Raw genomic sequence first — 206,684 nt, 5'->3', positions numbered from 1 at the left:
TCAATGGGGCTTACTCCCAGGTAAGTGTGGATAGGATTGCAGCCACAGTCAGTGCAGCAGCCCCAGGGCTCACCAGGCAGCTAAAAAAAAGGATCACCGTTCAGTGTTCATGTACCCAATTTGCCGTTATACCTGAAGAGGCTAGAAGTGGGATCTTGGAAGATATGCATAAAGACAAGGAATGTCAAGCTTATGGACTGCCGCAGAACCTCTTCACGTGGCCCATGGGGTTTCAGGGTCATCACCACTGCCCCCTCCAAACACAACCAGAGTTATGCTGTGGTAGCCTCAGGGTGGTTTCTGAGGGCCGGAGAGGCCGTGCACTGCCTCCCCAGCCCTCAAAATGGCTAAAGCCTCAGAAAGCTTAAAACATCACTTCTGCTTCCTGGAAAAGGGAAGCAGAATATCATTCTGAGGGCCAGGAAGGTGGCATATGACCTCCCTGGCCCTCAGAACACCCTTTGGATGCAACCAGAGCTCAGCTCCTGTCATGTTTGGAGGGGGTTGCCCTCAGCCTACTGGCCCTCAGCAGATGCCATAAATCCAATGTGGCCCTTGGAATAAAATGAGCTTGATGCTCCTAATGTAGATGATGAGGGTGCTCCCTTTGAAGGCGAAGGAAATGAATTTAACCAATACCCAGTGTATTCACAAATAGTTCAGTTCAAAACTATGAAGATGCCTCTACATTCCCATTACCAAATTTGTATTTCAGTGTTGAAGTTACACATTCTGCTACAGACAGCGGAGTGTGTCACTCAACTGTCAGCAGTCAGGATGGAACCACACATTATGTATCATTCTGTGATCTGTGGGTAGCGGTGGATTTTTAATTTAGACAATATGGTGAGGCAGCAACACTGGGAAGGGGGAAGGACCTGCTAAACCTTTTCCCCATGTGTCCTTTCTTCCTGCTGAGAACCCCCCCCCCCCACACACACACACTGATTTTTACACATGCTGGTGAAAAGGTGCAGGTATGCTTATCATTTTCTCAGCATGGGGAAAAGGAACAAGGTGTTAAACAAACCAAGATCCCGCAACAGCAGTGGCACGACCCAGAAATAAAGTTCAAGTTGATGGTGGCAAATTCGTAGTGGTGAATTGACAAACGCTTAATTTTGAATTTTGGAATGTGGGGTGATAATTTGGGTTTAGAGGTGCTGCCAATGTTCTTCATGACCTCGTTGCATCTGTACTGAGTTCAGGAAAAAAAAATGGGGAGGGGGTGTTCAGTACTGATGCATTTGCTGATAGTGAAAGCCCTTCAAAACTCCCCCTGGACAAGGCAGTCTTTGACTGTTTTTCCCGAAAATCCAGATGGTTGATTATAGCCCCAATCTGCTTTACCATGTTTTGATGGCAGGGAACTTGGCCAACTTCAACAAAAAGGTGACACAGTTTACTTTCTCCATGAGCAAGGCCAGTATAGGTCACAAAGGCTTCCAGTATATTATTCACTCAAGAGTGTGGATTGGATCAGTGCCTGCCCCTTGCACCAGGATGGCTAGCGTCGACTGTCGTGCTCTTGGCTTCGCAATTGGATTGACCCACTGCTCTGCACATACTAACAGCTTACTAGTGGGGAAACACTAGCATAGAAGTGGAGTCAGAAATGATTTGGGGGGGGGGGAACGGACAAAAATGCCTAATCACTTTTGCATCACATCATTAAGTCATCCTAGCTGGCATGGCAAGGTGTTCCATTCCCCCCACCCTCTAAGGAAATCTGTATGCCCTCTCTCTCCCCCCCCAAACCTATTTTACTAAAGATACCCTGAGCAATTGCACCGGTCCTACCATATTTGCGTTTCCACCCCAAGCTTTGAAAGGGTCGCAAAAAAATAGAACTTTACTGTGTATGTCTATATGAGCAATAAAACTCCTGAAAGTCTGTGACTGCCCAACAAACTTGGAAGGATCCTGCATGCTGTTTCAGCTAGTTTTGGAGCTTTGGAGGTCAGGGTGGCCAAGGAGACGACGCCCTAGTGGCGGACACCCAGTCATGTGGGCACAATCCACGCTGCAGTCTCTTCGCACTGTGTCAGTACGTTCATCTTCCTTTCATTCTCTTCTTCCTCTTCCTCCCTCTCCCCCTCCTCCTGATGCCTCCAGCCAGCTCACTGTAAAATGTGTCCAATTTGAGATGTTTCTATCAAAGGGTCCCAATTTTCCTTTAGCCCCTATTATTCCCAAAGAGGTATGGGTGTTCCTGCTGCTTCTCTACAAGCAAGACAAGAAACTGACCCAATTATCATAGCGGAAAAAAAACCCACAGGAACATTGCCCTTTCCTGATCCCTTGGGTTCTCCTCAACTACTGACAGTAGCTCGATTTCATACCAAATTGTTTGCAAACCTCTGACATGTGCCTGGTAATCTTAGAATGTCACCTCCCCCCCACCCTCCCTGCCTGAGACTAGCCAGCTTTGAGGCTTTGCTGGTTTGAAACTAAGGTGTATTTGAGCTTTGGTCTTCCTTAAAGGTTCAAGGGTACTCTAGGGAAATTAAAAACAAAACAAAACAAACTTTTTCTACTGAAAAAAAATTACAGCTATATAGATGTGTGCGTACAGATGTGTATATATAATGCTAGTATATACACACAACACACACACATATAAATATATATATATATATATATATATATATATAGACACATTATTCTAGTTTTAATATATATGCCAATATTGACCTTCCTGAAGGGGCCATAGGCAACTAAAATTAGTTGTGATTGATTATGTTCAATGGGAAGCAATGGAACAAGTTCAGCATGACTAACTTAGAGGAATGGGGCATAGGGGCTGAGCTGGGGGACTGGTGCCAGTTTGTTGGGGGCACTGGGACATTGCTGGGCAGGTGGGTCCACCATGGTGCCTCCCGCCCCCTGATGCTGCATTGGGTGCTATTGATGCCAATCACTGGTCAGGTGACCCTGTGATGGGGAACAAGGGCCCTCAGCTGGTGACCAACCCAACAGCACGCCTGGGGAAGACTCCATTTTAAGTCCCAGCTCAGCCATGAAGCTCAGTGGGTGACCCTAAGCCAGACCCTCTAATCTACCTCACAGGGCTGTTGTGAGGCTAAAATAAGTGGCGGGGAGAGAAACCTTGTCTGCCTTCCAGAGTTCCTTGGAGGCAGGAACGGGGCTAGAACATTTAATCCAGAAACAAAATAAGTTCCATTGTTTACAAGTGAAAAACAATCACAGCTAACGTTAGGTGATGCTGCTGTGTATATATACACCCTGCTTTCCAAAATGCGTAGAGGGTTTATCGTGTCCCATCTCAAGCCAGCAAAAGAGGGGGGGGGAAAAGCTGCTTTTTGCCTTGCAGGCAAGATACTTGGTGTATTTGCTCCCCCTGGTAATCAACTAGTAAACAGAACAAATGTATCTTTTGTGGGGAAGAGTTTGGATGCATGGAGGTTTGTGGAAGGCTGGTACAACACAAAGAGAGGCCCCCAAGGGGATCACAATTAGCACGTTCAGAAGCAAATGTTCAGACACACCAGAGCCCCTCTTTTGCCCTTCCAGTTTGTCCCTTTCTGGTTGCATCTCCTGAAACCAAGAAAAGTTTGTGTTTGAATTCTTTGGCTTGGGTGCCCGGGGGACAAGGCTTAAGTTCTAAATTGCTCTGCAGCAAGTACCAAATCACTAACTGCAGCCCCACTAGGCTTGACCCAGTAGCTGAAACATTTGGGAGGGTATTTTTTTTGGGGGGGGGGTGAGAAGAACTGTAGGGGTTGGGGTTTGAAATATTTAAAAAAAACAGACATAATAAACCAATTCTTAGAAAATATGTCATCCTCTGGTTTTGTATCTGCTTTATCAGCCAGGAGTTCTCAGTCAGGGCTGCTCTAGCCGCATCCTTCTCTTGTGCTTCGCACTTCCTCTTTTGCTCCATGATCCCTGAATGAAGAATAGTAGTGGAGACAGGGTGGGAAGACAGAGGTGGGGAAACTGCCCCTGCCCATCCACCACCTTAGGCAATTGTTTAGTGGGTTTTAAGAATGGGTGGGAGAGCTTACAGTGGAAGCTCAATGAGACAAGCTCTCTCTCTTTCTGCTAACTAGAAGATACCAGTGTGGTTTATTTGGGTGTGGGTGTAGTGAATGTGATCATTTTCCAAAATTTATATTCTACTTTTAAATTAGGCCAAATCTCCAAAGGGGCATGCACTGTAATGAAAATACATTAAAAATACAAGGGGGCAGGGGAAGAAAGCTAATCAAGATGCTAAAAAAGCATAACACAGTAACTAATAAAACCAGCAGTCGTAAATGGTGTATTTCATCCCACTTTGGATCTGGCTGCCTACATAAAGTGGATCAAGGGCGTATGTGTGTGAAGAACTAAACTGCCCTTATGTTGTGTTAAAGCAGTGGATCTCAAAACTTTCTAACACCAGGACTCACTTTTTAGAATGACAATCTGTCCAGGATCCCCCAGAAGTTATGTCATTAACCTGGAAGTGAGGCCATGGCGGGAAGTGACATCATCAAACAGAAGTGCTTTCCTCAGTGACCACTGAACCATTGGACTATCAAGGCTAATGCTTTTCAGCTAGTGGTTCTTAGCAGCATGGTAAGTAGTATGCACCCTTGTCGATTACTCCCCATGTGTGTGGAGCATGGCTGTTGCCCTTCACGGACCACGTGGCACTGCTGTGCCTAGCCTAAGTGGAGTTGCCTAGAGCAGTGGTCAGGTACAACAGCCCAGGTACAACAACCCTTCAAAAGGCACAGGTTGGAGACAGAAGATGCATTGCTGAAGATAGACCAGGAGGCAGCAGTTACTGGAGGTTTTGCCAACCCTAGTGGCTCTCCAGGGCTTCAGGCAGGCAACTTTCCCACTCCAAACTGGAGGTACCAGGGACTGGGACCTTCTGCATGCAAAACAGGTGGTCTTCTACCAAGCTACAGCCCCTACCCAAGGAAGCATGACCTGATGCACTGCAGAATCTGCCGTGACTGAGGGCAGTGCACACCATGCATCTGGAGAACAGTCCATGTTTGAAGGCTTACAGGCGTACAGAATCTTGCACCGTTTCCATGATGACCAGCTCCCTATGCAAAAGAATACAACACTTGCATACCCTCCAACAACTGCCGCCTTGTAGAGGAATCTCCCGGCACACATACAGTCCACGCAGAGAACCCATCATGACAGATGGAGCACCAGGCTCACTGGCATCTCACAGACTGGCATTGTGCCACTGAAGTTGTACCAGACCACAGGAAGCTCCTGAAAGAAATAGCCACCTGCTTTCTCTAGAGCAGGGTGACCAGACGTCCTCTTTTTCCAGGACATGCCCTCTTTTTTAGCCTCATGTCCTGGAAAAACTTAAATGTCCTCCTTTTCCTATAAGCAGGCCCCTGTAGGCAGTGCACAGCCTTCGTGTAATTAATGTATTAAATTATATGTAATACCATTTTTAATTTAATAGTAAGTAACCTAGTGCTTTAAATTAACCACATGAAATCAATATAAGAACGTGTTTAGCTTTTATTTTTTCATGTCCTGTGTTTTTCTTGGATGCCCTACATTTTGGAGTGCCTTGTCCTCTTTTACAGTTGACATCTGGTCACCCTTTTCTAGAGATGCTGACTTCATGGTGGGGCTAGAGGTACTGCAGCCCCTCTGTGGACAGAGCCAAAGCAGTAGTGCTTTAAGAGCTTTCAGTGCAGAAAAACTTTGCTTCTTGGGTGACCTCTAGTGTTCTCATGTGGAGTGCATTGACCTCATCATCATCAGCTCCAGATCTTGTCACACAGCAGATAGGGGCTGTGGTTACCAAATAAGAGCTCAGAAAGCAAACTTACAGCCTGCTCCTTGGTATGTTTACACAGATATAAGTCCCACTGAGCTCAGTGGAGTTTATTTCCTTGTTAAGTATGCCTAGGACTGCACATTTATTGGTGCATTTCACATAAAAAATATAAACACATAGCTCTGCAATCAATCAGGTTGCTACTGTATTATCCCAAAATGAGTCGTAATTTGTCAAGGAGACATGGTAAATCAAAGCAAAATCAAAAGTACTATTTGAACATAATTATACTCTCTCTTGTTATCTGGTGTGCTCCCTGGGGCATTTGGTGGGCCGCTATGAGATACAGGAAGCTGGACTAGATGGGCCTATGGCCTGATCCAGTGGGGCTGTTCTTATGTTCTTAAACAAAGGCAGATCATCCATTAACCATTTTCAGTGAAGCTATTTGTAGGGTGGCCTCAATGTCACTTCTTAACGGATCCATACATGACTTGGAATTTGGACTGAAGAGATCTGGGTTCAATTTCCCACTCAGCCATGAAACCCACTGGGTGAAGCTGAGTCAGTTGCTACTTCTCTGCCTTACCTACCTTGTAGGGTTGCTGCGAGGATAATATGGGGTAAAGCTCATATACTGTATGGGGAGAACTTTCAGCTCTGTGTAAGCTTGAATAGGTATCCTCACTTATTCTCTTGCACCAGATTTGAACTTCAGATGACTTCTATAAAAAAAAAAAGCTCTAGATATTTTGCACCCTTATTGTACGATTTATCTTGAATGTGTCTTGGTTTCTTAGCAAGATTTCCAATATTTTTGAAATCTTTATTTCAATATAAAGGCACATCAACTCCTAATAATGTAAGGACGGTTCACCCCGTTTTTATAAATGGAATGAATATCATCCCTTTTAAGGCATTCCACTCTGAAAGGAAGATTTTCTTGTATGCTTGATTCTCCAGAGCTTCTAATTTCATCCATTGTTCCTTTGAGTTTTATTTACTGTTTTGGTTTTGCCATCCATACATGGTCTTAAAGTAGTGGTTTTCAAGCTGTGGGTCTGGGACCCACCAGTGGGTCATGACCCAACTTTTGGTGGTTTGCGAAACTAACATGGCAGATTAGACAATGTGCATAAAGGTCCCTCCTCTTCCCCTTCAGTGCCATTCCAGGCAATGGGTGCAAAACAGAGGCAAAAGGGGGGAAGGATTCCCTGCAACAGTGCTGTGAAGCTCCCTGCAAAACTTAGTGCCTTGCACCCCCCTTTAGCTACGCCACCAACTTCCTAGATTTGAAAAGGAAGAGGGGAGAGTGGTGGGTTAGGGGATCTCTGGAATCTTAGCCCATCATTCCCCCTTCTTCCTCCACACTTCCTCTCTCTCACAGAAACCTCCTCAATAGGAAGTGGGAATCTCCCTTCCCCTCCCGTTTTGTTGTTGTTGCTGTGGCTGCTGCTCCTGGGAGATCCCAGAGGGCCAGGGGAGGCTTGTGAGCCTTCCTCCTTGCCAGCTCCATGGAAACAGCAAGAGGGAAGTCACTGTAGCCCTGCTGGCATTTGGTGATGCTGGATCAAGCTGGGGAATCCCTGAGAAAAGAACTGCCTGCCTTCTCCTGGGCATCCTCTCTCTCCTCTCATCCTGCTCCTTACGTTGGGTGGGAAAAAGAGGATGCCCTGTAAATCACCAGCCTAGAGAAGATTCTTTGGTTTGCAGGAAACCCCCTGGACACAGTGTAAGGAAATGCCCCCCACACACACTTTTGAACCAGATTGCAGAGGGATGCTTGTTGCATGCAGACCAGATTTCTGCTGGGGAAACACATGCAATGCGATCCCTAAGGATGAAAGGAAGAAGCATCTGTGCACCCCCCCTTTGCCATTCTGGTACCTGATCAGAGGGTGACCAAATGTCATAAGCGCAAAAGAGGACAAGGCTCCCCAAAATGTAGGACATTACAAAATAAAAGCTAAAAACACTCATATATGGATTTCATGTGATTAATTTAAACATTATTTATTATTAAATTTAAAACTATATTACATATAAATTATTACATATAACTTAATTACAAAACAGCTATGCACTGCATGCAGGGGCCCTCTCACAGGGAAAAGGAGGGCGCTTAAGTTCTTTTGCAGGACACAAGGCTAAAAAGAGGACATGTCCTAGAAATAGAGGACGGCTGGTCACCCTGCCTGTTGATGGACAAATCGACAGGCTTAAAATGATGGATTTTGAGGCTTCCGCCTCCTTGTTCTCCGTTCCCACCACAAGGTGGCGCTGTCTTTCCAAGCAAGAAGGCTTCCCAAGAGCCCAGAGGCAGTTTCCAGACTGGGGAAAAAGAACCCCACTGAAATGACTTGCAAAGGGGAGTCCTGCAAGGTGCATTCACAACATGGTCCCGATGAGGGTCTGGGATGTGGCTGCAATGTGGAGATCCAAGATCTCGCCACCCCCTGCGTCGCTCCCTCCACCCCCACCCACTTTCAGGCATCACTGGCTATTATCTTTAATAGCAATTGAGATTATTCCTCTCTAAGTACAAGTAAAATGGGGTCCTAGGAAGACTTAAAATACCAGTTGCCATGACAACGGAGCCAGAGAAGATAGGAAGGCCTCATTGGTGGCTTAATGGCTGGGAGAGAGGGGCTAATTAAGCAGTACTCTGACAGCAAAATTAGCAGGTGAGAGGACTCCCTGTCCCAATGCCTCTCCATCTTCATTGTGGGCCTGTCATCTGCCTGCCTCCCACATTAACCCACCTGCTGCTGCAGAAGGAGAGGGCAGCACAGGCTGTACCGCTGCAGGTAGGGGAGGGGGTGTTTCACAGGATCCCCAGTTCAAGCTTTGCTTAGAGATCCTATGTCCACTTTCAGCTAATTAGCTCCCCCAGCTTAACCACAGCTAGGTCTAAGCAAACTTCAGAAACTACCACTGTACCCCAGCACCAGCAGGAAGGAGACACTAGTAGGTGGCTGGCTTGCCTGTAAGTCTGCAAGGTCCCTCCTTCAAACAGCATCCTTTCAAGTACAGCAGTGCCACCTCAGCTCTCCAACACTCCGCAGTCTCTGTTAGATTAGCCCATTAGTTTGTGGTTCATCCTCCAGTCCATCAGCCAGGGTGCCAGTTGTTTATTTGCCATGAATTAGTGTGCCAGAAAGTCAGTTAGCCAGCGAGTCTCCTCTCTTTCCTCCACTCCCACTCCAACCCACAAAACTCCCTGCATCAGGTGCTCCTTATATCCCTGAAGACCTCATTGTCTCTAGTGGCAGCAGCTGAGCAGCACACCCTCTACTAAAAGCCCAGGTCTTAACCCTGTGTTCCCCCGGCTCACTAGAGTAAAGGGCCACTGCTGACACCACATCCTATCTCTTTGCCATATCTCCCATGATTGCAATACAGGGGGACATTTCTATAAAATGCTGCTCCATGATTGCATGCAGGAATCCCTCCCTTCTTTTGGTAACACATGTAATAGCATAAGGCACATTGGTAATAAAGGGGTCTAGCCCAGTAGTTCCCAAACCTTTTAGGATCAGGACCCACTTTTCTAAACAGTAGGACCCACCTAGGTTTACCAGACTTTAAAAAACAGATCTAGAAAGAAATATTTTATTTATAAGGAATATTAGCCAGAAAAAGTCCCTCAGGCAGGAGGTCTGGTCTAGAGGGTAGAGCCTCCGTCTGCCTGAAGATAACATCCACAAGGTCGCCAGTTCGAGGCCACCGGCACCGTGCAACCTTGGAGCAGCTGACAAGCTGAAGCCGAGCTATTCCATCTGCTCTGAGCGTGAGAGGATGGAGGCCAGAATGTGAAGCCAGATCGGAACGAAACACCTTGAATGTAGTGGTTCTTGAAAGAAAGAACCTTCTTTCAAATTGTAAAAATCCCTATTTAATAAGGGATTTAAATAAAAGCCTGCCTATGTAAATCACCTTGAATAAAGTCTTGAATAAAGACCAAGAAAGGCGGTATATAAATACCTGTTATTATTATTATTATCATCATCTGCCTATATTTACACATGCTTGCAATTTGTAGGAGCTGTGTTCTTTGCAGGGTCATTAGCAGCTACAGTATCTGATTTTTGAAAGCTTGAGGCAATTAGTTATTTGATCTTTCCATCTCCCTTTGGCAACCCATCAAAAATCTGGTTGTGGCTCACCAGTGGCTCCCAACACACAGTTTAGGAACCACTGGTCTAACCCATGCCGACCCCTGCTCTGCTAAGCTTTGACAGAAATAAGTGCCAAAGCCGTGAGCAACTGCCAACTGGTTAGCCATTTGGCAGTGCCAAATGTCAGGTTGATTGCCAGCTGGCCAGGTACTAAGGGGCAAATGAGGTATGGTTCAAATGTGCCCCTTAGTGAACTAGCATACTGGGGAGGGCAACACTGCGCAGCAGTAGGGAAGCTTTAGGACTTGGCTTCCGCAGAGGTCAGGTCCCAATCTCTCTCACACACAGAACCCACACAGTATTTTAATTACATGTGGAAACACTTTGTATAGAGGGGTAAAAAGCACCATGAGTGAGAAATTGAAGAGCTAGAAGACTTTGTCTCACCACAATTCCGATCCTGATCAAATTCCTGTGCTCTGTTTTCTGAAAGTCAGTGGAAGATTTTATTCCCAACTCAATTGCTCAATGGTTCTCAAACTGTGCGCTGTGGCAAACTCACAGGGGCCCCCAGCAGCCTCTTCTTTCTGGCTTTCCTGGGTGCCACCATCTTGGATCATGCAAGACCTTGCACAATCCAAGGAAGCACCCAGGAGAACCAGGAAGAAGAGGCTGCCGTGACAGAAAGGTGCCATGACCATTGCAACTTTGGGAACTGCTGCCCTTGCCTTTCTAAGAGGTAGTTGGGCTCTTGACATTCTCAAGGGCTCTGTCCATTGTACTTTCACAGCTGCCTGCATGTTTTACTTAACACAAAGTGCAATGGTTTTTACAATGCTTCCCCGCCCCCTCTCACTTCAGCAGGTCAAAGAGATTTCTGGATTATTCCCATCTCCTCCTCCTCCTCCCTGGTCAGGGGTTCCTTGGTGCCATCGCCGGAAAGCTCAACTCTCCCACCATTTAGACCAGGGGTCTCCAACACCCAGCCCTCTGGATTTGATTTTATCTGGCCCTTGCGGTTCCCCAGCCTCTCGGGGCTAAAAATAGCTCCAAAGAAGCAGTTCTGGAATACACTGCATTCAGACACTAGAGGTGCTGAATGTAATGCAATGTAAAGGAAATTATTCCATCGCATTACATTCGGTACGTCTAGTGGCTGAATGGTATACACTGATGCTGGGAGACCTGAAATATAAAGTTAATGTCTTTGAAACTAATATGGAGCAGTAACCAAGACAAAAGAAGTTTGATTTGTGTTATAGATTGATTTCCCCCCCACAAAATTCATTCCCCCTTCTTCCTATGCAAGTCAATTTTGCCCTCTGCTCCCCTTTCCTTCCATCCCTACCCACTTATTGTATTCAATTAAACTTTCAGCACATCAGTTCTCCATACATTTATTTATCTATTTAACTATCTTCCAGCCCTCAACATCGTGTCAGATATACGAGGTGGCTTTTGTGCCGAAAAGTTTGGAGCCTCCTGATTTAGGCCAAACGCAGGAGCAAGCTCAGGCCTCAGTATTCTTCCTTGTCTACCTACTTTGCCAAAATGATTTGGTTAAGAGGAAGAAGAGGCTGCTCCTCTGATGACCAATAGGAAAGCTTACTGCCAAGGCTGAATCAGCAAATGTGCACCAGTGGATGGGAGAAGGCATGGGCAGTGCAGTAGATACAGGTGGTAGAATGATTTACTTATGGCTGACACTAAACAAAAGCCACAAAGCACAAAAGAGAGCAGAGACACCTCTGTGATGAATGGCTGAGAAAGCCATTCTGAACCCCCCATTCCACTAATTGCAATGCCTCTTCTACAGTAAAAAAAACCCATTAATGACGACAGATACATCATTCTCAGGATCAAATTCTCACCTCATGTTATTGGGACAAAAGACCAAACTTTAAAAATAAAACAAAAATCATCATCTTGAGCAAAGAACATTTTAAAAATCAAGGCAAAATAGACCCCTGACAAAACCATCACCCACTGATCTGCGTGCATTTCTCATACGGGCTGATTTCAAACAAGTTGCTTTTCTCCATAGTACAAGTTGACCAAATTATTTTAAACCATGGCACACTGAATGGACCTCTGTCATTTTAACAGGACCAGACAGGAACCAGGAGGGCAACTTGGCTGGGGCCATTGGTCCATGGTGGTCCATTAGCAGGAGCAGCTCACAATTGTTCTCCCTGAGGCTTGTTGTAGGGCCAGTATAAAAAAAAAACAGCCCATCTGAGAGCAGAATGTTGGACTCAAGAAATCATGTTTGAAAAAGTGTTAAATCCAGTGTCACTCAACAGGGAGAGCAAAACTTTTCTTTGACCTGCCTGCCTGGGAAGAGGAGCTACCCATCCTCGGAAGACTGAACCCACCATGGAAATAAACATTCCTCAGCCAGTTGGCAGGGAGTTGTACTTCTGCGCATACACCTGTCATAAAAACACACACAAGAGAAAGACTTAAGTGTTGCAGACTTTTCACTGGTTCATAGTACATTGGCCAGCTTGTGAATTGGGGTCCCCTGGGCCAAGCAGATTCTGCTAGTGTTAAATCTGGAAGCCTGGAAATCTTCAATGGCTTCCAGTTTCTGGCTGCAGCTCAAAGAGCTTCAGTACTTTTCAGACTCCAAGTTAAAACTTCCATTCTCCAGAACAGTTGATGGGTAATTGTCTTATGTTGCCCTTTGCAGTAGCTATATTTGGAAATGACATTTTATTCATTTGTTTCATTTCTGAGAGCCACCCAAAGTGCTTGGTAACAGACAGGCTGGATATAAATCTTGTGAACAAACAAAATGAACAAATACTTCCCACTCATCAGATTTAAGTCTCTCTGAGGGTTTTCCTCTAAATAACCATGTTCAAAGTCACGTTCTATCAAAGCTTGTTTGAACACACACAGCGAATTATTGGCTAACCACCATGGGAATTCACTTACCTTCATTTTCTGTTTGGGAGATCAAGGAGTTCCCCAAACCTCCTTTTAAAAAATTAGTCATGGTTCACTCATAAATGAATCATTTTAATGCAGTTTTTCCATTTATAATACCTTCAGTGTCTCAGTATTCAAGTCGTGTAATGTAGTCCCCGAGTTGAAAATTAGGACGTTCCTGGTTCAAATCCCATCTCTACCATGAATTCACTAGGTGTCCTTGGATAAGCCACTCTCTCCTCCCCCCGCCTCAGTTCTCCAGCTGCAATATGAGGACAGTATTTATTTATCTTACAAGTTATTGTAAGGATTCCATTAAAATAACACGTCAAGTACTTTATAAACTCAAAAAGCACTGATTGCTCAAAATCCTCAGCCAGGAATACTGCTCAAATGAGAGTGCCAAGCACTTAAAAAAAACTCTAGACAAAGCAGAAGTTGTTAGATTAAAAAAGTGTATTGGCTATCCAATACCAAATAATAAACATGACAGTATTAAAAATTTAGAGTATACAGCAAATACAGAAAAAAATGTACAGAAAGGTAGAAGTTTACAGCAGTCCTCAGAACTCTCCTATATCAGAACTGTAAAACAATATACAGAAGTTTTTTCCCCCCCCTCCCCATCTCCATATTCAATGGAGGAGGCTGCCATTTAGCAGCTTAGCTATGACACTACAAGATACACAATGCTCCAAATTTAAAATCACAAGGTATGTAAAAAACAGTGTTAAAATGTGAAAAAGTGCAATACATATTGTACACTGACTTGAATGTTTCCTTTTTGAGTAACCTTAAAAAACCAACTTTGAACAGTTGTCTTATTATTAAAAATATCCCCCACCCCCATCCCAGATTCATGGCAATATTGACATTCATGGTGTGTTCTACGCAAGTAGCAATATATTCACAAAAACCCATCAGTGGGGAATACTGAATACACATGATGACATTTCTTTGGGTATAGAGAAGAGAGAAATGTACACATCTTAGGAGTGGAATGCGTGTACCACCTGAATTCAGTGGACGCAATCAAGGATCCTACACATATAAGAATTTCCTGTTGTTGAGAACAAAAGTACTGTATGTACAATGGAAAACAAGCATGTGGGTCATATTCTGTCACAAGAATGGAAAGTCCCCTCTTTGATTACAGATACCCACCCTGGTTGCATGGAGCTTTGAACCACCCACTCCTCATAGCCCAAATCTAGAGATGCGGACTGGAAGTTGCACACAGAAAGCAAGACTTTAAACACATTAAAAACTGCCTTCCCTAGAAGCTGTTTCTGATTTATAGAAAGTCTGGCAATTCATACCCTAATTTGCATACAAAAAATATGCACAAGGCCTCCAGTTCACGTACTCAGAACAGAAAACCAAATCCAGGCAAATGTCTGATTTGTATTCTTAGCACTGAATTTTAGAGAACATCTATTTTCCAGGTGGGCCAATTCACTTATATTATGAACTTTCCACTGATAGCCCCAACCATGTACATGATTAATTGGCTAGCATGAAAGATAAACCTGAAAGGACTTTACATCACAGACTGATATGCTTTGTGAAATTGCTGGGGCATCAGGTTTGCTGCTGTTGGAAGACAGAACATTGAGTTACATGGAGTAGTTTTTATTTTCATGGAATGTTTCTATAATATAAAATTGCAAAAAATAGAGATAGTTTTAAAAATAGATGGCTTGTTGGTTGGATTCAGCATGGCAAACATGTTACAGTGACTAACCAGGATAAAATTAACTTCTTCTCCATTATTTTGTCATTAGAACCCAGTACCGTCAGTTTCAATAGTGAGAGAACTTAAAAAGTATCCTTAATTTTCATAAATTGGTTCAAAGAGTTCTTCAAGGCGTATGTGCCAGCAGTTCATACAGGACTGGACTGGAACTGTGCCTGAAGGTAAACTGCTGGGAGATACAGGGGTTTGCAAGGGGGAAAACATCAGGAAGTAGAAGCATTAGAGCACCCCTCCCTCCCACCTGCCACTTCTCCCTTGAATATCATTTCCCGCAAAGCTGATTTGCAGTGGAGAAGCACTGGACGGATGGAGCCTGGGGACTCAAGTTGGCCAGTAGTGTATAGTTATAGTTACATACTTAAATCATATCTGAAGTTACAGGATCCTGATGCAGTCTGTCTCAGATCAGAGTCTTATAGGTTCCAAGACTTATAGGCTCTTTTGGTCTTTTACCTAGCACTGAGTCTGATATATATGGCAGAAGTGACCAAACTTGCTTAACATAAGAGCCACATACAATGCACTTCAGATGTTTGACAGCTGCAAGACATGGACAGTATTTGAGTCAGGAATTTTTTAATCCCCGACTTAAATATACCATTAAAATTAGTATTTAAATTCTTAAACACTCACTATGAACTTTAAACTTGCATTTTAATTCAGTGGACACTAAGTTTATACCCGGCACATTATTTTATTTGAGAAATTTATATCCTGCCTTTCCCAAGCCAAAGCAAATGCCCAAGGCAGCTTACATAGCAGAGCACAAATTAGTTTTTACATTAATTGTTCTACGGGCAGCTCGTAGAACCCTTCTCTTCCAGATTATAAAGCTTGAAAAAAATTTTGTTTACCTTTTGTATTAATTGTGATGCAAAAAGGAGCTTATCAAACCTATTTCCGCAAGCTACACATATGACAAAGTTATATGCACGTGGCTTGTGAACCATGGTTTGGACACCCCTGCTATGTAGAAAACATTTGCTACAGAAAACTACTATTAATGTGTGACTTTTACCCACTCTCCAACTAATTAAGTTTACATCTGAATTTTCAAGAAAAGTGGAGCATTTACAGAGCTTTTCTATCATTACACAACTGGTCAAACAAAATGTGGTTAAACATGTCTTTCTCTTTTTTTAATAGCAGCAGTGGAGGCCCTCATCTGGGACTCCAGTGCAAACTAAGATCAATCAACCCATTTTTGTCCAGCCCACAGGTGTACACATCTGGTCCCTGTTGTGCATATGCAACGTTGGGCAGAAATGGCTTAACATCCCCTGTATCACAGTCCTCACAAAATCGATCCCCATGAAGCTATTTCCCCCTGGGAGCGATGCTGCTATGATGCTTATAGCAGCTTCATTTCCAGGGCATTTTTGTTGGAACCACAGTTTAAGGGGAAAGAGTTAACCCCCCTCCACCTACATTGTAGCTCTGATATGGACCAAGGACCCCCTGAGTCAAACGTGTGTGTGTGCATTTGTTCTGACATTCTGATTGTGGTTTGATGCTGAAAATGCTGCTGAAAATCTTGTTTAGTTCACTTTGTACAGCAAAGGAGATTAGGTTTCTCTTATGAAAAATGCATTGTTATGATGTTTGGGTTCATCAGTGTTGTGATAAACAGCTTGAACAGAGGAGGCTCAGAGTTTTACATTTGGGGTACAGCATCTATTATCTATAACTTACTTCTGTAATAAAACTCAAGATGCAGTGTAAATGCTAAGAGGTATAGGTCTTTGAAATGAAACACAGAAAAAAGAAAATTCTGCTGCTAAAATGAACTAAAGTAGTATGAGGGGAGGGCATTTTTCAATTAAACATCCCCTGAAACTTAGTAACCAGAGCCGCTGCATAATTAATTAACTAGCAAAGCAGACTATTGGAAGAGATGCTTTCATCCAGTTCTTTAAATTTAGTCACTTTTCCCCATCTTTTTAGCACATGAGCAATGCAATCTGTCTCCTGGTATGTGTGCAAATTTGGTTATCCCACATGTAAGTCAGTGGCCGTTCCCATGATTGTGGTGGTACTTTTCCTGGCCACTCTGATCAAGGCAATTGATTTGGTTTATACATGATTACATACTGGGGGATGGTTAGGACTACTGGACGCATATGAATAAAGCTGGACTGGACTTTTTCCCAGGAAATAAACTTCCTATCACTCTGTGGATTCCTGCCCAATTGCTACCCCAGACCCCATACTGAAACTGACAAAAAAGCAACACGTTTCTCAGTGGTGCATTTCAATTCAAAAAGACCATTAATCTCACAGTGATGAGAGAGACTCTACTTAGGCTTTTAATAATTATAATATAAAAATAAAAAAGCTTACAAATAGCAATGCAGCATCCCCCAAGGCCATGGATTAACTGCTGGAAAGTGATATCTTTATACACACACTAAAAAAAAAACAACCAAAACCAAAAAACCTGAACAACCCACACTGGCAATGGATTCCCATACACAATAGAACAAGCAACTGAACAACCCTCTAGGCTGTGGGAAACAACACAAATTCCTTTTTCTTCAGATTACACTTTTTTTGTTTTAATAAAAAAGATACAATAAAATAAAAACACACAAATAAAATTGTACATAAATGTGAATGTCCAACACTGAAAAAGCAGAGAAGGTCACAGCACCGAGACAAAACCTGACTCAAATTAGTGCTAAGTTCACTTCTTTGTCCGGATACTGGATCTCATCAGCCTGATGAATCTCCCCCACTCCTTTCTTGTGTGATGTCAGCAGGAAGTGGAATCCAGATTTCCAAGAGGTTCATTTCAGGACAACAAACAGAGAAGTCATTGGTTAACCAGCACTGATACTGTAGCTGGCTGCCGTGTTCCTCTTGTGCTGTCCCATAGTCTTTGCATGTTTCCTTGTGCTCCAAGGTTCATTCCCAAGACCCGCAAAATGGGATTTGGAGTCGTGTCTTGGAAGGTGGTCATGCTGTTGTGATGGCATTAAGGTCCTTCATTAGTCCTTCCAGGTGGGCCATCTCTTTGGTCAGCTCATCCGGTTCATAGTTCTGCAGGAGATTTAACAGCGTTACTGGACAAAATGAGCAGCATTGTTGAAGCAGGGAGTAGGAATAACCATGGTCAATGGTTCTGAGATGGGGCACAAGAGCAAAGCTACATTTATAATGTATTGTGTTCCTACATAAATTGAAATGTTCACCATTCCATTTTTTATTTTGCAAAAGCAATGCACAGAGAAAGTGATGGGCAGGGTTAGCACCAGAATCTGATATGGCAATCCCAGACAAGCCGTAAGTGATGAATTAATGAGACAATGTGAACAGAGGAAAACACAAGGAAAAGGGGAAGAGGAAAAAAAAACACCATCAACTGAGAATGTATGCCTGCCACAGTACATATCCTAAGAACTGGTACCTTGTGCAGCTTTAAGAGCTGTGCAAAAAACTTCCTCATGATCCAGTGGGCAATTGCTAATCTGAATAGTTTAGTTGTACTCAGAATTCCTCTTACCCTATAATAGACTTCTAAATACTGAAACCTACCCTGGCCTTAGAAAAAAAACAACACTCACATAAGGGTTTAGAAACTACAAACAACCGACTTGCCTACTTGTTACCAATTCTCCATGAGATAAATACATTTCTTTAGCTGATCCAGAAGAAAGCTAGGTTCTTCTCAGCTCCAATAGCAGCAATGATGTGGTCTAACAAGATCCTGCACAAATGCATTCCTGTCACCATTAATATTTTATCCTGCTCAAGAGATCAGAAGATCAGTTTTCCAAATCTGACAAGCAGCTTGGGACCTGGTTACCACCAACAAACTGGTTGCTGTTAAAAAAAACTCTTAGATTTATCCACCACCCTGTGGATACTACATTAAGACTTATATGAGGGGTTGAGCTACATGGATTTTATATACAGTACACTATTCCTTGCTGTAAATAACTTTACAGCAAGAAGAAGAATCACAGGAGCATACGAGGCTGGATTATAGCAAAGCAGATCATTGGTCCATCTACCCTAATATGCCTCATGCTGACTTTCTAGGTTGGCAGGCAGCAATATCTTTCTCAGTCACACTACTTCAGATTCTTCTAATGACAGATGCTTGGGACTGAATGGGAGCCATTTACATGCAAAGCATGCAGCCTAAGAATGAGCTATGTCCTCTCCCCAAGCATACCTTGTGAAGCAGTAACAGCTACCAAAGAAATTAATGCTGTTCAGGATTTGACAATGCTATTATAGAGGCCTGCTTGCAGTGTAGCATCTTACACAGGCCTTGCTTGATAACATGCTATAACTGACTTGTCTTTTAGGAAAATTAGAAATCTTTAAAGTAGCTCACCGAAACAGCAACCCCATCCCAAACATCCTGCCTACGATGGATAGAAAACCAACGAACCTAACATGGGTTTGGCTCAATTTACTCCAGCAGACAAAGCGCCATTCTTAATTTTACTCTCATTCATAATCAAGATTTCAGACCTGATGCAAGTCAGGCTACCTTCCAGCAGGACACTTACACTTTCTGAGTCTTCAAGCATCCTTGTGGTTTCCTGCACTTCAGGGGCACTTGGGACCACGACTGGCATAGGAGGCCGAGTTCTCCCTAGGGTGCCGATTGATGCCGTCTTCACTGAATGAACTGGATGGCTAGAAGCTTAAGCAGTTATGGCCATTGTTAGTCTCCTGAACAAACTAGCTATGTAGCTGAGTTTAGCCAAGTTGTTCAGCACATGCTCAATTAGTTTCCATCTTGCTGTAATTAGGGGTAAACCGGGTTCCTATAAGATTTCAGTCTTAACCCATATAGTCAAATTTGCCCTCAAATTTGTCTGAAGCCGTCTGAATTCCTTCATGACAAAATGCTGCCATCGTGGATTTTACAGTACATGTTTTGTACAAGCTGTACAAAACATAAACAATCAAATTCAAGATGTCACCACTAATCAACTGCCACTTCAGATTCCTTAGAATGTCCATCAAAAATAGCTTACAGAACATGCAACATATTACCCAATATGATAATGCCCACAGGAAGGACAATTTGGTGAGGTTTCACTGCATACTAGCAGTAACCAAAGCATGGTGTTTTTATTCATTTATTTAAGATATTTTTAATAAATATAAGTACAAAGACTTGGTGGACAAGCCAAGAGTTCTGCTGTGGCTGGAGCTCGTTGCTGCTACAAGCTCCACCTGCCACTCTGTGGTTTTCAGCTGTGGCGCTCAGTGCTAAGGCAGGCTCCACCCTCTGATGCACCCAATGAACAGACTTGGCAGTGTCTCCAGCAAAAAGGAGCCAGTTGCTGTGACAACTAGCCAGACAACTCTATTCTGTGAAAGCGGAAGTAATCAGGGTAGACTCCAAAACACAAAAAACACCTTCCAATAGGGCCTGCGCCCTGAATAACCAGAGGAGTGTTGGAGGAGATTAAAAGGAAAAAATTTTCTGAAGTAAAACGGTTGTGGACGAAGAGCTCCGTAACGGATGACCTCCACTACATCAAGGTAGGGCCAAACTGGGGAAACAGTCAACCCTCACACAGGGGGGACCAATGATTTCAACTGACCCTAGCTGGCATGAGAAGGCTTTCCTAATTGGTAATGAATGTCTCTTTCTCTATCAGGGAAATACTTGTATTCCACTTTTGCAACCTGTACAGGCAGCACAAGGCTGCTCACATCAGAAAAGCAATAATAAAACATATCTTTAAAAAATGAGTACTTACAACTCAAATAAAACAGCAGAATGCCATAAATAGCAGCCCAACAGTTTGCTACCTACAGGGTCAGCTGAGCAAATAAATCAATCCACCATGGTTTGGCTTTTGAAAGTACAAGAGGGCAGATCCCTGTCCTGCAGAGGCATACAATCTGAAACATGGCATGGGATTGGCAAGAGGAAGATGAGACACACAAAGAGGGGAAGAATTTGTGTGTTCATTTCAATTATACTGGTAGCAGAGGCAAAAACAAATATGGGGGGGGAACTGAGTATTTTGTGCCATTTGGAGGATCTTGTTTCACATGAAACATTTCTTGGCAGGTCACTCCAGTTTTTGTGCCTCTTCTCTTCCTTCCTTTCCCTCCCTATCTATAAGGAAAAAGTCCAGAAAAATCAAAGACATTACACTTTTTTTGAGGAGAGCAAAATGGTTGAATGCTACAGTTAACCAAGGCAACAGAAAGGAGGTTCACTACTGTCTCTTGTTTGACTTGTTGTTCTCTACAGACCCATGACTCACTAGCATTAATTCCCTGTTACTCACCTTGCTGGGATAATAAAGGTGTGCTTGGCAAGGCAGGATCGTAAGCTGCTCCTGTAGGTGGAACTGCTGGCACTGCAAAGCTCTTCAGAGGATGAGAGGGGCGAACATGGGCAGTAGGGAGATTTTGGCCTGTCTCCTCCTCCTGTGTACTGGGCAGATAAGATCCTGTGGCACTTTCTGGTTCCTGGTGGTCAGTACAACACGTCTGAGATGAGGAAGCTGGCATGGTATCTGTGCTAGGTGTATTCCGAACAGATTCTGGAGTGGGAAGGAAAAAGAAAGTTCAATTTTATTTCAGTGGAACAGTCCCACTACACATCTGAGTGCCAGAGAATCCTTTTGCCAGGTATCTTTAGCTGAATTAGGTATTCATCCCTGCAGCAAGTAATAAACTGTCTAAAAAAATCCAAGAACTGAGAGAATAAAAAGCTTGCCTGAAGGCACATCATCTAATGGATCTTTACATAAGCCCTAGGCTGCTAGTAGGTTCTTCCTCTTCATTGTTTAGATGGTATTCTTTAAAGAGGGCTGACTGCATTTTGCAGCATGGCTCTCACACAAATACACACTGACACCAACAGAATGGATTTAATGGGCTATCTTTTACACCTTAAAAATTGTTTTCACTCACTCGCTCCCTCTCTTTTTTCAATCATTCATCTATTTTTAGCTATAGTCACGCTTTCTTAATTGGACAGCTCATAAGTAATTTTATCCTCTCTATGTTCAATAAAGACACTTAAATCCTGTCTGTTTCCTATTACTGATGTATTTGAAGAGGGGAATATGGCAGGTACTCCAACATCAAAGTTTATTTTGGCTCAGCCCTGCAAAACGAAGCCATCAGTAGTCTAATTAAACAAGGGACTATCCTCACCTCAAAGCCACTATACAATGGTATGTGTTCACAGCCTTAATAAAGAGATAGTGAACAAAGCAAATCTAAATTTTAACTTAGACTGAATTATCATCAAAACTGCAGATTAAATAAAATTCCAGGAACACAAAGTGACAGTCACTAAAACATCTGGGACAATCTAATTTTGTTCAAGAATTACAAACAATGTACATGGGAATCTCACTACTTTGCTACCTCAGCCTTGCACACAGATGGATTTCACTGCTACAGCAGCCATTTCTTCGACTTATACTCTGTACATAATCATTTTACTAGCGTGAAAATCTTAGAGTATCTTACACACACCTTAAATAATATGCTTGAAAACTTGCCCACTGGCAATTGAGTGCTGTGGTGCAAGCCCCAGTTAACACTGGCACCTTATTTACAATTCAAAGCAATCACCATACTACAGAGCAGGGCCCAGAAATTATTTTGCTGCAAGAAATTTAACAGTCTGTGCAATTTTACAGCATATTCTCTGGTTATTTCCCAAGACGCTAAGAACAGTCAGCAGTGCATTCACATATGATGGTGCCTCAAGACTTTAAGGGTTGGTTAAACCCCTTGAGAAGCAGCTATCAAGATTTCACACACATGCTTCAGGAACACTATGCCTTTGCTTTTAAACAGAAAATGCCTACTTGTGTACTATCCTGCTGTTTAAACACAACCTATCAGTACTGCAAATGTTCAAACTGTGCTTGATTAAGTGCCAACTGCAGATTACATAGGGAGAGCAGACAGGTCTCTTCAGTGTGTATGAATTATAAAACATCCTGTTAAAAACGTACATCACCATCCTTCCTTTTGTAATCCAGACATAGCTTCTGATTAACTGGGCCAATTCCAAATATGAAAGGAGCATCATTCATTCATTCTTAAATCTGTCCCACGGAATTATGCAGGAGTTACTGATTTCTTTGTTCCCTGCTGAGTTTTTCACCAACACTGAACAGCAAAGCTATTCCCAGAGCTTGGACAGTTGATGCCGTTACACATTTAACCATGATTTAAACAGAACAGTGACACAATTTTTAAGCAAACAAATATGTTCAGAACAATTGCTACAAAAGAAACAGGAAAGAACAAATCACAAGGCAGACAGCCCAATCCTATGTATGTGAACCCAGAAATAAGTCTACTGAATTAAGTGGAATTTATTTTCAAGTAACCAGAAACCCAAACAAGTCACTGGACATCTCCCATTAGATTCTAGGTACACCACCCTCTCCCCATGCAAATGGGATTTGAGTACACCCTGGAAGTTCTAATCTTCAGATGTCTTTTACGAATGGCTTCCTTCCAAACAACTGTGCCCCAGGTCATCCTTCTCACCTGTGGAATTAGCCCTGTCTGAATGGGACACGGATGTGCCAACTGGCCATGGGTTTGCCTGATGGTGGAGATAGTTGCAGGTTGGAGAAGCGAGGCTGCCGGAGTGGAAATGATGGTGGGGGTTATCAAGGGAATGGATGGGATGAGCACTAATCACAGCTGCGAATGAACATAAAGACAGAAAAATGCTTAACACAGACCAACCGGCATGCATGCAGAAATGCTCCCCCAACCCATTTCACCAACAAAGCACATTAAAAACCATAACACTGTCCTCAGCATACAGAAACAAAAAGGTCCATTTTGCCATGACATTTGTAGGGGTATAAAGACTAGGATTCAAGAACTTGGGTCTTTTCTCCCATGTGGAAACACACTCAGTGCTACATCTGCCTTCTCTGTGATCTCTTGAAGAGGCATTATTATTCCATATAGTTCCCAGGTTCTATGTTGAAATAAGCAAGTGGGATGTGAATCTGTGATTCAATTTATACAAACTAGCACAGAAGAAAACTGAACTTCCTAATAAAAGGGACAATTCTGGCATATTTGTGTTCAACTCCACAAACTTATCTGATTGTAATCCTGAATCGGAAATAGGCTAAACCAAGTATCTGCTAGTCCTAAACTTACAGTTTACAATCCAGTATTTTGGGAAACCACGAAGTTGATGACTGTGCATCAATGCGACGATACACTAATCTATAACGCTAAGTAATCAAAGCCCCCCCCCAACTTAACAATAGATGGAAAAATTCAGACAAATGATGGGGAGAAGCAGCAAAATAGTTCAAAAAAATAGAGAGCAGATAGAATATGAAAGATGCTCAGTGCAGACATAATTATTCCTGTTGGTTCATGCTAACCATGGTTTTTTGCCTTAGCTTTGGTCATGATCCCAATGTATAGTGAAATCATAGTTTAGGTTTCGTGAGCTCAGCTCTCTACAGAGAGACTCCAGAAAAAGATGCTTGTCACCTGGCAAGCAGAGAAATTATTGGTTGTGTACAGATCCAACACTTGGGGCCTAATCCTAACTAGGCTCGCAGAGGAGTTTACAACAGCAGAACACTGTTTTGCTGTCATAAAATGGCTGCTCGTGGTGCACACAATGTGTTGATGGTGGCCATTTTTGTGATTGCCCTCACAAGAGGCACTGATACTGCAGCCTTGCTGCCAGAGCCTGCTATCCCCACTGGAGCTGCTAAGACAGTGGTGATGGCGAATGGGGTATGAAGGAGAGGAATGGGGGAGTGTTGGGGGGGGGTTGAATGGTGGGTGGAACAGGGCGGATATCATTAGCAGAGACTTGTACTGATAACCTTGTCTGGTTTTTCTCCCCTACACACTTTGGTCCTGAGTCAGCAAAGTATCTGGCACAGACCCAAGGTGACCTAAGACAAATGGAAGCTTACCGCTAGGTAAGGGAACAAAAGTCAGTTTTCCTGGAGAAGACCTCCATGACTGACCCCCCCCCTTGTGGCACGGCTGCATCGGGGGGGGGGGAGGCTATTTAGCCAGGATTGGGCTGCCCATTATAGGTTTATTAGAAAATCCACTTTAAACTATGTTTTAAATATTCTAACTTGGAGTCCATTTTGAACCACAGTTAGGTAATGCTTAACCACAATTAAATGTTATGTCTGCATAAGACCTAAACAGAAGAATGTCAGTACAGGAGGAAGTGAGTACAAATGCAAATAAAAACCAAACATACATTAGACACCACTTCTGTAAAAGGCAAGTGAAAACTGCATTTTATTCCAACACCACACTACGGAAAGCTTAAGGAGAAAGCATTGGTAAATGTCTTTTCTGTTAAATCATGACAGATTTTTCATGCATGATTATTAGCATGATTACAGTTTGCTAATTCTATCTATGAGATTATTCCCTGCATAGCTATCTTACACTCCAGGGCTTTCAGTTTTTTTGCATTGAATTTTCTTCCTATACATGTTTCTACATAATGGTAGTGCAAAAAGAATATGAACTGACTGTAAACTACAAAAATTTAAGTAAATTTATCCAGTTTCTTTTTCAAAGGCATTGCCATCTGAATGGGGAATACCAATAGGAAACACTTCTCTTCCTCTTCACCAAAAAGTCAATGCCTAACTCACATGGGCTCCATAGCAGGAGCATCACATGGTCTCCCCCACAGAATGTTTCCCAGCTATTACCAGACTCAGGCTATTCCTCAGGCTCAGATTTCTCAAAGAGTTGCCATTCTAGCCACAACATAGTGCTGAAAATATATTCAGCGGCCATCAATACTGTAACCCCACCCCTTCGCATAACAGTGGTGACTCCAAGCTCCACTACTATTACACATTTCCCAGCATGAGCAATCTGGCTCTTTAAAAATGACATCGATGATGACGATAATAGCAATAATAAATCCACTGGACCTTGGAAAAGTGGCTGGGGGATTAAATGCCCTTCCTCTCCAGGAAACCGCTTCTTCCCATGGCAATGAAAATATGGCAGACATTTGAAAATGCACATTGGGAAGAGAGAAGCAGTTTCAACCTTAAGACTGCATGGAACTGGAATACTATAGATGCTGTTCTATACCGAAAAGGAAAATGCTCTCTCTTGCCACTAGTTTGTGCTTTCCCTACCAGTGGATCTCAAACTTTTAACACTTAGTGTGTCCCGACCCACAGTTTGAGAAACACTGCCCTAAACCATTTTTAAAGGCACCATCATGAGAATTGTGGCAACTCAACCAAAATCTTACTCAAAAACTACCCATTCTCCAGAATCTGATCTTCAAACAGATAGCTGGCTTACTGATGAACATTCAGTCTATAAAAAGAAAGCAGTAGAAAACACAAGGTACATAGTAGTTTGACAAAAGTACTCTTATCAGTTTACCATCAGGATGCTACTTTGGCATGAAAATACTGCAAGATTCAATTTTGGTAGTCCAAGTATTTGTAATCTTGATACACTTTCCGGAATAAGGAGACACGTTAATTTCTGAATTTCCCGGGTAATAAGATCATCTCAGGAAGAAACAGCACTAAATGCTTGCTTCACCACACTACTCCAATGCAATATGGGATGGATTAGAAGTTTCTGACTCACAATGGCTTGGCAGGAAATAATCAAATGACTAGACTTACGTTGGGGAGGTTGAGAATCAAATGGCATCATCATTTTGGGTCTCATGCCCCTTCTTCCTGCAAGTGTGGACATGCTATCCTCCGACTCGTGTCCTAAAGAAAGGATAATGACCGATCACTTATCAGTGATAAGATACTGTAAGACTTCATGTCATCCCCAACGAAGAGGAAGATTTAACAATTATTAAACTATGACAAATAACGGTCATTAAATGCTTATTCTAATCCTCAAGAATTTATAGTTTCAGAACACGTTAGCATTCATCTTACTACATTTCATTCAAAGAGGTTAGTGGCAATGTTTGTTACCTTAGTCATGCGCTCTCTAAAGTGAAATAGAAGTCATATGATGCAAATAATGCTATTTGCAAGCAATATTACATGCATACTAATGCCAATATATTCTATCTCAGGGGTGCAAGCTGTCTCAGTTCCTGCAAGCTGGATGTGGCCCCCAGAAGCTCTTTATCTGGGCCTGTTATAATTAGGCTCTCCCAGGCACTTCTCAGCTGCTGATCTGCGAAATGTTGTGATTAGATTTGCATATTTTCTCTTCTGTCATTTGCAATTGATGGTCCTACTTGAGAAAAAAGTGCTTATTCCTAGCCACTATCTATGTAATGACAACACTTCTGGCCCTCAGCTGGTGCCAAAAATGTTATTCAGGTTTGAAACAAGTTTGATGAAACGGGTTTAAAACTCCTGTTCTATCTTCTAACTTAATTACATGCAAATTATCATCAAAATAAGACTGATGCAGCAGTGCCAAATCATTACCACTGCATGCTGAAGATTATAGTATATATAATCCCCTGCCTTGTGGCTACATCCAGTTATGGAAAAGGCTTCAGAAGTCAACCTCGAGGCAAAATCCGGAGCTGGAGTCCCTGAGGCAGTTCATGGCTGAACACAGTCATGTTCTGGCAACTCCTGTGGCACCGCTGGAACCAACCGTATTGGCCTCTGCCTTTCCATTGGACCATTTCAGTGACACGGAGAGGGGGGATTTGCTGCATGGGAAACAGTCTATCCTCCATATCTGCTTTACCCAGGCTTCGCGCACTGGAGAGGACACTCTGTTCCAGAACCATCATTAAGAGTACGATACCATAGTCTTCCGAGACTGAAGGATGCCAACATAGTATATATATTAAGACTAAAATGTAGCTTACAGAAGAACAGTTCTCATACAGCTGAGATAACTCGTAAAAGCCTCCTGATATAAGCTGAAATCAGCATAAACTCACCTCTGTATGAGTTCCGTCTTTGATGAATATTGCTGTCCATAGAGTTGTCCACTGGTGTGATATCTTGGGAATTACGAGGGATTGGGGTGTCTGTCATGATTGGATTGGGATCTGGAGACTTATCAATGGGCTTCAGCTCCAACCTCTCATGATGAATCCAAAGGTCAGGTGGTTTGACATCCTTGGAGTTCCCTTTGTATTTATGGGACCCATTCACAGACTTACAGGCAGCTCGCTTCCTTTGAAAGCAATAAATATATCCAGGGGAAAAAATTCAAGTATTCATAAATAGAAAGCTACGCTCTATTTTTACTTCAAGTCATTTATCCAATTATGCTGCAGCTGTCTATAACAGGGGTGTCCAAACTTCTTGGCAGGAGGGCCACATCATCTCTCTGTGTCAGGGGCCGGGGGAAAAATAATTAATTTAAAATTTGAATAAATTTGCATACATGAATTTATTAGAGTTGGAACTTACACAAATGAATGAAGGTCTTGCAGTAGCTCAAGGTCAATAAAAAGCCTTACACAAAGCAAGGCTAGCCTTCCTTCACTACCACTGCTGCATCACAGATGTTAAACAGCAAGTAGTGGAGGGGGCCCTTGTTCCACAGATCAGGTGAGAGGTCAAACAGTTGTCCTCATGCTGAGAGCAGTTGCATCGGGTCAGTATGGGCTTCAGCAAGTCTCTGGAGGGCCAGAGGCTCATTGGAGACTGGGGGCTCCCCTAGGGCCTGATTGGAAGCCCCCGACAAACCAACACTACACAATTGGTATATTGTATTATGGTGTTATCAAGAATGCAAGAATGCAAAGATATTTATTTATTTATTTGGGAGATTTTTATCTCATCTCTTGACCCCCAAAAGGCCCCCACAACAGCTCAGGTGAGTTAAAAAGCATAAATATTAAAAAAAAGAAAAAAGAAAAAGATGATTTGTCTCCCCCTAGGGGCACTACTTACATTGGAGAAAATATGGAAAATGATTCACAAGTTTCACTCAAAGGAACTGCAAGTTCTCTGGAGAAGAAGAATCTCAAGAGAAAAGGAGGTTAGTTCCACATAGGCCTCCAGCACTTGCAATATCCAGAGAGGGTAGCAACAGCTCAGGTTCTCTGAAGGGCAAAGAGAACCACTGGACTCCATATGTAACAGGGGAGAGAGAGAGAGAGAGAGAGAGAGAGAGAGAGAGAGAGAGAGATCTACAACCAAGGGGCAGAAAAAAATTTACTTTTGTTCTTCTAACATCAGGAGAAGGCAGTGGGGTGACGTGGGGGGAAAAAAAGATCAGGCCTAGGATAGTAACCTGACCCAGAGAGAAGCCTTCTTCTCAAGCTTCTTCCAACAAGTTTGTTTCCTCAGCTATGCTACTGAACTTCATTCAAAAATACAGTATGCAGGGTGGGTTTGTTGTTGGTGTCTTACTTTTTCTGGTGAGAGCTGGTGCGGCGAGTACAGAAGACAGCAACGATCACCACCACCACAATGGTGAACACTCCTACAGACACAATTATTACCAGAAGCATATTGTATTCCAGAGGGGAAGGGCTTCCATGAGGACTGTTGCTGCCTGAAGTGGAAAATAAACATTTATTATACATAAGGAGTCTTGAATCCTTGTTGACTTTTATTTCAGTCTGAATCCAGAAGTACCAATGGTTTCAAAACCCCAAAATTTAAACAGTTGCACAAGTCTAACCTTGCTGTTTCACTCACATTTAAGAGACTTATGTTCAAGCTTATTCTGCAGTCTATTATATTGGTAATTATTTTATCCAAAATATTTCTTGGAAAACATTTCCCCTGAAATAATGTGGGCCTTAATCTGAAGGGACTGAATAGGGTTTCACTTTATCCAGCTCCTTGCAAACAGAGGCTTGTAACAGATAGGCCCAGACAGCTATGTTTATTGATACTCATCAACTATTCATAGCTCATTTAATCAACATTTGTTAAATGAAACCCATGTCTAAACTTCATCCAATTTATCAGATATTAATTACAGCTTCAAAAGAACACTGGATCACTGCTCAGAGACGATATCACATTGGATTTTCTATTCTTTTCACTAAATTAGGAATTAAAAAGAATTACTGCTAAAGAACTGAGCACAACATTTGGGGGGAAGGCTCTCTAAATACAGCTGGAACAATTATGTAAGCTGAATAAAAAATACAAGGTAAATATTTTATGCAAATTTTGTGCACAACTTGTTCACAAAGTTGGGGGCAGGGCAGAATTTCCAGGCTCGCCCCAGAGCAGCATAGGGGCCACTGACCAATGCACATGGATTCAGGGATTACAGAATAAACTACAATTTTTCTTCACCAAAGACGACATCTGTAACTCAGAGCAGCTGTCTGAAACCAACCTGGTTTCAGCTGCTAACAGAGACCTTAGCAAGTTAGGCTAATAGCACCTGGATGGACAGATCCTCTTGCTTGTGATGGAACCCTGGGAATTATTTGTATAGGACAAAATTCATACTGTGTTATAATGGTAGCCTACACTGTTACATATTTTAATGGACTCTCTGTTTTTCAATTTAAGTCCTCCCTATCTGGCTCTAACGATGCTCTTACCTGGGGGGGGGGAGAGTGTAACTATGGATTGCTTTCAACACTGAGGTACTGAAAAACATTTTCACCTCAGCAGAAATACATTTTAAGAGATACTACTTACCACTCATTGGTGTTTTATAATCTGATGCTCCATCTGTTGGCCGGTTTCCTTTTCCTGCAGACCCTGATGCTGGAAAACACAACATTATATCATTGTATCAATGCTGTATTAAATTATTTGTATTTCATGCCCTACCCACATTTTCAGAACCTGTTGTGTAATATTTAACTTTTATTTGTAGATGAACGCACATTGTAGCCACACACACACACCAAGCATTTGTAGAAGTTTTCTAAAAGTGCTTACCCAGTTACATCAGAGTCACTATTAATAACAGCAGTGGAACAAAGGTCCATTCACATAGTACAGTATGACAAGTACAGAATAATCTATGCCTTCTGGGCATAGGGTGCAGTATAGTGCAGACATTAGAGATCCAGTTGTTCCATGATTCCATAAATCTCACCCTGTTTCTGAAGGTATAGTGGTGCATGGTATCTTTGAGGCTCAGAAAGCCACCTGGAGCAGAGTTTTGGATGACTTCCGGTTTTACTGGAAGTTGTTAGAAAACTGCTCCAGGTGCCATTCTGAGCCCTGGAGAGGCTGTGTGCACTGGCGCACAGCCTCTGAGGTTCAGAAACCTTCCAGCTGCAACTTGGGGGTCTGCAGGGGAACGATTGGGAGGGGGGTCCCTCCTGATCATGCCCCTTCAAGCTGGGGCAAATTTGCAGATAAAGAGGTCTCACCTGAAAATCTTTTAAATAATCTTTTAAATAATAAAATAAAAACAAATTATATTTATAGGCTTATGTTCGTATATGTTTCAGAGTGCGACACCATAGTCTTTCGAGGCTGAAGGTTGCCAACAACATGTTCCTATAAGTTTACAACATGTTCCAAGTTTACAACAACATGTCTCACTGCTAATAATAATGCTCTCTTATATCTTGTTTAGGAAGAGAAGAAATACACCACAGAAGGCCAAGAAATAGATTAGATTTAGATATTCAACAAACAAAATTATCAGAAAATAGCCCAATCTGAGTATATAAATGTATTATTTTAGAAAATATAGAAATGCAAATAAGTGTGTTTTGAAGAAAATAAGACTCTTTCACAGGAAAAAAGAAGGCTTAATATGCATATTTTATCCATACTGAGAAAAAATAGCTTATTTTTCAGGGGGAAAAAATTACATGTACCCAGCTTATGTTAACAAAAAAGCAACAAATAATCCTAAGGGAGAAATAATCTCTTTGCTACTTGTTTCAAAGCTTTGGATAGATCTTCCAATGTCTGGATTTACGTACTTCCTGGCATAAAAAACTAAGTAACTAAACATAGCTCCAGAAAATCCTGGAAGTTCAGTGCCTTGGAACATGAAAGCACCATCAATTCTGCTAAACGCTATTACTCATCTCCTTTAACCTCTGCTTTGACATCAGTATACACTATCTACACACAAAACAGTGTTACTAGTACATTTTCCCAAGCACCGGGAATGTAAAGTCTCTACTACTACTGGAGTAGAAGCTGCCATGGTTTCTCCATCTTCTGGCAATTACTTCTGTAAACATTATAGTCCAGAATGGGATACCCACCACACAACATGCATGCTTTCATTATGCATCACTTGGGAATGAGCATGCATGAGGATGCAACAGTACAATGAAGTAATTTAATTGTCATGTGATTCAGACAGAGGCATACAATAGAAAAGTGAAAAAAGAATGCACTCTTTAGGAATGGTATTAAAAGATGGCACCCTTTTGGCTTCAGTGGTTGCTTACAATGAGACTCTGCTTACTTCCTCTCCCTCCAAAGTCAACCCCTTCTCATCTCATTGATGTAGAGTCAGATAGAAATTATCCTTTTGCCTCACTGTCACTCACTTCCATCACTGCTATCACAGAATTCAAGTGGAGCTATATAATGGCCTTCCTTGAGCTCAATGCTACCTGTGGATCACCAGTTACTGATGCTGAGAACAATGTGACAATATTTAATAGGCTTTCCCTGAATTCTTCTGGTGCCTTTTCTCTATCAGTGTATGCAGCGAATCAAGATTTCCATCTTTCTATGAACCACCTGTACATTTCTGTGATATTTACCACTGCTTTGCTTACCAAGAAACATATGAACACATGGCAAACTTTGTTTCTACCACCCAAGAAAAACAAAGAAAAGGGTCAACTGCAACTCTTCAACAGTAGACAATAATCCTATGACTGGCTGCCAATCTGTTTCTCTTTTAAGCACATCCCACCCAATTTGTTCTTCAGAGAGATCCATATCTGATCCCAAATGAAATGGGTAACCCCTTGACTGAACTCTCGTTGACCCCAATTTAGGCTTCTGTACAAACCTTGATTGATTTACAAGTGCTGTTGATTTACAACTGCTGACTCTTAACAATTAGACTTCATTTTATTAACCCAAGTGTACCCTATTGTAACTTAGTACAGTATTAAAAATTGTGTTTTTCATTTAATCAACTAGCATTTTAGTTATTTAATCTACCAATTACATTGATTAATGCTTGAAACCTTAGAAAATGGATCTAAAGCTACAGATGTGAAAAACTGTGATATAAGGGAGCAGTACTAAGAGGTTATTCTACAATGCAGGCACACCCGTCCACAACTGGGTACCATATTCTAAGATCAGTGGTTCCCACACATTTAGCACCGGGACCCACTTTTTAGAATAAGAATCTGTCAGGACCCACCAAAAGTGATGTCATGACCAGAAGAGACATTAAGCAGGAAAATTTTTCACAATCCTAGGCTGCAATACTTCCCACACTTACCCAGGAGTAAGTCCCATTTACTACCATTGTTAAAAGAATATACATAGTAGCTTGTTAAAAGTACAGGTTTGTAACATTTCCCCAAATGCAGTCATATACCATGGTAACATCAAGTCTAATATTTAAGATAAAATACTGAAATGAATGGGGACCCACCTGAAATTGGCTCACCACCCACAGTCTTGAGAAACACTATCTTAAATAGACTTGCCAACAGATAGCTACACCTTGTCTTAGCAAAACCCAAACAGTACTAAATATTTTTAACTATATCCTCTACATTTTCCTTTTCTTGGCCATCACTTTATGTACAAATTTAGTTACTGGGGCAAATAATTACTTCAGGATGAGTCAAGTTGCTCTCTGATGCACAGATATGCCTAGTCTATTTTTGTGACCACTGCTCTTTTTCAGTGGTATGCTATGCCTAAACACATTACAGAAATTGATCCAACACTTGCAAGACACATGCAGATGTATCAAATACACAGAAGTTGCACTGCGTATTTCACTAGCGGAATGAGCCCAGCTTTTTCCCATGTTTAGAATGACTGCCATTGGCATTCTAATCAGAAAACTGAACACTTATTCAGGCACTGGTCTTGCCTCTCCCCCATTTCTGATGGATGATATTCATAATCTTATCTTTCAAGAAGCACATTCATTCAATTAAATGTATGTTCCTTGGCACCTTATAACTCCCCACCCCCACAACTTTTAAAATTGAAGAAAATACTATGGTGTGGAGGGGGGGAAGTGTCCTAATAGAAAGTCAACTATCAATACACACAGCTTTTGCTACAAACTGGAAGAACAGGATTCCCCTGAAATCAATCCTAAGAATAAATGTCGCGAGTCTGCTTCCATAATAGGCAAACTGCTCAAATTTTATACAGCTGGACACATACACTTTGAGCATGCAAGTTGTATACATGGCATCAAGTACAGACTCTTCATTTTACACTGCCTAACAAAAGAAAAACACTTCTCAAAATGTAAAATTCAGTATGTGCTCTTTTTTTGGCATTTGTGCTATTCTTTAACAAATGCAGTTAGAAAAACGAAACAGCAATAGTTCTTGCAAGAAAGAGAATGATGCAGAAAGCATGTCCATTCATTTACCTTGATCATTAGACATTTTATCTGAAGATTCAGCTATCGGATAAGCACAGGGGAAGAAACAAACAAAAGAAAGATCACCACATCTGAAGGAGTGACAAAAATTTCACTGGCATAGAAGTAGTAATCTCTTAAAATGGGAAATTAAACTACTACTCCAGAATTAACCATCTACCTGGCATTGTTGTTTTCTACTTTTTAACTTCTGCTCATGTCTTTCAGGAAGAGATGTGCATAATTCCATGTAATAAAAGCATGGACTATTTACTTACTCATATTAAGAATATTGTGAATGCTCAGGTATGCAGTTGGGTAACACATCTTCCATTTATTAGGGAGGCCTCTATGATCATTCACAGATTCACTTGCACAAAACCTGAGAAACAGGCAACTGAAAATGTACAGTAACCTCTATATCTAAGTACTCACTCATCCTAAGACACCAATCATGCCAACATCAACCTGAGCATTCATATTCTTAGGCTAATGGAATATCCTTGTTCAGGAGCAAAGCACACAAGTATGGAAAAAGTAAACTAAATCACACACAGACCTTATTCAGAGAAATGGCCTAAGAAACTGTTGGGTAGCTAGTTTAACAAATACAGTTTAGAATGCTACCTGTTCCCATCACCTATGGCATAAGGTGGACTATAGGTCCTTCACATGTAAGATAGTCATATACATACAGAAAGACCATGTTCTCACAGTAAAATTCCATTCTTTTTCCACATTAACAGACTAAATTTAGTGTTATCAGGGTCAGCATCAGGGGTTGGAACCCTTGAGCAGTTGCTCAAGTCTCACCATGATCCCCAAGATGCCCTGTAAAGGCAGAATGACTCTTGCTGCTGAATCATACCACTGTCACTTGCTCCAAGCTGTTCCATCCATAAATGAGAATTCATCTCCAGAGGCCTTGTATCATTGCAGGAATTTCTGGGAGCAAGTTCACATTCAGAAATGGGCTAGCTGAGAGGAGGAGAGGAAATGGCCATGTCACTGTTATCACCTTTCCTCCACCTTATGCAAATGAGATCCTCCCCACAGGAGGCTGACCACCATAATCATCACAGAAGATCTTGGGGTGAAAAACTCATAGCCCACATATGAGGAAGGCCCATGTACAGCTCTTACCAAGAATGGCCTCAAACAGAGCCAGACAGATTTTACCTCAAACTGCTTTTTGCACATATTTCATCAGAAAATGCAACAGAGCAGATTCAATGACAAGACCAACCTACCTTTAGGTGTTCTGAACTGTACTGCCTCTGACATGGGGCCCATGCCTTTGGAGTTGCGGGCCTGAATTTTGAAATAATATGCTGTGTCAAGAGTTAATTCTTGAATCTGGTGAGTCAGTCTATTTCCTACTACTGGTTCAATGACCCAATCATGTATTTCAGCACTGACATCTGTGCTATAGTAAATGATGTACCCTGCACAGACAAATAGAATACAGTTAGTGAATTAAGACAAAGCTTCCAAGAGATCTAAGGGCGCAATCCTAACCCCTTATGTCAGTGCTTTCCAGCACTGACATAAGGGAAATGTGGCTTTGAGGTAAGGGAACAACCTTCCCTTACTTTGAGGAGGCCTCTGTGAGTGACACCCAACTGCAGGATGCAGCACATGTCCCATTGGCACCACTATGCCAGTACTGGAAAGCAATGGCATAAGGGGTTAGGATTGTGCCCTAAATTACTTAAGAACATTATACCCTGCCATTCCATTACAAACAAGCTCATGTTAGCTTACAATAAAAATTTATCAGTACAATAAAACAGAAATCAGTTTAAAGTCAGAAACTAAAACACAAAATAGAAACAAAAAATATCAGGCAAAGCTTGCCCCAACAAAAATGTCTTTACATGGCAGTGAAACACTACCAAAGAAAGGACAGGACAAGCTTCTCAAGACAGACAGTTACACACTCTAGGCACTCCTAGTGAGTAATCTCTTTTCTTTGTCCTAACCAACCACATCTCAGTCAGTAGTGAAACCAGAAGTGCCTCCTCAAGGGATTGCAGACAGTGGGCATGATCCTAAGGGAAGAGCTAATTCTAACCATTTAGGGCTTTAACAAGTAACCTGGAAGATCCAGATTCAAATCCCCATTCAGCCATGAAGCTTCCTGGGTGACCTTGGGTCAGTCACTTTCTCCCAGCCTCACCTACCTCACAGGGTTATTGTGAGGAAAAGGAGGGGAGCAGCTGTGTACACTGCCCTGAGCTCTTTGGAGAAAGGGCCGTATAAAAGTGTGAAACAAATAAATAAGTACCTTTACTTGTGTTCTGAAATGAATTCATAGCCAGTGCAGCTGATACAGAAGTAATGCACTTCATAAAACTAGCACCAGTTAACCTGGCTGCAGCATTTTGAATCAATTAAAGTTTCTAAATGCTTATCAAAAGACAGCATGCTGAAATAATCCAGTCACAATGTAATTAAGGCATGTGCGACCATAGCCAGATTTGCTTTCTCCAGGAACAGGCAGAGCCAAACCACCAGCTGAAATTGGACAAAAGAACTCCAGGGCACCAATACCACTTGAGACTCAAAGAGTTACAGCAGGTGCAGGAGTACCCCCAGACTGCAAACTGAGTTTTCAAGGATAGTGCTATTCAAAATAGGCTGAAATCTTATCCAGAACCAGTCATCTTACTGTTTAGGAGAATCTTGTCTGAACAGAGCTTCAGACTGTTGCCCATATTCAACCTATTACCAATTCCAGACATGCACACTCTTGGCTTGAGATGGAAAGAGGAGCGGTGTGTTATCAGCAACCTCATGGCAGCAGACTCACTTAATTGAAGCACATTAAGCACAAAAGCCTATGAATAGATCCATACAGCACTTGAACACAACTAAACAAATTCCTATTTATTTATAAGACTCCTTCCAATTCTTAGCCCATGAAGATACAGAAGAAATTGCTTAGTTCATTACAACTATGAAAGGAAATTAGAACCATTTCCTAATTAGCATCTGCTAGGGTGTTGCTGCACATAGAATATATTCCCCAAATGTTTAAGGCAGGGATGTCAAACTCATTTCATACAGAAGGCCAAAGTTAGCATTCAGGGCTCCAGCTGAGGGCCAGATGTGATGTCATTAAGCAGAAAGTGACATCATTAAGCAGCTAATGGCCAGAAATCAGACCCTGTTCTCATATAGAAACTCATTAACTGCAAATGACAGAAGAGAAAATCACAAATCTTGTTAATAGTTCAAGATTTGGGAAAGCCCAATTTTCATGTGGGCTGCCATTTCAGCTGTAACACCTCAGCAGCTGAGAGCCTGAGGGCCAGATAAGTTTCGGAGGGCTGCATCCGGCCCCCAGGCCTTATGTTTGACACCCCGGTTTAAGGGATAATCCAAATGAAATGAAGCCATTAACTTCAATGAAACATGGATTGTTCCACTGATTTGTATTTATTTATAAGGTGTGTCTCTTATTTTCTTTATGCACTAATAGTATTTTAAGAGCATGAAAAAGATTTCATTTTTTGCAAACTGTTACAACAGATTCCACCAGAGGGCAGACCTTTCATATAGTTACGTACACCTTCAATATTATCCCATTTCCAAGCTTGGACACTGAGAACGTGGACTAAGGACAGAAACTTAAGGATCTGACAGGGGATCTGAAAGGTCCATAATGATAATGACTGCTCTAAGGATAATAATGCCTGTGTGGACAGGTGTTAAATCACTTACGAACTACCAAAAGTGCATGCACATTTCCCTGCAGTTGCTGGAAAGTATTCTAGCCTTCCAGAGAACAGTATATTGATGCATGCAAATATAACCAAAATAATTTTCACCTGTAATTTTGCCATTGGCTTCAGATGGCGGCTGCCAGTTGACTATGATGGTTCGAGGCTTTCCTTCTTTGCTCACGACTGTCACATCTTTTGGGGGAGAAGTTGGAACTACAAGAAGAATAGTTAGAGTATGCATTCATTAAATAACAGCATTCTAACAAGTGTGCTACTGATGGCTACAAAAATGAAAGCCTAAGTATAACTATCAGCTTACAATAATGTTTCTTTTTAATTGAAGTAGCAATTGCAATATTAGAGATGTTAAGATATCCTTTCCACAGCAGAACTAGCAACTGCCCTATAAGCAGGAGGAGGAGAGGGCAAAGAGACAAAGTTTCACCACTGCTGACCTGGGACTGGGGCCTCTCCTCCTCTCAAAGAAGCCAGAAGAAACACCAACTGTCCTGCAAGTAGAAGCTACCATGAAGGCAACTTCCCCACTACCATCACTTTTGACTATGTTAACGATTTGCTATAGATCTTATGAAAGCTGCTCTGGGAATCTTATCAGTTGTACAATGGGATACAAAGGCTTAAAATCAAATTGAAGGTTTTTAATATTTCTGAGCCATTTGTAACAATAAATATTAAAAACCATGCCTGAAACACTAGTATACTAAGGGCAAACACACCGCAGAAGCAATCAATAGGTTACACCAGCAGTTCGCCAACTTACCAGGCTGCAATGTCCTCAGAATCAGGAAGTGGATGATGACACAAAATGGGCCACATGGTGAGGTCACTGCCATTCACTTCCTGGTTTCAAGGCCTAATGCAAGCCTCTAAACAACAGGGTCAGGGAAGGTGGGCAGCACATGGTTTTTTCATGCTACAGCTTTGCCTGCTGCTGCCTGGAGGCTTGCACCATGCTCTCACTGCTGGGCAGCAGACAGACTGCAACATTCCGGCAAGTGCCTTGTGACAACCCCAGGGCGTTGCAAAGCACAGATTGGGAAAAACTGGCTTCCATTGTTTAAATACCAGGAAAGTACATTTGGAGGTGTTTTTGTTCACATGTCTTTAGACTAACACTGCTGAATCTGTAAAATATTGACATTATCAGAAGAGAGACTATTTACAACACAATCCTATGCATATCTACTGAGAAGTAAATCCCATATTCAGTGGCCCTTACTCCCTAGGATGTTGCTGAGAACTGCAGCCTAAATATTATCATTCCAGTTCTGCTTTCTGAAAGCAGATTCTCCTACAGCAGTGGTTCCCAAACTATTCTTGCAAAAAACCTACCACCCTATAAAATGTGTCCTAAGGGGCAAACCATGGCCAATGGCCCAGTAGGTCAAGGGAGTTGCCAGTCAAAAAAGTTTGGGAACCACTGCTCTTGGGTTTTTACTGTTATAAACTTCAAAGGTGACAAATTGGTTTCTGTGCAAATGGTTACTTTAAAAAATACACATACATGTGCACCACTCAACACACATTCTTGAGTCAAATGCCCTCCGCACCATAAGCCCTCCAACATGTTCTCCAAAAGAGAAAACGCCACAGAACTCTAGATCCGAGGATGAAATACAAACTCACAGTCGGCTGGAATTCATAATAATGTCAATGAAACGTAGTGAATTGATGTCTCTAGAGTGTCAGTATCCTTGGAAGCCCCTCCAGGAAACACTGAACCAAATTCTGAGTAAACCACCTCTTTTATAGACAATTATAACCTAGCACAAATAGCTCCTTCAGCATTTAGAGTTTTGCATTGTCATGCAATGCTATTCTGCTCCTCTTTCAGGAATGGAGATGTCAGTATTATACTGCACAGTCATAAAAAGTCATATGTGCATGCTTAATTCTTTACCAAACTCAGAACTTCAACTGTCTGGGAAATGCTGCACCAGGTAAAACTGGTTGCATACAAGCCCATTTTACCAAAATATCAGGTTTCTTCCTGGACAACACCTAGACCCAAAAAACAAGAGTGATGGTTCTTAAAAGGGTATGCATAAATATTAGTGTCTTTCTGTGATCCCCAAATCTGTGGACTTCAGAAACTCATATTAAAATGAAAAAGCTTGTATTTTTGATGACTTCCAAGATGAAATCAGAGCTTTTCTCATCTTTTACTTGTTCAATAATTAAAATCAGCCACCCATTAATTATTAATAATCAAGTTATTCTCAGCAGCTACTACTGAGAAATAATTTGAACACAAAAATATTTTGGTATTTAATAATTCTCTCTTCTACATACTTGCATATATTACCCCTTCTTTTCTTTCCCACACCATGAAAAAGACGAATGAGTAATCACTAATCATAGTGTCAACTCTTAAAGAATTGACTTGACAATACCTAATTCAAAGGTAGTTCCATGTGCTGTCATACTCCAAGTACTTGATCTTCGGCCTTTAGTCACCATCACAGAAAACTCATACAAGGTGTTGGGTTTTAGGCCAGTCACCAGAAAGCTTAAGGTGGTAGTATTTGCAGTCTAGGAGAAATCAAAACATCAGAAAAGGAAGTTATGAATTTCAAACACCATGACTATGGTAACAGTAAAGAGTGTTAACTTACTATATGGCTATTAATTATCTCTTAAAGTTTCTTTGGGAAATTCACCCCTGTAAACTCAAGCGTTGATGCATTGGCACTCTTTTTCTTTTTCTTTTTTACATAAAACACCATATATTTAGTACTATCAATTAAAAATTCAAATAAAATAAGACCTAGGTCTAAGGTATGCTTGTTATTCAGCAAGCCTTCTGGTTATCTGTTGATTTTCTCTAACGTACTGCATTCCATTGTAATTTAATAATAGAAACATAACAAAAAACATTAAAAATCCCTTAAAAAACTGGCAGAATTTTCAGGGCTAAATGGCGTTAGCAAACCCATGAATTCATGTGGTATTAGAGGGCAACTTAGGGGAGAATCAGCAGGAGGGTGGCAGACATGCACAACTATTCTTGCATTCACTAATTCTCTCCTACAAGTATGCCGCCCAGACATTTTTCTCTAGCAGCACTTGCTTCTGATTTCAGGGTGTCTGAGCGGAAAAGGCCCTTCAGCAAGGGGCATTTCTTTGGGAAGGCTCAAGCACCTGCTCCCACCAATAATTATCTTCTTCAAATTCCCAACACACTCCCTAAGCTTCCCTTACAAAGTCAGCCCTCAAAACATGAGAAATAGCTTATTCACAACCAGCATCTGTGGAACTTCCAAAATTCTGTATGGCTTATAAGAACATAATTAATCCAATGAGTTCACTGTAATTTGAGATCAAACATTTCAGTTCATGAAATGCATGCATTATACAAATGAACTACTGAGTACATAATACAAACATTTTTCATATCTACTTCTAATCTTACAGGTGAATAAAGCAGTTGACCATCTCAGTATGCGGAAGACGTGCTAACGTGTAAACAGAAACAGTCAACTTTTCAAATGTTTGACATTTTCCTCTTAAAAATAACAGGAAATAAAAATAAAAATACTGTTTACAGAACCACCATAATGAAAAACAGTGGGTCAAGTACAACTAAACAAAAAAGGACAAAATATTTTAAAATCAATAAGAATGACTGCTTGGGACAAATTATTTCAACATGATATTGGCACATCTTACTTTAAAATAAAGCACCATTCATATCTAGCAAACTATATTTAGAAGAACAGTCAAAAATGTACTTGCTAATCCAAATCAAAACCCAAGGTAAGTCTCTGAACATGCATTTCTATGGTTTCTATCAAAATAAAAGGAAAGACAACAACAACTACTGAACATGGACAAAAAAAATAATTTTATTTATTAAATGTATAGAGCATTTTCCTACCTAGGTGCCCAAAGCAACATAGCAAAACTATAAAACAATCCAAATCAAAACCCAACACAATAAAAACAGACTACAAAATCAAGCCAGGCAGCAGCATAAGCCTAAAACAACCCTAGCAATACCCAATTACTGTATTAAAAGGCAAGTGCCTGACTGAACAAAAATGTTCAGGCAGGCGGCAAACAGTTGTTAATGAGGGGTTTGTGGGTGTTCTGGAACTTACTGAAATGGATGATAGTGGCCCAAACTGATGTTTGTAAGAAACATCAGATGTTGATGGCAGCCAGCCGAAGATGGGTATAGGTATCCCTGCCCAAAGCTGCCTCTTGGTCACCCAAGAGCAAAGCCAGGTCCAAGAGAACTGTCAGCCTTCAAACCTGGTCGTTTAAAGGGAGTAAAACTGTTCAGAACCGGTAGTTCATCTAACTCTGGACTTGGTTTTCTATGGACCAAATGCAACTGTCTTGGATTTAATTTCAATTTGCTTACCCACATCCAGTGCATGAGGGTCCTCAGAGAACAGGTTCAGAACCTCCACAGTTGAAAATGAGAGATACAGCTGGGTGTTTGTTATCTGCATACTGATGCAGCCCAAATCTCTCAGCAATTTCATATAGAGACAGAATAATATGGGAGAAAGAACAGAACCCTGTGGGATCTCACAAGTTAATAGCCAGTCTTCCAAAACAGAGCCATCCAACCCCAAACCAACCAGGTGGTCCAGAAATAAATATGGTTGAATGTAGTGAAAGCTGGTGAAGCCCAACAGAACCAACAAGGATGCATGCAATCCCAAAAATCAGGTTAGAAGACAAACTAAAATGGAGTCAGATGATTTTAGAAATGATCTTCAGAGTAACATATTTAAAAAAAGATGTTCACTACAGTAGAGAAGGGCCGAACTGGGGAAGCAGTCAGCCCTAGCTCGGAGGGGATCAACTGAAAGCGAGAGGGCTTTCCCAATCTGTAATGAACGCCCCTTCATCTACCAGGGAACAACTGTTATGATCAGAAGTAGTAAGATTCTTCTTGCACTTAAAATTGTGATCCAGTTCAGTACTTCCAGTATAATAAAGCATTTCTATTTATAAACTTTGTCAGAATTTTGCCAAACAATGACAAAATATTTGCAATACAACCAATCACAAACAGTACATACAACTTCTTTCAAGAAAATCAGTATCCGTCATACACATGTCTGATAACATGCTCTCTATAACTCAACATGACCAGGGAGGGGAAAAAAAACTTGTTCCACTCTCTTTCTCATACTTGACCACAAGTGGAAACCAACCATGAGAACTCAATTAGAGAACATATCCAGAAAAATTGAGTAAATGTTTTCTGTATTGCCTTTCCTATGGTACACAACTTGTTCTTTAGAAGACAATCTTGATTGTCCTAAAGCTCTGAATTACCAAATGCGCTACTGTCAGTAAAGAGTTATTTTCAAAACTGCTGCATCATTTATTTTGCCACTAGAGATACTCTAGCAATACAAAGCAGATTTGTAAGTGTCCAAATTACTGGGGTGTAACTCAGAAAAAAGACTAAAGGAAAAGAATCTTTGAACACAAGCCCAAATTAATTCTCCCAATAACATCCTTATAAAAAGATTCCTGTGAAGTGAGCCAAAGTTGTCTGTTGGCTGCCAAACCTCCAGCATATCCAAACATCCTGCAAGCAAAATGCCCTAAACAAAACAAAAAAAGGAGGGTCAGGAGACAGATGACTGCAAAACAGTCTTGTTGAAGGAGCCTGATTCAAAAAAATCAAAACATGCTAGGGCAACTGACTGAAGGGTTGATTTCCACTATAGCTGTGTAGTTTCACTCTAAACCCCAGTTTCACTCAACCTTCAGTTATGTAATCCATGTCAGACTTGAGACATTCTAATCTGGTGCTTTTAACCAGCAGCATTAGGACCACTAAGTGGTATAGCACACTATGGCAAGTGGTACTTGGACCCACTGCCATGGTGATCACATGCCTGGCCTGGCCCCACTGAAAGGGGAAATGATTGGGCTGGTGGCGCAACAGTAGGTGAGATGTGGCTGTGTAGTTGATGACCCTTCAAAAGAGACTACTGGGGAAGGAGGATGAAGAGCAAAGCCCGAATTTTGGGGAAGGGTATCCACTCTTGTGGAACTCCAGAGCCACTCTCTGTTGGCATTGGTGGCAGTCACAAAAGTGGTAGCTGCAAAAAATCACACTTGCAAAAACAAGAAGTTGAAGAGTTCTGTTCTAAAATACTAATTTCAGAATATTATAGCTAATACTTTCAGAAGAGTTTTCTACCATTAAGGCAGAAAAGCCAGAGTCAGTTCTTCTCTGTTTCATCATAAAATATCAAATCAGTATTTGATATTTTCAGCCACACTAGACGCTGTTCCAGAACCACCATTCAGAGCGCGATACCATAGTCTTTTGAGACTGAAGGTTGCCAACAGAACAGATCAAATCAGTAAAATGCCAGAGATGATCCAACACATATCCTCTCAAGGTGAATCATGCAGCAGTGAGGGGATTTTAAATTTTTCCCCAGGGTATGCTGAAGTACGGTAGCTTCACACAAAACCAGTGATAAGAGCAGCTATATAACAAAATATGATAACTAGAAACAGTGATTGGTCTCACTTTTTGTGATCAGTTTTCTTGGCTGTCATATGCTTATGACATATGACAGCCAAAAAGTGAGACCAAAAAGTGAGACCAATCACTGTATCCAGAAAATTGTGCCAAATGTGTTGTGCCATTCATCTTTTGTTACCTTGTACTTTGTGTTTGCAGGAATGTTGGTTTTCCAGCGGACAGTGTAGTAACGGGCATCCGAGACCTTCTGATTCTTTGGCAGAGAGTTGTCTGCCCACGTGATTCGTATGGTGTCATGGCTCAGTATGGAAGCCTGAACTCCCACAGGTGGCATCATGGGAGAGGGATCTGGCACTGGAGTGTACGGAGCATTAACAACAAATAAATCAACTTCAGAAATGTCTAGGGAATTGATGGGTAAAAAGTAGGGTATTACAATAAAAAAGAAAGAAGGTGGCATTATAAGTGAACAAAAACAAAAGGGGAAAATGCAGGGTAATACGATGAAATGAAAGGTGAGAAATGGAGAAAAAGAGAGAAAAGCCAGAGTTAATAGGCAACACAAGACCAGCAAAAAAGTTTTCAGTGATTTAGATCCCTTTTTAACACACATGCCAAACATGGAGACTATAACATTTGAGGGCACTGTTGCAAAAGTAACAAGCATTAAAAAAAAAACTTCACACACGTTTGAAATGGTTTACTAATTAAGTTCTTCATAATCAGCTGCTCTAAAACATTAATTTATCCTATCTCCAAAATGATACTGAAAAAACAAAGTAGAATTAGCATCAGGCACAGGGAGGTAATCCTTCATGTAACATTATGAGAGAAGTCTTCATGCGTCAAACTCACAGTAATTCAGAAAACATCAGCGTAAGAACACCTTGAATCTAAGAGGCAGATTCAGTAACAAGAGACCTAAGCAAAGTCTTCTAGTGAATTTTCTCAAGACATATGGATCAATAATGAGGCATAAATTAACCACAAGGTAACAGGATCAGAGGTTACTGGACTATTGTGCTTAAAAGCTTGAGCTGGCGTGTTTATTACCATCATTATCATAATGTAAATTGCCACCTGTAATTGCTACATTTCAAAAATGTATGCCCCACTTTATCTTCAGTGAACTTAATTATAACAAATAGATAAAACATTATGTAACAAAAAAAACACCCCAAAGACACAAATCAGCAAAACAGAATGATCAAACAGAAAAGTCCAGTAGAATAAAAAAAAAAAGTGAACAATAAAAAGATGAATAACCCCTAGACAGCAACAGGAAAAACCACAGTAAATACAAGTATCAGTTAATTCCAAAAGGCTTTTTTTAAAACTATGGTTTTGCTCAATGCCTGAAGGCATTCAGTGGCTGACTAACTTTAAGCAGGCAGGAATCCTTGCAGAGAGCACTCCATAAGATTGGTACCACTACTGAGAAGGCTCTGCTCCTAGTAGAAACTAGCCACACTTCAGTCAGCAGAAGCAGACAGAACAGGATCTCATATATTTAATGATGTTTCTGAGGAGGTACCTATGGGAAGGACAGTAGCGAACCTGGGGCGGGGGGGGGCAAATGCCTCAGGTACTGCGCTCAACACGCCCCAATCACTGCCTCCTCTGCCCTCCCATCTGAGCCATTCCATAGGCAGTCGAGGCTCTGCTTCACAGCGGGCAAGAAGCCTTCTGAGGTTTCCCCCGCTGTTTTCAGCAACACTTCTGGTTTTGTCGGGAAACCAGAAGTATTGTTTAAAATGGAGTAAGAAGCTTCAGAAGTCTTCGCCACCGTGTGTCACATGAGGCTCTCTGAGCCATGGCAAATTTCCTGGGGAGGAAAGGATGGCGACATGCTGGAAGGGGGGGCATTACGTCACAGAGCTGCCCCCGGGACGCAATGAAGGTGGGTCCATTATTGGGGAAGGACACAGTCTGTGGTACCAAATGGAGACCTTTATATTTTTCTGGACCTTTTAAACATCGAACAGCACTACACCTTTTGCAGGCTATTGTTTTGCTTTTTTAATATCTACAGGATTTTATCGCTTACTTGGATTACTTATTGTAAGACACTCAAAGGGTGGTAATAGTGAAGATTAGAATATAAAATTTCAAATGAGCAATATGTGTCGATTCCTTAGTATACTGTAGACTAGGAAGTTCTATATGAAAACTAGGTCACGCTCTATAAGTAGAAACACATGCTCCTAATCTGTACTATGGCCAACATGGACTACAGGAGCAGCTGGAAATTCAAAAACTTTCTAAATGCTTTGCCTAAAATATGGTTTAACAAGTTATACTTGGAAAGAGACAACCTGTAAGTCTTAGTCTAATATAGCAGTTTTAAGTGCAAGATTCATGCCTGATCAGCGATAATACAAAAGCTTTGTCTTTTACCTGTGTAGGCCCTGGTTACTGCACTCTCATAGAGAGGGATTCCTTCACCAACATTGTTATATGCTTTCAAAGTTATGACATAATGAGAGCTGGGATCTACAGAAAAATACAATTCAAATTGAAAATAATCATTATAAATTGAAAGCTATTTCCTCTATAAAGCCTATTTTACATTTAGTAATGTTTGATAACAGAAAAAATGAACCAAATAGAAAAAAAATGAAAGGGCTTTGATTTTGCTTCGCCCCCCTCCACCCATTTTTCAGGATATATCAAAAGTTATAACAGCTCTCTAGCTAAAGCAAAATCTACACTCAGAGAAATTATTTTATCTGAGCAAGGTTGTTATACCATTATACATAAAATAGTCCCACATTAATTTGGGCATATTGACTCAGTTTCCAGAACTAACAAAGGTCAAATATTTCCTATAAAATATATTTTGCTTTCATACTCTGTTTTTTGATACCTTAGCACAGCCATTTTCAACCGCTGTGCCAAGACACATAGGTATGCCGTGAATGGTCCTCAGGTGTGCCGCAGAAATTTGGGAAAGGATCATTTATTAGTAGGGCCACTAGGGGGTGTGAGAACCCCACTGGCAGCAGGTGTGCCTTGTCAATGCTCAAAAACTGATGTTGTGCCTTGATTATTTTAGTGCCTTGTCAGTATGCTGTGAGATGAAAAAGGTTGAAAATCACTGCCTTAGCAGCTTGACGAAGATAGGCATCTTTAGGATAGGGTATACCATAAATCAAAAGAAAGAAGGAATATTTAAGTATAGGTCAGAGAAAGGAAATGCTCTTAACTCAATAGGTTTTATACTGTTACTTACAAAATGTCAAAGTAAAAACATAGCCATCAACATAACTGCTATTTCTTACCCAAGTTCTCAATAGTGTAATATCGTTGCTTGTAATCCACTTTGATGGTCTGTGCGTGGGGGCTGCCAACACCGTACCCTATCGCATAGCCTCTGACAACAACATTCTGGTTTTCAGGTGGAGTCCAGCTCACAACAATGCTTGTCACAAGTGGACGGACATGTAAGGAACTTGGAACTTCTGGAACACGTGATTCTATGAAGAAATATCAAATCAACAATTTTCTTCATTTGTAATGAGACAGCAAACAGTTCCTATGCTTCAACATCAAGCCTAATATTTATGACTTTCCTGTCAAGAAAAAATGTTGCTGATATCCTGTTATAGCTAAAGACACTGCTAGCTACTGCTGTGCTGAATTTTCAAGGAAAGCAGTGGGCGCTGGAAGTTCTGAAAAACACATTTCCATGCAGTTTCATACTTATTAACATACTGGGCTGCCAACAACAGAAACACTATTTTTAGGGCTTCTTTTTCATGGATGTTCCCAGTCAATCAGTGCACCTGACATCACAGATTGAGGCTACCTGAAAAAAAATTACTAATGGCAAATAAAGGCCCCATCCAGCACTTTCTCTGAGGAATGCATTTCTGTTGCAGAGCAACTGGGTTAATGTTCTGAGTTGACAGCTGTTTTGTTGCTCAAAAGTAGTTCACAGTAAGCTTATCACCGGATCCTGCATTTGGATGTATCATATATCTGCGCTGCATTACTTTAAATGGAATATGCATCCTCACCCATATTTTGTCACACTGAGCTAAGTAGAAATGGTTTAGGGCAGGGGTGTCCAAAGTTTTTGGCAGGAGGGCCACATCATCTCTCTGACACCGTGTTGAGGGCCGAATTAATTTACATTTCAAATTTGAATAAATTTACATAAATGAATATATTAAAGTTGAACTTATATGAATGAATGAAGGTCTTGCAGTAGTTCAAGGCCTATAAAAGGCCTTGCACAAAGCAAGGCTGCCCTTTCCTTTCCTGCTGCTACTGCATCACAGACATGAAACAACAAGCAGTGGAGGGAGCCCTCATCCCACAGCTCACTCGAGAGGCCAAACAGTTGCCCTCACGCTGAGAGCAGTTGCATCGGGCCAGTGTGGGCTCCAACAAATCTCTGGAGGGCCAGAGGCTCATTGGAGGCTAGGGGCTCCCTGAGGGCCACATAGAGAGGCCTTGAGGGCCGCAAGTGGCCCCCGGGCCGGGGTTTGGGCACCCCTGGTTTAGGGTGAGGAAACATCAGCCTGGTTGCCTCAGTAATGGAGTACGAAAAAAATTACTCCAAAAGGTAGGTACTTTTGCCAGGTGTAAAATGATTCAACTAACAGATTCCTCACCATTTTGGCCCAGCACTACCACTAGCAGGACATCATCATGTCCCCACAAGATGAAGGAAGAGAATGGGGATAGTGCTGCTTCAGTACTCCTTGCCACATTGACTCCCTAAATCTGCTTTTTAAAAGATTGCATCCAAAGAATTGAATGGTTAGTTCTGCACATCCATGGGAGAATTGGAGTTGTGTTTCTTGATCAGCAGCCTCCCCCCCCCCCACCTGATGCATGGCAAACCCCTTCTCACTTTGAGAAAAAACTCAAAAGCAGTGATTTGTTTTAAATTATTTGATATGAGGGTCTTCCTCAAAAAGAAAGAAAAAGATATTCCTGGGTCTGCCCAAGGACCTCTTTGGATCTTGTCCATTAAATGGACAGTAAAGTTCTCTGTCTCACTCTCTCATAGCACACTTTAATCCTACCATCAAGGTCACTTTCAAATGTTTCTGCTGACATCCAATCAGTAGGTAGCCCTGTACCATTAACTGTTAGGGCAGCCACTCTGAAGCTGTACTCTGTACCTCGTTCCAAACCTGGAAAAAAAATGCATAATATTAAAACAATTCCTAGTGATTGGAATGTCAGTGCTTCTAATTAGAACAGTAACAATTCCACCAGTTTACTACCTTGTTAATACGTATAAAACTAAATGAGTGCTAAATGGACCTCACATACAGTTAGCATTTCTGCAATAGCTTATTGCAAGTACAACACACATTCAGCTTATTAAGTGCTGTATGTTTTAGTCCTTAACTTCTCAGGTGGCTACCTGAGCATAACCAGAGGCTACGAAGAGCAAGCAATTCTTGTGCTCACTTCAATTCAATTGCCACATATTATTCTCTGTGAAGCTGTGACAGGATACTGACATTATTATCTTCCCTGTGGATAATGGCAAAAAAGCATGCAAGTTGTTTATAGAGTACAGAAAGACTTTACTCTTCAGATTTACTCATCTTTAAACTGCACAACAGGAACTCCTTACATTTTCTGTAAACAAGAGCGTCTATCCAAAAAGAAGGAAATCAACACCAAATTCCTAATTGTTAAGTTGAAAAAATGTTACATCTTCATGTATTTGAAAACTGAAAATAAGAAAAGCTGTATGGTGTGACGGCTGGGGCCGTGGAAGCATCAGGATGATGAGACAGAGACTTACCTGAAAGGGGCATGGTCAGGGTCCCAGGAAAGGGGAGATGCATGGGGTTGAGGAGGAAGACAGAGGCAGAGACAAAGGCAAAGACTGATAGCGGAATACTGAAAGAAGAGAGAATAGCAAAGAAGGGAGAGACCAGGAGCAAGAAACTGAGAGGAGAGGGAGAAAGCTGACAGGGGGGCGGGGGGGGGGGGAGAATGAGAGCCAGGGTGGTGTAGTGGTTTGGGAGGTGGACTTTGACCTGGACAAACCAGGTTCAAATCCCCCCTCAGCCACAAAGTTTCCTGGGTGACCTTGGGCCAGTCACTTTCTCTCAGTCTCACAGGGTTGTTGTGAGGACAGGAAGGAGGGGAGCAGCTGTGTACACTGCCCTGGGCTCTTTGGAGGAAGGGTGGTATAAAAATGTGAAAGAAAAAAAAATGATAACAGGAAGATGAGAGCAAGGAGACAGCAAGGGGGTCCAAGACCCAAGAGATTGGACTGAGAGGGAAAATGTTGGAGGGAGTCAGACAACAGGAGGAGAAAGGAGGGACAGAAAAGCAGAGGAAGCCTTACATGATGGGGAGAGAGGAAGCAGGAGGCAAGGAGGAGAGACAACAAAGACCATTAGCAGAGGGGTGGTTGGGTAGGTTGCATAGGTAAAGCCTAGGTAAGGAGAAGGGCAAGAGATGGAGGGTGACATTAGGGAGTGGACCCTGCTGAAGAGGTGCTGAGGAAGGCAGCCATTCCTCTAATCTAGTGGTTCCCAAATTTTTTCAGCTGGCAGCTCCCTTGACCTACTGGACAACTGGTCATGGCTCCCCATTAAGGCCACAATCCTACACATTATACAGGGTGGCAGTTGTTTTTTTGGGTGAGGATTCTGCAGTTCCCCTGGCTGGTGTGTGGCAAATGGTAACATCTTGATCTTCCATTAAAAAACTAAAAGGTATTAACTATCAAGGACCGTTTTCAAGTTTCAATCAAAAGTTAAGGCTAAACACTTAAATCCATGCAATTTTGCATAAGCTTCTCTATCAAATACCAAATGGCTCTGTCAAATATTGTGTGGCTTCACAAAAGCCTCCAGAGGCGAAGTGAGCACGGATCACCTTACCTTCAGAAGCTTCACATAACGTCAAGCCTTGCTTAGCAACAGGGGTGCCAGTCCACATCCCTGTCACTAAGCAATGCACAACTATATATAAGATACACCAACTGTTCCTCTCCTTACCAATTTGAAGCAGGAGCATAATCACCACAAACACAATTCCCAATGCCATGTTTTCCACTGATATGCAGAAAAACTAGGAGAGCATTTGCAGAGAGAAGCAGGCAAAGGTGATTATCCTTCCCCTTCACCTGCCACTTGCCCTCAGCAAGCCTCAGCAGGCTGGCTTCTCTTCTCCCAGCTAGTCTTGAGACAGGTGATGGACAAGTTGGGAAAAGAGTCCAGGAAATGGGTTGCAGAAGAAAGAGGGGCAGGGTAGGAAAATAAATGCCCTCACTTCCACCTACCACTTAACTCCTGCAAATGCCTCCCCCCTTCCCTTCCCCCTATTATTGTTGAGGATAATAATTGCATGCCATTCACCATTTGCACAAAATACCGGAAAAAGGTTGCATCATAATGTGCAGTTGCATGCCAACAGTTGCAACAATTGCCCAGCTTCTGGTAGCTTGACCCCTTGTTCTGTCAACCATGCTGCCTGAGCTTACTATAGAAAGTATATATTAAACTGGCTTGCCTAAGGTAAGGAACTTTGAACCTGCAATCAGTTTCTTTCACTTTTGGAGTCAGGCTGTCATCCACTCACCTTCAATAAGCTGGGAAAGCTGCGTCCCAACAATGGTCTCAGTCACATCACTTTTGCGAGTCAATTTTCGATAGCGAATCTTATAGCCAGTGATTTGCCCATTGTGTGTCCCGGCGGGAGGAGGCTGCCAATGCACCATAATGCTCTGTGGAATAAATCGCATTCTTCACTTTATGCTAAATCTCTGCTATATTAAGTCAACGAAAATATAAATACAGGACCTGTGTATAAAAACTTACATGATTCTATGGCCTAAAATGTTACTACAGACTGTCCCCATATCCGTAGGAGTTCCATTTTGGGGGGCCCTCCACAGATAGAAACAACGGATATGGGGGAACCCTATATAAATAGCAGCCCCCACACCCTTTAGTTTTTGTTTAGCAGTGCTGGAGTTTCTTCCTTAAACAGAGCAACATTCTTGCTGAACTAAAAGGCAAAATGTAGGCAATAAGCCTGCATGCTATAGGTAAGAGACTAACTGACTGTTAACAGGAAGCACTTTTTGTCAACATTCAGTCAGTCTCCTTGTAGTGTGCTAGTTGGTTGCCTGCTCTTCAGTTCAGCAAGTATGTCATTTTAAAGAAGAAATACCAGCACTTCCAGTGCTACCAAACAAAAACCAATGTACTGGAATGGTGGGAAGCAGATCTACGGGTAACTAAATCCGTGCATACCAGATTCACGAATACCTGTCTGCATACCCGTGGCCTGTTTGTATCAGAAAACAGTGTTATTTTAGAATGACAGGCCAGCATAGTGGAACATTATTTTTATACCTATACATCATATATTTATCTACACAATAGAAAATTTGCAAGCAACAGTATATGTCAGATCTGAGTTTTATTTTTCTTTTCTAACCTGCCCCCCCCCCAAAATTCCCCTGTGAAATTAGCACTGCTCAACTCCACTATTCCCAAAGTAAAGATCAGCTTAACCAGGTGTATGCTGGCTAGAATGTATGACAACAGCTAACACCTGGTCTAGTTTTGTTCATGAAAACGGACATTGTGTCTAAAATAGCAAACATGCAGGCAAGTGACAAAACGAGCTGATTCAAAAATAGAAAATGCCTTACTCTTCACAAGCCCAACATATGAGCTAAGAAGATCAGGCAGCTCAGAAGGAAAAAATAGGATGCATATGGGAAATCAGAGCACGAACTTGTTAAAAATATAATACAATGTTGAACTGTCGGTGGATCTGACAAAAAATAAGTTACCTTTGAGTTTTGTACTTCCAGAGATAGATTCTGGGGTGCAGCACTGGGAACTAGAAACATTAAAGGAAACTTATTCACAACTAATTCAAGAGAATTATTTTGCAATACTAAATGTACAAATAAGAGTTTCATTTATAGTTACCAGTTATCACCTCTCAATGTCTTAAACAATATTTTAAAAAGGCTCTTGGTCACAGTATACTGTATGGATTTTATAACACAATCCAAACTTTAAAAAAAATTCTGCCTAAATTTTGCTCTGGGCAAACTTCCAGCTACTGTCAATGCAGATCTGCAAGAGAATTACCTTCCCTTAGAGTCGGTTACCTGCTGTCTCTACGCATGAGTCCATCCTGGTCATATAGTTAGTTGCTTTTGGGTTTTGTGACTGCAGTCCATATTTAATGTTTTTAAACTGCACTGTTATTATTGCACTTTATATTTCATTCTTATTTTCCTGGGTTTTTTCCTCCCCTATATTGAACACTGCCTTGAACGCAGAGGGAAAGGTGAGATATAATTAATTGAAATAAATATAGACCTAAGGGAAAATAGGTCCAGAAAATAGACTGAAGGCATATAGTTTGATTTTATGGATAAAGTTAATTGAAGTGTAGATCAAAAGTAAAAAACCTCAGAAAATTGGCACTGATAAAATAGATGTATATTAGTGTTGCCCAAATTTCTGACAGCTGCCAGAAATACTAATGCAAGTTGTAGGCATGATTCTCTTACACATGAACAGATTTACTGTTTACATTTATGTACCTCAGCATGAATTGTTCTAGGTTCCTATAAACCCAATTGTGTCTGCAACAAGTGAACAATCCAGTTACACCCAATACAAAGACAAGGCAGAGTTACTCAGCTGCAGCAGGGGCTATTTGGAAGGTAGCAAGTCCAAACGCAACCTCCTTTGCAAATGGATACTTTGGAATCACTGTTATTAAACTTTCCATTGCATACTTAGCAGTTCTCTTATAGCTTCCAAGTGTGAACAACACACAAAGATTGTGCTATTTTGTTGGAATTTTGCCTTTTATTTAATGCTCTATCAATAGAAGACTACAAATGAACACAACAATTTGGTGTAATTTGGAAGCAACAGACGCCAGGGAAACATTGTGTGAATATGCTACAAACATGTAACACACAAAAGGAATCCCATACAAATACGCTATTACCCTGCAAACGCATGAACCACAATGAAATCTGTGTGCATTATTTACTTTAAGAATTTCTATCCCACTCACAGCCAAAGCTTTCAAAGCTCACAATAAAATCAGTCATAAAAAGCATAATAACCCTGCTAACTACACGAAAAGGCACTTTTTCTAGTGCTGCCCCTCTTAGATTTAGAAAGAAGAGTAACTGTCCCTCTTTTCCCCAGAACAGTGTCTTTTCTAGTGGCTATTTGCTGGTGTTCTTTTGCATCTTTTTAGATTGTAAGCCCTTTTGGGACATAAAGTCATTTAATTTTGCCTATAAGATGCGCTGTGAACTTTTGTTGAAAAGTTAATATACAGTTGGACCTCACTGTTACTGAGGGGGTCCATTCTTGAATCCCCTGCAGATACCAAAACCCGCAGATAACCTAGTAATAACAATAACAACTTTATTTATACCCCACCCTTCTCCCCAAATGGACCCAGGGGGGCCTACAACAGGTTAAAAACAGATTAAAACATAGTATTAAAAAACAGATAAAAACATTAACATATTAACAAATATCATAAAAACAGTAATCAGATAAAAAATCAGGTAAAAGGAGCATAGAACAGCAGATCATAGGAATCAGGCCTGTAAAAAATACTAAGAGATGTAGAAAAGATGTTAAAAAAGATGTTTAAAAGGCCATGAACTCAGAAGGCTTGTTTAAACAGAAGGGTGTTCAGGCCCTGCTGAAAAGTCTCAAGAGAGGGAGCCATTCTTAAGTCAAGGGGAAGGGAGTTCCATAACGTTGGTGCCACTACTGAGAAGGCCCTATTTCTTGCCGCCGACCCACATACCTCCCTAGGCGGCAGCACTTGTAAAAAGGCCTTCTCTGATGACCTAAGAGGACGAGCTGGATTGTACGGAAGTAGGCGGTCCCTAAGATACCCTGGCCCAAAGCAGTAAAGGGCTTTAAAGGTCAAAACCAGCACCTTGAATTGGGCCCGGAAACGAATGGGCAGCCAATGTAGCCCCCGGAGAAGTGGGCTGACAGAGTCAAACTGCCTACCTCCAGTAACGACACAGGCCGCCGCATTCTGCACTAATTGCAGTTTCCAAACCATCTTCAGGGGCAGCCCCACATAAAGCGCGTTACAATAATCTAACCTCGATGTCACCGTGGCATGGATCACCATGGCCAGGTCTGCACGATCCAAGTATGGCCGCAGCTGGTGCACCAGCTGAAGCTGAGCGAAGGCCCCCCTAGCCACAGCCGCCACCTGGGAATCCAGGAGCAGCTGCGAGTCCAGGTGGACCCCCAAGCTGCGGACCTGCTCCTTCAGAGGGAGTGCAACCCAATTCAGGGCAAGCCGATAGTTCAGCACCTGCATCGAGGATTTCCGAACCAGGAGAGCCTCTGTCTTATCTGGATTTAATTTCAGCTTGTTAGCCCCCATCCAGATCCTCACTGCTTCCAGACAGCGCTCCAGGCCCTCAACCACCACCCTGGAGTCTGGAGGAAAGGAGAGATAGAGCTGGGTGTCATCAGCATATTGATGACACCCCACTCCAAACCCCCGGATGACCTCTCCCAGCGGTTTGATGTAGATGTTAAATAGCACGGGGGACAGAATTGAGCCCTGCGGCACCCCGCACCTCAAAGGCCAGGGTGTGGAGCAGGCATCCCCCAGCACCACCATCTGGGACCGACCCTCCAAGTAGGAGCGGTACTACCACAAATCCCTCACCTGACCACCTGAAGAGACCGGCAGAACCTCCTGGCCACGTCCAGAGGTGTTCCGAGGCCCGCAGAGGCTTGGAACCGTCTCCCCAGGCCTCAGAAAGCCTCCCTGATGCAACCAGAATGTGCTTCCGATCATGTCTAGGTAGTCAAGTGAGAATAACAATAGCCTGTCTGAAAGACACCTTGACAAACCAAGTGGTTTGGTGGTTTCAGGGAATAGGGCTTCTTCAGTAGTTTCAAGCAACACAAACCACAAGACTTTTCCTAGGGGAAGCCCACCAAACTCTCTTTATTGACCTCTGGAATAAAGAGAGTTTGTTGGGCTTCCCCTAGGAAAAGTCTTGTGGATTGTGTTGCTTGAAACTACGGAAGAAGCCCTATTCCCTGAAACCACCCACCTTGCTTCAGAAGATGGAATGCATCAAATACGGCTGCATGGCATGACTTACGCACATACAGAGAGAAGCCAGCTTTTATACATTACTAAAATGCGACCTTGCTATTTTTACACATTATTAGTATGTCATGGACTCTTCGCTCACAACAGGAGAGGAAACTGAACACTTTCCACATGCGCTGCCTCCAATGCATCCTCGGCATCACCTGGCAGGACAAAGTTCCAAACAACACAGTCCTGGAACGAGCTGGAATCCCTAGCATGTATGCACTGCTGAAACAGAGACGCCTGCGTTGGCTCAGTCATGTTGTGAGAATGGATGATGGCCGGATCCCAAAGGATCTCCTCTATGGAGAACTCGTGCAAGGAAAGTGCCCTACAGGTAGACCACAGCTGTGATACAAGGACATCTGCAAGAGGGATCTGAAGGCCTTAGGAGTGGACCTCAACAAGTGGGAAACCCTGGCCTCTGAGCGGTCCGCTTGGAGGCAGGCTGTGCAGCATGGCCTTTCCCAGTTTGAAGAGACACTTGGCCAACAGACTGAGGCAAAGAGGCAAAGAAGGAAGGCCCATAGCCAGGGAGACAGACCAAGGACAGACTGCACTTGCTCCCGGTGTGGAAGGGACTGTCACTCCCGAATCGGCCTTTTCAGCCACACTAGACGCTGTTCAAGAACCACCTTTCAGAGCGCGATACCATAGTCTTTCGAGACTGAAGGTTGCCAACATGGAGTATGTCATACTTCCATGGAGAATCCCAGAAGAGATTCATTCAACTTAGCCAAACTGACATTTAGGGAAGATTTGTACATTATGAAGCCACTCTCATATGCACAAACAAAGCACAATTACTGAACCACCTTTCCTTTAACTCAAAACAGTCTGTTCACCAAAATGAGGTGGCAAACAAAATATATTCATCAACAGTGCTTAGGCAACACAAATAATGACAACTAGAGTCTTTACTGATCATTTCAATAACGAGTTGAATGTGTTATAACACTATCCTTGGCAGTAGCTTTTACATCACACTTCCACTCATTCTCTTTTCCACAGCAAAATTAATATACTTTTCTATTCATAATCTAATAGTGGTAGATTCTCTTAAAAAGCGTAATGCCATTCTTTAGATACATGTTGATTTGGATCTAGCAGGTGTGATCAAGAGCAAACATCTATTTTAAACTGATGGTGCCTGAGGGCTGCCTGCAAGTCACTATATTTTTAGTATGCAAGTTACAACCTTTGCAAAACAAAACAAGGAGGGTGAGCAGTCATGATGCTTTAATTTACCATTAGGTAAAAATAATTCATCTAAACAATTCCAAATAAATGATGGGTTACAGAAATAAGCTACAGTGTTACAGATATAGCGTTTTCCCCTCCCCCCTTTTAATCTATAAGGAAGCACTGCATTTAACAGAAGCTATAGCTATTATACTATGCATGGAAAGGAAAGCACATCTTTTATAAACTGAGCCACACATAGAAGCTGGAGAAGCCATATTCAACCTGAGTGACACAGTAGTGTTATAAGGTTCTATGTTGAGAGTGATTACAGCATGCCACAAGCTAAAGACTGTCCTTAGCTGGCAAAACAACTTCATGGAGACTATTCTAGTCAATGTAAATTAAAGGCACCCCCTAAGTGCTCTAATTTAAACAGAAATAGATTTGACCCCAAGTTATTTATCTTTGGGCACAATCCTAACCAGGTCTACTCAGAAGTACTATTTTGTTCAATGGGGCTTACTCTCTGGAAAGCGTGGTTAGGATTGCAGCCTTTGTCTCTCTGGCCTGCAATGCATACTGAAATGAAATCTATATATTTTGGGGAGGGGGAGAATGGCTGCACAGGAGGAAAGCAAGTTTAGAGAAACTTGTTCATCAAGTTTTGATCTATACAAATTTCCCAACATTCTCGTCCAGCTTATATGAACCACCATCTGTTTCTGAAATGCTTTTAAAACCAACATGCACGGCATTTACAGAGTAACAAATCAGAAAGACTGATCCCAGTCAGATGCAAGGAGTTCACATCGGAATTTTGAGCAAGGTGAAGAGGGAGACAAGTAAACAGAAAACCAATTAGTAGGCTCCCCAAACCAGAATTAAGAACATTTTTCCTAGTGACCAAGTAGTCTAAATAATTAAAAAGGGATAATAGTTATTTCCCAGTGTTTCAATGTTACATACTTATTTCATATGCACAAACAAAGTTTACCAATTAAAATTCCATTTAAATGGATAACATCCTTTGTCCAGCACAATTTCAGTACTCACCATCTGACAGAGTTCGAACAACAACATCTTGCGTAGAAACTCCCGGACCATGTTTATTGAAGGCTACTACTCGGAAACTATACTCTGTATATTTTTTCAAACCATTTATTGTATAAGAAAGACCTCCAACATCAATGTCCTGTATTGAAAAGGTTAGAAGATTTAAGTATAATTTACAAATGCTACTGTGGAGATTCTTCATTTCTGCAGGGAAACAGTATCATCCCCAGCCAGGGATATACTCTGGTACTGAAGGATAAAGTAACAGATACCCTGGAATATTAAATCCAGCTAGAGATGTTGCCCCACCCAAAAGAAGTAGTGAGATGAGATGGAATCTGGACTAAGCCAGGGATCCTCCTCACTTAGTCTCCCCTCAGCAATAATGATCCCTATGTTTGTCTACTGCATCATATATTCTAATATCCATTTCTCCCAATCTTCTTTCATATCCTTTTACTAATGCAGTGCCATTTTCTCCTCCTCCTTGGAGTAATCCAAGCCAAACAGGAAACACACAGTAAATATGTGATGGCAGTATGACACAACATAGGCAATCAGATCATACTTCTATCACCAAAGTCATATGAACCTAATGTTAGACCAAACATATCTAAACAAGTAAGGTAGGTGGCCCTATCAAGAAGGTAAATGGAGCCTGTTCATAGCACTGTTTCTTTTGAAATGACCTATGAAAAATCATGGGGGAGGGGTTTTCAAGACGTTTATAAAATCAACAGATAGCTGTTAAGGAAAATTAGTACAGGGTGACCCAAAAAAAAAACAGAACCCACAAATCTTTGAATAAAACTGTTAAATTTAATTTTTCTTCTTTTTTCTTTCAGGGTATACAAGTCGACTTTGTGCATGAAATATTGGAACAATAATCTTCCCCAATATGTCTTGGTCAACCAAGGAAATGACATTTTGCGTGGAGGCCTATTTCGCCAACAAATCATACACTGTAGTGCAAGTCAATTTTCGGAGAAAGTTTCAGTGTCGTCATGCTCCATCAAAAAGAAGAATTTTTGACTGGGTTCAGAAGTTCAGAGAGTATGGGACTGTGCAAAATCTTAATTCTAAAGGTCTGAGGGACACTTATTCTGGTCGGAGGGTGAGTGCTAGAACAGAAAGGAACATTGATGCTGTACGGGACTCAGTGGGGCGGAGCCCAAGGAAATCACTTCGACGACGCAGTCAAGAGCTGGGAATCTCTCAAGAGTCTTTGGGGCGTGTTCTAAAATCAGATCTTCATTTGTATCCTTACCAGATCCAAATAAAGCAAAAACTTATGGAGGCAGACATGGAAAAATGCGTAACCATGTGTGAATGGTTTTGTGACACAATCAAAGACAATCCAGACTTCTTGGATCATGTTTGGTTCTCTGACGAAGTGCACTTTCTGCTGTCAGGACATGTTAATAGCAAAAACAATGTTTACTGGGGTACAGCCGCACCGGAGGATGTGTTACAGAGGCCGTTATACTCAACAAAGTGCACAGCATGGGTAGCAATTTCTAAAAATGGCATTATCAGTCCATATTGGTACAAAGACTAAAATGAGAGACCTCAAATGGTGAATACAGAGCGCTATGTGGCAGTGCTGAGGAAGTTTTGGGCATCACTGGGACGACGCAGAGGGATAGATCGAGATGAACAGTGGTTCCAGCAAGACGGGGCCACCCCACACACATCAAATGACTCCCTAGCCTGGCTGAGAGAGCAATTTCAGGAGAGACTGATCAGCAGGAAGTGTGATGTTGAGTGGGCACCGCACTCACCAGACTTGAACCCCCCAGATTTTTATCTGTTGGGGTATCTCAAAGAAAATGTGTACCAGAACAACCCTCAAATGATTGGTGAACTGAAAGCAGCAATCACAGCAAAAATCAGGCAAATCCCCAAAGAGGAATGTGTTTGAGTAGTTGACAATTTTGCACGACGTATGCAAGTTTGTCTCCAACGCCACAGAGCCCATTTGGAGCATATTTTGGAAAGAACATAACTTTTATGCAAAGCGACCAAGATAACAGAAACTTTGGGGAATAATCATATACAGATTGAAGTTTGAGTCCAGTAAGTTTCTTGAAATTTACTGGACCTTTGTAGGATTTAATAAAATTTTTATGGGTTCTGTTTTTTGGGGGTCACGCATAAAGAGGCCAACGTGCCTGTTTATGGCCAGATGATAAAACACTACATTGTCCTAATGTGATAGCATTCTATATCACCCAGTTAAACAACTGCAGTATACAGATACAGAAAGGCAACTATAAAAAACTAGCAATTTTACTGTTTCATGCCAATAAAGGTCTTTGATTCGATTTGATTTACTATGTGTATGCTGCAGTCCTAGAGTTCAACTGCCATTATATGATCTTAAGAAGAACTCACACATCATACCTGCTCACTGTCTGTCCCCTTCTCCATATAGTATAGCTTGTAGTTCTGAATTTCACCATTGCCGGATAAGGGTGTTGCCCAACTGACAGTGATAGATGTGGGAGAGTTAGCATATGCTCGAATGTTGGGTGCTGGGCCAGGAAGCTGAACTGAAAAATATGCAAAAAGTATTATAAATTTACCCAGTAGAATCTATTAGTCTTGAAACTGGTAACCTGAGGCAAAGAGCTCTAAATCCATTCCACTAATATTTGAAGCAGAAATTTTGAAAAAACTATATGGATATAGACTGCTATATATTGCTGAATTGCTCTGAGGGACACATCCGGGAACTAATTTGGTGGTAAAGACAGAACTCTGCCTGTCTCTGAATTCACCTACAGATGAACCATGCTAATCCATTATCTCCCTGTGCCTGAAATGCTGTCCACTACTGACAAATTTTGCCAGTACCATTATATATAAAGAAGAGAGCGCAGGGAAAATAAACCATTACTTAAGAAAACAAAAACCATAAATAAGCCTAGCATCAGAAGCAAGAAGTGTGAATAAAAGAGAGTAAACTCAGCATGTATTGAGTCAAACTACTGGTTCACCTAGTTCAATATTGTGTACACTACCCGGCAGCAACTTTCCAGGGTTTCAGACAAGAATTTTTCTTGGTCCTATCTGGAGATGTCAAGATGAATGAACCTGGAGCTTTCAACATACAAAGCAAGTCCTTTATCACTGAGCTACAGTCCCTCCCTATTATCTGAATTATCAGACCCTAATAATTAAAAATGTTCTCTGAGGATCCATGTTAAAGATATGCTGGTGTTTAAACAGGAACAGTCAGAAGTTTCACTTGTGCCGCTTTCTTACAAAATTCAAGCTCCTTGGGTTGCTTTGGGCCCCATGTTCTATGATACTGTGTGCTACAATAATTTTCCTTCTTAAAGGAAACACATGACTGTCTCAGGCATAATGTACTTCCTGCTCTATTGTAGGTATAAAAACCAGAAGCAGTTTAATGTTACCATATAGCTATTTACATCCAAAAAAAAAAAAAAAATACAAAATTGCATTCCTGAGCATACTGTGCCACAAACTCAACTAGGGAACAATTTAATCAAAATTCTTTGGGCCCAACTCAAAGACCTAGGGCCCAATCCTATCCAACTTTCCAGCGCTGATGTGGGCAATGCAATGAGGCATGAACTTCATCCTGTGGTGGGGAGGCAGTCTTGAAGGCCTCCTCAAGGTAAGAGACAGTTTGTTCCCTTATCTCAGGACTACACTGCAGTTTCATTGGTGGTGGAAAGTTGAACAGAATTGAGTCCTTAGTCCTGTGCTTAGATCTCTTTCAACCAAATTCAGTGAGTATTAAGTAGTACTGAACTCAGGCTAATCATCCCTAAATTAATGAAATATAGAATAAGTTTATTAACATAAGGAAGACGCGAAAGATTCAGGTTTAAGTGGCTCAGATGAGGCCAGAATTATCACCTAATTGGCAAGTCAATTAGAATACAGTTAGCAGAATACCCTTTGAGAAGACAAAGTTTCGTCATCTGCCATAATTCAAAATTCAGAGAGAGAACAAAGAGAACAGCAACTTTAAATGCTTACCCTCAGGTTGAGTTGCCACTTTCAATGGTATTGAACTCTCTCCAGGTCCATGTTTGTTCTGAGCTACAACTCTGAAAACATATACTGTCTCAGGCATCAGGTTTTGAATTGTCACTTGCATTTCTGCCGGATGACTTGTGTTTTCAACACGTTCCCTTTTAGAATTAGAAATGGACACATGAGAGAAAGCTAGTCAAAACAGGAAAAAGAAACTCTAAAATTTACTACTTGCCTAAACAGTAAACCAGGACAAAACACAATAATATTGGTATGCAACAATATGCCAAGCAATAATGATGGCAAACACCCTTGCTTTGAACTAAAATCTTTGCAAGATCCCACAAAAAAAAACCAGCATTTCTCAGACTTCTGATAGATGGAGCACAGTTAAAAAAAAACACCAAAAACTGGAAGCACACTTCAAACTTTGGTAACACACTTGTACACACTAATTTTAACATACAGTGAAGGCTCAGCATTAGTAGGGGTTTGGTTGCCTCCAGAAGGTGTTCTGAGGCCTCTGGGAGAAACCAGAAATGATGTTTTAGGCCTTATAAAAGGCCTCCGGTTTCTCCCAGAAGGGAGAAAACCCTGGGGCCTCAAAAGGCCTTATATAAGCCTAGAACACCACTTTTGGTTTTCCCCCCAAAACTGGAAGTGATCTTCTAAAGCTTCCCAGAGGCCTTAGAAGGCCTTATGCTCCAGTTGCCTCTGGAGGGTCCACACTGGGCCAGCCCTGTGGGTTTGGGACCTGCGATAGTCAAATCCACAGGTCCCTAATCCGCAGCTAAATTTATTTGAAAAATTTATATCCTGCTTTTCCCATGCCAAAGCAAATGCCTAAGATGGCTTTCAAAGCTCCATAATAAGTGTACAATGTATCACAAGTATTTTAAAATAATCAAAACAAAGCATTAAAACATTAATTTTAACATTGAACAATAAATCATAAGAAATGTAATAAACAAAGCAAAAAACTAACGCACATCACCGAGTCATTTGGGAAAAACAAAATAATCCAGGGAAGCAGTCATACCACAGCACTGTTGTAGAGCTGCAAAAGGCAAACTTTCACCCATCAACAAAACGCCAGATGAAAAGCCAGACAAAAAAGCCTGGGATAAAGAGGCCTGACTGTACGTTCATCTTGTCCACACATTCAAAATCTGTTTTTTCAAAATAAAGCAGGTGAAAAAATCCTGTTGATTTCAATGGGATTTACTTCCAAGTAAATGTGCCAATGACTGTAGCCTTAAGAGATGACCACTGACAAAAATGGGAATAATTTGCTCTATTTCTTTTTCATTTATGTTTTCCATTCCTTTATTCATTCCTAAGTCACAATCCTATTATAGATGTGTACATCTATCTCTAAATCCTTTGTTAAAGTTTAATAGTTACATTTAACTATACTTTCAATCTGTGCATTTTAAACAATCAAATGTCAATAAATGCACAAAATTTTCAAATTTGAGGTGAAGCACTACGATCTCCTTTCTTTCATCACTACAGCCAAGGCAGCTGATATCTAGAAGAACTCATGTCCCTATTCACCCCAGCATAGTATCCTTCTCAGTGGCTGTTGTTGGTAGCACACGTGTATGTGTTCTGAGCCTATGTTGGTTCCAAGGTCAGAAGATTTTAGCTCCCTCCCCTTAGGTCAGGGCTTTTCAAACTGGGGCGTCGTGACGCCCCAGCCTATGGGCCTTGGCCACTTTCACCTTAAGGGGTGGGGGCAGCCTGGAAGCAGGAGGAGGCAGCGGCGATCCCCAGGGGGCTGCAAGGGTTTGGGTACACTTACCCGAGCTTCCTGCAGCCTCCCAGGGGTGCGGGGAGCCCTGCACAACCTTCTGCAGTGCTCCCCACAGCTTTGAAAGTGAAAGCGAAGCGATCATACCACGCCTCCACTAAAGCAGATATGGCTCTCCCATATCTTAAAAATATGATCAAGGTTTACATATTTTCTCTTCTCGTCATTTCCAGATAAGGAGTTCTTAAGTGAGAAAAAAATGCTTATTTCTGGTCATGATATGTTTAATGATATCATTTCTGGCCCTCAGCAGGCATCAGGAATGCTCTTTGTCCCCCTGTATGAAATGAGTTCAACACCCCTGTCCTAGATGGCTCAGATGCCTTAATTACAGATATAGCTAGTATCTAGGATATTTCCTCATTTGTAGATAGGGCTCACTGAAGAGAGGGTAGAGTTTTGAATAGTCCCTGCAGAACTATTATGTGGCCCCTTGGCAAAAGGCCGTTGCATATTACTTTTTACCTAAGTCACTTGCTATACTACAAGCACATGGGCAACAACAAAGAGGGGAAAATGCTTCATTTCATCCACCAAACAGAAGTTTAAAATCAACCAACCAGCTATAAACCTGTGAAGTCTAACAGAAATAAGCAAGTCTTTCCTGTCAGGCAGAAGCTGTTGTGAAATATGTCACAGAATACTCCATTGCTATCTTTGGAGGCAGTCAGAGGAAATTTAATAAGAAAGCAGCTGTCCTGTTCCTCAGCATATGCACACTGCATGACAAAATTTTAGCAGAAAGAAGTTGGCAGGAAGTTCCTTTCTATGGCCTGCATATTATATTTTAAAATGTTTATCCTGCAGATCAGCCAACAAGGCTCTCACATGGTGGGTGAACACATGACACAAACATGCCACAATTAAAAATCACAAATGTGTAGAGGCAGTCTAAAATGGTAAAAACGAAACACTGCTATAACAAAAAGTTGGATTTATAAAACGATAAAAAGCAATATCCTGCTCAATTAATGAAATAATGCCTCTGGTTATGCCTGCTGACAGTAACAGGCATAAAACCATATATACCACCTATATGATAGTGATTACACTTGATAAAAATGCTTTAAAATTGATTAAAATATTAATTTGGAATAAAAACATAACACAGCTTTAAGCTTTCAAAAGCATGATAAGAACTTTGAACAAAAGTTCAGAACGAAAGATAAGAACTTTGTTCTTATCTACAAGGGTTCACAAATGACATAAAAAAATCTTTTTTCTTTTTTTTTTTAAATAAATGTTGGCTTGGTTTACTACCAACAGACCTCTCTTCCTTCTCTGGCATGTGCAGAGGACTCTGGAGAGTGGTAGGCTCTTCACTAATTTGCATTTGGATATGGAAATTGTAAGAAACAAGAACCACATGCAGTTCCTCTATTGGGAGCAACAAATATGTAGGAAACAGTTTCCTATGAAAGGAGGGAATAAATCACATTAGATGACACTGTTAAATCTTTTGGTGTGCTAGCTTGCTGCATCTTCTTTTTCTCTGGACCTTATAGCTAAATCTATAGTGTAATCAGCTTCTTGGCTGTTCAATCTGCCCCATGTACACATATAATGGGGGATTGAGAATCCGATTGCCTGCACTGGTGAGGAATAGCCACAGGGGCTCCTTGTTTTGAGAAGAAATCAGCTGAGCAGGGTAGCAGTGAATAAAAATAAATGTGAACAGAGAGCTTGCACTTCAAACAGTGGAAGCTTCATCTGAGGAAAGCCCTCGAATCACATTACAGTCTTCAAGCATAACTCCTTCTCTGAAAGCGAAAAGGGGCTTCACTTCTGAGCTTCCCCAGAAATAGTTCAATAGCAGCTGTGAATTGAGGATAAGAGAAAAAGCAACATCATAAAAACTGCCTTCAGGTCAATTAAGCAGCAGTTTTAGAACCTCCCTCTCCTTCACGTCTTTCTATAGAAAGGGATAGTTCCTCACCTCCTTCAGAAGTTCCAAAGAACACATCCACCTTCAGCCAGCAGACTTGTTCTGGATTTAGTTACTCTCGCCCCCAACCCAAAGTTCGGGTTCAAAGCCTGTAAGTGCAGCTAGTTCCTACATTTTAACTGGAGTTCTAGATGGCATGCTTTTCAGCATCTTAGGCTGCTATGCCAGCTACTGCATCTCCTGAACAAGGACTGTGACCATGGTTACCCACGCTCTGGTGGGTAACCTATTTACACTACTATTTACACTACTGCAATGCTTTATAAGTGGGATTAATTTCAGTTAGCAATATTTTTTGGCTGAAGTAAGCCATCTGCACTCTCTCAAGGTACTCACCCAATGCAAGCACTGGACACTACAAATTAACACTGGAGATTCCTTCCCCAATCGTTTCCTGGCATAGTTAAGTACTTGTTTGTTCTAGTATTGTGATAAAAAATGAAAATAGGGTATGCTAGTCCTTTGTGCTGAAGTACACACAGACAAATTATAGGACACTGTTCACAAGAACAGTTGCCTGTCTCTGAATCTATAAATCCAGGACAAAACTTCTGTTGCAGTTTAAAAACTCTCATCCAACCCATTAGAGCAGCGGTTTTCAAACTCTCAGGGAGAGTTTGAGCCCCTCTAAGTTCTTGAGGGGGTGGGGGAGGAAGGCAGCGGTGTGATCCCCAGGATCGTGCCGGTCAGGGGGGCTGCAGGGGCTTGGGTCCACTTACCCGATCCTCCTGCAGCCTCCCAGGGGTGCAGGGAGCCCTGTGCAACCTTCTGCAGGGCTCCCTGTAGCTTCGGAAGTGAAAGTACAGCGATTGCACTCCCGCTTTAGCGGAGGCAGGGCGTGATTGCTCCACTTTTGCTTTCAAAGCTGCGGGGAGCCCTGCAGGTCATGCTGGGCTCCCCACAACCCCAGGAGGCTACAGGTAAGTGGACCTAAGCCCCTGCAGCCCCCCTGAGTTGTACAATCCTGGGGATCGTGCGGCTGCCTCCTCCCTGCCTCCAGGCTGCCGCTGCCACTGCCAGTTAAGGGTAAACAGGTCAGGGCCCACAGGCTGGGGTGTCATGACGCCTGAGTTTGAAAAGCCCTGCATTAGAGCCTCCAAAAGCCCATTCAGGGGTCCCTACCACTTTTTCCAGCTTCAATGAAAAGGACAAATACAGCTGAGTTCCATCAATGTGCTGATGGTACCTCACTCCAAATCTCTGGAAGACCTCATTCAGCAGCTGTATGCAGACATTAAAAAGCATGGGAGTCCAAAGAGATGTCTACTGAAACCACATCACATAAATGCTATGGCACAGAGCAAGAGTACCCCAGCATTATCTTCTAGAACCAGTCCTCTAGGAAAAAAACCACCAAAACACGGTGTCACCAATTCCCTTGCCAGGGAGCTCTTCGAGAAGAATACCATGATCAATGAAATGAGCAGCTGAGAGGTACAGGAAAATTAGCAGTGTGGTACTCGCCCTCTCTTTCTCCCAGTATAGGTCATCCATCAGGGCAGTAAAAGCAGTTTCAGTGCCAAATGCAGCTCTAAAGCCAGACTAAAAAGTATGTAGATAAATAATGCCAACAGAACATCTTATATTTCCTGGTCATGACCTAATTAAGTACATTGCCCAGGCAGAGGATATTAATAGTCTGACCAGTTATGTGGTTCCCACAAGGGCATCACAAACAGGAGTAGACTCACAAACGTCCTTCTTCAAGGTGGCCAGGACTGCTCCTTCTCTCAATGAGGCATTCATTACTCTATTAGGTCCAGGCAATCATTCCCCTTCTGTCAGATGTTATTAACCAACAGTGGCAAACAGGAGGTATACCATGCACTTCAACCTATTACCACCCTCAGCCCTATGGGATGGGGGCAGGTCAGAAATACAATGCATAACTGGCCAGAAACGGCCTTATACATTTTGAAATTTGAAATTTAAAAAAAGGATTAAGTATACCTGTTCACACCTTCCTTGGTGTAGAATACTGAATAGGTAAGATTGTCTCCATGGGGATCAGAAGCAGGTGTCCTCCATGTCAGCTTGATGAATCGGGTAGAGACAAGGGAAGCAACAACATCTCGAGGAGCAGAAGGCAACGGTCCAGTTGTAGCTGGTGCTAGATGGTCAGTAGTGGCACTGGTCAGTGAAGTGGGAGGTAATGTTGGGATGGCAACATCTTGTCATGTGCAAACATTGGGGAATATGAAGGGCAAACACCACGACGATTTAAAGAGAAAACAGGAAAAACCAAAAAAGAAATAAACAAAACCACGATGGGAAACAAAACAAAATGACACACAAAAAAGGCCATTAAACTGAAGGTTGGCATGCAGGCAAAAGGTAACTATTGAAAACTAATGGGAAATATCAAGGGAGACATCACTATAGGGCAAGCAGTCAAAATTCTCCATTATAATGGAAGTGGGAAGGAAAGGGAAGGGTGAACATCGAGTGTCATCTCAAATAATGCATCATCACATAATGGAAACATCAGTGTCTGACATTTAAAACTCTGTTATGCAATACTTAAGTTTTAGAAAACCATCTGTTCAATTTGCCATCAAACAATGCATTTAAACAAGACTTTCCATTTCAGCTTGTAAAACTGAAGCGTATCATTGTACTAGCCTCAATAAGAATAAAACACCCATAGATTAAGCTAGTTTTACCAATTCTGCTGTGTATAGATCTATAGCTTCATCTCTTACAATTTGGTCCCTGTTGGAACTGGACATGGTTTATAGTCAGTATACATAGTATTTGAAATAGAAATGCAGTACCCACACCAAAGAACTCTAATCCTTCATTCCAGTTAGGTATTTTCTAAACGAATCATTATTCTTCATGATTAAACAATTCCCTACCTATTATATTTCAAAAATGCTGTATATCATCATTACTGCTGCAATTCTGGAATGCTTCATTTCACAAGTTATTTGGAAGAGACACTATATAAACAGGCACAACTGTGAATATAATGTATTCCTTCTTGTTTTAACTCATTTGCTGTAAGCCACATTAGCATTACAAAGAGTGAAAAGGACATGTTTTAAATAAGTAAATAAATGTTATTTTATGGGCATCAATTCAAACAATCTTCTAAGTCAGCACAAGTCCCTTGCGCTGGTTCCCAAGTGTTGCAAACATGCTATAAAACATGTTTGCAGCTACTCGGAAGCCAGCTAGGCCAGCACACGGATATGCGCTGGCCTAGCAGCACCAGACCTACACCCAGAGAAGATAAATTTATGCTGGCCTTGGCTTCCTCAGGTTCTCAAACTCATGTGTAAAGTTTGTACCATTATAAGTCTTTGAAGGGGCAAGGGAATGGTGGAGATACAATCCCAAGGATTGGGCCACCACCAGGGACAGAGGAGCTTTTTAAAAAAAAAACAAAAAAAAAACAAACTTATCCTCTGTCTGCCTCCACAGGGCTCCCTACACTCCCATGAGGCCACTGCAGGCAGGGATACGTTTGAAAAAAGCCCCTGCAAGTCTGGCTGCAACATGATCCTGCATGTGTCACTGCCTTTCCCCCTTCCCTACCCCTTAAAGTGCAACCAACCAGTTTGAAAACCACTGCATTAAAAAGTCACTTCTAGTTTGCCAAAGAAACCAGGAGTCACACTTTTTTTGTCTCTGGGCTTCAGAAAGCCCTCCAGGGGTGAATGGAGTGCAGCTCCAGTCACCTTCAGATGGTTTAAAGGCACTGAAACTGTGGATTTGATTATCCACAGTTTTCGGTATGCACAGGGGAACAGATCTCTCCAGGATAGCGAGGTATCACCTGTATTGTCTTTCTTGCTCTGTTTAGGACTACATAGTACACACTACCCTTTGATAAACTCCAGGGAATGGATAGAAACTTAAAAAATCCAATGAAAAACCAATTGATTCAATTTTCGATTTAATTTGGCAATACCACTTAGAAGAGCATCAAGGGTATCAAGAGTATCAAGAGCATGGCTTTTAACCATACGCTATTGGCTTCAGTTACATTATAACGTGAAACCAGGCAGTCTCCTATCCAGAATGTTATCCAAGTCTGGTTCTTCTAAATTTTAGTTAATGCTGAGTTTTTTGTCATTTATTTTAATGTGATACTGCTTCAGTTTTTATACTGTTTTAATCTTAATTAAAACACTGTTAGCCACTTACTCATCTCTTCTAGTAGGTAAAAGCAGGAAATGAATGAATGAATGAAATTTCAGCACCTCAAGAAGGTTTTGAAAACTGAGCACACTGAAACTTCACAGCATACTAAGACAAGTCCTAGCTTGGCCCATAGGGTTTCCATGAAGCTCCAGAGCCACCAATAAAGGTGGATAGAGATGTTTGAAAACAGCATTATTTATTTACTTCTAAGACCACTGTGTTCAGTAAGACCAAGAGCCCAATCCGATGCATGTATACTCAGAAGTAAATCCCATTATAGTCAATGGGGCTTTTTCCCAGGTGTGGATAGGACTGCAGCCTTAGGCTGCAAGTCCCCACTGATTTTAAAAGATCTTTATTTCACACCAACAGATTTTTCTGAGACATGTTCAGGGAGCAGCCAGTCAGTGATAACTACTAAACTATGTCCTTGATCAGGGCTACTCTTCCACAGGAAGGAATAACACTTTCGAAGACAGATTCACATTCCCCTTTCATTCACTTCATTTTAAGTGGCAATCTGGTTAAAGCACATTCATTTCAGGGCTGGAATTCTTCTTTTGGGGGTCTAAGCCCACTCCCTTATTATATAAGAGAGAGGGGATAAGCCCCCCACCCAGCTGCTTTGTTCCATTTAGAAACAAAACAGGAATGGCCAGAATCCAGTTGCTTGTGAAGATCTGCTTGCCAGGAAGAATTCCATTCTGCTATGTGACTTGGTAGACTGAGGCCTTCCCTAGTGACACAGCAAACCTGATAGGCATGTTAGAGCACTTATCAGAGAATAATTTTCAGGGTGCTCTTTCCGTATCTGGAGTGCAAACACACAACATGGAAATCTACCAGGGCAGCCAAGTGGAATAAAATAAGGGAAAAAGAACAGGATCTCTGGTCCTGACACAGTTTTCATTAGGGCATTTCATTAACCCCTGCTAATTGGGTAAGAGGCACTTTTTCAAGTGGGTGCTCCTCTTTTTAGCAGGGGGAGAGTAACTGGCCCACCTCACCCCAGCAGTGTCTTTTCTAGTGGCTGTCTGCTGGCGTTCTTTTTGCATCTTTTTAGATTGTGAGCCCTTTTGGGACAGGGAGCCATTAGTTATTTGATTTTTCTCTGTAAACCGCTTTGTGAACTTTTAGTTGAAAAGCGGTATATAAATACTGTTAATAATAATAATTTATTGGACTGTTGTGAGGAATGCTGCAACAATTAGACACAGCAGCACTGTAACTAGGGTGGGGTACTAGTATTGCTTACTGCAGGCACATATACCATTACAATGTAACATTTTCATAATATTTTTCCTCAGCATTTCCTTTTGTATTGGTTTTCAAATCTACACAGAACTTCACAATGTTTCATTATTAATATACTCAAGAATATTTTTCATTATATTAAAGCAAAACAATTATTGCCTTTAATTAGTTGCCCTGGGAGTTGAATCCAATATTCAATAAATAATATCCTTAGTTCTTTAAAATTGCATATTTTGTCTCCCTTCATTAACCCTAATGAAAAACTCATTAACGTAACCATTAGAGTTAACTCCCATAATTTAATCATCCATTCTGAAACAGAGAACGAATCGTATTTTGTTTCCAACAGCAGACTAATACAGTACTACTCTAGCTGCTACCACTATATTACATATTAATTCCTTCCTCTTAGAAATGGTTTCTTTCTAACATGCTGACAGAAGTATTCTACAGCCTAAAGTATGCTTTCATTTAAATATATTTTATTGCCTGTGTTATTTTCCAATATGCTGACACCTTAGTATAACCTCACAAAGTGTAAAGTATCTTTTTTCTATAAAACTAATTTACATCATGTTTCCTTTCTATATCTATTCATTTCTATATATTTTATTTGAGAACATGTATCACTTTGGAGCATTTTCATTATTACTTCATATATCATTATTTGGAGCATAATCTGTCTTTAACACTGTACAGGAAGGCTCCCATGTTCGCAGATCAGGTCCACAGGGCCTCTCACATGTGCCCCCTCCAGAAGTGGGGGAGCAAAGCTCCCCTTGCCTCTGGAGGGTCCTCTGAGCCCAGTAGAGGCCGTGGATGTCCATCTGTGGCCTCTGCTGGGCTCAGACTGAGCCCTAGAGTTTAAAAAGTCACTTCCAGTTTCTCAGTGAAACCAGAAAAGATGTTTTTAAAGCCTTAAAGGTATTAGGAAGCCCAGGAAAGCCCTGGAGGGGGACAGAACCCCCACAGATACAGAAGCATGCAACAACAATCAACATGTTGCATCAACATATCAACAATTCCAACATGTTGAAACTTCATTTATAACATTGTTTTCCAATTTTGTAAACATCTCTCTCTACATATGATTTAACTCCAATAGAATTTATATACACTGACATTATTAGCATGGGTCTTCTCATAATCAAGTTTTCAAATATTAAGTTCTGAGAGATAAAATTCTTCTATATGGCGTTTAATTAACACACCTTTTGATCTGAATATACTCAAACTATAATCTTACCCATTTTACTTATGCCACTACTACACCACTTTCAACAAAATCTATCATATATTTGATTTCTCCCCATCTCAAATATTTATAATCCTCTTTCTGGATTAAAATTGCACTGAGTCTGGGGATTTACCTAGACAATGTGTTTTGATATTTATCCCATACCCTTCCTCCCCCCAAAATGATTAAACAGGACAGCTAAACTAGAAAATAATTGTTGGTCTTAACTTTGAGTTGCTCTGTGCTGAATAAGAAGAAAGGTGTGAGGATTGACAGGAGGCACTGACTAAAAGCCAGGCAATTAAGACTTTGGAACAATTTGAGAGAATATAGGTGCTGCTGCGCTGACCACTTCAACTGTACCCTTCAATCTCTTTTCCAAATTGGGAGAAATGATGTACGTCCTATTTCTGTGTGCTCTCTCTTAGAAAGCAGAGGAACGAACACACACACACACACACACACACACACACACACACAAAATATGCCAGTAGGAGCATACTGAATTAATCTGAAGGCTTCAAACAAGCTAGATTAAAGGCACTGCTATACATAACAAATGCCAATGGAAATACCAGTATTATCCCACACCAATATTTTCCACAGCAGTTATAATACATAACACTGTCTTAAAGCTATGGTCAAAGATAAAAGTGAATCGTTCACTGGACTCGTTCACGTTTTACAGATGCGTTCAAGTTTGGTACTGACTATGCTGCTGAAACAGCCATTGTGGCTCTGAATTCTTCTTTCTCTTCTTATTCATCTTACTATTCTGATTTTTGAACTACAGTTTGAAAATAGAAATACAGTAAGTCTTTAAAAAAATCTACACATTTAGACTGCCTTTCTATTTAAACTTCATGACTGTGTGCTTGTTTAGCTCTTCCTAAATTCACTAGAATAATTTTTTACAATTTTGGCAAGGAGAATGTTTTTAATTTTTCCAATGAAAGCTTTTAAAGGAAGTCATAAAAGTGTGATAAACACATTCCTCCCATACTTGTGACATGTTTTGATTAAAAAGGAAGTCATTAATTTTTTTCCTGTCATGTCCAATAATCCCAAAGGTGTGTCACCAGTACATCAGAGATTGGGTATTCAGAAAGGAAAGAAACATTTCCCATCATGCCAACCAAAAGTGATGCCACATTTAGATAAAATACCAGTGTTAACATAAAAGCAATATAGCAGCAGACTGTGTTTTTGCACACAACAAATAAAGGAAAATCAAATACTTATCTGCTTCCCTCAGAGACTACAAACCTAAGGATAGGAACTAACTAAAACAAATTTGATCGGAAATTACAAATTACAAACAGAAACAGTATTTCATTACAATAATTTCTAAGAGGTGGCCACAGCTGAGTGTTTCTGCCTTTTTCTTCACAGAGGAAGAAAGAGGTTTCCATTACTCAGATCCCCCCCCCCCCGAACAAGTAGGAAGGGGAGCAGAGCATGAACTGAAGCAATTCTGTCTGCAGTAGGAAAGAAGGGGCAGCAAAAAGATAGGGGAAGAAAAGCCCCATACCCCACATCTCACTTCCCTGAAACATTTATTATGGGACCCAGTTTTAAATGTCAACAGGATAAATGTTATTAAGGATTGCTTTTGCCAAGAAAAAGTTAAGAGATGCACTCCATCTAGTCAATGAATAAATTGCTATTTGGGGGGAAAGAAAGTTGCTGAAAGAAAGCAATGGAAATTAACTTGACTTGAACATTTTTATAACTGAAGTCATTGAGTCATAGTGACTAAAGTCATTATTCACTGCATTATTGGAAGCTGCCTTATACTGAATCAGGCCATTGGCCCTTCTAAGTCAGTATTGTCAGCACAGACTGGCAGCAGCTCTCAAGGGCTTCAGGCAGATATCTTTCTACCGTGAGACGCCAGGGAACTCGGGAACTTGTTCATGCAAAGCAGATGTTCTACCACCATCAATCCAACATGATCAATACCACTGATCAAGATACATTCTTAAATACAGTCATGCGCCACTTAGAGAAAGGGATGCAGACCAGCACCCCCATCACCAAGCAAGCTTGATTTTATGCAAAGCGTCTGAAAATGAAGCGAGCTGTGCTCCCCTCGCCTCTGGAGGCTTTTCTCTTAACATCTGCGCACTGTCTCTACAAAGCTCAAATGCCTGTTTCAGATGAAAACATGTGACTTCTACCATATATTCCGGCCTGCTCTCTTTCTGCATCAGAGGGGGCCCTGTTGGTTGTGCCGTCATCAAGAGAGGTTAGGGGGGTGGCGGCCAGAAATAGGGCCTTCTCAGTGGTGGGGCCTGTACTGTGGAATTCCCTCCCCTTTGAGAACAGCTCCTGCGTTGTTAACCTTCCGGCGACGCCTGAAGACGTTTTTATTCCAGCAAGCTTTTGATGTTTGATGGTTGCTTTTAATCTGTCTTAATCTGTTTTTACTGCTGATTTTATTGCTGTGGGTTGTTTTTTACCTTTTTATTACTGTTTTAAAGTAATTTATGACTTTTTGATGTTGTTTGCTGCCTTGGGTGCCCAAGGTGGATTACAAATAAAATAAATAAACTTCTGGTTCCCTGGGAAACCGGAAGTCACATGCTTTTAATCAAAACAGACAATCTGAGCCTCTGCGAGGCACAGAAAAGTCTCCAGAGGCGAGGGGTGCGTGGCTCCCCTTGGCTTCAGAGGTGGGAGGGTGAACAGGGACCAGTGGCGGCTGTTGCATATGCAAGCTGTTGCTGGTCAAAAAAGTCACTAAGCGACGCTCACCTGTACTGCAGAAGTGCAACTTTTTGCCTAAAACCAATCACATTTACAAGCTGAATAAAGTTATTCTGGATCCACAAACAGAATGCTTCAAACTGATAAAAACTGATAAAAAAGGATTTGGATACATTTTACAAAATGAAGGAATTTAATGTATTCAAAAAAGCACCCTGGTTTATGAAAACAATAGTGATAACACTGTTTAAAAAAAATCAAGCACTAAATTTGAAATACTTATTCTCCACATATTGACAATATATGGTCTTGGTTGCTTACCATGATCTAGTATTATCAGCTGTGCTCCAGCCTGCACATTTCCCACATCATTTTCTGCAATACACTGATAAAATCCTTCATCCGATTTCACTAGCCCCAAAACCTGAAGGTTATGTTCCTTCTACGAGAGAAGACAAATGGTATCAGCTTCTATTCACCAAAATTAGGATGACAAAACTACATGAGTCTTAAAGATTGAAAAAATGTAAAAGGTAACATTATCTTCAAGTCTCATGACAAACAAAACCATGTTTACATTTCAGAAGTATTTTGTTTCTCAGCCCTCAAATGATTTGGTACCAAGATTCACACAAACTATTGCTAGAAAAAAAAGTCAAAACCTGGAAACTGACTGGGCATTGATATGATTACCATGTGTAACTAATAATGGTTTTAATTAATATGCATACTAGGATATCATGCACTATCAAAGTTTCAGCTTAATTTATTTACTGATAAACGGACTACAGCAGGGATGACCAAACTTGCTTAATGTAAGAGCCACATATGATGAACTCTCAGATGTTTGAGAGTCGCAAAAGAGATGTTTGAATTTATTTAAAAAGTTTTAATGCTTCTTACTTACCATGAACATTGAACATGTTTTGAGTGGATTCTCAATTTATTTCCAGTAAATTATGAAGCTTGAACATCTTTTATTTACCTTTTATATTAACAGTAATGCAAAAAGGAACTCAGCCAACATGGTATTTCCATGAGCTGCACATTATATGTCAAAGAGCTGCATGTGGCTTGCGAACCTTGGCTTGGCCACCCCTAGACTATAGCAAAACTAGTGTGTTATACTGGCATATCATTAAAATGTTATTTAGTTCTGAGCAGCAAAGATTCAAGAAACAGTCTCCATAATGTCTATTTGAAATATTAATTTTTACTGTAGATCAACCAACTAGAAAAGGCCACTGGCTCCTTACAACAGTTCAGAAAGAACTGTTTACCAATCAGAAAGAGTTTACCAATCTTTTCCACCACTTCCTACAACAGCAACTATTTAAAATCAGCCTTAGAATTTAAGGGAATTACCTTTGTGCACTGCTCTGGCACTAAACCCAAGGGCTAATCACCTCTGGACCAATGTCATATCCCAGCTTCTCAAACCAGTTTTCTCTCCTTGTTATTAGCCAGCTCAGCTGAGTCCTTTACCTAGCCAGACCATTATCCATTTTTCCTGCACTGGCTGACCTTCACTGTAAACTAGGACAAGCCACACCCTGATGCCAGAAGATCTGGGCAAGATATAGAAACCATATGGTCACCTAGATCAGGGGGGTCCAAACTTTTGGCAGGAGGACCACATCACCTCTCTGACACTGTGTCAGTGTCCAGGAGAAAAAGAATTAATTTACATTTCAAATTTGAAAAAAATTACATATTTTACATATATGAATATTTTAGAGATGAAACCTATAGGAATGAATGAAGGTCTTGCAATAGCTCAAGGCCTATAAAAGACCTTGCACAAAGCAAGGCCATCCTTTCCTTTACTGCCACTGTTGCATCCCAGATGTGAAACAGCAAGCAGTGGAGGGAGCCCTCATCCCACAGCTCATGCAAGTGGTTGAACAGTTCACCCTCACGCTGAGAGCCATTGCACCGGGCCAGCATGGGCTCCAGCAAATTTCCAGAGGACCAGAGGCTTATTGGAGACTGAGGGCTCCTTGGGGGCCGGATTGGGAGTCCCCAAGGGCTGTAAATGGCCCCCAGGCTGGGATTTGGGCAACTCTGACCTAGATGGATCTGTGGATAACACATGTGGTGTCTTACTGGTATCAAGTCATAATATATGAACTATTATGCTGACTAGCAAAAATGTTTATTTACTTTCTATCTCATGGAGAATACTGAACTTCCTACTTGTGGGGGTGAGGGAGGCAGTAGAACAGTGCACTGTCAAAGGAGGAGATAGGACTGGTGGAACTCTACTGGATCCAGAGTCCCGTATTGGGCCTCACAGCCCGACACAAGGTGCCCTTATTCTGTGCTGGCTAAATAGCCGATGCAGAGTCAAGTTGCCCCATTGCAGGGCTGCTTCCCTTACTCAGGTGAAGGGGACAAATGTCCCTTTCTCCTGAGGAGCTGCTGCTGGCTGCCCAGTGCACACAGGATGCCACATCAGCCTTGCATGCCAGGATTGGGCTGCAATCCTATACACACTTTCCTTGAATAAGCCCCAATGAATTCAATGTAAGTTACTTCTGAGTAGCCATGCATAGGTTTGGGCTGTTATCTAGAGAGAGAAATCTAAGTACATTCAAGTTTAAGCTGTCTTTCTGCCACTTCCTCCTGAATGTCTACTCACTGTAACAAAACTAACCCAACACACACTTAATTTGTTATTTTCCCTTCACAACTGTCTTACCCCACTTCCACCCCATTAGTCTCTTAACATCCATTTTAATGTTTGGTGATCTGAAGTGTTCTTTTTTCTCCCCTTCATTGTTCCTCAGCTCCAAGCTGGGTCAAATACAATCATCTTCATCTCCAGAATCTCTACAATATCCACACTCTTCTCTCTGCCTTGCTACAATTCTTAATTAAACTGAGAAACTACCAACCTTTCCTTCTGACTCCCCTATTTTTCATCTCTAATCTGTTATTAATTCTGTCCATCTTAGTCTGCCTGCCATTCCAACTGCATCCCCTTTCCACTTGTCTGTTTTCACTGGCTCTGAAATTTTACACATAAGTTTCCCATTTTTAGGCATAGGGATGATCAATATAAAGGTACAGAAGAGTGAAGAAATATAAGGGTTAAGGAAAAAGAAAGCCATCCTGCACACTATGTTGACTAAATAGGAGCCCTACAAAAATAGTAGCAATGGGACTCATCCAGAAGAATTTCTCAGAAGATTGTGCCCTTAACCTTTACAATTTCTTCACTCTACTGCATGTTCATATCTATTATCTTTTGTCCCGCTCCATCCCTTATAACCAGCTTGTTATACCCCTTCTGTTACTATTTTCATACATTCATATGTAATGCCAAACTCTACTATTAAAATTCTGTCCTCACACAACCAGTGCCAATACTGACAGCACTTTTTCTTTTAACTTTTTTGGAAAGTGGGGGAAGGATAAGTCCAAACTTATTTTTTTCTCTCATGCTCTTTCACAACGATTTCTTCTCCTTTAGGCTCAGTGCCTTGCTTACCTCTCCCCTCTCCCCCTCTTTCAATCTAGATTGCAGCCCTGAAGGCAAAGACTTTATATATTAAAAGTAACTTTTGAATAGGATGTACTCTATTCAGTGTTTGACAAATGTATTAACTACTAGGGGGGATTTCTGGCTACAGACATCTGGAAAAAGAGAAGTTGCATTTTTCAATTACATTAGTCTGTAATTATAAATACCCACTTCCAATTCTTAGCTGCTTTATACTTTTCATTTAGAAGACACATGTTCTAGAAAAATTTGTGCAATATTATTTAGAATATTCTCATTTCACTTTTCAACAATATTCACAAAGTCGTAGTTTACACAAGCCATTAGATGCATAATACCACTACTGAATTTATGCTTAAAATGGTTCATTAATTTTTCTAAACCTTAGAACAGTAGAAATGCAATATTCAACTGTTATCAGATCTACTGTGTACAGATACCATATACTGCAGTGATTTTTCCAGAGTCATTCAAAGGCAAGGAAGGCTTCTCAAAATAATTTCAAAATACTTTTACTAGAAAAAGTTTCAGTAATCTGACATTAGGCTGCAGCCTACATCAGCTTGGCCAGGCCATCAATATATGATAACATACACTCAGCTGGAGACTTTAAGATCAACATTATTACACTGCATCAGGACACTCTGATCAACAAAAAAAGGAGTGGGAAGGAGTACAAAGCCCTCTTGTCTATCAAGATTCAATCTATTGCTTCTGGGTAATTATCAAATAAAAAACAGTTTAAAAATAGTATTTCCCTGGATTAAAACAGATTTGTGCATCTATATAAACATTTGGCACTGTACAGATTTAGCTACAAGAAAATAAGGCCACAAATTTCATACTTACTACAATTTTAAAGTAGTCACTGGGGATCACAACATCTCCATTCTTCACCCACTTCACCGTAGGAGTTGGCTTTCCAGTCACATCACATTCAAACACAATATCCATGGATTCATGAGCATAGATATTAGATGGATGCTTCAAAAACTCTGGAGGAGCTTAAAATACAAGAAGATATTTCATTTTTGTGTGGAGTATGCTGCATAACCATTACATAAAACAAAAATGGAAAAGGGATGAGTACTCTTAAGATATACTGTGTGAGAGACTTTCAATAAGGCTAAATGAACAGATTTGAACAATTCTTGCTGTTCAAGAATATTTATTCTTTATTCAAGAATACACACTACAGTTTCAATAGGGATGTCAACTTTATTAAAGTATTTTAATTGATAATCTGCCTTTTAATAGATTAAATTTAATAGATTAAGTTAAAATGTATGCATTATTGCAATCTTAGAGATTTAGAACAAAGAAACATCTCCATGTGAACCTCAAAAACAACTAGACTTTCTGCAAATAACTTCTCCAAGCTTAAGGGCAGCACTGAATGCTCTCCTTCAGCACTGGTACCCACAGTTTGAGCAACGGTGAAATTATAGATTTTCCAGATGCTCCCATGACATATATCAGTCTGTCCAAGGTTTAGACTGAAATCAAAATCTGTGGAGCCACAACACAAAAGACGATCTGAGATTGTGGAAGCTTTTACTTACAGCACCAGAGGTGCTTTCAGCACCAGAAGACAACATCTTGACATTTTAATGCCTATTCTCAGAGAGGCTTGTGGTCTCATGGCCTAATCATGGCCCAATCTCATGGCCCATGGTACACTCATTTTATGAATTTCAAAGGATGTCAACGTAAGTTAACTATATGAGCCCCATGCAGGGGGGAAAAAGACACACCCAAGTAATATCAGAACTTCCATCTTGCCAACACAGCACCTCTGAAAGCATCCATACTATACTCTATACTAATCAACCAAAACTAACTTATTGATGAATAAACAAAGGCAAATTAAGATTAAAATTAAAATTAAGACTAAAAATTTAAAAAATTGAGAACTTTTTTCTGAAATTCTGGAGAGAGAGTGTTCGAGACAGCAAGTTGAAAGAACTAAACAGGAAGTTTATGCCCCTTCATGAATGAGAAAAGCATGCATATAGGTCTTGAGGGAAGGAACAAGAAATTTTTCAAGATCTGGAAGCTTCCAAATTGCTTCTAGAACATGTCCTATACCAACTAAACTAAAGCTTTAGTTAATGAATCACCCAATTAAAGTTTGCAGTTCTAGTTTTATATTGCAGTAAGTATTTAAAATTACAAAATTGTATTTTACAAACTCAAGTAAATTTCTTAAATACTAAAAGGTATACAGCAAAGGGGCCTAAATTAAAGGAGCCTCAAGTACTATTTTAAATATATATGGATCTCCAGTAAGCAATCAACTGTACTTAGACTGAAACATCTGTTGAAATGGAGAAAAACATGAAGGATTGAGTTCAACTCTCAAAGCATTCCAACAGGAAGAAAAATTCCCATACATGAGTTTCAATTATATGCATGGTAGGAAAGACCAACAGTCACAGAAAAATAGAGGGATAAATAATATCAAGCATTGGAATGCCTGCAAACAATAAAGATGACCCAACAATAAACAGGTCGGCCTGTATATCTGCAGGGGTTCCTTTCTCAGAACCTTTGTAGTTACCAAAATCCATGAAGTTTAAAACTGCAGATTTGGACCACCTAGATCAGGGGTGTTAAATTTCTTTCATACCAAGAGCCAAATGGCATTCATGATGCCTGCTGAGGGCCAGAAGTGATGATGTTAGGCAGGATGTCATTAAAAACCTCATTAAAAAACCACTTTTTCTCACTTAGGAATTCATTAACTACAAATGACAGAAGAGAAAACACGCTAATCTTTATCATATTTCAAGATATGGGAGAGCCCAATTTTTGTGGGGGGCTGCCCTTTTAGTAGTAACACCTCACCAATGCTCAGCAGCTGAGAGCTGGACGAAAAGCTTCCGCAGGCCGCATCCGGGCCCCGGGCCTTATGTTTGACACCCCTGACCTGGATACTCTGAATACAAGCGGAATGTTTGAAGCCCTTCTGAGGCTCAGAGAGGCCTCTCACAGCTTCAGCAGGACTCAGAATGCCACCTGGAGAGTTTTAAAGTGAACTTCCGGTTTTCTGTGAAAACCGGAAGCTCACCTCAAAGCCTCCCAGACGGCCTCAGAGGCTGCGCAAGGCCTCTGTAGGCCTCCATAAGCCTCCCAGACGCTACCAGAACAAGTTTCTGGTCACGTCTGGAAGGTCTTTAGTAGGATCCAGCTGCAGGATTGGAACCCGCAAATGATGAAATTTGCACGGTCTGAATCCACTGATTTGGAGGGCCCATCACATTTTCTATGGTTAAATTAGGAGATCCAAATACAAATCAACTATTTCAAATTAACCTTACATAATTAAATGTACAAGCATGCTTCCCAGGAAGCCTCAGAATGCCTTATAAGGCAATAAAAATGTTACTTCCAATTTTACAGTAAAACCAGAACTTTTTTTCTTAGTCATTCTGAGGCCCGCAGAGGCAGATGTGTGCAATCTGAGGGGCTCAGAATATCCTTTGGAGGTGAGGCGTAGGGGGCCACTGATTCAATTCAGAATTAACAAACTACAGATAAAGGGCCCTCCTGTATAAATCCACATTTATGCCTAAGATTCTTAACAGTCTTACTTTAGTTGGAGTTTTTATGTCTTATAGTCAAAGGAGGAATGTTTTGTTTTTGCCTAATATGAAGTCTGGGGTGGTAGAAGCCATGATTACAAGTGTTGAGAATGGAAAACATTCAATTCATTGAACATTTTCTCTCCATTAAAGAATTTTGAAATGCTTTCAAAAATTAGTTTTGCAGCTTAACTACTTCAGAATTCCAATCAATTAACATGAGTGCAGATATTTATAGTAGGCAAGTTAAACTGATAATCAGAGAGCAGGTGAGACAATTATATAAAATAAGATTAAAGGAAAATTACTTGTTTCCACCTCAGACGATTCTATCTCAAAGTATCCTTAGAAGTTTACCTTCTTTTCACCTTTTCTAGTCAATGTTATCATACAGAGAACAATTATAAATATAACTGAACATTGCTTTGCGATGTTCCAACCAGAGACAGGCCGCATATGCAATGGCCCATCGCCAGTCACTGTTCTCCCCCACCCAAGGCTCCAAATCTGAGTAGTGCTGTTCTCCCCTTGCCTCCGGGGGCTTTTCTGAGCCCCACAGAGGCAGCACACTCAGAATGGACTTTTCAGCTGAAAAATTGCAACTTCTGGTTTCTGGAGGGAAACTGCAAGTGACTTTTTTTGCCTTATAAGGCATTTGGAGGCCTGGGGAAGCCCTTCCCTGGCCTCCGAATGCCTTATAAGATGAAAAAAAGAGTTTCCCTCCAGAAGCCAGAAGTTGTGATTTTTCAGCCAAAAAGTCCATTTTGAGCCTCACAGAGGCAGCATGCAGATATGAGCTGCCTCTGTGGGGCTCAGAAAAGCCCCTGGAGGTGAGTGGAGAACAGCTCTCCTCAGCTTTGGAGGTGTCCATTAGCGTCAGGTGCCACTTGATGGGGGTGTCAGAACTCATTCCCATTGTTAAGGAATGTACACCTGTATACAGTTGTGTTCACTGTGACAAGAGAAGCTATATATTTTAATTTTAATGTTTTACCATGCGGAGCACAGAAGCAATAAAAAACCTTGGAAAAGAAAGAAGGAGAAGAGAAAGCTATAGAAGTATTTGAAAATGTTATTTATTTTACTCATAAGTAAGCCCACTGTGTTCAGTAAGACTTGGGTTGTAATCCTATCTTACTCATCAGAAACAAACACCTCTAGCTATCTTACATTTTCCAACAATCCCTATAAGACCACTGACCTGCATACATTGTTGAATAAAGGCATGTAAAAGCTGCAGGTTATCCTGGGAAGGGGAGGGGGAGAGATTATATTTAAGAATGGTCTAAATGACTTTTTTGCCAAATATCAGTTATGATTTCTATGCTATTTTCAGCCAGTGTCATTACACAACCAACAGCAGTGTCCTTAACTCTTGCAGAACTAAGCAAGCAGAAAAGGAATGTTGTTGCCATTAAGTACCCTGTTCTAAAAATAATTCTGCATGAGTGGCAGGCTACAATTTTTATGAAGCAGCAGCTGTTATGAAACCTCGTTAATATATAAAGTTTCAGTTTTTAAGACATCCTAGCTAAAATGTAAGAAAAGCTAGCTACTACAATTCCCTAACAGTATCAGTGTCTGCACTGCAGATATTTTAGACCATATCAATGGCTAATTTATCTGCATTCTTGTCCCTTAGGATTTCTCAAGATCCCCCTACAAAAGAAACCATTTTGCAAAATGGTAAGAACCACTGATAACTTGGTTTTAAGTTTCATGGTATTTGTAAAATTAAATACAGTTTTCTAAATCAGTTCTTTAAAAACCCTCCCTTAAAGTCAGCTAACTAGAAGCAAAGAGAAATGAATAATGCAAATTAAAAATTTAAATTCTCCAAGAGAAAAGATTAAATTATTGCAGTACTGCCCCTCATGGTACTTTATACTTATTGAGTTAAAACCCACAAAGAAAGGAACAGCTATTTTGCATTCATTTCCAAATCTGAATGACCATTACCATGCCTCTCAGTATTACATCACCCACGGTATGCTTGAAATTATTTCCATTTCTTTATTTTGAAGATTTATACTCTGTTTTGATCAAACAATCTCTAAAGTCATTTGCAACAGATTGCAATAATGAAAAATGCAACCTAGCAGACTTTGCTGCTAGATAGAGAAAATTTAAAGTACCCTCTGTTCACTTTAGTCCCAGGGCAAGTAGTAACTGACATACAGTTCTTTCTTGCAGATAGGAGAGAAAGGCAAACTCACTGTAGCTACTTGTTCTCTGGTCAAGGTCTGGGGCCAGGCTAGTAAGCCAGCTTGCTTACAATATGGGGGTTCAATATGAGAGTAATTCATTAAAAAGTAACATAAGAAGAGCCCTGTGGGATCAGACAAAGGGCCCATCTACTCCAGCTTCCTCTATCTCACAGTGGCTCACCAGATGCTTCAGAGAGCACACAAATAAGAAACCTATACCCTATTGCATCTCCCTTGCATGTGGTATTTGGGATACCTCTAAAACCCAGAGGATGAATATAGTCATCATGGCTTGTAACATATGATGGACTTTTCCTCCATAAATCCTTGTTTATTTAGAAGATTTTTATATAAGCCACCTTTCCCCAGGCTAAAAGCCTGGTGCTTAGGCTTTCTCTAACAGTGGTGGTCAATTGGGAAAGACCTCTGTCTGAAACCCTGAAAAGTCACTGCTGATCAGTATAAAAGAAGTATATAAGCAAACCAATTATATCACTTGTTAGAAGTTTCACATATGTGAGGACTTTCTCCAATGAATCCATGACACCAACATTCAGAAAACACCATTTTTGTTCTGTTCTGAGATAATTTAATATGTCATGTCTAATGGAATACAGGTGAGACAAATTCGCAGATAAAAAATGCGTGGATAAATAGGCTGCACCTGTACTCTTTAATAACAGGAATTGGCGATTACATCAAACAGTAACAAGAACTCAGTTTGAAACCGACAGGCCAGGAAACACAAAAACAATGTAGCTTATGTCATAGAATTTATAGGAATCTATGGAGAGTCAAATGACACTTTTATAACCTTGTCAGCCTTTGTTTGTCTCTATGTTACTTCCTGAGTTAAACTGATAAAGAGGATACTGCCTTTTGATAATCTATGTAAGGGAAGTCTGACCACTCCTTTCACTGACTAAATGAGATCAAACTATTCTCCCGCTTGCCGCCCAATAATTTTCAGTATGACTAACATGAAAGAGAAGAATTATGCAACTACCATCTTTCTTTTTACAGAGGTTGCATTATAACCTTAGACACTATGCCACAATAAACCAGACCATGAAAGCAAAGGTGTTTAAGAATTATGCAAAAATGTTCACCTCAGCACTGACCCAGAGCAACCTGATTAATTTCCATTTCTATACTATCCTTTAAAACAACAAACAAGCAGTGTATAGACTTAAAAGGTAATTGGTTATTTTGGGGAGGGAGTTAATTGATCTTGTTTATAGTCACAGGAGGGGGGAGAGAATGAAACTTCAAACTGTACACTTCTTGTACAGTTTGAACTGATATAGAAAAAACTGATAAATAGGAATGTTTGCCAGTCAACTTGTTCATATACAACTTATCTGAATGGACTGATGAATAAGAAAATAAGGCCAGGAAAAATAATTTGCTTCTGAGTGGCACATCAGAGTGGATTGGAGTTGATCAAACACCTTCACAAAATTGTGGGCTGTACCTTCATTAGATTTTAAGTGAAGAAAATCCTTTGAGAGGAAGTCTTTCGCAAAAAAAGTTTGTGAAGAAACGTCTTTTGGTTCAAGACTTATTAATATTCAAATATGTGATTAAGGGCCCAATCCTATCCAGCTTTCCAGGACTGAAGCAGCCATGCCAATGAGGCAGGCGCTGCATCTTGCAGTGGGGGGTGAGGGGGGTCACAGAGGTTTCAAAGTAAGGGAATGTTTGTTCCTTACCCTGGGGCTGCATCAGCACTGAAAAGTTGAATGGGACTGGGCCCTTGAAAATGCTCATATAACTATGACCAAAGTACCCTCTGTGCTGGGATAAAACTTCACCAAAGCAAAACCAGTCTCAATTATCTCATTTCCCACAAACCCTTTAGAAAAACACAATCTTTAAAGCTTCTCATTTCTGCTCTCCAGCAAGAATCAGCTAGAACAAGGTAGTTTTCCTTTTAAATTAGGATTCTGAAAACCTCTGCTAAGTAGGGACAAATGAATTCTAGTTTGAAGAAGTCTAGAATCCACATGCATATGCTCAGTATAGCATCAAGGGCTTTCTTGAGGAGCCACCTGAACAACTGTATCTGCATGTCAGAATGAAAAACTTATTTTAAAAGGGGAGAGTGCATAATGCAGGGCTGTCCCATTCTAGGAATTCAGTGCTCTGGATTTATCATCAAGATCAAGAATCTTAAAAAAACATTTTTACATACCTTGTATAATAAGATCTGCTTGAGCTTCAGCTGTTTCATTCCCATTATCTGCAATACAGGTATATGTTCCAGCATCATCTTCTGTGATATCATTGATCTTCAGAGTTCCTCCAGCCAGTATCATCATTTTTTGAGTACTACACAAAACAGCACAGACTGGTGAATTGCTTTAAAAGAAATAAAGTGTGCTGTATTCTGATAAAATATCACAAGAACACAGACATTCATGACATTCCTGAGCAGCCTGAACACTCAATTATTCATTTAAGCCCATCTTGACCAACCCATTTTTTCAATTGAAAAAATTTTGGCAACCTAAAATAGTCAACCCATTGCTGTGTACTCATCTCTTGTGCATCTGCTAAATAAGATATATTATTAATATTAATATTAATATTAATCTTTATTTATACCCCGTCCTTCTCCCCAAAGGGACCCAGGGCAGCTTACAACATGTTAAGAACAGATATGCCTTCAATGCCACCCACAAGATCACCCCGGTCAGCTCAGGCAGGGAGACTGTTGGGCAGCAGTCTGTTGAGTTATTTGTCTCAACACACTCCCCTTTATACAGTTTAAATCAAAATGTTAAAAATCAGACATAGCTAACCAATCAAAGTTATATGGGCCAACTTTTAAAAGCATTTTTATAATAATCACACAAGATATACATAAGAAAAAAAGAACAGTGAGCAAAACTATTAGTGAAAAACAAGTAGCAGAACAAAGCTGCAGGGGGGATTTATCAATGACACTACACATGGGGTCTCTTTATCCGCGGATTTGCCTCACCACCGATGCCAAACTCCCGGATTGCCCCACTGAAAACGCAACCAAAACTTTGTTCCAGTCACATCTGGGAAGTTTTCTGAGCCTCAGAGAGACTGCACGCAACCTTTCTGAGGCTCAGAAAAGTTCCTGTTGCTTTCAGAGCTCCAGTGGGTCCAGAAAACCATGGATTTCATTATCAGAACAGAATCCCCATGGACAAGGAGGCACCACCTGACTAAGAAAATGGGGAGATTTGTACTTACCGTGAATCCCCCTTCTCAGTGGTCTCCATGTCCATCTTAGTCCTAACAAGTGGGTAGCTCCTCCCTCTCAGGTAGGCAGGCCAGATTCTTTTGTTCCTCCTGAGGGGAGGGGCTGCCTGGACTCCCCAGACTGGCCTAGCCTTTCGGCCAAGCAGGACAGTGTCAGTTCAGCTCTGCTAAACTCCCCATTGGAGAACTCAGGGAAAGACCTTTTCTTATTTTTTCCCCCTTCCCCCCCTCTCCCAGTTTCAGCAGACTATCTTGCCTGCTGTTTCCTGCCTCATTGTTCCTACAGCAGGCTACTGCCTGCACAGAGGCTCCCACATGGCTGCCTGCTTTAGAGCAGAGCAGCCACATCTAGATTTAAATTTGGCGCCCTTCCACAAAAAGACGCAAAGAAAATATTTCACATACTTGATCCAACCAAACCAAAAGACCAATGCAGGGATCTACAACACAACCAATGGACTGAAGATCAACTTTCAGTCAATTTACTGGTAAGCCTTTTGCAGTACTGAATAAGATGATGTATAACTGCAGGAGGACATAAATATCCCCAAGTATTTATTCTAGCATCATTCTCTATTTAGTTCTTCTATTCAAGGTGGGATGCAGAACTGCATTCAAATCACTTCCTAAGAAGAGCTCCCAATACTAAACTCACATAAAAATTTGAGATTGCTGTTTATTTGGTTTTAGATGCCGTTTATATTGGTTTAGATCCAAGCTCCAACTGTGAGAGATCGAGCAAGACTCTGAATGGAGGAAAGTTCAGAATGCCAATTCCCACTCCTGCAAAGTCTGGCCCTGTTTTAACTTGGGTCCACACCCTTTCAAGCAGAATCAGATTCAAATAAGATTTGCACCTATTTCTATGCTACCCTGTCCTCCCTACCAGTCTCCTTGCCTCCTCAAGCAAACCAGTCTCATTTTGAGAAAGAAAGCAGTGAAGGGGGTAACAGGTAAAAGACTCATTTTAACACCGCAGATGCCCCACAATACCTCTTAACTGCAAACGGCATATGGAGTGCAATTTACCGCAGGGGAGTATGGGGGTGGTCATTTTCTCTATATTCTTAGCAGCAAATGGCACTTCATTAATTATTTGCAGCTAGGGAGAGGCCTCTCATGTTCCAAATGAGGCCCTCGGCTGTTTATTACACCTTCCCCCTTCCACATTATTACACCTTCCCCCTTCCCCAAGGAAAAGCTTCAGGAAGGGGATGTGTGGGAGGAAACCTGCAAGGAAGAGAGTTCAATCAACTGGGTTTTTCCAGTCTGTCAAACACTCAGAAAACAACTTGAGTTTTCAGGTCACATTGGGGGAAACTCTTGCATTATTACTAACTGAGCAGAAGATGCATTCAATCATTAAGGGTGTTCAGTGCCAGTTTCTTCTACAGCTGTTCTTGAGGTCACATATCTTGGCCCACATATCACTGCCCTAAGCAGGAGTGCTTTTACCTGTGCCCAACTTTTGAAACCTTGCTGGTAGGCCCCTCTCCCATCTAGTTCGTTTGCAGAGTTAGGGGATAAAGTAAAGGGCCACCAGCATAGCTGCCACATCCATCTTGCATTCTCCACAGAAACCGCTTCCTGTAACTGCCTCCTCCAAGAAAAAGCAGGCACAGGAATCAATGTAGCCTGTTAGGATAATGGAAAGGAACAATAGTAAGAGCAAATATAATACCAAAGCAAAACCCACCTTTCTGTAACAAGCTCTTCTTCATTTCTTGTCCATCTGATAACAGGGATAGGAATACCTGTAGCCACACATGGCAAAACAGCACTTTGACCAGTAGCTTTGGTAAGTGTGGAAGGCTGTTTCAGAAACATTAGTTTTGAGGGAACTTCAGATTCTGCCAAAAACATGGTGAAAAAAGCCTACAGTTATTAATGTACAAAAAAACTGGAGTTGATGCTAACAAACTAAACTAGTAATTATGAATGCAATGCACTATAAACCTATTCTCTTCTACATATGCAAATTGACATGTATATTAAACAATTTATTCAATTAGTGATTTATTAGACAAAGCATTTGAATGGGTACAAGTACTGGCCTCAGACTATGCTGCTATGGAGCCCAACACTGCAGCGATCTCTTGTAGAAAACATTACAAGAAAATTTTACTATTCAAGGGTCCTATTCAAGGGTGAGTTGACATCAAAGCCTTGAAGAAGTACTCCTAGCAAACTACAAGGCAGTACATCACTTAAAACTCAGCCAAGGCAACTTGCTGAGTCTCTTCTCTGAGACATAGTTACATAATCCTACTAGTAATTTGCAAGAGAACTAGGAGAGAAAACCTGGAGATACATGTCTGTACCTGGAAGAACTTTAATCTCTGCTTCATCACTGTATTTGGGAGAACCTCCAATTTCAATAACACAACAGTATGTTCCACCATCCTCATCTGTAGCATTGCTAATAATCAGAGCTCCACTTGGTAATTTGAATACACGGTCATCCAGGAAGAGAGGCTGATGATCTAGTTCCCACCTTACAAAAGGTGCTAGATCAGCGTTGACTTCACAGTTAAGAATAATACTGTTTCCTCTATAGACTGAAGCCAACTCTGGCTGACTGGTGAATCTTGGAAGACCTGAAAAGTAAGATAAAATATTGGATTATGGGTTTATATCTCTCATTTCTTCTTTGTTGATACCTACATTGCTTGCAATATTTCATGCCTGTCTGCAACGTACCCACTTATTGCCAAACATCCTTCCATTATGCATAGTTGGCTAACTTCTTAATTTACTCATCCAAACGTCATTAATGTGTTCCACTGTGATGTACAGCTGGCCTGCTTCCTAGCTCAGCTATGAAAAAACCCTAAACCACCTTTGATTCCATTTCAAGATGTACTTCCCATAGTAAGTGTACTAGAAACATTATACTGGATTTAACTTGTACATTTAACTTAATGGCAATTAACTGGAGCTATATATTTAGAATAGAGAAGGGAAAGGATAAACAAGCACTTCAGTAGGAAGAGTAGAAACAGAATTAGAGGTTGGAAGCCGAGAAGTTCCTTGTGCTGGAGGGAAAATACTGTCACATAAATTTGTAAGCATATTCCTTTCCCCCCTTCAACAATTATGTTCAAAAGTAACCCATAAATCCATCCAGATGGCTCCAACTGTGAAGACCTGGTGTGCTACTTCAGTGCTTCATTTCTATAATTGAGATACATACAGCACTTAACTAGTCTAGCAGTCTAAGCTAGTTTGCTACTAATGAATCTACTGATTTACTGGGATCAGCATAGGAATAGCACTGTCTATAAAATCTGCATTGCTAGAATCCTGTGACCACTGCAGTATCATCCCAGGGAGGAAAGATGTATTTTTCTGGATAGGGTTTACACAATTGACCCCCTGGTCAGGCTGCTACTCTACCTTATGCTACTCTATGTTATACTTCACATAATGCACAGTAGCTAATTTAGCAGGATTATAAACAATTATTGTAGACTAAATGGGCACAAATAACTTAAACATCAATACTGAAAAAACCTGCCAAAACTTCCTATTGGAAATAGAGGCCTAGCTGTAAAGAATGTAATAAATTTCCAAGTTTGATTTTGTTTGCTGAAACATTAGTGAAATCCCTGGTCTTCAAAGAATTCCCTAATATTCAAAGAAGTTTGTGGGTTCACAAAGGTTATCTTCCTTATGCCCATCCTAGCACGTTTCCAGGGATGGGCAGAGGCAGATGTGCTACAAGCACTTTTGTCAGTAGAGGGAGAAACTCTCGTCAACATCTCTTGCTTTGTCGACACAGTCATAAGTATGTGGGAAATGAGACTGGAAGCTTAGCCATGAGATCAGCTAATGGGGGCATTACTGACTATTGGATTTTGTGTGTGTGTGCCATGCATTTATGGATTATGGAGCCATCCTCTGATCTTATATAAATTTTGAATTTTGTTTACATATTGTTTTGATGTACATGTATATGCCAATAAAGGTTACATCATCATCATCACAAAGGTTATCTATATGCAGAAAACTCATCAAGCACAGCAAGGAAAGGCCTCAAGGGAACAGCAAAAGGGAACTTTTCTCCCTCCTCACAAACTCCCCACTAACTGCGATGTCAAATCACTGCTATAAGGTTCCTGTGCCAGGCACTCCTGAATCATTAACCGGAGTATCCCCAGACTCCAGAAGGATACAACGCTACACTTTGCTGCAGGTACCACTTATTTTTCTATTCCTATTTCTAGAATCTCTTATCAACTATTGTTTTATCCCACTACTTTTAACAATATACTGTATGCTGATGACATAAGATAAAAGTCACATCTATGCCAAGATTCTATTTTCTCCCACTTCCAAGATCCAGAATACAAGGGAATGGATGTACAGGACACCTAGCATCCTTTTAAAAAGTCATGTTGTGTGAAATGTTTTGTGAATTATTGACATCCACACCACCCCTATAATTTCTGGCTTGCCTTGCACAGCACAACAGTTTTCAATACCATCAACTATGGTATCTTTCTGGATTATCCTGTCAAGATGGAACTTGGAGGCAAGATGGAACTTTGAAGTGGCTCTGGCTCTTCCTAGATGGTAAGTATCAAAAGGTGGCACAAGGGAACTCCTGCTTAATAAAACTTTGACTTGTGGTGTCCTGCAAAGTTCTGTTTTGTTCCTTGTGTCATTCAATGGCTACATAAGCTACCAGAAGTTATTCAGGAGCTTGGATCTGGGTTTCATCAATATGCAGACGACACCATGCTTGATATCATTGCTACTCCATGCTAGGGAACCCAATTACTGACACTTTTTTTTAACAGTGTCAGTAAAAGCCCTGCAGCAGCCACTTGCCCACTCAAAATTCAAAGGCTGTCAACTGCAACTAGATAAGTAGTTAAAAACAAGCCTTGGTTTAGGATGGAGTCAGAAGTCCCATTCCATTCTGTTTTGAACAGCAGTACTGCATTAGTAGTAGTAGTAACTTTATTGTCATTGTGCTACAGCACAACGAAATTTATGCACCTTTGAGATACAAGTATAAATATATACAACAATTCCAACAATCACACTCTACACACTCACCCACATTCTATACAACATGTATCATAATATAACAGTATAACAGACCATAATGCCCAGGAGCATGGTAACAATTATATCGCCTTATTCAACATAATTATGGCTGTGGGATAAAAACTGTTCAGGAATCGTGTGATGCGTGCTCTAATAGTTCTGTATTGTCTACCCAAAGGCAACAGTTCAAAGAACTTATGAGCCGGTTGGAAGGGGTCTCTCAGAATACTATGTGACTTCTGCAGACAGCGAGATGCATAGATGTCCTCCAAAGCTGGTAGATGAAGGTTGATGATGTGCTGCGCGATCTTAATAATTCTCTGCAGAGCGTTTTTGTCCCCTGCAGGGCAATTTCCGTACCACACCAAGAAATCATAGGTTAGGACACTCTCAATGGTGCAACAATAGTAAGACACAAGCAGCTGCTGTGACAAATTTAACCTCCCAAGCTTCCTCAGAAAATATAACCGCTTTTGTGCCTTTTTTATCAACATGCTGATGTTAATAGTCCATGAGAGGTCCTCGTGATGTAAATACCTAGGAATCTGAAACTAGCAACCCTCTCTACCTCCTCACCATTTATGTATAATGGTGTGTGTACATCCCTCTTTTTCCAGAAGTCAATTATAAGTTCTTTGGTTTTTCTGATGTTAAGTGAGAGATTATTTTCTTTGCACCATAATAACAACTCCTGTACCTCCTTCCTATTAGTACCCCTTTCCTCACATGTAACTGTGCATAAGAATTTGCACATGATAGATTACTGGTGTTGATCAAAGGGAGAATGAACACAGACGAGGTTCAAACAGACAAATTCAAAAAGCTGCATGAAACACTGCACTATGCACATGGATTGTTGCTCTATATCCCCCCACACACAGAGATTAAAAGGGAAACATTGTGTGTTGCACCTTCAAACAAAAGGAAAATGAAGAATGAATTTAATTATACAAACTTCATGTGAACTGAACTTTCCAGTTTCCTATACCATAATCCTGTTTCAGTTATTCCATGGTGGTGGATTAGGGAGGGAAGGTAAGGAAACAAGGTCGTATTCCAGAGCAAGATCATGGCTTTTAGCAGTCATTTCCTATACATAGCCTTCAATCAAACCACCAGCATAGTTTGACTGTGGAAAAACAAAATACAAGTATCTAGACCGAAACTGAACCTGCATTTTCAACAAAATAGTTCAAATGCCATATTTATGGATATTCAACCCATGTTTAAGGTGTCAAACACTGTTCCATTTACCTACCTAGAGAGTGTACACTTTGTTTAGTAATTGTTAGTGCCATCAACAATTATTGCATATTTCCATTTGAAAACATGCATTTGCCTTCAAATATAGTACCATACATCTGATGAAATGAACTATAGTCCACAAAGGCTTATGCCAAAATTAACTGGTATCACAAGATTCCCTACCATTTTTGCTGCAACAGACCAACATGGCTACCTCTCTGGAACCTCAAAGGTAAGCATTCCATATTAGGAAAGATTGCTTCTCCTAAATTTGTTCCTTTGATCTGTGATCAGTCTATATCCAGTTGCACAATTTTTAAACAGAGATTCCATTTAACTGAGATACCATTCTTGTTCAAACATCCATCATTGTAATCTCTATTGCTCCTAGTTAAATGGTGGTAATGATTGTTAGCTGTGGGCACATTCAGGCAAAAAGGACAATTTAACACTCGACCTGGGCATAAGGAATACCCAGCAATATTTAAATGCCAAATACACAATTACCAAGAGTGACAACTCCACACTTAGGGAAAGTCAATGAAGATTCCACTGATTTAAGTACTAAAGAATTAGATGTATACAAGATTAGCCAATAATCTACAAAAGCATATTGTTGTATCACATGAGAGCTTTCGAATTCTACAAGTTTGAAAAAAACAAGTATTGTTAACTGGTCCAGCCTTTTGGCTAAACAATTGAGCTATGCATCTGGAAGTCCTCAGTTTAAAACTCCAATTCTGTGTTAGGCAATCCCTATTCTCTCAACCTCAGTTCCAAACATCTCCATCTAAGTTAGGGTGCTAATACAGATAGAAAGGATTCAGTGGTAGAGCACCTGCTTTGCATGCAAAAGATACCAGGTTCAATCCTTGGCATCTCCTGATATAGCTAGTAAATCTTGGACAACTACTGCCAGTCAGTGTAAACCAGTGCTTCTCAGGTGGTACCTGAGGTGGTTTCCAGTGGTAAGCACGGGACCCCCAAATCCCCACCGCCAGGCAGCAAGACCAGCAATGCAATGTGACAAGGAGCAATAGCAGTGCACTTTTCACTCGCTCAAAAAAGCCCTCCTGTTCACCCTGAGACTTTTACAAGAGTTGGTTGCATTGTTCCATTCCAATCCAGAAGTAACTGGTGAACGCATAATTGTTGGTTACTTCTGGTAATAATTCCAATATGTGCATCATGCGAAGTGGTGCAGCGGGGGACAAACATTAAGAACCACTGACATAAACAAAACCTAGATGAATTATTGGTCTGGCTCAGTAGAAGGTACCTTCACAGTCACTTCCTTTACTGACTGTTTACAAAAGTTGTAAATGGGAAGTTCTTTATGTACATGGTTTTGAAAACTAAATGAGAAAGCAGCTAATAAAGGTGTGCTGAAGACTATAAAGCACTATATTAATGTTAAATTTATATAACATTTATACAGTGTTAGGATGGCATCAAAGTGCCAATTAGAGATGTTCCACCTACACCAAGCAGACCATTCACTGATTCCGACATCTCTCACCTGCAGCCAGCAAAAGCACATAAAAAACCAAAAGATAATTAGTTTCACCTACTCCCCAGTAGCAAAAGAACTGTATTAACTTGCCACAATTTCTATACATTATGAAGCAATTAGGTTTTGTTTTTCAACTGACATTTTGCATTTTTAGTAGTGTAACTTGCACAGTCCATAGACTTTGCAGCTAAGCATTTGCATTTATACTTCTGGAATTCTATCCAAAATATGTGGGCATGCAAGCAACCACTTTCTCTAGACAACGTAAGCAAGGTCTATAGTTTTCAATTTGCTATGAATTGGACAGAACTCTTGGATTACTCCTCTTCCACACAAGCAATTCTCAGTGTAGCCATAATCGTTCATGCCAGAGGCAGCCACAGGTTCGACCAGCACATCCACTGCAATGAAGTCAATTTGAAAGTGTACAAAAGCCTGCTGCACCAGTTAGAAGAATGGAGCTCCAAACAGCAGACTCCCAATGCTGAAGCTTTGATCAAAGCTCCATGACACTTTTCCTCCTCGCAATAATGGTAACAGGAAGGATAAGAACCAAAATATCACCATATGATCGTGTTAAATGCTTATCAACTTCCTGAGCAATGGAAGTACAAGGACATTGCCACTGGTTTTAGTTTCCTTTAAGTGAGAGAGCACTGGAGATCTATGGTGTCTATATAACATGGGTCAATTTACAAATATACTAATAGAAATTTTGGGAAACATACAGACCCCCAAAAGCAGGCAAGTGAATCGCCTTCCATATGGCAATACCATAGACTTATACAGCCCTCCCCCAGCTATTTCCAAACCGGACACCTCCAGTTAAAAACTCCTAGTTCTATCTGTCCTATTCTTAATTCAAATTGCAACTCTTTCTAGCTATGTCTCTGTCCTTCCCCCAAACTCTCAAGGGTGTCATATTCCCAAGGCTGGAAAGGGATTTCAAAACATTAAGGACCATTAAAGTCTCTTTGTTACATCCCTGATCGCCTATCAAGTTCATCAGGCAAAACTATAGGATAGGACCCAATCACGTTAATTGGAACAGCCAAACTCATAACACCCGAGATTTTAAAAAATCATGTACTCATTTCTTCTGTTATTATTCTTCCTTAGCACAACCCAATTTAATGCAGATGATGCTTCAATTTAAAAAGCTGCAAACATCACTGGAATGTGGTAGCAACTACCAAAATGAATTCATTACCCTGAATGTTTTATTAAGCAAAAAAAACATTCTAAGAGAGGCTAGCTAACAGTTCATTAGGGAAATGAAGAAAACAGCTGCATAAACCTTTTTTCCCCTCATAAAACCGCTTCAGTTTTTCATTTTTCAAGTCATTTTTATTGTTGTGACATTATAAACTTTCTTAACACACATTCTGTATACAGTGGTGCCTCGCATAACGAAATTAATCCGTTCCGCGAATCCTTTCGTTATGCGAAATTTTCGTTGCGCGAATCACGTTTTCCCATAGGAATGCATTGAAACCTAATTAATGCGTTCCTATGGGCAAAAAAGGTCAAAATGAAGTCAAATTTGGTTTACAAAGTGTTTATTATGTGCTCTTTAAAGTCATACATACTGCACAGAGGATTTCTAAAATTTGAAGCATACACAAAATTTTTAATTTTTAAAAAATTCGTTATGCGAAGCACGGACCTAAAAAATTTTTCATTATGCGAAGCAAGGCCAGAAATTTTTGTTATGCGAGTTACCAAACTCAATCAAAAAACTCTTTCGTTATGCAAGTTTTTCGCTGCGCGGGGCATTCGTTATGCGAGGCACCACTGTACTATGAAACTGACAGACAAGCAGGGATCCATAAAAAATGGAGAGGGAGCAAGGGAAATCAAATAATGGAACCCAACTTTGAATCTCCCTATATATTGCTCTCCCCCCCCCACTCTAACTTCAATGAAGGAAGGGGGCTCGTTATTGTGCCCCCTTTAATCCTTTAAATTCCCTTTAATCCTTTAAAGGATTAAAGGAAGTTTGTGTAAACATAGTTTTTGCTACTCTTTTAAAGGCAGGCACTGAAGGTCAGGTGCACATGTCTGCAGAGAGGACATTCCATAACTTGAGTGCCACAGCTAAGAAGGCTCTGTTCTTCATATGCATCCATACCTTAAATGGTGCAAGGGAACAAGAAAAAGATCCTTCATAGGGCAGTAAGGATCACAGACAGGTTTGTATAGCAGAAGGCAGTTCTTGATACACCATAGTTCCAGGTCTGTTAGGGCTTTAAAGGTTAAAACCAGTACTCTGAATTGAACTCAGAAACAAATTAGTAGTCAACGCTAAAAAAGGATTTACATTATCTGCTCCAATGGTCCCAGATAAAACCCTGGTGGCCAAGATCTGAACTAGCTGAACTTTCTAGACTATCTTCAAATGAAGTGCATTACTGTAGCCCAGCCTGGAAGTAAGGAGAATATGAATGACTGTGGTCAGGTCCAATTTATCCAAGAAAGGAAAGAGTTGATATAATTGGCAACATTTCTAAGAAGCACTACTTGCTGTTACCACCTGCATATGCAGAGGAGGGATCCAAGAAAACCCACAAGCTTTTGGAGGAAGAATAGCCCGTCTAGAATAGTTTGTCCCAAGTTATCAGGACTCAACCAACAGTACTTCTGTTCTGTTAGATAGGACTCCATGAAAAGTTATTGCATATCTTTAAGAACTGTAAAGCTAACCTTAGGACACTGGTTCTTAAACTTTTAGCACCAGGACCACTTTTTAAAATGAGAAACAGTCACCGGAAGTGACGTCATGACCAGAAGTGACATCATCAAGCAGGAAAAAATTTTGCAATCTTAGGCTGCAATCCTACTCACACTTACCCAGGAGTCTCATTTACTATCATTGTTAAAAGCATATACATAGTAGCCTGATAAAAGTACATGTTTGTAACATTTCCCCAAATGCAGTCACATCCCATGGTAGCATCAAGTCTAATATATTAAAAATAAAATATTGAAATGAATGGGGACCCACCTGAAATTGGCTCGCAACCTACTTAGTGGGTCCTTATCCACAGTTTGAAAAACGCTGCCTTAGGGAATTCAATTTTGATTCTTGGATAAGATTCATCTATTTCAGTTAGTTGTCATGAAATAGAATGAACTGTCTTGCATAATTAAGTCTGATTATAAGCAAAAAAGGAGATGAAAGCCTTGGTAGACCTACATTGGCTCTCCAGGTTTTCAGATGTCCAAGTTGGCGCTTTCTCATAGGCACAGTCTAACTACTGCAGAGTTTTTGCACTGGCATGATAGTGCTGGGCTGCCAGAAGCTGGCTGTTTCAACCTACATATGTTCCAACTTGCAGATAAACTCCAAAACAGAACTAGTATTTATGCTGTGACTTGGTGCATAGCATGTTAAACTCAACCTGTACTTCAGTTGCTTGACATAAGGCATCTGTAAAGGAAAATCCTTTTGATACTATGCTTTTCTATCATGCAAAATGATTATTTCACTAAGAGTGAAATCCTATGCATGCCCACTTAGAAGTAAGTACCACTATGTCCAATGGAGCTTATTCACAGGGAAGTATGCATAGGATTTGCAGCTTAAGGCTGGCATGGTTGGACTAGGGAACTGACATTCTTAATAGGAAACTCGGCTATTTTTGTCTAAGACCAGCTTTGAATGTAGGCCACCTGAAAGCTACTTTGGAATCTGTACTGAAAGTGGGGGTAGGGGGCTAGAAGGACTGAACATGACACAAGTTTAAGTTGTATACCTGATGAGGTATATAAGCCTTCTGTGCAAAGAGCCTTCTGTGCAAAAAGGGTCTCTGACGGAAAAGATTTACTAAATGTAAAATATGTCAGCATTTTGTGCGTTGGACACATTTCCACATGTTTCAAACATGGTTTCAATCATGAACCTAACGGAAGGTATGTGAAAGAGAAAGAAAGGTATTTGACAGGTCTCATTTAACTAAGCTCCATTAAAACTGTATCAGAATTTCATTTGAAGTATCAGGACATAAATTGTAAACATAATGGCACAATTTCAATGATGTACTTTCTGAGATAATTCATAGGTTATGAAAAAGGAAAGTGGCCATTAACATAGAAATCAAGTGGCTTACCAAGGTTCACATCATCAACATCATCATCCCACTTTTCAACAAAAGTGGTTCACAAAAGTTCATATAGCAAAATAAATTAATAAATGGCTCCCTGTCCCCCAAAGCATTCACAGTATAAAAAGAGATGTAGCAGAGACACTAGCAACAGCCACTGGAAACGATACCATGCTGGGGGGAAGTGACAGATGCTCTCCCCCTGCTAAATATACAAGACAGGTGTCTCTGTCCATGTATATACACTATATGCCCTCCAAAAAACCACGATGGTGCAGTGATTCTGGAGTTGGACTTAGACCTAGAAGACCTAGGTTCAACTAGAAGATCAACCTAACTTACCATAGAATTGTTGTGAGAGCAAAAGGAGGAAAGAAACTATGTACACCACCCTAAGCTTCTTGGAGAAAGAGAGGTATAAAAAGATGAAAATGAATGAATAAGTCTTATTTGAGCACAAACAGCCATTCACTGCAATGATTAGAAAATATCACATTAGTACATATATTATGAATATCTATATACTGCTTTTCAACTAAAATGTTCATAATGCATACAAAAAGGATGTATGTTATGTATATATATATATATATATACACACACACACACACACACACACACACACAGAATGTAAACCTGTTACAGGTTCTTGGTTCTAAATATGGGAATCTGGCCACCTCAAAGCCAAACTAGACAATATTGAAACCAAACCATAATAATCTTTGTGGCCTCCTCTAGCATAAAATCATGGCTCCTCAAAATATTAGCGTGGATTTCATTTGTCTTCTCACTGTAAACTCAGAACCAAGAGGATTTAAGGCTGGACTTCACAATACAACTCTCAAAATGATCACAGGTTTGGTAGCCTCCAAAATAAAAACATTCAGAACCTTTCTTTGAACTTAAGGAGAGTTGGTTAAAGATGCAAAAATTCTACCAATAAGACAGACCTAAGTTCAAGTAATAAAGGCATGCCCTCCAGCAGCTATATTTTATTGGAATGCATCTGCTTTACAGGCATGTCCCTGAGTATCCTCAGGGGGTTTCATTCTGGAACCCTGCCAAGGATATCTGAAACATGGGTGCACCCGCGGCCTCTGTGGGGCTCAGAATGGCCATTTAGGTCAAAAGTGACATTTTCCTGCTGAAACAGCCATTCTGAGCCAGGCAGATGATGCACGCAGCCCCTGCAGGGCTCAGAAGAGGTTCTAGAGGCAAAGGGAGCACTGCTCCCCTCATCTCCAGAGGGCATGGGGGGCCTCACATCTGTGGTTAAGTGAAACCACAGATGGGGGGCCTGTATATCATCTACTATATAATTGGCAATTATTTTCTATTCTGAGCATAGAATGGAGTGACATAACTCTGATGAGATAAGCATACATTGTTTGGAATCAAGCATGCTAAAAAAATCTAAATGTATACAAGTATTATAAAAACAACATATGGCAAGCATGGCCAAGCCATTTGTGAGACTTGAAGAAGTCAACTCAGGCAGCGTATTAGAGGCTCTGTCTGCCTACTTGTCGCTACTGATTCTCCTTTTACTCCCTTGATAGGAAAAGGAAGTGGGGAATACTCAACTAAAAATAGGAAGGGGGGAGGAACAGGCGACAGCACATCATTAGGAAGGGGGACAACGACAGTATTTGCCTCAAACATTAAGAGGTCTTGGGCCAGCTCTCAGGGGAAGCATTATCTTAAGAGGCATTACCCCTTTCCCACACACAGGATGGAATACCTTTCCTAAAATTACAGTTGTAATGATACATGGATCTAAAAACAAGGAAGTATGCTTTTTGCTTTAAGTACAGGGTGCCCAAACCCCGTCCCTGGGGCCACTTGCAGCCCTTGAGGACTCCCAATGCAGCCCTCAGGGAGCCCCCAGTCTCCAATGAGCCTCTGGATACTTGCTGGAGCCCACACTAGCCCAACGCAACTGCTCTCAGCGTGAGGGCGACTGTTTGACCTCTTGCATGAGCTATGGGATGAGGGCTCCCTCCACCGTTTGCTGTTTCACATCTGTGATTCAGTAGCAGCAGCAAAGGAAAGGCCAGCCTTGCTTTGTGCAAGGCCTTTTATAGGCCTTGAGCTATTGCAAGACCTTCATTCATTCATATAAGTTCATCTTTAATATATACATTTATTTAAATGTATGAAAATTTATTCAATTTTTAAATGTAAATTAATTTTTTTCCCCCGGCCCCTGACACAGTGTCAGAGAGATCATGTGGCCCTCCTGCCAAAAACTTTGGACACCCCTACTTTAAGTTATATGGAAGGTGATGCATACGTAAACAATTTATCAACCATCCAATGTGATCAATCCACTAAAATGTATTTAAATGGGTGACAGCCTTATTTTGTACACAGGTATCTAATTCAAATTATATCAGCCCAAATGTCTGAGATGGAAAAGTGCAAGAATTTCAAGTAAGTTAAAAGTACTCACCCGCTACTGTGAGCTTAGCCGTTCTGCTTACAATGGTCCCAAGGCTTTCCACAGTTGCAACACATTGATAATGCCCTTCATCAGGCTTATTGTGTTTGGAATGCACCACACTGTTTATTAATAAAGATCCATCTGGCAGCAGCTGGCGTCGGTCATCTGACACCAAGTTCAAGAAAGTCCCATCCTTTTTCCATTCAATTTTTGGAGATGACTCAGAAAAAGCTGAACAATTCAGTATAACAGAAGCAGCTCTAACTGACAGAGTGTCCACTGGCTCCACAGTAAAATAAAATGGAGTGAAGGTCCTAACTGTGAGTCCTGCAAAGAACAAGAGAATAAAGACTTACTTTAGGGCTTCACAAGTTTTCTGAAAATGACTTTTAAAACACTTAAATGTTGTTGGTTTTACTCTTAAACTGCTCAAAAAATCTGCCTTTAGCAGGAAATATCTGAATCACAGATATGTAGTAAATTAACACAAAAAGTTTACATCAGTAGTCCAAGCTGTGAAGTTAAAATTCAAAGAGCTATTTTAAGTAAATGCAAGAGTTTGCATTCACCCAGTTAAATCTTTCACTTTCTTTGAACAGATTGCCCCAAGAAGGCTAAGACATTAATTTAAAAAACAAAACTTCCACATAGTTACACTAATTGTCTCTTAGGAAATGAAATCTAGTTTAAAATAAAATCTGAATTTAGATCAAAACAAGTCTGTGTTTCTAATCTGTCAAACTGAATTTGTAGCTGTCTATCAGTCTTTTCCATCCAGTGTAACAGAAGCCTTGGGGAAATCTAGATTCTGAGATCTATTACACAAGCCAACCCCCCCACCCACCCAAAAAAACCTTTTCTTAGTTGACAAGGATGTTTGAACGAATTTAGGATATTTGGGGGGGCACTGAATCAAAAAATGGCATCAATTTTGTCTGATCGGGTCTAGTTTGGAGGGGTATGGCATAACTACCTTGTATGTTGAACCCAGCAGCTTCCTCATAAGGAAGCCAATCAGCGAATAAGGTGGCTATGACATAACCCCAAAACTTGAACCAATGGGGCAAAACCAATGACATTTTTTGGATTTAGCATCCCAAATAAATCCATGAATAGGTCTAACTTTATGCAAAAAAAAAAAAAAGGGTGTAGGCCTGTATTATAAATATGACACAATAGATCATGCACTGTGTAGTGGTTATCTACACGGGCGCTGGGCTTAGCCTTGGTAACATGGCAACCGGCAGGCAAACCTGCTGGTTCCCCCCCACTCAGGCACACCAGAGTGGGCCAGTTGCTGAGTCTTCGCCTAGAGCCTGTAAACAGAGGATGTTATGAAGAAGTGCATATCTAGGAATGTGTATTGCGGTCAAGCCAGAGCCAGCAGGTTTCTTAGCAGTGCAGATTTCAGCAACCTTCAGTAATTTTCCTTAGTGTCATCATGTGTTTTGAGAATGAATAAAAGTCTGAGGAAGCTAGCCGGGAGGACGGACTTCTCTCTCAATCTCATACTGTCCTACTTCTGGCTTAGCTCTCACTGCATCAACCCTCTGAATGCCTGCTGTGTCTCTCATTGCTTTTATTCCTTGCTACTTGAGTTCTAACTTTCAAACCCTCAGAGTGCTTCTGCTTTTAGCACTCTTCCTCAGGCACCAAGGTTCTAAACCCTGGGTGCTTCCCAAGCAGCATTGCGTTGCAACATCTGACGCCCTGGCACAGGGACTTCTAGCCCTGGAACAGGGATCCTCGCTTTTTTTATATCAAGCAGCCAGACTGTCCTCTTTGCTTTCCATTCGCTGCTACATCTGGCACAGCGAGCAGAGACTCTCTGCAACAATCAGGTACAGTAGACAAGCGGTCTTGTTTTTTTTTATACCAAGCGGCTTGCCCTCTGGCTACCTCCCATTCATTGCTTTGACTTTCTGCTGTTCTAGCCTCACTTCTAAACCCTGGGTGCTTCCCAAGTAGCATTGCGTTGCAACACACTGTATGTATTATCATGCTAACTTATGACTATTTATCATTACCAAATTTTGTGGACATTTAGTTCCCATTTTAGGTAGAAATATTATTTTGCCCAGTAACTACCCATGTATCTGGAAAGTTTACCGAACATAACTTTTAAGTTGGCAATTTACTATCTTTGCAAGATAATACTAAGTTAAAAAAAGTCTTGTTTCACAATTTGCCCCATTGTCTTCAAGAAGATATAATTTTGCAATGCAAGAGTAATATGATCAAAAGGTTTGGATAAAACTCCTAGACTGTATCAAGCAGTATTTCAGGGTTGTCAAACTTGTTTCATACAGCGAGTTCAATAGCATTCATAGAGCCTGCTGGAGGGCTGGAAGTGATGTCAATAAGCAGGAACCAATGTAATTAAGCAGGTGATGACCAGAAATAAGCACTTTTTCTCACTTAGGAACTCATTATCTGCAAACGACAGAAGAGAAAATATGCAAACCTTGATCATACTTCAAGATATGGGAAAGTCCAATTACACAGCCTACAAAACTGAGGGTCAGAAAAGTTTTTCCCAAACTTTACGGTGGTTTGATATGAATTTGGGGTGCTGATTCCAAAAATGGCATCCATTTTCTGTATCATGTCTAGTTTTAGAGATACAGTATAGCCTCATTAGTGACTGGTTCAAGCAGCTTCCTCATGAGGAATGCTAACTTTGGCCCTATGTTTGAAATGGGTTTGATACCCCTGTAGTAGACACTCTGCTGTTTAGCATGATATTCAAAGAGCACCAAGTTGTTTACAGTTCAGTTAATCATAGTTAAAAATTCAATACGATATGAAAATCTCTCTGGGAAAGAAACCAACAACCGAATTTTCACAAACTGGACCACACTGCAATTACTATATTTTATACATTAATACTATAATGTTATAATTATAATGTATGATAATAATATAATGTTGTGGATATGTTCCTGGAAAACAGAGTGTTTTGAGAAACAGCACTACAGGAGATGATAGTGAAGCTGTTCTAGCCTAGATGTGTTCACAGTACTGAACTCACCACTGTCAGAGCATGCTGTGTAATTCACCACTGCTGCTGTCACTCCTACATAGCAGTGGTAGCAGATGAGAAGAATTATTCCCAGGAGGATAAGCCAGATTGTGACTCATCTTTGGAAACTGCAGGCTTCTTGTTAAAGAAGGCATCTAGGATAAATTGTCCTTCCTGCTAGTTTCTCTTGAAGCATTTCATGGTCACAAGCTGTTTGCCCCACACTACTGAAAATGCACCCCCCCCCCCACTGATGCAGCTGTAGCTGAAAGACACCGCACAGACAACTGCTCTTTCCTGCACTGATGTTTTGATTTGTTGTTTTTTTTAGAATGCTGTGAAAATTACATCCAGGATAAGGAATGCTATAATGAAACACTGCTATAGGAAGTATGTATATCTTGTGTTGTTCCAAGGCTGGAAAAATCTTAGAAATTTGGCATCTAGGGATTTACAAATGTTTACACGGCTCCCTTAAGACCTAATACTTAAAGCCTGTTGCTGTTTCCTCAAACATCAAATCTGGCACAGAACACTAACCAGAACTCTGATCTATCTAAGTGCTTCAGCAAACTCCAGTGCTTCAGCAAAATATTTATTCTGCCTCTGTAAGTAAGAGTGCCCTCTTTCTTCTCTTCAAAGAAACAGCAACTTTTGCAAACTAGGACTTGCCATCTTCAGCAAGTACTGCATGTGCCTTAGTGAATGGGATTTAATTGTATTGCACTAGCTGTGCTTACAGACCTCATTTTTTTGGTCTTATGCTACTACTTGATGCTGTCTGTTACCCAGTGAAGTCTGTAAGAAACAGGTGTTGCAAATGGAACTTTGGTAGTCTGGTGAGAACAACTGCATTGGTGAGAAACTCTCACTGCGATTCAATTATATTCAGTGATCAACAGATATATGATGATCTCACATGCACATGACCCCCATATGTTTATAAAATATGCTACTCATTTTAAAGTTGTGGCTTTTGCAATGTTTAAGTGACTGATTGTACTGTTTCTATTCTGTGAGCTTCTCTGAAATAGTAAAGGGCAGAAAAGCAGGATAAAAGTGAGCACACTCCTGTAACACATTTCATCTTGCAGTTCTATAAACAAATTAGTTCTTTAGTATGTTGTTCTGGATGTAAATGTTTCTTTGGTTAGGGATGGCAGTGACGCTTTATGCCAGGGGTGCCCAAACCCCAACCCGCGAGCCACTTGCAGCTCACTGCAGGTCCCCATTCGGCCCACAGGGGTCCCCCATCTCCAATGGGCACTTGGCCCTCACCCCAGCCCACACTGGCCCACCGCGCAAGCTCCGCACCTTGCTTTCCCTCGCCCAGCCCAGCCTGCAGCACGTCTCCGAGGGAGGAAGGGTTGGTTGACTGGCCGGCTAGGAAGGCAGGCAGGTAGCAGCAGCACATGCCGCCCTAGCTAACAAGGAAGGGCAGTTAGGTGGACAGGCAGGCAGGCAGGCAGGCAGGCAGGCATGCAGCTGGGTGAGCAGGCAGGCAGCCAAGTGGGCGGCCAGGCAGGAGCACATACTGCCCAAGCAAATGAGAAAGGGTGAGGGGGCAGGCGAGCAGGCGGGTGTATGTGTGTGAAAGTGTGGAAGATCGCTCCCCCCCTTATTAGCATGAATGAGATCATAAACTGGCATGAAGATCTCCCCCCCTTATTAGGGTGAATGGAATCATAAACTGGCATGAAGATCTCCCCCCCCCCCCCCGCTTATTAGGGTGAATGGAATCATAAACTGGATTGAATTCATTCGTTCATTTTCCGTCTCTAATGTATTCATTTATGTAAATTTATTCAAATTTGAAGTGTAAATTAATTCCTTTTTTCCGGCCCCCAACAGTGTCAGAGAGATGTTGTGGTCCTCCTGCCAAAAACTTTGAGCACCCCTGCTTTATGCCAATAAAGGTTCCATACAATACAATAAGTTATTTAGGTCAAATTTTAAAAGTTTCCTTTAACACTATTAGCACTCAGATTCAGAATGTTAACTCTGTAATACACTGAACACAGACATTTGACAAACCCCACCAATATGCAGAAAGAATATGCATGCAAGACAACTTAATCCTCAATGAAAGAAACAAAACTTGTACCAGCTGAATGAGAAGGAAGTACTGATGCTTTTCAATCTGGCTATAGACTGAAAAACAGAAGCATGTTGATTTGTAAGAAACTCTTAACGAGCACAGAACTTGAAAGTTGAAGATTTTTTTCCCTGAGTGTTTTGTGTTTTTTTTAAATAACTGTCTGTGGGTAGATGCCCTTTTATAATACTGGTGAAGAAAATGACATTGATTGAGTAGTAATTGCCTAGGATACCAGGATAAACATGTAACCTCTCCCCTTTCTCCTTAACAAGAGAAATCAAGGTTTTCAATACAGCACTCTGTATGGGTGGCTGAGGCGCATGTTCTTTAATTCTTTAATTAGTGCCAAGAAACTAAACACAGGTTGTCAATTTCTAGGCAAGATAGAGTTTGCTTAGTTCTAGGTTTGACCTACTACACTTTTTATCTTGTAAAGTGAAAAAAGCTGTATTCTTGGAATTTAGTTAGCAGGTATCTACACAACTAGATTATTTTTCTTTGGGAAACTGATTATGCATATTCACTATAATTGCACTGTGACACACACCCATCTTACCAAGACAGCTAATGCTTCACTAGCAAAACCTTATGGGCAACCCAATCTTGAGCTGCCTGGCATGCAGGGCTGTAGTGGCACCAAAAATGGCTGCTGCTGCATCCAGCACACTCCAGGCAGCCGCCGCCGCCGCCTCCTCCTCCTCGGGAGAAGGGGACTTTTATCCCCTTCCCCTGGGTAAACTGAGTAGCCCCACAATGGGTATACCCGATCCTATGCCAACCCGAAGGTCAGCGTAGAATCAAGAGCCTCCGCATCGGGTGGTCAATCCAACGTGGAGGCTCTGGATCCAGTGGAGCAAAGCTCCACCAGTCCCAAACCCCTCCCGCCCTGCTCTCTCCACCCAGAATGTCTCCTCCCTGCCTTCCCTCCACCTTCCCCCACACCCCCTCCTACCTCTCTGTTGTTTGGCAGTCTGCACAACCCGCCAAGTAGCGCAGCTCCAGTGTTCCACTGGTGCTAGCCCAGAGCTGGGCTAGCACCAGCGGAGCACCAGCACTAGGGCCCACAAACGTTCAACAGTGCGCACCGATGGTAAGCTAGAACGCACTCCTTAGGACTGGGCACTCAAGGCAGGAACTTAGATTCCCTTTTTGAAATCATGAGCTCTGCTCTAACCCGTTTCTTTTTCAATAACAACTTCCTGTTGGACTCAGAAACATATTTGCCATACTGAACAAGCAGATTGTCTGACTCTTGAACAAGTGCAGAATTGAATTTGCTGCCAGTCCCCTGCACCAGCATTTCTCAAGATGCTTTGGAGCAAAGTTTATACTGATGTAATTCCACCACCAGCAGAAAATGGTCAATTCAAAGGTCAAAACTGAGTGGAGGACATGTTATGGGCAGGATGGAGAGAAGCTGATTTATGCCAAGTGCTATACACTCCAGCTACACAGGCTAACTGTGGCCTAGTTACACCCTCAGAGATGGTGCAAGTTAAAAAGCACCCACTGAATTCATTGGAGAGCAAAAAACAAACACCACCACCAGTATTCCCTTTCTTCCATCCTGCTCACTCTGCCACAAAAGGGATACGGGAGGAGGGGCGTATCTGCAGCTTCAGTTAACCACGGATCAGGTCCGCAGCCCCACGATGAGCATCCCCCTGCTCATCTCTAGAGGGTCTTCTGTGTGTCTGCCCACAGCCTCTGCCAGCCTCAGAATGAAGCCAAAAATCACTACTTTTGGTTTTCGGCTGAAAACCTGAAGATATGTTTTTATGCCTTTAAAAGGTATTAGGAGGGCCAGGAAAGCCCTCCATGCAATTCATGAGTGCATTTTCCCAATGAAGCACTGCACATCTGGTTTGGGCCTAAGTCTGCAGCTAATCACAGCAATCCTGACCCATATAAAAGCTCTTGATAGGAAAGTTATAACCCAGATGCACACAAAACAAACTTTAGTGGTGGGGACTATGGATAAATGGCACAAACAAGAAATTACTTTGCAAAAACGGCCTCCTGCCCTTAGAACATAAGGGAAGAGCATATCATTAGCACTCACATTCTCAAAACCTTTACAAGTTCTGTACCTTAAGACCACAAACAGACACACCAACCTCCAGAAACACCCAACTTCCACTCCACTATCCTAGTTGGGGATGTAAGGAGAATACACTCATTAAAATAATTGAGATGATGGGGAGATAATATTCTAGTCTAGCACCACTCATAGAAGCAAAGCTGTCTTGCTTTGATTATTGTGTGTAGGAGAGACAACAGTATGTTCTAAAACATACTGTTCCCATAAAAATATTATAAAACTTACTGCCCTGTCCCACAGAACACCTAAAGTACTTGAATGAAATCTGGAAGAAGAAAAAAAGACCTCTGTTCTACTATTGGAAATCTTCATGCAGCGTACACCAGATTTTGGGAGCATACTATTTTAGATCATAGAAAGTACTGTATATTCAAGAGTTTTAGAACAAAATCTAATTGCCCCCCCCCCATTAGCATGCACAACCTGTAACACTTCACTTCAAGGATTACAAACTAGTCATGGAAGCCTTCATTGCTATTCAAACAATTGTCTATATTCCTCCTGAGCATTTGCTTGGTGCTATTCTGTCAAATTCTAACTATATGCCTTACATTCGGCCATTAAATTCCAAATAAGAAATTTCTGCAAATCATATAAGACTTAGGCAAGACCAGAAAAAAAAAATCGTTGAGAAAGTCAAGCCCGAGATGAAATTGTTTAAGATCTACCGTGATGAGATATCATTTTGGTACATATAAGTAGCAGCATTAAACTAGTCAGAAGAAATTCAAAACACAGCAGCAACAAAGCAACAAGGCAATGACCATGAACCATAAAAACTTGTCTTTGTTCAGTCTATGTTCCAATAGAGTATCACAACCGCCAGATGGCGCCAAAATCCAGTGATGTATGTGTGCAACCATTCTCAAAGGAATAAGTATCTTGTACTACAAGGCTTCTCCTTCATGGGCAATGTCACACTCATTGCTGCCAATTCACAATACAGAAACTTAAGTCACTAAGGACCCACTCCTATCCAGCACTGATGCACCCATGCCTACAGGGTATGCACCGGTATACCCCAGACTAGTGGGGTAGCAGTCACAGGGGCCTCCTCAAGGTAAGGGAATGTTTATTCTCTTGCCTCAGGGCTGCATTGCAGCTGCATTGGCACTAGAAAGTAGGATAGGATTTGGTCCTAAATCAACTTACGTATTGCTCATTCAGAAGTCCACCTCATATTGATTTTATTTCTGTATTTACATTTTTAGAGTCAACCCCTCAAGGCATGTAATGATTAACAATATAAAAGAGCTGATTAGTTTTCCTATTTTTATCACATAGTAAACAGAGAAATCCCCCAAATCTAGACAAATCCAAAACTGAACACTGGATAAATGGAATAAATCCTATTCATCTAGACCAGGGGTGCCCAAACCCCGGCCCTGGGGCCACTTGCGGCCCTCGAGGCATCTCAATGTGGCCCTCAGGGAGCCCCCAGTCTCTAATGAGCCTCCGGCCCTCCGGAGATTTGTTGGAGCCCACACTGGCTTGACGCAACTGATCTCTGCATGAGGACCACTGTTTGACTGCGTGAGTTGTGGGATGAGGGCTCCCTCCGCTGCTTGCTGTTGCATGTCTGTGATGCAGTAGCGGCAGCAAAGGAAAGGCCAGCCTTGCTTTGTGCAAGGCCTTTTATAGGCCTTGAACTCTTGCAAGACCTTCATTCATATAAGTTCATCTTTAATATATTCATTTATGTAAACTTATGTAAATTTATTCAAATTTTAAATGTAAATTAATTCTTTTTTTCCCCCGCCCCCCGACACAGTGTCAGAGAGATGATGTGGCCCTCCTGCCAAATACTTTTGACACCCCTGATCTAGACCAGAACCAACCCGAATTTTGGAGAGTTGTTACTTGGATTAGACAGGGATGTTTCCCAGTCTTGCTGCTGGAAATCCTTAACGAAAGATGCCAGTAATTAAAATTGGAAGTTTCTGCATGCAAAACAGGTGCTCTACAACCAAGACATCCCTTAATTAGAAAGGGATATTCTAGCTAAACAGAGCATCATAATCGGCAAATAGGCATGCTGATTTTCAACTTTCCCACCTCACCTAAGTGGCATGTTTTGAGGGTATCACCACTGCCACCAGAGACTGCAGCTGCACACAGGAGTAGGTTGCCTTCTCCTTTTCAGCAGGGACAATGTGGAACAGCTTCTTCAGTTGCTGCTGCCTTCAGATCTCTCCTTTACTCTGCACCCTTGTTCCCCAAACCATGCCTCTTTTGAAAGCAGCTATACAGCCTCAGTTGGCCACAGGCGAACCACCACCCCAGCCATCTTCATTTCCAGCAGACTTGGGAGAAGCAGGGCAGTGACATGTGGTCACCACAGCAGTGGAGGTAAGTACTTCCTGCCATACTCTGAACTACCACCAGTGCCACTTGCTAACAAGCACGTCTTAGCCTAGTGCAGCAACCTAGTGCAGCAACCGCGTGGTCGGTCTGTGGAACTCCTTGCCACAGGATGTGGTGCTGGCGTCTAGCCTAGACGCCTTTAAAAGGGGATTGGACGAGTTTCTGGAGGAAAAATCCATTATGGGGTACAAGCCATGATGAGTATGCGCAACCTCCTGATTTTAGGAATGGGTTAAGTCAGAATGCCAGATGTAGGGGAGGGCACCAGGATGAGGTCTCTTGTTATCTGGTGTGCTCCCTGGGGCATTTGTTGGGCCGCTGTGAGATACAGGAAGCTGGACTAGATGGGCCTATGGCCTGATCCAGTGGGGCTGTTCTTATGTTCTTATAACCAAGATTGCTCATATATAGGTCTGTAATGTAGCTACTGTTATGCCAGTCAGAGCCACTGCAAAAAGTTTCTAAAGATATATGTTTTTGGAAAGCAGAGTCTTACATTTCAGACAAAAATCTTAATACAGTAATAAAAGTAGTACAATACAGTCCCCTACCTTCTCTCAACAGATGAGAAGGGGAAAGAGGCAAGGGGGGGGGGTCCATGAGTGCAACAGTTGACATTCAGCTAGCTACTTGCTCACAGAGCTGCAGCCTGCAGCCAATGATAGTAAGCAAATACACCATAATTGGAACTGTTTGTTTCTGGTGAGTAAGATAGGATTACTGCCTAAGTCTTACTGAACACAATGGGTTTACTTCTGAGTAAAATAAACACCATTTTCAAACTTCTGACATAAAAATGCGATGGGGAATCCATCTTCTGAAACTTCTTCCCATGAATATATTTAAATTTTAAGCTCCATCTTCAGAGCTCTGATCTTTGCTAACCCCTGCTAATTGGGTAAGAGGCACTTTTTCAAGTGGGTGCTCCTCTTTTTAGCAGGGGGAGAGTAACTGGCCCACCTCACCCCAGCACTGTCTGTTCTAGTGGCTGTCTGCTGGTATTCATTTGCATCTTTTTAGATTGTGAGCCCTTTTGGGACAGGGAGCCATTTAGTTATTTGATTTTTCTCTGTAAACCGCTTTGTGAACTTTTAGTTGAAAAGCGGTATATAAATACTGTTGATTGTTGATTGATTGATCTTTAAGAGCTGCAGCAGCATCACTAAAACACCAGCATAGTGGCTTGGATACCTGGGAAATTTTCGAAAACTCCTTGAATTTGCCATTTCCCTCTTAAATTCCTCCACACCTTTGAAAAACCACTACACATAAATAGTTGCATTATGCTCCAAGTGATTAAGGTGCAACAACATCACATAAAAGCTAGCTTAAAAAAATAAAAATTCAATTATCTTTTCCCTAAATTTATGAAATTTTACAATGAAAATAAACATCATCAAGGTTTAAGGAATATGGAACCCCCAAAATCTATAGCCTGTTAAAAAAAAATAAATTAAATTTCCCATCAATTAACAAATGAAAAAAAAGAAAACTTATCTCCAGCATAAGCCCTCAGTATCTATGTGGATCCATTCTAGGACACACACCCCCCAAACAGATATCAAAATCCAAAGATAATTAAATCCACAGCAACGCAATAACTTAACTGGGGGCTGTGCCCAGCCCTCCAGAGGTCACCTCCAGACATGATCAGAAGCCACTCCTAGTTGCATCCAGGGGGCCCTTCAGTCACAACCTTGGCATCCACAGACACTCAAATCTGTGGATGCCAAGGCCGCAGATGAGGATCCACTGTACCTTGCACAAAGGTAGATGGTTAAATCAATTTTGACCATCCACACTCCAGCTAACATGGATACCTATCAACTGCTGCACAATGATTTGTGAAACAGAATTGGTCTGAACATAGTCAGACAATTGCAGCTCCTGCAACAATCAACAGCATCAAAGAACAGCTGGTTTATCCTCCCAATCTGTTTTGTGCCATAGTTGGAAAGGTAAGGAGAGGAAGGGTAGCAGAAGTTGGAAAGAGAGATGAGGAGGAAGCAGCTGGGCAGCCATGGTTTTCATGGTTCTGTAGAGAGAGCAAAAGGGCTGCCGCAAAGAGTTTTCCCTTCCTTTATCCAAACCACGGGTGTGCTGGCGAGTTGTGCGCACATATGAATGCACACATACATATGTAGAACAGATACATGCAAATGTGACCATGTTTGCAGTGAAAAGAGGGAACAGCTCAAGTCCATTCCTCTTGTCCTGTCACCACATCCACGAATTATCACCCACCCACCCCTTACCCAAGATATAAAGACAACAGTATAAAACCAGCTTATATTATTAGTTGCCATATATTAACAACATTGCTAAAATGGATAAAATTATTCTGTTTTGAAAGCTGCAAAATTCTAAAAAGCTACAGACAGATGATTAAGACATTGTTCAAACAATTACTATTACAGGAAACTTTTGATTAACTGGGCAGCTTGCTTCAACACAAAGAAAAGACATTATTAACACTCAATTCAACAGATAATTTGATCACGCACAAGTAAGCACGTGTATCCCTAGCTAGAAAGGGGACCTATGCAGACAAATAGGTGAGTGCAGTCACAATTCCCTGCTCCCATGCAGCAACAGGGGTACTACAAGGCTCCTAACACATAACTCTATAAAATAAGCCAGTGGTTCTCACACATTTAGCACCAGGACCCACTTTTTAGAATGACAATCTGTCAGGACCCACTGGAAGTGATGTCAGGACCAGAAGTTACATCATCAAGCAGGAAAATTTTTAATAATCCTAGACTGCAATCCTACCTACACTTACTCAGGAGTCAGTCCCATTTACTATCATTGCTGGATGAATATACATAGTCGCTTGTTAAAGTACAGGTCATTAACATTTCTCCAAATGCAGTCACATCCCATGGTACCATCAAGTCTAATATATTAAAAATAAAATACTGAAATGAATGGGGACCCACCTGAAATTGGCTCATGACCAACCCAGTGGGTCCTGACCCACAGTTTGAGAAACACTGAAATAAGCTATAATCACAGCAACTGGCAGTTTCAGATGGGGACCAAGTTTAATCATTTCTGCTTCATGCCAAACCTGATCAGCAGAACTGCAGTTTATTCTTTAGGATTACATGTTTGCAGACTGCCACATTCACACATATTGGTAGATTACAGTCCCCATGCATAGCTATCTCCACATGAGCCAAGGGTACAAGAGACAGAAGCAGAGTTTTCTCTTTTAATCCTTAATTGTGACTACATCCCTATCACCATGCCAAAAGCAATTATAACATGACACCACCACTGGTAAAATTCACAGTTTTGCACTGCTATGTTTTCCCCAGTCCACAATGACAGCATCTGTGGACTTGCTTTAGATGTTATGTCAGTGTAGTAATAATATATTTCAGTTGTAACAGCAGCAATTTCAATTTTTAAAGAACTCTGGATAAGTACTACATGGTCCCAAATATTTATTACTTTTTCAAAATGTACATGTCTGTTGAAATGCAGATTAAGAGATTGATAAATCTCAAATTAAAAATTACATTTCAAATCAGATTAACAGTCACCCGTGGATCCAGTTATGGATCCATGGATCCAGCCAGAACCAGCCACTATCCATCCATTCGTTGATTCAGGGCACACAGTTTTGACTACCTGCGGGTTCCAAACCCATGGCTGAACCCACGAAAGACATCCCTGACGTGACCAGAACCTCATTCCAGCCACATCCGAGAGGCTTTCTGAGGCTCATAAGAGGCTGCGCGTGGATCCACCATGGATACCAAGGAATGGATCACCTGCAGGAACAGATCCCCCACAAATAACAAGACTCCTTCTGTATACAGCAGTAGCTTCACTGTAAACATGTAATTTATATGCAGCATTCAATACAGGCTATACTTAAATTTTTCTGTCAACTGAAGATCACACACATTTAACTGAGAAACCTTACGGTTCCGTAATATTTGCCTAGCCCACAGGTGTACACATTTGGTCCCTGTTGCATATATGCAACATTGGGAACATTTGCTTAATTGTGGGTAAACGCTAACAAGTGGCTTAGTTTTGCATTCCATAGGGTTCATTTATCAGCTTGGAGGGAGGGATTTCCATCTCAAGTGTTTTTGGGGCCTGTGTTTAATCAGATTGGTGGCACTGAATTCCTCTTGGTCAACTCTTTCCAATGGACCAAGGCACGGACGCCTACTCACAAGTAAATGCACACTGTGGCTCAGTTTCACTTTCCATAGGGCTCCATGCATTTACCTCAGCAGCTTCTGAGCATGCTCAAAAAACTCTATAGCTGGTTAAAGCAGAAGAGGTCTGAGGGAGTTAGAAACACGGTCAGAAGCACTTGGGACAATCCACAGATGCTCCACATCCACTTTAATAGATATATGGAGATGTTATTTCATTAAATGAGCAAGATATCACATTTTATAAGCCCCAATTTCATGTTATGGCAGTGTTATTTTGTTTTTAACATTTTATACTACCCCTACTTACAAGGCATTATAAGTCTTGTGAAACCAGAAGTCACGAGTTTTTAGCTCTAAAGCTCAGTCTCAGCCCAGCAAAGGCTGGGGACGGATGTGCTAGTCTGAGCTCAGACTTCCCTCTGCAGGCGAGGGGCATGGAGGCAGCCCCCAGAGGGCGTGCAGGGGGCCCAGACCCAATCTGCAGTTACGGGGGCCACCTATAAAGAACTGTATTAACGGTTATGTCCAGAAAATCTAACAAGACATGGTTTGTTGGATCTTGAATTCAAGTCTAAGGAACTCTGTGTCCCTCTTTGCCTTGCAGTTGTTTGTGCAGTGAGAGAGACCTTGTTAGTTAATTCACAGTCCTGTGTTTTATCTGAAAACAGTAGCAGAGATGTAACTATAGCTTATAAAATATGATATGAAACTGAGATACTGTATATGCTATTAACAGAGCACTCCTATGCATGTTTATTCAGAAACAAATACTTTTGTGTTCAGTGGTACTTACTCCCAGGAAAGTGTGCATAGGACACTAAAACTCTGTGTTTTGCTTTCACATTTTTAGTATATATGATATGGCTACCTCTCCCGGATCCAAATTCCCTGTGTACATCCAATGTAAACTTGGGGGGGGGGGGGGACACAGCTGCTTTTCAACCAAAGAAACTTCAAAAGACCCGACCACATTTCCCCACATCAATCCAGTTTGTCTCTTAAAATAACATATAAGACTAGATGAAGTATCTTGATATCTACAGTTTTCCAAATACTGTTCATTTCTTTAACAGAAACTTTTGTTTCTCAATTTGTAAACATGAAATCTTATTTGTAAATATTCAAGCCACAAGAGAGACTGATTTCCATCCAAGATTTTATTTCATCATAGCTGGGAAATTCAGTTTCGCAGACGGCTATATATTTATACAAGTCATATTTCCCACTTCCAAGCATGGATTAAGTTGCTTTTTCATGCAAAGTCTTTTATGGCTATGGAGCTGGATTATTTTTGTGTGATCTTGCTGCTTTTAATTTTTAAAGTTATCATGATCAAGGGTTCAAAAGGTTTTTATGTTATTAATTGCTTATGATGTTATCCTAAGCTACACTGAGGACCTGAGGGCCAAAAAGCAAACAGACATGTTTATTTCTATATTTATGCCATAGAAAATTCTGCTCACTCTCCTTGAGAGTCAAAATTATTAGTTTCTTATTGGGGATTCAGGAGAACTGATTCTACAATTTGTATTCAGGTGTGGTGCCCACCCCCATATCCATGGGTATTCATTCCAGGGTGCCCTGTGGATACAGAAACTATGATTACAGGGGAACCCTATTTCTATGGGGGTCTCCTCCTACATGCATTAACATAATTTAGGTGCTTACTGCTGAAAAGTTGTTTCTTCCTTTTATTGGATGCTATAAGCATGCATTTGTAATAGCATGACATGCAGGCATGCAGCCTTGATGCATGAAGAAACTAGATCAAACATTAACAGGAAGCAGTTAATTAGTTAAAGCTTCCTGATAATGTTCGATCTAGTCTCTTCAAGCATTCAGGCTGCCTGCATCCCGTAAACGGAAGGAACATTTTAACTTGGTGCCAGCAGTAAAAACCTACACAAAGTTAAAGAAGGGCATAGAAAACTGGATCAGCAGATACAGGGATGCCTATACTTTATTATATAACCTTACACAGAACACAATGAATACAAAAATTTGCGAAGAGCAGTAATCAGAGGTCAACTTAACTTCTGACCAACTATTTTTTTTCTTCTAATGTCATAACACTCTACATAATTTTAATTGTACCTGACACGTTAGTTTTAAAAGAACTATTATACTCCATAAGTAATCAAAATGGTGGTTTGGAGGCAGTCTCCTAGATTTCCATTTCTGTGCTATTAAAATTTTCAGTTCAGCTAACTAATACATTAAAGATCAGCTCATTATTCCTATTGTGCTGATTTCCTTCAAACAGCAAAGCACTATAATCTATGGAGTTAAAGTAACTTTTACATTTTATAATCGTGAAGATTTCGACTACACATTTTCAATTCATTGTATAGTTTAGCAAGAACATCATATATGAAGTATGTCAGGTGTCAAGTGTATCAGACTTCTCTAAACCACATTACTAATGCCTGGCAATTTCTAATGTACAAGTCTTTAATTCTCTATAACATGCATTTTCATAGACCAAACATTAGTTTTCACCAGATTGGTACATGGCAATTACTTTAAACATTTCATTGAGATATAAACACAAAATTAATTCAATAGCATAACTAGATAGCAAGAGTATAAATGCCAAAGTTGTATATAAAAATACAGACCAAGAACTTAAATAACCATATCCCAATTCTTCCCTAACATGCCAATTCAAGTACATATCTGACCATGATTACGGGTCAGATGACATGCAACTGAGAAACTGAGTTTGTTTTTAGATTCTGTTCTTCAGGTTAAAAAAAAACTACCAGAATGGCTTGCAAAAATTTAGAAATCAGATTGGAGCAGTTGAAAGATCTGATCAAAGCAGCAGCACCAAGGATGGGTTGCTTAAGGATTCCTCTTTTTCCTGCTATTTCTACAATATAAATCCCTTCCCCAAAGTTACCTCCTCAAGGTTAACAAAACCTGGGAGAGAACTGGATCAAGCAAAGGATTAAACACCTCCTTTAACAGTGCTCCAATCAAATTCACAGCTTCTGTGCCCGTTTTAAAGAAAAAAATTGGTATATCCAGTCATACATTTCCCCTCCCATACCACACATGGTTTGATATGGTTTATTTAGAGATAATCTAAAGTCAAGAAGCAAGGTTTTTAAAGAGCAAAAAGTTTGTAATATAAACAAAATATTCACACTGTTTCATTAGAGGTCACCTTTCATAAAATCTTTACTCATGTATTGCTTCTTGTATACAAATCCTGATAAGTTATTTTAAAACATGCAAAATATTTAAAGCTATCACTTCTCACAAAGTATACAACATGCTAGAGTGCAAATACTTAATGTATAATCAAGCAACTTAATGTATAATCAAGCAACTGTTTATAATAATTCTCAATATTTAAGATTAAAAAACAAGAATTTCATGGTAATGTTCAATTTCAACTACAGGTATTCTGAACTAAAATGTGACTCTATTGAAGACTGTAAAAGTAGTCTGTAAAAACAGGTTTTTCAATTCAGCAGAGGAGAGAACAACAGCTGATAATAATTTTCTTGCTGTACAGTAGCCCTTTTCATGCTATTTACACAACACTGAAGAGTTCCCAGAAGAATTCTGAACTCAAGCAAAACAGTGTCAACACTGCGCTGCAGTTTTGCCAATAGATTTATATTTTATTCCCCATCTTATAGCTCTTCACCAGCAGGAAACTAACTTTAAAGCCTAATGATACTAGAGTTTTCATCCCAGGCCTAGGATACTTTCAGATAAACAAGAAAGATGTAAGACTACTACAACAACAAGACCATCACTAGGTGGTCAAATTATATGGTCAAAGAATGGAGAAAATAATTGTTCTTCTGACCTTTAAGATAAATAGTTGGAAGACTGTTCTTCAGAATCACCACCTAAAAGTACTATCTGCTCACAGTATCCAGAGAAGTAAAACATTCCGTTATGACAGTTTCATTATCAAGAGGTACTTTAAAAATAAATTATGAGGTATGGGCACAGTAGTGGTGTGGAAGAGCATCACTTTGTCCAACTGGTAAGCCCCACCACTTTGGACCATCTTGCATCTTTCTTTACGCTGCATGCTCCCTGAGATTCTAGCAGTGATTCCTACAGTCTGAAAGTGCTGCTGATGAATGCCAGATCAGTGCAAGAGGTAAGACCAGCCTGAACAGGACTTGGTCCTGGACAAAGGTGCTTGCATCCTGGAGACCTGACTGGAGGCAGAAGGGATTGGCCAGCTTTGTTCACTGCAATTCAGAGTTCCACAGCACCCATGATTGTAAAGGCAGGATAACAGTCTATTGTGATACCATCCCCCTCACCAGATGTCCTGCCTAGTGGGCCTCTGGGTTCAAAGGTCTTTGTGTGATGCTGAACTGGCGAAATAGGATTGCAATCCTACTGGTATACTGCCTGCGTTGCTGCCCAACAGCCTCCTGCTCCAACTGACCATTGTTATTTGGGGACATTGGAGTGCCCCCAAATACTGGTTCTGGGCATCAAAAGGTCCACCCAATGTGGGGGCAGATCAGAATTTCATGGCTGTCAAGGGGCTGTCGCAGTTGACTGCAGCCACAACATATGTGGTGAGACATACATTTAACCCAGTGCTTACTATTGGACAGATGGATTGTGATCTGGATGCAGAGGAAATTAAGATCATCCTTTGTCATGAACAGTTTATGTTTGCTAGGGTTGAGGCCTACTGTGCCCTCCTTACCTTCACAGGGGCAGTGGTTTAAACTGTCTGACAATATATGGGTTAGAGCTCACAGTAAGGCTATTCTGTGGCAACGATTGCAGCAAGCAAGGCTTTTACAGGTTCTGCAAACTTCAGATTTACCCCAAAGTTCAGATACTACCTTCTACACAAATTAAGGAAGTATGAGTATGAAAGCTGAGATCCAAATCCCACATAATATATTTTCTAGACCCAACATCTGAACTGCGCCTTTGAATGTCTTCCTTTCTTTCACAAGATTTACTCTTTCTGCCTCACCTTTCACTGAGTAGTCCCAAAGCGGTTAACAAGAAAAAAATTATAATAAAAACACAACAATTTAAAATAGTAATTAAAACAATCAGAACATAAAAAACTTAAGCACAAGCAAGTACAGGAACAGCTTACAAGCCAGGAACTTGGCAGAATACGTGGGTCTTGTGCAACTTTTTGAAAACCTGAACTCCTTAAGGTAGCTGGGGGGCTATCAGGCAAGGTTCTCATCTGTGTGTACACTAATGAAACATCAATCATTGATGACATGCAGAGTACCCCCAAAGATTAGCAGACAAGTAGATTCATATGGCAGGCGACAGTATAAGATGTCATAGAAACTTCATAGAAAATGAAAGTTGTCATAGTAACTAAGTTTAACATTTCAAGTTTCCAAGATTTTTGAAGAGTAATTCATTCCTAAACTTTTTATTGCGCTGGAACAGCCTCCAACTCTTCACACGCCTGACTTATGAATTATCTTATTGATTTCATTCAGAAAAGAATTCAGTTTCTCCTTTCTGCTAAGACTCCATTAGATGCAAAGAATTGTGTTACCAATACAGACTTTAAAGTTTTTTCTGTCCCAATGAATTCCATATACCCAGTAAAAATTTAAAACCAAAATATTATTATCATCAGATTCTGCCAAATTGGAAGCCACCGACAGTTGCACAATAACATTCATAGTAGAAGCTTTCAGTGAATTTAATTACACATATCGGAATCCTTCAAAGACCACATTCACTAATGTTGCCAAATCAATGATCCATAATCTTGATCAGGAACAAAAACATTCCACAAGGCAAACTTGTAATTCTGTCAAACCAGTACCTCAAAGTTTTGTAAGCAGTAAAACCAATCCAGTTGCAGAGAGCATTCTGCTCATCTTTAACTCCATGGAATTCCTGATTATGTCAAGCAGTTCTTCCCAAAGATTAGGGAATGTATCGTGTGACCACATCAATTATGTTTGCTTTACTGGAAAGCTCTCCCCCCCTCCAAGTTCAACCCCACCCAGTAATTCACCCACTGCTGTAACTTTCCATGCAATATCCATGTCACCAATTCAGCGCTTTAGCAATACTGTTCTTCCTTAACAGGTCTAAGATTACAGTGACATGAGTGGATGGAAACATTTCAGCAAGCATTACCTCAACCACCCTCCAACAACCCAGCCCTGAGTTTAGATGCAGGTGGCAGGATATATATTTAAAGTTAAAAACAAACAATTACAGAGTGAGCTTTTAAAGTTTTGTTTCTATGACCACAAAGTGGACAGAAAGCTTTACATTCAAAAGAATATAAACAGGTCTTTAAAATTACCTGTGCCATTGGAAGAATAACCAAGCAACACCTGTCAAATAACTATGCAAGTTGAGAAGTACAAGCTCTCAGATTTGAATTAGTTTGGAAGTTATCTGATACCTTCCCAAAGACTCAGGAAAACTTGGACCATTTCGCATATCAATCTGAACATGGATAATTCCACCCCCTCCACATTCCAAAACCATCCTCCCAACTCTATGCAATTTATAAAGGGGAGAAAAAAAAACAATAAAACCATTGTGCTTCTTTTACTCTTTGTTACCTAAAAATGAAGGTCTGTTCAAAATAATACTACATGCAAGTGATGACAAACGACTTTGAGGCGTTTTGTATAAATTGACCAGAAATTCATACAATGGTTTACACAATATTGCAAACCACAAATGTTTACATTTTAAAACTCTCTCCATATAAATCCCTTTATACTATATTTATGCAAACTTTCTTTTTAGACTTTTAGCATATATCACGTAACTCGGCAAGCAAGATTTACTTCACCATCTTTCTTCCTCTATTACAGCTATGGAAAATAATTTCCAAGTGAAGCTGCATTAATTCCTAAACGCAGAAAATGAACACCACATGAATAATGTATTAGAAATTTTTGCTTCATGTCAGCAGCTTTGTATGAGGAAATGATATTTATGAAGCCCCTCAGGAATGTGAGATGTTAAAAATGGAGAAAGAACACACACTAACATTAGAATTTACCCAGAAAGAAAACGGAGTTTGATGTCTAGGTTGTACTATACCATGGGGGAGGGGGAAGTGAGAGATGTGTATTCATAAGGCCAAATGTCAGGCCCAACTACAAATGCTGGTCAATCAGGATTAGTGTCTCCCCACACTTTTATTAAGCAAAATAAAATCTTAAACAGATCAGTGAAAAGAGTAAAAAGGAAAACAGAGGTCCCTGGCCCTTTCCACAGTGTTGCTTCCACAAAAAAATTTGTTCCCCTCCCTTCCCATTTGAGCTAAAACATAGAATTAGTGAAAATTTAACTCTCATTTCACTATTGTACTCTGCGACGTATAACTGAATATACAGTATATGCCCTACCACTGGAAGCTTATACTTATCTAGAATTAAGCATCTCTCCTAAAACCTCAAAAGCCTAAGCTTAGACTTTCCCTTGTCTGGCTTCAATTTCTTATTTGCAACAACAAAGCTTCAGAAAAAAATATATAAATGGATCCTTCAACTAGTAGTAGTAATATATCCAACAGATAACAGTTCCATCAAATATCCAACTTACTACTATGTCAACATTAGTTTTAAGAAATACCTTTTTCCCCCCAAAAAATCAGTTTACCAACTCTCCAGGGACTTCTAAGCAATCTATGAACACCAGTTGAAAAATGCTAATGACTTATGAAGCAACTAGATGAAAAATACCTCAGTTCCATCAATTTTCCTAGTACAAAAACTGTATTTTGAGAATAATGTAAAAGGCAGGAACTGATCATAGTTTATTTAATACAAGGTTTCAAAATCCATACTGCTTAATGCTCTATAACAAGATTAAAATACCGAGCTCACCAATTTCACAGATGACACTGCTACACAGAACTTCAAAGTATGGCTCTTCAAGCAGTGACTACTTCAAGCAATGTCTGTGGAATTTTGCAGGAGACACAAAATTCATCACAAGCATACCAGATGCCTACAATGCTACTACAAGTTTTCTGTTTTTTAGCACAAAGTGAAGCACTTGGTTTACCCTTCTTAGCTGCACAGCTCTGCATCAGTCACTGTAGCCATGAGAAACTCTTTCCCGCACTGAAAACTCCTGATGGGAATGGAAGATGAAATAATGTGAAAAATATCAACCAATATTGCTTTGTGAAATGCTGGGTAATGCTTTCCCCTGAGGGCTGGGGATAAGAATAGGCCCTCAGTTTGGCTGTACTTGTCGTAAGAGGCGACTAAGCAGCCACCGGGTAGATGGGACTCGTCAGCCTGGGAGGGCAGCTCATCTGAGAGAAGGAAAACTCTGATCCCAAACCTCCACTGCCTTGAGGCTACATCCAGTTATGGAAAAGGCTTCAGGAGTCAACCTCGAGGCAAAATCCGGAGCCAGAGTCCCTGAGGCAGTTCATGGCTGAACTCAGTCACGTTCTGGCAACTCCTGCGACGTCGCTGGAACCAACCGTATTGGCTTCTGCCTTTCCATTGGACCATTTCAGCGACATGGAGAGGGGGGATTTGCTGCATGGGTAAAAGTATATCCTCCATACCTATTTTACCCAGGCTTCACGCACTGGAGAGGACACTGTTCCAGAACACTATTCAGAGCGCGATACCATAGTCTTCCGAGACTGAAGGATGCCAACAAGGGTAATGAAAACAACTTCTAACTTAAAACATCACTCACACAGGTAGGGAAAGATCACTAAATGTTTTCTTAGAGTAATGCGCTGGAGGATAAATTAGATCTACAGGAGTTTGGCAATTTTGGCTTCAGCTTGTCAATAATTAATTGCACTCAGCTGAATGAAACAGTTCCCCACTCCCCACCCCCAACAGTTCCTCTCACTGAACATGCATTCAGGAAAGGAAATTATAAGAGCAAAAAAAATTTCCAATTGGTCCACTTGGTTCATCAGCAATTTGCTGTTTGGGGGCAAGGTGCTCAAGGTGCTTTTCCTGCTTGATGATATAACTTCCGGTCATGACATCACTTCCCGTGGGTCCTGACAGATTCTCATTCTAAAAAAGTGGGTCCCAGTGCTAAATGTGTGAGAACCACTGATCTAGACATTTTTCAAGCTGGTTTCAGACTAGGGTTTGGGACAGAGATGATCTTACTCAACCTAGTGGATGTCCCATGCCAGGCACTAAATAGGGCAGCACATCCCTGGAGGTTCTGCAGGAACTCTCAGCAACTTTGATACCATCAACCACCTTCTGGAGCACTTTGGGGAAACTGTCTTGAAGTTTCTTAGAAGGTAGACTCTGGAAAACGGTCCTGCTTGGCCCATGACATTCTACAGGATTCTTTTTTGTCCCCCACACTTTTCAACATCTACATGAAACCACTGGGTGAGGTCATCAGAGAATATGGGGTTGGGCATCATCAATATGTAAATGACAGTTCTAACTTTCTTAAAATTTAGTGCTGGGATGCTGGGGGTGACCTGAAGCACCTGTTTGCAGTTAGCAATGGGCTGAATGAGGCCTAACCTGCTGAAATTGTGTACATATAAGACACAGGCGGTATCAATTACGAGATCTGCAATCTGGGGAAATGAATTATCAACCTGTTTGGGATAGGGCTGTGTTCCTTTTGAAGAACTGGGTTTGCAAACCTTAGCCTGGAACTGAGCCTGAATGTCTAGATGATGACTGTGACCCAGAGCAACTGTGACCCTTGCTAAGCTTAGCCTAGAATGCCAAATGCATTCTTTCTTGGATCAGTCAGACCCAGCTGTGATTACCATGCACTGGTGACATCAATATTAGATTACAGTAACTCACTCTACATGCAGCTACCTATCAAGGCTCTTCAGAAATGACACATGGTACAGAATGCAACTGCCAGGTTTCTAATTGACAACAGAGGTTGCACCATCATCTCTAGCTTGCCTGTATGTTTTTGCATACAATTCAAACCCTTATAATGCCCATAATGATTTGGAACCCTAGTACAGGTGGAGCCTGTTTATCCACAGATTTTTTTTATCCACAGATCTGGCTCAATGCAGGTCTCCTGGACCCGCACTGAGCCAAACCCGGCTCTACTTGAGCCGTCCGAAAGGTACTGGAGCTGTGCTCCAGACCCTTCCAGAGAGCTTTCTGAAGCCTCCAGAGGCAGTACATTTCCTTCCGCTGCCTCTGCGGGCTTCAGAATGGCACAAAGAGGCGAAACAACCACTTCCAGTTTACTGAAAGAAACCATTACTTTTTCGCCATATTAGGCATTCTGAGACCCTGAGGAAGCCCTCAAGGGACTTACCCGGGCCTCAGAATGCTTTATATGGCAAAAATCACTATATGGAGTTCTTCACTTCTCCAGGCCATTTGGAAGCCTGCAGAGGCAGCGGGCAGACACACACTGCCTCTGCGGGCTTCAGAAAGCCCTCTGGGGGGACCAGAGCACAGATCTATTCCCTTTCAGAGGGAAAAAGGGGCCAAAAATTGGGGAATTGATTATCCATGATTTTAGGTATCAGCGAGGGGTCCAAGAACAGATCCCCCATGGATACCAAGGCCCCACCTGTACTTGAAATCTCTCCCTATATGAATCTAACTGCCACATAAGGTCATCTCAGGTGCAGGTGCCATCCCCCATCAGAGATAGTGATGACTTGCATTCTTGTTATGGCTCTCAGTCTATACATTTCAGTCGAGATCATGGCCACCCTTTCCTTGCTCTACATCAGTCACTGTCATCAGACATTCCAAAAGGGAATGAAGATGTTTCTTTTCAACAAAGCTGTTGTGAATTGAGTTTAGTTCCTTAGTCTGCGAGTACTTTTGAGTTGACTGATAATTTGCTACTCTGATATGTATTATTAACACTGATAATGTTTATTTTATTATTTTGATATTATCTTTAAGTATTGTGCTATAAGCTGCCTTGAGCTTTCAATCTGTTTAGGAATGGCACAATAATTATTTTTAATGAATAAATAATGGTTAATTTAATGAGATTACTCTTACATGTTCCAACAACAGTGCTAAAATAATTTTATCAAACATGGAGCAATTACAAAATGACATGGGAAATAGTTTTCTTCCTTTCTTTTCCATTTTTCTGCCAATCATGAATGAAGATGGGTATCTGTAGAGACCAAACACAGCCACTAGGCTAAAATAAATGGTGAAAGAAGAAACCAATTCCTCTGCTTAGCTTTCTCCATAGAGAAAGGTATCTAAGACATGGCAACAGGAGAGAAGGAGTGAATCCCCCTTCTCAGTAGTTTCCGTGGTAGGGTCAGTCCTTGTCATCCGGGACACTCCACCTTCTCAGGCAGGCAAGTCAGGTTATAGAGTCTTCCTGAAAGGAGAGGCTTCCTCAATTCCCCAGTCTACAAAAGCCTTGATGGCCCCTTCCCAGATTGGTTCGGACTTGCTCTGGTTCATCCTTGAAGTCCAATATGTGTGGAAAGGTCATCCGGGTGAACTCAAACAACCTAAATCTAACACCATTCTGAACCAAGAAAGAATAGAACCATACTGCACCTCAGTTCAGGAACCTAATGAAGACTTGTCAGGGATGTTTCAACTTATCTTCTATCACCCAACAGCTTTGTGTTTGCTGTCTTTTTTGTTTGTTTCAAGCTGGGTAGACAGACCCAGCAAGGACCACTTCCAGTAGCTGAAGAGCCTGGCTTCCTTGTCTACTTTGCATTGTAAGTAGGTCAGTTGTGAGCTGACTGAAGACTCCCAAACTTTCTGCCTCGAGGCAAGGTCAGTCTGGGGAAATCAAGGGAGCCCCTTCCCTCAGAAAGACTTTGTAATCTGACATTCCTGCCTGCTAGGAAGGCATTTCCCACATGACAAGCACTGACCCTACCATGGAGATCCCACCAGAGAAATACCCCCTGCTTAAACTGTGGAAAACTGCTACCAGTCTGTATAGACAATACTGTCTAGATCAAGATTTCTCAAACTGTTGGTCGTGAAGCTACAAATGACAAGCTGATAACAGAGGAGCAAAATGCATTGAACCCTATGGAAAGTAAAACTGACTAATACCATGCATTTGCTCATTAACAGACAAACATGCCTTGGTCCACTGCGAAAGGCAGACCAAGAGGAATCCAACGCCACCAGAATGGCCCCAATCTGATGAACGCAGCCTCCCAAAAAAACCTGAGAAGGAAGTCCCTCCCTCCAAGTAGACAAATGTATGTGAGCCCTATGCAAAACGATACTAAGTCATGCATTTGTATTTAATCATAAGTAAGCAAATGTGCCTTGGCTCATGTGGAAGGTTAGGCAAAGGGTAGTGCAGCTACCAGAATTGTCCCGATCCTATGCACATGGAATTCAGCAAGTGCTCCAGAAGGCTGGGCCCCCCCCCCCCACACACAATAGAACAGTAAAAAGAGGCTTGAGCTGGTAAGACTTTTTTGTTTATTAGTCTTGTAAAGGTAGGTGGTTCCTGTTGGTATTTTAAAAAGTGGTTTCCAATACTAATAGGTTTGGAACCACAGCTTGATTGGAAAAGGTTGTTGTCTTTTACAGGTTTCTCTCGTCCCCCTCCCCCACTGGAGGCTCATTTCCTCTCCTCTTCACTCTGGGGTTTTAATAGGGTTTAGAGCAGGGGTGTCAAACATAAGGCCCGGGGACCAGATGTGGCCCATGGAAGTTTTTCTCCGGCCCTCAGGCTCTCAGCTGCTGAGGTGTTACTGCTAAAAGGGCAGCCCCCACGAAAATTGGGCTCTCCAATATCTTGAATATGATAAAGATTTGCATGTTTTCTCTTCTGTCATTTGTAGTTAATTCCTAAGTGAGAAAAGTGCTTATTTTTGGTTATGAGTTGTCTAATGACATCACTTCCTGCCTAACGACATCACTTCTGGCCCTCAGCAGGCATCATGAATGCCATTCGGTCCTCGATATGAAACGAGTTTGATACCCCTGGTTCAGAGGGAAGCTGTGAATCTCAATCCAGCCTAAACAAAAAAACATGTTGGATTTAAATTTGATTTTGTCCCAAATCACACTGAAGTAGCTTAAATATAAGAACTTAAATTGAACTGGGCATTGGGTAGGGCTGAAAATCTTATGGGTTTTTTGTGTTTTTTTTTTGGAGGGGGGGGTTGGTTTTTGCAGGCGGGCTACAGAGAGAATTCACTTGGTGGAACCAGCTGGCTTCCCCATCTCAACTCCCCTTATTTAATTATTTGTTTTACTTTAATTATTTCAAATTATTCATTTTAATTTATTTAATTATTTAGAACCTGCCTATCTAGGGAAAATGACATAATTTCAGTGCTTGCAGCATTCTCAGGAAAACACTTCCTGCTTGATGATGTCACTTCCAGCCATGACATTACTTCCAGGTTAATGACATCACTTCTGGTGGGTCCTGGACAGTTTGCCATTCTAAAGAGTGGGTCCTGGTTTTAAAGGTTTGAGAACCACTAGTCTAGATAGACTGATGGCTTGACTCAGTACAAGGCAGCTTTATATATTGATTTTTATTCTTCATTCTTTACAAAAACATTGTTAAGAGGCAAGTTTCCTGGGGGTATATTTCATCTGAATTTTTTCCTGGGCTAAAAAAACAAACTACTGTGCAAACAGGCAGTGGTCAGAGATAGCCACAGAAAACGTTTGAAAGGGGAAAAAAGATATTTGGTATCTCCCAAGGATCAGAATTTCACACAGATCATGATTTTGCTGCTACTTTTCAGGAGAAACACAACCAAAAATGAGATCCATTTCATTCAAAACTGTTCAGCTGCAACCCAGTTCGCCAGCAGGCAACCTTCACTCCAGAGGTTACCTGAAGACACTGGTACATGCAACGTTCATATTTTAAAGCAGCAAGCTCACACATCCCAGAAGACAAAGAAAATCTTCCTATTTAATCAGAAATAGGCTTTTTCTAGTTTGTCAGACAAATCTTATATCCTTTATACAAAAGGAGAACCAGAGCAGAAGTTCTCACTTCCTAATGATTTCCTGGATATTTTACAATTGCTTCCTTTCAGGAAGTTTATGCAGTTCCAACACTAACACACTTCTCAAGTAGTAAGCTATCCAAATATACCAAAGTCCCTTTCCTAGAATGGAAACAATGAAAAATTTTGGCTCCAAACTGAAAGCATTTTCAAACAAAGCATTTTCACTTTGTGAAATGTCTATCAGGTTCCATGCAAATCCCACTAAGTATCTCCTGCCTCATCATTAAACCAACCCAGCTCTGCACCAAAAAAAAAAAAAAAAAGGCAAATCACACAACTGGCTTAACTTTCTGCCAATTGTAAGGAGAAAGCACTCTATAAAGTCCTACAGTGACCATACAAGTCTACACAGAGTGTTTTGAAACACTGCTAGCAGTATAAGTCTGAGGAGAGAACTGAACAAACAACTGCAGTTTGACCCTGTCCCAGACAGCAGTTTATTTGGTTCTTCCAACTCCCTTGTCCTTTTCCTAAACTTGGGTTAGCCTAAATTACTGTGAGGATATAACTGTTATAGAAAACTAACCACATGCCTATGAATTTTAGGTGGGATTCCTTTTTTGCTTAGCCTTTTTTTTTTTTTTAGGACTGGAAAAGTATCAAGAATTTACTTATTCAAGTACTTAATACAGTCTCTCATCATGCAGGCCTCCTTAATTCAAACCAACTCAAACACCATTGGAATCAATGGCTCATTACATGCCAAAAAAACTAAACAAACCACCCTCACTGCCGAATATAATGATGCAGTCTACATATGGGAAAGAATTGATACCTAAATATATAATGCTGACATGCAAGATTTGAAATTTTTCTACAACAAACTGTTTACCATTCTATTTCACAGAATTCCTAGAATAACTAACACCACTCACCAGGAATGAAGATTACATTTCTGATTCACTCTGGCTTTTGATCATTGAGATACAAACCAATGACAAAAATCCAAAGTCAGCAATATTTGTCATTTGTGAGGTTTTAATTTTATCTACTTACAGCACAGATTACATAACACATTCTGTATGGAACACAGGATACTTTACCATAAGTGCTGAACTGAAGACAAAAGTTGCATAAACACACTTCTGGGGCACTGCACTAAATACCAATTGTGACAAAATGGAGGTAGTGAGAGTCAGTGACTTCAGTTTAACACCACTGCTCAACACCCTAAAACACAACAAAGTGAATAGATTCACAATGGTCACCTAGCTTTGGTAACTAGGTTTCTGCTCTCATAGTTATTTTAGCTATCTGGTTCCCTCTCTTGGAACTGCAGTATTCTATCAACCCCATTAAGCATATGTGAAAAGTCCTGCTGGATCAGGCCAAAGGCCCATCTAGTCCAGCATCCTGGTCTCCACAGAGGCTCACTAGTAGCCTCTGAGCAGTCTCAAAAACAGGGAAGACATACTTCTCTCCCACCACTGATCACTTGGAACTGGTATTCAGAGGCATCTGAATCTGGAGGTAGCCTAGTCATCTATAGCAACTATTGATAGACCTGTTCTCCATAAATTTGATCAAACCACTTTTAAAACCACCCAACTTAGTGGCCACCATTACATCTTAATGCAAATTCCACAGACTAATTATACAATGTGACGAAGTATCTTCATTTGTCTATCTTAAATTTCCTGCCAATAGGTTTCACTGAATGACCGCAGGTTCTAGTATTGCAAGAGAGAGACAAACACTTCTCTCTACACCAGGCATAATTTTATAAAGACTCAATTGTATCCACTTTATCATCTTTTTTTCCCCAAGCTAACAACGCTCCAAATGTTGTAAGGTTTTCCTCATGAGGAAGGTAGTTCAGTCCTCTCATTGTTTTGGCTGTCTTTTTTTGCACCTTTTCTATCTCTGCAAACTTTCTTGAGGTGTGGTAACCAGACCTGTAAGTGTTCCAGAAGTGGCTGCCACACAGAATTGTATATAATATACAGCACACACACAGAGGGGACTCCTGTAAATGGCGTTGGAAGAACTCATGTATTTTAGGCCATGGCACATAAATGTCTGGTGATCATGCTAAAGCACCTACCTTACAAATGTTTGGCAAACATTAAAAAAGCCACAAACTGAACGTCTCAATATTTCCTTTTTAAGTCATTCCTGTTTCCGTAGCCCAAACCTTGAAACATGAAGATTATGAGAATGTACATGCAACTGTTGGGAGAAAGTTTCACTACACAAAAAAAGCCAGTTTTCAGAGAATAACACTTTGCAGCCATTTCACTCAATGGATTTTTGAGAAGACTGTTTTCAAGAATTATTTTTTCTAAACTAAGAGAACACTGACTGTTTTGTTTAAAACTGCCAAGAACTACACACCAAGATCAGACTCTCCCCCTTCCCCCAAAGTATACAATCTTAGTTCACTTCACACAAGCTTCCTTGTTCCTGCTTAAGTGCTCTCTTCTGTGAAGCAAGGCTTTATGTGCCCATGGTGGAAAAAGCCCAACAGTTTATTTCCTTTTCAAGATGTATGCAGTTAAAGTGTAAAGTAATACCTTTTTGAATGTTTGGCACAGAGAAGTGATACATTCTGTAAGTTGGGACCAGTGCCAGAAAGATCGACTTACATTCAAGGGTCATGAAAATGTTTTCATTTTTGAATTTAAAGGCTGAAAGGATTAGAAAGTTAGATACTACATTATGTATTCCCCCCCAAAAGTTCAAAAATGTAATGGCTGAATTCGACTTTCCATTAATTTTTCCTTTCAGCAGAACATAAGGTACTTCTGACTTTTAATAAGCTAATTTGAAAGAGATCAGAATTGATAAACAGCTTGTTTTCCATATTCAGCGACTACAGGTAGGAATTCACCATCTTTACTAAGGCATTCGGGAGTCATTTAGGCAAACCCAATAGCAACACTCTGACCTTCCCCACTCCCATTACACTGTCTGCTATCTGAAAATGAGAAGGGTTATACACGAACACTCCCACCGGCAATGTGCAATAATTATAACTAAGATCAAATTCACTGAAAATAATCTTTTGACTCCATTTTGCTATGGGTCAGCTTTTGAAGCAAGAATATAGACATAATATATATACTATACCATCATTTCTCAAACTGTGGGTCAGGACCCACTTGGTGGATTGTGACCCAATTTCTGGTAGGTCCCATAGCGCCTCCAATGAAAACACAGGTAATGGGAAGATCAGATAACTAATTGCCTCAAGCCCTGAGGCTATTCAAAAATCAGATAGCTGCAAACTGCCCTGCAAAGAGTTGAGCTCCTGCAGTTTGCAAGTTTGTGCAAATATAGGGAGATAAATGTTTGAGTACCTTTTTTCAGGTGTGTTTTTTCCCCCAAGTCCATCAATGACAGCTAGTTGGGGGTAGATGAAGATTGGGGCTGCAATCCAAACCACACTTACCTAGGAGCAAGCCCTATTGACTATAATGGGACTTATTTCTGAGTAGATATGCATAGCATTGGGTTTGTGGGTCACATACCTAAGCCTCTCAAGCCTTGAGGCAGCTATTCATTAGGGCTCCCTCAGAAACAGAATGTGATTTTTTGCAAATTAAATAAATTAAATGTCTTTCTAGATCACCTTTTCTGTCTCATAAAGCTAGTGGGTTGCAATAGTCATTTTAAAAAGTGTGTCCAGGCGCTAAAATGTTTGAAAATCAATGCAATACACAGTTGCCCCAGCAACTGTTTTCATCAGAGATCTTAGGTCCAGGGCTGCTAAACAGCAACGTAACTATCAACTTCAAGTGGCATCAGGTTCAAAATTATGACTTCTCCACTTTCACAACAGCCCCACTTGTTTTAAAGACTGAGATACATTCTTCAGTCACACAATATTCCCCTACTAGTGACAGGATGATTTGGTCTTTGGTACTGTAGACAAAAGAGTATATCTGCCATAGCTTTGTCTTTCAATGTGGGTTTTTGTTAAAAAGTTGTCTATCACACCTTTCAATAGGTGCTCAAAAGAAAATATGGCAGACTCCAACAGATCAAAAGGCTCACAGTCAAATTCAGTGACACAACTGTTAAGGTTCTGTACAGCCTTCTCATCCAACTCAACAATGTGGTTGATTTCTCAGTACAACACTCAGACGTCGTTGAAAAGTGGTATATAAATAATGTCTTCTCCACATTTGCAACAACATGCAGAGAAGCTCCATTTAATCCAAGCTATAGTTTGATTTGAAATTTTGATCATGTCAAAACATTTTCTTGACCACATTATACTCCTCATGATTATCATTCAGTTATTATGAAGTGCTGTAAGTCATTTTTAGAGCATTTTGGTGGCGATCTTGGAACATAAGAAAAGTCCTCTTAGATCAGGCCAAAGGTTTATCTAGTCAACCATTCTGTTCCCACAGTGGCCCACAAACCATCCCTGAGAAGTCAACAAGTAGGACAGGACAGGACCGGACAGCAAATTTCTCTCCGATTCCCTGCAAATGGTTTTCAGAGGCATACTGTCATTGAATCTGGAGATAGCATAGCCATCATGACTAGTAGCCATTAACTGACCTATTCTTCATGAATTTATTCAATCTATTTTGAAAAATAATCCAAATTAGTGGCCATCACCACAACTTGCAAAAACTAATTCCACAGACCAGTTTCTCAAACTGTGGGTCAGGACCTACTAGCTGGGTCGCAAACCAATTTCAGGTGGGTCTCCATTCATCTCAATATTTTTAATGTATTAGACCTAATGCTACCAAGGAAAGTGACTGCACTTCAGGAAAAGTTACAGATCTGTACTTTTAACAGGCTACTATATATATGCTTTTAACAATGATAGTCAATGAAACTTACTCCTGGGTAAGTGCGGGTCAGATTGCAGCCTAGCATTGTTAAAACTTTTCCTGCTTGATGATGTCACTTCTGGTCATGACATCACTTCTGGTGGGTCCTGACAGATTCTCATTCTAAAAAGTGGCTCCCAGTACTAAAAGTTTGAGAACCATTGCCATAGACTAATTACACACTGTGTGACTAATTATGCACTCCTTCTGTCCATCCTAAATCTCCCAAATAGTTTTATTTAATATCCCCAGTTGTATTATTGGAGAAGAGGAAGAAAACCTTATTCTCTCTCTCTCTCTACACTATGCATAACTTGATACATCCCAATCATATTCATTGCATTTTTTTTCAAGCTAAAAAGCCCCAAATAACCCAGAGGTGTCAAACATAAGACTTGAGGGCCAGATCTGGGTTGCAGAACCTCTTTATCAAGACACCATGATAATCAGGCTCTCCCTAATGCTGCCTCTTCAGCAGTGCTGCTTCTACTGAGGCTCTGGGACGAAGACATGGGAGGCCTCAGAAGTCAACAGACCCAACAGGAAAAGGGCAGATCAAGAAGGGCGAGAGAGGGAGATGCTGCCAATGTGCAGAGACCCAAACATCACATGCGCCATCCTTTTAGCAGTGTTATGTCTGTCAATGCATCACTTCACAAAGCATCTAAGTATTACAGGTATAACCTAATTATCTACGGATTTTTCACCCATGGTTTTATCTCAACACGATGAGAAGGGCCCTTTAAATTAAAAGAAAAAAGTCGTTTAACAGCTTGTAATGCAAGAGAGGGCAGCCGGCAGACAATCCATCAATCATTCTGTCTCCAGGTACTTAGAACAGCTTCATCCCCAGGCAAGCGACCCATCCTTTCCTGCTGAGCATGTGAAAGAAAGATAATCACTTTGCACTGAAGAAGGGAGGTGTCGCTGGCTCAGACTGAAGCCTTTCTAAGCACCTGAAGACAGACTGTTTAATGGATTGTCTGCCTAATGACTGTCTCACATCACAAAGGTCAGCAAGACTGTTTTTAAATAGCCTAACAAAGGGACATTTTTTTAAAAGGATTTACTTTAATGAGATTTTTGCCATCCATGCGAGTTTCATTTTTGCCATCCGCATGAGTTAAGGGAGCAGAACCCTCACAAATAACGAGACTCAATCTGTACTGTGATAGGACTAGACTTTAGTACTAGTCAGTTGTAAACAGAAGTTGACTCTGATCATCTGCAGCTTATGGAAAACCCCCTTGATACACCCTCATGCAAAAAAGTCTGCACCAGCAGCACATGACAAGTGTTGCACCTAGGTAGTTGGGGCTTTGGCTAGGAAAATGCAGGAAATCCCCATACTAAGCTGAACACTAAGCAAGAAACAATGAGGCCCACATTGACTAAAGGGTAAAGGAAGTTAGCACATCTGCATCTTCCCAGCCTCATTTGGTCTCAGGGAATGAGGGAGAGGAATGCTGTCCCAATGGGACACAAGAAAAAAGAAGCCCCTGAAGTAACCCATGCAATTCCCTGGACAAAGCTGCATATATCCCACCATCTTTTTTTGACTGGGGGGGGGGCACGTTTTGATCCAATTGGATTGACAACAGGGAGACATAGCAAGAAGAAAAAATGGATGTTCTCTTACATGCCTACAGATGTAGGTCTCTCAAACAGCAAAAAGAAAAGAAAAAAAACAGCTGATTCAGAACAGTATCTAACCTTTTTTGGAGAACAGAGATTTTTGCACCATACTTTCCAAGCACCTTAAACAAGAGAAAGATTGACACATTTTTTCCTATGAGTAGAGGCATGATTTTTCAGTGATAATGAAATAGAAACACAAAACGGCTTTCTGTGCTTCTCAATGTGGTAAAAAACCAAAATCTGTGAAAAATAAAAACAAAAATCACACCTCTATGAGGAAATTGCTAAACTGAGGCCATAGCACTAGCATGCATTTAGTTAAGTTTTCTGCATTCCCTTAAAAATCCAAAACGAATACTTCCGGCATCAGAATTTTTACACCTACTCTCAGCTCTAACAGAAACATCTCTTTACACCAAAGAAACATTTCAAGTATCAGAACACATGCATACAATTAACTGCTTACATCTGAAGACTTATGTTTGCAATGTTCATTTACGGACAAAATCTCTTTCTCACATTTATGTGTCTTAAGAGGGTATTCTAGAGTCCTATCCCTAAGAGAATATTTTTAAAGTGTTCAAGAATTAAGAAGGATATAGGTTTTTGTATCAAGATCTTAAAGTACTCTTCTTCAGGATTACCATTTCTTATGCAGCTAAATATGAGTGGCCAATTTAAATTGCTAACATACTACAAGGAGGCTTTATAAAATATCTACTACCATAACTGGATATTATTGTAAAAAAGGGTTTATAAAGTGCTAATTTTCCCATTAATTCTTTGTAATTAGTTCTTACAAAACAAGAGCATTTTTTGATGCATCACCTGAATGAAGCTAAAGTGATTGATATTTTACTGAATAGCTCAAGATTCAAAATTATTATACGTTCTCACCATGAGGAGAAAGACCACTTATATAAAAAATCACCAGCTTTCAAAATTATTAAAATTGAAGAACTGTAATTTAACAAGCTATGATGAACCAATGCTTAGTATATTGAGTTTGGTTGCCATACCAGCAAAATGAAATTAAATAGCCAGTAATTGTGGCTGCCTAATAGCTGTTGCGGCCCGAGTGTCCGGCATCCATTCAACTTTTCCCTTTTAAGATATTAAATTAATATCCCTTAATTTGAAAGGTAAAGAAAGTGCTTGTAATGTCAATCTTAAAAAAGTTAAGGAGAAAAGATGAACAGCATCAGCCATACCTTTTTGCACATACAAAGGGGCACAGGACTCCTCATCCAAAAAGAAAAAAGCTTTGGAGATCAATCTATATGCTGGACATGCTTTATAACCTTACAAAATGTTCATATATCCAAATCTATTGGTCCATTTTGTACAGTACTGTCTACACTAACTGCCAGTGGTTCTCCAGGACTTCCTTGAGTGTGGAGAGTATAGAAAGGATACCTTATTCAAGTTCATGTGAGCCCATGCCATGAAGATAGCACTAGCTGGTCCTGGGAAAACAGCTCATGTCTGGAGTAGGCACACCCTTACTACTATAATAGAATTGAATTCTACTAAGGCTGCAATCCTATACACTTTTACTTGGTAATAAGTCTTAGGGTGCAATCCTAACTCACTTTCCAGCCCCAACATAAGAGCAATGCAGCTCCAAGGTAAGGGAACAAGCATTCCCTTACCTTGAGGAGGCCTCCGTGACTGCTACCCAACTGCACGATGCAGCACACACCCCACTGGCACCACTATGCCAGTGCTGGAAAGTTGGTTAGGATTTGGGCCTTAATTGAGTTCAATGAATTTTACTTCTGAGTGGACCTGCACAGAATTACACAGTAAGTCTGTGAATCTAACATGTATACTTGAAAGAAAGTTTTTCTGAAATTAGTGGGACATCTAAATACACTGAAGAGCAAGACTCACATTTACACTAATACTGCTTGAAGTTCCTTATCTGAAAGGCTGCATCTTATTACACGTTCAGAGAACACAATGGATTTCATTTCATTCAACTATATGTCTGCTGATGCCCTCAGAAGAAATATTACAATATCCATAAGGATCTCTTTAAAGTAAAATAAGATGGTCTTGCTAAAGTAGTACTATTGAATGCATTTAGAGAAACTTCATTCAGACTTTTGCAGAATAAGAGTCATTCTAGAAACTGCTGTTTTCCCAGGGCAATTGTGCAGTCATTATAAAGATTCTGCCACAATTGCACTTCAATAGCTAAAAACCAGTTGCTGAAGAACAGCTATTTGCTAGAGAACAGTAATCATCAACTCTCCCTGTGTCAATACTGTATGAAATGTGTTAATGTTATAGGAACCTGCTGAATAGTGTTCATGTTTCTCAGTGCTGTCATGTCAGACGTTCGTTCAAATCTGTATCAGTTGGAGGATACTAGTTATACATATCCCACCCCACCAGAAATACTATCACATAGTATATAAATTCACATTTTAATACAAGGAATTACACAATCTTAGTTATTTGCTTACCTCTGTTGTACTAAATTAGCATATTGGTTTCAAAGCAATCAAAACAAAACCTCAATATTGGACATTAGTGGATGTTAGAAAAGAGGTATTAGCCATACTAGTAAGTTTTCTCTAAAAGAACAAACTTGTCTAAATATTTCTCACATTGCAACAACAGTAACTTTTAAAGAAAACTGGTTTACAATGCAATCTTATACACACCTATCTGGGAATAAGTCCCACTGAACAAAGTGGTCTTGCTTCTAAGTAGACATGCATAGGCGTGTGCACTGTTATGCTTTTATCTCATTTTATCTTTCATAAACATTTCCCTTTCTAATCCTTCCTAATCAAGTCTTTTAACACTAGGGAAAAAGAGGTCCACTTTTTTATGAAAAACGCTGAAAGCGCAAGAATCGAAAGCATGAACAAAAATCAAAAGTCAAATAAAGTTTGACACTTTCTGAAATATCTACACAATATCCAATTAAATAATTTCCAGAAAGGATTATAACAGAGATCTTTATTACAAGTTAGTTAAAATTGTACCACCTCATTCCAAAAACCCTCGCATTATTTTTGAAAAAAAAATTTGTAAAAAAACCATCCTGCATAGTATTTGGGTGGCTCTTGACCATCAAGAAGGTACATTTTTTCTGTCCCACTCCAGTGCATTAAGGTTATTAACAGTTGTTAACATTGATAACAAATATGAGGGCCTGAATATGCATGTTAAGCTAGAATATTCACTCCCAACACACGAAGGCGAAACTCTTGCACATTAAGTACATGCAGTAAGGATTATGTGGCATCTCATGGCAGAGATATTGCCTTGAAAACTTCCATGTGTTACAAAAAGACTGTAAGCACTCACTCCTGGAATTCATGTACAATACGCAGCTTTTTATCTGTTCTAAGAAAGTACAATGCTAACATATGCCCTTTCTCACATCATTTGTCTCTGAAGCATGCTGTTAATAAACACTGATGTGCCTTACTCACAACAGTCATTCTGTATCAACCTCATTGCTGGACCTGATCCAAAAAGAGGCCACTGAATCTTGTCATGATGCAAGACCAGCCTTAAGTCAATTGGACCAATTGCTCCCAAATGGGCCCCACACTATTTATCTAAAAGATTTACCACACAATATATATACAGATTCAAACAGCTTCCTCATGAGGAAGTTGTTTGAATCAGTATATACAGTGTATACAGTTACCCAAAAACTAGGGCCAATGAGGCAAAACTGATGCCATTTTTTGATTCAGAACCCCAAAAATAACCTAAATTCATTCCAACATCTTTGGCAATCAAAAAAAGTAGTGAGTGTGCGTTTGTTTTGCAGGCTTGTGTTGAAGCCTGCCAAATATGTTCAACTGAGAGTATATAAAAGGCCTGACAAAGTTCAATGGTCATTACCATCCTAAAGAGTAAGTCACCATCTCTGCTACAATCAGAACAACAAGCAATTTAAGAATGAGACAATTTTTATCAGTGAATGCACAGAGGACAACTCCTATAAGTAAGACTACCAAATCTGAAGGAACTTTGTCCTGAAACCAGTGGATGCTGTAGAACTCCAGTTTTGGGGCAAGAGATGCCTGAGGCAACAAATGTCCCTGCCAGGGTAGAGGCAACCATTATCTGAGGGAATAAATGTATGAAACAGGTCAGTCCTCATAGCTAGTGAACACAAGATGCAAGGACTTGAAACAGCAGTTGGACAGTTAGAAATTATGTTCCTTGTTGCTATCACAGTGGGAGAAAGTACTCAGAGCTGTGGGGTAGTGACCTCTGAGGTGGCAAAGGGGTGTTTCTCTTCTTTGGTCTGTCTAGGAGAGACCTTTTTATGTAGGCATGTCCAGACACTGATGCAGCTGGAACACCTCCACTTGAGCCAACTGTAGTGCAGAGCTCTGGAAGGGTCCCCTACGGCAAAGCTCCTGACAGAGGTGTAGCTAGAGGAGTTCCTTGGACAACTACAATTAGCGTGTGAAAAATGATATACCATGTCAAGGACATTGTGTAATCCAAAGTGTTATACAAGTTATTCATGACAAAAGTGGCAATAGTGCTCCAGTGATGAACACTCTACCTTAATTAAGTTCACACAAATGGAGATTCTGAAGCCTTAGAGATCCAGAATTCCACAAAAAATGGCCAAGGATATTATACAGCCCTCTAATGATCTGTGAATGGTTCAAAACAAAGTTTGTATCCCCTCCTATTATGCCAACAACGAGACTAGTAATGAACTCTGGATTATGTTCATATTAACCAAGTGGTTGCAATGAAGTTTAAAAACCACTTATTGACCATCTGCTGTAGCAGAGGATTGGGTACCTATCTCAGATTTCTTCAACTTCTCAGATGTGAAACAGGAGAAAGCTAATGCACTCGGTTTCTTACCCCTTGTGACCCCCAGCACTGAAAATCAAGACAGTTCCTATCTGCATAGCCTCATCCTGCATACCTTTCTCACTCATACAAGAGCATGATTTAATGCTGGGAACTGACTGTACTGAAGACATGACAAATCTGACAGATAGGGAGCAAAGGCCAGTTCCATCTTTTACCCTACTCCCACTCCCCATATACATTCACACCACCCACTAACCAACTTGCTCTACCTTTTGTAATAGCAACAGACATTTTTACTAGGATGGTTAGGAGGGCAGTCAGCACTTCCATCATCCCCCACCCTCCAGTGATATCACCATCCAATGCTATCACCAGCCTTCATGGTATTGTCCATCCCTTTCATTTCATTGGTTGAAGTCATGGCAGCGGCAACCCAACAGCATGGATCAATGGAATTTATAAAGGGCTGCTTTATTTTGCTGTTTTAATACTTTAATACAAAAGTGTTTTCTTGTAGGCAATGCTTGCCAACTGTTATAAGATAGTTTAGGGATTGTTGAAGGCAGTTCTGAGCACAGTCAACAGCATGGGCCAGCCATTTGGAGATGTTCAATGCCCATGCTATTGTTTGTTAGCCCTAATAATAGATTTTGGCAAGTCTTGGGGCCTAGTTAAGGGAACCCTCCAAAATATGTCTGCTTCTCCACCCACTTTTGTTGTTATTCCTTTCACAACATGTGAAGCACTTTGGCCCTATTCATTGGGGTATGAAAATAGTGATATACCTCGATTACCAGAAACAGAAAATTAACATTACTAAAGCACTTTTTCCAAACACACACCTCAAACTATCGAAAATGGTTAATATCTCCAAGGAACTCCAAAATGTAACCTGGCATAAATACACACTTCAAGACACCCAATACCAAAATCTGAAAATGGACATCAGTACATCTACAAGAGTAAAAAAAAAAAATCAGACTCTTGTACAGTATTAAGTCTCCCTAAAAATGAGGAACTCAAATGGCATTCCTAGGTGTATAAACAGCAATACCCAAACTGCAAACAAATGCACTGCCCAAGTAAAAATCAAAGACATTTCATTCTTACAACCAAAAATGTTTACATTTAGTGTGTGTGAGTGTAATTACGCCCCCTCAGATGCTCCTCCCTTTTAATGAAGATTTGAATGCAGCAAGCCCAGCACAGTGACTCATTCGGAGTCTCAAAAGGCAGCCCTCCTCCAAGAAAGGGGTAAGACTCCTCCCATTACATATGGCTGGCTCATTCAATTACATCCATTGCAAAAATACGAACTACGCACTTCCAGAGGCAGGTGACTGGTACACACATCAGAACCACAGCAGCCTCTTCTATTTGAAAACGCAGAAGAGGCTCATAACAGCTTATTCAACTTAAAAAAACCAAACACTTCTCTCTCAACACAGCTTGAAAATTACTTCCAGAATACCAGAAAGCTGAAATTTGGCATATGTATAGTCCAATACAAAATGATTGCTAGAAAAGTCTGAAGAGGGGACATTTTTGCATGAATCTGCCAAAACTTGGGACCCAAAGTTTACCTCAATAGAGGTCAACATCTTACCACACACCAAGCCAAGCTGCACAGACATGGAATGCAGTGGGAGTTCCACTGCCTCTTGATCCTCATTTGGACTTGGGGCAGGAGCAACTTCTCAAAAGCAGGCAAAAACATACATTTAAATTTGCAGAACTTCAGTTTGAAGAACAGGCTTCATTTACTAATATGCAGAAAATACGCCTATTCACAAGCAAAACAACTAGCTAAACATACATTGTCATATGCCTAGACCACTGATGAAGCAGCTTAAGAGAATCTGCTTTTCACCCAAGAGTAGCATGGATATATACTATGCCCACATGGCGTTTCTTACTTCAAGACATCTTTCAAATATTCATCCACAGGTAAATCTAAAACATCTTAATATAAACAATCACAGGCTAGATATAAACATAAGGTGTAAATGTGAAATTGTTCATTAATCCCAATTCAGTATTTCAGCCTTGTAATTCTCTGAGATGTGTTCAAAACAAAGTACCGTAGCTGTTTTGGTTCTTTATAGTAACATGTACTGCATGCAAGCCTTTACTCTTGGCAATTTACACAATTAATCTCAATAATGTCTTATCTGAAAACACACAGTCACCAGATTTGTTCCCAGCAAAATAGTTTAGTAAAGCAAGCTACTTTTGTCAACTTTCCCAGTATCTATACCTTTTCCAACTGCACAAGACTATTTTCAGAAATGCATGTAAGCCACTCCATTATAGCACAACTTCTTTTTTTTTCAGATTTGTTCCAAGACATGTGAATACACATTTACAGCAGGACATTAAGGCACCAAAAAGCTAAAGCAAAACTACAATCATAATGGATGGAAAATAAAACCAAATATAAATATCAAATACAACAACAGCTTCATTTTCAGTATGTATAATCAATGCCAGAAATTGAACAAAGGTAGAGGGGATTTTATTTTACAGTGTTTCTAGAGTTAAATTTTTCAGAATAGAAATAGTAATGGAGTTTTTTTCCTACTTTTTAACGCATCTTAAAGTCTATTTCTCTTAATGCAGATTTCATGTTTGTTAACACCACATTTATGTATGGTAAATAGCTATAATAGGTTAGCAGACTGTTCATTTACCTTACTTATAGTAAGGTATACCTTACCTACAATAGTATAAACAATCATCTATGCAGGCAGCTTGCTAACTGCCCACTGGCACCAGCAAAAAACAATCAGGTTGCAATTCTACACAGGCATATCTAGGGGCAAGCCCCAATGAATATAGTGGGACTGAGTCAGTAAAAACATACATAGGATTGAGCTATTAGCCCCATTCACATCAGCACTACCCAGTTAAAATACCCACATCCCACTGAAACCAGTGGAATTTAGATATACCTAACACTCTGGAATTACTGGACATTGCACACATTTTCCAGAGGGGGGGAAAAATTGCAGTTAACACTAGGCTGGTGGTTTGTAGAAGGGCAACCATGCTTTTCTTGAGAGCATCTGGGCTCAGTTCATTTTAGAACACTGTCTCACCAAATTCGATTGCTGCAGAGAGAGGAGAGGCAGCTCGCTCTCAGTGAAGTATCCATTGACAAATAGCAAATTGTGGGAATGGCTTTACAGTGTCTCTCCCCTCTCCTTCCTGTACAGTGGAATAAATGGCACCAGTAATAAATGTCTACACAGAGGTGTGCAGTGGCCTCTACTGGTATAAGAAATGGTGTTTAATACAGTATGACTCTTACAAGTGGAACAGACCCTTTTTCCCCCAACACAAGGGACTTAAAAGATATGCCTTTCAATGGCCAGGAACAGATCCGTGTCAAAGAGCCCCCTTTTTTTCTCCCAAAACCCCTTGAGTAGCCTTCTCTCTCCTCCCCTCACTCACTCACTCACTCACTCACACAACCTAGATCTCCAAATCCTTTTTCACTGTTCCAGCAACAAAAGAGCCAAATACACACACTCTCTCTCTCACAAACAAAGAAAACTCAACACTTGCAAGACTGGAGAAAGAAATCACTGCCCACTCCTAGACAGCGATGCGGAAGGCTACTACTGCAGCAACAGCCCTCTTCCACAGCCATCCCCTATAAATACTACCTCTGCTGCTCAGAGGCGTGTAGAACAAGACTCTGGGACTTTTTGTTGTGGTGGTGTTTCTCCACATCTCCCCCCCTCTCAAGCACACAGTTTCAACTGCAAGATGCAGAATAGAAAGAAATCACAAGTAGAGAGCCAAGTAGCCAAAATGCACAGTGGCCCCTGTCCCTGCCCCCTTCCAGACAGCACCCCCCCCATAAATACTACCCCTGCTGCTCAGAGACGTGTAGGACAAGACCGCTTTGGGAGTGGTGGGGGGGGTTTGTTGTTTCTCCACGTCTCCTCCCCCCAGGTAGCCAAAATGCCAAGTGGCTCCAGCTCCTGCCCCCTTCCACACAGCCACCCCCTATAAATACCACCCCTGCTGCTCAGAGAGGCTCAGAGACAAGACTCTGGGACTGCTTTGGGAGTGGAGGGGGTTTCTCCAAGTCTCCTCACCCCAGGTAGCCAAAATGCCCAGTAGCTCCAGCTCCTGCCCCCTTTTACACAGCCACCCCCTGCTGCTCAGAGGTGTGAGGACAAGACTTTGGGACTGCTTTGGATGGGGGGTTGGGGGGGTTCTCCACGTCTCCACCCCCCCAGGTAGCCCAAACACCCAGAGGTCCCCCCTCTGCCCAACCCCCACTATTACTACGAGGAGTAGTAGTAGTAGTATTTTCTCCTGCATGCTGTAACTCGACGCCGCAGCAGCAACAGCCCTTCCCCACCATCACTAGCGAACCCCCCCGACACGCGCACACACTCGCTCTCCGCGGCCAGGCAGCGCCAGCTCGCCCCACGCGAGGGGGGGCAGCAGTCGAGGCGCGCGCAGCCTCCCCCGGCTCCTCTCTCCCCTCACGCGCACCCGGCCTGGGCTCACCTGCGGGCGGGAGGTGCTGCGGCGGTGGGGAGCCGCTCCTGGCGGCGGCGGCGGCGCTGGACTCGGGGCGCTGCCCGCAGAGGAGGGCGATCCAGAGGGAGCCCAGCAGGAGCCCCCGCGCCGCCATCGCTCCGCGGCGCCCCGAGCCCGGCAGACCGGGCGAAGCCGCCACGGAGGACGCGGCGCCGGCGGCGGCACCACCGCCTCCTCCTCGTCCTCCTGAGGCAGCTCCTTCTTCGAGGCGCTCGCCGGCTTAGTCCATGGCGGGCCGGTCCCAGCGCCGGGCTTCAGGGCTCCCTCTTCTCCCTCACGCACACACAGTACCACAGGCTGCAGCCCCGGCGCGCGCTCCCGTCCCCACGCGCGTGCACCGCTCCTCCTCCCCTCACGCGACCAACCGTCCTCCTCCTTTCCCTCACGCAGGCGCGCGCCCCCTTTCCCCGTCCTAGAGGGCGCGCGCGCACGCGCCGGGCTGACAGAATTCCAAGGGGGGGAGGAAGGTAGGGAATGAAACAAGGGACCGCGCACGCGCACTGGCTTCGCCACGCGCTCGGTCTGCTAGCTCGGCTCTGGGGCATTCCTGGGCTCCGCCTGCAGTGACAGGAGGAAGAACCCTGCACGAGTGCGGGGGGGAGGGGGGAAGGAGAGAGGGGGAGGGGCTGCTGCCTCTTCTAACGGTCAACCTGCTGCAGCCTCCAACGGTCATCCAGATGAGAAGGGGACGTTGAGGGGACAGCCACGGCTGTCCTGGCTCAAGAGGGAGAGAGGAGCAAGAACCTGCTGGATCAGGCCAAGGGCCATGGATGGCTGCAATCCACACTTACCTGGGAGTAAGCCCCATTGACTAGAATGGGGCTGACTTCTAAGTAGACAAGCATAGGATTGGGTTCCGAGGCTGCAATCCTGTCCACACTTTCCTGGGAGTAAGCACCATTCAATAGAATGGGACTGACTTCTGAGTAGGCACGCAAAGGATTGGGCTCTGAGGCTGTAATACTATCCACACTTGTGGGTGTAAGCCCCATTGACTAGAATAGGACTTACTTCTGAGTAGTCATGCAGAGGATAGGGCTCTGGTCCAGCCTCCTGTATCCCACAGTGGCCCAGCATATGCCTCAGGGAGCACACAAGACAACAAGAGACCTCCATCCTGGTGCCCTCCCTTGCATCTGGCATTCTGAGGTAGCCTACTTCTGAAATCAGGAGGTTGCCCAAACCCATAACAGCTTGCAACCAGTGGTGGACTTTTCCTCCATATATCTGTCCAGACACCTTTTAAAGGCACCCAGGCCAGACATCTCCACATCCTGTGGTAAGGAGTTCCACAGACTACTTACACACTGACACTCTACCTGAGAATGAAAAGTCTAATAGGCACTCTTACCTGAGAATAAAGCCTATTGGTAAATTAACCCTACAGCAAGTGTCATTGAGGTCAGAGGATTTCTGGGCTTCCTTTCAAGAAGAAATCCACAGGATCAGACTGCACACATTTCACCCAGGACATAAGAAGAGCCCTGTTGAATCAGGGCAAAGCGCCATCTAGTCCAGCTTCCTGTATCTCACAGTGGCCTACCAGATGTCTAAGGGAGCACAGAAGACAACAAGAGACCTGCATCTAGGTGGTCTCCCTTGCATTTGGCATTCTGAGGTAGCCTACTTCTAGAACCAGGAGATTGCTCATACTCATCATGGCTTGTAGCCTGTGATGAACTTTTCCTCCAGAAATTTGTTCAGTCCCCTTTTAAAGGCATCCAGGTCAGACACATTGCCACATCCTGTGGCAGCTAGCTCCATAGACTAATTACACACTGGGTAAAGAAATGAAATTTCTTTAGTCTGTCCTAACTCTTCCAACTCATCCACTCAATTTTAGTGGATATCCCCTGGTTCTGGTGTTGTGTGAGAGGGGAAAGAACATCTCTCAATCCGCTCTACAATTCCCTGCATAATTTTATATGTCTCAATTATTACCCACCTCAAGCACCTTTTTTCTAGACTGAAGTGTCCCAAACTGTGAAACCTTTCCTCATAAAGGAGGTGCCCCAGCCCAGTAATAATTTTGGTCTCTTTCTTCTGCACCTTTTCTAGCTTCACTATGTCCTTTTTTAAGGTGTGACAAGAAATGGACACAATACAACAGATATGGCCTTACCATCAATTTGTTCAATGGCATCATAATATTGGCTGTTTTATTCTCAGTCCTTTTTAATTATCCCTAGCATAGAACTGGTCTTCTTCACCACCGCTGCACGCTGGGTCGCCACTTTCATTGAACTGTCCACTAGCACCCCAAGATCTGATCTGTCACAGACAGCTCAGTGACCCCAATAGCCTATATGTGAAGTTTTGATTTTTTGCCCCAATGTGCATTACTTTACACTTATTTACAGTAAGGTGCCAGGATTCCTGATGGGCTGTTGAGGGTGTGATCTCATCAGCACAGTTAACCGGGAGTAAATTGCAGGGAGAGAGTCCAATGGGGTTTGCTGCTCAGCGATTGTACTGGAGGGTTATGGTGGCAGAAAGCAGCAGCAGCTCCTTCCTCTCTGTACCCCCCTCACCACTCCCACATTGCATTCCCTCCCTACTGCCACAATGGAAGGGGAATCAAAATCGTTGCACAGCAAACTATCACAAGGGAGTAAAAGTGCCTTTTTGCATCTTCCCCCCTGGAATTTGAATGAAAAACAATCTCCATTAGCTCAACTTTGATTTTTTAAAATCACTATTAGCCATTATAGTAAAATTGAACCTCCGAGTGCAAAAGCAGTATACCACCAAATGACAGTTGCATTAGCAAGGAAGGTCTATTGTTTCCATGTTGGCTTCCCAGAGGCATCTAGTTGGCCACAGTGAGAAACCAGATACTGGAATAGGGTTGAAATCCTATACCCACACACTTTCCTGGGAGCGTGCCATTGAAATAAACAAGACTTACTTTTGAGTACACATGGATAGGATTGCACTGACTGCTACAGTGGACCGATCCCATAGAGCTCTTCTTGCGTCTCTTTCATTTTCTGCTTATAGAAGAAGCTGCCTTCTCTGGAGTCATTCATCCATCTAGGTCAGTATTGTCTGCACTGTCTGTCCAGGGTTTCAGATGGGATTTCCAAGTCTTGGAGATAGGAAATCGAGCCAGGAAAATTCTGCTGGCAAAGCAGGTGCTCTACCACTGAGCAACAGCCCCATACCTAAGAAGTCGTGTGGGGTCCATTCATAAAGTATCTTACACTTTTGAAAACCTTGTTTAAAAAAATCTTAGCCCTTATCACATACCACCCCACTGTCACAGTACTACGGTAAGTAGTGTGTGAAACAGGAAAGGTTTTGTTTGTTTTTCGGTTAAGCTGACCCACATACCCCTTGACTCAATCTGTATGAATGGTCCCAGTGCACAGCAGTCATACACTATATATTCCAAAAGGAGTTATGCTGACATGTGTGAAAACATACTCAGGGCAGGTCTTTATATTTGCTTCCTGAACCAAGATTCTTGATTTGGCACAGTACTGCACAAAAGGAGGAACATGGGAAACAGGGAACTTCTCTGCCAAATCAGTTCTAGACTGGCATCACAAATTCACAGGCAAACTGGATGCTGGTCCCATATCCATAGCTGTCAGTTGTGTGGATGGCTGAAGAAAATCTGTTACACTCGTACAGTAATAGACTTTGGGGGCTGCTTGTTTGAATACATCTGATTTCTGAAATAAGCAGTATGCAGATGCTCCCTGAATCACAAGGTACACATTGCCAACTGACATTTACATTTATGAACAGCCCAGAATCCTTCCTGATGATGTAGAGGCAACCATTTCAATACAGACTTCATTTGGGCCATTTTTTTTAGTATCTTGGGAAAACAGAAATGCAGTTATAGAAATTGAACAATTGAAAAGATTTATATCCCACCTATCTGTCAGTTTTGACATTCAAAGTAGCCAACAACACAAATAAGGCTATCATATAAAACAAAATTCAAACTCAATATGCTTGTATGAGATTTATACAATTGATTTGACCATGTAGGAAGGTGGGTTTACATTCTAATTTTCACTTCCTTGCATTTTGGATGTGTCACCTGTGAATAGATGCATACTTTCTGAAGTCCACTGGTAGTCTTCCACTCAGCATTTGCTTTTTTTCCACCCAGTTGTACATATTTGGGAATGCTCTTTTCAGATCAGTTTCATAGTGCAGAATGCCTTCCTGCCTATGCTGTTGGATCAAATTGACACTGCTTTCCTCTGACCTTGTCAGTTTCATGGCTGAGCCCCTTGGGATTTGCAAAGAACATGGCCCTGGGGCAGAGAAGAAGGATGCCTGTGGAATTGCATCTGAGTCTTTGCCCTTCTCTGGGATAGGTAAGTGTGGGACTGCCTCCTATCACAGTACCCTGGAGGGGGTGTGGTTACCTTTTAAGTAAAATTTGTGAACATTGGTAATGTGCACACCCCTGGGGGCTGGGGGATAAGAATAGGCCCTCAGTTTGGCTGTACTTGTAGTAAGAGGCGACTAAACAACCACTGGGTAGATGGGACTCGATAGCCTGGGAAGGCAGCTCATCTGAGAGAAGGAAAACTCTGATCCCAAACCTCCACTGTCTTGTGGCTACATCCAGTTATGGAAAACGCTTCAGGAGTCAACCTTGAGGCAAAATCCGGAGCCGGAATCCCTGAGGCAGTTCATGGCTGAACACAGTCATGTTCTGGCAACTCCTGCAACACTGCTGGAACCAGCCGTATTACCTCTGCCTTTCCATTGGACCATTTAAGTGATGTGGAGAGGGGGGATTTGCTGCATGGGAAACAGTCTATCCTCCATATCTACTTTACCAGGCTTTGCGCACTGGAGATGGCACTCTGTTCCAGAACCACCATTCAGAGCACGATACCATAGTCTTCTGAGACTGAAGGATGCCAATGCAATGCAATGGTAATGTGCATTAACTGAAGCAGGAGAAGATTTCTGAGTAATACTCATTGTTAAAACACCTTAAAACATAGATGGCATTTTGACCTAACTCTAAACTCTTGTGCTTCCTTTCAGACTGGTGCTTTCAGACACACAAAGTCTTGTGTTCTTCACCTAGCTGATGCCTCAAGTTCTCTCCTCATCCCTGAGGAAGATAATTAAGTCTGCTTCACACATGCAAGCTCATCACTTGAGTGGTGATCATCTGGTGATGTCTTGTGTGTGTCACTGAGCTATCAAAGATCACAGATGGAACTTTCCCATATTACCTCAAACATTTGCAGAGCTGCACTTTCATGCATTCATAGCCCCCAGGGTAGACTGAACCCACCCCCATATTCACATGTCTTGTTGCAGCTCCGCCCACCACTTTTTGTAAATCCTGAGAGTGGAACCTCTCCACTCCAACAGAAGGAAGACCCTCTTATCCCCATCTTCCACTCACATGCTCTCTGTGCACAAGAAGAGGAAAAGGCAGGTGGTAGGGCAGGAGAGAGTGGCAGGGCAGGTGGGTGTGCAATATGAAGCACCATCACCAGCTGGCTGCCTCTCCTAGCCTACTGCTTAAGGCAAAGGGTTCAGCTGGCCTCATGGTTAGGCTAGCTCAGCATAGCTCTGATAAGAAAAGTCTAAAAGTAGGATATTTTTATATCTAACACCAAAAACTTTGGAGCACAATCACAGAGTGTTTCCTTAGGAAGCAAGCACAGAGTGAGTAAAACCACATGGAACTGGACTATGGGGAGTTCCACAGCATCTTCAGACACTGGAGCTGTAGACAGATATATTTTCTCTAATAGAGAATGAACTGTTCTTCCCCTCCCTATGTTTGTTCCTGTCACATCACAGGTATAGACTCTGGATCAGCGATTTTCAACAGCTGTGCCATGGCACATTGGTGTGCCGCGAAAGGTCTATTGGTTTGCCATGGGAGTTTGGGGGAGGGTCATTTATTAGTAGGGCCATTGGGGGATATGAGCCCCCCACTGGCATTGTGGTATGCCTTGTTAATTGTAAAAAACAAACAAACAAAAAACTGATGGTGTGCCCTGACAATTTTAACACATAGTCAGTATGCCATGAGATGGAAAAGGCTGAAAATCACTGCTATGGATCCATTAGTATCCTGCCAACCTCTGTTCACTTTTGGGTTTCTTCTTCAAGTGCCTTGCATGTTCTGCTCCTTCATTAATGTTCTGTTCATTTGGTACTTTATTAAAAACATGAGTTTTTTTCCTTTGTTTTACACTTTGAAATTGATCTAAGAGAAGGGCCAGGTAGCTTCATGACTGACTCAAAGGCCAGTCAATCAGCACAGTGCACTGCAATGCTCTGAGGCTGCGGCTTTGTGATTGACACCAGGGTCAGTCAATCAGTGCTGTACAAATTGCTTCTGCTAAAGAAAAGCAAAGAACAGGCTTCCTTGAATTCAATCTGGTACATGTGCCCAAAATGCAACTAGTTCATTTCCACAGAGGAGGCAGTGTTAAAATTATGTATTTTGGTTTGCACCCTTGAACGATCCCAGAGGTTTCTGGTAATAATCAGGCACATGTATGTAGGCTTGCAGAATGCAAGCTGAACTTACTAAAACAAGGAAGCAATCCTAACATGACATCCCTTACGCTGGCCTAACGTGATGTCCCTTGCACAAGTCCCTTGCGCCAGCCCAGGAGTGTCGCAAAAGTGCCATAAAGCACTTTCATGCCACTCTGGAGGCAGTTAGGCCAGCGCAAGAGACTTGCGCCAGCCTCCCAGGGAAGGTGAGTTTAGGTCAGCCAAACTCAGCCAACACAGGAGACTGGGGAGGGCGGGGAGGAGGTGGGAGGGAGGCATTTCGGGGTGGGGGAGGGGTGGGCATTCCCAAAGGCAGCAGGTGGAGAGTGGGAGGCAGGGCCAGGATCTGGCAGTTATGCTGGATCCTGACCCCATTCTCTATTTGCGCTGCTGATAGAAGTGGAGCAGATCTGAGTAGTCCCATTGGGGTTGCTGCTGCTTTAGCTGGGACAAGGGGAAGCGATTCCCCTTGTCCTAGGCTGAGCTTCTTTCAGCCCCAATCCTGCCTTGGATGTAGTGCAGGCCTGCCTGCTCCAGAGCAGGTTAGGATTGCGGTGTATATCTACCAACCCAATTGCAATCCAAGCCCAACAGTCTATAAGCAGTCTTGGAACAGTTCCACAAACTTCACCAGACATTTACTGGAATTACTTAAGAGCGATTGGGCTCTGAATTGTAGCAACATCCCCAAGAAACACATAAAGCCAGGAAAAAAGGTTCACCAATAATAACTGAAACTCACAGACAGATGAAATCCAGGCAAGGCAAAATATGTATTTATAGCTAGTTAACAATGGGTCAGCTAGCAAAACCAGGCAGATTCATTCTGTGTATTTTGGCACGAGAAGCCCCCATTTTAACTCTTTGGAACAGACATGAGTTTTTAATTATTTAACAGTCCAACTTGATTGGTTGCTACATGTGTTACTGGCTGACACACATGTACCCAAGTCGTATATGAACCTTGAATCCTTTAAAAATGCTTTTCAATACCAATTTTATTTCACAATTTTTAAAACAGAAACTATTTTTTTATTCCATTTGCTTACATGTCTTGTTCTATATTAACCAATCTGGGAAACGTAACCATCAGTTGGCTCTGTGTTCAGAGTTCTAAGGGGCTCATTTACATCGTGGCTGAGCCGGAGGGAGCTGCCTTCTTTAGTCAGCAGATAATGCTGCTACGTTGCTGTAGGCTTGATTCTGCTATAGGCAGAGCCAAAAGCAAAATACTGCCACCTAACATGTGCAGAGTTGAGCCAAGCCCCCGTCAGCTTTTCATGTGCTATCATAATCGCTCAGAAAAGCTCCAGTTGCAATGACATGTGGAAAGTCAGCTCAGGCAGCGGCAGCCAGCTTTCACACCAGTGCTTCAAATGGCACTACGAGTGTGCTTAAAACAAAGTAGAAATGGCAACTGCCATGAGCTCAAGTCATTATCTGAATAAACCCGCTGAACAATTCACTACTCTTCAAGTGTATTTATTTTAAAATACTTGTATCCTATCACAAAGGAGGCACTCAAGGCCACTGACAATCTACATATCTGTTTATTGATTTATACCTTGCCTTTTTTCCAAAATTATTCCCAGAGGAACTTACAATAACAGTCTGAAAAACAACTCAGGAGCCACTTAGTTCTAGGGCTGATGTCTCCCATCTCTGGACAACTGGTAGTTGGAGCAAAATTACTTTTCAGGCAAGGAGAGGAAAGTAAGCTCTCTGTAGCTGCTCTATTCTGTGGAGAGTGGTGGAGGGGGCATGCTGATCCATATCCAGGGGATTACTCAAATCTTAGTGACTTTAACTGGGCCTCCAGGAAGTCCCAGAATTACACCACACTGGAAGAAAAAAAAAAAAATCTCCAGGAATACCTTCAAGTCAGAGCTGCAACCTTAGCTGCATTCTGGACAGTCTGAAGCTTCCGGACTGTCTTTCAAGGAAGTCCCACAGAAAGACCTGGAAGTGATGAGGACATGCATGACTTGAGGCCAGTGGCATCACTAGGGAGTGTGAGGTGTGCAGACTGCACTGGGTGAGGCATTTCAGGGGCTGACACCACTAGTAGCCAAAATTGTGAAATCTTGGTATTTTTGAATAATACCATCATGTTGTAGATCATTTGATGTGTAATTTAATGCAGAATGCAATGAAACAAACCGCATTTAAATACTAGTCTTCTATCAAAGGTTATGGCCAAATAACCAGTAAAGGAAAATACAAGTGCCTTATGTAACAAAAAGATGTTTTCCCTACTGACCAATGAGACTGATTGTTCTGAGAGCCAATGAGGTGTTGTTATGACACAGCAGGGAACCAATAAGGTGTTGGTATGAGTCAGCAATCATTTCTGTGGATCAGGACTAATACTAGAACTCTTAGTCAGTTGTGTGAGTGTCATCGTTGGCCACTGGTGGTTTTTTTTTTGGGGGGGGGGGTGACCTGTACTTTTATATATTAAAATTTTTAAAAATGCAGTTAATGATGTTTACACCAACCCTAGTGATACCACTGCCTTTACGTTGCATGTATGATACTGTAATTTATTCTGTATGGTCTGGTATAGGAGGAGGTCCATCATCTTGTTGGCATCCTTCAGTCTCGGAGGACTATGGTGTCGCGTGCTGAATGGTGGTTCTGGAACAGAGTGTCCTCTCCAGTGCGCAAAGCCTGGGTAATGTAGATATGGAGGATAGACTGTTACCCATGCAGCAAATCCTCCCTCTCCACGTCGCTGGAATGATCCAATGGAAAGGCAGAAGCCAATATGGTTGGTTCCAGCGGCATTGCAGGAGTTGCCAGAGTGTGACTGTATACAGCCGCGAACTGCCTCAGGGACTCCGGCTCTGGATTTAGCCTCAAGGTTGCCTCCTGAAGCCTTTTCCATAACTGGATGTAGCCACAAGGCAGTGGAGGTTTGGGATTAGAGTTTTCCTTCTCTCAGATGAGCTGCCTTCCCAGGCTATCGAGTCCCATCTACACGGTGGCTGTTTAGTCACCTCTTACGACACGTACAGCCAAACTGAGGGCCTATTCTTGTCCCCAGCCCCCAGGGGACAGGTCCATCAAAGGGGTGACACAATGAGTCCATCAAAGGGGTGTCTTGCATGGGTAATGCAAACTCTAGTGATGCCTCTGACAGAGGACATTATCTTATGCAAAAACAAATGTGATTCAGCAATGTTATTTAACAATAGGAAAGTGACTATTCCATGCAAGTGTAGTTATTATGGTCACCAGCTCAACAAAGGAATCCTATGAAATGAAAGTGAAGCTAGTGAAACACCAGGTCAGAGCCCTATAAACCCAATCACTTGTATGAACCTGTTTCTCCAAAAATGGGTGGGTTCCCCTTGACTGTCAACTCCTGGCAATTTCTCAAAAAGGGGGTGGGGGAGGAAATACGAACAAATAAGTAACACACCCTTTGTTTTAAGAAGTAAATATCCATCCATTGTTTTAAGAAATAAATCTCCATCCATTGATGTAATGCTGAACGTGTCTAAAGAAAAATGGAGGCAGGGTTTGAAAAAAAAAAAAAAAAAGAACAAGGCCTCTTTAATTAGCTCGTTCTGTACTGCACTTCCTACACAATCAAAATCATTTCAGAGCAATATTTACTACCAGCAAATTTAATTCTGGGTGCTGATGCTTGTTTTGTTTCACAAGAGGAAAGAAAGGCTGTAGATATATTTTCTGCTTTGTTCTGACGCATATGAAATAAGTTTCCCACTTGATTTTTCTGTCCAATTTGCTTTCTTGAAATAATGTTGTCAGCATTTTTTTTTCCTCTGTGGCCTTTGTGATTTTGCAGTTGTTTCTAATTTTTTTTATCATCACCTAATTTAGTTGTCTTTCTCCCCTTCAGTGCATAAATTATGTACTACTAGGGCTCAAGAGGCACTGTGGCAATCATGAGATAACCACCCCCCTGGGGCATTGTAAGACATGAAACAGAGCTAGGCCAACTACATCTTCCAGCTGTGAGATAGGACCACAGGCTATCTTAAGAGCCAGTTAAAAAATATTTTGCTATGGAAGAAAGATGTGAAGAACAACAATAATTGCTGTTCTTCATTTTTTTTTCTTCATCTACAGCTTTATCTACAACAGTCATCAGTAAATCAAATGTTCTCCTGAGCTCAGATGATCCTTGAGCTACTGGCCAGCAGCCAAAGTTTTGGTTGATAAGTTGCAAACAATATTAAATCATCAGGGGAGGGGAGCTCTCCCTAGTTTCCTGTTCTCTCCTTTGGGTCCTGTAGCCCACAGCCTCCAAAATTTGCCTTGTGCGTCACCCCACTCCACAGATGCCAGCATCACAAAATTCATCCTGATCCTTGGGCCTGCCCATTCATGATGTCAATGGAGACAGTTGCCTTGAATTGGAGTGATGGGGTACCTGCAAGCTGTCCATCCATAGAGTGGAAGAGGAAGTGTGGAGGAGAAGAGGGTAATGGGCAAGAGTAGCAATTTTCAAGCAATTTGCCTGTGCGCTGGCACAAGCGGCGGCAAGGAAGCTGCCATGGAGGCTTCTGCTGGCCTCCGTGCATCAGCACATCTAGATGCACCGACGCAGCTTCCTCCCACAGAGGCACAAATATGCTTTATAGCATGTTTGCGACCCTCCCAGGGCACCTATGCTGGCATAAGTGCCGGTTAGGATTGCGCCCTGACACGCGTAACTCAAGTCCTTATGAGTTGTGAAAAATGTGTGTTTTCACAACTTAAGTCTGAGTCGTCCAAGTCATTCAAGTCTTGGCCCATCCCTTCAGAGTATATGACAAGTGCATTGGGTCAAGCCGCTCATAACTCTCAGTAATATCAATATTGTATTGTGCTTGTGGCAGTGAAGTGTGGGTAGTGGTACTGCAGCACAAGATCCACAAACACAGGGGGCAGGCAGGGCAATCCCAAAGCTTCCCAGTGCCTCAGGAAGTACATTAAATCCTACCACCCAATGGCAGGTCAATCAGCACTTCCACTGCTCCCCTTCCTCCCACTCCCTGGATTTAAAATGGAAGAGAAGAACAGAGTCTTATGTTCTTATGTTCTTAGTGGAAGGGAAAGTGCCAAGGAGAGAAGTGATCTCGAACATCTTCAACAATCTAGCCCACTATTGTCTTCACATCTAAATTTTCCATTCCTCTCTTCCTTTTTGAAGCCAGGGAATGGTAGAAGGAGTGGAAAAGATAGGCAGAGGTCTGTAGTAGGTGAACAGAGGCAAGCCACAGGCACCCCTGCCAATCCACTACCGGAAACAACAGTCTGAACCAGTTTAATGGATTATTAGACTTATATTCCTTAGATTAGACTTAGATTATAGTAATTAATGATCAATGGTTCTATCAGTGGTTACTAGCCACAACAGCTAAATAGAATCTCCACAGTCAAAGCAAATACTTCGCTGAAAACCATTTGTGGGGGAGAGGGGGCAACAACGTAGAAGGGCTATGGACTTCAGGTCCTATTTGTGGGCTTCCCTGTAGCATTGGTTGGCTTCTGTGGGAAAAAGGATGTTGGACTAGATGGATTTTGGATCTTGTCCAACATGGCTCTTTTTATGTTTAAATCCTCCTTTTCCCCCTCCTCAAACAGGCAACTGAGATTTCAGTGCCCAATGGGCCCTTTTTTTCTGTTTTGGTTCTCATGCCAGTTCTGTCTCCATGGTACCTGGCACCATGGTATTTTCCTAAATAAAAGGGAAATTCTGCCTCCTCTGGAATCAATAGAAGTTTTGCAATTAACTATGGAAGTTAAATGTTCAGCTACATTCATTAGTCAGCAATGCCTACAGCATGCATATGGATATATAGTACAGTATGGGACAGCAGACATAGGAGATATATTTGAATACATGCCTTCATTCTTGGGTCTGTTGACCACCAGGAAAGAAGAAGAAATCGTGGGCATATCTGGGGGCAAAATTGTGAAGCGGAGATGTCGCCCTTTTTAAAAGCTCTGTATATCTAATACTATTGAACTGATATTCTATGGAATGTTGGCACCATTTGTACAGGTCCTAATCAGGACAGTGGTTTATATATACATACCTGCTAACTGACCATTTCAATCTGTGCACCTGATGAAGTGGACTGTAGTCCACAAAGCAGTACAATAGATTTGTCAGTCTTTAAGGTGTCACGTGATTCTCTATTGCTTTCGCTGCTACAGATGAACACAGCTACCACCCAGTAGTGGTTTGGTGGGGGTGCCTGCTGCTTGCCTCTGTTCACCTACTACAGACCTCTGCCTGTTTTTTCCACTCCTCCTATCATTAACTGGGTTCAAAAAAGAAGAGGGGAATGGAATGGAAAATGTAGAGGTGAGGACAGTAATGGGCAAGACTGTTGAAGATGCTTGAGGTCACTTCTCCTCAGTACTTTCCCTTCCACTCTGTTTCCCTCTTCCATTTTAAATCCAGGAACTTGTCTGTATGGAATAATGTCACATAATATACTCACTGCATTCAGATTACTAATCTGATTAGGCATAAAACGTTGGGCCTCTTTGAGTATGTTCAGCACCAATATGCGGAAAAGAGGCTCTTAACGGCCGTGTTAGTGGATGAGCCCGTGTGTGCCATGTTTTTAAAATGAACACAGATCAAACTGTAACAATCTCTCTACTTGTTCTTATTCACCCCATCACTCAAATAAATGGCATCTTTGTATAGGAAAGCTGTGGACTCAAGATTCAAAAAGAGTGTTTTCTACAAACCCTCAAGCAGTCTTCATCAAAAGAGCAGAATCTCTGGTAAGGCACGAGTTTTGTTTTCCCGCAGAAAGTCTCTGCCTCGCAGCTGATCTGTTTAGCAGCTGGGCCTTGCACAGGGTGGCTATGTGCCCACCTGCTACATGGAGACGAGGTGCTACTTTACAATCTCTACAAAGAAAGGGAGATTAGAAATATAAAGAAGGAAGGGTGCCAGCTTAAACGATGCTGGGATACACCAGTACCAGCAGAGTGCCAAGGCAGCGATGCTAAAGGGAACAGATTGACAAAGAACCCATCCAAGAAAAACAGGGATGAAGAGGGAGCCTTGACTCAAAAACCCAATTGTCTTGATTGTTATACAGTTTGCTTCTTCAACATTTCTGGCTCTACAATCAACCAGAGCCATTGCAACGAGAGGCTGGGACTTCATTTTGATTGCCTGCGTCCTTTCTGTGAAGACTAGAAAGGGCTAACAGAATAAAGGCACCACCTTCATTACAGAGACTGACAGCTTGTGAAGGGGTCGGTTTGTGTGACAAAATATTTCTGCCCCAGACAACTGGCTGGAAAAATAGCATGGCTCTTCCCAAGAAAATAGAAATTGACTATCTCTCTAGAGACACTGTCTATATTTCAGGAACTGTGAGCCCAATCCTGTCACCTGCCACACTATAGCATGTGATGCATGCCAAAAAAGCATGGGCTGCATGCTATGGTGCAGGGGGGATCTGAAGGCAAATGGGAGGTAGATAAAACCACCTTTACTTACCTCCGCATAAGCCACAGGCCACTTATGGGTCTCTGTAGATATACACCAGCCATTTTGGTGTTGTGTGTCTGATGAGAGAAAAGTGGTAGGGAGATTCTGAAAAGAGGGGATAAGATCCAGTGTACATGACTGCCACTGGATCCATTTGCTCCTTTCTCCTCCCCACCCCCATTCCTTCCTCCAACATGCCCCGTTACTCCCCCTTCTGGTCCATGAACTGCCCCCCCCCCGCTCCAGCTCACCTGCACTGGAGCAGGTCACCAGCCATGGCAGTGAGTCTACAATGCTGCTGCTATGATGTGATGGCGGCTCGGAATTGGTTTCTGGTGGCACACTCCGCTCATCATTGGCATCCAATTTACAACAGCAGGACAGTGTCCTGGTGCCATTAATCAGATGCTAAGATTGGGTGGTGTGCATGTTTAGTATTTGGCTTTCAGTGTTTCTCTTAGGGTTACATCCTGGGCTGGTCCAAGACCTCCTGGGGCCTGAGACAGTTCACCAAATCCCACCCAACTCTTCTCTGGCAGCACGCCAGCCTCCTCCTCCACCATGAAATGGAAGAGAAGACTCATTTACACCTCCACTTTTGCTTCCTGATTTTCCTTTTTGAATCCAGGGAGCAGGAGAAGGAGGAAAAGTAGCAGAGGCAAGTGAAGGGACAGGCAGCCCAATCCTGAGCTGCCCAGTGCGCGGGGCTGCTGCGGTGCCAAAATGGCTACCACAGCATCTTGAGTGCACCAGCCCCTTATAAGGGAAGTAGCCCCGCAATGGGGTTACTCGATTCTGCAGTGGCTCTTTAGTAGAATCAGAGTCCCATGTCGGGCCGTGTGGCCTGATATGGGGGTCCAGATCCGGTGGGGTTAAGCGCCAGTCCTTCCTACCTCACTCCTTCCCCCATAATGCCTTCTCCCCACCCTCTGCCCACCCCAGAACGCTTCCTCCCCACCTCCACCCATGCCCCATCTTATCTCTCCTCTGCCTGGCACTTCACAAGGAGCACCTAGTGGTGGAATGCAGGCCTAGCACTGGAGCTGGTCCAGCATGGTCTTGTGCTAGGCTAGCTCTAGCGCTGGGCCCATGGTAAGGCTCGCAAACGTGTCTTATGTCATGTTTTTGATAGTGCGCACCAGTGGTGAGCCATTACACAAAGATCTGAATCGGGTCCAGAGGTAGGTGTCCCGTGCCAATTTGTCATCTGAAGCAGCCACCTCAAGTCAGCATCATGGAGGGCATGGCCCTGTGTACCATGTATATATCATGTTGCTGCACCCTGGTATCCTAGAGATCCACTGATAGAGTAGATAATACTGGACGAGATGGACCAGTGATGTGATCAGGCTGGTTCATATATACACCCTTTGGTGCTCAGTGAGTTCCTAGCTCAGAGCAGATGTTTTGCACACAAAAGATCCTATGCTCAGTCCAAAGGAACTCTACTTAAATTGATAATTTTAGGAGGATGGGATAAGTCCTGCTTAGGACCTTAAGAGTGGTACTGAGAGTAGATAATACTGAACTAAATGGATCAGTTGCCTGACTTGGTATCAAGCATTGCTAACAGGTTAAAGCAGAGCATGGGTTCTGATTTATGTTCCATTTTCTAGTCCATGGTGCAACAGGAGTCTCCACACTTTGTGTGGGTATACAAAAAGTATATGGTTCAATCTTTGCTATCTCTGGTTTAGAAAGGATCTTAGGCAGTAGGTCTGGGAGAGACTCCAGTCAAAACCTTGGAAACTTGCTACCAGAGCCAACCACTGTAAACTTTGAAAACAATACAGAGCTTGATGGTTTGTTGTTCTGACGCAGTATAAGTCCACATCACATGCTCACAGCATTTCAGCATTCTCCAATAACCAGATTCTTGAATAACACTGCCCATCACAGTATCTTCATACCCTTCATTGTTATTTCCACCAAGAGAAAACCACTGAAAGGTAGAGAACCGTCTGCCATGATGCTTCTGCCGACAGCATTGTTTCCTCTGGGACTTCCTAGGTCATTTTATGTCATTTTTTCTGCCATCCCTCCTCCCCCATCCCTAGACTTTAACCTTTCACACTGCAACCAATGTCTGCCTGTATCCTCCTTCCCCACTCCTTTTCTCTTGTCTCCATCTCTGTAAAGTCCCCTTTGGGGACACAAGTCATTCTGAGAGCATTTCCCCTGGATCGAAAGTGGCGCAAAAACACATGTGCCAAAGAGTTGACGCTTTGGAGTGCAGATATTTTGACTCACTGCCAGGTTGCATATGACCTGTCATGCAGAGATGAGGCCTCTGGGAATAACTATATATGACAATGTCATGTTAAATCTAAATGCAACCTTTTTTTTTTGCCTTCCTCAAGCAAGGACCCTCGCTCCTTGCTCTGTAATTATGGCTTGTCAAATGAAAGCAGAATGTATTTACGATTGTATCTGTTTTGATCCTACCCTTCCTCCGTGGAGCTCAATGATATGTTTCCACCGCTGCTTTTATTTTCACAGCAACCTTGTGAGGTGAGGATGGTGAAGACACAGTAACTGGCTTCAAGTCACCCAGCAAATCTTATGGCTGTTGAAGGATTTGGAGCGGAATTTCCCCAGATTGAGGCTTACACCGTCACAACTATACCACACTGACTCTTTCGGTTTCACAACAGCCAATAGATTCTTTCCGCCCGTAAAAAATTGTGACAAACCCACATTACATTATGATTCCTCATCAAGTTCAGCCAAATGCTGACCACAGCCTTGTCAGCAGTTTCACAAAAACAACAAACAGTTTCTTGCGCTGCTATTAGGAATGAGGCATGATGTGATCCTTTGCGGAGCGGGATTGAATGATGAGAGCAAACCCAAAAGGTTTTCTTGGCAGAAAAGGCCACGATGGATAGCAAGCCAAAAAGGTGTGTGGTCTCTTCTGTCCCCTGGGAATTTTTTCCCAAGAGGACATCTCCACGTACAATACTGGTTACAATGCTCACAAATCAGGGCCCCAAACAGAAAGTAGGTAAAGCCCAGAGAGATGTCTGTTATGACTTGACTGTTATGTCTAAGTACCAAAAAGATTCCCTCCCCTTTGCCCCTTACCAAGTCCCCCAAAGTCTTTTCCATGTTACAGGTACTTGGTGACAATCTCCAAACTCTTAAATGCACCTGGGAGACTGAGGGCAAGGCTTGGAATTGGGAAAATCTCTCCCCACTGGTGACTCTCAGTGGTGCCAGAATTCCAGGAGTTTTTCCCCAGACCCCTGAAGGGTGGGCAACCAGGGAATCAGGTAGCAGAACACCCAACTGAACAGCACAATCGGTCTCTGTTCAGGTGGGGTCCCTCACAATTTTTTCTCCCTTTGCTTTCTCTTCCCTTTGCCTTGTTTCCTTTCCATCTAACCCTCTCCCCCCCCCGCAGCCTTTTCTTCACCTAGATCTTCATGAATTTATCCATACAAAATTGACTTCTGTAAACAACTGATTCGTAGAGAGTTAAGAGTTCCTCCATCCATTTCATAATAGTAGGTGGGCATTTATCTTTCCAACCTTTCAGTACCAGTCTTTTAGAAACTATAAGGGCACAAGGAATCAATTTTTGCTGACAATCCAATAATTTCCATAATATAGCCAAATAGTTCAGAAGAATACAGGTGAAATTAGCGGCCTTCTGGTACTCCTGAAAGGGGCCTGACCTCCACTGGTTGACAGCATAGGGCTAAAACTCCTAAGAGCTCCATTTGATCTGATTGCAGGCCACGGTAAGTCACATCATGAAGCAGGAAAATTGTTAAACCCTCCTCCATATGACAAAATCAAATCAAATTACCGTAGGCAACCTTCAGTCTCGAAAGACTATGGTATTGCGCTCTGAATGGTGGTTCTGGAACAGCTGAAAAGGCCAATTTGGGAGTGACAATCCCTTCCACACTGGGAGCAAGTGCAGTCTGTCCCTGGTCTGTCTCCCTGGCTATGGGCCTTCCTTCTTTGCCTCTTTGCCTCAGACTGTTGGCAAAGTGTCTCTTCAAACTGGGAAAGGCCATGCTGCACAGCCTGCCTCCAAGTGGGCCGCTCAGAGGCCAGGGTTTCCCACCTGTTGAGGTCCACTCCTAAGGCCTTCAGATCCCTTGTGCAGATGTCCTTGTATCACAGCTGTGGTCTACCTGTAGGGCGCTTTCCTTGCACGAGTTCTCCATAGAGGAGATTCTTTGGGATCCGGCCATCATCCATTCTCACGACATGACCAAGCCAACGCAGGCGTCTCTGTTTCAGCAGTGCATACATGCTAGGGATTCCAGCATGTTCCAGGACTGTGTTGTTTGGAACTTTGTCCTGCCAGGTGATGCCGAGAATGCGTCGGAGGCAGCGCATGTGGAAAGCGTTCAGTTTCCTCTCCTGTTGTGAGCGAAGAGTCCATGACTCGCTGCAGTATAGAAGTGTACTCAGGACGCAAGCTCTGTAGACCTGGATCTTGGTATGTTCTGTCAGCTTCTTGTTGGACCAGACTCTCTTTGTGAGTCTGGAAAACGAGGTAGCTGCTTTACCGATGCATTTGTTTAGCTCGGTATCGAGAGAAAGAGTGTCGGAGATCGTTGAGCCAAGGTACACAAAGTCATGGACAAACTCCAGTTCATGCACAGAGATTGTAATGCAGGGAGGTGAGTCCACATCCTGAACCATGACCTGTGTTTTCTTCAGGCTGATTGTCAGTCCAAAATCTTGGCAGGCCTTGCTAAAATGATCCATGAGCTGCTGGAGATCTTTGGCAGAGTGGGTAGTGACAGCTGCATCATCGGCAAAGAGGAAGTCACGCAGACATTTCAGCTGGACTTTAGACTTTGCTCTCAGTCTGGAGAGGTTGAAGAGCTTTCCGTCTGATCTGGTCCAGAGATAGATGCCTTCTGTTGCAGTTCCAAAGGCATGCTTCAGCAGGACAGTGAAGAAAATCCCAAACAAGGTTGGTGCAAGAACACAGCCCTGCTTCACACCACTTCGGATGTCAAAGGGGTCTGATGTGGAGCCATCTCTTTATAGCCACTCTTTATAGCCTTCATAGATCTCACAAAGGCTTTTGACCTGGTCAGCAGGGATGGCCTCTTCAAGATCCTCCCCAAGATCGGATGTCCACCCAGGCTCCTCAGCATCATCAGATCCTTCCACAAGGACATGAAGGGCACTGTTGTCTTCGATGGCTCCACATCAGACCCCTTTGACATCCAAATCAAATTAAGGGGTAGCCCGATCCTAATCTGTACTGGAACAGGGAGGTCGGCTGGCCTGCCTCATATCCAGAGAGGGGTTGGGCTGCCTGTGGCTCCGCCTGGGGCAAGGGGAATGTATTGGAGGTGCAGATCTGAGCAGCCCAGAATTGCACTGGGTCACCTGGGAGTGGGGTCAGAATCCAGCCTAAGTGCCAGATCCTGCCCCCCCCCACTCTGCCCCAGTACACCCACAGGCTCATCTTCTGCCTGCCCTCCCTCACCCTGGAATGCCTCCGTTCCTCCCTCTCCCCACCCCCCACCCCCAAGCCCCTGTGCTGGCCTTCCCAGGCCTGCATGTACTTACCAGGTCTGGGGTTGGATCTGGTGGGAGCAGGCCTTACAAGTGCTTTAAAGCACTTTTGCAAATTGGGAGGCTGGAGTAATGGACTAGCACCAGCCTAGGGCACAGTCTGGATTACACCTTAAGTAAATTAAAAGTTTAAAATAAGTATCTGTTCTGACCCACAGATTGAGAAACACTGTCCTAGGCTCTTGCAAACAAACCCAGTATCAGTGTGGCTCTTTCCTCTTTCTAATGTGCCACAATTTGAGATTTGGGCGGTAGTAGTTAAAAGAAGGGCTATCTGGTCTGTTCACAGGAGAGGGGGTTTCATTTTTGTTGAGGCAGTTGGGTGAAACAATAATGGGTGCTGTATATCCCATGAAGGTTTGAATGTACAAAAAAGCCTCTTGTCCAAAATCATCGAACCATTCGCTGGACACCATCAGCATGGGTGAAAAATTGTTCCCTTTTCCCTGTGTTTCTTCCAACAGAGCATGCTTAAGCTGAGTTGGTGGGAAGTGTCATCTACTCAACAACTTAAATATCTACGTTTGGGACGGATGGGTTTTAGCTACAGCTGTCACCCAGATAAACGTATTACTTGATCCATCGCATTAGAGTTAACGGATTAATTCCTGCTGCATGCAGGAGTTCTTCGTATCTTTCAGCAGGTCCAACCTAAGAACTCCTGACACCTGAAGTGCCATGCCAATTCTGCCCCCTTACTCAAGGATGTGCCAGCCTCTGCTCCTCCCACTCACCAGTGTTCTAACTCTCAAACTGTGGGTAGGGACCCACTAGGTGGGTTGTGAGCCAATTTCAGGTGGGTCCCCATTCATTTTAATATGCATTTTATTTTTAATATATTAGACTTGATGCTACCATGGTATGTGACTGCATTTGGGGAAATGTGACAGACCTGTACTTTTAACAAGCTACTATGTATATTCTTTTAACAACAATAGTAAATGGGACTTACTCCTGGGTAAGTGTGGGTAGGATTGTTAAATATTTCCTTGCTTGATGATGTCATTTCTAGTCATGACATCACTTCCACTGGGTCCTGACAGATTCTCATTCTAAAAAGTGGGTTCTAGTGCTAAAAGTGTGAGAATCACTGTTCTAGCTCAATACTCTCCTCTCCTCCACATTTCCTCTTCCTGTCTGTCTCCTCTTTCTTTTCCAATCCAGGGAGTGGAATGAGAAGGAGGGGCAGTGAAGGCAAGTAGAAGGACAGAAATGAGCGCTCCCCCTTCAATCTGCTGCCTCAGGCAACTGCATTATGGTTGGGCTGGTCCTACTGGCAAGTGTCAGTATGTTTGAGGGAAGTTTCTGCTGGATGGATATCTGCAGTTGTATATCTACAGAGAGTGTGTTTTTTTGTTCCTCTTCCTGATCATTCTTGTTGATAGATAGATAGATAGATAGATAGATAGATAGATAGATAGATAGATAGATAGATAGATGAAATCACACACATACACATGTGTGAAATTCATAACGCAACCAAACCAAAGGTTGCACATGAGTAAATCCTGATCAGAAAATTGCCAAGATCACCCATCAGCCTCTCAGCCACAGAAGCAGGGTGCTGAACCAAATCATCCAATATCCAACAAAACAGTTGACCAGTTGACCAATCAAATCATTGGTTTTCTGCCCAGGACTATGTATGTAATGTTCTTGGATTGGGGCGAATTCATCTATTAATGTTGACTGTCTTTGGCAATGAAGAATTTCATTACATAAAGTCAGACACCTCCAACTTTGTTGCAACTTTTGATCTAGACTCCAAGACTGTCTTGTTTTTTTCTTGTTTTTCCTGGAGCTTATAGACTTTTTTCAAGTGGGCCTCTTTCAGTTTGTTAATTTTTGGGATATGGTTAATATTTATTGTTCTCTGCTTTTCTTATAATAGATCCATATCCTACTCAAACCAAATTAAAAGGCATCCTGCCTTGTTAGGAGTAGGGTTGTGCACCCGTGACTCACAGACTCGACTCTGGTCGCGAAAACACGCATTTTCTAAGACTTGTGGGAGCTTGAGTAACATGCATCACTGACTTGGGCACTGTCTCACGACTCGGGGTTTTCTCATAGATACATGAGTCACAAAGACTCATCATTTTGACCCCATGGCTTGTGTGTGTATGCTTGCTTACTATTTTTTGGTCACTTCCATGTCGCCCCAAAAGACCTCATGGGCAATCCAGAAGCCAGAATCCAAAAGGAAGGCAGGGGCTGGGGGATGGAGGGGATGAGGGACACTGCTTGAGGTTGGGGAAAGGAACCAGAAGAAGGTGGGGGCAGTCAGGACATAGGGAGAAGGGGGCTGTCTTGTCCATCTTGGAAGGAATGGAGAATTGATTGGCCAAATGGATAGCCTAATTTTTTCCTCTGGTTGAGGGAGGGGGCTAAGGAGGTAGGTAAAGCAGGGAGGAGGCATTTCCTTGCAATAATAAAGGAACATCTTCCAAACTCATGGTTTATTTGAAGTTAAGGACTTCAACACATTGCTGATAGCAGATGGGATGGGAATATGAGAGCAGTGTTAAATGAGAGCTCTGACACCCCCACATCTCCCCAGCACCTCCATTTTTCCTGCGGAACTGTGCTCGATTCATATTGTGACTCACTTTTCAGAAAGATTCAGACTTGAGACAAAATGACTCTAAAAATGGCTCTGGACAAGTTGCAATGGTTGTCCATTATGACTTGTGAGTGAATTCAAGTGGGGTGAAGACTCAGGGCTTGACTCGAGACTCAACACTGTGACTCTGGCACATCCCTGGTTAGGAGTGAGATCCCACAGTGGAGGCTCATTTTCTAAAGAACTTTTTAGTTTCCTAGAATTTCAACAGATAATTCTTTGTGATAAAGAAGGAATTGATTAAATTTGCAATCCCAGCCTTTCCTGTCTGGCTCTTTGTCTATCAAGAAGCATTCTACTAGAAAGCAGACAGACAATGCCTAAAGAGCTGATGCTGAGTAGTTCTGAATGTGTTGCAACAGTTAAGTGGAAGCCAGAAGCTGATCAATACTGGAATACATTCTCTGCACTGATGAAAGATGGTCACGCTCTCTTCGGAGCGATTCATCCACCCAAAACTGCCTAGTTATAGCACAGAGTTTAGTTTTGAAGGAAGCTTCAAGCCAAGGATATTTGAGGAGTGGGCCAATTTATCTTGTAATTGAGGACCCAAAGTCCCTATCTAATAAGATTTCCCAGTCTTGAAAGGGATGAAACTCTAGAGGAGGTGGGAAAACTCTTTTTAATTAGAGTTAAGGGCAAAGCTGGATCCAAAGGCAATCGTTTTATCTCCAAATTACCTCTTAAGTGAGTGATATCTTCCTCGAGGGAGAAAGTATCACCAGTGCATGTAAGTCTACCCACATGCTGGCTGAAAAAAAAGACATAAACAGAGCTTAGAATCTGGAAAGAGGCCATGACCATCCCTGCACACCTTCTTGTTCCACATTCGGAGAGGGCGGACACACTCTGTGGGTAATCGTTTTCCTCTTCCTCCCACCGTTGCTTTGGAAGAGTTTTATCGAGAGGGGAAGGTTGGTGGTGTTGGGGCACTGATGGAGCCCTTCCTTTGATGTCCCATGTAGGATGTTTTCAAGACTAGACGTTCCAGCACCTGGGGCAGTGTGCCAAATGCAACCCTCTATGTCCGGTACATTGCTATGCTCATTGCTGCTGCCTTATCTGGAGGAACACCAGGAACTTCTACCTCTCCTCCTCCTCCTCACGCCACTCTCTGAATTAAAAAAGGAAGAAAGGCAAATAATAGAAAAGCAAGTGTGGAGGAGAGTGGTGGGCTCAAACGTCCATCACATTCTAGCCCACTATTCTCTTCTCCTTCACATGTCTTGTTCTACTCCTATCTCTTCTTCCTTTTGAAACCCAGGTGGTGGTGGTGGTAGTTGCAGACATGGGCAGAGGCAAGCAGGCAGATGGAAGCGGGTGGTGGAGACCTCTGCTAATTCATTGCCCAAGAGGCAATAGTGGCCTGATAAATGAGCTGGCCTTGGCATGGATATAGTATAGTGCTGTACTGGCCAAAAGAGCCTTGTTAGCAACTGGATCCTATCCAGCCATCGAAAATCATGCTGAAAAGCTATTCAGCCACCCTGCATTTAAAGACATTCTACAAAGAAACAACAACAATAAAGGCAAACCCTGGAGTGCTGAAAATCCTGATAACAGGACAAAGAGACACTTTTCAAGAGGTGCTTCCATTATATTTAGCACAGGGAGAATAACTGTCCCTGTTCACCCCAGTGCAGCATCTTTCCTAGTGGCTGTTTGCAGGTGTTTCTTTAAACCATTTTTGTGAACTTTTTTTTTGGTCAAAAAGTGGTATATTCTGACAGCAGAATGTGTGGCTATGTGGCTGCACTGCTCTTGGAACTAGCATTCTGGCAACGGTATGCACTTGGGGGCATGCGAAAGCCTCTCCGGAAGTGCTCAGAGAATGCGTTTATGGACCTCTGCCACAGATGGTTGGGAGAACCCTGCGCACAGAGGCAGTGAAAAAGAGCCCCGCCAAAGCATGTGATTAGGCAGGGTGGGTGAAATGGAGGATTGAGACAGAGCAGGGGGAAGGCCTGGAGGCATGTTAGAGGTGATGGCACCTGGCGCAGGTGACTTGCCTTGGATGCTATCCCCTCTGGAGCCAGCTGGCACACCCACTTTGCCTTCTCAGACTTTAGCTGACACACATCTGAAGATACCCATTGGCAATCAAAGGGCTTACAGAAAGGTAAGGGAAAATATTTTCCTTTTCCGCTCCAAGCGTCCTAATTCCCACTACCACCATAGCATGCAGCACAGCCTGTTTAGATGGGGCTGCATTCTATGGCAGGATAAGGGGTAGGGTTGGGCTGTTAATAATTAAAGTAATAATAATAATAAATAAACTGATGAAGGGTGGGAGTGTTACCTGGTCAATATTTTTATCTATGTTTATTTTCTTCAATGCATGAGGGCCACACCAATAACATGGCTATTTTACAGGACTGATGGCAAGAGATCACAGATCCAAAGCCGGGGAAGGCCACACTTTTCATTGAAACATATAATCACCCTCCTCAATCCATGGAGCCCAATACTCCAAATTTTAATGATGACTTGGTTATTCCTTAAATCAGTGGTTCTCACACATTTAGCACCAAGACCCACTTTTTAGAATGAGAATCTGTCAGGACCCACTGGAAGTGATGTCATGGCTAGAAATGACATAATCAAGCAGGGAAATGTTTAACAATCCTACCCACACTGACCCAGGAGTAAGTCCCATTTACTATCATTGATTAAAGAATATACATAGTAGCTTGTTAAAAGAACAGGTCTATAACATTTCCCCAAATGCAGTCACATACCATGGTAACATCAAGTCTAAGAAATTAAAAATAAAAAATTGAAATGAATGGGGACCCACCTGAAATTGGCTCACGACCCACTTAGTGGGTCCTGACCCACAGTTTGAGAAACACTGCCTTAAATGTATATGAAGTGTGCACACCTCCAAAATGTAGATGAAGCTTTCAGCTCCAAATTCTGCTGGCATAGCATATTGGCTGTATTGCAACCTTAGCCACCTCCCTGGATTCCTGAGCTTGGGGGGGGGGGGGGAAACAACTTTTGTAAGACAAAGGAAAGGTTTTACACCTACCCCCAACACTCTTCACCAGCCTTCTCTGCAAGCTGCGTAGCCATGCGGTTGCACAGCCGGAACTGAAGCCCCACACAACCGAATGATGCATGGCCTGGAACTCAAAGGCAACAGAGTTGGGAAGTGATGTCATTGTCATCACTGATTTCCCCAGATGCTGGCAGCCACAGTAGGGCACCATGCAATCAGAAGAAAATAGAGGGAATGTTGTTCCCCACCAACCCCATGAATGAGCTCCAATCTAAGAATTATTCAGTGGTCCTCCAAGTAGGTGGAAAACAAAGGCAGAATGCAGCAGGGGTACTCTACCAGCCAAAGCAGGCCATTCACAAGTGAAAAAGGAGCTTGGGGTGGGTGATTTTTGGTGAGAAAAGGAGGGGAAGAAAGGGTAATTAAGCAACTTCTCCCTGCCTACTTTTCATCTACTCAGAACCAAACTGACACTGCTTGCTTTAGGTTAAAAACATGTACATACGTAAGAAAGATTCATGCAACATAGTAGAATATTGTGTTTAAGCCTTATTCAAAGCCACCTGAGACTACCACGGGCCATTCAATTTGATCCATTCTTTTCATTTTAACAAACCAGGTGACCTTCACAAAGAATGGCTATCTCTCGGAGTACAGCATCCATTGAGTGGTCTTCATTTTTGTCACAATGAATCCTCATCCCCCAGATTCTTGGCACTCAGAAATGAAGTTGTAGGAACAGGAGGTTTAACAAAGAAGGTTGGGAGTGAATTTTATAAAGAGAGAAAAACGCTTGGCTGATCACTCTTGCAAAAAAAGCATTTCCAGAAAATAGGTGCAGTCTTTTTCTTTCTTCCTTTTTTCTGCCAGACTGTCAAATCAGAACTTTCCACAAGCACTAAATTCATTTTAACTAAAAAAAAAAAAAAATCCCTTCTAGGCAATTTATTCTGGAAAGACAGTGCCATTCCACCTCCCCACCCTACTCTCCACCCCTGGGGCCAGTGATCAAAGGCAAGGCACTGAAGTTAGAAGATTCGAGGATGTGAAATGTGGGGGATCTTACCAAGAACCATTGTATCTTCTTGACAGGTACGCTGCGCACAAACACATCAATATTTGTACCTCTTGTGTGGGTTTACCACCCTCAATATCTGATTGGCAGCTCTTCAAAAGCAAATCACGGTGAGCACTGCAGGCTCCAAGCCCCTGACTGGAGACATTAAATCAGGCTAATTGAAACGACAAATATTCCTCAATAGTGTCATTTCTTGGGGGGAAAATAATAATAATAATACGTGGCATTTACTTCTGACTTGACTGGTCTAGACATATTGACGAGCCTATATTTCCGCTCCTGCTTTTGATTTCGATTGATTTTGAGAATTATATAATGAACTTTAGAGAGGTCAGGTTATGATTCTGTCAGCGAGCAAGACACAGAGCAATTAATAAAACAGTGAACAGAACAAAGTGTTTTGTCGAAAACTACGAATGTGCTGCTAGCCTTTCCCATCTAAGATCACTGGTTTCTTCCAAGCTGCCACAAAAATGAAGATCTTTAAAGGCATACCCAGAAGAATTTATTATGATGATTTAAACCAGTGGCATCGCTACGGTTTGCATCACTCAGTGCAGGACGCCAGTGTGTCATCCTCATGATGGACCTTCTCCCAGGCAGTGGGTGAGGCAACACACCAGGCAGTGGGCATTTTGATGCACCATTGCCCTGCCTTGCTGGTTTTTTTGCTATAACTTTTGATAGAATAGAGATATTTCAATGCGGTTTGTTTCAGTACATTCGGCATGAAATCACACATTGAATGATATATAACATGATGGCATTATTCAAAAATGCCAACATTTAAAAAATTCTGGCCAGTAGTGGTGTCACCTCCCATGCGCATTACCCAGTGTGGCCCATATACCCCTCCTAGCAATGCCACTGATTTACACGCATGCATGACATACAACCACTGGGTTTCTATAATTCTCCTTTCTTCCAACCCCCACCCCTATGAAAGCTGAGAAGGGTCATGTTTTGTAATAGACCATTCTCAGAGACTTCCACAAACTGTAGTTGCCTGCAGTTGCCAGGCTGGGGCTGGGAGCTCCTAGCTCACTGCATCTCTGTTTTATGTGGTAAGTCACCAGAACTATGAGACTTACCCTCATCTCCCTAAAGGTCTCCAAACTTTTCAGTACAAGGGTCACAACATGTATTTTACACTTTTTGCAGGCAGGAAAAAAAGATCGGTTTTATAAATGAATGAATGAAATTTGAATGAATGAAATTTAAATCAATGAATAAATTTTTCTTGGATCTTTTTCGTAATCAGCATGATACGATTCAGAACAAAAGAAATATGTGACAATTACAATGAAACCATGTCATGCTTGCACTGAGAAATGATTTATAATGAGTAAAAATGTCAAACATTAGCAAATGCTCTCATGAAAAAAAAAAGTTGCTGCAACCAGATAAGATCTTATGGCAGGCTGGATGTGGCCCCCAGGCCATAGTTTGGAGACCCCTGCCCTAGACAGCAAAGATCCCAGGGACCAGAATGATTCTTTGCTCATTGGCTCTCCTCAGCAGGAAGTGCTATAAAGACTTCCTGCTCAAGTTGCAGGTTTGCCAAGGTAATGGCGGTCTTTTGTGACAGATTTGCCATATCACTTGGTTCTAAGTTTTGCATCAGCCATTTTCAACCACTGTGCTGTAGTACACTGGTGTGCTGCGGGTGGTCTGCAGGTGTGCCATGGGAGTTTGGGGGGGGGGAATCATTTGTTAGCAGGGCCACTGGGGGATGCTAGCTCCTGCTGTCAGTGCAGTATGCTTTGTCTAATTGTCAAAAAACTGATGGTGTGCCTTGACAATTTTTGTGCCTTGTCAGTGTGCCATGAGATTAAAAAGATTGAAATTCTCTGGTCTACACAGTGGGTGGAGACAATATTTCTTCTTGACATTCTCATTAACAGCAGGATGTTGTAAATTCTTAAATTTATAACTAGATTTCTTCTCTCCACCTGCCCCAGCATGTCTTCCACTTCCTGGTACAGCATGTTGACAATTGTGCTTTAAATTTAATCTAATGGTTATATTGTTGTGTATAACAGATCCTGTAATGCCAAGTGGTTCTCACTTCAGGCTCTAGGAGTTGGATGACCTGCTGTTTCACAGGAGGCAATTTCACATAATGGGCAGTTGGAATGGGAGTCACAGTCACTTCTAGATGGCCGGAACTGGTCTACCCGGGTTGAGGGTAGGGAAAGTGTGTGGGAGGGGAACTGACTGTAGCTGTTTATTTTTGGCTGGGGAATCGTTTGGGATTTGGAAATCTGGAGGAAGCTTGGTTGTTATGAATCTAATAAGCCTCTGGGTGGTCTTTGCAACCCCTCACCATAAAGCCTGCTCCACCTGTACATCAGTAAATAAACATCAGTTGCCAATCCTCTTGCCTGCAGTGCAGTGGAAAGCAATTATCTGAATGCTTTGAACCTGAGCATGAAATAAGAGTATACTTACACGTGTTTGCTGCTAACTTAAAAACCTGTATGACTGTCAGAAAAATCAAGCATGGCAAAATTGTTGGCTTTCATTCAAATGTGGATGATATGATTTTCTCCCTTTTTAAGGAGCAATTTGAGGCTCATCTTCTTTCTCACACAGAATTAGATTTTCAGAAGATGTAGCTACCACATTTCTTTTGGAGGGTGGGGGAGGGAAAGATCTAGCTAGCTCTCCTGCTTTGATATAATATCTACCTTATTATTTTTCCACGTGGCTCTCTCATTCATGCCACATCCTTGCTGGGAACCTGCAGGCTCTGGAGCTGCTGAAAGTCACCAGGAACTGTCTGGGTATGTGATGTCATCATTTCTGCTGCCAGCACAGCTACTAATATATATTCAGATCTCTTTAGGGCTGTATGTATGTATGTTTGAAATAGCTAAACCTACAATTATGTGCTGACTGAGCCAAACAACCAGGGCTGGGAATTGAGAGTGTTCTGGCTCAGAAGTGATTATACCTTTTTATAGATTCTTGAAGGCACATTTCCCTGCTGATCGCGGGGTTTTGTTTTTTTTCCTGTTGGGATGCCCAGAGTGGATCATTCTGGGACCTCAGGCATCCATGGGAAGTCAGTGAATGGATCTAAAGAGGTTGGAAGAGTGAGCATGAATGGAGACTGCAGTTAGGAGGACTTTACAGCTATGTTTTAAGATGTATCATTGCTAGAAGGAACACAAACATTTTAAATATTAATAATTATCAAAACTACTAAGAAGAGGCCATCAACACAGGTGGCAGAACAAGGGGGACTCAGTTCCACATCCTCCTCCTCCTGTTTCCTGGATTTGAAAATGAAGAGGGGAAGTGAGTGAAACCATAGAGGAGAGGAGAGTGGTGGGAGAGAATGCCTCTGATGCTCTAGCCCAGTGGTATTCACACATTCAGCATCAGGACCCTCTTTTTAGAATGAGTATCTGTCAGGACCCAGCGGAAGTGATGTCATGACCCGAAGTGACATCATCAAGCAGGAAAATTTTTAACAATCCTAGGCTGCAATCCTACCCACACTTACCCAGGAGTAAGTCCCATTGACTATCATTGTTGAAAGGATATACATAGTAGCTTGTTAAAAGTACAGGTCTGTAACATTTCCCCAATAGCAGTCACATACCATGGTAGCATCAAGTCTAATATATTAAAAATAAAATATTGAAATGAATGGGGACCCACCTGAAATTGGCTCATGACCCACCTAGTGCTAGCAACCCACAGTTTGAGAAACACTGCTCTAGCCAACTACTTATCCTCTCTGCCACATTTCATCTTCTGCTCTATTCCCCTTTTGCTTTCCAAGGCCAGGAAATAGGAAGTGGTTGGTGTTGAAAAGATAGTGATGTAGACACCTGGCAAATACACCTGAAAGTTCATGCTAAAAAGATAGTACTATAGACAAAACAGAATGTTCTAATATTTAGATGTCATCACGGAGTAGGCCATGTCCTAGTTGCCTCCCATCTCACCTTCAGAGGTGGAGCACCTGCGGCAGAACCTCAGCAGAACATTTAAGCACTGGGGAGTTATAATCACTCCTATTGGTCCCAGATCATAACTGCTGTCTTGTGAAGCAGCTGAGCTTTCCAGACATTCTTCATAGGCTTGCCCCCATATGTAACACTGTATAGAGGTCTAATCTGGACATTCCCATGTCAGATACTATAAATGGACACAATTTATTAATGCTATTATATTTCTGTTGACATGTTGTTAGCTGCTTTGAGAATGCATGCGTTGAAGGGTGGGGTATAAATGCAAAAAACATAGAAATAGAAATAGAAATTCGGAAGGAGATTTGGACCATTGGTTTCTGATGACTCTTCGGACTGGAATGGATCTTATTGGTAACACAATACACAGCTTGTTTTGTTTATTTTTCTGGTGGTTGGATAAAATAATGAAAGGACTATCAATCAATCTTAACAATCAAACAGTACTGTGCTGCCCTGGGGAGGTAGGGCTGGTGTTTGCTCCTTTTCCACTCTCATAAATCTTTTTTGGGGTGGGGGAGCATAATTGCACATTCTCACCATGACACAGTGCTAGTGGACCATTTCAGAGTAAATGAAATCAGGGACTGTGATGCACAGCAAACTAGTAGTGTACACAAGCAGTCAGGTAGACCCTCCATGTGCTGAATGGACAGCATTCTGGGGCACTGTCACTCACATATGTTAATACATTAACACATTCCCAAAGCAAAAAGTGTTATTCATACGAAATAAAGTGAAGGCACGCCACATGACTTTAATTATAGAAGACTACTGTAATAATTTCCCCAGGATACCTGCTGAAACCTGTTCCTGAAACAGCCATTTTCATCGTCATCATGATCACACTGTGTTGCCAATATCTGTACTAATTCAAATTCCAATCTGGACTGCTGACCAGGAACCTCCTTTGGAATCCAGTGTTCTCTGATGAAACCTCCTCCACCCTCTGATTTATCAGGCCAAACATCTGGAAAATATGAAGATGTAGCAACACAAATCTCAAAGAAAGGTGAGGCTTCAGCAGCTCCGGCCATACTCCTCAACAAAATAAACAAATGGGGTACTTGAGCGCTTCGGTTAATCTGGGGGTGCTTAATATGTGAATTGTCTGTTGGGGGTTACCAGGAGTGTTTCTTGCCAAGTTTCAGCTGGGGTGCCAGCTGTCCCCATTCCTGAAGAAACCAGATCAGGTCATTCAGTCCATGAGACCAACTGGGGAGTCATCTTAAGCAACGGATTGATGGCAGTGCCCACCATCCATCTCTTCCCACCTCTGTTGCTTCCCCTCCTCTCATTCTTCGATTCTAAAAAGGAAAAGGAGAATGGAGCAAAAGAGGAAATGTGGAGGACAGAATCTCTCCTCCAGACTTTCTTTTCTGCTCTAGTTCATTTTTCCCTTCCAAACCCAGGAAGTGGAAGGAAAAGGAGGAGAAGAGACCACCGGTGGTGTGTCACTGGGTAAGAGAGAGCAGCATTTGGCACTGTGCAAGAGGAAGCAGCTTTTGGCATGCAGTCTCAGGCACTCTGGTAGCCTTCAGTCATTCATGCCTTAGTTACATCCAAATCTGATTACTGTAATGCTCCCTATATAGGATGGATACCTTTGAAGAGGGCCCAGAAATGTTGATTATTTCAGACCCTGATGGTCACATTCTGAAATAATAAACCGAAGAATGCATGCTTTAAGGTTTCTTTGTCCGAAGTCAATTAGGACTTTAAAGGTAAGGAGGGCCAACACTCTGGGTTAAGCTCAGAAACAAATTGGTAGCCCCACTATTTTCATAGGTTGCCAATTTTTTTCTGAGCTCAAAAAGCAAGGTGTGCTGAAATGAGCAAATGATTACACTGACCCAATAGCAATGCATATTATTAATTTGTTTGTTTATTTGTTTAAAGCAGTGGTCTTCAGACCTTTTTTGTGCCAAACAAACAAACAAACAAACAATGAGGTTGGGGACCCTACTGTCAATCCTGCCCCTCCCAGGACCCTATCCACCCACCCCCATAATGCTCTCCCAGCAAAGTTCACAGTAACCAAATATTCTTATTTGAGAGAAAAGAAAATGTTGCCATGAAGCCTGGCACTAGTGAAAGCTATTTTAGCCCAATGGCTAAGAACCTCAGCAGGACTGGGACACAAGCACCTGGTACCGGAAGGGGTACACCAGATGCTGCCCCCTTTACCTGTTGGTGCTCTAGTCCAGTGGTCTTCAACCATTTTCGTTCTTATGAGTTGCTGCGACCCCATCAGAGTCACAACACCAAGGTAGAAAAACACTGGTTTAAACATAAATGTCCTGCCTTCTGGTGAAAACAACCTCCTGGTGAGAACAACCAAGAGCCCAATCCTGAGCTCAGCGTGTTGGCTTACCGTGTGCACACCGTGCACCGTCACAAATGTGCCATAAAGCATTTTTGCTAGGATTAGCACTGGTTGAGCACCAGAACTGGCCCAGTGCAAGCCCGCACTAGGTCAGCGCTGGTTGGAGGTTGGCGATTTGCTGTCTGGAGGTAACCCGGTCTGTCAAGTGGTGGAGAGATGAATTGGAGTGTTGGGGGAGGTGGGGAAGAGGCATTTTGGGTTGGGGGAGGTGGGGGAGGGCGGGAAGAGGGCAGGGAGGAGGTGAAGTGGGGAGGGAGCAGGGAGGGAAGGTGTGGGACCAGCAGAACTGGGCTCCGCCAGATCCAGAGCCCTGCATCAAGCCTCTTGGCTTGACGTGGAACTCCATTACTCTGTGCCTGCTCGATAGTGGGCACAGAGTTGAGTAACCCTGCGGGGCTACTTATGCGGGGGAAGGGAACAAAAGTCCCCTTCTCCCGAGAGACACTGGCAGCTGCCTGGCGTGCTCAGGATGCCACAGCAACCCCACACACCAGGCAGCTCAGGATTGGGCTGTAAGGCAGCTTACAACATTAAAACAATAGAACATTAAAAACAATTTAAAAACAATAACATACAGAACAAGTCCCAAGGATCACATAAAAACAATTAAAATTGTATTAAAATACATGCCTCCCTAACCATTTTGATTATTAACATGAGACTTTACCAAGAGCACTTAGTGTGTGTGAGATGTGGCAGGGGTCTGCAAGGAGCAAGGATTTCTTGACGGTGACACCAGCCCTTCGGAACACTCTTCTAGTGGAGATCAAGCACTTTTCAATGTCAGGCAAAGACATGGTTCTTTGAGAAGGCTTTAAAGGTGGATTATGAACTGGGGCTAGATTTATACTTCTGTTTTGCTGCTGACTGCAAAATTAATCTATGGACCTCAGTACTGAAGCTTTGACGGTGGCTTTCAAACAGGACTGGAATAATTCGTAGCAGACAATTCCATCAATGGCTATTAGTCATGATGATGGCTATGTTCTAGGTTCAGAGGCAGTGCGCATCATGGCCCAATCCTAACATCTGATTTATGGAGGCGGGACACTCCTGCTGCTGTAAATCAGCTGACAACAATGTACGGAGCATGCTGCAACTGTGGAACAGTGCTGCACTGGTTTTATGACACTGCTCCACTCTCATAAAACCTCCCCTTGCGCCAGCCCAATTCTAACTAGGATCCTAACAAAGCAAGTCCATTTGGTTCTTTTTCAAGAAAAGCAGGGTAAAAATATTGGTTCAAATAAACCACCTCAGTAAACCAAGACCAAAGACTCAGGACCGGTCCAGTTGGAGGGAGGCAGAGATGGGCACTTCATCCAGCAACCCCATGGTGCACGATCCATGCTACAGGCGGCTGCATAAGTTTCATTCTGCTTGGTGGCTGGAATGTCTGCAGCAATTCTGCCCTTGATATTAATAGAGCAGCTCCTGCTATAAATCACAGCTTACTGTGTTTATCGAATGAAATGAGAAAGCCAAGCAGGAACGGCCACAGTGGAAGGCCCTGGAAACTGACACCCTGATCACCTCTGGTGTGTTATGACAGTGGGGCAGCCGGAGTGACTTTTCCATTCCTAGATTACAGTTGCCTTTGTGAGTAATAAAAATATACAGCGTGTGAAGCAGCAACCTGCCAGCTCTGGACAATTTTGCCTGGGAAAGCATGTCACAGGCACAGGTAGCAAAGCATGGAGGCAAACAAGGAAGTGAAATTTGGGTTTTGGTTGGACTGAGGCTCCTGGAAGAAGAGCAGGAGGGTGAAAAGGCACTAGCTCTGTTTGCTCTGCTTCTACACAACTCTTTTCTAAAACCCAAGAGTGACACAGAGGCTGAGAACACAAAGATACTTGACTCAGAAAATATTGACTCAGTCCACACTTTTTCACGCAACAATCCCTAGAGAATAACTCTTTCCCAGTTTCTCTCCCCCCCCCCCACTCTAAATCCTCCTTCTAGCACAACGTAGTTCAAATACCAGCATGGATGCCAGGGAGGGAAGGGGTAGGAGTGTATTATATTTTAACCAGATCAAGTGGTGCAAAGGGAAGAATGTGGTTCTCCCAAGTCCTTGTAAGTCTCCTTATTCTGGAGCTTGATTGATGATGGGAGACATTGTAGCAGAGTTCCAATAGGTCCTTGGCTTGCAAGCTAAACAGCTTGCGCATGTAGACTCAGAAGGGAATGATATGCAAACTGGACCTATATCAAACCTCCCGAGGTGCAGGAAAGATGAAACAGAATGCAAAGAACTGTCCGGGGCTATTCCTCACATCATGATATTAAATCACAAATCACCCTGTATGACTCAATGAATAGGGTGGGATCATCTGCTTAAAATGAACACACAGATCTGCCAGCCCAATTCCAGATTCTCATCAGACCTGTTTTCTCCGGAGTACACATGTACACACCCTCTTCACATGTTCACATTTCATTCAAATGTAGGCTGTACTCTTAGGAGCATAACATGGAAAGTTGCCTTAGGAAGGAATGGAAGGTACTAATTATCTCACCCAAGACAGTCATAGAGTGAATACAGGTTACCAACACAAACGCAAAATGGTATGCATGCAACCATGTGGGAATTCTGTCATTTGTTATGTCCTGTGGAGAGGGGAGGAGACTTGCAGCCCAATCCTGAGCTGCCCAGTGCACGGGGCTACAGCAGCGCTGAAAATGGCTGCCACTGCATCCTGAGTGCTAACCAGGCAGCACTGGTGGCTCTTCCGGAGAAGGGGACTTTCGTCCCCTTCTCCCGGTAAGGCGAGTAGCCCCACAATGGGGCTACTGAATTCTACAGTGACCCAAGGGTTGGCATAGAATCAAGAGCCTTGACACAGAGGCTCAGGATCTGGTGGAGCAAAGCTCCACCGGTCCTGCCTTACTCCTACCATGCTCCCTCCCCCTTGCACGCCTTTTCCCTGCCTTCCCTCCACCTCCCCCCACCCCGGAATGCCTCCTCCCCACCTTCCCCCACACTCCCCCACCCTGGAATGCCTCCTCCCCACCTTCCCCCACACTCCCCCCTACCTCTCCTCAGCCTGGCAGTTCAGGAAACTGCCAAGTTATTGAGCACCTGCCTTCCACTGGCACTAGCCCAGCACTGGCTGGTGCTGGGCTAGCTCAGGCGCTCTGCTGGTGCTGAGGGCTCACAAACGTGCCTGATGGCATGTTTGTGACAGTGCACACCAGTGGTAAGCCAGCGCACACTGGTTAGGATTGGGCCCTCAGTTCTGATGATGTTAATAATGAAAGTCAAAATGTTATACGTGCAAAAAACAGTTACAAGTACATTAAAGGGAAAACACAAAGATTAGAAAGAAAAAGCAAGAAGGAAATATTCATTTCTTACAAGTCTGATTCAAGTAGGTCACCAAAGGCAGCCATCTCTGTGAGCATTTAAGACACACTCATTTCCCCGTCAATGTAAAGTTGTCCACCTGTACAATTTTAAAGCCATTTGTTTCCTGAGAGGTATATTCAAAGACTTCCAAAATCACCCCTAATGAAGGTGATTTTTGCCGCTACCAGCACTATTTACAATTAAGATAGAGCTCATTGTTTGCAATTCTTTTAGGTCAAGCTGTAATATCATTGAAGAAGCATCCACTTTCAATAGGACTCCTGCAATTTGCAAGGTAATTTGATGAGGAAAATTTTACCATGTAGCTGATTGGAACTCGAGGCAAAAAGGAGCCCCAGAGAATAGTTTGAACATATTAGGATATTGCAGTTGGTTGACTTGGATAATATTCCTTAGTCATTATCCTGCAGATGACAGGGAGTGAGAACTAGAGAGTTTGCCCTGCTGACTTGACACACCTGCCTCATTTTGGACACTGGACACCCATGCAAGGGTGTAACCTTTCAAACAGAGCACACAGAGCTAGCCCAAGACCTCCTGACACCTGAGGCAGCACACCAAATGTCACCTCATCTCTTAAACAGTGATGTGCCTGCAGCCGCCTCCTTAAGAACATAAGAAGAGCCCCGCAGGATCAGGCCAAAGGCCCACCTAATCCAGCTTCCTGTATCTCACAGTGGCCCACCAGATGCCTCAGGAGCACCCAAGACAACAAGAGACCTACATCCTGGTGCCCTCCCTTGCATTTGGCATTCAGAGATAGCCTGCTTCTAAAATCAGAGGTTGCACATACCTAACATGGCTTGAAACCTGTGATGGACTTTTACTTCAGAAATCTTTCCAATCCCGGTTTAAAGTCATCTAGGCCAGATGCCATCACCACATTCTGTGGCAAGGAGTTCCACAGACTAAATACACTCTGGGAAAAGAAATGTATTTTCTTTTGTCTGTTCTAACTCTCCCCACATGCAATTTTAGTGGATGTCCCCTGGATGTCCAGAATGTCCTTGGACCTCCATTGCCCCGCCTTTTCTTGCTCTCTGGATAAGAACATAAGAACAGCCCCGCTGGATCAGGCCATAGGCCCATCTAGTCCAGCTTCCTGTATCTCACAGCGGCCCACCAAATGCCCCAAGGAGCACACCAGATAACAAGAGACCTCATCCTGGTGCCCTCCCTTGCATCTGGCATTCTGACATAACCCATTTCTAAAATCAGGAGGTTGCGCATACACATCATGGCTTGTACCCCATAATGGATTTTTCCTCCAGAAACTTGTCCAATCCAGGCCAGTTAAAGGCATCCAGGCCAGACGCCATCACCACATCCTGTGGCAAAGAGTTCCACAGACCAACCACACGCTGAGTAAAGAAATATTTTCTTTTGTCTGTTCTAACTCTCCCAACACTCAATTTTAGTGGATGTCCCCTGGTTCTGGTGTTGTGTGAGAGGGAAAAGAGCATCTCCCTATCCACTCTGTCCATCCCCTGCATAATTTTGTATGTCTCAATCATGTCCCCCCTCAGGCGTCTCTTTTCTAGGCTGAAGAGGCCCAAACGCCGTAGCCTTTCCTCATAAGGAAGGTGCCCCAGCCCCGTAATCATCTTAGTCGCTCTCTTTTGCACCTTTTCCATTTCCACTATGTCTTTTTTGAGATGCGGCAACCAGAACTGGACACAATACTCCAGGTGTGGCCTTACCATCGATTTGTACAACGGCATTATAATATTAGCCGTTTTGTTCTCAATACCTTGCCTAATGATCCCAAGCATAGAATTGGCCTTCTTCACTGCCGCCGCACATTGGGTCAACACTTTCATCGACCTGTCCACCACCACCCCAAGATCTCTCTCCTGATCTGTCACAGACAGCTCAGAACCCATCAGCCTATATGTGAAGTTTTGATTTTTTGCCCCAATGTGCATGACTTTACACTTACTGACATTGAAGCGCATCTGCCATTTTGCTGCCCATTCTGCCAGTTTGGAGAGATCCTTCTGGAGCTCCTCACAATCACTTTGGTCTTCACCACTCGGAAGAGTTTGGTGTCATCTGCAAACTTTGCCACCTCACTGCTCAGCCCTGTCTCCAGGTCATTTATGAAGAGGTTGAAGAGCACCGGTCCCAGGACAGATCTTTGGGGCGCACCGTTTTTCACTTCTCTACATTGTGAAAATTGCCCATTGACACCCACTCTCTTTTTCCTGGCCTTCAACCAGTTCTCAATCCACGAGATTCAAAAACAAACAGCATTCAAAAACAAACAGGAGAACAGAGCAGAAGAGGAATTGTGGAGTAAAAGAGAGAAGTGGGCTAGCGTGTCAGAGACATCGGATAGTTTTTAAGGAAAATTGAAAAAGGTTGTACTTTCTGCAGACCCCAAGAATAAGGCACACACTGCACCGGCAGTCACAATGAAATTTCCCCTCCTTTACATTTTGATTACATGCCAACTATGGGCCCAGAATTTTACAAAGCATTAGAAAGTAGATCCCTGACCCAAGAGACGCACAATCTAAAAACAATTCAAGGGAGACAACAAGGGAAGGGGAATGAATTAGAGGCAGGGATATAAACTAGAGAAGAATATGTGATGTATGTATACATACTTAGGCTTGGACTGAAACCCTAAACACACTTACCCAGCAGTAAGTCCCATTGAACTCAATGGGTACTTCTGAGTAGATTTGCACAGATTCGTGCTGTTAGTTTTAACTATGTGAACTAAGAAGTAGGGCCACAGGCTTCATGGGAAAGCTGTCATGAAGCAGCTTTCAAGAGAAGTATTTTGTCCTTGTTTTATACGCAGAAGAGAATATACCTTGAGATAATATGCATGGGTCTATTTGCTGCATGCCAAGATTAACACCCCCTCTGAGCACATAAAGGGGAAGGTCCCTAACGCACGTCATTGAAATGGAGGGCTTTGGATAAAGACTGTATAACTATCACTTGCGCCAGAGAGCCCTTTTCAGTCACTCATCATTGCCTCTCAAGTGCTCCTCTTCTTGATGCAGAGAGTCTCTCAGCTCACTGGTGCGCTATTGTATTTTGATAGGGATGGTTCCTTCTTTTAGGAAATATGACATTGCTGCTTTGGGAAAGGAGAACGAGGAGAACAGCCTTATGATGATGTTGGAAGAATGACAGCATGTGAACAGAGCCACCCTGGATGCAGGTGCAAATGTTAATCCCCACCTGTGGAGGGAGCTGTAAACTATATTGCTAGTTTTCAGACTTGTGGGTTGCTCTCTCCTACTTTAACGAGACCCAATAGTGTAGCAAGCAAAGGGTGGTCTGCCCTGACATTCCTTGGAGGGGAGGGTGATGGGTGTGCCACCCAAGCCCCACCAAGCAGAGACCCATGCTGCATTTGTGGTGGTGGATGGGCCCTCCTGCCCAAGGCTCCAAAAGGCCAGAAATGGCCACCCTGGAAGCAATTCAGCAGTGTGTGCAATAACACAATGACTCCATTGTATCACTGCTGAACCAGTGCCACACATCACTTCCATCACAGCTTTTTCCCAAGGTGCCCATATCATTAATAGTAAAATCAGGTACCCTGTGAAGTACATGGACCAGGGCACCTTTCATCTGGAACATATTTGTTGCAGCATTCAAGGTGCCAGGGAGGGAAGAGGACTCACAAAGAGATCTCAGATGGGACCCTTTTGTAAGTAGGAACAGAATGGGGAGTGGGAATAATTCTCTAGGACAGGATTGGGGCTGCACAGGTGGTTCAGTTGTTGTTTGGACCCCAGAAATCTCTGTCATTAGAAGATAGGGGTCCCAATTTTGGATCTGAGCATGGGGAAAAAAATGAGCTATTTCAAATTATTTTTAAAAAAAAATAGAGTGGTTGGCTATTATTATTATTTATTATTATACTTTATTTTTACCCCGCCTTTCTCCCCGAAGGGACTCAAGGTGGCTTACAAAACAAGGTTAAAACAAGTTAAAAACATAATTTAAAAGCAGATAAAAACATAACATCATAAAAACAGTAGTCAGATAAAAACTAATCAGGTAAGAGCATAGGGCAGCAAATTAGAAAAGGATCGGGCCTGTGAGTAGATGTTAAAAAATGTTAAGAGATGTTAAAAAGGCCAGGAACTCAGAAGGCTTGTCTAAACAGAAGGGTCTTCAGGCCTCGCCAGAAAGTTACAAGAGAGGGAGCCGTTCTTAAGTCAAGGGGAAGGGAATTCCATAGTGTTGGTGCCACTACTGAGAAGGCCCTATTTCTTGCCGCTGCCCCACGTACCTCCCTAGGTGGTGACACTTGTAAAAAGGCCTTCTCTGATTACCTAAGAGGACGAGCCAGATTGTACGGGAGTAGGCGATCTCTAAGATACCCTGGCCCAGAGCAGTATAGGGCTTTAAAGGTCAAAACCAGCACCTTGAATTGGGCCTAGAAATGAAGGGCAGCCAGTGCAGCTGCAAACCGCCTACCTCCAGTAACCACACAGGCCGCCGCATTCTGCACTAGTTGCAGTTTCTGAACCATCTTCAAGGGCAGCCCCACATAGAGCGTGTTACAATAATCTAGCCTCGATGTCACCGTGGCCAGGTCTGCATGATCCAAGTACGGCCGCAGCTGGTGCACCAGCCAAAGCTGGCTAATTCCTATTCTGTATCAAGCCAAGGAGAATTTCTCCCATTACTAAGTACCCATCCATCCATCATCCTTAAGAATAAAATGGCTAATTTTATAATGCCATTGTACAAATTGATGGTAAGGCCACACCTGGAGTATTGTGTCCAGTTCTGGTCTCCACATCTCAAAAAGGATATAAAGGAAAAGGTGCTGAAGAGAGAGACCAAAATGATTACTGGGCTGGGGCACCTTCCTTATGAGGAAAGGCTACAGCATTTGGGCCTCTTCAGCTGAGAAAAGAGGCGCATGAGGGGGGACATGATTGAGACATACAAAATTATGCAGGAGATGGATAAAGTGGATAGGGGTATGTTCTTTTCCCTCTCTCACAACACCAGAACCAGGGGACATCCACTAAAATTGAGTGTTTGGAGAGTTAGGACAGACAAAAGAAAATATTTCTTTAACCAGTGTATAGTTAGTATGTCAAACTCCTTCCCACAGGATGTGATGGCATCTGGCCTGGATGCCTTTAAAGGGGGATTGGACAAATTTCTGGAACAAAAGTTCATCACAGGTTGCAAGCCGTGATGGGTACGTGCAACCTCTGATTTTAGAAGTAGGCTATCTCCGAATGCCGAATGCAAGGGAGGGCACCAGGATGCACGTCTCTTGTTGTCTTGTGTGTTCTCTGAGGCTTCTGGTCAGCCACTGTGAGATACAGGAAGCTGGATTAGATGGGCCTTTGGCCTGATCCAGTGGGGCCCTTCTTATGGTGTTATGTTCTCCCCTATAAATGCCCTCCATCCCTTACCTCTATTTCAGTATAAGAAATGTGGGGTTGGGTCTAAGTGTCTGCTGAAATATCTATTTCCACCCTATGAACCAGCAGAGTGTTGGGGGACACAAAAAACACATAGTGCTAATTTCTCCTAGCTACTAGTGGAATCTGGCCTGGCACATTTAATGTTTTCCTACTGTGAATTCTAACATTGTCCTCCAAAGTCGTTGCAGTCCCTCCCTTTTTTGTGTCACCCTTTTTCGTGCAAACTTTACAAATTTATCTCTAATTTTACAAATCTATACTTGATTCCTTTTTCAAAGCCTGCTAAGAAATGCCAAAGAGTTTTGTGCCAAAGAAAAGAAAACCTTCCTGAAAATCACTCCCAGGAGAGCACTTCTTACATGTCAATTTTTTTTCCTACACAGCTATTATACTGTTGTAGCAATAACCATTCACAACACATGTACAGCAATCAGGAACCACTCTAGAAAACAACAACAAAAGAGAGAGAGCGCAAAGATAGATGGGAGTGGAAAAGGAATGTTCCATCTCACCTACTGCTGTTTTCTCAGGCAGGAACTGCTCTATAATTCACACTAATGGCCTGATCCTAAACATATTTACTTGGAAGTAAGTTCCATTGATTTCAGCTGGATTGCATTCAATAAAATATAATTAGAACTGCAATATTAAAATAAAATGGCAGTGTAAAATCCTACTTTTAATGTAGCCATTGGATTTATTTCTAACTCCCAGATACTGTTACAAATGTCCATTGATCTCACCATATAAATAACTCCATGTCCTCCCATTGCTTTCAAAAGGCGGCATCTAACTGGCATTACACGCAAGGCTAAAACAGTCTGAATTTTAATTTAATACTTTTATAAATTTTTAATTTAATCAATAACCTTAGCCCAAACTTCTCCTCCTGGGTTGAAAAGAGGGAGACTACAGGCCCAATCCTATCCAACTTTCCAGCACCAGTGCTGCTGCAATGCAGCCCCGAGATAAGGGAACAAATTTGACCAGTTTGTCATTAAGAGTTGATGGATTGGCAAGGCAATAGCCACACCATGTGTACAAAGTATTTTGAGTGAGACCATTAGCCCACCTAGATTAGAATTAATCTATAGTTGTTGTTGGCAACCTTCAGTCTCACAAGACTCTGGTATCGCGCTCTGAAATGTGGTTCTGGAACAGCGTCTAGTGTGGCTGAAAAGGCCAATTTGGGAGTGACAATCCCTTCCACACTGGGAGCAAGTGCAGTCTGTCCCTGGTCTGTCTCCCTGGCTATGGGCCTTCCTTCTTTGCCTCTTTGCCTCAGACTGTTGGCCAAGTGTCTCTTCAAACTGGGAAAGGCCATGCTGCACAGCCTGCCTCCAAGCGGGCTGCTCAGAGGCCAGGGTTTCCCACCTGTTGAGGTCTACTCCTAAGGCCTTCAGATCCCTCTTGCAGATGTTCTTGTATCGCAGCTGTGGTCTACCTGTAGGGCGCTTTCCTTGCACAAGTTCTCCATAGAGGAGATCCTTTGGGATCCGGCCATCATCCATTCTCACGACATGACCGAGCCAACGCAGGCGTCTCTGTTTCAGCAGTGCATACATGACCAAGCCAACACAGGCGTCTCTCTAGTACTGAGAGGGATTTTTCAGACTTTCAGATAATTTTGCTCAGCCCTGTGTAGGAATGCCAGGGATGGAACCTGGGACTTTCTACATGCAAAGCAGATGCTCTGCCACTGAGCCATAACCCCTCTCCAACATATAAAGACTGAAAAGGGGACAATTGCTTTCTGTAATGAGCAAGTCACCCTCTAGTTCCAACTGAGCCTATCCGATGGAGTCAAATTTGAAATAGGTGGCAGGTAAGGCTCTTTCCAGTTCTTTGAAGTCATATCTAGAATCCACTGAATGTGGATTCAGTTCCCTTTTCCTGAGTTCTCAAAAACAGAAAGGGAGAGATTTGAGGCAGATGGATAACAGGACTAAATGCAGTGCAAATCAAGAGGGGAAACCAGAACAAGGAAGGACTCAAATTTTTCTCACTATAATTTTTCTCACTATAGTAGCACCAGCTCCAGCTGGTCAGAGCGATGAAGAAAAAAGGATTCTGGATTCCATAACTTGCCTGCCCCTGAGGATTGATTCCACATCCTATATAAATAGCCCAATTGCTGTGGAGGGGGAAGGGTGCCAGAAATGGGGAGGCAAAAGGTCGGCAGAGGGGGAAGTAAGGATCAGGTTTCTTTGCTGGTTTTCAGTGAGAACACTGAAGACTCCAGGATGTCCTTTGATCTTGGATTTTGGGAGTGCATCGGAGTGCATCTGAGCTGGCCCGAATCATGTTCAAACCTGGATGGAGAATAGTAAACAAGAGGAAGATTATATATAATTATAGACAAATCGCAGTGCTGGGGATAAACAGGAATCAAGCACAGTGATGATGAGGCACTGGAGGTTGGCTTACCCCACCAGCTTAGAACAGAAGCCAGCCAGCAAAAGGCAGAATGGCTGGAACATGCTTCCCAATGGGACTGTTTTCAGTTAACCCAAAAGGGCTGTTTTTTAAAAACAATAATAATAATAATAATAATAATAATCGTCTTCGGCTGCAGGCATATGCATAAAGAAAGGAGGCTGTCCAATGCAATATGGAAGCCAGATTGAAGCCAAAAGAATATTCATCTGTTTGACACTTCTGTGAAAAATTTCAGAAGAATTCACTTACATTACAGTAGGTTGAAGTAAGCCAAAAAAAAAAAAAAAAACAGAATTCTGAGCTTAAAAACCTACAGATGCTTTGGAAGCCGTGCAGTCAAGCTTGCCGCCAGGACAGAAGGAGAAAAAAGACAAGCTTCGGGATTGTGTGTTCACTAAAGCATATATGATTCTGCTCACAAAATTGTAGGCAGCCATGTCGGTCCATTAGAAGAAAAAAGCACTAGTCAAAATAGGGCAATGCTTTATTTAGGGCCAGCCAGAAAGGGCAAAGTATCAGATGGCAAGCTTTCAAGTTCTACAGAACTCTTCGTCAAGCAGAGAGTAAGCAATAGGGAGGGAGGGAGAGAAGAAAGGAGCATGTTGCAGGAACCCCAACTAGGTGTGGCCCATGGTGTAGGTGCACCTGAAGGGATGTGGCAATAGCCCATAAGAGAAATGGAAGAAGGGAGGAAGAGAACAGAGGAAGAATAGAGGGGAAGAGCCAAAGTGGAGGGGAGGGACACAAGGGGACAGGGTGCAGATAGGCAGAAGACCCTATGCAGAGGTTCCCACAGTGTGTGTCGCGACACCTTAGGGTATTGCGGCACACTCACAGGGGTGCCACTGGATGTCCCCAGTGGCTCCTCCTACCTGCTCCCGTGAGATCCAAGATGGCAGTGCCCGGCTGAGCTAGGAAGAAGAGGCTACAGGACACTCTGACACAGGTTAGTTTGGGAACCACAAACCTTCAGAGGGAGGTTGGAAGGCCATAAGGAACCCCAAGCAGGAGAGCAAAACCAACAGCACCTGGAAGGCTGGCCCCAACCTAGCTGGGTGAACCATGAAGTAACTCCACAGGAGATGGGCTGAAGTTGCAAAGATGATAGGTTTGTGAGACAACACAAACTGGGGTTGCCCTCTCACTTCAGGCAACCAGCCAGAAGGTAGGGTCAGGAAAAGTGCTGGAATAAGTCCTCTGCTGTAGACCCAGAGGGGCCTGGGAGAGGAGAACCACTAGGCTATGTAAGTGAACTCCTCAATGTAAGTGCCACGGGCTTTTATTAAACCACTGGCATAATAGACTTGAAAATGTGGCTTAGCCTTTGGACTTCTTCTTTCAACATTAACTTTTCCAATCCCTACAATGGAGAGCTACCTTGGGGGGGGGGAGCCAACAGGGGCATATGCACAATCTATAGCATGCAGCCTGCAGATCTATAGCAAGAATCCCTTGGAGTATCACAATGAACTACTGTCAGCCACATCTGAGAGTGAGTGAACTAATGTCCGTTTAGTTGGTGGGGTTATTTATACTGTCCGAAGTCACTTTTAATCTTCTCCTTTCACATTTTCAAACACTGGCAGATATGGATTTAATGCTGTTTTATTTCTGGACATTATACAGACAAAATGAAGGTTATCCTGGATGTTAGATAAGACTGTCAGTTCTTGAACTGCAGCCTGGCCAATTCAGGATGTTTGCTGGCAAGTTTAATCTCAAATACAAAAATGTATTAGTACTTGTGGGTTAAAATACAGCCAAAAAAAAAAACCCTGGGAAGTGAGCGAGCCAGGAAGCAGAAGAGAAAAATCTCAGAATTTATTGTCAAAGTCACAGAAAAGGAACAAAGAAATTGCTCTAATCGCAAGGGATCACAGCAAGCAGATAAACAAGGCCAATTTATCTTCTTGTGAGTCATATCCATCCCCAAACTAGACAGAAAAACTCACCGAGCTCTATATTTTTGCCACTCCAGGATCAATGGCTACATCCACTGAAAAAAGAAATCATTCACAGCCCGATTATTAACTTGTATACATTCGATCACAATCCAATCTCTCTCTCTCTCTCTCTCTCTCTCTCTCTCTCTCTCTCTCTCTCTCTCTCTCCTTCCCAGATATTTTTTTCCTAAACGAAGAACTCACAAGAGGGCCATTGTTTGCAGCTTGCCTTTGTCATTAAATAAAAATCCAATTTTTAAAGCATTTCCTTAAATGCTGCCTTAAATGCAACCTCTGCTGATTTTGTTCCTCTAGGCTGATCATAAGGGAAAAAGGAAAATGAGGGTATAAGAAGTGGGCACAGACTATGAAGGGGGGGGGAGAAACAGTGGAAATGGGAGCCAAAACAATAAGCTCCTTCAGCCCTTGGAGAAAATAAGTCAAATGGGTGGCCCTTGAGTGACTATTGCTTGTGTCAGCAAGGAACTTAATCAATAGACACGAGAGGGACAAGAGGGATGGAAGGTTGCACGGCTGAGGCCTGGAGGTGAGTTAAAGCGGGCAAGAGTCAAGTCTTCAGATTGCAATAAAGCAGTTTGAAGGTGACAGATTTCATTGTTGAAGGTGATAAAATTCCAAGCGGCATTTTGCAAAACAAGGCCTGGAACTCTGGAGTCGGAGGAAGTGGAAGAACTGCACATGACAAAGCATGAGGGAAGTTCACAACTTTTTCATCAGATGAGGTCAGTACCCCAAGGCTGAAGCACAGGAAGTGTCTCTGGCCCAGAGTGCCATGTTTGTCTTTGTCCTTCATTCTACCTTCTGATAGCCAGTGCATGAGAGGTTAAATACATTAACAGGGTCAGGAACTGCAGGAAAAACTTGAAAATACTTTTGCAGGGCACCCTCTAATTTTGCGAGGCCCCCTTTACTTTTTTTTTAGCTCTTAGTTTGAATGGAGCCAGACCAAGAAACAAACATCTGTTACTTCTGTGCAGGTGGATAAGACTCCTGTACCTTTAGTGGTATAGTGCGTGCCCAGCCCACAGGACTCCCCGACCCTCACCCATTGCCGCCCTGTCTGCAGCAGCCCACCCCGGAGCGAGACGGGGAAGAGGATGGCTCTGGGAGCTGCAAGGGCCATGCAACAAAAAAGACCAACATTACATTTTACAAGTTTTCCCTATGTATTATACTGCACTTAAAGATCTTCTAGTTCATTTCATTGCAAACTCTTGGAGTGTGTCGCACTAGTATAACAATGTATAGGAAGGTGCAACAATTGACAAAATGAGATTAAAAAATATCCCAGATAGGCTAGGTATCTGACACTCTAGCCCAGTGGTTCCCAAACTGGGTGCCATGACCACGGCATCTCAAGGTGCCACAGCAAACTCATAGGGGCATCATGGGGTGCCCCAGTGAACTTTTCTTACTGGCTGATTGGGGGCCTCCCATCTTGACCGGGCTGAGATCTCACATGATTTTCTCACATGCTACCACTGCAACAGAGCACTGTGGAGGAAGGGTGCTGTGACCATGTTCGGAAATAGCTGCTCTAGCCTACCACACCCTCCTCCCCTCCACACTATCTCTTCTGCTCCATTCCTATCTTCTTTTTCTAATCCAGGGAGCAGGAGGGGGTTGTGTAGCAATTCACAATAAGGGATGGGATTTGGCACACCACCCCAGAAGCTGGGAGGTCTTGGGCTTGCCCTGCACCTGGCAAGTGGGTCTGGCAGGGGAGTTCCACAAAGCAGACCCCCAACAACAGGATTCAGCAACTCTCAACAGCAGAGCTGCTAAACATTCAGGAAAGAGGCACTAAGGAGTTGAAGTGTGAAAGCAATTAGAAAACCAAACCCCCAGACTGCACTAGCAATTAGAGCGGCCCCAGAATATACTATTTAACCCACATCAGTCCATAAAAGGATTTCTGCCATGTCTTCCCCATCTCCCTCTCTATTGTTGCCCATGTTACTAACAAAGATACTGGAGTCAAAGCTGTTAATGATTAAGGCTACAAATCCTATCCACACTTTCCTGGGAGTAAGCTGCATTGACAATAATGGGACTTACTTCTCAGTAGTCATGCATAGGATTGAGGGAGCCATGGCCCAAGCAGTGCTGACTCATTCGAGAGGCACTCACCATCACTGCCAGATCCACCCCTTCCCTCAGCCTCCCTGCCCTCTGTTCCTCCCCATCCCCACCACATCCCTACCTTCTTGTCTTACCTTCTCTAGTGGGCACAGCTGGGTCCATCAGCGGAGTTGGGGCACAGCTGCCCCTTGTGGGAGTGTTTGGAAAATGGCTGCCAATGGAGTCCTGTGTACTCTATTGGTAGCTATTTTACAACAGCAAAACTCTGTTACATAAGAACATAAGAAGAGCCCTGCTGGATCAGGCCAAGACCCATCTAGTTCAGCTTCCTGTATCTCACAGTGGCCCACCAGATGCCTCAGGTAGCACACAAGACAATAAGAGACCTGTATCCTGGTGCCCTCCCTTGCATCAGGCATTCTGAGGTAGCCTACTTCTAAAACCAGGAGGCTGCACATATCCATCATGGCTTGTAACCTGTGATGAACTTTTCCTTCAGAAATCTGTCCAATCCCCTTTTCAAGGCATCCAGGCCAGAGGCCATCAACACATCCTGCGGCAAGGAGTTCCACAGACTAATGACACACTGGGTAAAGCAATGTTTTCTTTTTCTGTCCTAACTCTCCTCCTAACCTCTCCTCCTGACCTCTCCTAACCTCTCTCGTAAACACTCCCACAAGTCAGCCCATGTCCTTTCTGGATTAGGCTGCAAGTACAGGAAGTCCATTTATATCCAAGCATTTCAGTTCCATTTCATACACTACCATTCATTATCTTCTGTGTCAGATCAGTGAGAAGGCAACCCCCACCCCGACTCTTTACACACCTCCAAATGGCCACAGTGGTTTTAAAAAATAAAAACCTGCACAATACAAGACCTTAGCCAGATAAGCTGCTGTTCTCGCCCTTCTGGGTGCATTTTAAATCCTGTTCTTGTCAAATTTGGTGCAATTATTAATTGTTTTCAAACGCATCAACCGCAGACCCAATTGCTAAATGAAATGGAAGAGCAAAGGGTGGTCATTTCTGTCAAGACAGAGTTGGAGAGAAAAACTGTGAAGATAAAATTGTGGACTCTCTCTCTCTCTCTCTCTCTCTCTCTCTCTCTCTCTCTCTCTCTCTCTCTCTCATATACTTCTCAAGAAAGTCAAGAATATACAAGTCAAAGGCAATGTGCCTTTTCTTTCTGTCCAAGGGAAAAAAACCCACCTTAGCTGAAATTTGGATTTCACCTCTTATACTGTGCTGGAAAAAAGGAATGAAATACGTTTTGAACCCTGCCCTTCATTACCCTTTACAGTCGTAGCAGCAAGATGCTGAATGAGAAAGTCACAAAAGCAAAGAGAAGAGAGAAATTTGTTCCAAGGCTGGGGCTCATTCTATGGCTTCCTCTGATATGTTACTTAAAAGCAAGCCATGCGTCGGCATATCCTGAAAGATACACAGGGAGCATGGTTGGTGGGCTTTTATCACTGTGGGAAGCTTCCTCGTTGCATTGTGCAAACACTCCTTCCTACTGCAATTTATTCCCCACATAACGTGGATACTCAAGAGAAGATAATTAAAAGCCAGTTACTGCCACACCATTATTGTTACAAAACACAGGACCAGGAAGTTAATTGTGGCATCTCCAAGGGGCTGTTCATAAGTTAAACTGTACCCGAGTATCATCATTGTTAATCTGTGCCTGGGTACATTTATTCATACAGTCCATTCAATGCAGATACAAGTATAAAGTGTACTGGCAAACCTTGTTATCCACACCAAAATCTGCAGATGATTGAATCCACGGTTTAGGGTCCCACCTGGACTCTCCAAACATAACCAGAGCTGTGCGCCTTCCCTAGGCCTCAGAATACCTTATAAGGGCATAAAAGCATTCTTTTCCCCCTGTGAAACCAGAAGCTCTTTTTTTTTTTTTTTTTTTTTTGCGCCAAAAAATGGACATTTTGAAGGTAGGGGAAGCACATAGCCTCTTCGGCTCTCAGAATGACCTCCAGTCAAGTTCGGAGGGTCCCACAGCTCTGATCACGTTTGGATGGTCCAGGTCCTCCCCCCTGCAGGTTCAGAACCCGTGGATGATGAAATCCGCAGGTACCTAACCTGCGGATAACACAGGCCCACCTGTACATGGTGTGTTGAACCATAAAAATGAACCCAGGTAGAGTTATTCACATGGAAGTACACACTTTGGCACTGCTTTACAGAGCTCATGTCTGAAAAGCCCTATTAAGCGGACGGATATTTCCACTCACTCTTACGTGAAACTTCACCGACTGGTGGTGGTGTATACCAAGCCACTTATTGCCACACTTTCACCTGCCTTTAGCTACGAGTTGGTTCAGTCATAAAGCCAAAACATGGGTTGTTGGGATATCTGAACCAACATAATCTAAGAAACTATGGTTTGTAGGTGAGCAGGTATGGTATTAGGGGTTAGCACTGGTCAAGGATTCAAGTCCATCAGGAACCCCACAGCTCAGTCCTGAGGCTCTGGCCAATGCCCTACTCAACTGAGAGCATGGGCAGTGGCAGAGATCCACTCTGCAATGCAGAGTGCTCTTTGGTAACCACGTTAGTTGCCACCATCTTTTTTTAAGCTGCAGTGCAGTGCATTCATCCCATCACTGCATGACTGCAATGCAGCAATGGGGCAAGTGTATTGCTTTGTTGTTTAAAAAAAAATAAAAAAATAAAGAGATGGTGGCTATCACTGCAAAGGACTCTGGACTACTGTTGTCCTCCCACATAGCCTTTGGGTTAGGAACCCATTGGAAACCACTGCTTCAGGGTCCCCCACAATCTCGTGCCATCCCTACAGTGGGTGTCATAGGCATGCAGCCAGAAGTTTTTCACAAGTTGGGCAATAACCCAATCACTCTCTAATTACTCACCCAGCTTCTGGTTACTGCCAATTGCTCTCTTGAGGAGTTTACAGACCATATCAACAGATTAATTTTGCCCTCCAAGGCCTTGAGTTCCCAGCCAGAGTCCCCGCTCGGCTTGCAACACGGTGCCAGGCACGCTTCATGGGCATCAGGGTAGCCTAAGCCCAAGTCACTGGAAGCCAGTTCCAATTACCACCAGTTTCCCCCTTCTGCGGTTCCAATAACCCACACAGCTGTAAATAGATAAGAACTTCGCTAAGGCATAGATTTTAGGAATTTGAGGAGAGCATACAATACAAACTGAATTTAAAACAATAAAGCAAACTCCTAACACTAATCCAAAGTCTCACATCAATAAATCTCAGTCCATCAGCTGGCCTTGCTGAGGTCAGGGTTGTCCATCTTGGAACAGAGTGGTCAAAGCTCAGGCCCAACAGGCCAGAGAAGAACTAAGACAAAAAATGCTCTTAACAGGTGATTCTTATAACTGACTTGAGCTCAACAGCCAATTGGAATCAGTGGAAGGTTCTAGTGGTGTAGGTACAGTCAGGCAATTCACTCAAGGAGGGTCACCCCTCCCAACTTGAAACCTTCGGGTAAAACAGATTGCTAATCAAGGTGTCCTTGGCCAATCAGCTGCTCTGCCTATCTCTTACAGCTATCTCTTAGAGATTAGGACTGGCCGCTCCTACATCCTTCCGAGAAGGTAGCTCCTCAGGAACGTCCTAATTAACAACATTCTCATAGCTGCATCTGGCTAACATGGTTCCAGGCAGTTAACATGGCTTCAGGCAGAGGTCTATACTTTGCTTTTACCCAGTTTTGCCTTTTCTGTGACAGTAATGCCGAACTAGGATCTGAAACTGCAGTTTGAATCTTGCAAACAAGTTACAAATGAACTGACAAACTATGGTTTGTGGATGTTACCACATCATTGAATCTCAGGGCAGGTCGGTGAACAGAGAAACCGTGCAAACCATGGTTGCCAGGATCACAAACTGTGGTCTGGGAACTAAAACACATGGTTCAATGTCAACCCTAAAATGGGCAGTGCAATGCTACCTCCCCCCCCCCCCGCCCCCATGTCATAAAGCACATTCATCTCAGGGGTAGGATAGGCCAGTGTATGGATGGCCATCCGTGCGCTGGCCTCTCAGAGCTGGTCCTGTACCCAGAGGTGGTAGGTTTGTGCCAGGCCAAGCAGACCAGCACAGGGGATGGGAGTGGGCAGTGGGAAGGAGGAATGGTGGGGAGGGGGCATTTCTGGGCAGGGGGGATGGTGGCCTGGTGGGGCGGATCGGGCCCGGGAGAGGGGTAGGATTGGATGCAGGTTGCACCCCAGCCGCACCAAACCCACATTGGATACAGTGCAGGCTAGTCGGTCAGCTTGTTCCAGTACAGGTTAGGATTGTGCTCTTATAGTAGGCAGAAGAATAGGATACCTAGCTGGACCAGTATAGAGGAAGTGGCATCTTCTCTCAGTATTTAGAAATCTCAAAACTTACCCAGCTGCAGTGACTTTGTTGAGCTACAAACCTGGAAGTAAGTGCCAATGATGCATGACTGTGATGATGTCATTGGCAATTCTGGGTTTGCTCCTGGAAAATAGCTCAGAAATTGTGCTAAATGGTCCAGGGAGGACGGGTGTGTCCTTCCACAGTTCTGCAGACAGCCTGGGCCACTGTGTGGCACTCCAGTCTGCCACGTTGCACTCACATTGTCAAGCAGCTTGGCCAGCACAGGTCCCACAATGCCCCTAGACATGTGTCAGGACACCAGTTTGAAAACCTCTACTCTAAAGCAGGGGTGCCCAAACCCCGGCCCTGGGGCCACTTGCGGCCCTCGAGGCCTCCCAATGCGGCCCTCAGGGAGTCCCCAGTCTCCAATGAGTTTCTGGCCCTCCGGAGATTTGTTGGAGCCCGCACTGGCCCGATGCAACTGCTCTCAGCATGAGGGCAACTGTTTGACCTCTCGCATGAGCTGTGGGCTCCCTCCACTGCTTGTTGTTTCATGTCTGCGATGCAGTAACAGCAGCAAAGAAAAGGCCGGCCTTGCTTTGTGCAAGGCCTTTTATAGGCCTTGAGCTATTGCAATATCTTCATTCATTCATATAAGTTCATCTTTAATATATTCATTTATGTAAACGTATGTAAATTTATTCAAATTTAAAATGTAAATTAATTCTTCCCCCCCCCCCAGCCCCCAACACAGTGTCAGAGAGATGATGTGGCCCTCCTGCTAAAAACTTTGGACACCCCTGCTCTAAAGGGACAGGCACTATCTTGGCAACCCTCTTTGGAACTGATGTGAAGTTTATATCCCTTTCTTATTTAAAGTATTTAAAGATTTTCCAATCACTGTTGCTCATCAGGAACATTATACCCTGATAACATAGTAGTACTCTTCACAGTGCTTATTAGTAGACCTGAACATTTGAATAGCCCTGGGCAAAATTGTAGTCAAACAAAAAACAAACATTTACTTAGAGAAAGCAAATTAAAACTAAAAATCTGGCATATTGAACAAGCAGACCCTTAAAAAATAGCATAAGTCTTGGAAGAATGCTTGATTTAGATTGCAACTTTTCAAATGTATGTAAGAGTATCCTTTTGCTCTCTGTTGGACATTAACAAAGCAAAATGAACCAATCCATTTAAAACATTTCTGGTAACCCTTGCTACAGTCCTAAGTGTACTTACCTGGAAGTTAATCCCTTTGAAATCACATCGCCTGACTTTGGAATAAACTTGATTAGGACTGGATTGCTAGAACTGTGTCTTGACTCAACATTTTCTCTTCTGCCATTTGCAGCTGAGGAGTTCCTAAGTGAGAAAAAAACGTGTTTCTGTTCATGACCTGCTTAATGACATCACCTCCTGCTTTATGACATCAGTTCCTGCCTTCAGCAGGCATCATGAACACTATTTGGCCCACTGTATGAAAAAGGTTTGACACCCCTGACCTAGAGTATCTCTTAGCCAACCACTCCTCTCTTCTCCACACTTCTACTTCATTCCCCTCTTTTTTTTTTTTTTAAATCAAGGGTGTATGGGGGAGGGAGAAAGAGAGGTGGAGGTGGTTGCACAGACCAATTCACTGTCTAAAGCAACTGCCTCAATCATCCTCATGGAAGGGTCAGCTCTATGTGAGGCAGTACGATTGAGTAAGGAAGAAAGGTGGTTGCCCAGTTGGCTCTGACTGTCAGGAAATCATTCTAGGTCTAGGGCAGCGTTTCTCAACCAGTACTACTTGAACCACTGGTAGTACTTGAGGTGGTGTCCAGTGGTACTCACGGGACCCCAGACAACCCCATCTGTTAGTGAGGCCAGCATTGCAAAGTAGCAAACAGTGGTAGGAGTCTTGGCTGGGCAGGCAGAGCTCAAAAAAGTCCTCCCATCCACCTTGAAGCTCTTTGTTGTTGTTCAATTGTTAAGTCATGTCCAACTCTTTGTGACTCCCATGGACTACAGCACACCAGGCCTCCCTGTCTACCACTAACCTCCAGAGGTTGTCCAAATTCATGTTAACTGCCTCAGTGACACTATCTAGCAATCAGAGCCTCTTACCTGTGTATATTGAATCACATCTGGCTTCAATGACATCGATGCCAGTTACTTTTGGCAATGACGTCATTGCCAGTTACTTTTGGTGGCTCTTCCGATAGGTGGACCATGAAAAGTGGTATGGCAGGGGACAAATGTTGAGAATCGCTGGTCTAGGGGAATGGTCAAATGAACATACGCAGGAGCACATATATCTCTGCCACAGCAAAAGATTCCAGGAAGCTCATGACATGATGGGGAAAGAGCAAAATGTCCCCCGCCTCTTGTCTCGGGCCTCGTAGTGCCTAACTAGGTCAGCACTTTTAGCAGAATGTTGCATTGCCAGATATTGATCAAGTTCCAGAGGGTGTGATAAAACTAGTCCATAAAGGTCCTATTTGCAGTAATAAAAAACACTAATGAGAAGGGAAGGATGGGGTGAGGGGAGGAGGAGTCAATAGGATCTCTAGAAGCGGTTCTTGATGCAAGGGTCTGGCTTTTACTCACTGCAGGAATAAATGGAGCTCTTGGTAATTAAAATGTGTTCTTTGCCTCTCCCCTGCTCCCCCCTCCTCGTTCTGTCCTAAGTAGCACATAGCCACAACTCTAAGGGTGTCTCTGTGCCAGTCCTTTGCAAACATTTGGTTCTTGGGAATGAAAGGGCTTTATAGACTCCACGTTGAAGCACAAGAGACTAACCATATGGCAGGGAGGTGAATGAATGAACACACTCCAAAAGTCTTCACAGACACAAGGATGGCCAATTTTTTTTAATTTTTACTTTTTTTGTGTGTGTGCCTTGCATGAATCCTGTGCCTTTAAAAATGTAATCCCAAGCAGCAGTGACATCTCTAAGGTTTGCATCACCTGGTGCAGGAGGCCAGCGCGTCACCCCCATGATGGACCTCCTCCCATGAAGTGGGTGGGGCAACACCCCAGGCAGTTAGCATGGGAACACTGCATCACTCCGTCCCTGTTGGTTTTTTGGCTATAACTTTTGACAGAATAGAGATGTCGCAACAGGGTTTGTTTCATTGCATCTGCACGAAATTACACATCAAATAATGTACAACATGATGGTATTATTCCTAAAAACTGCAATTTTGACAATTTTGGCAGGTAGTGGTGTCTCCTTCCCCCTCCCCCCCTCCGTGTGCATCACCTGGTACAACCTGCAGCCCTGCACCCCCCCCCCAGCGATGCCACTGCCCAGCAGAAATTCAGTAGATATAGTTTTTGCTAGCTGAAAAGGAAGTCATGGGGAAAGATGCACCTGCTGAATCTCTGAAAGTAACACAGCTGTTAGACGGAAGAAAATGGTTGCCGTCCTAACAGATGCTGTGCATCTATCTTACTAGCCATGCAATGTTGCCCAGCAAGAAGAGGAAATACAGAAAAGCCCAACTCAGCCTAAAACATATTTCATGCAAAAGATGGCTTGACAGTGCTCCACTTCTGATGCCCAGGCTGCATTAACCAGCATGCTCAATACTCTCTAGAAAAGAATCCAGACACACCAAGACTCCTACTGTGTTTTCTTAGCACAAAAGTTTCCTAGTATAAAAAAGTGTGCCTCTCTGGTGCTCTTGGCTTTCATTATCCATTTTCTGCAGCTCAGGATAGATTAGCTTCATCAAAAAGCAGGGAAGACATGGCCACATCCTTGATTTATATGGCAGTGCTCCAGTTACAAGGGGCTGGGTACAGAACAGGGGGTTGAAAGAGGGGAACAGAGAAAAAGAGGGTGGAGGGGCAGACAGTGGTGACCGGAGCTGGTGATGAGCTATATGTTGCAGCTGTTATAGGAGGGAGCAACCATCAGAAACAGTCTCAAAAAGGGATCATCATATAGACCAGCCCTTAGCAATAAGTCAGGAGGTGGTAGAGCAGAATGGAGGAGACAAAAGTATTTTCCTCTGGTTGTTGTTGGTTTTATACCCAATGTTAGGTCATCCTTTAGCTGCTGCCCTGCCTATGGTTTTGATGTTGCTTCTATTCTTTTGATTAGTTGTGGATTTTGTCGGTCTCCATGGGCAGCATCCCACGTGGTCACCCATTCAAGCACTGATTACACTTAGACCTGCTTAGCTTCAGTAGGTGATTGTTTCAGATACCCCCAAACCATGCCCTGGGTGCATCCAGGACTAACCCCTCCATGAGGCCAACTGAAACAGTTGCCTCAGGCAGCAGGCTGGAAGAGGATGCTCTTCTCTGCCGTCGTCCCCTTTCCACTAAGAGAAGCAGAGGTTGGCACACTATCTGGAAAGATCAGGGGCAAGTATTTGGCATACTGTCTTAAGTAGCAGGAGGTCTCAGGTCAGTCCTAGGTGAATGAGTATGTAAAGATGGGTACATGAAGGCACATCTTTCCACGTGAATGCCAACCAACATAAGGCTGAGGTTTTGGCCTAGAGCTCCCATGGACTTTTAACTGCCAATAGCCAGAGCTGAGATGTTCAGTCAGCCTTGAAAGTGTTTGTTAAAATCAGAGATTCCTCCTCTTAACCTGCCCCCCTCCTCTTTGACAGTTAATAAGTCAGTGTCATGTCATTCTTATTGACTTCCAGCTTGACAGGAACACCCATGAGGGCTGTCAGATCCAACTTCCCTGTTCAGTAGGTAGGAGATCCTGTTGTCATGTCAAGTGCTGACCCATCTCCCTCCCATCTATTCGCCTCCCAGGAAAGAGCAGGGCAGCCTCTGTTATATCTTCAGCTGAAGGTCAAGTTCAGTTAGAACACTCTGGGCACAATCCTATGCATGTCTACTCAGAAGTAAGTCCTATTGTGTTCCATGGAACTTACTCCCAGGAAAGTGTGTATAGGTTTGCAGCCTATGTTCATTAACTTATATACCTATGCACATTTTAAAAAAGCGGCCAGAGTGCACTGGAAATGTACTCACCATGATGTCAACAGATGTGTTCATTCCACTCCAGGATCCAGCTTGAAGAAACAGATTCTGTGGATTTAGCATCAGAAGTGTTGCGCACAGTACTAATTGGCTAGTAGCTGTACCATCACACAATCCCTCCTCCAGAAAAAGCAGTTTTATAACATCTTAAAAATTTATTGTGTTTTTTTTTTTTTAAAGGGCAGAGGTGGAACCACATTAACACTGAATAAAGAGAATACATTCAGCATTTATATTTCTTTCCAGACAGTGCTACAGCCTGGCCAGCAGAAATGCCAATTTGACAGATGTCTTCATACGCAGCTCTAGGAGAACTAAAGTAGTATATGTAGCTCAGCAATGGTTGTATATCTTTCTACCTCTTATGCGTATAATTCGTTCTATCTGAAAGGTGCTACTGCCCTCACAGTAGGAGAGAGAAGCCTGTGAGAAAGGCCACTCATTCCCACTTAACAAAAGGGGAAAATTGGGCCGAGGCACAGTGACTTGCCCAACACAACATCCTCCAGATCCCTGAGATATGAGTCCGATTCTCCGTACACTGCATGCCACAGAAAATTTCACATGCAGCCAGTGGCTTAACTAGAGGAGGCACAAAGCACTAAGTTTTGAAGGAAGTCTCACTGTAGCATGCAAGTGACTCCTCCCCCTCACACTCCCCCTCCCCTTTGGAGCCATTCCTGGTAATGGGTGCAAAATGGAGGCAAACACTCCAAATGGCTCCAAAGAGGAGGGGGAGGAGCTGCTTGGATGCTGTGATGAGGCTCCCTGCAAAACCCAGCACTTTGCCTCCCCTCTAGCTATGCCACTGCATGCAGCATATGACTTGGAGTTGGCTCCTAACATCAACCATACCCTGTGAGGTGAAAAGATGCAGATCCAGAAGCTCCTATTTATTTATTTATTTGGCTCTCCAATTCCCACCTTGACAACAGACCAGACAAACCAGCCATTGCTCACCATCTCCACTGTTGTCCTTCATGTGCAGGTTTCGATGTCAGTGTCTCCACAAGACAAACCGGGAAATGCTTTCCTGGCAGTCCTGAACATCCCTGTATCAGTCCATCCAGCCTGTGTGCCAGCCTGGCTCAGCAAGCAAGATCTAATGAATTGCCTCACTGTTCGCCGCTTCTGCCATTACAGCCAGTGGGGTTCACTGTGCAACAGAGCAAAGCCTGACCCAGAGTGCTCTCCTCCTCAGAGGGAAACCCTTCTGTTCGGACAGATTAGGTTTTCTGACTGAGCCTTTCCTGGCACAGCAAGGCCATCACAAGCAGACAACAGCGGGACACTCCGTTGAAAACTGCCTCCCAGGGGCCGGTTTCTGTTCTCCATGCACCTGTCAGATCTCCCCAGGCCCATCTCACAGCTCACAGATTCTTTGTGGATTCCTCCTCACATTCAGTTGCTCATATTTCAAAACTGGTATTGAAGCAAGAACAAGATGTGTTCACTTGCAGCAAGGGAAAGAGGGAGAGAGGAGGTGGCAGCAACTCTTCAGCACTGGGTGATTTTACACTGACTCCATCTTCTCCAGACTATAAGAAACCAACAGAGAGAAATGAAGGCTCACTCTGTCTTCTTTAGGAGGAACACACTTTGGGGAAATAAGAGCAAGCAAGGCAATAGGAGGGGCTCGTCCGTTTGCAATGGTTGTTAAAGAACAGGCAGCCTCCAACTTATTACAGATGAAAATAGGAACATGGGTCCCTTTTTGGGAGAAGGGCGGGATAAAAATAAAGTTTTATTATTATTATTATATTATTATAACATCATCATCATCATCATCATGGTTAGTCATAGCCCTCATGGTGGTGATTGGCATTTTCTAAATATCAAGTCCTTCCCAAGGAGTTCAACCATTATTGTTGTTGTTGAAGTGTAATATATAAACAATAACAAAAGTTCACAATGTGGCTTATATAGCAAAAGAAATGGGGAAAAGGGTTCTCTGTCTCAAAGGGGCCCATAATCTTAAAAACCAAAAAAAAGACACAAGAAACACCAGCAAACAGCTACTGGAAAAGATGTGATGGTGAACTGAGTAGGGACAGTTGCTCCCTCCCCCTGCTCCATATTTATTTTTCACATTGTATAGAGCCCTTTCTACAAGGAGGTCAGAACAGTGTACATAGTTACTCCCCTCCTTTTGTCCTCACAATAACCCTGTGAGGTAGGTGAGGCTGAAATATAGGCCCAAGGTTACCCGGGAAGCTTCACGGCCAAGCAGGGATTTGAACCTGGTTCTTCCAGGTCTAAGTTCAACTCCCAAATCATACACCATTCTGGAGAACGAATAATAATAATACAGGCATTTATATACCGCCTTTCTTGGTCGTCAGATTTCTCCTCAGACGTTAATTCAAGGCGGCTTACAGGGGCAGGCTGGCTGTTCTAAATCCCCGTAGGGATTTTTACAATTGAAGAAAGGTTCTATCTTTCAAGAACTGCAACATTTCAGATGGATCTTTTATGGTCTGTTATCACTTTCTGGCCTCCAGATTCCTCCCACGCAGGCTGACAAGCAGCTCCTTCATCTCTCCAAGAGCAGGTGGAATAACTCAGCAACTTGTCAGCTGCTTCAAGGTCTCGCCATTCACGGTGCCAGTGGCCTCGAACTGGCGACCTTCAGATGTTATCTTCAGGCAAACGGAGGCTCTACCCTCTAGACCAGACCTCCTGCCTGAACAATTCAGAAGGCACTTCTTTGCCAGTTAGCAAAGATAACCCCCCACCAACATCATCAGTTTAACTGCCAGAGATACCCGATTTAGCTGAACCCTGAAGAACGGTTATATTAGCAACTCACGGAAAACATTTTAACAAGGCATCTCTCAAATGCAAAAATAGGGACAATGATTGACCAGAAAGAAGTATGAGAGAGTAGGGTCCATGGCTGAAGAAAATACAGTAGGAGCATATGAGAATAGACAGTAACTGGCCCACCTCACCCCAGCACTGTCTGTTCTAGTGGCTGTCTGCTGGTATTCCTTTGCATCTTTTTAGATTGTGAGCCCTTTTGGGACAGGGAGCCATTTAGTTATTTGATTTTTCTCTGTAAACCGCTTTGTGAACTTTTAGTTGAAAAGCGGTATATAAATACTGTTGTTAATAATAATAATAATAATAATAATAATAATAATAATAATAATAATAATAATAATATTGCAGCCATTTATTCAATAGACCTTACAGATATGTATCTTCAAGTAGACCTTGGCAGGGCCAGCCTGTCTATGAAGTTGCCTGGGGCAGCACCCACCTCTGCCCCCTTCATTCTCCAACTACCACTTTCTGGATTCAAAAAGGAAGACGGGAAAAGAGCAGAAGAAGAAGCAGAGAGGTGGGC

At 42.3% G+C, this 206,684-nt stretch overlaps 1 protein-coding gene across 4 annotated transcripts; it reads right to left on the bottom strand.

The window, feature by feature from the left end:
- Window positions 1-13,260: 13,260 nt before the first annotated feature.
- On the bottom strand, window positions 13,261-146,250 carry NEO1 (neogenin 1). 4 transcript variants are annotated; one of them, XM_066635068.1, is made up of 28 exons: window positions 146,080-146,250; window positions 102,611-102,928; window positions 90,564-90,839; window positions 89,939-90,092; window positions 87,200-87,336; window positions 80,064-80,218; window positions 76,031-76,151; window positions 68,311-68,530; window positions 62,606-62,760; window positions 60,995-61,143; window positions 58,592-58,730; window positions 53,016-53,065; window positions 51,791-51,935; window positions 49,261-49,371; window positions 47,506-47,700; window positions 46,622-46,717; window positions 44,403-44,626; window positions 40,149-40,287; window positions 37,840-37,947; window positions 35,257-35,451; window positions 30,145-30,213; window positions 28,888-29,032; window positions 27,462-27,700; window positions 26,215-26,307; window positions 23,084-23,242; window positions 20,848-21,105; window positions 19,099-19,235; window positions 13,261-17,617 (listed from the first exon to the last, which is right to left on the bottom strand). In XM_066635068.1, exons 1-28 carry the CDS (start codon window positions 146,204-146,206, stop codon window positions 17,534-17,536), a joined length of 4,398 nt encoding a protein of 1,465 aa, XP_066491165.1. In that variant the 5' UTR covers window positions 146,207-146,250; the 3' UTR covers window positions 13,261-17,533. The 4 variants fall into 4 exon arrangements, with proteins under 4 accessions (XP_066491165.1, XP_066491166.1, XP_066491167.1 ...); XM_066635069.1 differs by having other exon boundaries at window positions 44,403-44,578; XM_066635070.1 differs by having other exon boundaries at window positions 68,311-68,470.
- Window positions 146,251-206,684: the final 60,434 nt, after the last annotated feature.

This window comes from Tiliqua scincoides, chromosome 8 (assembly GCF_035046505.1).
Source record: "Tiliqua scincoides isolate rTilSci1 chromosome 8, rTilSci1.hap2, whole genome shotgun sequence".
Lineage (NCBI taxonomy): Eukaryota > Metazoa > Chordata > Lepidosauria > Squamata > Scincidae > Tiliqua > Tiliqua scincoides.
Note: the sequence above shows the minus strand (reverse complement) of the source record. Positions and strands in the feature narration are given on the sequence as shown.

Coding starts and splice junctions, on each gene's coding strand:
- NEO1 (XM_066635068.1), bottom strand. CDS start 146,206: ATGGCGGCGCGGGGGCTCCTGCTGGGCTCCCTCTGGATCGCCCTCCTC. Junction 62,761..68,310: donor ACCAAGGAAGGTGTGAACAG/GTATACTTAATC, acceptor TAATTCTAAAAG/GGAACGTGTTGAAAACACAA. Junction 37,948..40,148: donor TGGAACTACCTTTGAATTAG/GTATTGTCAAGT, acceptor TTCTTCTTGTAG/TTCCAACTTCTCCCCCAAAA.